Genomic DNA, 270,211 nt, shown 5'->3' on the forward strand with positions numbered 1-270,211 from the left:
CTGAACTCAGATGAAATTCCCACCATTGAGTTATCATCAACTGTTGAGCCTTAACTACCCAATAGCATTGGAGGAAATAATTTAAATAGTACAGATTTTCAACCTGAATTAGTCAGACACCCAACAGTACCCGCAATACCATCCTGTCAATATGAACAGACAATGAAATGGACTGAATAGATTGGAGATATTTGGTCCCAGCATTAGGGCTGTAAATCAGTGTTCCTAGCCCTGTCCAGCTTCAGTCTGAGGACACAATTTATTACTGCTCAAGTTTCTCTTTATTTCCTGGAATGTTACACGTCTAAGAAAAATGTCAGACAATGACAGAATGTTAACGTTAAAAAGTAAATGGAACATTCTATGTTTACTGGAAACTTGGAGCACCACAACGGTCAAACTTAATGGATATCAGTAACTATTTAGTACAGCAGGAAAGACCAACAAATTTGGTAGACCATAAGACATTCTTTTCTTTTACGCCCCCATGACAATAAGAACTAACTTATCTCTTCCATAGCAGTTGTGTCCATCTCTTCAAGATGTGATTTTAAACAGCTGTCATTTCTGCAGCATCAGCTTTTCAAGATGTTACTCTTCATAGAACACACGGTTGCTTGGAACAGCAATCCACTGTTCAAGATTCCCCGTACGATCTGGTAACACTCTGCAGTACAAAGTGGGCTCTTAAATGAATTTGATGCATTTGCACCACAGGCCGTAATGGGTGCTCAGGCTCCTTGTTTAAATCTGATACGGACTATTGGGCCAGTTGATTATTTCCACTTTATAAACCTAATTTCTACTAGGACAAGTAACAGATTTTTGGTGTGGACCTGTTCTACACCCCATATATAGGATGGGAGATAGATCTGATCCCGCCAACTACCAACTTATTGCTCTTTTAAGCTAAAGATTATGCCAGGATTCATTTAGTAGAATTAGTCAAATTTTCAGAGGAAAAAATAACAATCCCTTTCTTCCAGACAGGGTTTGGACCAAATTGCAGCACAATAAATACTGCTCTTGCTTTGACGTATATGGCATAAGATTCTACTCTCTCTCACAGATCCCCATTGTTCACACAATTTGTTGACTAAAATTATGCATTTGACGAGGCCGACTGGCAATTATTATGCCCAAACTAATCAAATGGAGCATTCCTCCTGCTCTGTTGAATGCTATCATCTCATCATACTATGACATGTGGGTTAGAGTAAATGTTAGCAAATCCTCAGACCACATATGTACTAACCGAGAGCTTAAACAGGGGTGCGGTCTGGCCCCCCCTGTTGTTTAATCTCCACACTGCTAATACTGGTGATTCACTTTGTAGAGTCAGATCATTTGTATTCTGGATTAGCCTTCAAAAAATTCCAATCCTTCAAAACACTGACAATCTTATTATACTCGATCAAACTGAAGTGGGACAATAATGACAATTAAATGAATTGCACATCTATTATCAATTTAATACCCTGGCAGCTAATTATTGCTTGTTTTCAGCGAAGCAGACATAGTAACATTTTTAAAGTTTAGCTATGCAGATATGATCAATGATTCTTATGGTACCCTTACACACAATACTATTTAAAAGACTCAAAAAATAAGATTTGTAGACACAACATAATAGGAATGTGCTTTCTGATTTTACCCACAAAGGAGTGTAGAGGTAAGTGGCACAACTACACTGACAAAGTGTAATATTGAAGATGTTGTAATTAGGAGAGTGAAAGTATTTTGCCTTTGTATTCTGCAGCCCAGAGGTAAGGACGAAGGGGGCTGTAATCTCTTAAAGCCCCCTTTTTTTTTTAAAGTATTTTTTTAATGCAATGATGCTTTAAGCATTGTCTGACTACTTCACTGTGCTCTCATGCTTTGCTAATTGTTTTTTATGTGGTTCTTAAGAGATTCACCATCTCCACGTCTTTAGTTGAAAAAATGCTTTAGAGCCACTTGAAAGGGGTTGTCAGGAATTGTCTTTAGCTTGTTTTAGCTCTTGAAAGGCTATTGGGATCTTTTTCAGACTGTTATTTCAAATTTACACTTGTTTTATTATATGATTGCATAATGACTGTTAAATGCTCTAATGCTGTGAACGAGTAAGAGGCATGATAAATTAGTAATTATTGTGTTTGTTATGTTGCACTTACTTCACTATAGCAGATATCAAATCACGTTGAAAAAGATGTTATATCTCATGTGAATTGCACCACTATTTTTGTGGCTCTTTTCCAATAATAAGCACTCAGCGGAGCTGTCATTTAATTTTTTTATAATGAATCTTCCCTTTTGCCATCTTAATGAGGATGTCCAAAAGCATTTACTCACAGGGGCATAAACAATGTCAATGTAAGCACCATGCTTGTGTAATCTCTGATAAACTAGAGAGACTTGTACATATTATACCAGTAAATCTCAGATGCTGCACAACACAGGACTTTTCATTTGATTTCCCAAACTTACTGGTACTGACAGTAAGAATATCTGAAATGTCATCATATTTTCTTAGTGGCCAGTCTCCTAAAAACTGTAATAAAATCATTTTTCTGTATTACACCCTAAGATGTTACAGGATAAGGTAAAAGATGTTCATGTTACTTCCCATATTCCTAGTTAATGTTCAGTTTGTACTATGACTTCAGCTAAATGGATATCAGGCATGCATTTAATATTGGTTACAATATTGGAAAAATAATATAAATAAAAATACCTATATATTAACACCCCAACACTAAATAAATATACCGTTTATTACCACAAATACCCTTGGGGAATTTTGTGTGATATTTGTTTGACTATGATCCTACAACAGACTCACCCTATCCCTTCGTATGGAGTCTATGGAGAGACAACCTTTTAGGATGTAGTGTCTTTCATATGGAATTGCTGATCTAGAGGTCTATAATGAGTGAGTGTGCACGTTGTTTTACTATAAAAATTACAATATAAACATGGGGAATGTCTGGTGCAAAAATGTACCAGTCAGATGTACCCACACTAGAAAATATACCATTCTTGGCATCCATTGTGGCAAGAAAGTTTCCTAAGACTAGGCAGCTGTGGGTTGGACAATGTTGATGTTTGTGACTCTTCATGTATCAACACTAGTCCATCCCTCCTTCGTTTCACGACGTCTCTGACATTTCTGACTGGTCAGTAGGTTTTCCCAATTATCCTGTTGTGTTTCTGGCTGCTGCCCACTCGGGGAATGTGTTGAGCTGGAAGAGATTAATTCCCCAGGTGTTGATGGCAACCATGACGAGGACTAAACCAATCAGGTTCACGCCGAAGCCAGCTTTTACCTAACAAGAAAATCATATGAATTAGATGACAAGTAGGCTATAGCCAGGGTCTTCCTTCTATCAAGTGACTAAACAACAAAGAATACATTAGAAAGATAGCTAGAAAATCTACGAAGGCACAATGAACTGAATAGGCTAATTTGTTCAACATATTACTTCCAAGTGACGCCAACTATCGAGCGTTTGGCCTAGTTGAGGCTTTTGTTTGGAAACTTGTGTCATACATAAGAATAATAATATTCTTCTGCCATTTTGCTATGTGTGTAATGGGGTCTTTTGCATTTATCTTGCTTGTCTAGTAAAGGAGCAGTGCTTAATTTGTGCCGGTGGTTGCCACCATTCTTTCATTGTCCTAAGGCCACACTCCCTAAGTTCTGTTACCTATTTTGCTCCTGCCATAGACGTTCGCGTTGTGGCAACATCATGCGACTTTGCTATGTCACATTGGTTTCTGGTAACACAATTCAAACTTCCACCAAAAACGAGGCCATTGAACACAGTGACCCGGAGACTCTAGTGATGTTTTGCATGCCCCATCAGTGCTCTCAGTGTTTGATCAGTTGCAAATCTCGTGCTGGGCTGATCTGGGATGAGATATTAGCACTTGCAGGTGCACCAGTGCACTGTTATCCACTGCTTTATAGCCTATGGCCAGCTGCTGTCCTACCTAGTAATGGAGTGGTGGCACTGTATCATCCCAGCCATTCCCAAGCAGCCCATGCAGTGCCCGGCATTGTCTGGGAGTGGAACCGCATACCAGTGTGCACTGGTGACAGGCAGCCCTCCCTGTGCAATTGTGCTATTCTGGAACCAACTCTAGATTGGCTGTCACAGCTGAGTCAGCATGAACAGTGAAGCCTGCACCACTCAGGGGTAAGTCTCCAGGCAGTGGTACGCCAAGACGGCTCAGTGGTGTGGGCCTCCAGGTGTGGTGTGTCACACGCAAACACTGTGCTCCAGAATTTTCTAGCAATTGTATATTGTTGATGCAATGGGTGGAGGGCAGAGGGCTGATGAGGCTGGAGACGATGATGTGGAAAATGTTTTGGGCACTTGCATTTATTTTCAAATTAAGTTCTGTAAAGGTGAGTCAGGTACCCTTCATGAACCAGGCTTCTCCTTGGTTACTTTTTTCTAAACAGATATCAAGGAACCCTTACTAGAGTGTGGCACCCCAGCAGATAAGTTAATTGGGAAAAATGGAATCACAACAGTGGTTGATCAGTGAGCATAGCCAGGGAGAATATGGAAAAAGACATTCTACAGCTGGGGAAGCTGTGCCATCCAGCCCTTGCCTGACTGGCCTTTCCTGTCGGTTTCCACCAGAAAGCTTGAAAGTCTGTAGGTCAACAGGCGGCTGCTCCATAATTCATGCATATGGAAAGTGTAACAATACTTGAGATTACCTGATCTCTTCTTCCATTTGTGTTGTTTTAGAGTAACCATATCAAGGAAAACCTGGCTAAGAGATGCTAATCCATATAGCTTGTCCATTTGCTGCCGACCCTTTACAGCTTATGTGAAATAGTGCACATGCACTTAATCTTTTCACTTTTGATTTGCACTATCGTTACCCGGGGTTTTTGAGCCATTTTATGGATTCTTAGGGGCTCATTATGATGCCAGTGGGACAGACGACGGCTCGTCGTGTCGTACTCACCAACATCTGCCCCTGCGGTCCGTGACGTTTCCGAGCCCGTCGGTGCGTCAAAGGGTCAGTAATCCCTACAATAAGGGCCTGCTCAGGCTAAACTGTAGGGATTCCTTTTCTGCCTGCCCTTTCATGGCAGGTGACGGCAGGAGGAATGTGATTTTGGTGGCCCCTAGTAGGGCCCCCTTCTCCCCTGACCCTCTGCTATAGGACGTAACCATCCCTGCACCATGATTAATGCACAGCATAGTGCCTGCCACACAGTGCATTGATGTTTTTAAAGTGTTTATTTTTTTTTGAGGCGTGTGCTGCAGTCGAAAATATACACATTGTGACGGCAGTGAAGGCGGTCGCATTGTAATCAGGGCAGCAGGACCGCCGACTTCTAGTCGGGCGGTCCTGCTTCCGCTACGGTGCCAGTCGGACGAGAGTCTGACCGGCATCGTAATCAGGCCATTAAACACGTAGTCTCAAACCCAGTTAATTGTCCAGCATTGCACCAAGCACTGCTAAGAACTTAAGGTCAAAGGGCATATGTATCATAGCCAACTGGAGAGAGTGTATCATTTTGTCTGTCACCCGGCTGTAGTAAACCGCCAACAACGCTGTGAAGCCAGACCTAAGAATAAGTTGTTAATCAGAAGAACAGAACAGGAATCAACAGTTCACTGTTTGATTCAAACCACTGCTGTGTATTTCTAAAAAAGACTTGAAGACTCTGCCATGGCTATTTTAAAGCCAACTTAAAGCACATGCTTTAAGGCATCACCCTGGGATCTTTGCACGCTAGGAAAGGTAAGTCACTTTTGTCCCATTCAATTGTGTCTTAGCTCAGGGAGTGCTTCATTAAATGTCTAAAGTGAGGGTTGGTAGCTGAAAGCCTTTGCAGAATTTCTTTTTAATCTTTTATTTTCAGGTATTTGATACTAATTACATTTGATTCAAAGGAGAACTGCAATGCCTTGCTGAGAACATTTATTTTCTAGCAGGCGAATCCGGAACATGAGGTGCTGTACATTGAACAATATGATGAGTGGGGTCGGGTGGAGACCACATTACAGAAACCAGGAAGTGAGGTGGAGAGGAAGAGCTATATGTAATTTTGACAGTCTCAGACCATTGTGCATTTTTAACCTACTGTTAAGACATGATGCATACTTACATGTTCAGGTACAGAGTCACAAAATCATGTATAGAAGACAAGTCAGAAGAAAACGGAAATACTTTACATTCCAATTGAAGCTTTTGAAGTAAACAGATAGAGTGACCATAAAGTGGTCAAATCAATGTTGTGAAATAAAGCATTGCATTTTAGCCTTGCTTTGTGTGTCAATGTCGCAGAAGATTTCGAAGAGTCAAGACTATTATACATTTCTGCAGAACTTTAACAACTTTGATCACAGGAAAGAAAGGGTATATCCTTATGTGACATCACTGAAATGATATATATGTAATTCACACTTCTTTAAATATCATTAAATAAACTATTGACTACGAAAAACTGCATATTTCATACATACACAGAAAAGGCCAGGAATTGATTCTACGGCATGTAGGGACAGGTTTAGTCACAATGTCTTGCATAGAAGAGATTCATATAAGTTTTTTGGCTGAGAACGTTTTTATCAAAAATGCACCATTCACATTATCTATTGGTTGTGGTTGAAATGTATTGACTCTTGTCTAGGTCTGTACAATGTACTATAGTAACGCAAGTACCATATTTTGGGAAACGTTAACGTCATAGGTGTTAGCTGTTAATATTATGGTAACCTTATTCAGAATGTGATAAATTACTACTTTAACTCCAGTTCTAGACTTACTTCTGCAAAGTGATTGTCAATAATACTAACCAGAGAACAAAATATGTAATTAAATATCACATTCACTTATTAATATTAGGATTGATAGCTTTAATATACTTTCTCTGAAACGTTTTTTTCTTTAAAACACATTCAGCCACATTGTGTTAATGCTTTCAATCAGTTTGTTTGTTATGATCTTTTTTGCTATTAATTCCTGTACCAGGTAACTAAACTCAACAGAAACATGTAAAAAACCTTCTTGATCCAATTTTCTTTTCATGGTTAGAACCCTTTAACACACTTTTATATCACGGTTTTTCTTTAAAAGGTAAATAAATTGTAAGGTAGTGTCTGGCTGATTGAGTTACTACACCAGATGTGAAATCTGGGCAGATATTTAGTTTCAAACTGTCACTGGATTAGCTCAGTTTAATGTTATCGGTTTTAATAAAGTCATTTCAGGACGGTGATTTTATTTGAAAAATCAACCATAAAATCACTATACAACTATCAAATCACCATCACATCTAACTCACCATGTCTTTGATCTGGCAGTGCCCATAGTTGAAGATGATTGCGTTTGGTGGGTTGCCTACAGGCAGCATGACAGCAAAAGAGATGCACATGGTGACGGGGATCAAGGTGTAGAGAGGGTTGATACGCAGGGTTTCCGACTGCAATGGCAGAAAAAACAGAATGGGCAGGTGATGAGACTGCAGTGTAAGAAACAGGAAGTATCAAAGAACGATGGGGCTGTCAATCTGACTGACTCCTGGAAAAAGGTATCATCTATTTATGAATAATTTATACACTGTTAAAAAACGAATAAGTACAGAGTGAGTAACGTACAAAAGTAAGATATATGGGTAAAGCAGCAGAGGGGAGATGGGACTCTATGGTAACAAGCATTGGTAAATTCATTAGGTTTCGCCTATGGGATGAATAATAAGTCAAGAGGCGTGGGAGCAGTGTATGAGTGCAGGGAGAATGGTCTGAGTGCTCTCTGTGCAGGGTGAGTGGTGCATGAATGAAGGTTTCTAAGTGTCTGAGTGCAGGGTGAAAGTGCCTCAATGCATGGTAATTGAGGTGTTTTCAGTGCAGAATGAGAATTGTGCAAATGTACAGGGTGAGAGATGTTACCTTGTACAAGGTAAGAGGTGTGCGAGTATAGGCTGAGCGGTACATCAATAGTATAAGTGCATGATGAGCAGCTTGAGATCAGGGTGCAAAGTGTATGTAGAAGGCGAAAGGAATGTGAGTGCTGGGTGAGAGGTATGTCAAAGGTGGGATGGGAGAATGATAACAGACATGAGGAACAACAGGAAATAGTATGCACAGCCAGCCATCAGACACGGAGGATATGTACGTTGCAAGCACAGGAACCTATGAAAAGGAAGGGGGCGGGGTGTAGGTCCCTTTTAAGATTTATATTGACAATAGTTTTCAACAGGAACAGAGCAAGTGCTGTGCAGGTGAAACCTAAAAAGGGGCACTTTCCTACACCCAGTGGACTCTGAGGACAAGGAACTGGGTGAAGGACAAGGCCAAAAGCCTTGTTATGAGCCCAGTTGGCTTACAGGACAACTTTAGCTGCTGGAGGATGTGGTCAAGTGTCATAAAATGAGCTTAGGTGTTAATGGATACTGACAGATGCTGAGGGCAGAAGTCGCTGCAAGTTACCGTGAGTTGTTGAACTATAACAAAGAAGACTCAGAACAATCATGGATAACTTTTATAGAGGAAGGTTATGGTTCATCACTAAGTGTCTAGTTAACCTTATTAAAAAGCTCATCAAATTTCCTTCAAGAGACTTCTATTAAAGGAGCAGTACAACCCCACTGAAATTCATCATTTTAAGTGCACTATTCAACTGTAACTCTTTGCACGCACTGCACAGGGCCTCACACGTCACAGGAGGCTTCAAAGATGACATCACTGGTGTCGTCAATGATGGCGCCAGCTACTTAATATTATCACTGAAGCGGAGACATCATTTAGCAAATTTTAATAAACAATGCAATACTCATATTAGAGACACTAAATTTGTTGTTTTGATAAATATACTTTGTATATTTTAACAATAAACATAGATTCTCAATTTTCTGTAGAAAAATATCGTCCTAACAAAACGTGATTGGTCTTTATACTAGTTAAGTTCCCAAAGAAATGCCATCGAATAATTTTATTCTGAAAAGGCTTTCCTTTCTTAGACGGAAACTCATCCACCGAAATTGTCCAGCATGTTCACGTAGATTCAAGCCATGATTTGCATAAATTACACATGCAATGTTTTTTTAAACGCCCCTTTCTGCTTCCTAGTTCTAGGCCAAAATAGGTGATGCTATTTTGCACTGTAGCAGGGTTTGCTCTAAATACGAATCTGGCATTAACAACCGTTTTTTTACGTTAATGTTTTTCTACCAAATAGAAATGGCATTTCCAAAATAACTAACCGTATGTGTAAAGTGTTCAGTGGCCATTACATCTACTCCTAGTCTGGAACTGTGTGAAAAGCTGGCCAGATTCTTCTATGGGAAAGTGAATGCTATCTTCTCCACTTTCGTTAATGTAATACCTAAGATTACCGTGGGCCAAATGGATGACTTCAATATAGAAAAGAAAGCTCAACTGGACTAATTCGCCCACCTTACAATTACAGAAACCTTTAATCTTCTTATGCAGGTTAAATCTGGCTCCCCTTCTGATCCTTGCCCGATAACGATATTAAAGTTAGCGGCGGAACCGGTCTCCCGAGTCTTGACCCCCATTTTTAATTCTATGTACTCAGAGGGGTATTTTCCTTTAGAATGGAAAAAAACTCTAGTTTGCCCCTTCTAAAGAAACTGAATCTTGACACAAAAGATCCCAACAATTTCATGCCGATATCCAGACTTCTGGTACCTGCAAAAAAGGTTGGGAGAAACTTAAATATGCAACTTAGCCAATTTCTGGAATTGACGCAAGCTTTGGACCCAACCCAGTATGGCTTTCGAGGGGGTCATAGCACCGAATCTGCTCTCTTGAAATCTACTGAAGAGATCCAGACTATTTTAGATCAAGGGGGCAAGGCTGCTTTGATCATGCTAGATCTCTCTGCAGCATTTGATACGGTCCATCACGATTTGCTGATGGACAGGCTGCAGGAGATTGGAGTACAGGGCTCCGCTTGGAGACTTCTAAGATCTTTTCTGTCAAACCGGAGTCAGTTGATGTCTCTGGGGAAATTCTCATCCGAACCTTTTTCATTGCCATGTGGGGTCCCGCAGGGGTCCTCATTGAGTCCGACACTATTTAACATTTATGTGTCCTCTTTGGCGCCCCTTATTCAGTCATTTGGGTTTAGTGTGACTTCTTATGCGGACGATACTCAAATCGGGGTGTCACTTCTTCCAGATGAGTTGAGGAGCACGGCAGTCCATTTTAAGGACTGTATGAAGCCCGTAGGGAACTGGATGGCCCAAAACTTCCTCAAACTGAACTCCGGTAAGATGGAGGTGGTATGTTTTGGCAATGAACCTTATTTCTGGACTCCGGAATGGTGGCCAGACACCCCGGGTCCTCTCCCCTCACCCAGCAGGAAGGTAAAAACCTAGGTGTGTGGGTGGACCAGAAGCTTAGTTTCAGAGACCAAGTAAACTCAGTGGCCTCTGCTACGTCCTTTGCTCTCAGGTCCTGCAAGAAAATGTTGCCGCTGTTACCTAAAGAATGCCGCAAAACAGTTATCACAACCCTTACTATGTCTAGGCTGGATTACTGTAATAGTCTGTATTTTAACATCCAGGAAGGTTTAATGCAGAAGTTGCAACTCCTGAAGGATGCGGCTGCTAGATTGGTGTCGGCCATCTCAAAATACGCACCAATCTCGAAGGAGATACGGAAACTTCACTGGTTGCCAGTTAGGAAGCATACCCAGTTCAAAGCTCTGTGTCTGGTTCACAAGGCACTTCATGGATCTGGTCCGGCCAATTTAAAAGAGCGGCTGTATTGGTATACTCCAATCAGACTATTACGCTCATCTGATGCCAAGCTGGTTTATGTGCCATTTGTAAAAAAGGCCACCGGGGTGGGAGAAGATTTGTTGTCAATGCAGCCAAGGCTTGGAATAAGTCTCTATACCTCAGAGGCCTGACCAGCTTACTGGTTTTTCGAAAAGCTTTAAAAACTAGTCTGTTTACAGGTTAGTTGGACGTCGGCTCTGAGCTTTGGGCAAGATTTCACATAGCGCCAGGACACCTACGGGTAAGAGTAGCGCTTAACAAATGTTATAATAATAATAATAAAGTATGTGTTGGAATCGTCTTATTTAAGGCAGTGAACGCGCTTTCTGCTTTCAAGGAATTCTAAAGACCTGACGTCTAGGCTATGTACAGAGGAAATTAGTTTTCTCGCGCACGCAGAGCCGCCTAGAGGAAACTCCCCAGATCAATTGGTAGAGAGTGCCGATCACCCCTGTGGTCATGCATGAGTCCGGCGTGTAAATTCACTTAAAACCGCCAAGAACCTTTTGAGCCGAGTGGGTGAATGTGCGTGGGGATGCTCGTCAGTTTACATAGATAGTGCGCTCCAATCCGAAAGAACAGAACCGTGCTCTTTCTCCGAATGCCGTTTATTTCGCTTCCCCACAGTCTCATCACCATGTTTTTAGTTACTCGGGTTTAGTGGATGAGTTAACTGTAATTACATCTGTGGCAAATAAGGTTTTGCATAGTACTTCAGCCTATAAATACATCTGTAACAGTGTATGCTGCACCCCCCCCCCCCAGTTTTGTTGTGAATTTTAATCTGTATTTTAAACACCGGGATACAAAGCAGGCAACAAGTTAGGGGTTCTAAAAGTAATGCCGAACTCCAAGATGGCGGCTATCTGACAAGGGTCAAGACGGGGGTGTGTATAGATTGTTGTAATTGAAGTGGTGTGTGGGAGGAGGGAAACAGGGTGTGGGAGCAGCAGGAGGGTCAGAGACTAACTGTAGAAAGCCATGCACTCGGCAGCCAGTACAAGAGCCATGGAGGAAGGTGAATGATGGCTGATGGCAAAGAAAATAGTTCCAGAAACCATGGATGAAAACAGAATTTTGGCAATGGGAAACTGATAAGAGAAGCACACGAGGAAAAAGCTTTGGTAAATGCAGGAAACAGTATACTACAACCAATAGAAATTGAGGAAAAGTAAGTGGCAAGATAGGAAGCAAGGAAAGCAAGGAAAGCAAGGAGGTGGGATGTAAGCCCCTTTTAAGATTTTTATTAAATACAATAGATTTTCCAAGCACAGCTGATCAGCCGAAACCTGGGAGCTTCAGAGAAGTGGTCCACTACATGTGAGTTGCTTCCATTGCAATTGTAATTTTGTGAACACCCATCAAATAACAGACTGGATTATTCACACACATTTGAAAATACACTTGCAGCAGGTGGGGAAATACCAAACATATCCTTCAATCGGCCTGGCAAAGGCTGGGTGAAAAGCAGGCTAGAGTTAAGCAATCAATGCGAAATTCACAATACGTATGTAGGAGTGGGTATCATTTATGAGGAAATTGTTGAAACAAAGAGGAATGATATAAAGACTTTTTAAATTACCTACTTTAAGTATGAAACATCTGCACAGTGCATAAATTAAACATTAAGGGCATTAAAGAACTGTGCATAAGATATCTTTCTATATGAATACCAAAATGGTCTGTGCAAATTACGCAATGCACAGTAATATGTATAGATGTAACGTACTCATTGTGTAAGTCACAATCTTTTTTTCGTTTTTTGAAAACCTTTATGAATTGTGCCCTGCATGTCTGCCTATCTGATTCATGAGAAAGTGCAGTTTCTTTGACAAGTCAGAATGAAAACAGAGGATGCTGTCCATATCACTAGTATTGTTACTGAATCTTGTGCTCCTGAGAGGAAAATTACTGCTACATACACACTTCATTGCTTCCTGTTACTCTGTGTACTCTCACACAAGGTGTCAATGTGATAATAATTTATTGAAATGTGTAAAAGATATATTTTTTTTCTTCCAACAAACCTTTACCCATCAAATAATAGATTAAAGAGTATATTACCCATTTGAATCCTCCATCCTTCGATTAATAACTTTGAGGTAGGAAATGGGCATTTTGTATCTTCACGGCTCGTAGGCATATTTACTGATTCATACAAGTTAATTGTCAATCTGATTACTTGATGTGCTTGTCAAAGAACTGAGTTCATACCATAAAAGTATCACATCATGGTAAAGATTAATTACCACCAAACAAACCCACTCACTCACTCAACCACACTTTATTACCACCTTGATGTTTTCTTCATGCCAGTCCTAAACTACGGGGTGAACCACCCCTGAACATGTGATGTCCTCAGTCAAAATAAATATATATAAGGGAGACAGTATCCCTTGCCATACATTATAAGGCTATTGAAAGTCACTGAGAAGTTCAATAACCATATAGAGGAAGAAGACTGAAAGCCGAGTTTATTTATATGGTTATGGAATGCTGAGGTGACTTGCTATATCCTAATCGTGTATGTTAGAGGATACTTTAGCCCATACCAGGCCACACCATCATATTTCCCACAAACCACTTAAAACCTTGGTGCGTAGCTCTTTCACATGAAAGAGCGAGCATGTTTGCAAACAAGATTAAAAATAAAATCTCTAGTGCAAAATTAAAATCATCAAAAACTTGTTAGATATTTGTTGCAAACAGATATTAGAAGCAGTTTAATACAAGTCAGATGTATTTTTAAAAGGTGCGGTAACTCGGAATGTGTAGAAACATGCAGAAAGATTCTAGCTTTTCTCTATCTAAGGAGTGCCAAAATTAAATATTTTCTCTTTGCTTGTCATAGTAAGCTATTAAAATAGAGCAGAAGCAAGAAAAGCAACGTTCCATTTGTTGCTTTAAACAGCTGGTTTAATTATGCTCTGTGACCTGACCTGCCTTTCACCTCGCCGTTGGCTCTGGCAGCAGGCATTATGATGTCAGAACTTGACTATAATAAACATGTAATAATCATGTTTAAGGCTCTCACGTTGGTCCATGGCGCACTTTACAAGTCTGGACCTCAGTATCTTAGAAGTCGGTTCACGTTTTATGTGCCGCCCCGACAGCTACGTTCTACTGGCCTATGCCTTGCCCTGGTGCCCAGGTATCGCCTGGCTAGAATGGGAGGCAGCTCCCTCTGTCAGAGCAGCCGTGGCCTGGAATGCCCTGCCCTTTGCTCTGCGGAACACCGGCGACCTCAGACTGTTCAAAAAACACGTGAAAATATTGCTGTTTAAGTAAGCTCCCAGTCTGGTTAATGTAGTGGGGACGTTCGCCAAGCAATCCAGGAAGAATCAGTAGTTTGTTAAAAAACTTAAGTTTTATTCGTGAAAGAAGACCCACGACTGATCGTCGTAAAATCCAACAGCAATCTGACAATTCAATTAACATTCCAGAACCAAGTGATGTCAACAAGCATTGAAATGTACACACGTTCTTAAAGGCCCATTGCAACATTACTAACATATTATTATTTACTACAATACTACACATCCTTCTTTTTTTACAGGAAAAACAAATTATAAAATACAATAGCTACTAATTACTACATTCAACCTACAAATTAAAAGAAACACAGAAATCGAATAAAGCAGAATAAAATGAAGCAACTTTAAACTTAATTCATGACATAGTCACGAAAACGTGTGGGCAGTCTTCTCAACCGTCCTTCAAAGTTCATACTACGAATACCATCACCTTCTCCTCTATCATAACACAAATTGTTGGAAACAGAATGAGATGTAACAGACTGTGAATCTCCTTGTCCTGATGATAAAGGAGAAGGAGATGTGTTGTGTACTGATTGAGCAACACGAGATGTAGACAGATTCTCACAAACCCCAAACCAATCAGAACTAGAATTATCATTAACAAGGTTGTCTCTTTTATTTCCCAGAATAATTTTAGCTTGTGCATTGGTTATTTTGATAAGGGCATTTTTGTTCCACCACCCTTTATCATGTAACAAAACAGCCATATGTGAAACCCTTATCACTTGAACTGGAGCAGATAATTTAGATTGCCCCTTTGGAACTTTGATTGTTTTTTTTATGATAACCCAATCTCCCGGCTGTAACGGTTTGTCAGAAACATGCATCCTACAATCATAATTATGCTTATAAATTTCTTGTTTCTTCTTAACCTGATCTCTGATTTTGTTCAAATCAATGGGAGATTGAACAGATTTTTCCATAAGCCAAGCAGGATTGAGTTTAGAAGCAGACATACGGCCCCTCAATAAAATGAAAGGTGCTACTCCTGTTGTGCTATGTGGTGTAATGTTATAATTCCAGACCTTCTGAAGTAAAAAGGAGGAAATGTTTAAGCCATTTGAAATAGCAGCTTGAACAGCTTCCTTGAGCAAGCGATTAGCACGCTCAACAAGGCCATTTGAAGATGGACTGTACAATGGGACAAGAACATGTTTGACATCTAAGGCACCTAAAAATGTGTTTAAGTCATGAGCAGTGAAATGTGAACCCTTATCTGTTACGATCTGCTCAGGAGTGCCTTCAGTGAAAAACAGATGTTGCAAAAATAAAATGACAGTATTGGAGTCAGCATTTTTCACCCAAGAAAAATAGATCCATTTAGAATAATAGTCAACAGCAACAATCAAATATGTATTATCTGTATCTAAGGCTGAGAATGGTCCTGAAAAATCCAAACCAATTTTCTTCCAAGCCCCACTAGGCCACTGAACTGGACAAAGAGGTGCATTCGAGGTTTTCCAATGCTTATCAGAGCAAAGACATTGAGGGCATTTATCAACATGTATTCTAACCTGATTGTCAATGCCTGGCCACCAATAAGTTTGTTTGATCTTATTTATAGTACCAGTGAAACCAGGATGCCCCTCATGAGCTAACATAATTATAGTGTCTCGAATGCCTCTTGGAGGAACAAATTTATCATGGCGCAACAAGATATCATCTGAGAATGATAACTCTGGAGCAATTTGAGCAAAAGTTTTTTCTTCCAAAGATAAATTACGATCAGGAGGCCAACCATTAACTAAATATTTTTTAACATTTTGTAAACAGTTATCATCTGCAGAATGACTAATCCAATCATCTTGCGAGATTTTGTAATTTTGTATCACGTCCTGAATGGAATATACACATTCATAATCATCCTCTGATTTTACTGATTCCTGCGTATTTGACAACGGTATCCGAGAAAGATAATCAGCCCGTACATTTTTCCCACCAGGAATGTATTTAATGTCAAAATTATACTCTTGTAATCGAGCTTGGAGTCTAATCAAACGTGGCGATGCTCTGTTGGAGCAACTGTCGCCCAACATATATATTAAGGGTTTGTGGTCAGTGTACAACAAAAATTTTGTCCCCCAAATATAAGTTTTAAATTTTTCCACAGACCACGTGCAAGCCAAGGCTTCCCGCTCTATTGTGCTGTAATTCATTTCAGCTGAACTTAACGTACGAGATGCAAATGCAATAGTGCCTTCACGTCCATCTACAATCTGACTAAGCACAGCACCCAACCCTTTAGCACTTGCATCTACTGTAATGATACTTTGAACTCCGTAAGTAAACGGTTTGATAGCAGGAGCATTTAAAATCAAATCCTTTACCGATGTGATAGCATTTTGTGTATCAACAGACCAATCAAATTTTGCATGTTTTTTTTAAATATTGGTAAGAGGTTGTACCACTAATGCATACCCATGAACAAAGCGAGCATAGTATTCGCTCAAACCTAGAAATGCTCTTAATGAATCTTTATCAGTAGGGGGTGGTGCACACTTAATGGCATCCAAAAGAGCAGTTTTAGGTTTGATACCTGCTGGTGACAAATTATGACCTAAATAGTCAACATTTTGAGAAAGAAATTTGCACTTGTGAATGTTGACAGTCATACCATGTGTATGTAAAATGTTTAAAACCTTCCTTAAGATAACATAGTGTTGTTCTATAGACTCAGAATGAACAAGTATGTTATCTTGAAAGGCTTGAATGCCAGGGGAGCTATCAAACATTTTGTCCATTAATCTTTGGAATATACTGGCTGCAGAAGCCAATCCAAATGGGAGTCTTTTATACATATAAACACCAAAAGGGGTAACAAATGTGGTGAGAGGTTGAGATTCAACTGATAGTGGAATTTGATGATAGGCTGAACGTAAGTCGATCGTAGAGAAAAACTTACTGTTACCTAATTTCGCCAACATATCATGAATTTTTGGAAGAGGATGAGCATCTACCACAATATTTCGATTCAGAATTCTTAGGTCTGCACATAAACGAATATCACCAGAATGTTTTCGAGCAACTACAGCCGCAGAAATCCATTCTGAAGATTCAACTGGGCAAATAATATTCTGAGAGCACAAAATGTCAAGATGTTTCTTGAGGTCATCTCTAACAGAGAGAGGAACAGGCCGTACTTTTTGAACCACCGGAGTCACATTATCTTTCAACCTGATTGTATGTTCAACGTTTTTAACTAGGCCTAGATTATTACTGAACACGCTTTTGTATTCCTCAGACAACAAATTAAGAGTGGGATTTTGTGTTATGCTGTTGTCAATAGACAAGACAGGAAAATCACCCAAAACAACAGGTTCAGGATGACCCGGCTTAAGTATAATACCTAAACTAGCTTGGTCACGCCACCCTAAAATGTCTCTGCCATTTACAGCTACATAAACTTTTGTATGAATCAATCGATTTTTAAAATCAATGGTATCATTAAAGTATCCAAGCATAATGATGTCATAACCACCAAATGCTTTTGGATTAACATCAGTGAAGGTCAACTTTGTGTTGGGCCATAACTTATAAAAAGTTTTTTCATCCAGAATAGTGATTGGCGAACCAGAGTCAGCCATCACGTCAATAGCAATAGGACCAATTAAAACATTACAATTTGGTCCTTTAATAACATTACCATCCAATGCATTGACTTCAACAGATAGAGAGGCTACATTGAGAGCTTCACAAATTTCATCTTCTGTATACACAAAATTAACTTTGCTCTTGTCTCTTGGTACTTTACATACCGTAAAAAAATGACCAACTTTCTTACAATTGTTGCATCTTTTACCTAAAGCTGGGCAATTTGGATTGTTACCCACATGAAATTTCGAGCCGCACCTGTAACAGAAAATGTTAGGTTTCCTTTCAACATATTTCCTATCTTTGTTGCGAGAATTGACAGCACTAATGCTACATTCTTTACTGTCATTGGTGGATACAGACATGACACTAGGCGTAGAACTCGTCGTAGAAGATTCAGCAATAATTTTTTGCGACGTGACCGAACATTCAATGCTTCGTGCAATGACTATAACCTCATCAAGGGTAGGATTCTTGCAAGTCAGTATACGTTCTTGAATCTTTTTGTTGTAGTAGTTGAAGACCAGCTGATCTCGAAGTGCAGTATCAAGGAAAAGGCCATAATCACATTTTGTAGCAAGAACTCTCAAAGTGGCTAAATAATCCTCAATAGATTCTTCTGGCAATTGTTTTCGTTTCACAAAGACGTAACGTTCTACTATTATAGATGGTTCATCTTTGAATTGTTTCCCAAGGCGCGCTAAAGCTTCTGTAAACACATTCCATGAATCATCGCTTGATGTGTTTTGTACAATTGGTAAGCTGTCAAAAAGTTGTTGGCCTGCATCTCCTAAGTGATTAAATAAAATAGCTCTCTTTCTGGAAGGAGAGTAATCCAAAGCGTCTATGGCCTCTAAATAGTTAGTGAATACTCTTAACCACTTATGCCATGGTGTAGGTGGTTTGCCAGAAACTTTCAGGAAACACGGTGGTGCCAAGATGATGTTGTTCGAATTATCCATGTTTATTACTAATTAACACCACTATCAAAAGTAAAAAAAATATATATATATATATATTTTTTTTTTTTTAAATATTATATATGTATAACAAACTAGAATTGTTCAAAATGCAAAAATAGAGTGTAAAATCCTTTATATCCGTAACCGAGTGGCTTAGAAATAGATTTGGTTATACCGATCGTTTAGGCCCTTGAATTTACAGCATATCCGTAGTGTATACCAATGAAAATCTTCCCAACATATCAAAATGGCAGCCAAAACGTGTTGACATCATCGCGTTATGACGTGCATGACATCATCCGCACGTATTGATGAGCACATTGAACGTGTTGAGAAGGTCGGGTGCAGAGAAACTAGCGCATTTGAAAATAGCACGCGTGCGACAAAGAAACGGTGAGCTTCTGTGCTTTCCCAAAAATACATACAATCCCCAAATATCACGAGCAGTTGAATGAACAGTACTCACAGGGCCATAACCTATCTTCAGAAAAAGTTTTGCGAAGAACATCCAAATTCTGACGATCATCCAAAGTCGGTGGGTCACAGTCTAATCCTCTTTTCTGTTTAGAATGCGTGGTTCCGGCCGATAATTTCAAGCGTCGCCCAATAATGTAGTGGGGACGTTCGCCAAGCAATCCAGGAAGAATCAGTAGTTTGTTAAAAAACTTAGTTTTATTCGTGAAAGAAGACCCACGACTGATCGTCGTAAAATCCAACAGCAATCTGACAATTGAAATGTACACACTTTCTTAAAGGCACATTGCAACATTACTAACATATTATTATTTACTACAATACTACAGTCTGTCCATCCCTCCCTCTTCAATTTGGCTTCCGCGCCGGGACACTTCCGAGTAGCCGTGCGTGCTATAAATGGAGGATAACATAACAAGTTCTAACTTCTTTTCTATATAATCGTCAACTTGGTGCGTGATGAGATCTCCTATAGATTTTCGTCAAAGACATACTACAGAAACCACAAATCCAACAATCTGACGTTTAGTCAAAGACAAGCTCTTGCCTCCTTGGCTGAAGACACCAAGATTGTCATCCGGCATGCTGACAAGGGTGGCAATATTGTGCTTCTAGACAGTAATCAGTACATCGCAGAAGCCATGAGACAACTATCAGACACCAAATTCTATACACCCATTACCATGGAAATATACAACAACAGCATCATTGAGATCTGGGACAAGGGGATTGTGGAATGGGAAGAGTACAGCTTCCTCAAAAATGACCATCCCAGACTCCCTGTCCTTTAGTTATTACCCAAAATTCACCAGGACCCTCTCAACCCTCCCGGGCGCCCCATGGTCTCCTCTAGGGGCAGTGTGGCTGAACATATTTCTAAATAGGTAGATCATTTTTTGAGGGAACATGTTTCCAGTCTCCCCACATATATCCGTGATACTAAGGACTTTCTGGGGAAGATACAGGACATTGAATGGGAGGAGAACGATCTACTTATCACGCCGGATGTTCACTCCCTATACACCATCATAGACCACAAACAGAGTTTGGAGGCATGCAGACACTTTCTTCTCAGAAGACCCAGTAGATTCAGAGAACACACAAGTATGATATTAAAAAATGACAGAATACTGTCTCAACAACAATATTTTTTTATTCAATGGTGCTCTTTACAAGCAGATCACCGGGACCGCGATGAGTTCATGCTTTGCTCTAAGTTTTGCCAACCTGTTTATGGGTCTCTGAGAGGAGGAGATATTCACTGATGACAACGTCACTCCAGATCTTGAACAGGTCAAGATATGGCTCAGATACATTGATGAACTGTTCATTGTCTGGAGTGGCTCGGAGAATTCAGCTAAGGAGTTCATCAAGAAACTGAATGGGAATGACCGCAACATACTGCTCACAGGGAACATCAGTAAGACCACGGCCGAGTACCTAGATGTCAGGCTCACCGTTGAAGAGAACAGGTTATGCACTGAACTCTTTTGTAAATCCACAGCAGGCAACAGTGTTCTTCATGTCCTCAGCAGCCACCCAGAAATCCTCAACTGGAGAATCCCTTTTGGGGAGCTGCTGAGGGCAAAAAGGAACTGCAATAATGAAACTGCTTACCTCATTGAGAGCAAACACATGTTTGAAAGGTTCAAGGAGAGAGGTTATCCCACATGGGTACAATAAGGAACAGTTATTGCCATTGAGCATATTTTGACGGCTTGGTGCCCATATTTCTACAATGAGGTTACGACGAGATGTGATTTAATCAGACTTGAACTGCAATTAAGGGGCATTTGGTAACAACTTGAATTGCCCTGCTCGCTGGAATGCACAAAAGGAGCCAAAATGGGGCGTGATTGACATTGGAGGACTGTTTGGATTGGCCACATCTGGGCTCGCAATTTGTATTATTTTTACACATTGTTCTTTACATGTGGCGAAAATGATTAAATCTGTTTATTCAAGCTCGAGCCTACCATCAATTGAATTTGAGACGGACAATGGGGCTTTTGTGAAGCATACATCCATGCTCAGATATGGTGGCCGAAAAGACTGGATTATATCCTTTGATGTGGTTCCCCAAGGAGGGCAGGTGAAAGTAATTAAGTTCAGCACCCTTCGTTTATGTGGCAAACATTGAGGAAGGCATTAGTTGAAATGCATCTGTATGCTGAAATAAATGCTTGTTGAATTCAAGACCCTGTGTTCTTCTTTTCATACCAGTAGGTAGTTATAGGTTAAGTCTGCTTTTCCATAGACGGAGCGTTTTTCGGGTTGCGTATAACTTTGGCCCCGTTTGACATATCTTCACAAAAATGTCTCCACAAAAAGTTCATCCACCTCAGCTTCGTCCTGAAAAGACCAACGAGGGCCAAGAAAAAATGCATTTTACATAGACTTCTTTAAGAGAGGTTTTGGCAAAAACTGCTGAACGGAATTACACCAAATTTGCCAGGAAGCTAGATCTTGGTCTGCAGATTGTGCTTCTTGTGATTTGATGTAAATCCGTTCAGTAGTTTCTGAGATATTAGGGGTAAAAAATGATTGTAAATTTTGGCAGTAGGGCTCACGAGAGTCCAGTGGGCATCCCGCAAGACTGAGAAATCATAAATGAAGCCCTGTGATTGGCGGAGAGACTAATTTTTCCCACAAGCCTTCATGCTCTCGTGGGACCGAGAGGCTCCCGTGAGTCTCACGAGAGTGAGCGCTCTGATTGGCAGGCTGTTGGAATGTTAGAAATGGAATAGCCGCTGATACTGTTTACTGTGAAAAGTTAGAGGTTTTGTGGAAATTAAGTAAAAAAAAAATATAAGGGGTCAGCAGAAGGGAATGCTGCCTCCCGTAGATGTAGAGAGGAGGTGTCTAAGGGATAACTACTGTGAAGAAAATAAATGGTAGCCCAATCCCCCCATCATACCAGCTTAGAACTAAATTGGGAAGGGCTCTGCAAAGGCGACCGTCCCAAAGCAACTCCCTTTGACGACCCTCCCCCTCTTTAAAATATTTCGCCGGGACTGGACTGGGGAAGTTCTGAGCACATATAGAAAACATGGCAGAGACATCATTTTGAATAATGCCGCCCTCCCAAATAATGAGAGCGGTAGGGTCTTCCAATTGGCCACATCTTGCTTTAGGCTCTATAGCGGGGGGAATAGATTTCGATCGTAGCTAATTTTGGGGTCTGCGGTGATATAAATTCCCAAATACTGGAAGCTCTCTTTTGCTCCCTTCATAGGACACCCTCTAGACAGTAGAGGGGGCTCACCACTAAGGACATACATCAGGGATTTGCTCCAGTTGATCATGTACCCAGAATATTTCCCGAAGGTGGTGAATATATCCAGTACTCTATAGAGCGACGGCTTAGGGGATGCGAGATAAAGCAGGATGTTGTCCGCATAGAGAGAAATTAGGTCATCCCACGTGTCAGCCCACTTTAGCCCCCGAATTACTGGGTCTCCACAAATCAACGCCGCCAGTGGTTCCAGGGTAAGAGCAAAGAGAAGGGGAGACAGCGGACATCCCTGTCGTGTCCCCCGGCTTAGCGCGAATACCCCTGATTTCTTATTGTTAATAACCACTTGAGCCATGGGCTCTGCATACAAAAGTCGCACCCACCCGATAAAATTGGCCCAAATCCCATCTTGGCCAAGACTGCAAACAAATATGGCCATTCTATTGTATCGAAGGCCATTGCCTCATCAAGCGAGACCATGACTGCAGCTTCCTGAATCGTGCCCCGGAGCCCCAACACACCGTGCAGCCTCCTTAGGTTCAAAGCGGTATTATGGTGGGGCACGAAGCCTGACTGGTCTGGGTGCACTAGTTTGCCTATTACCGGGACCAACCGTCTGGCTAGTATTTCAGCCCACCAGCACCACACTCTCATCAAGTTGAGTCATTAGATGATCCGACCCAGCCCATCCCTGAGCGGGCCGTATGGTCTCTCGCACCCCTCCATCCTTCAAGCCAGTCCGCGGCCGCCTCAGGTGCATCAAAGAACCAGACCCTGCCATCCAATTTGACGTGGAGTCGAGCAGGAAATAACATGGCGTATTTAAGGCCTTTGTCCCTAAGTCTCTTCTTCACCTCCAGAAAGGAACGTCGCTGCCGCTGGACGTTCAAGGTGAAATCCGGAAAAAAGGATATCCCCAAATTCCAATATTTCGCGATTGTGTCCATCCTCTGTTCAAGAGAGGAGAGCACACCTGAGATGACGTCCATGACATCTTTTAATGTCTGGTCCTGAAGCTTCCCCTCAGATCCAGTCATCTGTTTACCCTTGTCACCGTGTTCGGGTTCTGCCTGTTTTGTTAGCGCACATTTGTCTAGCTTAGTCTGTTGCACCATTTTCACACCCTTGGCAGTTGACATTCTCTCACTGGCGTTGCTAGGATCAGCCCCATGCAGACTCCAGGTCTCCCACACCCCAGCGGTAATCGCCTCTGCCCCACTGTGGCCAGCCTTGGCATGCGGCGCACTTATGGTGTTTCTCTGTCACCAGCAAGGGGGGGGGGGGGGGGGGAGGCTCCATATAGCAGGTGATATAGAGCCTGAAGGTTTTGAAATTTGTAGGGGTGTATCATATTCACTGTTAGTTGGCACCCGCACATAATCAATGTATACTTAGATGTGTCGTACGAACTGTATTAAGAAATATATCAGCTATATCGCAACATAGAAGTGTTAGAGATGTGAAAACATATTGTGAATGTATTCAGTAAAATGCATGACGATTAGTTTTCGTTCAATGCAATGTATTAGGTTAAACGTGTGACATGATTAAAGTTACTCATGTAGGTCGCTTATTCATGTATATGAAAGTAAAAGTACTAATGCTTAGAATGTGATTTAATAGCGTGTTTAACCGAGTAGAGGCCCGAATGCACATATATCGTTGAGAAGAAAGGCCTGTTATTTTCTTATGTTAGCTGAATGCGGTAGGCCGCAAATGATTTATTCTGGTAGAGGTTTTGGGCTGCAGTAAATTGTAAAGTTAAAAGATGTGAAGTATTTCTCCATCCCATGATCTCACCGCAGGTGCAAGGACAGTTGGTTCGTTAGTAGAAAAGGTCTTTGTCTAAGAGTTGAATTATGGGGGAAGCCAGACATGGGAGTGCTTTGGAATGTGCCAATCGCAACTCCTAGTGCGGACGGTGTCTGGGACCCAAGGCCAAGCTGATGGACGATGGAGGATGGACAGCTCTGGATGGAAAATTACTGGAAGAAGACCTGGTCGAAGAGGTGTGCCGGAGGGCGTGTTCTATGATTTGGGGTTTTGTATTAGGGACAGCGCCCCGTGGGTTGAGAGAGAGAGAGAGGAGAGAGAGAGAGAGAGAGAGAAGAGGTGGGCGAGGAGCTAGAAGGAGCACTTTAGATCGAGCTCTCTCTAAGTGAAGACTTCTTAGGAAGTTCACTTCTGACACCTTTTCACGATTTTTGGGTCTTAAGGGAATGCTAAGTAGGGATGTCATCTAGCATAGAGTAGGGACAGAGATGCTTTTGATTAATGATTCCTAATATTGACATTGGCTTGGTAGTTATCTACCTCAGGCTTTTAGAAGTTGTACTTTTGTTTAAATTTAGCCGAATGCGGATTCTTCGTAGAGTAGCATTTGTGTTAGTGCCTATTTACCTGTTGTGCCTTGTACTCAGATGCCTATATCTGCAGATGTTTATGTTGATAATAAAATCCCGAGAGCAATGGAGATTGAGTTTCGAGTCCTTAATTATGTCAAATTGCGGAAAGTATTCTCTGATAATTGTGTTTGCTCCCTCCACGCTATTGGGCAAGTAAAAAGGTTCAATTGACCAGAGTGGGTCCTTGGAGATAAATGGAAAACAAGAAATTGGGCCCCAGCAGTTGGTAGCAGAGTCGGATGGTTACTTCCGATAGCGAGGGACGATTAGACTAGGATAAGTGATCCTTGAGACCCATAGACGATAAGTGATGGTGAATCATCAGACGGTGAGCAGCAGACGACGGCGGATGATGAACATTGACGGCGAGTAGCAGTGCGGCAGGAAGGAGCAGTTCGTGGAGTGAGTATGAATAGGATGAGATGTTGTAGATTGCGGTGTTGATTTGTTGTGTGATGTTTTGCCGAGTTAGAGTGAATGTTGAGTGATTGTGAGATCAGGCTGTGAGCGCGCGCAGCCCGGGAATTGTGGTGTAGAAGACACCCGTGGTAGATTTTGTTGACCACCCAAAGGAGATCGTGAGGTACCATCGATCACCTGACCGAGATAGGGGGAGCGAACGTATGAGTGCATGACAACTCGACGCTGGTCGTGGGTTGCTGTATGTGGATTTGAGTATTTGTAACCTATCAGAGGCGATCTGTCTGGCCGGACGGGGACAGACAGTTGCCAACCGAGGTCAACAATTTCGAGAGACTGTGGACGAACAGTCAGAGGCTGTGGACGGACAGCCAGAGAAGTAACTTGTTTGGGACAAGCGGTTATTTCAGTGTATGAATGGGATGAATGCAGGCGTGAGATGTAAGCGTAAGGAAAGGGAACTGCTGCGAACGAAGGAAGGTGACGTCAGAGAGTGTCGCGCTGTGATAGGCTGGTTGGTGTTAGTCGCGCTGTTATTGGAGGGTTTGACATCAAGAGGTAAACAGTGTGTGGGATCGAATTTTGTCAATCATGAAGTGTTTTAAGGTTTTTCGAGAACTGTGTAGAGGTGACACACATGTAGTTTCTCGAGGAGGAGAAGAAGCCCCTCCTGAGGATACTCCAGCACATTACATGGCAAAGAATGTGGGATTGCATACGATAATTTGGCTTGAGAATTGGCATAAAATGACTCAAAATGAAGGAGAATTAGCTTTCCCAAGATATGGTTCATTTAGATTAGAAGTGTTGTACCAGTTGATGTCTGTGATGGCGTCCTTACGACCTTTGCCCAGACCAACACAATTTGAAGCGCTACATGCGTGGATTAGAGCAGCGCATGATAGGAAAAAAGACAAAAACCAGGAAAGAGTGAAAAAGTCGATTAAGGCGTTCCAGAATGCCAGAAGGGATGCAGAAGAGAAAAGATGGAGAGCACAGACAATAGAGGGAGATAGACTGTACCCCTTATTGATCACTTCGGAGGGGATAAAGAACATAAAGTCAGATGATGAGGATGATAGTGATACTGAGGATAGCCTATTGGAGAGGTTGTTATCAGAGAGACCACCTCCGTATAACCCAGAGGTCCCAGAAGAGACGTTGGTTCAGATAGACGAGACTAGAGGAGTAACAATCCAACCAGAGACGAGAGTAGAAGGAAGGATCTCGATAGGAACAGAGAGTACAAGGAGCCAGTCTGTGGCTAGCGTAAAGGTCGAGAGAGATGTGAGGTTACCGGATGCTTTAAAGGTACCGGTCACTATTGGACCTATTGTTTCGATTTACCACCCAGATTCAGAGGAGGTTGCGAACCCAGAGCAGACAGCCGAGGGGGTAAGGAGAGAGGTCGCAGGAAGTGGCCTAGTGGGTGGAATGGTCTGGACTCCGAACCCTATAGAATGGAGTACACCATTGCCAGCCATGTCAGACTCATCTAGGGGACAAGGAGAACAGAGACCAGAGAGGCCGAGGTCTCTGATGGAGTCGAGATCGGATTTACGATCATGGGTACCACCAGTGAGAAACCAAAGCCCAACAGTGATGACAGCAGAGAGAGAGCGGGTCATTTTCATGAATCGGTCTGCTCCAATGTGCATACCAGAAGAGAGTAGGTCGCAGGAGCAAGAATGTGAGGACAGCGATAGAGAAGGGGTAGTCTGCCGAGAAGTGCTGAGAGGAGCCCTGAAAGGGGGGATGATAGATGTAGTAAGGTTAAAGGCGGAAGTGGATGAGATAATAGGTGGAAACTTACCCCTTGAGAGAGTATTAATATATGGACCAGATGAATTACTCTTCGTAGAGAAGGATGTGACTCGGAAAGCACGAGTTGCACATGAGAAATTGTCAGAATTGGCTAAGCGATATGAGGTGGATCTGTCCAAGACTAAAACATTGCAAGGAAGTCATAGGTTGCAGTACAGTGACCAGGAACTGGAGGAGAAAAGGGTTACCGGACTGAGGACCCATATCAGAGATCTGATCACAGCCATGCGTGCATGGATGATGCTTGATAAATGGGAAGAAAGATGGTCCAAGAAGAAAAGCTCTAGGAGAACGATAGGAGGGACCCCACCTCCGGGTGGAGGGGTGTTGGAGATAAGGAATTTCCCTTTAACGGAAGTGCAGAATGGAGGATACGTGCATGTACCCTGGAGCAGGGGTGATTTGGCGGCGTTTACGAATGATTTTCCCCGGCTTAGGGAGAAGCCCGCAGAGTGGTATAAGCAGGTTGACCGCTTTGTTAAGATCTCGAAGGTATTGTGGATCGATTTGAATACCTTATTTGATATTGTGGTTCCGGGAGATTTGTGGGCAGCATGCAAGATTGCCGTTGAGTGGCCGGCTTACGAGCCTGATAGGAACGCGATCACGAATGGTCCGTCACCGCTAGTGATGAGGAAGTACGAGCAAGTGATTACTTGGTTGAAGTCGAAAGTCTCACCACAAGACATCGATTGGGTGAAGATAGACAGGACAGTGCAGGAACCTAAGCAGACGGTACATTAATTCTATGAGAGACTCTTGCAGGCTTTTAAGCAGTACAGTGGCCTAGATGCGTTGGACACGAAAGATATGGGACAGTTTGTTTCAAAGTTTGTGTTGGGATTGAGGCCAGAGGTTAGTCTCATGATACAACAGCATTTGATTTGTTGGTAGAACAAGCCTGTTGATGAGATTTTACGGTACGCCAGATATTGCACAGATGAGATTGAATCCAAACACAGGAAGTTGAAAGATAACTTGATGCTTGCTCAGATGCAAACCGCTCAGGGACAGCCTAATGGGCGAGCGTTGGTAAGGAGACAGGGAAATTATCAGGCGGGAAATCAGAATGTTCAGGGGCAGGGAAGGCCAAGACCAATAGACCCTAGAACAGGTATGGATGTGGCAACATTGAAAAAGACTACAGCATGTCATCAGTGTCACCAGGTTGGACACTGGAGACGCAAGTGTCCCCTGAACCCATGGAATCAGATACAGCCGGAAGGAGAAATAGTTCAGGTCCCTGGGGCAGAGGCGGTACCGACAGTGACTAGACCTAAAATGATAAAAGGGGGGACTGGTGTTCCGCAGGTGCAGGTTCCCCAGCCACCCAGAATACAGAATGTACAGCAGGGAGCTCAAACTTATTTGCAGATGCCAATGTTTGAAGTGAGCGAGGAAAACGATACAAGCCTGTTGGCACGATCATGTTCAAAGAGAGATAAGGATTGCATGCTTAGAGCCATCCTAGAAGTAGATCAGAAAGGACCCTTTGTGGAAGCAGACCTTGACGGTCACCCTACAACCTTTTTGGTTGATACGGGGTCTACCAGATCGACTATAAGATCGGCAGTGGTTCCAGGACTAGCTCTTTCTGGAAAAAGTATCCAGGTTGTTGGTGTGGCAAATAAGAAACTGATTAGCCCACTGATGGAGCCAATTCCAATCAGGATAGGAAATTTCAGTGATCGACACCAGTTCGTGGTGTGCGATTCTAGTCCGGTTTGCTTGTTAGGGAGAGATCTATTGTGCAAGCTCAACTGCACGATCTACTGTACCCCGAAAGGAGTGGAGATACAGACAAGAGACGATGACGCGACCTTTAAGGTTGCGAATCAGCGTGTGTGTGTGGAAATGTACCCAGCAGTGACGGTGGAGGAGCTTCCACTTGATCTGAGGGACTCAGTGTCTATTGACGTATGGGACCTTAGTGGTGAGGAGATTGGTTTAGTCAAGGGAGTAGACCCAGTGAAAATCCAGATTAAACCAAACGTAGAGTTTCCGAGGACACCCCAGTATAAGTTATCTCCTGAAACTATTGCAGGGATAAAACCTGTGATTGAGTCTATGATCAAGCAGGGAATACTAATGGAAATTATGGGTAGCCCATGTAATTCGCCTATCATGGGACTACAGAAACCAAGTGGGAAGTTTAGGATTGTGCAAGATTTGCGAAAAATAAACAAAATAGTTGTTCCATGTTGTCCAGTGGTACCGAATCCATCTGTGATCCTATTTCAGATCCCATGTGAAGCTGAATGGTTCACAGTGATTGACTTGTGTCAAGCTTTTTTCTCGATTCCTCTACATAAGGAAAGCCGATTTCTTTTTGCATTTCGGCTGGAAAATCGTGTGTTAACGTGGTGTCGTATCCCACAGGGGTATACTGAGAGCCCATCTATCTTTAATCAGATCTTGAAGAAAAATCTTGAAGGTCTTGTGTTGCCACAAAACTCTGTTTTAGTGCAATACATTGATGATCTGCTTGTTGCGTCGGAGACGCCTGCAGAATTGATACCGTTGCTCTGTTGAATTACCTGGGAGAGAATGGTCACAAGGTGTCTCCAAACAAGCTGCAATACTGTTTGAGCGAGGGACAGTATTTGGGCACCGAATTGAGAAAGGCAAGAGAAAGGTGTCTCCAGATCGCATTGATGCGATTTTGAGAATGCCGGTTCCCTCGACTCAGAGAGAAGTCAGAATGTTTCTGGTAATGGTGGGCTATTGCCGCCAGTGGATCCCAAACTTTTCCTTTGAAGCGAAGCCTTTACAGCGGCTGACGCGTAAGGATGTGAGTGATCCGGTACCATGGGATGATGACTGCTTAAGGTCATTTTTGAGGCTGAGAGAAGCTTTATGCAGCATACCGGCTTTGGGAATGCCAGATTATAACAAGGCATTCGCCTTATTCTGTTGCGAAAAAAGGAAGGTTGCGCATTAGCAGTGTTGACTCAGAGTCACAGAGGTGTCCGTAGACCAGTTGCCTATTTTTCAGCTACTTTAGATCCAGTAGCTTCTGCGTTGCCCGGATGTCTCAGATCCGTTGCTGCAACAGGTGTCAGTATCAAAAGATGTGAGAGCATTGTGATGGGTCATACGCTTACTGTTCATGTGCCACATTCTGTGAATTGTTGATGACTAGGACTAAAACATAGTACCTCACAAATAATAGGTTGACTCGTTATGAGCAAGTCATCCTTGCTGCAGACAATGTGACGCTGAAGAGGTGTTCTGTTTTAAATCCTGCTACACTGTTGCCTATTCCAAATGTAGATGATGATGAAGATTGTGAGGACCATGATTGTCTCGATCTGACTGAACTATGCACCAAACCGAGACCTGACATTGTCGATGAACCGCTCCCAGTTTCAGATGAGATTTTCTTTGTGGACGGTTCATGTTTAAAAGACAGTGTTGGTCGACTGAGAGCAGCGTTTGCTGTGTGTACCATCACAGGGGTGGTTGAAGCCGCTTGTCTAGAAGGAGTCTACTCCGCACAGGTGGCTGAGCTTATTGCCTTGACCCGTGCCTGTTTGGCCGCTGATAAGATCCGTGTAACGATTTACACGGATAGTCAATATGGGTTTGGTGTGGTTCATGATTTCGGACAGCTATGGTCCCAGAGAGGGTTTATGACATCTTCTGGTTCACCCATCAGAAATGGGGATTATGTACGACAATTGTTGGAAGCATTGCAAGGCCCAGATGAAATTGCTGTTGTTAAATGTTCTGCACACACTAAAGGAAACGATTTTGTGTCATTGGGCAATAATTACGCAAATGAAGTTGCTCGATTTTGCGCAGAACAGGGATGTAATTTTACTGAGAAACATGTTTTATGGAAAGCGAAGAGAAAACAGATTACGATGTGATGTTAGCTATGGCAGACTCATGGGAGGAACTGAAGCAGTTGCAAGATGGGGTCTCTGATCAGGAGCGGGACAGCTGGATACGAGCTGGATGTGAGAAGGGAGATGTGGATGTATGGGTTTCGAATGATGGACGAGCTGTGTTACCGGAATGTTTGCTGAATCCCATGGCGAGATTGATACATGGTGCTGTACATCTTGGCAGAGATGCAATGATGCGAGTGTTTCGCCAGACATGGTACAATCCGAAGTTTCGGACGGTAGCTGAAGCTGTGTGCCAGAGGTGTGTCACATGTCAACAGATGAATTTAGGAAAGAGGACCGCTGTGACGTTGAGTCACATAGGTAGGTCAGGTGGACCTTTTAATAGAATGCAGCTGGATTTTATTGAAATGCCGAAGTGTAATGGGTTGAGGTACATATTAGTCATAGTATTTGTCTTTTCCAGGTGGGTGGAGGCTTACCCGACACGTAGGTGTGACACACTCACTGTAGCTAAGTTACTATTGAGAGAACTAATCCCGAGGTACGGTTTCCCGACCTCTTTTGACTCAGATAGAGGAACGCATTTCCACAGTGAAATCATGAAGCTGCTTTGTGCTGCCTTGAATGTAGACCAAAGATTGCACTGCAGTTACCGACCAGAGGCTTCTGGGAGTGTGGAGCAAGTTAATGGGACTTTGAAAGCCCGAATGGCGAAAGTGTGTTCTTCGACATCTTTGAAGTGGCCAGATGCATTACCTTTGGTTCTCATGAGTCTCCGTAGTGTCCCTGATAGGAGGACTGGATTGTCACCCCATGAAATTCTTATGGGAAGGTATTGGTGCGCAAACACGTGAGGAAGAGTTGCCTGGATGCTCGGTGGCGTGGGCCATATCAAATCATTCTAATCACGAACACAGCAGTGAAGTGTGGAGGATTGCCAAACTGGGTACACGCCTCCCATACCCGTAGAGTTCCAGCACCCTTGGAAGAAACAGCCCCTCTCGAGAACGAAAACCCAGTTGAGGTGGCAGAGCCATCTGAGAGGGCAAGTCAAGCTGTAGGGGTTGCTGACTCAGCTGGTTGTGCTCTAAACCAAGCCGAAAGGGAACGTGAAAGTAACACTGAAACGGAGTCGGAAGAAGAAGAAAGAGCTGCAGTGGGCAGTACCGAGTCGAACTCTGCTGAAGAAGAAAGCAGTGCACAGGGTACCAGTAGGGAGAGTGGAGGTGCCACAGAAGCAGAAAGGGTTTGGCCCGTGAATCAGAGACGGGTAAACTTGAGATCGGCACCAAGAACAGATCTCGCCCCAGTTTCCGAAGAATCAGAAGCAGAGCAAAGTGATGAAGATCGACCCCAAGGTGCTCTGAGAAGATCGAAGAGAACAAGAGTGCCGTGCCAAAAGTACGCCTCACCAGAGTGGGCATACTCAGTGACTGATGCCAGGTTTACTGAACACGGGAAGGCTGAGATCGATCACACTGGTCAGCAGTTCTCCGTTTCCGAGAGTGGAAGTGTTGTTAAGGATTCCAGGATTGGAGATCGAAGGAATATTGACCATCAATATTCCGAATCCGCCACTTTTGAGCATCATCCGTGGTCTGATTTTGGAAACGCTGGACTTCCCAACCTTTGCAGTTATACCAGCTCCCCAAGAACTGACAACCCTTAAACTTGAAATTTTGCAGGGGGTCCTAGAGCTGTTGGGACCAGCAGTTATTCTGGACTGATTGTAAATTTGCTGTATATAAAGTTTGAAAAGAAGATAACCTAGGCCCGAGAGGAAGAAGAATACATTTAGGGACTTTCTGTTGGAGGGCGAAGAAGAGCTAGGGAAGCCTTCCTGATCTACAGAGATGAGAAATTGAACTTTGTTAGAGGTTCCCCCGGTTTAAGAGAGCAGCTGAACTGAATTGCTGGATGAGAAAGAGACTTGTGTCAACAGAGACTGTACTGAACATTGAGAACATTTCAAAGATGGCGGAACCTGGAAATACACACCGTAGAGCCAAAATAGTGATAGGCACACTGTTAGGGGTAGTGATAGCTGTTATATTTACAGTAGTAGTAACTTCGTACATGGTGGCCCATAGACAGGAGGGGGAGGTTCAGGGAACACCCACACCTACCACTCTAGGACAGGGAGGGGTCACTATTAGAGATCAGAGAGCTCAGACGCTTGAGGAGAGTCGTATATTTCATATAGATTTGTCTAGAGCTGATTTTAAACTTAATGCTTATGCGAAGCTGTTGTATGAGTATGTTGATGCGATGGATGCGAAGGATTGTTATGTGTGCATGCAGTTGCCTGCTTCAGGAGACGAAGGTATTAGATACCATCATCTCCCATTGACATATGGGATTTCTTGTAGCCTATTGCTTAGTTTGTTTTATAAAGGAAACAGTTTGAGTATTTCTTTTCAAATTATGATACAGTACTTCCTGAAGTGCCGGCATATAAGCATTTGAATAAGTATGATTATTACAAGTCAGAGGATAGACTTCGGAAGTATTTCATACCGACTGCGAAGCTAGATACAGCTTATGCTCATAGACATAATTTGACATGTTGGTTGTCCGAAACGGAAAAGAACTTCATAGGTCAGATAGAGGATAGGTATAGAAAACTGACCCAGACACAAGATATAGGAGATAGTCCAGTGGATTGGAATGATGAGGAGAGATTGCACAAATCTAAGGGAAGTTATGGACCGATTGCATTAGATGAAGTACAGAAGGGGAAATTGTGTGTTGCCCGTCCTCAAACTCCTAAGGAGAAGGTTCAAGTGGGGCAGAGTACGTGTGATCATACTTTTACCATGGAGGACTCTGCTAAGAACTTCTTGCAAGGTCCGGTACAGGTGATTCCGACTGTGTATTATGTATGTGGGAAGAATGCATATGTGAGATTGCCTGCGAATTGGTATGGTACGTGTTATTTGGCTATCATTTTCCCAAAGATTTATCATGCTGAAGCTTTGAATCTACTAGAGACAGGACGTCATTCTAAAGTGCGTAGAGCTGCAAGTGCAGGAGCAGTGATTGGTGATATATTCGGAGCGACTATACCTAGTTTGGGTGTGGTCCTGAATGATGTGAAAATAAGAAGATTGGCGACTGTGGTGGATGAATTGTCAATGAATTCGGCGAGGTCATTGTTGTTGGTGAATGGAGAAATGTTATCGATACGGAATATGGTTTTGCAGAATCGACTTGCGTTAGACGTATTATTGGCAAAAGAGGGCGGAGTCTGTAAATTGCTGAAGGTCCAGGAATGTTGCACGTATATTCCAGACAATAGTAAGGACCTGGAGAAATACATAGACAACATTACCACAATCCATAAGGAAATAGTAGATTTGACAGAAGAGAATGTGTGGGAAAAGTTTGGTCAAGGATTTGGTCGAGTGGGGACTTGGTTTGCGAACTTGGGAATGGGATTTCTTGGATCTGCGTTGAAGCCAATAATAATTGCTGTGGTTTGTGTGATCTGTCTGTGGGGCCTCGTAGGAGCCTGGAAATGGTACAGAGGGAATAAGGTCGAAAGAGCCCTCAGAGCGAATGAGCAGAGAATGGCGAGTTTGCAGGACCGTCAATATCAGAATCTTAAAAGGATGGAAGGGATTCGACAGAGTAGAATGGTAACAAGTACCGTTTAGATCAGCTTCTTATTCCAGGAGAAATGAGAATATGATGGTGTGATGACAGTTGTCATCAAAGGGGGGAACTGATGTAGCGCCTAAAGGTTTTGAAATTTGTAGGGGTGCATCATATTCACTGTTAGTTGGCACCCGCACATAACCAATGTATACTTAGATGTGTCGTGCGAAATGTATTAAGAAATATATCAGCTATATGGCAACATAGAAGTGTTAGAGATGTGAAAACATATTGTGAATGTATTCAGTAAAATGCATGACGATTAGTTTTCGTTCAATGCAATGTATTAGGTTAAACGTGTGACATGATTAAAATTACTCATGTAGGTCGCTTATTCATGTATATGAAAGTAAAAGTACTAATGCTTAGAATGTGATTTAATAGCGTGTTTAACCGAGTAGAGGCCCGAATGCACATATATCGTTGAGAAGAAAGGCCTGTTATTTTCTTATGTTAGCTGAATGCGGTAGGCCGCAAATGATTTATTCTGGTAGAGGTTTTGGGCTGCAGTAAATTGTAAAGTTAAAAGATGCGAAGTATTTCTCCATCCCATGATCTCACCGCAGGTGCAAGGACAGTTGGTTCGTTAGTAGAAAAGGTCTTTGTCTAAGAGTTGAATTATGGGGGAAGCCAGACATGGGAGTGCTTTGGAATGTGCCAATCTCAACTCCTAGTGCGGACGGTGTCTGGGACCCAAGGCCAAGCTGATGGGCGATGGAGGATGGTCAGCTCTGGATGGAAAATTACTGGAAGAAGACCTGGTCGAGGACGTGTTCTATGATTTGGGGTTTTGTATTAGGGACAGCGGGCGTGTTCTATGATTTGGGGTTTTGTATTAGGGACAGCGCCCCGTGGGTTGAGAGGAGAGAGAGAGAGAGAGAGAGAAGAGGTGGGCGAGGAGTTAGAAGGAGCACTTTAGATCGAGCTCTCTCTAAGGGAAGACTTCTTAGGAAGTTCACTTCTGACACCTTTTCACGATTTTTGGGTCTTAAGGGAATGCTAAGTAGGGATGTCATCTAGCATAGAGTAGGGACAGAGATGCTTTTGATTAATGATTCCTAATATTGACATTGGCTTGGTAGTTATCTACCTCATGCTTTTAGAAGTTGTACTTTTGTTTATATTTAGCCGAATGCGGATTCTTCGTAGAGTAGCATTTGTGTTAGTGCCTATTTACCTGTTGTGCCTTGTACTCAGATGCCTATATCTGCAGATGTTTATGTTGATAATAAAATCCTGAGAGCAATAGAGATTGAGTTTCGAGTCCTTAATTATGTCAAATTGCGGAAAGTATTCTCTGATAATTGTGTTTGCTCCCTCCACGCTATTGGGCAAGTAAAAAGGTTCAATCGACCAGAGTGGGTTCTTGGAGATAAATGTAAAACAAGAAATTGGGCCCCAGCACAGGACAATAGCAGTGATTTTTCTGGGGCATTGAGTGCGATTATTCAGCTGGGCCACTCAGCCAGTCACCGGCCCACCACAGCAGCAGAGAGGGCCTGATCCGCTACCTCCCTTCAGGCAAACCCCAACTTTAGCCCTCCAGAGGCCAGCGGTCCAAGTCCAGACCCACAGCTGTGCCGTCGCTCTCCCACTCCTCAGCGGTAATCCCCTCTGCCTCACAGCAACTAGCCTAGTCGTCCGGCTCACGTGTGATTATTCACTGTCACCTGCTCCAGCCGGGGGGGGGGGGGGGATTGCACGCATATGTGGTCAGTTGACGGTAGGGTGACCAACCGTCTGTAAATTTCACAGACAGTCCGTAATTTCGGCCGTCTGTCCGTTGTCCTTGAAGGATTCTTTAACGGACGCCATTTGTCCGTAATTTTAACCGGGCACCGGTCGCACCACCCTAAAGCCGGCACAGCTTCCACCCACCTCCCTGCTTGACTCCGATGCTGTTGAGGTCGGGTGTAACAGACTCCGATGCAGTACCAAAGCTCAGATCCCCAGCAGCATTGGAGAGGCTCAGCGGGATGGCAACCCTCATACCTTCAGCCCTTGATGAGCTGTTAAAGGGTGCTTGAAGGTGACTGAGAGGGAGGGGCTGCGGCTTCAGGCGCAGGGGCATCTATTCAGATGCAAACAGCCCTGAATGCTCAAGTCCCTGCAATTTAGAGGGGCCTCACACATTCCTTCCTGCCCAGGGCCCCAAAAATCGTAGAACCGGCCCTGATTACCCCCAGGCAGCATGTGGTTCTCTTCACAGAGCTTAATTACTGTCACTAAATTGTAAGCAAACCTCGGTTCTTCAAACATGCAGTCTATAATGTAATAAAATAAAGAAATGGCACAATCGCACCCACACTGATTAACAAAATCTGGAGGACAATCTGTTAAATCAGTTCTCTTGGAGTATCGCCTTTAAGTACTGTACATCACAGTGGGGGATGGCAAAACTAACATTTTGGAAAGAGAGCCTGTCTTCTCGTTGCCTTGTCCGGGAGGGGGTGAGGAGCCCTACCCCACCCTGGAGGAGCCAAGATCATACTTTATTACTGCATGCCCACCCCTGTGCCCACCCTGGTGGATCCTGCCCCCCCCAGTGATGGCTTCTGTCCCCCCATGTGGTGGCTCCTGTCCCCCCCTCCGCATGTGATGGCTCCTGTCCCCCCCCTGTGGTGGCTCCTGTCCCCCCCTCCGCCTGTGATGGCTCCTGTCCCCCCTGTGGTGGATCCTGTCCCCCCCGCCTGTGATGGCTCCTGTCCCCCCTGTGGTGGATGATGGATCCTGTCTCCGCCCTGGGTGGCTTCTGTCCCAGTCCTGGAATGGCTCCTGCAGCGAGGGTGAAGTTCTTGATGGGCCTCTTCTCAAAAAGGCTCAGTTCAAGATAATATGAAAAGGTGAGCGAGTGAGTAAGTGAAGGGATGGGTGGATGGCTGGATGAATTAGTGAAAGGGTGAATGGATGAATGAAAGATTGAATAGATGGATAATGAGAGAGGATGGATGGATTGATGAGTGAGTGGAAGGATGGATGAGAGAAAGGGTAACTAGATGGATGTATGGGTGGAAGTGAAGCTGGATGGGTAAAAGGGTGGATTGATGAGTGAAAGGATGGATGAGTGAAAAGGTGGATGATGAGTGAGTGAGTGGGTGGATGGATGAGTGAAATGATGGATGGATTGATGAATTAGTGAAAGGGTAAATGGACGAATGAAAGATTGAATAGATGGATAATGAGAGAGGATGGATGGATTGATGAGTGAGTGGAAGGATGGATGAGAGAAAAGGTAAATAGCTGGATGTATGGGTGGAAGGGTAGCTGGATGGGTAAAATGGTGGATTGATGAGTGAAAGGATGGATGAGTGAAAAGGTGGATGATGAGTGAGTGAGTGGGTGGATGGATGAGTGAAATGATGGATGGATTGATAAGTGCAAGAGTGAATGGCTGGACGGATGAGTGAAAGGGTGGATGTAAGGATGGATGAGTGAGTGAAAGGGAGGGTAGATGGACAAAAGGATGAATAGATGAGTGGAGAGATGGATGGATTGATAAGTGCAAGGGTGAAAGGATAAATGGATGAGAGAAAGGATGGATGAGTGATAGGGTCAATGGATGGATTCATGAGTGGATGAGTAGATGGATGGGTGGGTGGGTGGGTGGATGGAAGGAAGGATGGCTAAGTGAAAGGGTCGATGGAGAGAGAAAGGGAGGATGGATGGATGACTGAAAGGGTGGATGGGTGGAAGGATGAGTGACTGGGTGGATGGATGGATGAGTAAGTGAATGATGGCTGGATGGGTGAAAGGGTACATGGCTGGATGGATGAGTGAATGTATGGATGGTAGAAGAGTGGATGGATGAGTGTACAGATGGATAGGGTGAAAGGGTGGATGGATGGATGGATAGATGAGTGAAAGGATGGATGAAGGGATGGATGACTGAAATGATAGATGGAAGGATACATGATGGATAGGTTTGCAAATGGTTGAATATGTTTGGATATGGCTGGGCTTACTTATATACTATTGCACGACCTCCTCTGATGTGTCTGTAAAACGTACCTATTGTTCTGAAGCTTTGTCCTGAATTTTGACCTCCTGTCCTGAATTTGTGTCCTGAATTTTGACCCTTTGTCCTGAATTTTTACACTCACCGTCCTGAATTTGCACCAATGCCAGTTGGTCACCCTAGTTGACGGGGACCACTGTGAGCTTATCTTTGCCCCACCGCGACAATAACAGTGACGCAGCTTAGTCACTGAGATCGTTTAGGCACCTGGGGCGCCCAGCCAGTTCCAGCCCACCACAGCGTTCGAGAGGGCCCGATCGGCCTATTCTCTTCAGGCACAGTCTCTACAGCCCTCCAGAGGCCAGCGGTCCAGGTCCAGACCAGCAGCCATGCCTTCTTCCTGCGCCGTTCAACGTCCCACAGGGCCCTGTCCTACCTTTACAGGGGCGGCCGATCAGGACCCTCGCGCTCAGGATACCGCAGGGTCGGGAACCCGGCCGGGCCCCAGTTGTCACGGTCTACTGCAGCCACCTCTGCAGGCTTCGGTCACTCGACCCTGGCAGGAGCACTCCACTCCTTCAGGGACCAGATTCCGGGACTCGGGCCGCTTCCTTTCGTCACAGGCGCTCCCGCGGCCTCGCGTGCACTAGGGGCCGTATGAAACAGCACGCCGCACCCAGCTCTCCGAAGCGGCAGCTCCCGGCATCTGATCTCTGGCAGGCCACAAAATTGAACGTCAATTACTTCACTTGTCGGCGGTTGTGCGAGGATAATTTACGGTGCTCCAGCCTCAGTGGTGGTTCCAGCAGCCCCGCCAATGCACGCGCGACGGATCATTAAGCTGATTTTGAGAAGGCGGTCGGGTGTTCTACGGCGCTAGCTAAGGTGGCGGCCATTGCGTTCTGCGGCGACGCCACCCTCACCCGACTGTACCATTTTTGCTCATTGATTTGAGAACGGTTGTTAGCAGAGTTGAGGCTCATCCAAACATCCTACAACGCACACCGGTCATCCGAGAGAGAAGTCTGAAAGGTGAGGGAAGGCACTTGTTATATTTAAAGGATTGGCGCAGTTGCATGTTCCTTGGGCATGGGGAATGACATGCTCATAATATAAGGACTGTGAGAAGAAACAGTAAATATTACAACTAAGCAGCACTATGTTTAACTTGTACATAATGCAGTGTTTAGTTCCTTATGTGCAACTTAGGGAAGATCTAATTCTGTGTAATGTTTGGGGGCCCTAGGCCCTCATGCCTGGAGAATGACCACGCAGATATCAATAGTTAGGTTGTAGAATTGGCCACGAGCACGTGCACTCAGGTCCCTTTATTAGCCGGGTCACGTCACTCGTGACGCCGGTGATGGATGGGTGTGGGGTGTGTGTGTGTGCCCACTCCCATAGGGGAGTGGCTACTAAGTCAGTGCCTGGTGAGACACTAGAACTTGTCTCGCAGGACACAACATTCCTCCAAAATTTTAATAAAACAAAAAGCTCTCTAGTCCAACCTGTAGGGAGAAATGACAATGAAATATACACCACAGAGTCCATCAGCTTCTCGGGTCAGGCATCCAGAAGACAGCAGACCAGGACCGGTGACTCCGACTGTAGCAGGACGATCTCAGTGGGCACTCATCATTTAACCTGTGTGATTCAGGACACGAACGCTTGCTTGGAGATGTCAGTTGCATTCTAGTAGTATGTCGGTGGAATCATGCCCTTTGGTCCCAGATGGATTCCTTTCACTGACCTTGAGGATGGTATGTGGTGATTAACAACAGTTCAATAACTAGGTGCGTCAAAATCATGGTTGGAGTCCATGGTGAAAGTTCACTGGATTATTTTTGTATCGCCTGAAGTCTCTCTTAGGCTGTCTTGCTGTGTCCGGTGTCCTGTTGGTGGGGCAATGTCTCTTCCAGCTCTCCCGCCTGGGGAGGCACTTCTTCGGGTCTGCCACAGGACCGCTGGTAGGCTGCGTGTGTGCCGGCTGGGGGCAGCTGGAAACCGCCAATGAGCCAGTAGCCAGTCGCTCGCACAAACCTCAAGGGTGTATGGGTCTTGGTCAGGACATGCTCTCTCTGCCGCAGTTCAGGTGCAGACCCGGTTAGCCGGTAGCCTCTGAGTTTTCATGTTGGCTAGTTTGGCAATATTGTAAGACTCCATTCCATGTTTATCCGAGATGATGTCGATAGATGCACTTGATGAAGACTGGCGTGGTAGCGTTGCCAGCCATGTGGTGAATCGGGACAACGGCGGGTGATGACTTGCCTTGATGGATACAGATGTCTAGTCTGGAGTCGATCACCTGAGGCAGGGAGTGGCCAGGTACCTCCATGTTGTCTGGGGAGGCACTTACATGCATGTAGTTGTACTTCTTGGGCTGTTGGGACTTTGATGACGAAGGGGTGATGGACACGCTGAGAAACGTAGGGCTCGAGACTCTGTTCGCGCAGGCTGTGCGGCTTACTCTCGGACTCCGGTTGCCAGTTCCTTCTCGGGTTATCTCCCTCTTCCCTTGCTGTCACTGTGTCAGGACTCACTCCTGTTGTAGCTTGGGTTTTCTTCATCGTCCGGCCCTGCCACTCACGACTTCCCTTCCGACCTCAGCTGGTTGTCTGATTCTTGGTGCAGACCCTTCGGTTACACTTCCACATATCTTGCTGAGTGCGGTGTCAGGCACATGGCACTGATGACGTAGCTGCCATTGGGCCTGGACGACAGGTGGCGATGATTAACTAGGAGAGGAAGTTTCTGGATGGACGTCGTAGCCACATGACTGCCTCTTCTGAATCTTGTCTTGCACCGTTGGCATTTGCGGTTAGGAGCAGGGATGCCAATCGACTCCGAGTGCCGACACTCGGGCTGGACGGTCTCACTGTGAAGCGATGGGAGCAACGCGGTTTGCGCTTGCTGCTGCTTACGTGTGGTTCTCCCTTGGTGCTGTCGCCAGGGCCGTCGGTCCGCCTTGGTGGCTGTCAGGTGTCTTTGGAGGTGGTCTTGGCTTGTGGTGCTACGAGTCCTCGTGCTTCTCGTCTCGTTGTCTTTGACGCCCCTGCGTTTGTCCAGCTCTTCGGGGTGACACGATTTCCACTCTTCTTCTTCGGGTGCAATGACATGCACCATGTTCTAATAAGGCCAATGGGGCCGTTGAACTTCAATGGTCTCCGGACCACTGGGGCGAAACTTCAGTTGCTCTTCTCGGCTGCATGGCGAGCAGCCACTCATCTTGGGTGCTCCTTCTTCAGGCAGCTTCTCAATGCTCCTACTCCGGGTGTTCCCTCTCCAGGGAATGGCTTCCACAGGCAGTAGGGAGCGAAGCTCCTGCTCCGGGTGTTCCCTCTCCAGGGAATGGCTTCCGCGGGCAGTAGTGAGCTAGTGGTGGCGGCTGGCCACTTGTGGTGTACGACTTTACTCTCGTCAGCCTTGGATCACTGACGACTCCTGCTTGAGGCAGTGTGAGGGAGAACACTGTGCTGCATTTGGCCCCTTCCGTGCTCCGTTGCTGTGGAGATGTAGGGGATCTCCCTGCTGATTCCAGCAGTGCTTCTTTTCTTTTGGAGAGGTCTCTCTTCCTCCTGGGCATGCACCTGTGCTGGCGCGCTTCTGGGTGCATGCAGCGCACTCCTCAGACTGCGCGCTCTTCTTTGCTAGGGTGCCCTCTTCTGGCACCGGTTGTGCACGCTCCTTTCTTGCGGTGATGTCCGTTCACAACTGAGGGTGGGTGACACAATTCCTTTGCTTGAGGTGGCATCGGGCAGCCAGTGGAAGTTGAACGCCCTGTGCCCGTCCTCCACGTACTTTCGAGTGGGGGTTGCTTTCCTTCTTGCGCTTTGTTGCTCTTGTCTGCGTAATGCCGGTGCAGCTTTGGGCTTCTTGGGGCTCTTGGTGAGGTGTGACGGTCTATCTCCTTCGAAGGTATAGGCAGCTCCTTGGGGCATGTGGTGCACTCTTCTTCAGTCTTGGCTGTGTCTCTTGTGCTGTTCCTGCTGCTGTTCCTGTTGCTGCAGCGACAACCTGTGGCCACCGGGTATCACTGCTCTCTCCATCACAGGCCTTGGCATTCTTTTTCCTCCCCAGTTACTTTCAGCACTCGCTTGACATCACTAACTAGCTCTGGGCACTACACATCCTAGCCACATTAGTGTTGTACTCAGCAGACTGCTCTTGCTGTGACGCTTATTTTTATGGTGCCTCTCCTCTGTTGTCCTCCTATCATCTTAATATTTTCTTCTGGAGAGGAATTAGCTGCCTCTCTTGGTCAGCTATGTGGGTGAGCACAGATCTCTCCCATTAACAATGCCCAGTTCTCCATAAACTTTCGCCGTTGTGTTTGTATCTTTTATTTATTTACTTTCACTGCTGTCATGTATATATCTATATTTTTTTCCAGAATAAAACACTGATATTGCTGCCTCTCCCTTTTGCCTCTGAACATCAGCCCCAGCAGCCTGTGCTCCATTTTGCCTATAGCCAGTCATTTCTTCCAACCCATGGTACTGGAAAGTAGCCACTAGGTGGCGCTGCAGGGCTTACTATGGTAGTCACGGCCGTTTTCCTTCTTTTCTAGAACCTCCACCGGTTCCGTGGTGCTGTATATTGTCCTGCCTAAGCGGGTGTCGTGGAGCAGAGGAGTTGAGGAGTTGAGGGCAACTCGTCGGGGGTGCTGCCTTCTTTCCAACCTGGTGCCCCCCGAGCTGCAGACACTTCTGTCCTCGACAGTGAATGCTGCCTGGGATACATTCACATTTTCAGTGGAACTTGGTGCGCACTGCGCAGTGATAGTCTTGGGCTGGGGATCTCTCACCATGCGGGCGGCCTGGTTTATTTTCCTGCGGTTCCGATGGCTGCCCACCACACAGCACAGGAGGCCCTCTCACCGAAAGCAGCATATTCTCTCAGCTCCCGGTAAGTTTTCTTTCTCTTCGTTTTGTGTAGTTCAGTCGGTCCAGGGTGGGTAGCACATATCCTCACTGCCTGTGCGGGCCATGTACATTGTGCCCACTCTTGCTCAGTAGATGGGACGCTTCTTTCACTTCTCTAGCCCCGGCAGCCGGCTTCCTCAGCTATTCAGTTCCCTGAGGCCTGCCGGGGCGGCACAGTGTCTTACTTCTTCTCTTCATTTTTTCTATGCGGGGGATCAGGCGCTCACTTTCTTAATTATTCCCGCCCCTCGCAGCAGGCTCTCTCACTGCACGGGCTGCCGCCTGGGAATCTCCAGTGCCTCTTCCTCACTCGCAGCGGGTCTCCCACTGTCCGCAGTTGCCTCGCGCCACTCCACCCTTCTCTCGTTGGATGGCAGATGCAGGGCTCAATGCGTGGGCATAGGGAGGCGTTTCCCACTCTTCTTTACACGGGCACCCCCTCGCTGCTCTTCCCGTAACCCGCTGGCTCACCTTAAGCCTGCCGGGTTTTGCAGGCAGATCACATGCGGGGTGGGCTCCCGCTCTGCTTTCTTCATTCGGAGCCTTAGCAGGCCGGCAGCAGGGGTCATGCCACTGGCTCCTTCACTCGCCTTTTCTTCTGTCCTCCCAGGGCATTACATCGCCGGATACATGGTCAGTAGGCTCTTCCAATGCGGGGTGGGCTCCCGCCGCCTCACTTTCACCTCGGGGCCCTTCACACGCCCAGCGGGCGCTCCGCCAAATTTCCCCTGCTGCAGGGGGTGCCCTCGACACGGGCAGCATTCTCCCCCTCAACCACCTTCAAAACGGTGGCTGCACACATGCGGGCAAGTCCCGCTCGTCGCCAATGTAATGTTTGGGGGCCCTAGGCCCTCATGCCTGGAGAATGACCACGCAGATATCAATAGTTAGGTTGTAGAATTGGCCACGAGCACGTGCACTCAGGCCCCTTTATTAGCCGGGTCACGTCACTCGTGACGCCGGTGATGGATGGGTGTGGGGTGTGTGTGTGTGCCCACTCCCATAGGGGAGTGGCTACTAAGTCAGTGCCTGGTGAGACACTAGAACTTGTCTCGCAGGACACAACACTTCTGGGAAGAAAAAGCCATGACCATGCTAATGTTGACAAAAGGAACCGTTGTCACTTGGCTGAAGTGCTGCACAGCAAGAAAGCAGCGGGCCTGTATGCTTGTGCAGTGAATGAAAAATAACAGTGTGAAGTTGCACATGCCTGCAAGTTTGTACATCATCTGTTTTTTTGTTGCCGACTCTAAGGGGCATGATGCTTGGAGGCCTTGCCTGAACTGTGACGCTTTCCTCTGCATGAGAAGCAGGTGGTGATGATGAACATTCATAAACAGCTTTGTGTAAGGTTTAGATTGTGTGAATGGCTGGAATATTAGGTTATTCAGTGTCTTGCCCATAGGTCTGTGATGTTGTATAGCGTTTAAGAAGCATTTGTGCTGTGAGGCTGTATGCTGTGCAAGTAGCTGTTCCATTGGATTTTACAGCATGCAAGCAGTGGGTCTGTGTTATATAGCATCTAAGGGCCATAATGCTGAATGGTGTGTAAGTAGATGATCTGTCGCATGGATGTAAGGCTATACAATGTCTACCCAGCAGGACTGTGAGTTTGCATGGTGTGTCAGTAACTGGGTTGTGGGGTAGTAGAGTGTAAGAGTGTGGTCTGTTTTGACTGCATAATTTGTATATAGTAAAGTTGTGATGTACATAAGCAGCATGGTTATAACAGTTTACTGGATCTTAGTAGTAAGAGCTCTGTGCTAATCTTCTCTGAGTCTTTAGGTTAGATAGGTACGTCTTTATACTTACCAGGCTACAAAGGATGGGCAGGAAGATGGTTACCGTGGCAGGATTACTCACAAATTCAGTTACTGCAGAGACCAGCACACAGGCAAACAGGGTGACAACCCAATAAGGGAGGCTGCTGAGGCCTTCCATCTGTCGCCCAATCCAAGTGGAGAGGCCAGACGTCTGAAAAAGTCAAGAAAACCCATTTAACCTTACAACATCTTTAACACCTGTTTTCATCATACATTCATGTGTGGAGATAATAGTTAACCCAGTCTGAGAGAGGGCTATGCTGTATGTCAGAATATAACTGAACTGCAGATAAGGAATACCTAGTCATTAAATGTTTTTTCCCCGCTGTACTGTAATCAACATTGTTCCAATTGTCTCAGTAAATTGAGTGACACGATAATTCAATTTTAGTGTATTTGGTTACATGGTTAATGCAAATTATGATATTCCAAAATGAATTTAACTATTATTTGATGTGTAGCAGAGTATCCATTTAGTCAAATATGTAAGGACAGTTAAGGCTTTTCTGGATGAGAATGAGGGGATGTTATCACATTAAGGATACAGTGGAAGTCAGAGTGGTGCAAATGCCATTTAGTGTTTGTTTGTAGGAACATGAAAATTGCGCACTGGTGGTGTTATTGAAGATGATTTGTCCCTTTCACTTGTAAAACATATTTGTCTTGTCTACATCATTCTAGAACGACGCTCTGCAAGGAAACCAAACATTGCACAAACCTGATGCTAGACCCATCTATCCCACACTCCACAGTTCAGTTCAGTGCTAACAACAACTTAACCTGAAAAAATACAGACTATCCGACAGCCTATCAACACCACCATACCTCCTGCGCCCCACCTTTCACCACACCAGAAACATCCCACTGTAGTCATATTTCAACCTTCTGTCATAGACCTCATTGATTCTCTCAACTTCTCCAAAGTGGCCTCCTGCGAAGATTATAACTTACCTTCATAAGTCATCAAAATCTTCATTGGAGAAGCTCTCTCACTGGTGATACCCATCGTTAATGCTACCTCATTTTAGACAGCTTCACAAAAGGTCCTGAGTAGCTAGATTCTCCCACTCCTGAAGACAGCTAGACCTCGAAGAACTCAGGCTTCATATCATGCTGCAGCTTAGAACAGTCACCTTACAGATAATAGTCACTGACTCCTGGCCTCAGATAAAGATGACACTTGCTTCCTGATACCTCTAGTTTTATCAGCCACCTTTATCACTGTTGCCTAAAACACCCTCATCCATATCCTGAAGTCTCAAATGAGGTTTTCTGGCAATGTCCACTACTGTTCTCTTTCTTACCTATCCAACCAACAGTAGCTCATTCACATGTGCAACCTCTGGATCCTAGCAGTTCTCGGTCACCAGCAGAATTTTTGTTATCTTCAAATGCTACATGGAACCGTGTCAAAATGCACCGACATGCAGATGGCCCACAATTGTACGTGGAAGTTTCCTCCACCCTCTACATTTGGTGCCTGAAGCACTATTTGCACCTTCTTCAGACCTGAATGTCCAGCATAAACCTGAAGCTCAACCTCACTAAGAATGAATTTCTTCTCTTCGCCAGCAGCAACAACCAATCCAACCTTTGCTCAAGTCAAAAGGACCCTGGAGGGAATCATTCCCTACATTTTACCATAATGCCAAGTTAATAGGATTCACCCTCATCACCAACTTCACCCTCAAGGAACCCATTGCTAAGAAACCTAGACTTCTTGGTATTGACTCTGCCTACTGAAAGAATTGAAATCTTTTTTCCCAGTAAGGGGCTTCATAACTGCATATTTTGGAATCTGGTCAATGACAATGCTCTTCCCCATGGGCTCACAGAAATCCTAGGGGCCTCCTGAATGGTATTCCTCAGGACAAAGCACACCTCATCCTCACCATTAATGGATGCCGATGTTCATGGTGGTTTCTGTATCTGCTATTTTGGTTTTCTTGAATGTTGCTGTGGGCTCAAACACTTTGTTTTCATAGATTGATATGAATATGTTGTAAAAGTCATCCAGCCCTATGTTCAGTTATTCACACTATAGGGCCATTATTAATAGTATTTTGGTGTAATGAACTACTATGTTATTAGTTTGTCCCTTGCAGAAACATAAAAAAAGATGGTTTGTTCAGACCCTTCACGTCTAACTATTGTTGACATGTTTCTGCTTCTCGTTTAGCCTCTAAGGACAAGGGCATTCATGAAGACTAAGGCTCCTACCATATTTCCCTACTCCGTGCCCTACAATAAAGTGGTGTGTAAGACACATAAAAAGAGAAATGATACACCTGCTGCCATGATAAACATACTTAGAAAAAATGTCTTGATACTGTCTTGTAGTCATATTGGAAGTTTTTAATCATATTTAATGGCAGTCATCTCCATCTCTCAAACAAGTGCGTTTCTGGGGTTTTATACCAGGGATGCCATATTCTCTGATGAAGTCTGATTAAAAGAAAACAGTAACCTAACTGCTGCTAGTATCAAGTTGGAACCTCCATCTTGCCCTCCATCATCATTAAGGCCTCTTATATGCGTCTCCAATTTAAAGGCCCATTAATACCCTTATACACGGAGAGGATGTGTTTGTTTGGGTATATCTGCTCGGTCTCATCTTTTCTGTGATGATCCACATAATCTCATGGTTGGAGTGCTTTTTATCATTAAGGTGAGTCACTAATTTATTACTAGTCCTGCATATTGAATACTGCTTTTATGTTCCCTCATTGCTACTTTTACCTTCCATGCGGTCATTCCTATTAAGCGTAGTCCACAGAGACACGCTAGTGAAAGTTACATTTTCACTATTACACGTGGCATATTGTTAAAAGCATATATTAGAAGACTACCACATTTTTGCTTTATGTAGAGCAAGCAGACGGTACACAGTACTTTCTAGAGTGTCTGAACACAAACTTGCTTCAACATTCTGCACTAGCTCAATATTTTAATAAATTTACTTGGTAGTGAAAGATAAACAGACTCCACAACATAGGCATACAGCAAGACACCCTTAAATGGATCTCCTCCTTCCTTACAGGACGCACATAGAGCATCCGACTGCCTCCTTTCACCTCTGCACCCAAAGACATCATATGCATATGTGGTGTACAACAAGGATCAGCCCTCAGGCCCCCTTTGTTCTACATCTACATGACCCCCTTTGCATACATTGCCAGATGCTACAGACTCAACATAATCTGCTACACCGATGACACTCAACTGATCCTCTCGCTCACAGAGGACCCTTCCAACGCCAAAATCAACTTCTGCAACGTCATCACCAACATAGTCAAATGGATGAGAGACAACTGCCTCCAACTCAACTCTGACAAAAACGAAGTACTGATCTTTCGGAAGAACACTTCTGCCTGGGACCACAGCTGGTGGCCTGAAGAACTCGCTCCCACACCCTCACCGACTGACCACACACGCAACCTCGACATCATAAACGACAGCCAACTGACCATGAAACAACAAGTTAACGCAGTCACCTCCTCCTGCTTTCACACATTTCACACACTTCACATGCTCCACAGAATCTTCAGATGGATCCCAGCCAACACCAGAAAGACCTTCACTCAGGCTCTTGTTACCAGCCACCTCGACTACGGTAATGCCCTCTATGCTGGCATCTCAACACATCTCCTCAGAAGACTCCAGACCATACTGAACGCAGCAGCCAGACTCATCCTGGACCTTCTCAAACGAACCCACATGGCCCACCGAGAGGCCTCCGTTGGCTCCCCTTACAGAAACAATCTCAGTTCAAGTTCCTCATACATGCCTACAGAGCCCTCCACGACCTAGGACCTGCCTACCTGAACCATCGACAAAGCTTACACCAACCCGCTAGACACCTGTGCTTCTCTCCACTCGCCCTCGCACACACGCCCCGCATCTATCGCAACTGCAGCAACTCCATCTCCTACATTGCTGCAAAGACTTGGAATGACCTACCTCTCCAGCTCCACACAGCCCCCCTTGCATGCAGATTTCAGAAAGAGACTCAAGAACTATCTCTTCGATGGAGACACAGCACCCAGATACCCCTAGGGGTGACAGTGTAGCGCTTCACAAATGCTGTTTGAGTGATTGAAATTGTTGCAAGAGACTAGCTACAATAGTGGTGAACTGGGAAATTGAGCAGGCTGAAGGTATTTGTTAACTACATACACTGGGGCTGCAGCACACATAGAAAGAGGAAAAAACGTCTTGTGATTGTTTTTGTGCAGGAAGGTTTCCCTTCCTGATCAAAAAATATCATCCCCGCGATGCAGGCACCCTTGCACCATGGTGCAAAGGTGCCTGCGTTGGCGCATGGCAGCCCATTGTGCGCCAGTGCAGGGGAAAAGGACAAGAATGCACTGTATCTGATAGATACGCGCATTCCTGCCCTTTTTTTGGCTGTAAGGCAGTGCAGCGCAGCAGTAAGGCCTGCGGCGCTGCCCTACGGCAATCAAGCAAAGCCATGGCGGCATTATTTGAGATCCAGAGGGATTCTGTAATGTCAGTTTGTAAATATAGTTGTTTTAGTAACATTTGTAATGATCATCTAGGGCACATCTATAGATGTTGGCTGCATTACAGAGAGTCAAATTGACCATTAATGCAACTGTCATTGGTTAGACTTCTCAGGTCTGACCAATGACCTCAGGCCATATGCACGCCTCTTAAGTGGCATGATTAGGCCTGTGGGAGCCAGTTCCAAGCTGTGATCGGTTGTGAGGTCTTTATAGCCCAGACACAATTGAGAGCCATTCTAGGTCCTCCTGGGTACTGATGAAACTTTGTTACCAATTATGGGATCAGACTAGCCCTCTTGACACTCATGATCTCAAAGGAGCAGCCCATGAAAAGTTACCCAGACTGCAGAGTGTCAGAAAGTATTTGAGATGCCTTTCTGTCTTGCACCTGTCCTGAGACTTCTGACTGCCGTCTGCTTTGTGTTATACAGACCTATGCATCTGATAACGCAGTTAGACCTGTCCTGGCTCAGTTCATTGAATTGGGGAAGCCAACCCAGTGGCCTTCATAGTGGCTGGTTGGTGCCCGAAGAGCAAAACTGTGTTGCACCATTGTTTGAGCCTTAAGGCACTTCACACCTTACTAATTTGTGACTAAAACTACAGTCTGAATAGATCATTAACCACTAAAGTGACTGATGGATATGAATAGTGAAAGCTTCTGCAGTGGTCCACTTGCCTGGTCTTCACCATGGAAAGTAAGGAAGGGATGTCTCATAGAATTGCGGACAGTTCTCATAGCCAGAAGTAGCTGTTGGAACCAAAGCCTAGTTCGCTACTCTGGGACATGCTTTTGGGCTCAAAGCCCGCTTCGTGGCTTGAAAAAGCTTTGTCGGTGATCCTTGTTTGATTTTTTTTCTGGCCTGCCCCATTTCTTTCCTCTAATGAACTTGGCGATCTGCAAATGCATTTGTAGGGGACTTGCAACCAATCTCTTAAGTGAGATTATTGAAAGGTACCAATTATTTAATAAATTGAATGCAAGGGAACAGCCCTGTGCCATCCTGCAAAGAAGTCAGTCAAACAGAAAACAGTTGACACAAATTTGCCTTTTTTGATTCTGCATGAAAACTGATCCATGACATCAAACTAGTATTGACTTGTCTGGTGACGCTTTATGTGTGTTTTTGTGTTGCATTCAGATCATGCCTGATTGCACACAACACGTATTAATGTCTTAACTTTCTAATACAATGCGTGTGCGAGCCAAAGGCACAGAAAGCAGGGTACTTGTTTATTTTCAGCTAATAAATGTGTATTTGGATTGCTATGTTTTTCTTACCTCCTGCTAACAGAATCAATGAGGAACATTTCCATTCCTTCTCTGGTGGTGATGAGTGGGATTTGTAGAGCGCACAGATGCTTCTAGGAGTGTCCCGGCGCTAGTCTATCAGCAATTCAGTTAAGTCTGGGTGAAAAGCCATGTTTTCAACTTTCTTATAAAAATCTGCCTCGAGGTCTCCTGCTGAAGGTCCAGGGGAAGTTTATTCCACTCAGAGGGCCCAAGGAAGAAGAAAGAACGAACCCCGGCCCGAAGATTTCTAGTGACCTTTGCTAAGGCCCTATTCGAGGACCAGAGGTACCTGGCAGGGCAGTAGAAATGGATTCTGGTGAACAGGTAATTTGGACTGAGCACCATGAATGAGCACCAGAGTCTTATACACAATGTGTTTCCTTACAGGGAGCGAAGGCAGAGTCTGGAGGTACTTGGGACCGAAGTTCTCAGAGATGGATTAAGTAATAATCGTGGCGCAGACGTCTGGACCACCTGTACTCCATGTATGACATAGTCCAGCAGTCCAAGATACAGAGCGTTGGCATAATCCAACCGAGAAGTAATAAGGGCCTGAATCACAGTTTTCCTAGATGGACCAGACAAGAAGCACAGGCAGGTGGCGCACGCATTGTTTGTACATGTAGCAGCTGAAAGATAGCTATGATGGAGAGGCCCTTGTAGAAGACAGGAGGGTAAGTAGCAGTCATTTTTTGCTCACACAATTTTGTTTGAACAAGAAGCCCTGTTGAAAATCATGTTCGTTGATACAGAAGTCAATGAGCCAACCCCACCCTCACTCAGGGGCCGGGTTAGACACACTGTCCGGTTGCTGGAGGGATGCTGAAACACTGAGGTCAGGCTTTAGGGCCGAAGGCACAAGAATTTAGGTGGGACGGCATTGCATGACTTGGCATATCCGCATATTATTTAGGACTTACCCATGCGGTTAGATGGCTGGTTATAGAGTAGAAAAAACTAGTAAGATAGGGATGTGTGAGGAAATATGATTGAGGCACATTTCATGTTCCTCTAATTTGCATAATTGTTGCTGAGATGCTTATCATACTTACACTGATTCCAATCCACACGATTTGCAGACAAATAGTTTATAGTAAATGCTTATTTAGTAAAATACCACTCGTCTGTGCATACTGATTTGGGGGTACGAGGCTCTGTGCACACTACTTATGGAAAAGAGATTCACTGACAGTTTTGTTTGTCACTTGTGATGTTTACAGTGTCCTCTCCAGCCTTGTACGCTTCTCTTCAATTAAAACAAGCATTGGCATAGCCAATAGGTCTCGCTTTTTGACCTTATAAGTATTTAGTTATGCAGCACAATATCCTTGGTGCAACAACATCAACTGTTGCATGGCTAAACACTTATAAGGTCCCAAAGGCGAGACCTATTGGCTATGCCAATGCTCGTTTACATAGTGTTGCTGGGAGGCATAGTGCGCACAATACAAAACCTTAAATATGGGAAATGTCCCAATTAGGTGGCATGACAGAGGTTAGGAAACTGTAGTTTGAAATGCAGACTAGTGTATTATTTTATGATCCATTGGATTGAATAAGTTTTGTCCTTAAAATTGACGAAATTATGAAATAGGGCAACCAAGAATTATAATCAGTTGTAAGTGAGAGTTTGCTTGTGGCAGTTAGTAAGTGAGTGCCCCTCGCTCTGCCTACCCGCCCCTCCCTCTCTTCCTCATTAAGCATGAGATCACTCACGGGGCCGCGTCACTTTCACGGCCGCACGGCCAATGCTTGTTCTTTGTAGCCACCGTATGTCTTTGTGTTGTGTGTGTTTGCACCTTTGTTGTGCATGTATCTATAAAGTGCGCACGTATCTGTGTCTGTCTGAATGCTCCCAAGTCTCTGTTGTACGTACTTCTAACTTGTGTTCACTGTGTGTCATCCTGCTGCCCTTGTGTGTGGTGTGAATGTGATACATAATGCATGGTAATGTGCCTGCAGTGTGAGCCCCTGTGAATTGTGCTGCATGAGCATCTGTACTGCTTGTACTTTGCGTGTCTGTGGTGGGTGCATGCTTGTGTTTGTCTCATGTTCAGATGTCTGGAGTATATGTAATGTGTGCTCTGAGCCAAAGTTGAGTGTGTGCTTTTCTCTTCTCTTGTGGCCGTCCACGACATGGGTCACTGCTCAAGAGAGAGCTGCACATCAGGATTTTTCTGTATAAAAAACCCTGGCCAGAGGTTCTGTTGCAGAGCAGCTTATTGTCAGCCATCTTAGCTCCACTGCGTCAGTGTTGCAGAAGGACTGTGAAGGTCATTCAAGGAGCGTGTTCCTCCTCTGCAGCTACACTCAGTACTGAGCAGAGGCATGCGTGTTCACGCCTCGAGTTACTGCATTCTGCTGGCAATTTATTTAGCAAACGCTTTATCTTTTTTTTTTAAATTTACCATGCTACATTATATATCTGTACGTGAAATGTGAGATTAGACACACTTGCTAAAACCACTGCTGTGCTAAACTACCACTGTGTCTTTCAAATCCCCATTGAGCCCTATCCACCGTGAGCCTGGGCTGGGATTAATGTGCAATGAGAAGAGTACAAGGTGCTGTTTTATTATGCACAGCATTGTGTAACACTCAACTGCTGACTAGTGTCTGTGTACACTGTGCCATTCACACACAGAAAAGTCGCAGGTATGTTTCCATTTATTTTTTGACCTGCGGTCTGCAGATTACATCAGAAGAAAGGTGTGTTTATATTAACCAGTACACATGCCTCAAAGTATTCACATTCTAAATATTTGTTTTCGGTGACTCTATGTTCTTGAAAAAAGACATTTCTTATTCATTTCTTTATTCATATAATATCTGCAGATTACTCGATTTGTACATTTGGGTGTCCTTTACATCTTGGACATGTTAGGCTGCCCAGGATTCCCACTAGCTTTACAATGAGTCTATAGATGTGGTATCACTGGTGGTTTAACTGTGAGCTTTCGTTCTGACACCTCAATACCATTTCTGATTGGTTGTCTGATTTTTTGTGGCGGTATATTAATGTGATCCATGTTTTAGAATTTTGGACTGGATATTCCCATCTAATGTATTCCGTAGGAAAAGTACAAATCTGCCTTATAGAAATTTGAGATATCTTTTATGCGCACACATTTTCTGAACTACCGTCAGATTTTGGGATTTTACAAATTCCGTGCAGATTTTTTCACCACATACGAATGGCACACTCTGCTTGCTCTTTCCTAGTGAAAGATAGCATGCCAAAACACCAGAAAGGAAACGGGAATGGCTGGAGTCAAGAAAGAGTTTTAGCAGCGGCCTCTTTCAAGATAGGTAGGTTAGTCGCCTCCGAATACATGCAGTTGCACAGTGGCTGCCTAGACTGGTTCTCTCTGGTGCATGCTGGTAAATGTAGTCATCTTTCCTATCCCTCGGGGTAAATGTTGCATTTTAAAAATATTCATTCATTCACCAACCACACAGTACGAACTTCACTCTCAGGCAGAGCACATATGTTAGGAGCACAGAACAGCCACTGAGCGAACTGCAGCAGTGCCAACTTAACAGCACCAAGATCACACAGCAATGGGAGTGATAAAAGGCAGACGGAAGGGGAAAAGATAAACACGATCAGGGGTGGGGTGGCAGATTAGAGAAGAAACAGGCGGGGCAGAGGGGTTAAAGGGAAGTGCAGCAACACAGATAGGGGAGACGGCCTGAAAACACTATTAGTAATAATATGAGTGCCTAATTTAATGTGTCTCCGTGAGGGACAAAAAAAAATGGAAGAAAAAAAGAATCCAAGTGTTCAGGGCCTTAAGTAAATGCTTAAACTAATAAGAACAAGGATACAAGAGGAAAATGAAACTGACGAAAACAGAGGGGGAGAAGGGAGGGGGAGTGCGACCAGAGAAGCCTGATTACAGCAATAAAAACACAGATGGCAGCTGTGCACGTGCATGCGCTTGTGAACGCAAGCTGGAGGCCAGCAAAAGCCTCTGGTGGCACTTTTTAAAGCCACTTACTAAATGTCTCGAAGAGCAGCGCATGCGCTGTCTCAGGCGAGACCTAAAAATACAGGAGCCAAGTCAAATTTTTTGGATTACCTTGCATCCAGCAGCCAGGGCATAACCTCCCCCAACCAGGATTATGATCTCCCAAGGCATGTGCCTCTGGAACTCCTGCCAAGTCAGCATGGGGACCATGGAGTCACTGCTTGCAGTCTGGTCAGCAGCATGTCCTGCATATATGGATGGAAAGAGCAAGTGAAACCTATCATAGTGCCTAAATTGTGCCATATATGATGCTTTTCACAGTAGATCTGTCATGATAACGTGTGCACAGAACAGAGGTGCAAACTAAATTACACCATACATTAATCTCGTCAAGTTGTACGATAATTCTAGAAAGATACTGATTCTAGAATAGGAGTTGGAGACACTTGGAAGTCAAAAGAAAAATCTGAAACACAGAAAGTGTGAGAAACTGTATCGAGCCATTCCACCAAACTTACATCTAACTATAGAGTTCTTAGGTAAATAATACATATAATACTTTAACATTATTTTCATTGTTTTGTACCATTTTAGCTGTTTAGTTTGTGTTTGTGCATTATATTGTGTTCAGTTAAGAAGTAGGTACATTTTTCATCTCTAGGTTAATGTAACGTAAGGTGGAGATGAAGGTTTTTTGGAAAATGTAATCACTGAGTGTGTCTTGATTGGCCTCCACAGTCGACCATGGTTTTGTAGAGTGGTATAAAAAATCTTATAGAGAAAGGCAACTTGTTTCTGATGTCTGAAGCTATAGATGAAATCAATATCAATCTTATTTGTTGCATTTTGGAGCATTATAGCTCATGTTGTTAAACACCTCCTCCGGCTCATCTGATTAAAACACCCCCAAATATCTTTTTGGTCCTGCTCTATAATTTTCCCTTAGAACCAATAGGAGGGCCTCCGAAGAGGTATTAAACATTCCCTTTTTGTTTCATTCATTTCACAACCTCCCACTTTTATCAAGGCTTTAATCGAGTGCAGAGCCCTGTTAATATTAAGAGTAGTTGGGGGGTTAAAAATACAAAAGCCACATCAGCCGCATACAGCTTTATTTTGGTGCCTTGGAATTATTCATTATTAGCTGTGCCATGTCTCCTTAATATATTACCTGCATAGATCTTGTTAACCGGGGTAGAAACTGAAACCTGTCCAGTATTTGAAGTAAGGACTAATATTAAAACAAATATTTGTGTATGTCTCTTCCATTGTAGCCTCCGCGGGTTTGACTAATCTAAATCAATATCTGGTATAAAATTTAAATTCCCCTATTAAATCCTATCCCTGAAATTACCAGACCCGCTTCTATAGGTCTTTTTGGTCATCAATTACTGGACAATAATAATAGGCGATGTTGATTTTTTGATTAATAAACTCTATTGGAAGTGCTGCCCAGTACCCCTCACCATCTTAAATAAGAGGATGATCCTTCCCTTGTTGTTCATATTTTTATAACAAGGATTGCAACTCTTCTTTGGGTGGAAGTGGCAGAGGAAAAGAAGCAGTCCCAATTTTTCAAAGACTTTACCTTATTGGTTTCTTTCCCTCTAATCCAGTGAGTCTCCTGCAGTAAAATTATGCTAGGCTTGAATTTCCCACACCAATCAAAAATGGCTTCCCTTTATAATCTGTTATTCAGCCTATTGGCATTAAGGCTGATCACCGTTAAGTCCACCATATGTAAATACAAAATAAACATAATAATAATCCGCCTGCTGCCCACTCCTTGGAGGGTGCCCTTCTGCTAAACCCAACCAGTATCTCTTGTGTACCATGTGTCTCATCCTTTACTGTATCAGATGGCAGATTGTCTTCCCTAGTCACCCACAGCCTCCATACCACATCACTCTTCCTAATTCTCCCCCACCCTTCACCTTAGTACCTTCCTCCCCCTCCCAACTTGCCCACCTCACTTTCCTCCAACCCACCCGGAACACCTAGCCCGAAAGCTAAATCCTCCCTTTCCCCAAAAGTAATTACTGCTTTGACTTAGCACCTGGTGCGGCTTCAGCATCTAGACCCCTTGCAGAAAACCCTGAACCTGATTCTGAGATCCAACCCGGCTTCAAACACTTCCTAAATTGGGAAGAAATATTCTTGCTTCCTGTACTTTGGAAAAACTCTAGAATATCCCCAACAAAAGGATTTTTAACTTGGATGATTGGACAATTTGGGCTTGCACCCCTTTGTTATGTTATGTTATGACAATTTATTAAGCGCACTACTACCCAAAGGTGTCTAGGCGCTCACGGTCTCCATAACTACGTAAAAGAGCTAAATACTAAAAAGCCATGTTTTGAGCGATTTCCTGAACACCAACAAGGAGGAGGACTTCGTGAGAGGGAGCGGAAGAGCATTCCACTCCTTGATGGTGTTGTAACTGAAACTCCTACCCCCCCAGCTAATCCTTTTAATTCTGGGGGTGAGTATCAGGAAGGCATTTGCTGAGCGAAGTGTTCTATTAGGAGAGTACCACTGAAAAAGATCCCTCAAAAATCGTGGTCCTTCTCCATGCAGGGCTTTAAAGGCCGTGCAAAGAGCTTTGAATTTGATCCTCTGGGCAACTGGAAGCCAGTGCAGTTCCCGAATGCCTGCACTAATAGACTGAAATTTAGGGATATTAAGGACCAGCCTGGCCGCAGCGTTCTGTACTGCCTGCAGTCTTCTAAGTAAATTGGTGAGGGAATTGTCTTGATAAGGTTTTCCTTTCTTTATGGAGGTTTTTCTTTTTCACATTCCTCCAGCAAAGGGCGCTAAGGAATTAGCCCCAATAACCTGTCCATGTCTGTTTTTTACAGCCAATTCTGACCGGCTTACACCCCAAAGACCATAGTCTTATTATAATGTTGATCAAGCCGCCTCTTACATCTTATGTAAGGCCCCCCAGTAGTCTACAAGCTGAAGCAACCTGCTCCCCACAGCTGGGTAAGAGTTTAGCCAGTTTTTCAAAGCTCTGGATTGCAGGCTCAAAAGTTCAAGTGATGTGGTTGAGGTCTTGCAAGAGGCGGTCTGAGAACCCTGACCCATGTCATTGGAGTATTTAGCATAGAACACATAAAGAGATCCGGCTGTAAACAGAAACAGGCTCAACCAATATCAAATAGCAGGTAATTTACATGCACTTATTTATTGAGGATTTTGTAGCCGTACAAGCAGAGCGGGGCCGGGGAGCTGGTATTATTCTATAAATGAATATCCACAGTGATAGTTAATAATGGCAAAACAAATCCTCATCAAGTGTTGAAACGACCACAGTATTTATTTTCCTTCCCCAACACTGATTTCCGGTGTAGCTCTACTTCCTCTAAGGGTCAGAAACAGTGAATGAGAACTTAGCAAGCCTCTGTGTCGGGAAAGCTTGACAATGCTGGCACTATGAGCTCATACCCACAGCCAATTTCCTGCTGGTGCCTAACGCTACACCTCTGATTCAACTGCGGCAGAGCTCGCTTACAAATCAGGCTAGCTGAAGCCAAAGTCCACAGCTCTCGCGCCTCTATCTGACGAGGCTCTGCCCCTCTCCCCTGTTGTCCAAGCTCCTAGCTCGAAAGTCTCCTCCGGCCCCACCGAGCCCAAACGCCGAGCCGCCATGAATGTCGGGAGAGATTATATACACTGCCTGGTGGGAAATCTCTCTCCCGTCAGTCCATCTTCAAGAAACTAACCAGTCTCTGTGTTGCTTTAAGTTATGATAGTTTTAACTAAGTTAGCAGTCCAATCACTTTTAGGTGGCAAGGCAGGAGTTTTCAGTGATGACGCACAAAACATCTGTCAAATATAAAATTCAAGGAGGAGGAGCCTAGCGCGCAACCAAGATGGCCGCGTAGGTGCGAGGCTCCCGAGGACCTCCGCGACCTCCTACATTTATCCTGTCTTCATCCTGATTCGGTTGAGGGGACTGTGTTGGTGAACCTGAGCCGAGGTGGTACCCGTTTTCCGTATTTCAATCGGACCCCGTGTGCCGTGCTGGGCATCGATTGAAGTTTGCGGCCTGCTCCTCTCCTGACCACGGACTAGAGTTGGGGGGTGATCCAGTGGAGAAGTGAACAACAACGGCGGGACGAGCCTGGCGAGTCGCTTACCCCACACTTTCACTTTCGCTTTTGAGCCCTCTTGCCATTGTCGCGAGTGGGATCACGGCCCTTCTGTGTGTGGTGGTTGCCTCGCTGGGGGACCCTGCCTGCCCTGCGGGGACCTGCTCCGCCTTTCTGAGGCGACCTCTGGGGTCCTTGGCCTCGACTGTTCGCTCTCCGCGGTAGGACTCGTGGGTGTACGGGATACAGGACGATGGCGACGAAGCAGGATGGCTAGAGGCCAAAGGCCAAATCGACCCGGCGTGGCGCTGCAACTCAAGCCAAATTATGATCGCTATACCCTGCCGAAGGGTTCTCCCGGCGGGTCGCATAGGTCCCCTGAGTGCCCCGCAGATGCCCCGGATTTGCCGACGGATCTGACTTTGCAGGACATCATGGGCGCCATCGCGGAGATGAAGACCTCGGTGGGTCAATAATTTGATACCCTGGCGCACAAACTCGACGCGGTTCTCATCGATGTTAACCTTGTCAGGGCAGATCTTTCCAAGACAAATGACAGGGTGGATTCTTTGGCTCACACCGCGTCGGGCCTCACGACTGAGGTGGCGGCCCTCCAGACGGAGGTACGTCGGCTCCGGCAGGCCAGTGCGCTCACGGATCGGCGACTGGAGGATTCCGAGAGTCGGGCCCGGAGGAACAACGTTCGCATTATCGGGGTGCCAGAGGGAGGATTCGGCGGCGGATCTCTTTGTGGAGGATCTGATTTCTAATCGTCTGCAGCCTCGAGGTTTGAGTAAATTCTTTGCGGTGGAGAGGGCCCATAGACTTCGTGGTGGCAAGCCGAAGGTCGGAGCTCCCCCGCGGCCTCTTATTGCCCGTATCTTCAACTTTCGGGACAGGGATGCGATCTTACAAGCTTCTAGAGTGCAGGGGCCGCTTAAGCTGGAGAACGTGGAGGTGAACTTCTATCCTGACTTTACTCAAGCGGTCCAGAAGCAGAGGCTGGGTTTCATGGGCGTTAAGCGGCGGCTCCGAGATATGAACTTGAAATACGCCGTGCTTTTCCCGGCCAGACTGCGCGTGGAGTCCGAGGGTCGCTCTCATTTCTTTGACCGTCCGGAGACGGCCGGGGACTGGTTGGACACTTTGCCTAGGGGACATGATCGAGAGGGTTTGGGGGCCGCGGGAGGAGAGTGCCCACTGGACCGGGCCAGCGGTATTGATACTGGGGCTAATTCCTTTCGGCTGTGCTCAGGGTTTCTTGACTGTCGTGCTTTGCTCCCCCTCCCGTGGAGGTTGTGGTGTGTCTCGAGGGGGTTCTCTTTCCTCCTCTAGGGGGTCTTTGTAGTTTAGTTCATGCAGGGGCGACAGGCACACTGCAAGTTGGGGAGGCTGTTTGGGCTCATGCAGGGGTGCAGGGAGGGGGGAGTTTTGTTTGGAATGTTGGGTTGGGGTTGGGTATTGTTTGTTTGTACCACAAGGCAGACATATTGTTGTGTTCTATTTAAGGTGCTCTCTGGGAGGGGACAGATTGGTTTTGGCTGTGATGGGGGGTAGGGGACTGAGACTTTCCTGGAATGTTAACGGACTGGGGGACAGGATAAAACGGGGGGTGGTCCTGCAGTTCTTAAAACGGATTTCACCTGATATTGTGTTCTTGCAAGAAACACACCTTATTGGTAACTCCTTCTGTGCTATGAATAGGCGGGGCTATCGCCTTGTGGCCCATTCGGGCTTCACCTCTGGTTCGAGGGGTGTGGGCATTATGGTTAAAACCTCGCTCCCGTTGGAGGTTGACGAGGTGCCCCATGATGACAGGGGGCGATATACGGCTCTGGTGGGTAGATGGGAGGGTAAAGTAGTTGTTTTGGTTTCTGTTAATGTCCCGCCGGGGTTGCAGACGACTACTTTTGCTGATTTGGGGCGCCTTCTTCTTGGGCTGCCGGAGGGTATCTTAGTGGTTGGTGGGGATTTTAATGCTGTGGTCTCCGGAACTGAGGATCGTCACCCACCCAGGGATCTCCCCCGGGCCCAAACTTGGTTGTCTGGCCTCTTAGATACCCTGGGTCTGGTGGATTGTTAGCGGCTAAAACATCCTGCGCAAGTACAATACACCTTTCATTCCGGGGCTCATGGTAGTCTTTCGAGACTTGACTATGTTCTGATGCCAGCGGCACAGGCGGGGAGGGTCGGGGAGGTGCGGCATCTTGCTCGGGGTATTTCAGACCACTCCCCTCTCTTGTTGCACTTTGATATTGTTCCGGGGATGGAGGGGAGGGTGGTCCCGATCAACCCCTGGTACCTGCGTAATCCCGCGATTCGCGCAGATTTGATTAAATCCCTTGAGCAATATTTTGGAGATAATGTGGGATCAGTGTCGTCTGCTGTTTCTCTGTGGGAGGCGTTCAAAACGGTACTCCGGGGGGAGGCCCTGTCCCTCATTTCCCACTCCAAGAGGTGTGAGCGGGAGGGGGTGACCCGTATCGAGTCTGAGATAACTGAGTTGGAGGGTGACCTGGATTGTGGTGTCACGGACGACAAACTGCATGCGCTCAGGATCAAACAAGCGGACTACAAGGCCCTAGTCACCGAGGCGGCCAGGGGCCTGAGTAGGGAGCAGCAGGGGCGACTGTATGATATGGGTGATAAAGCTGGAAAACTGATCGCGTGACTGGATAAAAAGGGGAGAGCGAGTCGAGTTGTTCCGCTGGTTGAGAGAGTAAAGGGTGTGTATGTTACTGATCAGTGTGAAATTGTTGATTGCTTCGCAGAGTATTTTCGCGGGGTGTATTCCCCGGTATCTTCTCGCTCGGAAGAGGATTCCCGCGACCTGCTTAAAGATATTGCGTTGCCTTCCCTTTCGGAGGAGGATAAATCGTTGATGGACGCGACTCCGATGTCTGAGGAGATCGCTCTGGCCATACGTTCAGTCGCCTCTGGCAAGGCCATGGGTCCTAATGGCCTTCCCATTGAATTGTACAAATTGCGGCCGGATACGTTGGCGCCGCATCTTCGTGATATGTTCCTCGCGGCCCGGGCGGCGGGTTCCCTCCCGCTGGACCAGCGTCTAGCCACTATTGTGGTTATTCACAAGGAGGGGAGGCCGCGTGATCGGGTCACTTCTTACAGGCCCATTTTGCTTTTGAACGCGGAACCCAAAATTCTGGCCAAGGTGCTGGCTAATCGGCTGGTCAGCGTGGTTTGCGACCTGATCCATCAGGACCAGTCCGGTTTTATCCCTCATCGCAACACCGCGCTTAACCTGCGGCGTCTGCATGGGGTGCTCTCGAGGGTTCCGTTCATACGTGAGCCAGCCATTTTGGCGTCCTTGGACGCCACTATGGCATTCGACACGCTTGAGTGGCCATATATCTGGGCGACGCTGGAGAAGTTTGGGTTTGGCCCGGGATTCATTGGCTGGGTGAAATTGTTGTATTCCAGACCGCTAGCCCAGGTGGTGGTGAATGGTAGAGTGTCGGCTCCTTTTGAATTGGGTAGGGGCACGCGACAGGGTTGCCCGCTGTCGCCTCTCCTCTTTGCGCTCGCCTTGGAGCCCCTGGCGGAGTGGCTGCGGTGGCACCCTTCGATTCGTGGTCTCCGATGGACTCCTGAGTATGAGGATCGAGTCTCTCTCTACGTGGACGATATTCTTTTGTATCTTGCTTCCCCTCGTGAATCGTTGATTGTGTTAGTGAATGTGCTGAATTCCTTTGGCCGTAACTCAGGCCTAGTCATCAACTGGGCTAAATCCTGTGTATATGTCCTCTCAGGGGAGGCCCCTATCCTCCCGCGGGGTTGTCCTATCCAGGTTGCTCAACAGGGATTTAAGTATCTGGGTATTTTTATTACCCTGGACTCTGCGGCCCGATACACACAGAACCTACTCCCCCCCCTCCAACGTTTGAAGGCGGATGTGGCGCGTTGGAGGCGCTTGCCGCTCTCGCCGCTCAGCCGGGCGGCGCTGTTTAAGATGATGTCGTTGCCACGGTTTTTATATGCCTTGCAAAACACGATGGATGTCGTTCCGGCTAGTTACTTTCGGGAGGTGGAGGGTCTACAACGCCAACTGTTTTGGGATGGGAGGCCGCGGATCGCCCTCGCGAAGCTGACGCTCCCGTGGTACGATGGGTGGGGTCGCCCTCCCCGACATCAAACGTTATTACTGGGCCTCCCAGCTGGCTGCGATCAACCACAGGCTTTATGGGCCCGCCCTTAATCCGGCTTATGAAATGGACAAATTGTTGTTGCCGGGTGGCGACTACAATCCTGCGCTCTACTCTAGATCGCTCGACGCACGTTTGACTGGTCCGACACGGGTCGCGGTACGGGTGTGGCATGCGGCAAACTCGGCGATGGGGTGGAAAGATCGGTTGACCCGGGCGACGCCACTGTATGCCTCTGAACGACTGGGTTGTTTGTGGACGACGAAAGGCTTCGAGAAGTGGGACACGATCGGCAGTAGCAGGGTGGGCTATCTTTGGATGAAGGGGGGATTTAAAACGTTTGATGTGCTGAAAGCGGAATACCAGTTGCATGACAGGGAGTACTTCCGGTATGTACAGGTTCGCCACGCGTTGTCTTCCGTGTTCCCGGAGGTCGCGTCCATCCCGGAGTGCTCCCCCTTGGAGGATAGAGTGCTAGATGGGCATGTACCGGATGGCACTATCTCATTGATCTATAAAAAGCTCATCAACGTGAGGCATGGGTCGCTGATGGATTGGAGCTGGACGACGAGGATTGGGTATCTGCGGTGGCCTCCCCGAAAGAGGTGGCCATACCGGCCCGCCTTCGTTTCGTCCAGCTCAAAATACTCCACAGGGTTTACGTTACCGGACCGGGCCTGATGCGCATGGGATACGCGGTGGATGGGATGTGTAAGCGTGGGTGTGGCATGTTAGGGACCTTCCTCCACATTTTGTGGGAATGTCCGGAGGTGTCTCGATTCTGGCGTGGTGTGCATGAGGTGTTGCAAGCGGTCACGCATGTTGCGCTGCTCCCCGAGGCTAGGAGGTGTCTGCTGAATGTGTGGGAGCCGACTGATTATACGGTGACGCAAACGTGGTGGGTGACATTGGGATATATGGTGGCCAAGCGTGACATAGCACAATTGTGGGGCTCCCAGAGGTCACCCACGATTTCGGTATGGAAGGAAAATATGGATTGGTGTATGTTCCGAGAAAAGGTTGTGTATGTGGCGAGAGGTAAGCCTGGGAAATGGGTAAAGGTGTGGGGCCCCTGGAACTCCTACCGCGGCGAGATCTGTACCCCGCCACTGACGCCCGACCTGGCGGCGGCCCTGTCTCCCTAGTCTGCACATTCTCTTGATTCTGTGTTACCGTAACCACTTTGTTTCTGCCCCTGCCCTTCCCCCCTCTTATTCTTGTAGGTTGGTAGAGCCCTCCCGAGGGGAGCACATACTGTTGCCTAGATTTTTGCCGCCTTGTGGGTTTGTTTCTCGTTTTTTCATTTAAAATGAAACCGCCATTTGGGATGGTTGGGCAATGTGGCCGCAAATGATTTTTGATCTGTGGGACTTTTTACTGCTTGCTGCTTGTGTTTATGAATATGTTTCATGGTCTCACTGTCTACTAGCGGCCGGCCTGAAGGTTGTAGGCCCATACTTGTATATCTCTTGAAATCTGTAATAAAGGTTTCCAAAAAAAAAAAAAAAAAATATATAAAATTCAAGCAAGACATTCTCGAAGAGTGAAAGAACTTGGGCACACCCATGATAATGAATCTTCAGTGTGATTTCTTCCAAACTATCAACAACTTGGGCTGCCATTTACTCCCTGGAAAGGTCATACGGATTAAATGACATTGTTTTGTTTCAGAATGTATTTTAGTCAACTTTGGTAGCCAATCAAGGTGCTCCAATAACCAAAAGAATTTCATAACTTTGAGTGTAATTCATTCGACACTACTAACATTTCCTGGTAGGAAATTACAACATCAAAAAGGGGTAATTTATTACTCTGAAACAACTTTGCAATATGGAATAACTCACTCTGGCAGTTCGGTATTAACAGAACATTTCAATTATGTATAGGTGTTATCCTGTATTTACCTCACCCACATGTGCTCTTTGATTATTGTGCTGCTTATATTGATAATAAGATATGGATGACTCATTGATGCTCTATAAGCAATCAAATCCTGAAAATGCATTGTGTCTGTCTAGAATCATTCTGCATTTTATGGGGACACATATCTGTTGTAAGAACACTTGCAATTTAAGCTTCGATTGTTAAAATTAGCACTAGAAGTGTTGAAACCAAGTCTATGCACCAGTGGCTATTCAAATCTCAATTACAACAATTTCTAGCCTTACCTGCCTTCAAGGAGCAATTACTTCATCCAAAAATAAAGCTTAGAGCCCCACAAAGCCCCTTTAAGTAAAATCAAAATATCTTCAGCACCCTCATATTTGAAAGAAACACTGAAGAGGCTGATTTCCTGTGTTTCATCCGTTGAACATCATAGCTCTGTTGCCACTTCAAACATATCATCGGGATAATAAACTCTGCAACCAACTGCTGGTTACTATGGTCCAAATCAGGACGACCCTTTACCTTTTAACAGCATGACATCTGCTTTAATAGCGTTTTCTAGCCCAGTTATCTTGGCAGGAGATTTTAACATGATATTGAATCCCCTGTTGGACAAGACCTCACAGTACAGGCCACCTACATCTCACAAAACTAGAACAAGTCTTACCGATTTTATGAAGCAGTTGGGTTTCTTGGACATATGGAGGATAAAGGCAGGGTCTAAAAGAGAGTACTCTTTCTGCAACTATAAATACGGGCATAAATCTAGGATTGATTTTATTTTAGTTAGTCAATCAATAAAAATCTGGGTAGAGGATATATTCTATCTTCCGTCTCACCTCTCTGACCATTCTGCGGTTAGCCTACTTATCAACAAACCGGCACCCCCAGTAGAGAGGACATGGTCAATGGACCGTACTCTCCTTATGCGGGTGGAGATAATAGTGGACCTTCAAGTAGAAACTGAATTATTCTTAGCTAGAAATGCCCTAACTGCTTCAACCACTACTATATGGGAGGCTCTTAAGGCCTATTTGAGGGGGCATATTACAAGTATCTCCTCTTATAGGTCAAAGAGGTATAAGGCAGACATCGCGGATATTGAGAGTAAAATCAAAGCAATCCAAGTAGTAATTGATCTGGGTAACCGAGAGAGTATTGAGGGTGCACAAGAGACTCTACGGTCCCTGAAGGGGGACCTGGAGTCTGTCCTCAATTCTAGACTATCACAAAGATGGGAAGCCAGTAAGATCGCCCATTTTGAGTATGGGGAAGGTGCCGGGAAACTTCTTGCCTGGAAAATTAGATCAGACCGGGCAAGGAACTATATTAGCTCAGTTACTAAATCTGGGATATCGTACACCTCTGACGAGGATATCAAAACACAATTTTATTCTTTTTTTTCGGATTTATATAGGGAAGAGGGAAACCATGATCCTGCTAAAGCTCAGTCCTTGTTAAATAATATAAATCTTCCTGGGTTAAATTCAGATCAACAAACGAAAATAGATACACCTATCACATATGACGAGGTATATAGGGCCATAATGAGCTCAAAAAAAGGGAAAGCAGTTGGGCCGGATGGCCTACCTTCGGAAATATATATATGCTTGGCTAAAGAGATCGCTCCTTTTTTAACTATCTTGTTCAATGAAATCTTACAAGAAGATACTCCTCTTCCTCCCTCGTGGAATAAAGCGACAATATCACTGATATTGAAGCCCGGGAAATCGGCTTCAAGTTGTGAATCTTACAGGCCAATCTCAATTTTGAACGCCGATTACAAGATCTTCGTGTCCATCATGGCCAGCAGGCTGGGAGGAGTTGTAGGTGGTCTATTACATCCAGACCAACAGGGTTTTGTTAAGGGCCTTCACCTGTCTGATTTAACCTATGATTTCATTGGAGCCATTGATATGGCTTCAGCATGGTCTCTTCCTTTGGCAGGAATGACACTGGACGCGGAGAAGGCCTTCGACAGGGTCAACTGGCTGTTTATGTCGGAGGTCTTGGCCAAATTCAAACTAGGCGATAAATTTAGACGAGTCATCTCTCTTATATACTGCAATCCATCGGCTAATATTCTGGTTAACGGTTCCCTCACAAAATCCCTTGCGATAACAAGGGGTACGCGTCAGGGATGCTCTCTTTCCCCTTTACTATTTAATTTATATATTGAACCCTTCGCACAGATGTTGCGAGATGACATTAGGGTGTCTCCATTTAAATACGGAGAGTGGGAAAGGAAAGTGGCATTATATGCCGATGACATCCTTATTTTGACAGAAAACTTAAATATGGCATTTCCAGCTGTCATCGAGCTTGCCCAGAAATTTGGATTTGTTTCAGGCTATAAGATTAACACCTTGAAGACGGAAATTATGGCCTGGAATATGCATGTAGACTCTCACCTTCCTACCCTAAAAACTGATATAAGATATCTGGGTGTCCATGTTCTTCATGAAATCGATAAGATTCCCTCTCACAATCTACTATTAATCATAAAAGAAACCCGAAAATTATTGAAAAATTGGGCCAACCTACCTCTGTCTATGTTGCGTCGGGTTAATCTGATCAAAATGTCAATCTTACCAAGGTTTACTTTTCTTTTTGATTCCATCCCCTTATTTTTTGAGAGTGCTCTTCTTGCAAAAATACAGAGTGAACTTAACACTTTTATTTGGGCTTCTCGAGGGTCCAGGATCGCCTGGAAGAAAATAAGAAGACGTAGAGAAAAGGGCGGCCTGGCAGCCCCAGACCTGCAAATATATGCTTGGGCCTTTCAATTCGCCCATTCGCGGATGCTACTAAAGGTGCCAACAAGTAGCGGTATGGGTTTGATGTTCCTGTCCATGCTAAGAGTGAGTGGCTTTTCCGAAGACGGCTTTCTATTTAAATATGGAGATCCCAAGTTTTAAAAAAAAGTTAGATTAAAGGTTTTATGGGGCTCGTTAAAAACTTGGGTTAAAATGCGTGCCACAATGAAGATGGGGTATTTCTCTGATCTAGCTCCAATCTGGGACTCGCCTGGGACACCAGAGTGCCTAAAAGATAGTTTGTCCTCACCACTGAGGGCAGCCGGCATAGCGAGGTGGGGCAAACTTTTTGTCGAAGGCTCACTGATCCTCTGGGAGGTTCTCCGGGAAAATACTGGTTTTTCTATCTCTAGGTTCAAATTTCTCCAACTTTCTAGCTGGGCCACCACAAACTATGCTATTAGAAGCAATTACATCTTAGGTAGGGATACACAGTTGGAGACACAGGCTACGCAGAAACCTCCATTCAGAAAAGAGGTTGGTTTTTGGTATCGCACTATTCTTGACGAGATCGATGGAGATTTTAAACTCCCAACTTCACTGTGGAATAACTGCATCTCACAGGTTGATCTTGAGCTGCTGTGGCTTAATTCGTGTAAGACACTATGGGATATTGTAAAACCTGCTTGGTTAAGAAGAAATCACATCTTTACGATTCATAGAGCCTACTTTTCACCACAGAGGCTAACTAAATTCGCAGAAGATCTTCCTGTGTGCTGTGCTAGATGCGGAGAAGTGGCGGCTTCAGACGTCCACATGTTTTTGACTTGCCCTCTTTTATCGAGCTTTTGGTACCAAGTGGGGAAAGTGCTGTCCAGATCTTTAGGGATATCTATTACCTTTGACTTACCTCTGATTTTCTTTGGGTTAACACCCAATCTGGTTGGTCCACCCAAGAATCTGCTATTTTACGCCATCTTAATAGCAAGAAGAGAGATTTGTACCAAATGGAAAGACTCCAAGCCTCCGGAATTTCTAGACTGGCAGGCTTCTCTCTTAAGGATATCCAGGATGGACCTTATAAGACCAGGAAGTAAGAAGAAGCAGGAATTTTGGAAACTCATGAAGTGGTGACGGGGTTTTTTTTTTTTTTTCTCTCCCTGTCCAATGATTACATTGCCCTTCCTGCCTAGACAGATTTCCTCTTCCCTAAATGTAGGGGATGGATGAGTTGTTATTGCCTCTCTGGCTTAGCAAATGGGTCCCTCAGTGGATATCGCCTTCGGCTAGTGTTTGAGAAGGAGATGCACCGGTAAGCTTGTCTGTTGATAAAGTTTACAAATCCAGTGTACTGAGGCGGTGTCATTCTGTTTTCTCGCTCCAATGCCTGGGTGGCTCCAAATGGGCTGAGTATGAGGACAAAAGAAAAAAAAAAAACCTCTGCAACCAACTGGACTTCAACAAAGCTGACGTTTACCAACAATATTCCCATTAAATATTTATAGCCTGCCGCTTCCACAAGGATACCATTTTCAATGTATGAAATCCATCTTTTTGTGTCTTTTCCCCAATTTTGTTACCTGAGCTGCTAGTGTTTATTGCCTTTAGGTAGCAAATCAATCAATTTGTAGAGCGCGGCTAATCACCCGTGAGTGTATCCAGGCGATGGGTACTTGCCGGGATCAGTCGAAGAGCCAGGTCTTGAGTCCTTTTCAGAAATCAGAGAGAAAGAATGCTGTTCGGAGATGCAGGGGGAGTTTGTTCCAGGACTTGGCGGTGAGGTAGGAGAAGAAGTGTACTCCACTGCTGCTTCGGCAGATGCGGGGAGTGTGAGCGGGGCGAGGGAGGCAGAGAGCAGGTATCTAGAGAGTTGGTGGAAGTTCGCCGGTGGTTGGTGTAAGCTGGTCTTTGGTCATGAAGGGCCTTCTAGGCGGGTGTCAATGTCTTGAATTGGCATTGTTTCTGGATGGGGAGTCAGTGGAGGTTCCTGAGGTGGGGTGTGATGTGGGTCCATTTGGGGAGGTCAAGGATGAGTCTGGCGGCTGAGTACTGGATCATCTGGAATCTCTTAAGGAGTTGGGTGGTGAGTCCTGCGTAGAGCGAGTTGCCATAGTCCAGCCGGCTTAGGACTGCAACTTGAGTAATTGCTTTCCTGGTGTTGACAGACAGCCATTTGAAGATCTTTCGGAGCATGCAGAGAGTGTTGAAGCAGGTGTTGATCTGGTGTTCATGATGAGTTTGCTGTCCAGGATGATGCTGCGGCTGCCGGCGTGGTCTGTAGGTGTTGGTTTGAGTTCCGAGGGCCACCAGGAGTCGTTCCATGGGGAGGTGTTGTTCACAAAAATCAGCAATTCTGTCTTGTCCATGTGGAGCTTCAGGCAAAGAACTGCCAAACACCTCCTCACTGCATAGCCTTTCCTTAAAGCATGACATATTGATATGTTTTGTAAGTCAGTATGGAGTGTACTTAAACTATGCAAGCTGTTTAAATGTCGATTTCCTAAATCGTGCTCTCTGAGAAACCTTTTACCATTCTCAACTGGGCTGAGCTTAAGTGTTAGAAGGACAACAGATTTTATTATTAGAATTCTAAATTTAATGTTATTTAAGTCGGATCTCACAGTTCTTATAAGGTTAGTACTGGCTGTATAATGCTTAAATCTAAAATATGATTTGATCGCTCAGGTACAATTTAACATGATCTAAGTGCTGTGTTTCTTGTGAATTTATACACTTTGTGTAGCATTTCAATACCTTTATATTTCCAACTTTGACTTGGAAATACATAGGAAAGTCCTTGCTATGAAATATAACTAACTAATGAAGATAGAAATCATTAGAACACATGAAGTTTCATTTTACATTTTGCATCGAAGACTTTTTTTGATATTTTCTTGCCTTTGTGGAATTCACTTTAGCTCCTCTTTAAGCCAACCCAAGAGGCAGAGATCACCTGCTAGACAGATGCTATTAGAATATAGGTAGAGCTGTGGGCGCTGTAAGGAAGCAAGGATTAGCACCTCGATCTCATTACCCCTATGCCTCCAGCCCCTTCTATGCTACATCTACAACTCCCTTCTATTCTGATTTTTATTTTTATTTTTTCTTCCTTTTTTTCGGAAAAGTAAATGTACCGATTACCATTACATGCTCATTTAGGTTTAGGCAGTTTTTGGCCGCCTATATGTCAGTTGACTACAAGAGTGTATTGTAGGAGTGAACTATGCATTCAGAATCTTTGCTGAGTTTTGCATCGTGTGCACTGTTCATGGGAGTTACTGCAGACTTTGCCATACGTGGCACGATCTTGACGTGTAACACTGTTTATGTTTCACCTGTCAAAATAAAACTTGATTCATAAAACTAAAATAAAAGAAAAAAGAAAAAAAAGAAATCCACTGTAGCCTGGTGGTCTTAATCTCCTTCTGCTGGATAAAACCCTCCAGTTCACCAGTAATTATTTTATCTCACACCTCCTTCCTTCCACGGAGGGTTGGACATCCACTACTGATCTAAAGCTTTCTCACAGCAAAAGGAATCCTGCCTTCTGTCCTAGCATTCCAAATTTAAAGTGGAATTTGTTCCGAAAAAAGCTCTGCTTAGATTAGGGTCTGCCTTTTCCTGCCTTTTGTCTGCCCCATCAAAGAAGTTTGACAGCGATCAAGGCGCAGCTTGCACAGAGACTGACAAGCCTGTGACCACCATACTATTTTTGCAGTTGTGAGATACCAGAGAGCAACAACCTTGGGTGTAAGTGATATCAGAGACTGCAAGACACCCTTCTCTCTGGAAGGAAGAAGACGAATGTCTTTCTTTTATCCTAGCGTGACTCGAGAAGGTGGGATGGAGGAGAAAATTCAGAGAAATGTCTATTTTGAATTGAAAGATCACTGTTATATTGTCATCACTGGAAACCAGGAGCTGCAGCATATTGATGAAAAGTAAGAAAAGGGGATGTGTATGAATTCTATTCACGAATCACTATTTTATTAACCTTATAAAAACAATTCTGAGTGCTGTCTGGTCCTGAGAAAACATCAGAACGAGGCCTGCTGGGAGAATCCTGTTTTCTTGGAGCTGGACTGAGGTCAATCACTCCTGTTTTCCCTTGAAACTCTAGATCTGACAAAACTACCATCACTGTCAGGGAAGCTGGCATCTTGTTGACCCACAAGTCTAAGAAGGTTGAGGGCTGTCCCGAAGGAGCCTGCCTGCTGCAGGCCATTTTCCTGTGATTGTAAATTGTAGAAGACCAAAGAGACAAAAAAGGCAGCATAGCCTAGTAAAAAAACATATAGAACAGGAGTAAATGAACATTTGGCTGTGCAACTGCTTGGAAGTGGTGAAATGATTTCCTACTTAAGCCAATAGCCAAGGACCATTCCCTGAACCGTTGGGACCCTTTGTAGAACAAGGGAAGAAGTTATAAACGTTGTGCAACAAGTTCTGTAAGTTTGCACCATTACATATTTTCACTCATGAAGGACCAGAACAACGTGCAGAGGTTATGTGATGAAGATGTGAACTAAACAGGCCAGATTTATTTGTTTGTGTCTCTCAGAACGTTTTGCCACAAAATTCAAGGCTTCAGGTAGACACCTTAAACAAGTTATCCAACATTGTAGAGCCATGGATGACAAGCCATGGATGACACTGGCTTCCAGTCTTACTTCCTGATGGATTTTAAACTCCAGAACAGTTTCTAAGTCAGACACCAGGGAAACTGCCACAATGGAAAAAGAAGTCAAAGTCAGTGCGAACTTAATGGCTGGGATTTCTAGGTTCTTGTGCTCTGGATTTTTTGCTGCACAGTTGGCAATTCTGCAGGCTAAATCAGCATAACAGACTTTGTGGGAACTCTATTTTGCTCCAACCCAACACCTTGCCCAGCTGGCAGATTTTGACTTATACAAAAGAGACTAAGGGCCGGATTTAGATCTCGGCGGTAAAGTTCCCGCCGTCACTTTTTCAATGGATTCAACGTCAGCCGACTTGACGTTCCGCCTGCCCTATTTAGATGTTGGCGGGTCCATGGTTGAAAGACTGTCAGAGTCCTGCCGCCTCCGCCAGGAATCTTCACCCACGTTGACGACACCATAGGCAGAAGCTGCTGGGGGCAGTAGTCCAGCCAAGGATTCTGCCAAGCTAATTACGATGTGCCTTTCCGTCAAGGCAACTGTGGCGGGAATACCTTCTACCTTGAGTTGGCGGAATCAAAGGAAATGAGGTAAAAACATATCTTTTTCCAGTTTTCCTCTTCCGTTTCCATCTTGTACCCCATTGACCAGGTGCCTCCTTTGCTGTGCCGACTCCACCATGACGCCAAACGATTCTGTTGTTGCCGGGTTCTAAGGTAAGCTACGTGTACAATTGTCCTACTATGATTTGTGTGTTGACACTTGCTGTAGCCCGTGTACCTTTTGCATTGCTCTTCCATGCAATATTTTTCTTATGTGTAATGCAGTAGTGTTCATTTTTCTACTAAACAAGGTGAAGTGAAAATCCATGTATTGGCACTTGAAAAAAAATATTATTGTTGTGGTGCTTGGGGTGTGGTGCTTGCGGTGCCTGTGGGTGTGCATTCAATAGTGTGTGTATGTTTGTGTGGCATGCAATATGTAACATATTACCTACATATGTTTTTTGAGGCAAAAGCAACATATATGTGTATTCACATGAAAATAAGTTGTACTTACCAGTCTGTACTACACCAGGGACTCACTCCATCATGAATCTGCTGCCAGGACAATGCCAGCACAATGAGGACATCTAAATCGGCTTGGTGGAATACTGCCGGCCTGACGTTGACGGAGCCAGCAGAGTCTGCACACATCTAATATGGCGGGTGGGACACTGTCAACTTGACGGAGGACTTGAAACCACCGCCACGGAGGGATGGCTGAGTTCCCCCAAGATCTAAATCTGGCCATAAATGTGAAAATGGACTAGAGCGAACCACTAGGCTTTGTTGCATTACTATCTAGCTGCAGAGGGTGCTTACACCTACCAGTTTACTAAGTTAATACTTAATAGCACTGTGCTTGCCATTCTGTAAGCACTGTAACTAAGCGGTTTTAACATTACCCAACTGGATGACACTCAATGGCATACATTACATACATTCCTTATGTGTATTAGCAGCACTGCTCTTGCATATAGCCGGGTCTGAACTGAGGTGGTGAAGTCAGCTAAAGAATGATGATAGATTCAACCCAGATATGTGACTGGGGGTGAGTGTCTGAAAAGTTTCAGCAGTGTGTCCATCATCTCCTTCTGTTTGCTTTGCTACCTTGTCATGAAGGCAGTAGAAACAGAATGTGAGTGGTTTTTATAGCCATTTGAACATTCTGTTGTTTCTACACTTTGCATTTCTCTAGCTACTCAAAAGCAAATGAGAGGCTGCTGTGGGCCGTGTGTGGGGGTGAGAAAGGGTACCTGAGGTGGCTACTACTCACAGTTGCTAAATTAACACCCATGCTTATGACATGTAATTGTAGTCAATAACTTTACCTAATGGTCCTCAGGGCTTCATAGGCTTCAGTTTTAACCTATTTGGAGTCTGTGGGGCACTCGTTGTTACACAGCAAAGAAAAATACACCATTAAACATCTAGGGGCTTATTCACAAGCCCCTTGTGCCACCTTTACATCACTTTTCCCTTGTTAAAAATGACGCAAAAGTGGCGCAAGGGGCTTGTAAATCTGCCCCCTAGCCTCCTTATGACACAATTGTGATGTACTCAGCTTTTCCACTTGCCTGTCGCCTTTTTCCCAAAGTGGAAGAAGCGAGGTCTCTTGGCAGGGATTAGAAAGAGCAGAAATCCAAGAAAAAGGGACACCGTGGCATCAGTCCTGAAGCCTTTCCTAAAAAACAAAACAAAACTTGAATGACTGCTTCAGTTAGAGAACAATGGTTTCCATCAAAATTAGGAACAGTGGCCACTGGGCGATGTGCTGTTTTGCCCAGTATGGAGGGCTACTTATGGCCCTCCTTCGCCACTCTTTCTTTGTTTTTACTGAATATATCTCTCCACGAATGCCTTTGTTTCCCATCCGGGAGTGTGCGAGTCGCTAAAGTAAAACATTGCATCTAATCTCAAATTTAGATCTTTCTACTGGTACATAAAATAATCAGTTGTTGTTCTGTGGGGTTACTTTTTGATTATTGGTACATTTTATACAAACTTTGCTGACTTTCCGAAATACCTCCAAAGGATGCCTGAGTAGAACACATGACTGAGCAGATATGATTACTGTAAACTAGTTCCCACAATATTAGTTAACAATTTGTGTTTCAGCACATCAGTGCTTGCGTTCCACTTCTCTAACATAGATTAAGTGAAGTGAACGTATAGATTTGCAAGAATACAAAAGTTTTCAGGCGCACCATAGGATCACGGTTCTCTCACACGGAGATCTGCTCGAAGCCCACAGGTCCACACAACAGCTATCTAGGTGCACTGAAATAAAAGAAAATCTGGAGAAAACATGCAAGAAAGTTGAAGTCGGTACTTGTTGTGGAGAGAGCATGAAACAAAGAGGTGGCTGGTGAGACATGTAACTGACGCGGCAGCAACACCTGTCCTAAATTGCAATGAGTGAGCATGTCAGACTGCATCTTGAGGGGTTTTGCACCCCTTGTGTAGTGTTTAAGAAAATGGGCTATGTAATGCTTTCTTTGGCACACATTTCACTTACATTTGTTAAAAAGCCTTGGGTTCTGAATGCTGTAAACAAATATTTGTAAATGCAAAAATGGTGTCTTTAATTATTCATTTTTAGTTAAAAAAATACATTTTGCTCTAAAATATTTTTTGGAAAAAATACATTAAGATTCTCCAAAATATCAATTTCAATTTAAAACGAAGTTAAATATGAAATATCAACTTTTCACTGATAGTAAACACATTTGATGCCGGTAAAAATGCCTCATTTTGTATGGTGTTACAACAAACAATTGATGGACGGAATGCTGACAATGCAGACATTCTCCCCCAGTCAAGAGATCTGGGTTAAATCCATCGTTCTTTTGCCCACTACACCACCCCAGTTTAGACATGGCCATATGCAAATCAGTCTTGACCCTGTGCCTCATGGGAACAGTCCAGCCCGAACTGCCAAGCCATGTCTTCCCTGGACCGGAATCAAGCATCCTAGGACCGGTTTCTGGCTATCAGCCGTCATCAGCCAGGATAGCTTGACTCCAGTGGCGTAGTGAGCACGGGTCCCACGTCTGGGAATACCCATCCCACTTAGGGCGAAAAGCGTTACAACAAACAATTGATGGACGGAATGCTGACAATGCAGACATTCTCCCCCAGTCAAGAGATCTGGGTTAAATCCATCGTTCTTTTGCCCACTACACCACCCCAGTTTAGACATGGCCATATGCAAATCAGTCTTGACCCTGTGCCTCATGGGAACAGTCCAGCCCGAACTGCCAAGCCATGTCTTCCCTGGACCGGAATCAAGCATCCTAGGACCGGTTTCTGGCTATCAGCCGTCATCAGCCAGGATAGCTTGACTCCAGTGGCGTAGTGAGCACGGGTCCCACGTCTGGGAATACCCATCCCACTTAGGGCGAAAAGCGTTACAACAAACAATTGATGGACGGAATGCTGACAATGCAGACATTCTCCCCCAGTCAAGAGATCTGGGTTAAATCCATCGTTCTTTTGCCCACTACACCACCCCAGTTTAGACATGGCCATATGCAAATCAGTCTTGACCCTGTGCCTCATGGGAACAGTCCAGCCCGAACTGCCAAGCCATGTCTTCCCTGGACCGGAATCAAGCATCCTAGGACCGGTTTCTGGCTATCAGCCATCATCAGCCAGGATAGCTTGACTCCAGTGGCGTAGTGAGCACGGGTCCCACGTCTGGGAATACCCATCCCACTTAGGGCGAAAAGCGTTACAACAAACAATTGATGGACGGAATGCTGACAATGCAGACATTCTCCCCCAGTCAGAGATCTGGGTTAAATCCATCGTTCTTTTGCCCACTACACCACCCCAGTTTAGACATGGCCATATGCAAATCAGTCTTGACCCTGTGCCTCATGGGAACAGTCCAGCCCGAACTGCCAAGCCATGTCTTCCCTGGACCGGAATCAAGCATCCTAGGACCGGTTTCTGGCTATCAGCCGTCATCAGCCAGGATAGCTTGACTCCAGTGGCGTAGTGAGCACGGGTCCCACGTCTGGGAATACCCATCCCACTTAGGGCGAAAAGCGTTACAACAAACAATTGATGGACGGAATGCTGACAATGCAGACATTCTCCCCCAGTCAAGAGATCTGGGTTAAATCCATCGTTCTTTTGCCCACTACACCACCCCAGTTTAGACATGGCCATATGCAAATCAGTCTTGACCCTGTGCCTCATGGGAACAGTCCAGCCCGAACTGCCAAGCCATGTCTTCCCTGGACCGGAATCAAGCATCCTAGGACCGGTTTCTGGCTATCAGCCGTCATCAGCCAGGATAGCTTGACTCCAGTGGCGTAGTGAGCACGGGTCCCACGTCTGGGAATACCCATCCCACTTAGGGCGAAAAGCGTTACAACAAACAATTGATGGACGGAATGCTGACAATGCAGACATTCTCCCCCAGTCAAGAGATCTGGGTTAAATCCATCGTTCTTTTGCCCACTACACCACCCCAGTTTAGACATGGCCATATGCAAATCAGTCTTGACCCTGTGCCTCATGGGAACAGTCCAGCCCGAACTGCCAAGCCATGTCTTCCCTGGACCGGAATCAAGCATCCTAGGACCGGTTTCTGGCTATCAGCCGTCATCAGCCAGGATAGCTTGACTCCAGTGGCGTAGTGAGCACGGGTCCCACGTCTGGGAATACCCATCCCACTTAGGGCGAAAAGCGTTACAACAAACAATTGATGGACGGAATGCTGACAATGCAGACATTCTCCCCCAGTCAAGAGATCTGGGTTAAATCCATCGTTCTTTTGCCCACTACACCACCCCAGTTTAGACATGGCCATATGCAAATCAGTCTTGACCCTGTGCCTCATGGGAACAGTCCAGCCCGAACTGCCAAGCCATGTCTTCCCTGGACCGGAATCAAGCATCCTAGGACCGGTTTCTGGCTATCAGCCGTCATCAGCCAGGATAGCTTGACTCCAGTGGCGTAGTGAGCACGGGTCCCACGTCTGGGAATACCCATCCCACTTAGGGCGAAAAGCGTTACAACAAACAATTGATGGACGGAATGCTGACAATGCAGACATTCTCCCCCAGTCAAGAGATCTGGGTTAAATCCATCGTTCTTTTGCCCACTACACCACCCCAGTTTAGACATGGCCATATGCAAATCAGTCTTGACCCTGTGCCTCATGGGAACAGTCCAGCCCGAACTGCCAAGCCATGTCTTCCCTGGACCGGAATCAAGCATCCTAGGACCGGTTTCTGGCTATCAGCCGTCATCAGCCAGGATAGCTTGACTCCAGTGGCGTAGTGAGCACGGGTCCCACGTCTGGGAATACCCATCCCACTTAGGGCGAAAAGCGTTACAACAAACAATTGATGGACGGAATGCTGACAATGCAGACATTCTCCCCCAGTCACGAGATCTGGGTTAAATCCATCGTTCTTTTGCCCACTACACCACCCCAGTTTAGACATGGCCATATGCAAATCAGTCTTGACCCTGTGCCTCATGGGAACAGTCCAGCCCGAACTGCCAAGCCATGTCTTCCCTGGACCGGAATCAAGCATCCTAGGACCGGTTTCTGGCTATCAGCCGTCATCAGCCAGGATAGCTTGACTCCAGTGGCGTAGTGAGCACGAGTGTTTGATTGGTTCTGATGCTCCGTCCATCACCACCCCCTTTTGTACCGCTTCATTTTGTATGGTAACACTCATTTTTCCTGGACTAATTATTCTGTTTTTTTTACTCTGTGGCCTGGGATATTGCTAACTAGGCACCAGTACATATGCTCTGACCTCTAAAACATGTTAACATTGGGTATACTCCTAATCCGCATATTTAACATACCTGTAAGTCCCAATTATATAGTACAAAGTATAACCAGACATGTAAGTTTCATGTTACTAATAGGCTGCAGCACAAATTGTGCCACCACTAAAGTGACTGAAGTGACAATGCAAAGCATGTCTCCAGCCCGGGTGGGCAGATCTAAAACTGCAACTTTGACCTGGGAAAATAAGCCTGTTGCCAGTCATAACCTTCTTTTACAATACATATATGTCGACCTTAAGGTAGGCCCTACCTGCCCATAGGGAAGGGTGCATAGTATTTAAAAGTAAAACATGTGTATTTATGTTTTACATGTCCTGGCAGTGAAAAACCTCCAAAGTAATTTTATTACTGTGGCAAAGCGGTCTCTCCCATAGGAAAACACTTGGTTACATTATAACACCTTATAATGCTTAACTACAGTTTAGTAGTAGCAAGAAAAATTATGCAAGGACTTGTTTTAACAGTAATTTAAAATCAAAGTTAATGGTAAAGTCAGATGCTTTATCACTATTTTGAAAATTACACTTATAGAAAGTTAATCAATAATAGAGGAACGAGGGCTTTTCAGAAACAGGTTCAGCATACATGCCCAAGGACAAGTGAATCAAAGTAGAAGTATGCAGTTCCTAAAGGTAAGTCTATTGAACACACACTTAATACGCTATGCAGACATGTGGTTGTCTGATGCAGACTGATGATTGGTCTGATTTCTGTCTCCCAAAATATGCAGATATTGAGCCAGGCGACTTTGTCCTGAGGAAACCCTTTCACTCACAAAGGGTCAAAACATCGACATATTATCTCCTTTTGTTCCTTGGCTATTTGTAAATCCTCATCGTGCTATGTTGTATGCACAAGTATGTTTGAACAACTAGGCTTAAGAACCAAGGAGCATTTATGGTATCTTTTGTATATATTTTAAATTAACTTGAGCACTGCGTTGTCTGCACTTTTTATGATTCACATTGTCATTTGCATTTGTATTGAAGAATACATAACAGCAACATAAACTGTATCAGTCTCATTCTTTCTTTTTCTATGCAACCAAATGAAAATTGACCATTAGGCTGCACAAACAATACATTCATTGTTGGTTTCCCCAGATTTACACAAGAGGATTCCTACTTCATACAAAGAGCCCCACGGTGGGCTCTGTACTTATGACGTATTCTGACCCTGTTCCCCGTGGGCATATAGGGTTGTCCTTGTGACACTATACATGTTGGGCGTCATGGATGGTCATCACTGTAGCGCGAAGTTTCTGTTGGGTGTTGTGGCCGCTTGTTGCTGGAGCTTCGAGTTGGCGGTCATCACGGGCTGATGATGCTGTAGATCAAAGTGCAAACTTCTCATTGCCAGTCATTGCTGGTCGGGTTCACCAGAGCTTTGTGTTGGCGAGGAAAAGCTCAACTGATAAAACACCAAGGGTCCAGGACCTGGGAGGCACTTATGGGGATCTGGAACTCACTCCAGCTCAGGCTACCAGGTCTCCGGCGGGTCCAGTTGCAGGCCCAGGCAGGTTCAGTGCAGCAGGTTGGCTGGGTAGTTAAAGAAAAAGACCTCTGGAGCTTGTTGTGTACATGTAGCTCAGAACAGGAGGCCAGTTAACTAGCCCTTGGAATCACTCAGGTACCCTGGGATGAAGGGTGCAGGTCCAGTCTTCCTTCTCAGACAGCAGGGCAGGGCTCAAGCAGCACGGCAGTTCTTTTTCTTATTCTCAGGTCCACGATTGTCCTGAAGAGTGGGTCTGAGGGTCCCATTTTCATACCTGGTGCAAGCTTTGAAATGGGAGAAGCTTCTGGAGTTTTCCCCCAACGAGGTGTATGGAATTTCCTGCCTCCCTGTCCTGGTCCCAGTCTGTCTTCATTCACAATAGGCTACTGTGAAGTTCTTTTTTGTGAGCTGAGACAATGTGTCTTTGAAATGCAAGGAGGGCTGTGCACAGATCCTTCCTTGGATGGCCCATCCTGCCAACACCCAGGCCCTCCATTGTCTGGCTTTCGGGGAGGAATTCACAAAGGCCAACTACTAACTCCACCTAGTCATATGACCCAGAAAATAGATTGCAGGAACCAACTGGTTAGACAAGAAAATGCCAACTTTTGAAAAGTAAAAAGAACAGCTGATGGACAGAATGCTGAACAATGCAAACATTCACTACCAGTCAACAGATCTGACCTTAATCCATTGTTTTTTGCCCACCTAGTCACCCCAGTTTGGACCCAGCCATATGCAAATCAATCTTGACCCTGTTCCTCATGGGAACAGTCCAGCCCAAACTGCCAAGCCAGATCCTCCCTGGACCGGAAACTAGCATCCCGAGACCGGTTTTGGGGCACACCCCTCATCAGCTAGGCTAGCTTTAATCCAGTGGTGTTGTGAGTATGGGACCCAAGTCTGGGCATACCCTTTCCACTTAGGGCGACACATGCAAAAAGAACAGATGATGGACTGAATGCTGAACAATGCAGACATTCACCCCCAGTCACCAGATCTGGGTTTAATCCATTGTTTTATTGCCCCCCCACCCCCCACGTCACCCTAGTTTGGACACAGCCATATGCAAATCAGTCTTGACCCTATTCCTCATGGGAACAGTTCTGTCCGAACTTCCAAGCCAGGTCCTCCCTGGACTGGAAATAATCATTCTGGGACGGCTTTTGGGGCATTTGGGTTAGCAGTGTTACAGTGCACAGAGTCCTAAAAGCTAGCAAAAATGGGTTCAGAAACAGGAGGGGTGAAGGCAACATTGTTGGGCGTGACCCTGCAGAGAAGGCCAGGTCCAACAGACCCTGGGGCATAATTACAAAGAATTGGCATAGGGCAGTGCCGCAAGTCATTTTTCTGCGCTGCCCTACGCCAATTCAAAAGGACTGAAATGCACTGTATTTACAAGATACTGTACCTTCCTGTCCCTTCAGCAGGTGCCGGTGCAAAAATTGCAGCCTTGCACCTCCGCAGGTACCCTTACATCATGGTGCAAGGGTGTCTGTGTTGTTGCCATGAGTGTTTTTGTGCAGGAAGGGGCACCTTTCTGCACAAAAACAATCATGAGAGGCATTTTCCTCATTCTATGTGTGCAGCAGAATGCAGCACACATGGAAAGAGAAAAAAACGAGGAGAAATGTAAACATTTCTGTTTGTTACGTCTGCACTGGGGAGGCGTACGTTTTCGGCGCTGCCCCAGATTCGCCTTATGTTGTAAGTCTGGTGCAGTGTAAAAATCCATGGGTGTTGCGTACGAACATCCACAGCAACACCCATGGCATGCCTTCCTGACGAAATGTAAAGCAACACAGTGATTTGCGTTGCATGGCCTTACACCTACATCTACAAGGCCATGAAATGTCACGCAGGGTGGCGTAATGTGGCCTTGTAAATATGGGCCTGCACTGTGCACCACCAGAGCATCCAAAAAGTGACACTTCGATGATACAATGGGCTTGTAAATATGACCCCCCCCCCCCAGTGTGTACCGTTAGATGCAGTTGTTTATGTAGTTAACCTTGGAGAACCAATATTGAGACATTCTGTGCCCACATAAAGTGACCATTTCAACTAGGAATAACATTATTGCCTTAATATTCTTAAAACAAAAGAAAATAGTTCTTACTTCTCAAAGAAGGACTCCCAGCCCGGCACAAAGCCTGGTTCCCGAGTGAACCATAGCAGAGTCATCAGGATGAAGAAAAAGCTGGTCAAAATTTCAGGGTAGCTGCAGCGAAACATAAGGGAATGAATTTAGTGACAATGCACCTGGGAAAGCAGCAGAGACAGTAAAAATCTGATCCAGTCATGGTAGGTAGTCTTTGGCTTCCTCTTAGTTATGTGAGTGGCTCGGCATCACTTAGGTAAGCGCAGGGCTGAGTCTCAACTCAATATTAATTGGGATTGTGTCTATCTCTCAGGCATGCAGGATGTGTTCCTTTGAGGCCTACACAAGACAATCCTGTGGCTCACTCATTCAGAGAATGTCCCAGAGGGCTTTTCTTCTGTTCATGTGTGCTTGGCATTGTCGATAGTTCTTGTAAGACTGAACAGCAATGCCCACTCCATTTGAGACTAAAATGTGCGATTTTTGGGAAATAGTTTATGTTAACCGTGTTCCTTAGGGAGACAGGGCCTTATTTATGAGGCCTTGCATCACTTTTACGCCGCCGGTGCGTCACTTATTGTGATGCACCAGCGGTGTAAAAATGCGACATGTTGCGTCATATTTACAAAGTGACGCATCTACGTAGATGCGTCACTTTGTAAACCCCTGCGCCACATTATACCTGCGTCAGGTATAATATATGCAGGAGGGGGCGTTCCGACGCAAGAAAGGGTCGTAGAAGTGACGCAGGGAAATCTATGAGATTCACTGCACCACTTCTAGGACGCAAATGCATCAATATCTTATGCCTGCCTCAGGGCAGGTGCAAGACTGACGCAGGCACAGTTAACATGGGACTTGCCCATGTGTAATGACCCATTGCTGAAGTTGCGTCACTTTTGTGACACACTCCAGCATTGCGTTATTTTTGCGCCTACAGATACGTCAGAAATACTGATGTATCTGTAACTTCTTGCGACATGATGCTTTATACTGTAAATATGACGCATCATTGGTGTCGCAAGGAGGGCGTAATGAAAAGTGACGCATCGCTGTTTTCTCGCAGCGATGCGTCACTTTTCATAAATGAGGCCCACACTGATTAGCTCATTGCTAAAGGTTTTATGGACAGATTCCTTTTATTGTCATTTGAGGCCCGCACATGCATGCAATGTTTAGGTCTCTGAATATGGTAAATATTTGACCATTTGATGTGTGCGTATGGATAGTTTTCTGTTGATAATTGCATGAGGTTTGCTTATGATGTTTACTGTGCCTTGGGTATCCAGTGAGCCCTCCATGCCATGTGATTTCAAATTCACGGTCTCTGTGGGATGTTTGTGACTGTCGCTGTATTTCTGGAGACTGTGCAGCTGTCTTGGAAAGTCTCTGTGCCTGAGGTATGCATGTGGTTATCTTAGTGACTGCGGCAGGCTGGAGCTGGCCTTATGCCTCGGGACATGAGTTGAACAGCCTCTGTGTCTAAGGCATGTGTCTGGCTGCCTAATCTTTTACCCTGTTTGCTAATGAACAGAGGCACATTTTTGTCAACAGGCCTAGTTGACAGTTTCACGTTTCTCTGCCTTGTGATTTTTTGGTGACTTGCCTTTAGTTCGGTCACTGAACCGTTAGTTAGGGTGGTATGCAATCAATTTTTGGAAGTTTGGCACTGTTACTTCTTATGATGAACCAGGGCCAAAGTTGTTGGTGGTCCCTTTTTTCACGGGCTGTAATGCCGTAGCATGGTCTTTAAACTGCCCACAAGTTGCCAAGATCTATTATGAGACCCACGTGATCAAGGTGTTCAGCTCCCACTGCAGAGCCTTGTTATTCACTCAGCCACTTGTCTAATGCATGCATGGTATTGCCTTTGGAGGGAGGGAGGGAGAGAGAGAGAGAGAGAGAGAGAAAGATAGAGAGTACAAACGCATGACCTTCCACGACCAACCAGATACCTGCGATCTGCCGCCTTCTTAATCATTGACCACCCCCCGGATCTGCCGTAGCAACAGCAGAGGATGATCTTTCTCAGACCTGGCGGACAAGGCTTGGAACGGTCTCCCCCTGCACCCCAGGGCCACTCATCGCTCAGTGAGTTCAGGAAGGGACTCAAGAACTGGCTGTTTCGAATGAGCAGCCTAACAAACACAGTAACCTACACTCTCCAGTGCCTTGAAGCCCTCAGGGGTGATTTTCTGCGCTCTATGAATCCTTGATGAATCATTGATAGAGAGGGGTAAAGAGATTAGACTGGGGTACAAGAGGGAATGTGAAGTAAGGAAAGAGGCATAGCAAGAGAGGTAGAGAGATGTCAGAGGTAGGCAGAGTTAGAAAAGTGAGGTAAAGAGAAATGAAGGGTTTTAGTGATTGATGAGGAAGAGAGAAGACATGCAACATGATAGAGAGGTAGAGAGAGATGAAGTAGAGAAAGTTGATGCAGAAAGACAGCAGAGATGAAGAGAGGCATGCTACACAGAGGGAGCTAAGAGTAAGTTATATGAAGGTAGACAGAGAAGACAGAAAATGGCCGAAGAGGGGTAAGGAACAGTGGAATGTGACAGTGCTAGGGGAAGTAGAGAGAGGTGGATTGAAAAGTAAAAAGTTGTGAAGTAGGGATAGATATAGACAGAATCAAAGGTTACCATAGCCAGCGCGAGGGGAAGAGTTTGAGACAAAGAAAGAGGCAGAAGAGTCATCTAACTGGTGCGATCACTTTGCCAGGGATCCCATTTAAAGGCATGTGTGCAGCAGTTTCCAGTTGTGTGACCATCTGAAACCATGATCTTTGGGAAAAGCACATGATCGTGGGACTCCATCTGGTAGCCAACAGAGCTAGGACTGACACCCATCACCCATTCCAAGAACCTCTGGATCATCAACAGCAAACTCAACATGACCTAAGTAAATGCCATCACCGCCTCATGCTTCAATGCCCTGAAGATGCTGAGGAAGATTTTCAAATGGCTCCAAGTCCACCTCCTGGAAAAACGTCACGCACACCCTGGTCACAAGCAAGCTTTGCTATTCGAACACCCTCAATGCCAGGATCACCACAACACTCACCAGAAGGCTGCAGACAATCTAGAACTCGGAGGCCAGAATCACTCTCAATGCCACACTCACATCACACCACACCTGAAGAAACTCCACTGGCCCTCAAGTCACAAATGAGCACAATTCAAACTCCTCACCCACACGCTCAAAGCAGTACATAACACTGGCCCAGCATACCTCAACAATCGCATCTGCTTTCACAAACCTTCCAGACACCTCTGCTCGCCGGACTCCAACTTCCACAAATCCCATACATATGGAAAGCCAGATCCGGTGGCACTCCTATGATGTGGAATGACCTGCCACTACAGATATGATCCTCCTCCTCACTTCTGGAATCCCGCAAGAAGTTGAATACCTGGCTTTTCGAGTAGTACCACTAAGCCCTAGGTGTGCCTAGACTCACACCTGCTCAGTGCCAGTATACCCTGTCAGGTGATTGTGAGCTCTACAAATCTGCATAACATAGCATAACGACAATCTTAGCAATTGGCCTATAGCTGACCTTATATTTCCCAGTTTTTCATAGTCCTCCCGTATCCTCTTTTCAGACAGTTCTTCCCTCTCGGTCTTCTTTGTTTTACTCATAGAGCACGTCTCTTTGAAACTGTGGATAAAACAATCAATGGTCAAGGTAATACTGTGTGATATAGTGGCACTGAAGAGCAGTGGAAATGAGATAGAGTATTCTAATTATGCAAAGAATTGAGCAACACATTGTTGAACCTTGGGTGAATTGTTTCACAATACTTGTCCTAAGAGTATTCCTATGTACTTTGGAAGCCCCTCCAAGCGAATTTCAGGTTTTAGTTTTTCCTGGGTAGTACTATTTCTCTTGGTTTTCTGCAGAAAGTGCTTAAGATGGGTTCATCAAGTTCATGCTTTGAAGTTTTATAAGAGCCCTTTTAAGCACTGTGGAAGTTTGTGTGAGGTGATGTCAGGTTTTAGTGCTCTATGTCTAGTACCATTTCCCCCAAAACTGTCCCTTGTATATGGATAGCTTCTGGTTTGTTAGATCAACTCTTGAGCTAAAATTAAAATGCCACATGTAATATTGGCCCTCTGATTACTATGGTAAAGATGTGCCTGAGTACTAAAATATAATACTCACCAAGTAGGCACAAGTTGGGACATACATTTTTACCAAAGTAATCTGAGGGCCTATCTTTCATGTAGCGTAGACAGGTGGTCGCTGTCCAGAATTAGGTGGGTGTCATCAGCGTAATTAAATATCTGGATGTTATGAATTTTGAAAAGGGTTCATCAAGGGTCTCATATAAAGATTGAACGGAATTGGGCTAAGAGACGACTCCTGGGGGACACCAGTTCTGGAAAGATATAATATAAATAACTCCCTACCAAAATACTGATCTTAATGTAATTCCTAAATTCAGCAGGACCCACATACCAATTTTTTTGTACAATGGTAATTTATTATTATACCGTAGGGCCTAGAATATTTGGGGGCAGTACTTGCTAATGAGATTGGGTGCGTGCAAGTAGACAATTTGTAGGGAAATATACAAGTAAGGTTGAGGTTTTGGCAGTGTACATTTTGCGAAAGATCCTTTTGAAACCTTTCCTTCCATATGCTACTGGAATCAGGCATCCATCAATTTCTCTCATGAATACAAACATTTGTTCCAAGTAATTTGGCGTTCATTTTTATTTTTTATTATAGTTGCTAGACCACAGGTATGTGAATTCAACAGACTCCCACTCTAATCTCTGGGTATTTACTAGCTGCCAAAATCATGCCAAATAACAGAGCAGTACCTGACTTTTGATGATGCATCTGAATTAATAGAAAAACGAAAACTGAGAAACCACATTGAATTAAACCAAATCATAGAAAACCAATATAATGGAAAGGCAATTTTAAGGAAATACAAAAAAATCGAAAATTATAGGAAACATTTTAAAGGTAAGATACTTTTAAGAAAAAAATCCCAAATTACAATGAAATGGGTGGAGCGGAGGGAACATGAGGGGATTTTGGTCTCAGGGATGGGCTAGTTCTGATGTAGACTGCTTAAAAGGGCCATCTGGTGAATGATGTCATAATACATCTCTAAACCTCGGCTGGCATCATCATACAAACAACTATTCTAGAATGCCTGTTTTTGCCGATTGTTAGAGCTATAGGACTGAGCAAAGAGAATTGTTTTCGTTCTCTACACTGGAAGGCTCTTTTAAGGGTTTTGCCCTCCAGCATAAGTGTAATGTAAGACTCTCCTGAGTGGAACAGGATAATCTCTGTGGACATTATGATAGATGCCTTAGTTCTTGATCACGGGTACTGTTGTGAGGGACACAGGTTGGTTAGTTAGAGGGAAGGTGGCTGCAGTCTTGGACACATGTTGATGAGGATTACTTCAGTTTTATCCTAGTTAAGTTTGCAACATTGGTCCTTCTTCTGAAGAAGGTTTCAAACGAGCAGCAGCAAAGGTTGTGGTGGTTTGCTGTTCTTTCCTTGCCTCTCAAGGATCAATTGTATTATCTGATATTTATGTATAGGACTTAACATATAGCCCAGACTTTGCTCTAGGGTACCTAGGGAGATCTCATGACAAGGATAGGGTATTCCATGGTAGGTTCTATTTGTCAAGTTTCAAGTAGTGGTGTGGAAAGTGTGCCTATATGTGGGTATGGTTGTACATAGGCATTTCTTTAGCACAAACATAACTGGAGAGCAGAGCAAATCTGTACAATATTGGGCAGGAGTTCTAGATACCAATCGAAAATGTCCTCATCATGTGGGATTTTACATACTTGCACTACAATTTGAGGCGTATGGAGAATACATGATTTATCCACATTTTAACAAAGTCCCGAAGGTGAAATTGGAACCCAGATTTACAGTTTCTAAAGTCTGCAAATTAGTAACTACAGCACACGCCTTCCCATAGTCAGAGTCATACAGTGGTAGAAAATTCTTATTATGACAGTTTCTCAGTAGAAAGAGTTTCGTATTACATGGATGATGCAATGACAAGCATGGGCAGGAATATTCCTTAGTACGTGCTAAATAGTGATACAGGGTCTCATTGCATGTATCTTGTAGTGATGAAGATTTCATTGTAAAGTTCACTTATAAATAGGAAATTTGTCATTAAGTGGCATATACTTACAACAGGTCTTCATTCAACGTGCCCTGCAACTTCCAATGTGTATGGTCAATGTAATGTAAATGGGGCACACAGTACTGGTATTACATAGTCCTTACCAAGCACTTATTTAATATTCCTATTGAAAGTACCATATCATAATATGGGGTTTACGTCAATTCATCAAAATGCCAGGGGTAGCAGAAGTGACGCTGTGCACCCTTTGAATCAAGCAATCACAGGGTGGACCTCTAGAAGCTGCCTCTATTTTGCTGGCAACGCGCTAGGGGAAATAGAGATAAACAAGCATTTCCAATGCAATAGCTCTCACACTAGGGAAAGTTTGAGCATTATTATTTGCAATACCAATAGCTCAAACTTTGAGTAATGCGAGACCTATTTTGTTTAGTTTGTTTAGTATTGGTCAAAAATCTGGCAGCAGCATGAAGGGCATCTCATAAGGAGGGCTTTCTGGAAGCCATGATATGGGCAGAGCTGTATTCAAGTCAGATGATTACCTCAACTGGTTGCGAGAGGGGGGTGACACTCTCCAGATGGATGCTGTCCAACGAAATAGGGAACAGCAAAGATAAACTGAGTATTCTCTGTATATAAATACAAGCATTTGCAATGCAATAAGTCTCGCATTTGTGAGAGTTTGAGCCATTGGCATTGTAAATGACAATACCTTTTATTTATGTGTTTTGAAAACCTGAAAGCGGTGCGTAAATAAGCACTTTGTACTTGTAGTCCTTGCTTACGACAAGTCAGTCTGGCAGTAAACGAGGCGCAGTTACTGCCAGCCTTGGTTCTCGTAAGCAACGACTATAAGTAGAAAAGTGTGTGTTTATGACCGCTTGCAAGTTTTTAAAACACATACATAAAAGGCATTGTCATTTTCAATGCCAATAGCTCAAACTCTCACAAATGCAAGACCTATTGCATTGCAAATGCTTGTTAACCATAACTTATAAACTTATGACATTGCTCTTCGCTACATGTTAACTAAACAGTAGAACTGCTGGTCTATTCCCATAAATTGTCTATTGAAAGTAGGTGGTTTTTAATTGCAGTGTGTAGTTCATAATGATTTAAGAATCGGATCTTCCACTTGTAATTCATTTATTTTCGTAAGATGTTTATGATTGTATGCTTCTTTTACTTTTAAAAAAAAATGTATTTTGGTATGTATTACATGAGACTTGTGCTTTCAATCTATTTAGCTTTAATTAATGCTCGCCTACCACAGGTAGTGAAGGTAACCTGCAGTGTACCGTATCTGGATGACTCAATTTTTTCAGGTTTCTTCTCAACATTGTTGCAAATTTTACAAGTTTTAACTAATGGAAGATGCATTTTGACCGTGGTGAAGACTTATTTATTTAAGCATCCCACACCCTCATGGCACCGAAGAACTCTGCGTCATGATGAAATGTAATTAATGCTCACTTCAATCTGCTGAGCTATTTGTCTGCCAGCTCGCAGGGTGATTAGGAATTAAGATCCTACAATTAAGGGACTGCTTCACGATGGATGTTGACGCTGATGCGGTTATTCAAGCATTGACCATTTTAACAAGCACAGAATCAAAACCAGTGGTGCGCGCGCACAACAGAGGAGCGGGGGCGAGGGAACGCGGCAGCAAAGCGAACGTGCACTAATTATAAACACATGTTTATAATTAAAACCAGATGCCGCTGCTGCGCGTAACAGACACCAATAGGCCATGGGCGGTTACATTTCTAAAGGAAGCTGGGACATGCACCCGCCTTTCACCAATTGCGTGCTGTCTTTTTAAAAAGACGCACGCAAAAGCCAATTGCAGCCGACAAAAGCACACGCACAAGCGTGTGGTCAGCTTTCAGAAGCCCCTACATGGAGTCTCGCAGAGCAGCGCATGCACGCTGCTACAGGCTCGACCTAAAAACCTACCACTCTGCTGGTGAAAAAGAGGCATAACAGAGTGTGGCTACAGATTAAACAAGCCCCAGGCTGAACAGGGCGAGGGCAGCGCTCCCCCACAGCATGCTGACAACAGGCAGTGGTCACAGATACTGCTGTTGCTCGGCTTCGAAGCACTATGAGGAAGAGGAAGAGCTTGGTCATAGGGTACAGTTTTATTTTCACCCCCAAGGCAGCCTAAAGAAAAAGACATGAAAACCACCACCTGTGGCTGCCAGTAAGTCTGCACCATGACAACGTGCAAATTTAAACCTTCACTTTCCGGGACGTTGGTGCGAGCTCCAGTCATACAAGCCCCCACATCATCTGGGACATCTTCCTGGCTTCTGTCCCACATTACACTGCTTTCTCACACTCAGTTTCACTTTTAACTTCCAGGACGTTTAAAAATCAAGCATGAAAATCAGCAACGGGCAAACAAAACAATCATGATATACAGCAAACGGGTGGGTGGTGGTGAAGGGACGCCGGGCGAGCTGAGGCAAAACAAAAAGTAGTGCATCAAAAGTAAACTGATCCATGTAACTGGGTCAGTCGCCAGGGCGGAAACAAGCAACCAAAAGGCGGGACAGAGACAACAAAGGGACATTTCAAAAGCAAGAATTTACGAGAGGCACTCCAAAGACCCAACTACAAGTGATGGGCGTGGCCAAACTCCACAGATGGAATACACCATGCCTTGCAGAGCAGTGCATGCGCACTGCCTAGACACAACCTAAAAACTAGTGAAAGTAAACAAGACTGTTAGAGGCAGGATTTTTTTCTGTTCCTGTTTTATAAACCTTGGCACTCGGGTAGCATAGGCAGTTTTAGGGGTAGCAACTGCTATGCTTGCTGACCCCCATTTTACATCCATGATTTTGAAGGGGATTAATTCATAGTTTTTTTCACTGACAGGTGAAACTCCATTCAGCCACAGATAAGATGGAGCCTGGGTATTTCACAGCAAATGTCATATAAGTATTGTAGGTTTTTAGTTAGATGCGGTGGCAGGTGGCCCTTAGTATAAGTAGCTTCCAGTGATAAGTGGAAATCCTTGTAAGTACTGTTCTGTGGCAGGGACAATGCACAGCCATGCTGACAGGGATAGAAAGTCCTCAAGGTAAATTGAATATCCTGACACGGTGCTTCCGCTGTGAGTCTCATGTAGTGATAAAGTGTTTACATACTATGGACCTTAGCAGCAATAAGTAGTAATCCTTTTAAGCATTGCTCAAGTGGCAGTGACAATGCACAGGGGTGCTGCTAAGGAATGGAATGGTCCAATTGTACGTTGAATATTTGGAACGGGTGCTTCTGCTGTGAGTCTCATGTAGTGACATGGTGTTTCATGCTATGGACTCCTAGCAGTGATAAGTGGAAATCCTTGTAACCATTGTTCAGGTTCAAGGACAGTGTACAGTAGTGATGCACGGGGACAGAATACTGTTTTACATTGAATACCTTGACCAGGTGCTTCCACTGAGAAGTCACATGTAGAGATAAGTGGTAATCCTTGTAACCACCATTCAGGTTCGTGGACATTGCGCAGCAGTGATGCACAGCGACAGAATAGTCTTATTGTACATTGAATATTTTGTCCAGTTGCTGATGTGATTCCCATGTAGACATTGGGTGATTTCATGCTATGGACTCCTAGCAGTGACAAGAGGTAATCCTTGTAAGCATTGCACAGTGTCAGGGATATTTCACAGCAGTGAGCCACAGGGACAGAACATTCTAATTGAACATTGAGTATCATGACCAGGTGCTTCTGCTGTGAGTCTCATGTAGGGATAGGGTGATTTTTTTTTAATTATATTTTTTAATTTTACATTTAAACAAAGGAGCACCCAAGGCGAGCAGTTCAAACAGGCAGCAAATACAGTACAATTGTCATGGTTACACAATAGCAGCTGTGAATTAATGATTTCTAGCTAAGAGGTAATCCTTGTAAGCACCGCTCAATGGCAGCACTGCTTAAGAGGAATTCAAAGTTCCTACTGTACATTGAATGGAAGTACCAGGTGTACATGCTAAGCATTCCTAGCAGTAAATGTTCTCTGTTTATGTCACGACCAGAGGCGTCTACTTACTTGGAGCCTAGAAAGAGCCAGTGCATCCAAACCCATGTGAGCAGCAGCATCATGAGGACAATGGGGAAGCTGAAGACAAACCAAGTCCCAAAATTCACCACCTCAGCATCTGGATAACGCCTGCAAAAGAGAGAGCACATTTGCTGCTGGGAAATGTTGAAGAATGCACCATTGCACAGCAGTTTTGTTGATACGAAGGAAAATAGAGCACAGCCAGGATAGGAAGGAACCTACTCAGTGTTCCGCAACCCCCGTGCTACCATATGTGCCTCTAGATATACCACCGTGTGAAAAGGATGACACCCCAGTGGCGGTCGGTGAACTTTCAAAGAGGTGACCTAAACTTCCACCTTGAATTGCACCAATCTAGTGAAGTAATAATTATGTTAATCCAGATGGGTTTTGAAAGTATTGTCCCCAATATTTATTTTTTATGTGGACCAGTTGGTTCATTCTAAAGCACAATTTAGAAATAAATATGCTAATATGCCATATGAGGCAGTTCACAAGGGGCACTTATCAAATATTCAAGTTTTCTGTCATGCCTAGCTCTCGTGTATTATTATAAGGGAGTGGGTATCCTCAGCTAGAAAAAAATTGAAAAATGATGGATAAACTGTGCACTTTTGGGACAATTTCTTTAAACAAGTGTCTAAGAGGCCAAAGCTTTTATAACTTGAGCATCTAATTTGGCAAGTCTTACTGTCATATTTCAAACTCCAGACAGCATCTTTTCACTTCTAAGATTCACTTCCTTTCCTATCCTCCTCCAAGTATACCTGACTCGTGTAAGATGACTCAATATGGAGCAAAATGGCAAAATTACATGTACACAGATCTTGCATTCCCAGGATTTGGTTAGTAGAAGTAACCCTCGTTAGATAGATATTATATGCTCACGTAGCAGTGCTACCACTCCAATCACATAAAGTCTTCATGATGGATGGAATGCTTAAATTAATCTCAGCTACTGGCAATTGACAGGCCGCATCCCAATCCATCGTTTTTCACCCACCATGCCACCTGAGTTTGGACCCAGCCCTATGCAAATCAGCCTTGACCCTGCTCCAATCAGAACTGTCTAACCCAAACTACCAGGCCAGTCCTTCCCTGAACCAGAAAACAAACAATCAAGGACCCGTTTTCACCCTCATTATGGGCTAATCAGCCAGGTTTGGCTTGATTCCAGTGGCACAGTGAGCACAGGACCCACGGCTGGGCATACCCATGCAACAACAAGTTGATGGATGGAAAGCTTGAATTAATATCAGCCACTGGCAATTGATCAGATCGCATCCTAATCCATTGTTTTTCTCCCAATATGCCACCTCAGTTTGGATCTAGTCATATGCAAAACAGCCTTGACCCTGCTCATGTCAGAACAGTCCAGCCCAAACTGCCGAGCCAGGTCCTCCCTGACCCGGAAACAAAACAAGCAACCCACGACTGGTTTCATTATGGTCTCATCAGCCAAGTACATCTTGATTGCAGTGGCACTGTGAGCATGGGATCCACGCCTGGGCATGTCCATCGCACTTAGTTCAGCAACTGCAACATCAAGGTGATGGATAGAATGCTTGAATTAATCTCAGATGTTGACAATTGCTCAGGCCGCATTAAAATCCATCATTTTTCGCCCACCATGCCACCTCAGTTTAGACCCAGCCATATGCAAATGAGCCTTCACCCTGCTCCAATCAGAACAAACCAGCTGGATCTGGAAAACAAGAAACTCAGGACCGCTTTCGCCCTCATTATGGGCTCATCAGCGAGGTATAGCTTGAGTTCAGTGGCAGTGTGCACGGGACCAATGTCTGGACACCCTTGTTGCTCTTAGGACAGCAACTGCAACAACAACAAGGAAGGTGTCTTCCATGTCAATGGTGCTCTTCAGTTGTAAATGTTAGGGGCTTGCGGGGTATGCAGGTGATGGCAACATTTACTATGAGGATGGTGTAGAATTGGGATGGGGTCCTAAAGGATTTGGCCTTGCCTCCTTATTTGTTTGATTTTTATGTTTTACCTCATTTGTTCCCATGTCTAATGGCCCGATTACGAGTTTGGCAGTCCAATGGACCGCTAAACTCCCTGGTGGAGGTGTGGTGGCAGTTGGGGACCGCCGCACCTGCGGTCTGACCTCCGTATTACGAGTGCGACGGTTGGGCCTCCAGCGGACTGCTGCAACAGCCAGGGATCCGTGATCCCTGGCAGTCTTGTGGCAGCCTGGGGAATTAATATGCTTGGCGGTGCCACTGCAGCACTACCAAGCATATTATGAGTTTCCCCACCCCCACCCTTTTCATGGTGGTGTGGGGTGGAGAAACAAAGGGGCATTATATGGCCCCCTGTGTATGGGGATGCATGCAGGGGGGCACATGTTGTACCCCCCTGTCTGCATGCACCCCCTTTCCTGCACGGCATGGACTGCACAGTCCAAACCGTGCAGGAATGGCCTAAGGTGCTCCCATTGCAGTGACTTTTCAAGAGGCACTGCTGCGCAGCCTGCCAGCCAGACGACAAGGAAACTCGTAATCTGGCAGGCGGGTGGCAGTTGACTTAGGCGGTCTGGGAGCAAGGTGCTGGCATGGCGGCGCATTACCAAACGGCCAAAGTCGTATTCAGGCACTAAGAATTCTATGTGCAGGCTGATTACAACTAACTCCTCCTCCACTAACAGCAGTTGGCAGATGAGACTTTTAAGTATTGTCTTGGCCAGGTATAAGACTGAATGAGTGCAAGCTAGCTCAAGTTCAATTCTGATAAGACAAAGTTTCTCATCATTAAATACAAGCTTTCCTTATGGCTAGATTCCCTTTGGACCAAAGCTATGGGTAAATGCAGAGGCATATAGGATGGTCAAAACTTTGGTATCAAATGTGATGATGATCTGCCATTCTCCTCTCTGGTTTTTAAGCTGTCCGCTTGTATGGCTTAGGGAAATCTTCTCTTCAAGGAATTAAAACACTTAGGGCCCAATTACGAGTTTGAATGTGCAGGGCGGCATGCCACTGACCCTCTCCTGCACCGCCAAACTCAATCGCCGCCTGCCAGATTATGAGTTTCCTTGTAGTCTCGCGGGCAATCCTGTGGCATTCCCACAGTGTGGTGCCTTTCAAAACAGGCACCACAATGGAAACGTCAAAGTCCATTCCTGCACGTCATGGACTCGGAAGTCCATGCGTCCAGGAAAGGGGGTTGCATGCACACAGGGGTACAACATGTGTCCCCATGCATGCATCCCGTTGGCCTGAGGCACCAGGGTGCCCTGTAGGGCCCCCTTTGTTTCCTCACTGCTGTGGTTAGGGTCGCAGTTTGTAAACTTGTAATATGCTTGGTGGTGCCGCAGCGGCACCGCCAAGCATATTACCGCCTCAAGACTGCCGCCAGGGATTGAGGGTCCCTAGCCGCTGTTGCGGTCCTCTCATGGTCCGACCGCCGCCTGCGTGATACGGTGGTCGAACCACTGGTGCTGTGATCCTCGATCGCCACCGCACCTCGACCATGAGTTTGGCGGTCCTATAGACCGTTGAACTCGTAAATAGGCTCTTAGCATTTTGACCACTGTTGGATGCCACTTGGATACTGTTAACCCCATCTACTTGGGGATATTCAGACAAAATATCAAACATTTAATATCATCAGATATAAATATCGAGTTTAAAATATCGTCATACGGCAATATAGCATGCGAGAATATCGTTGTCAAGAATATCGATTTTAAGGTAAGTAATATCAATTTTAACAATATCAAAATCATTTATATAGTTTACAAAAATATCATTGTTAATAACATATTTTAAAAATTATTTTTATGTATTTTAGTATATATTTTAATTGTATATGTTATAAATTGTTTGGATAATTAGTGTTGATGTTTTGTAATATAGTTTTTACATTTTTACCAGTTTTGAAATGTCATTTTATAATTTGTAGTTACTTTTAGTACCATGGCGGGTGGTGGGGTTTATAGGAATACAGGGTGGGAAAAATTAATTATTATATACATTTTAATTTTTTATTTTTTTTTGAAAAACCTTTATTGGTCACAATCAAATCTTACACAGCTTATCACCTACAACCTGAGTGAACAGGCCGGTAGCGACAATGCAGTATCATGAGCAATGAACAGTATCTAACTAGGATCCACCATTTAACACAGCTCAAACGCCTACAACCCTTAAGGGCCGGCATTGCCCGTCACGGCAGTAGTGTGACAGCAGCTTTCTTCCCACTGGACATCTGACATTGGGGCACCCAGATCGCTGTCCCAGTCAGTCCTCGCCTTAAGAGAGGGGGGGAAGGAGCCGCTTGTACATGTTTATATAACATCGAGACCACATGTGTCGGGGTGGTCGTCTGGAGCAGGGCATGTAAAGGTGCCATGGTGTCCGGCTCATCCGGGAAGTTAGGAGTGACAGCCCTAATATTTTGCCGAAGTCGGGTGTAAAGAAATGTATCCATTACCGAAGGGGCGGTGTTCCCAAAGAAGTGGGACGCAGCGCAAAAGCTCCCCTGGTGATATAGGTCGCCCCATGTGTGGATCGCCAGCCGCGCGAGCAGCCTGCGTCCAAGCTCCTCGCGGGTAACACTTAGTCTGGGGTCATGTGCCAGAGTCATACGGGGAGAGTACAGAAATGTAACCTCCATATAATCTGCCATGCGTTTCCAGGCTTGAACAGTGCAATCAACCGTGGTGGGGTCACAAGTCCCCAATCGAGCCTCTGTGTACAGATACCCGGAGGGTTTCTCGGGCCTCATAAACCCATCTTCCACTGCCAGGTGAGCCATAAAGGGGGGGGGGGGGGGTGGAACCAGTACACCGCAAAGTGGTCCTGGGCGCAATCATAGTACCTTCGAAAGTTCGGAACATCAAGCCCACCCTGATGATAGGGCAACATAAGTGTCCGCAGTCCAATCCTGGCCTGCTTCCCGCCTCAAATAGGTCGGACAGCTGGGAATTGAGGGTCCGGAAGAAGTATGCCCCTGGGCTATATGGTATATTGGTAAAGAGGTACAACAATTTGGGAAGTACTACCATCTTAATCAGGGAGATGCGTCCCGCCATAGACAGCGGGAGATGGTTCCATTGCGTGATTTTATCGGAGAGCTTGTCTATGACAGTCCCGTAGTTCACTCTAAGAAGGGCTTCCCGGTTCCTGGTCACCCTAACCCCCAAGTATGTTATCTTGTCCACCTCCCACACCAAGGGGTAATCTAACGGGAACTGCGCAGTATTGTCAGTCAGGGGGAATAAAGCAGACTTCGCCCAGTTTATTTGTACGCCCGATATAGCGCCGAATTTAGTCACCTCCCGCAATAAGGGGTTAAGGTTCTCTTGCGGCTTGTGGACGTACAGCGTCATGTCGTCCGCATATAACGCAATGAGCAGTTGGCGTTCCGGATAAATAAGAGATCGGTGCTTGTGGTGTTGCCGAAGTTTGGCCGCCAGCGGTTCTATAGCGAGAGCGAATAGGACTGGAGAGAGAGGACATCCCTGACGGGTGCCTCTGTGAATAACGAAGGGGGCAGAGCGGGACCCATTGAGCAGGACCGCCGCCTGAGGTCGGCGGTACAACAACCGGATCCAGTCCAGGAAGTTGAAGGGTAGTCCCATCCGCTCCAACAGGGCCAGCAGGTAATCCCGCTCAAGTGAGTCGAACGCCTTAGTGGCGTCCAGGAAAACCGCCGCGGCCTTGCATCGGGGATCGATGTCCTGGATCACTGCCTGCAGGGTGCGCAGGTTGTGGGAAGTCGCCCGGTTCGGGTCGAACCCGGCCTGGTCGGGAAGGACGAGACGTTCCATCAGTAGATTAAGGCGCGTTGCTAGTACCTTCGCCAGTATCTTACTATTCGTGTTCAGCAAAGAGAGGGGTCTGTACGAGTCACAGTGCTCCGGGGGTTTACCCGGCTTCAACAGAGATGTGATGAGAGCCTCGCGCATCGTCCCCGGTAGGATACCTTACTCAAGGGCAGAATAATACAATTGCTTCAGTATAGGGGCAAGGACATGGATAAAGGCTTTGTAGAAATCTATCGGTAAGCCGTCCGAGCCCGGTGTCTTGCCTGACTTCATGGACATTATCGCGTCTTTGATCTCATCAAGTTCCAGTTCGTGATGCAGAAATTTCTGCTGGGATGGGCCCAACCAGGCTATTGCGGTGTCATCAAGATACTCATGCAATGCAATCGGAGTCGTCCTACGGGAGGTGTACAAATCGATGTAATGATCAGTGAGGACTCGGAGCTGAGCCGCAGTGTCCCTCTGCGGGATCCCGTGTCCATCCAACAGAGAGGACACGTAATTTCGGTAACGAGACGGCCGTACTGCCGAAGCCAATGCTCTACCGGGTCTGTCACCTTCGCCATATATCCGCGCAACATAAGGCTTCCCCAGGAACTTGCACTCTTTAGCGGCCGCGTCTGTATATTCATTCAATTTCTCTCTAAGACGTGCAGCGATCCCCTGATCATGTGTGTTCCGCGCCTGCTCGCGCTCTAGTAGCAACAGTTCAGCCTCCCGTCTGCGCACGTCTCCGCGCAGGCATTTGAGGACCCCTCCGCCCTTCGCTATGCACAACCCCCTCACAGTAACCTTGAAAGCTTCCCATACGGTAGTGAACTTGGAGACTGTGCTAGTGTTACGGTTAAAGAAGTCTGTTATGTCGTCCTCTAATTCTGCCAGAAATACTGAGTCTGTGAGGTGCGCAGGGTTGAGGCGCCAGTTCAGGTATGGGGACACATCAAGGGGAACGCGCAGCGATAATAACACAGGGGAGTGATCTGAGAATGTTCGTGCCAGGTGACACGCCTTGACCAGCCATGGGGCAAGACCAGCTGACAGAAATATATAGTCGATGCGGGCCCAAGTGGAGTGTACAGCGGAGTGGTGTGTGCCTTGCCTGAGCGAGGGGTGGAGATGTCGCCAGGCATCAATCAGCTGATTTTCGTCCATTATGTTAACCAGGGTGCGTTGGGTATGAGAGTAATGAGACGGCTGAGGGTGTGAACGGTCCGCCACGGGCCGAAGCGCGGTATTGAAATCGCCTCCCAGGATGACATGAGAGATGCCTAGTGTCTGTATCTTTCCCCACATGTTCAGAAGCGTCACCGGGTCATCTATATTGGGGCCGTAATAGCAAGCGAACAGTATTGTGTGAGAGTGGAGCTTCCCCCAGATCATGCAATATCTGCCACAGGGCCCCACCTCAGTTCCCGCAGGTATGAACCCCATCCCGCGTCGCACCAATATAGTCACACCCCTAGCATAGGTTGAGTAGGACGAGAACACCCTGCATGCAGCCCAGCGTGACGCGAATGAGGGGTCCCCCCCGGGCCGTAAGTGTGTCTCCTGAAGCATGGCAATAGAAGCTCCCTGCCTATCTAGGTAACCCAAGACCTGTCGCCTCTTTCTCGGGTCATTTAACCCACGTACATTCCAGGAGACCAGCTGAAACTGTTGCACAGGTCCCGTGTCCCTTACGTCCCCCATTGATCCCGACCCAGTAATGCTCTACAGGTAGTTACAGCATGGTACAACACAATGCAGTCAGCGTAGCAACCAAAAGGGACCCCCCAAGGAGCTATCCCATTTTCCCCTTTCGGCTCATTCGTTACGCATGATTCAGTGGTTTGAGAACAATAACATCGGAACTTATGCCCTCCCACACCGGCTACCCCAACTGGCCGGGAATATTGATCCCACCCATCCCTCCCCATCCCCATAAATACCAACCCAGGAAATGAAAACTGTAGAACATCAACCCCTACCCCACTGGGGGGGGGGTGCAGAGGGGCTCACCCATCGGAGGGATAATGTCTAGGGGCGCCCAACCTGCCACCCAACTCCTTACTTTCACCCACAAGAACCCAGACGCCACGTCCAGCTTCTTAGTGTGGGACGGAGGTGGGTGACCGAGCACTGAAGTAAACAGTTACCATTTCAGACATCTATAATAGTAGAGGGTTACCTCTCCAGGAAAATGCAGTAGCGTGATCAGAGGAGTTCTGCAGCGGCATGTGCACGTGGCCCTGTCACCACCGCAAGTGCGGTCAGTCTTGCTGTCCCATCGGCGAGGGCGACCTAGAGCGATGTGGCGCCTCTTTCTCTCGAGCCTCGTCCTTCCTATGCTGCTTGAGGAAATCTTCAACCTGCTGCGGCTGCTGAAAAAAGAGTTGTTTGCCTTGGTGAGATATTTTCAATTTCGCAGGGTAGAGCATGGCATAAGGAATCTCCCGGGCTTGTAATTTCTTTTTGACGACAGCGAATTTGCATCGAGACTCCTGTACAGATGCAGTGAAGTCAGGGAAGAAGGATAGCGTCGCATTGCCGTATCGCACTGTACCTATCTCCCATGCACGGCGCAGGACAGCATCTCTATCCCTGTAGTTCAGGAATCGCGCAATGATGGGCCGTGGAAGGGACCCAGGAGGAGGGCGGGCAGCTAGGGACCTGTGCGCTCTTTCAACGATTAGGTGTGGGGAGAAGGAGTCTTTTCCAAATAACTCAATTACAAGGTTCTCAATGAAGGCCTCCATTTTCCCGGTATTGGTGGACTCCGCAAGGCCTAAAATGCGAACGTTAATGCGACAGGACCTGGCCTCTAGGTCCTCATTCTTGTCCGCAATTATTTTGAGGAGCCTGTCCATTTGAGTCATCTGTTTGCCTGCGGAAGTGGCGCCATCTTCCAGGGCAGAAATCCGCTCCTCAGTCTCATGAATCCGGATGTCATGTTGATCCAGTTTAGCTACGACCCCGTCCAGTCGGGCATTCATGGTATCAATCTTGGAGTCGATGGTCGAGAGGCTTTGCTTCATGCCGAGTAATAGGGACTTCCATTCCTCATCAGGGGCCTCGGCGGTAGGAGGCCCGCCACTCGTGCCGGGCGTCGGCGGGGGGGGGGTTTCTTGGTCTCGAATGGCAGCCTGGATTGGCGGGTGTCGCTGCGGCCCATGGCGCGGCCAGGGGGGAGCTCACCGCGCTGCCCGCAATCTAACCAGAAAGGAAGACCAGTCGGGATGTGAAGGGGTTCCGTCTCCGAACACCACACGGCCGTAGCCCAACTAGAGTCGGGTCCTGGTCCTCAGTCCACAGGAGGTCGGCGGAAGGACGGATTCCACAGGACCAGGTAGGGCCCAGCACAGGTCAGTAGTAACCACAGCAGGTGAGAGCGACTAGGAAGGTGTAGAGAAGTGCGGGGTCGCGGGGAGGATGTGGGGCAAGCGGGGCACCCACCAGCCAGCCAGCAGGAGCAAGGTGGAGTCGGCCCCTCGGCGCCACGGCCACGCGGCCCAGAATCGCACAGCGGTCCCCTCAGCGACCTCCGGCCGCGGGCCGAGAGCAAGGCCGCAAGCGGTGCAGGCAGCAAGGGCGGCGGGGGAGGAGGGCCGAGATCCACAGGCAGCAGAAGGGCCCCAGCGAGGGACAGCCCAGTCTTCAGGCGTCAGGGGGGGTCCGCAGTGGTTCGGCGCTGGAGTCTCCCCACCGCAGGAGCAAGACCAGGCCCGGGTGCACACGCAGTTCGCCACAGTGAAGGCCACAGAATGTCCTCCGGTCGCAAGGGTGGCGCCTATCGCCCCCCAACGCGGAGGGCGGCGGAGGACTCCAAACTTCCAACGGGACCCCAGAGGGCAGCTCCAGCGCGGCGTCCGGCCCAGGTCCCAGGCACCTCCCAGCTCGGAACCCCGCAGCACCGCCGGTCACCACAGCCGGTATCAGGCCACAACAGGCAGGCAGCCAGCTCCCCCAGAGCCCAGGGGCAGCCCGAAGCAGAGAGGAGCCGCGAAAGCCGTCAGTGTCCCAGCGAGGTAGGCAACGGTGCTCTCCAACCCGCACAGCGCTCGCAGCCCGGGGCGGCAGTATCGGGCCTCCCCAGCCCAGGGCAGCAGGTAGCAGTCGACCGTGGTCCTCGGGGCACGCTCATTCCCAGCTCCGTCCTCCCCCGTAGTCCGCAGGTGATCCGCAGGGCAGAAGCACTCACCCCGAGACGCGGAGCCTCCAGCAGGCCGCCGTATCCCCAGGCCAGAGCAGGCCCCAGAGCCGCGGAGTCTAGTAGTATGCACAGCCGACAGGCATCGGGTCCCGCACAGGCAACGTCTTCCGCCAGGCAGAACCGCAGCCGGTAGCGCCGCTCACCAGTGTATGAGCGCGCCGAATTTTACACCGCTGCAATCAGCAGACTCTCCCGGACAAAGCGATGAGGGTTGTTCCCAGAATGGTATGGTCAGGATAGCATGAAGGATGATGAAAGCGCCCGGTCGGGCAGGAGCCTCACTATAGTGCGGCCATCTTGGTTCAGCGCCACCTAGCGCCCCCGCATTTTAATTGTTATTAATTATTTAGTTGATCATTATTTGTGTCAATTATATAATAATTGTGTTTAATTTAGTTTCAGGTGCAGGTTGTGTGTTTTGTAGGGGTATAGGATGGGAAGTAAATTCATAATAATTAATTAATAATTAATGTGTAATTAATATTTTAATTGATAATTAATTATGGAAATTGTGTAATACATGAATTGCTTTTGTGTGTGTTTTTTGTATGGGTAAAGAGTGTGTAGGAAATTAAATATAATAAATAATACATAATGTTAATTTATAACAATTGCTTAATTGATAATTCATTATGGAAAATTTGTAATTAAGACATTGTTTATGTTATATATTAGGTGTGTGTTGTATTTGTAGGTTGGTAAGAGTGGACAGGTAATAAAATTCAATTAATAATTGTTTAATTGACAATTAATTAAGTAAATTATGCAATTAATATTTTTAGTATTTCTATATTAGGTTAGGGTGTTGGTTTTGTATAGATAAAGGGTGGGAAGGTAATTTAATATAATTATTTTACATATAGTAAATTATAATTCATATTTTAATAAATATTTAATTATGTAAAATGTGTAAATAATTTATTTTTAAGAATTAACTTTGGATGTGTGTTGTGTAGTTTGTAGAAGTATAAGGTAGAAAGCTATTAGATTTAAAAATAGTTCATTTTTTAAAAATTATGTTATTTATTATTGTATGTGTTCTTGTGTTGTGGTTTTTAAAGCATAAGATTGTATTTATTGGTTATTATTATTCTGAGAATATAGTTTGGTATTTTAATTATAATAATATTTGTATTAATGTATTACATGTATTAAACAGTGTAATAAATATGTATTTTTTAAATTAAATTTAGGTTTTGATATTTAGTATGTTTTTCCATTTTTTGTATGTTGTTGAAGTGAATAATGATTGCAGAGAGTGCAGTGGGAGTAGTACATTTTGCACTGTTGCACTGAACTGACTGGAGTGGGAATAGTAAATTGTACCCCTCTCCAATCCAACTCTTTCCTTTCTGTTGCAGTGACTGGAGTGGGAATAGTACAATCCAACAGTTTCCCTGCTGTTGCACTGCGTGGAGTATGAATAGTAAATTTACCCCTCGTGAGTCTAACACTTTGCCTACTGTTGTATAAATTGAAGTCCAGCTGCTGCCTGCTGCAGGCCATCCTGCTATAGGGTCGAGGAGCGAAGTCCTGACAGTCTTCTCTCCCATTGCCTGCCAGCATCTAAATTGGACGGCCGGACTTCCAGGGAATTGGGCGGGAAGACTGCCATAAAAGGCCACTCCGTTGCGCTCCTGTCAAGATCTAAATCAGGCCCTTATAGAGTTTTCTGCTGGGTTGGCTTTTTTTTGCTGAAGAGTGATGCTGGTCAGCCACGCCATGGCGGAATGTCATATAGGTCGATATATTTTGTTCTCTCCCAAGACAGGCTTCCAAAAAGGGAGCCTATCTTTGGAAAATTAAAAAATCAGTGTCTCTGATGCTCATGCAAGCAGTGAGAGGTCACAAATCGGCCAATATCCTGTTATTGTCCACCTCTTAATGAAGCCCTCAGTATGGTGGTTTTCCTTGATAGAGCAGTTCAATCCTTACCAACTAATTTTCTATTGTTACTAAGAATTATTATGTAGAGTAGACGGCTTGAGATCTCTGCTTCAACAATTCTAGGGTCGTGTAGGTTTTCCTGGGTGGATTCCATTAAAACCCCAGATAAAGCAGATGGTGGAAATCGCACGAAGGAAATCCAGATCGCTCTGCCTTCTGTGATATTCTAGGTAGCAGCACACATAGTAGAACGGACTCCCCTGAAGTTTCAGCAGCTAGCTATGATAATCTGAAAAGTCACCTGTCATGATGCATTCTGTTATCTCTTACGTGTTGAAGTGCTCCAGGAAGATGAGACTGGTTGAGGTCCCAATAATTGTGCTCAGCCCCCCAATAGTGGCAGCGTATGAGACACTGAGCGACAGGCACTTGCAGACCATGTGATCATGTTGGGATTTATACTTTTGCTGCTGATCCAAGTTACAGGTGGCCGGAGGAGGTAAGACCAGGATCTGAAAAAAAGGAGAAAGATGATTTCTGTGGTAACCTTGTCCTATTCGTACATGTTGTTAAGGCTCAGAGCATCTGTATTTTGGTAACATGTCAAGGAAGCAATTCCATAGAGGCAGCTGGAGAGACGCAGTGTGATGGAGGCAGCTGGAGAGACGCAGTGTGATAGAGGCAGCTGGAGAGACGCAGTGTGATGGAGGCAGCTGGAGAGACGCAGTGTGATGGAGGCAGCTGGAGAGACGCAGTGTGATAGAGGCAGCTGGAGAGACGCAGTGTGATGGAGGCAGCTGGAGAGACGCAGTGTGATAGAGGCAGCTGGAGAGACGCAGTGTGATAGAGGCAGCTGGAGAGACGCAGTGTGATAGAGGCAGCTGGAGAGACGCAGTGTGATAGAGGCAGCTGGAGATACGCAGTGTGATAGGCTGTCTAAGAAGAGATGACAAAATCCGTTAAGAATATTACAGAAGTGACACTTACACAGGCAGTCACAGAGCAGTTGGCGAGAATGGTTTCAACCATCTTCTACACAAAGATAGGCACATACTAAATCAAATACAGAGCATGACAGATCCTTTGTACACAGGCAGCCAAATTGCTAAACAACTGCCCACAGTCAGAATGATATACCCATCTTTACAGATGCTAATCTATTAAATGGATACCCCAGTCATGCTCAGTTATTTATAGAATGAGAACACATTGTTAACCAGTCACAGTCATAGCACCTGCTGACTAATAGGACTAATAGTATCCCCATCTCTGTCAAGTAACCTTCTCACCTGAGTCTGTGGCTGACCACTGGCAAGGGGTGGCCTAGCTCCCACTGGATTCATCATGTGCAATCCATTCAGATTCTGTAATAAGAATAAATGTCTTATGAACTTTTCCCCACTGTGCTAGGATCATCTCACAAATGATCTGGTGATTCAGGTTTATAAAACATTTAAGGCTCAGGTAGGTAAATTCACCAGGACAGCTGAAAGAAAGGCTCTGACTTCCAAGGACTTTTGCCTGAATTTACCTTGAATTGTCTTTCAATTTGCTGATCACACTCCCACCAGACATAGGGCACCACCCCGCTGTCTTCCAAGGCGAATTACTCACCTTACCTCTTCTCAGAGAATTTACCTACCTGAGCCTTCCAGACAAGTGCAGATCCTTGTGGCAGCCTGGGCTTCACGAGGGACGCCTAGGGATACGTCTCACCTGTTGGGCTGTCTTTTGTTCTGAAGAAGACCCGCTTTGACACCAGACTAATGCATTACCAGGGTCGAAACGTCGACGATAACACATGGCTCAGTCTTAGCAAATCTCTGGGTGTACACTAATGAGCGGCCCTGCCATAACCAGAGATATTGGATCCGTTGTTGTTCTGACCATTCTACAACTTGTACATATTTGTAAATAGCTTCACTCTTGTATATATGCACTGCACCACTAGCACTGGACACCCACTGTCACTTTGCAATATTTGTCACTTTATTTTTATGCCTCACTTTGACAGCCCCTGAAAAATGTATTTTCAAAATGCTTTGAAAAAACTGGAAAATAACGAATTATAATAACTTGTGAAAACTATTTGAATTTTCTTGTTGTACTGTTGTGTTCCGTCATTTGTTTGGTTGCACGCTGCGATTTAACCCATTTACACTCTCCAACTAATTGGTTAAGCATAGAGTAACAAGACACTATTTATAAACTGTTGGTTACAAGATTCAAGGTCATGTACAAAGTAATTGTTCCTTCCCCGACAGAACCACTGTAGCTTTACTGATATTGGAATAACTGCCCAATTAGATGACCAATGAACTGATGGTGTTGGACATTGATTTATATCCCAGACAAACAAGTATATTTTCCCATTTGGATAACTAACTGTTTGGGTGACCGGTTTCTCTGGGAATCGAGCACTGGGCTCATCCTGTACCCAAGGTTTTTGTATCTTTACTGCTATGTTAGCTGCAGCACCCCCGCAACCCCTCTTCTAACGCCTATGGCTGCAGGAATGTCAACATCATAGTGAAGTGCCATCTAGTGAATGGAGCCTATATAGTCACTGGAACACTCGCACTTGAAGTGTTCTCAGGCTAGTGCCTCTATCTAACAAATACTAGTCAACCTTTCTCTTGCACATGGAGTGACTGAAACCATCAGCTGAAGGAGGGTATCTTAACAACTTTCATCCTCTTTCAGATCTGGTCTTCCTGGTCAAAGGTATAGAACAATGTGCTGCAGTGCAACTCACACAACACATCTCTGATAATGATATTTTGATGTGTTTCAGTTGGTTTTCACACAGTGTTGCATAACCGAAACTGTGTTGCTACAAGTAGTTGATGACGCAGTTCACATCCTTGACTTCAGGCAATCATGTCTTCTTGACCTTTTTGATTTATCTGCCACTTTTAATCCAGTGAACCACTCTACGCTGATAAGGATTCTCCAAGAATACATGGGCATTGAGGGCGATAGTTTGCCTCTTACCTTTTAACGGTTGCAACACATCAATATTAAGAACTACCCTTCTGCTTTCCAGGCCTGTCTCAAGGTTGCTTCAGGAGCCAACTCATTCCTTATTCAACTCCCAATTAATGCTTTTGGGTCCTGTATACCCAGATCTTTTCTGTGTAGTGCTCTACATATAAGCTATTTAATTCTCCACAAATAATTCATTTTGTCGTCACCTAGCATCTCTCAATTCTGGCATGGAACCTCACAGCCTCTACCTTTTCAGATGAATGTTGCCCTTAATCAATCAATAACGGATTTGTAAAGCACAGCAAATCACCCATGAGGGTGTCAAGGCGCTGGAGTTGCTACCTACTTCGTGGTGATCTGTTTGTTCAGATCTTGAATCCTTAGCTGAATTGGTGGAGCGATGGGGGTGGTCCTGAGGTGCATGGAAAGGCCAGTCCTGATGATGACCCTCTGATTTAGTCGAAACATTCAAGATAAACAACTGGCCTCGTGTTTTAAATTCACATTGTATAACGTTTCTTAAAGACTGTGTGGATCACTTTCCGAGCACCGAAAACGTTTTCACCACTACTTATTGGTCTGCAGTGAAGTTTTCTGTGGCTAAAATTATTGCGCTGGACTGTTTCTGTCTCTCACTTTCTGATAACATTATGCCCATACTGAATTTAGAATAATTTATTGATATCATTGATTTGTTGGTAGTTTGTTTTACCTTATCATACAAGTTACCCAGGAACCCTCCTGGACTAACTAGGATGCCATTGTTACCTCTGCAACAACTAAGAGAGTATTCTACCATGGAATTTTCCTCTCTTTTCACAATTTCTTTAAACACAGTTTCTTTGGTTCTCATAATGTTTGCATTATTTTCTTGTATTCAAAAGGCAATCCAGGATCCTACTTCAGATTCTTTTCCACATAGTGGCATGGTTTCCACCTCTCTCTCCATTTCGGTAGACTCCATTTTTCTAGTCCTTGACTTTCCATTTACAAATCATTGTTATCCAGTGTGCTACACTAATTTGTTCAAATGATCAAAAAATATATTTACTGAAGCCAGTGTCTACAGCTCTGACAACCGGAGACCTTTCAAGCAGGTGTAATGTGATCAAATTGTTTGTAGGCCTAAAATGAACCAACAAACAAGGTGTTGTGCTCTCTGGTGCCCTGAACATGTCTTCAGTGATAATCCCATATAGATTGGATTGCACTAGCCCAAGCAGAACCCTATTACCATAAAGAGAGTGTGATGTGTAACAAACATGGATGATAGAACAATGTTATGGTGATTTTGTTCACTTGAAAGGTAACAGAACACACAAGTTGTCTATCTTCTGTGTGGACACTGATGTGGGTCGCAGCATTCCTGCCTTGATGACAGGGAGAGGTGTAGGTTTGAGTGGGCCCAGGAGTGGTATTTCAGTTTTAATAGCATTGAGTCAGCTAACCTTCTGATGCCTTCAACTCTGTGTCTGATATCTGAAGACGACATCTTGAGTTCTAGTCGTGTGTCACTATTTAGGGTCAGATAGGTCTTGTGTCGACTGCATTTATTTGAATATTCATGTTCTGAGTTTTAAAGACGTTTCGAAGTCGGGACATGTAACAATTAAAAAGGGGAAACAGCCTTTACAACAAGGTTTTTACCTCGTTGTGCCTTTACAACTTATTTTTTAGCACGCATATTTTTACCACGTGCATGCCTTTACAACGCATGCCTTTACCATGCATTTAAGGTAAGCTGGGGGACTTGGGGGGTCTACTCCCACAAATACATTGTTTTTATCTATAAAATAATGGGGCATATTCAAAAGAACGTGCGATAACTATTGCCAAAGTAATTTATCGGTAGAAAAGTTAGCACTGCCTAACCCCGATTATTATCGCCGTGATAGCGGGGTATTCACAAGCCTGCGCTACATGGCGATAATAACAATGAACGGCGGAGAAAACAGGCGACAACAACATCGCAATGGCGATAGTTATTGCTGCGTTAGCAGGCGATAGCTGTGGAAAGGCACTTCAGTGCCAGAAAACTCACCTTTCTCAACCCAGGCGATATCGCATTGCGAACATGCCCCTACAAATATTACGATGTGAGGGTTAGGATGTCAAGTGATACAAAAAATGCAGGAGACATGTCTGGTTCATTTAACATTTGGCAGGCAGCCTGAAAGACTGCTGTGTCAACAGAGGCCCTTTCCCCGACCTATGTACCCCTGCTCTATTGAAAGACCCTGCCAGCCAGCACCTGCAAGTGAAAGATGGCAATGCATTCACGGGTGAATGCTGAGGGGTTGGCAGGTTATTAAAAAATATGGCGGGGTGCTGGGGGTGGTGACGGTGGGTGTTGTGACCCTCATGGGTATCGGAGCTGCATGATCAGTGCCTCCGTGGCATCTGTGGGTCTTCAGGTGTGGCTCTTGGCTGGGCTCCCTTTCATGCTGTGGATAGTCGTCCTGCTTAGCACCAGCAAAAGACAGGTGTAGAATCCCTGGTGCTACCGTGGGTTATCCTCTGTTTTTGCTTCGCTTCGCAGATCTGGCAGTTCGTTGTGAATGTGGTGTTGTGGTTTTCTCATGTGTTTTTGCACGGGAACGCCTACTCTGCATCTCTTTAGTGTTAGTTGGTGGTGTCCACTGTGGAGATACATTTTGGGGCAGCTATCACGGGAATACTGGTGTTGTCTGCAGTTTGAACCAGCTTGTGAATGGGGAGTTAAATCTATCTCCACTTTTGCTGCGTTAAGGTGGAGATAAATCGAAGTTAACTCCAATGTGTGGTAATGGCGTGCGTTGTAAAAGCATGTTCATGGTAAAAACATGCGTGGTAAAAACATGCGTGGTAAAGGCATTCGATGTCTTTACCTGCGTTGTACCGCCGTACAACCATTAAAAAGTAGCAGCAAGAGCAGATCTCTGAGATAAGTCAAAAGTGATTTTTCAAGGGTTTGAGAGGAAAGAGCCCATTTTTGTTACTTATGGTGTCCTGCAGGAAAGACCACCATCTTTTCTAACCTAGCAATCAAAAAGCCATAGCTGAGGAGTCAAAGGCTGCTGGGAGGCCCAACAGAACGAGCACACAGACAAGAGCACCATGTCACCATCTTGCATCATAGAAGTAGATTATGTAAGTAGGGTAGTATGTTTGCACCATACCTCTTGGCTAGTCGATATGCCTGTCCTACCCCTGTGAAAGCGCATACAACTCTCCTTCCTCATAGATACTATGAAAAGAATGGGACTGCTGGCCAACCTACCTTGGCTTGCATTAACGTGCTCAAGTCCTTGGCAGTAGCTCTAAAAAACATTAAAGCATATTTGTATTATTTAATATTATTATTCCTTCATATCGTGACACACCCAAACTTGCTAGATTTCTTTTCTACCTACTTATCTCTCTTCTCCTCTTTGGTTCCTGGTTTGTTTCCTCTGCTTTCAACCATTCTACTTTTTATTTTTCTCCTTACAATTCTGTAAGTGACAGCATTGTAACCAAATCATATGTGCACATACACCTGAAAAGGAGTGCACTTCAGCGCCACAGCTAGATTGCCGCCTTTCTTATCGTCCTACACTTAAAAGTCCAGACCAGGCTGATTAAGAAACGGCCAAGTGGCAACAACAGACAGGGCTGGTGTGACTTGCAGTGTGTCAGTCCTTTTTGTTCATATTATGTTTAAAATATTTGTTACTTTTTTATGGATTTGACAATTTCTTAGTGCCTAACACCTCCCCAAACTATAATACAGGTCTGCTCTCTTCCCACAGTGCTCCGTGCAAAGAGCTGCATCATGTGCAGCCCTAGCCTGACAAGCAGTCAACAATTCTTAAATGGCATTCTACATACTTTATCATTTGTTACCATCAGATGGCCTCTGTGTTCCTTCTAAATGCAGTGGCCATATTGGAATTGTAAAACAATGCAATGCATGCACAATACCATTCCAAAATGACTGCCCGCTGCAATGGTTCATTTTTTACTTATGGTTCTCTGCAAACACTTGAACGCCACATTTAAAAGGCAGAATTTTTACTTTTTCTTCAAATTTTAAACCTTAAACCTCTGTTGCACGTGAAAGCAAAATAAATAAATAAATCTAAACATTGCACGCTTGTCAAGGACAGACTAATTGACAATGCTTGTTATTTATTAGAATCCTGCCGGATTCTGGTACCAAAGGGCTTGCATTGACTGCAACATTGTGTCTTTGTCATATTACTTCCCTACCTATATTCCTTTACAACCCGAAGAATATAAGGAGGAAAGCACTTCTTCACTCGCGGAAAGCACTCCTCTACTCACTACCACTCTGAACTCTGCACCTTTGGTTTGAACCATCTTCCATTGCTATTAATTACCAAGCGACACTATAGTTTGCTATACATATGATTGTGTTCATAAGAGACTAGAGTTCCATTTCCTAGTGGTTTACTCTTAGTCTATCAGCTTGTACAGTAAGGTCCTCAGTGTTGTCACTGAATACCAGCTTCTGAACTCCAACCTCTTTTGTGCTTCTTCAAACTGAGACCCTATTTATACTGTGAACATTTGTTTTTCAAGGGAATCTGACTTCGAAGGCATTTCATTCACATTCTATTCTGCTTCATTTCTGTATGGCCTCATTTCTCTTTGTACAGCCCAGCCCTCACAGTTTTCCCTAACATACTGGCAGTGTTCACAGCCACTGCCTTTGTGGATGACATCATCCATTTGTATATCTTGAAATTGTTCCCAGAAACAAAATGGCTCTCATTTTAAACAACATGAGTGACCCACTCTACAAGGAGATCTTCCTCTTCTAAAAAAATAAACATCCATCGCTATAACTTTTGCCTCGATCTCGGTAAATACTTGACAAAGGTGCCTCCATCTTGACTAGATCCCCACACTTGGCTGTAGCCCATTTGATTTAATTGCAGACAAATTGAACACCAATGCCCATTGACTCTTGGACAACAATGAGCCATACCTCCTCATTCCACTAGACCTTTTGGTGGCCTTAAACACAGCCGATCATTGGATGTCTTCTCCAGTCCCTCCCTGCTCTTCAGCATCAAGGACCAACTCCTGTACTGATTCTTTTCCTTTCTGGAGAACTGTCAGTCGCCAGCATTCCCAGATAATCCTATCCCTGCCTTGCTGTCACTTGATCACTTGACTTAGTCAATTGATGTTCCAACCAAATATCCATAATTTTCAATGATCTCTGCATGGAATGCCCATGGGCCCATTAAACCACCTGGGTAATTACAGACCTCAATTTTATGATGAGTAGCCAATTTATCAAAAAGGATCATTAGCTAGTTACATTCAAAAACTAAGGCCCAGGCTTTCCTCATCCAATATGGATGTCGACGGTCTGTCTGAAGTTTAACCCTCTCAAAACTCAATGGGTGCCTCTCGCAGGCCAAGCACAGCAAACATATATAAATATGCCTTTGTGCCCCTTTAAATATTCCTTCAGTCACTCCCTTGGATTCCACATTCACACTTATCTTTCCTTTAAGACCCACCTTGCAAAGAATTAAGGGGCATATTATCAAGCACGGCGTTAAAATTATCTCCGCTATAGCGACAGAAAACTGCCACTAAAGCGGCGATAATGGGCTTGATAATATGCTTGTGAGAATTGCAATAGAAGCCCATGTTGACATCAGAACATGGGATTCTATTGGAATTCTCTGCGGCATATTATCAAGCCCATTATCGCCGCTTTAGCGGCAGTTTTCTGCCGCTAAAGAAGCGATAATGTTTACACCGTTTCTTGATAATATGCCCCCAAAATCTTTTGGTATCAACTCTCTTTACTCCAGAAATGAAAGCCCCTACTTTCTCCAACACTACTTTCAGGCCATCTGACCCTGAAGGTGAAAATCACTCTTGACAGGACTTCCTGAGTCCTTTTATTTGCTCAAAAGTGTCTATACATGCTGTAGATTGTCTAATCGCAGGTCAACACACATTCATTCACTTTGCCCTAGCTGTAATCAAGTTCCATTGGCTTCATCTGTATGACTGGATATTTGAAACCCGTCTCTGTGATCTACACATCGTTAACAATCAAGAAGTCTACTATATCTCTTGGTATGTACAATGCACTCCTCCCTCCCAAAGTTATGTTTGCAACCTATAAATACCCAAAATAAAATATAAAAACATTTTTACTCTTCATTGATAAAGATGAACTCGATGCTGGCTTGCCCAGTCTTCTCATGCAGACCTGTGGAGAAAACATAGGCAAAATGTTAATGATACAGGGAAGCTGGACACAAAGGGGTTTGCTAGCCATGGAATGGGAGAATCAAGAATTTAGGGCTAAAATAATCAAGGCTCAAGGTGATAATAATTTTAAAAAGTGGCAACCAGTGTAAAAACACTCAAAAAAGCATTATTCATGCAGTGGGGGCTTAGAAGGTGAAAACATGGGATATACACTCCAAGGGGGAGTATATTAAGGAACAAAGGGACATAAGTACTAAAGATTACCCATTTTTTATCCAACGACAAATTGGTTAACAAATGGTAAAAAGAGCTTTTATCATGTACTAAAGCCCATTCGGAGTGTTGTAACATCTCTAAATAGTGATTTCTTATTTCTGAATTTGAAATAATAAAGCACTATTTCAATGTATCAAAGATTCATAAATACAGAATCGACTCTGAATGGCCTTTTTGTACATGTAGTTTACAACAAATTGGAAACAGGTGGTCACGAGGTGCAAACTATAAAGACCCAAAATGCATTTCTGGTTTTCACAATGGCTGCCCTACATGCAGTCGTAAGGAGGCTGCAAATTTTGGAGATCAACAAAGCAGATGGAGGAGAAAGTAGAGGATATTTACATACACGGCCTTTGTCCCACCCTGTCGTGCATGGCCTTTGGCTATGCGTTGAATGGGTTAGACACAGGGTCAACCGTCTAGATGAGGCAAACCCACCAAAATCACACCCTATTGATTTTAAAAATGGTTTACCAACCCCGCAGGATTCTCGTGGGAGCCAGCGCTGCTCATGCACTTCCTTGGGACTCTCCAGGAAGTAGGGGAGTCCCACTGGCTTCCACGAAAGTCCAGCAGAAAAGCAGCAACACCATTTTTTTAAAATTATTTTTCCCACTGTATGGTCCATCTGGGATCCCCCCTACAAGGTTCAGGGAATCAGGGTATCCCTACCCCTTATACCCTACTTTAAAAAACTTTTGATGATGCAGGGACTGAGTCCCTGTGTCATGTAATGGTAGCTGCAACATTTCTTCTGATGTATGGCAAGCCAATCAGAGCGCAATCTCCCACTGGGCTAGCGGAAGCTTCTCATTCCTGGAGGAGCGAGACAGGCCACAGGAAAAGAGGACCTCCCAGCCAATCAGATTGCTCTATTATTTAAAGTTGTGTGGCCATGGGACTCCCATGAGTGTCCTGCAAACCCAACGGTCCATATTTACATAAATGTTTCACATTAATTTCTCCAGAACTACTGAGAGGATTTCCACAAAATTAGAAAAAGCACACTTTCTGTGTAAAGGTCTAGCTTTCTGCCAAATTTGGTGTCATTTCATTTAGCCATTTGGGTTATAGCACTGTTCAAAAATCCCTTTTGAACTTGCATGCAGGAATTGCATTTCGGAACTCCACTTAACGGATCAACCCGCAAGGTTCAAGGAAGGAGCTGAGGGAGATGAATTTTTGTTTTTTAAAGTAGTGTGAAGATTCATCAAACAGAACCTCCAAATGACAATTCAGTAACAGCCTCTTTAGAAACTTGACACCACAACCTTTGAATGTAAGACAAAATGAAGAAGAAAGCATATCAAGGAATTTAATCTGAAGACCATCTTCTTTTGATAAGTCTGACACTCAAAAACTAGGTCAATGATGGGAAAAACGGAGGCACAGATTTCAGTATTATTTCCAAGCAACATTCAAAAGATGTAATGATAAACAAGCAAGGGATCTGTTGATAAATCTAGTAGGTGCTGATGTGGAGAAACTTTTAGTTAAGTTCTCAACACAACAAACACAGATGCATGAAGGAATAATTAAATATTTGACTGACTGACCGTCAAAGAAACGTAGATTAAGAGAGGTATGTTTTCAATACAGTATATCATGAAGAAAATGAAACAATGGATGATTTTGTGATACGATTAAGAAAATTGGCAACACTTTGGGACTTTCCCAAGCTCGACAATGAGGAAACAATCGGGCTACACATAATTCAAGAATGTCAATTTACTACATTCAGAGTAAAGTTAATGAAGGAACCACTAGAATTTAAAGAAATCTGCAGTTAGCAAGAACATAAATAGAAGCTGAAATGCATGCCAGATGTACGGAACTTGGCAAAAACTAAATCAGGAGCGGCTAGTGTCAGGGAAAAGTGGTGAGGCAGCGCGGGGGGGTTGGGATGACAACAATAACACACAAAAAAACCCGAAGAACTTACCTGCCCCCCACCGCATCCCAACTCTTTAGCTCTCTCACTCCACTGCAGCACAGGTTCCCGGACTCCCCTACGGCCAATCCAGATGCTGCTCTCATGCTGCTGGCAGCATGAGAGAAGCGCTGAGATTGGCCTGAGCGGGCTGGATTTGCGTTCTCGTGGGGAGTGGGGGCCTGTGCCTGCTGTCTCCAACCCAGCAATGCAGTTCGGGTTGAAGACATCTTTGTGAGCATTTTGGTTTGGCCTTCCTAAGACAGCCAGCCAAAGCCACATGCTCACTCACAGCTATGCCCACCACTCATTCTCTATATCTGTCATCACATGGCCCTGCCCCAAAGACTCAGTCCTGAGTTTAAATTGCATTTATATATCACTTAGATGACAAATAAAATGATAATAAACTTGTCTATTATCATTTTATTTTTCAAGTTTTGCTTCTGCTGGCATGGGGGCGATGCTCTTAAGCCGTAACAGAGGAGCCGCTGCTGAGCAAAATGGTAGAGTACAAAAAATAAAGACAAAAGAAAACAATGTAGATACATCAAAGCACGAAGACTGTTACAAATGTTGTTTGTTGTTTCGATATTCAGGAACCTGCCAAGCTCTGTAAGTGTGGAAAACCACATCATCTTGCATATGTGTGTGGGACTAGAGATCTACATGAAAAGTACAAGGGTATGCAAAATATAAACAATACATGAAATGAAATACACAGTAAATCAGACAAATATAAAGTTTAGACCCTGAAGAAACAGAAAATACCTTGCCAGATAGTAACAACATGGAACGTCTCTACATGATGGAAGAAAAAGATTACATTGATAGAAATAAAATTAAAAAACGGCTTCAGTAAAAATACAAGTAGGATAACATCCAAGGAATTTTTTGTTGGACAAGAGGGCAACTTGTAAAAATATGTGCGTAACAGAATATGAAAGGATGACCAATAAAACTATTACAGCAATCCAGCATAAATGTTTTCCAATGGGGGGCGAATTATTCAGTTAAAACATTGGAAAAATTCCATAAAAAAATATATATACCATCTCCCAAAAAATACATGTACTCATCGATTCAGCAGTATTACCACATGAGAACCTCACGAAACAATACTTGCACTTATCTATTGAGCAGTGTTACCTACAAACCATGGGCCTGGTCACTATGGTACTTTCAGATAACAGAAGAGCATTAGATAAAACAACTATTCCCCTCACTGGTCAAAGGTCTAGGAAAACTAATCTCTCTCTCTCACTCTTACTTTTCTCTTACTCATTCACATTCACTTACACTCACTTACTCTCATTCATATTCACACTCACTTGTTATCACTCTTACTCATTGTCATTTAGCCTCATTCATTCACCTTCAATTAGTGTCATTCCCACTTGCATTCACTTTTACTAATATGCATATTCACTTGAACTCATTTTCATTCACTCATTATGACTCAGTCTCACCTGCTCTCGCTAACTCTCATTCACTCTCAGGTATTCTCACTCACAATGTCTCACTGATTCTCACTTACAATTGCACTCACTGCCATTCACTGTCACTCACATTAATTTTCACTTAGTATCCCTCGCACTAATTTTTGCTCACTCGCTCTCTTACCCACTTGTGATTACTCCTACTCACTCTGTCAATCACTCATTCACTCTCATTGCACTCACTCTTAATTTTTCACTCATTCTCATGCATTCTGATTTGCACTGATTTGCACTCACCCTTACTCATTCTCATTTGTTCTCATTCTTAGTCACTTGCACTCATTCTTACTCATTCTCACTTTCTCACTTTTACTCTCTCACTCATTTATTCTCACTTACAATTAACCTTTTAACCACTCACTCACTCACTCACTCTCACTCACTGACTCATTCCATCCCTTTCTTCCTCACTTACTCATACACGTGCTTTCTCTCACAGACCCAACCTCTCACCACCCACACACACACCATTAAAAAGCATGTTGTTTTCTTACCTTGCTGCATGAGCAGGTCCTGTTTGGGCTCCTGCGGCTTCATTTACCATCGGGTCAGCCACACAGCTTCTTCCCGCTACAAGCATCACTGGAGCATGAAACTGAAACCTCCAACCTGCACAGTTGTAGTTACCAGATTTTATGGGCTTGAAGCCCATAATGAAACGCGTCCACTACAAAAAGGAGCCTACAAAATATGCATCTGTGTAGACATGCAGGTGCTGAATAGAAACCATAGAACGGGAGAGACAACCAGAACCGCCGCTGGGAAATATGATAAGCTACCTAAATGGAGCCCACGTTTTTATCAGAATTAGGCCTGTGCAATGGTTATGATCAGCCTGAGATGGATGCCCAATCAAGGCATGTAACAGTTTTCTCAACACATCTAGGCTTGTTTCAGTACAAAAATTAGGGGCTTATTTATAAGCCCGTTGCGTCGCCGGTGCGTTACTTTTTGTGACACTCCAGAGGCGCAGGAGCCTGCTCCATATTTACCAGGCAGCACTAACCACTTTCTTTAAAGTTCCCTTTAACACAGTTTTCTGCATTACAGGGGTGTGCATTTGGTGTTGCTGGGGGCGTTCCCAGCAACAACCATGGTTTTTTGACACTGCCCCAGGTTTACGAGAAATCGTAACTCTGAGGCAGCGCCAAAGACGAGGCACAAGGACAAAAAATATTTGTATTTCTCCTCGTTTTTCTTTTTTCTGTGTGCTGCAGAAGCACACATAGAAAAAAGAAAAAGCCTCTTGTGGTTGTTTTTGTGCAGGAAGGTATACCTTCCTGTAAAAGAAAACCAATCATTCCCGCAATGCCGGCACCATTGCACCATGGTGCAAAGGTGCCTGTGTTGGCGCACGGCAGCCCATTGTGCGCCAGCACTGGGCAAAAGGACAGAAATGCGTTGTATTTTATAGAAACATCGCATTGCTGCCCTTTACTTTTGCCATAGGGTAGCGCTGCAGGAAGGACGGCAGCGCTTCCCTAAGGCAAAAACTCATAAATGAGACCTATATTTTTGGAATACCACCTGCTGTCAAAACTTTCCAAGAGACAATTAGGAAGATTATAAGGCCCATTTAAACTACAGGGATGATAGTCGTGTGTTTAAAAATACTCAAGAAGCTCACAGCTCTTGATGAAGACTGTGCTAGGATATTTTTAGGACATGCATTTCCAAAATATGGAAAGAGACTGGATCCCCACAGTTAGAATAATCTAAAAACCAAGGGAAGTTACTAAAATATGCTCCTTTTTAAGTATGGCAAGTTACTGTGCCAGGTACATACCACAGTTTCAAGTGAACTCCTGAGAGAGTTAACAAGAAAAGGCCATGTTTTCAATTAGACTGAAGAATGCAAAGAAGCTTTTAACAGAATGAAAGAAGTATCCTCTCCAAAGTATTTGGCTTATTGTGACCCACAACGGAGCACTAAATTGATTGTAAATGCCAGACCAGTAGGCCTGAGGGTGATATCAGCTCAACACAAAGCCGGTAGAGACTCACCAAGAAACATAAATTCATATCAAGGAGACATTTAGCGGAAATGGAGAAAGCACATTTACAGGCAGGGAAAGAAAGTTTGAATGGGGTTTGAGCTTGCATGTGTCACCTTTGATATTTATATGGGAAATCATTTACAATTGTTACAGAACGTCAAACACTCCTCACAATATGTGGTAATCTCAAGACCAAAATGCCACCATGAATTAAAAGGTGGGCAATAAGGCTCATTAAAGTAATCTACTACAGGGGCGTGGCTTGGCGCCCGCGAGTGATGGCGGCGCTCATGTGAGGCTCCGGAGCGATGCCGAGAGACACGCCGGTTCCTGTTTGTCAATCCTGAAGACGGACGGCTGAAGGAGCGTCGGAACATGCCCTGACTTCACTAGACATCGATGGAAGTTTTCTCATGCCTCCGCGACGCTCTAACTGGCACCTGTGAGTTTTGACAGGATTTTCTTGGCTGCAGCCGCCATCTTGGGCTTGCCGAGTGACGCGCATTGTGAGGCAGTTACTACACCGTTGGCTCAGCGCTGTGAGGGCATGACACCATGTACTCCCAGTGGGCTCATGGTTTACCCTCTTGACTGTTTCTTCTTCTTTGCACTGAATTTCTACATTGTTTGCCTTATGTTTGGAGCGCTTGTCGTTTATACAGCGTGACAACAGTGTCCCTTGATGAAGCGCCCGCATTTCCTATGACTGCTTCTGGGCTATTCTTCGAGTCATGATTCTGTCAACGCCCTGAGTGGATTGCTCTCGGACTTCCCTGCAGGTGGTGAGTTCTTTCAATGCAGCACGCCTGGTTGTTTCTCTACTGTCAATGCTACTGTTTGTTGCGGGCTCCTGCGAGGTGCGCGAGGGGATATTCCACTTCATATCCTGTCAGCTTGCTTGAGACCATTTTGCACTGAGCGGTGCTTTGGTGCCTACTTTCTACAGTGTAGCGTCATACGAGTAATGTCCCGGTCCTATCATGGACGGCTTCTTCTGTTTTTTCATAAGCGCCTTGGCGACTGTTCGCATTTAAGTACAATGGAGATGGCTGCATTCCCCTCATGACGTATTCAACTACCCTCGTACTCCTGCTGTGCTCTATCTTGTGTTGCCTTCGTTTTAATTTCCTGTGGCATCTACTGTGACAACCATTCCACGGCTTTGCTACATGGGTAGGCTCAAGTCATTGTCGCATTTGCCTCGTTCGACCAATTCTCAGATTGTGAAGAACTCCAAGGTTTTCTCTGCTTTTTCACAATTGGAAGACTCTCTTAACTCGTCTGGCTCAGATACAACAATGCATCCTTCCAGGCACTCGCAGGATAATTCTAAATCTAACACGAAGAGGCTTAAGTCGGACTCCCTCTCACCACCAAAGCATTCGGAACCGGTATCCATGGAATTATTGTTAGAAGAAATAAGATCCTTGCGTCCTTTCATGAAAGAGACTAATATTAAGCTCCAGGTCCTTACGGATAATTGGTCACAAATGGAAACGAGGGTAACATCGATTGAAAAATCTATTCTGTCGTTCCAAGAGACATCCTCTGTTGTTTCAAACCTGAAGTCTCAAGTCTCGGATCTTCAACAACAAGTGGAGCAGTTGGAAAACAGAAATAGGCGCAACAATCTTCTAATTTATGGCTTAGTTGAAGGACTCGAGGGGTCTGACCCAATCACTTTCTTCAAGTCGTTCCTCCCCAAGCTCCTGCATTTGCCTCAGGACAAGGCCCTCAACATTCAACGTGCTCATAGATTGGGTCGGCCACCTTCTTCTGCTTCTTCCTCACAGAGACCCAGAGGGGTCATCATCTACTTTTTGGAATATACAGATCTCTTGATGGTATTGACGGCGGCCAAATCCTCTCCGAATCTGACTTGGTCTGGCTCGTCCCTGTTCTTTGCACAAGATTATGCTAAGGCCACCGCCAATCGTCGTAAGGTTTTTCTGAGCTTAAGAGAAGATCTACGTGCGATGGGAGCACGATACGGCCTATATCACCCGTGTTTATTCAAAGTTACTTATAACAATAAGACTACAACCTATGAAGATCCAGTGCGCTTACAAAGCTTCATCAATGCGCACAAATCATCTACCATGGATGTCTCCCGACCATCATCCTCTGCTCCTGGTTGACTAGTGCTTTTATGACTCTCTTATGGCTGTTGTTTTTTTTTTCTACCCTGTTCTCTTTCAGAGACTTTCTCTTGGTTGCAGTTAACCTGAGTTCTTCTGAATCTTCGTATATCCACTTTGCCGATTCTTTACTGTTTATGCATGATGGTTGTCCCTTGTTCTATTTGCTAGTCATGGTTTCAACATACTCTCCTGTTATGTCTTAATCCTTTGTTTTCCTTTTTTGTCTTACAGGAATTTTTTCGTGTTTAATGATGTCTCCCGGTCCCTGCTTCGTTGCTCCTGGATGTGCTGCCTCACCCATGTGGTTCCTTCCCTCCTCCACCCTTTCTCGCACCCTTCCTTTGTAGGTATGTTCTTTCTCTCTTCCCTCATATGTTTTCCCTGTGCATCCGATGGTTTTTCCTTCTATTCCTCCCTCTTTCCTCTTTCCTTGTTCTTATCATTGTCCACTTGTTTTTATCTTGTCTTCCTACCTCTGATCGGAACCTTTTGCTTGTGTAAGAGTTGCATTCCCTGCTCTTCTAGGTACATTTATCTCCCAACTTCTTCCTTATTTCTGGCTTCCTGTTTAAATTTTTATATTGTTTCCTTATATTCTTCTTTTTTCGCTAGTATTCGTGCTCTCGTTTACCCTCTCCTTTACTTCTATCTCAGCATATCTACACTGGCTTTTCTTCTTTCTTTATGTCTTCTCTCCTTTTCATGGGTTTATCATTCATTAGTCATATTTTCCACACTCTGTGTGGATATGTTACTGTTATGTCATTGAATATATTGTCATGGAATGTGAAGGGTATTAATTCCCCGATTAAACGTCAAAGGATCTTGTCACACCTAGCCAAATTGAACGTTGATATTGCATTTCTCCAAGAAACGCATTTAACTGATGTAGAATCTGTTAAGCTCAAGCGTGGATGGGTGGGTGAACTCTTTTACTCGCAGGGTGATGGCAAACGGAATGGTGTGGCAATCCTTTGTCGCAAGTCTCTCCCCTTTCAGGTTCTTACCCAAGAATCGGATGCTTTTGGTCGATGGGTTTATGCCAAGCTATCACTCATGGGTGTTCCAATCTCTCTCCTTAGTGTTTATGGCCCAACCACGGGTGAACCTTCTTTTTGGGCTGGTTTCTCTCCACTCCTAACTAAATTTATGGACCACAATTTTATCCTGGCGGGGGATTGTAATCAACCTCTGGATCCCTTTATTGATAGGATATCCATGGCCCCCTATATTCCTAACAAACCCCATAAGCTGTTTTGCCATGCTATTTCGCAGCATAAGTTAGTAGACTCCTGGTGTCTTTGTAATCCAAAACTACGGGAGTACACTTTTTATTCTCCCTGTCACCGCTCCCAGTCACGACTAGACTATGTCTTTGTCTCCCACAACCTTGCTCAATCACTTTTACACTCCAAGATAGGCCCAATACTGCTTTCAGATCATGCTCCTGTTCTTACAAGTGTTGATATATTCCCTAAGATTGCTGGCCCCAGAAGATGGCGATTTAATAACTCCCTCCTTGTTGATCCCAAGTTTACAGCTACCTTCACTTCTTTTTTTGATGAATTTTTTCTGATTAATGACAACACCGCTCTCCCGGAACATACTATCTGGGATGCTTTTAAAGCAGCGGCACGTGACTTTATTATTAGTTACGTTGCGAACAAACGTAAGACTGCTTGACGGTTCACCAAAAGCCTCCTTTCGGACATTAAGAGATTGGAACATGCATATTTCACCTCCCATTCTGCTGATAGCTTGACAGCCCTTGTTGCTGCAAAAATGAAATTTAATGAGAAATCTACGGAAGATTCCTCCTTGTATTTGTTGAAGTCCACTGCTACATTTTATGGGGGTAGGAATAAAGCAGGGAAGCTCTTAGCTAATTATTTGAAGATCAAACATAATAAGTTAAATATTGAATCTGTTTATGACTCTAATGACACCTTGAAACACATTGATGTTGATATTCTTGCTGAGTTTTCACGTTTTTACGAGACTTTGTACACATCTGAAACTCAACCCTCTCCCAGCTCCCTTGCTTGTTTTTTCTCCACCATTCATACACCATCCAACTTCCCCCTTGACCTTTCCTCTTTAGAATCTGACGTCACACAAAAGGAATTACTCACTGCATTGCAACATCTCAAACTCAATAAGGCTCCTGGCCCTGACGGTTTTACCGTTGAATTTTATCTTCACTTTTCTAAGTTGTTGATTCCACGATTGCATTCCCTTCTTCATACCTTTATTGCCCAAGGTGCTTCCTCAGGGACGTTTTCAGATGCTCATATTTGTTTAATACCTAAACCTGGGAAGGACGTAAAATATTGCAAAAATTATAGGCCCATATCCTTAGTCAATATTGATTACAAACTTTTCGCTAAAGCATTGGCGGTCCGACTGGATCACCTTCTCCCCGATCTTCTAGGTGAAGAGCAATCTGGGTTTGTTAAGGGCCGACATATTACGGACAATACTAGACTTTTATTCAACATCCTGTCAAAATCCTCCCGTTGTCAACACTCACTTGCAGCGATTGCCCTTGACGCCGAAAAGGCGTTTGACTGGGTTGAGTGGCACTATCTTTTTCACACCCTTACTTGGTTTGGTTTTGGCCCTAGATTTATTTCTTTAGTCTCCCTGTTATACTCACATCCCAGAGCTGCAGTATTTACGAATGGTCAAATTTCTTCTTATTTTGATTTAGGCAGAGGTGTTCGCCAGGGTTGCCCTCTTTCCCCCTTTCTCTTCAACCTTGCTTTAGAACCTTTCCTGTCTAAATTGCGTCAGAATCCCGCCATTCATGGTTTCCAGGTTGCAGACTTTCATATTAAACTCGCTGCTTATGCAGATGATATTTTGCTTTTTCTTTCCAACCCCGCAGAATCTATCCCTGCTTTTCTGGACGAAGTTCGAACTTACTCCTCTATCTCTGGGTATAAGCTTAATCATGATAAATGTGAGATCCTACCCTTGACCAAATTCACTTTCAAACAAGAATTTAGTGACTCTCAGTTTACTTGGTATCCCTCTCATATTAAATATCTGGGACTATATATCACCCCCTCCATTCCAGACACTGTCTCTTTATGATGTCCAAGTGCGCACAAAAAATTGTGGACCTCACTGCAAGGTGGCATCCTCTATACCTATCCTGGTGGGGTCGTCTTGATACTATTAAAATGATGATCTCTACCATTATTCTCTATACGTTATCCAATATTCCAGTATCCATCCCAACGAAGTTCTTTAAAAAGATTAACTCAACGTTATCCTCGTTTTTGTGGAGTTCTAAAAAATCCAGAATGTCTCTTGCCAGACTTATCCGTCCAGCTTCTGAGGGTGGTGTCAACTTTCCGGACTTCCCTGCATATCAGAAGGCCTTTCTCTTACGTCAAGCTTCCCTCTGGCTGCAAGATCCCACCTCCTCTTGCCCTTTGTGGATTAAAGTCGAACGTACTCTCCTTTCTCCGTTTTCTTTTGCAGAATATCTTGCTTTTTCTCGCAAACCCTCTTCGATCCCTACTCCTATTCACAAGTATACTCTTAAGCTCTTACTGTCTGCTTCCCCTGGTCCCCCTACGACCGTCGCTGATTTCCTCTCTTCCACCATTTGGCATAATAAATATCTCTTAATTGGTCGTAAGCCCTTTTATTGGAAATCTTGAAGAATCCGAGGTTTAATTTGGATCTCGCAGCTCTTCTCTGGCTGCACCTTTCTCTCCTTTCCTGATCTCCGTTCTTCCTTTGGCTTACCCCTATCCTTTATCCCCAAATACCTTTTACTTAAAGCTACTGTCCTGGAGGTTTATAAGCGGCTCTCAGGTTCTCCTCCTTCCCCTGTTCCGCACGTCCCTATATTCCAACTTCATTCTCTCCTACGTAATACCCCCAAAGCGTCTCTCATCTATAAATACCTTCACACACATGAGTTGCTCAGACCTAAATCCAAGGTTGAACATCAGTGCGAAATTGATCTTGAAACAGATTGGCCGATATTTTTATGGGATAAGATATGGGCAAAACTTCGTAAAACTTCCAGAGCAGCCTCCCTGACACAATCCCTATTTTTTATTTACAACAGATTACTTCATACTCCTTCTACATTACACAAGCGATTTCCTAATACCCCAGACACATGCTGGTCGTGTGGCTCCCCCAATGCTACCTTACTCCACATGATATTTCTTTGTAAGAATGTGCATGATTTTTGGTTACAGGTGTGGGCTCAAGTTAATGTTATTTTTCATACATGTATTCCTTTCTCTCTCACTCACCTTTTCCTAGGTAGTTTATCCCCTAGCTGGGACACTGTAGATATGTATGATCGCATAGTTGATTTGTTATTGGCTGTAGCCTTTCAGCAGATTACTGTCAATTGGAAAAATACGTCCAATATTTCTTTCAAAGCATGGTGGTACAATGTCTGTCACAAGCATAGACTCGATAATGCCTTTGTTTTTCCTGTTCAATTAGCAACTAGACGTGCAGACTTATGGCTCCCTATTACGCTATATTTAGATAACTGTGTTGCCCGTTCTTCTCGTCCAACGCCTGCTCAACAAGAAGTTCCTAAACCCCCATGATACCCTTCCACATCCAAGATTTTCTAACATGCTGTTTTGTTTTTATTCTTCTTACGGTTAGCTGTTTTGCTTATGATTGATGTATCTTTTGTGCTTTTTTCAATGCCCATGATCATTATTTTGTTGTACATTCTCTCTTACATATTGCATTTGTTATCCCCTTCTTCCCCTTTCCCCCCCTTTTTTCCTCTCCCTTCCTCTTCCTTGCTGATATTATGTACTGATCCTCCCTTTTCCATTGCCTAATAAAATTTTATTGAACTTAAAGTAATCTACTACATCAGTAGTACTAAATCATATATAACACCTGGTAAAGAATATGACCAAGCAGATTATATATAATTATATTTACTACCAAACGATAGAGATGAACAGAATTGTCCATTAGCTGAAGAATACAAACATTTCATCATTTACGAGTCAACTCCGGAAAGGATCACAACAAAGGAATTAGAAAAGCTACCAAATGAAAAATAATTTATTCAAGCGAGTGGAGACATGTTAATTGACCTATGATATTTAAAAAAAGAGTAAAGTGCAATGAAATTATGGCACATAAGTGAGCTAACGTTAACACCAAATAAAATATTGATGAGGCAAAAAGCATTGTAGTATCATATGGTATTTGTAAAACAGTGGTTGACATAGCTCGTAAAAGACATATGGGAATTATATCAACCAAAAAATCTTTTGAGAAAAAATGTGTCTCCGAAGCTTAGATTGCTCAGTTGAAGATATCATTTCAAACTGTGGAAAAGCCGAATAATGCCGCAAAGCTCAGAATTCAGAACTTCCAGAGGATGTGTGGTCTACAGTGACAGCCAAGTTCTGCAGACCAGTAGAAACAAGTTACAACTTATGTGTCATCACTGATGAACATTCAAGATTTTCTTTTGCTTGCCCACCTCTGCTGCTGCTGTGCTTCTAGTTTTGAATGAGGTATTTGATGAAATAGGGAATACTGACAACTCCTAAATCTGAAAATGGACTACTGCTTCATTATAGGAAAGTAGGATCTGCTTTCATGGTTGCCCCCACTATTTGCCTGGTGTCAGTGTGTTTTGGTTGTAGCTTACTGGGATCCTGCTAACCAGAACCCTAGCATCTGTGCTCTCTCTCCCGAAATGGCCTTTGTAAGTACTTTTCTACCTCAACAGTTGGTTACTGGTGTACCCTTTTATGTCCCTGGTAGATGGTACCAAGGTACCCAGGGCATATGTACACCAGGAGTCTCCCATGGGCTGCAGCATGTATTGTGCCACACTGGGGAGTTCACTTAAAAACAACAGGCCTGAATTGCAGCCTGTATGAGATGGTGCTCCTATATAAGTTTTCTTATATCTGAGGTCACTATACTTAAAAACGATGTCACCCCTATGGGTGGCCCTTCGGTCCTAAGGTCAGAGTGCTTGGTTATAAGTGTGAGGTTGCCCCTGCATGAGCAGGACACCTCTACAATCCCCGGAGCCAATTTCCAGACATTGTAAGTGCAGTCAGCCATTTTAAGATATATAGTGGACATCAGTCATTACGAGATGTCTAACTATATAATGACTGGGGTGGGAGCACTTTCCAGTGCCACCAGAATGCATTGAGGGCACATTTGGTGCCCTCATACATACTCCAGTTTGAGCCAGTTCAGGAACTCTTGGTTCCCGCTCTGGGGTAAAACTGGACAAAGGGCAGGAAAGTATCCTCCCCCCTGTCCAGCCCCGCCTCTGGGAGTGATCCCCGAGTCATCCCGACACTTTCCTTGGATATTTAAGGGCTCCCCTGTGGGTGGGTCCTCAGTTTCATCGTGGAACAAGACTCACCTATGAAACCAAGACACTCTTCGACCATCTAGACACTTGGAGTTCGTTGGACTTCGACTGGAAGCGAGACTGCATCAAGGAAGACTCATACTGCTCCTTGTCTCCCTGTTCTGCCTTGTCTGTGTTTCACTCAGGTTCTCCAGAAGACCTGTGGGCATCAAGGGCATCCAAAGAAATCTCCCTTTGGAGTGAAGGAGGCATTCCCCTGCATCTGAAGGCACCACAACAAAGCTGACCGGTCTGCTTTTCCTGTCATTCTACGGACTCCCCGAGGCTCAACAACAGAGCTGGTGGTTCTCTAGAGGTCTGACCTGTCTTCCCTGCAATTTGGAGGACAGTATCCATCATTGGAGCAGCTGGGATTACACCGTGTGCACTGAGTCGCCTTGCCATTGCCAAGACTTGTGGGCTCTGCACTCCAGAGATCTTCAGGCTGCAAGAAGCTCAAGCCTCCAGTACCTCATCTCTTGAAGATCAGCATCCTCACTGCATCTATTTCACCATGGTCCTCCATCTTTGCTGAGCTGCCTGAGATCCTCTTGCGATTCCTGTGCCTTCGGCCTGTGGATCCTCTTGAGGGCCTTCTTCTGCTTTGGTGAACTCCCCTACTTACTTGTGGGCTACTTTGACTCTCCAGCACTTGCTGAGTCCCATGGACCTTGCTGGTCCCAATGATTACATCTTGTCTTCAAAGCCAGTTGCGGCTACCAAGGCTTGTTGGTGTTCTGGCTGGACACTGACCACCTGGACACAGACATCCAATGTGGGTCAGCTCATGCACAGCTCCTGGTCTTCCTCAGTGTCACCTGGTCCCCACAGATACAGCGACAAGGTTCTCATCAACACTCCTAAAGTTCCCGACAAGGGTGGGCATTGTATCTACGTACCGCCTGGTCACCTCCGAGTGGCATAGACTCTGTCCCCTCTGCTTGCATGTTCTCCTCTTCAAGAATCCACTCTTGATTTCCACCGGACATCTTCAGAGACTTCTCCAGAGACCTTTCTTCCCAAGTCTTCCATTGTCGTCTATGGCAGGTTCTGCACTCAATTCAACCCTATGCACATGGCTTCCATGGTGCAGGTAACCTGGTTCAGGTAACCTGGTTCCCGGGGCATCCACAGGTAGGGTGGTTCTCCATCTTTCAATCCTCCAAAAGGTTTCTTGGGGGTCTTCTGGGAAGGGTCCTTCTTGTTCAAAACTGCAACTGCGACTTCTCCATAGACTTTCTCTGGGCACACAGCTGTGTTTCCACTCTGCACACTGCCTTTGTGGTGTTCCTGGGTACTTACCTTGGGTGGTTCCTGGTTCTCACAGCTCTTCTGAGTCCTTTGTCCAAGGCCCGTTCTTCTTTGCAGTCCGCATTCCACTTCTTTAGTATATTGTCTGGTCTCCCCCTGGAGCCCAGTGCATATTTGTGCTACTTACCTGATTTCTTTTAAATATTTTCATGTGTATTATTGATATCTCCGGCTAGGAGATATACCAATGTGTTAGTGATTGTGTTGTGTAATTAATAGTCTTATTTATATAAATACTGTGTGGTTCTTTTTCATCTAATTTACGCTATTGATTAAATGTGGTCAGTGCAAGTTAGTGATTGTTTGCTATTCACAAGGGTTTCTTTTTACTAGTAGTATCTTTACGAAGGCAGACTCTCCGCACCTAAAACGAAAGGACTGTCCTATCTTTTTATATGCAAAGACTCCGCAGTCCTATTGAGAACTTACACAAAAATGTACATTTACCTTCATGAGTCAAGCCCTGGATGTACAGGGTGGGGATACAGCTGAGACGCTGCTTAATGGTGCCTAGGCTTTGGAGACACTGCTCAAGGTCATATCAGAGAAGTGACTGCTCTATAGAGAACGCCTATTGAGCCAATCTTAGAAGCGCATGTGAAGAGGAGACACAACCTAATTAAAGAGAGGACACCCACAGCTGAGTGCGGCAAGCTTACAGGAGAAATATCTCTGTCCTCTGGGTCGAGGAAGTGTTAAGATAGCCAATGGCAGAAAGTGGCTGTTCACTGCCCACCCCATGTATGCTGTGCTGTGGGAGAGTCTATACTGTCAATGACACAAAAGGTAGCCAGTGGTTGAAAGGGGGTAGGTTATTCCCCCTTTCTGTAGGGATGTATCCTGTATATATGTATAGTTTACAATTGTTTCATTACACATAAAACCTAAAACAAGCACTGGCTACGCCAAAAGACCTGGCATTGGACGCTAGTCTTCTGCCAATTCTTGTTTGTCATGGTTTCTACAAAACTTTATTGTTCAGGAAGCTACCAGGCCTTCATCAATCTGAAAAAAACATTGGCTACAAGCAAAATGTTTTTTGGTGTCAAAAAATCAACCATGCTATAGTACTCCCTGATTCAAAAGGCAAGTACTTTGTGAGTGAATGTGCTCTTTGTGAAAAGGCAGCATGCCGTAACTCATAGTGAAGTCTTCCTTGCTTCCTTGCTCAGTCAATGGCTGCAGAGGGCTGATTCATTGCTTCATGATGCATGCTGGACACAACCACAGACAAAAAGATGAAGCCTGGCTTAAAACTATGTCATACACATCATTTTGGGTAAATCAAAAGGTCGTGGCTAAAACAATCATTCTGCTGTTGCAAGAAAAAAGAAAGAAAAAAGGTAAGAGAAAGAAAGAAAAAGAAAAAAGAAAGCAGGTAAGAAAGTAGGAGAGGAAGAAGGAAGGCAAGAAAGAAACAAAGAAGAAAAGAAAGAAAGAACCAAAGACAGAAACAAAGAAAGAAAGAGGAAAGGAAGAGAGAAGACAAGAAACAAAGCAAGAAAGAAGGAAAGAAAGAAAGGTAGAAGGAAAGAAGGAAGGCAAGAAAGAATGAATGAGAAAGAATAAATAAAAAGAAAGAAGGAAGGCAAGAAAGAAGGAAAGAAAGAAGAACGAAAAAAGAAAGAAAGATGGCAAGAAAGAACAAAAGAAGGAAAAATAAAAATAGAGGATGGAAAGAAAAACGGCAAGAAGGAAGGAAACAAAAAATGAGGGAAAGAAAAAACAAAGAAAACAAGGAAAATGAAAGAAAGAACAAGTGTTACAACTGCTGTTAAACATGATAAAGGCTGGTATTCTTCCTGGACAAAGTTTATTAAAGAGCCATTGGTAAAGTGTGTCCAGAATAGACATGTTGTGAAGAATTGTCCACTTATGAATTTTCATCTTATAACATTGAAGCTTTCGGTTTGTGGACTGTGTGCACAGTAAAAAGCAGATAACTTAAAGCAGAACAGTTTCATATGGACACAATCTGGTGTGCTGTGAAATAAATAAACAAAGGATACTCCAAACAGAATTTACAACAATATTGACAGAAGACAGGAACTGATAAAGCTGGAATGTGCCCGAAGCTCACATGTGGCAGAAAGCTTCTGTTATCATATCAGGCTCTAAACACAAAGTAAACAGTAAGCAATTATAAAGTAAAACAAAAACAATGGCACTTAAGGTAACTATGTTGAGTGCAGATGGGCTTATTGTGAGAGCGCAAAATACAGTCACCCAAAGTGAAGTTAACCAGTGGCTTAAGTAGGCTGACCCAATGCCCTATGCTGTTTGCTTTTGTGAGAGGAAGCAAAATGTGAATAACACAACAACTGACCAATGAATGAAGAGAGGTGGCTGGAAGCCCCCTTAAGTAAGTATACATATAATATTAGTACAATGAAAAGGTCTAGGCTAACGCCAGTCCTAAAAAAACACAAAAAACACAAACTGTATGGGTTACATGGCCAAGCCGAAGCTGTTCTCACAGGTACAGGGCAGAGGCGCTCTGAGTGACATGGAAAAGTGTAGATATGGATTGTTGGGAGGTTATGTCGTGGTTCCCTGCGTGGAACCTGTGGAGGAGTTGTTGCCAGGACGCGGAGCTGTATGCAAATAAACTTACTTGATGGGCCACCGCTTGTATGGACTGGTGAGGATCTCCACTGTAGCGTTCCCTGCGGTGTCTCTGCTTCCGTCAGGCATTCAGCGACGTTTCATGGTTTGCGGTGTTTCAGATTAATTGGGGCTGCCATGGAATCTGCAGGTGGGTCCGACACAAGGATTTGAGATGACAGCCATTTGGTGACTTGCGGGTTTAGATACAATTTCCAAACCACAGATGTGCGTTACTCGGCGCACGCCTGTATCAAGCGAGATTGCCTTTAAACAAAGGGGCTGTGCGCATCAAGCCCACTACTGGAAAAGTTAATGCGCATGTCCAGTGGCCATGTTGAGTAGTTGGAAAGTTTCCCAAGGTATACACAACAGCCTGCAGAAACGCATGGATTGCGTGTGCAACGTGTCAGCCTTCTTGGATTAGGATAAAACCGCCTATATCCATTGGTGTTTCCAGGTTAACCTGCCTGCACTGTATCTCAATGACAGGCACACCCAAAAAAAAAGAAAGAGATAGTCGACCGAGTAAATAATCTGCCTGCACCCTACTTCAGTGACAGGCACACCTGAAAAGCACTATTGTCTAGTTATATACCAGCTGGCACTGTATTTGGAATGGTGCAAAATATATGCCTGTGCACTAATATAGCAGGGTGTGGCAGCAACTTACCCACATAGGTAAATTCATGGAGAGAATACTAGCACCAGCAGCATTTCTGCCTATTTGGTGGCAATTGATGGGGACACATTTAAGCCCAAAAAGAAGAAGGTGCTTTTGGTATACAATTTAAGTACAGAAGCCAGGAATATTTTGAAAACTCTACCAGTGGAGATTGCGAGTGTCTTTACATTGGGAGGGGAGGCTGGTGATTCTCCAATGGTGTTTGACAAATATACATCCATTATCAGTACATTAGATAAATGATTTTATCCAAGAAAAAACATAATTCTTGAATGCCATAAGTTCATTCAGCTCTCCGAAGTTCCAGGAGAATCGAATGACGACTCAATTGATAGAAAGAACTAGTAAGAAGAAGGTCAAGAAAAACTGCTATCAACTGAGGATCCAGATTTGGAGACAGCCTTGAAGTTATCTAGAAGCACTGAACATTCACAAATCTGCATGAAAGAAATGAACGAATGTGCCAAACCTGTTGAGGTGAAACATCTTAATGTCAAACAGAATCCTAAGCAACCTACAAAAGCAACCAGTGCTGGTACGCTCCGCAATTCTGAAGTGGATTCATCAAAATCTAGGAGAGAGAGAGTTGAAAAAAGTGAAACCGCAATGCCAGATTTTGTTCAGAAATAAATCAAACCTGTTTTAAATGTGGCAAATAAGGTCACTTTGCACGTGTGTGCACAGCAGCTATTGGTCAACGAGCTGCTCCTCTCAGTCTGTCAAGAGTATTGAGTCTGATTCCTTTGACTCTGATGGGGATGGCAAAGCTGTACTAATGTTATCCTCAACAAGCCAAGGAGAGAGTGTAATCATCAGTCGTTAGTTGAAGAAATGTTTTTTTTAGACCAATGGTCTTTAAACAACACAATTACACATATGATCACCTTATGTTAAACATTTAACAGTTTAAATAATAAATATTGCATTATTTGAAATTTCATCAACAAAATTCATAGCTAAAACCAATGCAATATAAAAATACCCTATTATTTAAATACCACTTCATACTAATTATAGTTAAAAATTATTAAAACTTGTCAAAGTACATATTTAAAATTGAATACCCCATGGCCTTTTTAGCTGCTTTGCACCTATCATTGTATTAAGATATGCATTTTCAAATTTTTATAAGGAATTAACTCATCTAAAATTTCTCATTTAAAATCATGATAAAAGAGATATAATTTAAACTTCCCATTAAAATGTATACTATTTCATTTCTTATTAGAGCTGCTATTATAATTTACTTAAACACCTAATTCATCTTGTTTATCCAAGAACATCCTTTTTAACTGCAATCATAAACCTTCAAATAGCAATTCCAATATCCAGGTAGCGAGGTAGCGCATGTCAGTATGAAATTCTACAGCCTGTGCTCGAATCATAATTCCACATTCAAAAAATAATGATAAGATCAGTTTCCGCAAGGACAGCACTTTTAGGCAATCCACTAACATGTGTAAAATATCGCATTTTGTATGGAGCTCGCATGTACAGTTCCCACCAGGTTGAATCATTACCATTTTTGTTTTCTCATTTGTATAATAGGGGTTGAGACCAATTCTTATTCTTAGTAATTCACACCTAAGCCAGAGATTTGGTAAAATATCCAGCTACGGAAACCAAACTCCCTTCTGATACTGCCAATCTTTTTCCCAAGATAGTTCCCTCCCTAATTACCTCAGCTCACCCTTTGAGACTTCTACGTGTAATGTCTGTTGGCATAACCTCACCTTCATATCCCTACTTCCAGACATCAAATTCTTTGACCTATTTGACAAGGTCAGTTCATTTTTATAGATCTCGTTTTTACACCAATGGGAGACTTTCTGTTCCTCTTGCAAACCCAGTCTTTTCCAGAATCTTATTAGAGCCACTTGGGCCATTATATTCCATGAGCTCACACTCCCCATTAATCTAATGGCCTATATTATGAAGGAACCTGGTAGCGACATTAGGGTCTTAGTACAGTTCCTTTCTTCAGCGTCCCTCCCGCTCTTACCACTGGTACCAAGTGGAATCGCGGAAATATCATCTATGGAAGCGTCACGCAAAATGAAACCCCCGTCTTGTATAATTTCCGTGAACAATTGAGATATAAAGTTCTGGGCGGACTCTGGTTCTCCTTTCACATTGTTAAATATGAGGGATTTTGGTGGAATTGGGGACATTGCTATGCACAAATCTCGCATTCAAATTTTTGCATGTGGGGCAAAATAGTGGAAGTTGTGGGTAAATGTGATGCTGATTTGCAATTTGATGGGAAACAGGCAGTGGGACCAGTATACATTGTCAAGGATGGTGCTAATCTGTTGGGTTCGGACAAACAAGGAGAAAGGGGAATTATTTTAGACCACAATCATCCTGACATGGTGCTATCAAAACAAGCATTTGCAATGCAATAGGTCTCGCATTTATGAGAGTTTAAACTGTAGCCATTTACAATGGCACTAGCTCAAACTCTTATAAATGCGAGACCTATTTCACTTCAAAGAAGCGGCCGCCATTGTCCAGGGCTGCTTGAAGGTGAAAGCGTGCATGGGGAGGAAAGCATGCTGTGCCTGCAGTAGGAGAAACTCATTGAAAAAAATAGTGCTTACAGACTAAATAAGACATACCGTCTGGCAACAAAAGTAAAAGGGCCTGTCGCCATGGGAGGTTACAAATGCAGACAAGGCGGTACCAAGGAGGAACTAACAAGCCTAATAATGAATCGGCAGGTAGGGTTTACAAAGGACAATGACACAAGCAAATTAAAAATATGGGCGGAGAGTGGGTGGGGCTTCAAAGCCATACTCTACTACTGCATGCCTCGCAGCAGCGAATGCGCTGTCCAGGCTCGACTGAAAAAAAGGAGCTAGGATGTTTTGTGCACAACCATTGCCCAGTCTTCCAAATTTTAGCCATGTCAATCAGGTAGAAGTTGAGGAGTGGGTCAAGGGTAACCCTGAGGTTCTCAGTGAACGTTTGGGAAACCTTAAGGGTTTCCATCACGGCATAATTTTAAAGCACAATGCAGAAGCGGTGGCTCACAAGGTACTCAGAGTGCCATTAGGTTTGCATGAAGAATTGAAGCTTGAATTAGAAAAAATATGTTCTGCAGGCATAATTGAACCCATTGAAGGTTCAGAATGGTTGGCACCTATAGTACTGGCACGCAAAGCAGATAAATCTCTAAGACTCTGTGTGGATCTTAGGGATCTTAATTCTAACATCTGGGTAGATCACCAACCATTGCCCAATATTAACAAAATGCTGTCGACTTTGGGTAGTGCTAAATGTTTCACTCTTGTTGTATCTTCGGCTTATCATCAAATCAAGTTGAATAGGAATTCTAGACACTTAATGTCATTTGGTGCACCTGAAGGAGCATATCAGTACATCCGAATGCCATTTGGCCTGGTGTCGGCATCAGCTGTATTCCAACAGTTGAAGAACAATTTATTTAATAACATCAAAGGTGTCATGTTTTCCCAGGGTGACATTGTGATATTTGGTGAATCAGAGGCAGAAAACAACAGCAGGGTGAGGGGTGTGTTAGACATGATTAAAGCTGGTGGATTGACCCTAAAGAAGGACAAATGCAACTTTTTACAAGAAGGTGTAGACTATTTGGGTCATCATGTATGGGGAGGGGGGGTGAAACCGAAATTAAAGAATTTAGATGCTATTTAATGTGCATCTAATCCCAGGGACAAAAACCAGCGTCGCTCATTTCTCAGGCTGGTGGAGTACTACTCCAAATTTGTGAAAATCTTTGCAGCTTAAACAGCTGGTTTGCATAGTCTTCTGAAGAAAAACGTGAAATATGAGTGGGATGACAAATGTGAAGAGAATTTTGAATTAATCAAAAAAGAAATAGTGAGCGCTTTTCCCCTCAAAATGTTTGACATCAATGATTTATGCATCATCACCACTGATGCTAGTAATGTGGGGCTTGGTGCCGTGCTCATGCAGAAAAGGAATAATGGGAGGGAGGAAACCATGGCATTTGCATCAAGAGCATTACGGGGAGCAGAATCAACCTATTCCAAAATAGAGAAGGAGTTGTTGACCATGTAGTGAGGGGCACAACATTTCAAAATCTTTTTGTGGGGAAAGACATTTGTTTTAAGAACAGATCACAAACCCTTGTTGGACCTGTTCACCACAAAGGGGTGGGGGCAGAGCGACCCACACATTGCAAAGTGGTAATATAGATTGCAAGAGTTTCTTTACAGGTTTGAATTTGTCCCAGGGCAAAGAAATATGTTGCTGACTGCCTCTCTAGATTGCCATTGGAAGGGAATGAAGAAGACCAGGGAGAGATGGATGATCTTGAGATGGTATGTCTGGTGTGCTCGGTTAATGACACCACAAAGGGGGCTTTGTCTGAGCAGGAGTGGTTAGAAGCTGTATTACACCTAAATATGCTTTGGTCATGATAGACCATATGTCAAAATGGCCAGAGGTGAAATTAGTGAACAATCTAAATTCTTTTGCTGTCATTAAATTTTTGAAGGAGGAATTTTTAAGAGGGGGCTTTCCAGAAGAGTTAGGGACTGACAAAGGTACCTAGCTGACAGGGAAATTAGATGTTTTCTTGTTAAAATCACGTACAAAACACATCTTAACCTCTCTCTACCATCCCTGTAGTAATAGTCTTCTGGAGAGAGTGAAACGTATCATCAAAGACCAGTTACAGCTTGCACTCATCAATGGATTGCATTGGAAAGAAGCAATTGATGGAATATTGTTGGCAGTAAGAACTACCCCTCACATAAGTACAGGGATGTCCCCTTTTACTTTGCTGAGCGGCAGGATTGCAGTGTCTAAGTTAAATAAAGAGTGGATGGATAGGTAAAGCATTGATGCTGTAAGAATAGCAAGTGTGGTGGATGTAAGGTCTTTAAATAAAGAGTGGATGGATAGGTAAAGCATTGATGCTGTAAGCATAGCAAGTGTGGTGGATGTAAGGTCTGCTGTACCAAAGAAATATACTTTCACAAATGAATGTCATATGAGCTTGTCTGCTCAGGTTGGAAACTGGGTAAGGATTAAGTGACCTGGTTTTATTCACAAGGGTTTGTCATGCTTTTCTGCACTTGTCCAGGTTAAGAATGTGAGGGATCATGTGGTGGTGCTGGAAAACGGAAAAACATGGAACAAGTGTTTACTTTCAGTAGTTCCCAAATTCAAAACGTAGTAAGTTGGGAGGAAAATGGGAGTTCAAATTGATGTTACCTAGGACAAGGAAAGTGCCATTAAGAGAGTCCCAAACAGGTCCAGTCCTGTGAAGTTCAAGGATTACGAAATGTACTAACCTATTTGCAATGTAGTGCTGCACTAGCTTTTACTTTTTGTCGTCATTCTCTTTTATTAGTCGTAAGTCTAGTTTTAGTACCATTTATTGCATTTTCTTTTGGTTGCTCATTTGTAACGGTGCACACCTCATGTGTTAATTTTTTAATATATGTTTTTGTTTAGAAGGAAGGGGTGTGTGTAGGAATGGATTGCTGGTAAGTTATGTTCTATTTCCCTGTGTGGAACCTGCGGATTATTTGGTGTAGGGGTCTGGTTATTGGCAGTTGTTGCTGGGATGAGGTGCTGTCTGCAAATAAACGTACTTGATGGTCCACTGCTAGTATGGACTACGATTCAAAAAGGAAGCCAGGGGTAGGGCCCCACTGAAGCCAGGGGTGCCCCCCAATACCCACCCCATACCTGCTCCACCAGTCTATCTAGTAGTCCCTCCACTGATAACAGAGTAAAAAAATTGGGGGGGGGGGGGTGTTATGATTCAGATTGCTACATCATTCTGTGGCTGGAACATTACCTAGGTCGCTGATTGCCTAGGTGGCTGGAACATTGCCTAAGTCAATGATGACAGCACAAAGCACAGTACACCAAAACTAGGCAAGGGTTTGAATATTGTCAGTTGATCAAGCTGCCAGTACAGGTTGGTGGTCTGTAAGCTGTACCATTACTAAACTACTTGGAAACATACCAGAAGCGTTGTGGTATTCCTGAACTTAACTTTGGTGATGAGCACCTGCTGTGGACAGGCATGTGACCACCAGCTTCCCCGATAATCCACAAGAATTTCATAGCTGCAACGGATTGTGATTGCAGCGGCTGATTACTTGTAGGATCATGCTATGTGCACCAATTGCTTCTGCAATTATGTCTTTGGAGATGTCATTTACCTGGTGCGGTCGTAACTGATTGGGAGACTATTTTGTGCCTTTGTTGTGTCTTTGTGCCCGTTTTTGCTGCCCTTTTCCCGCTGCTGCTGGCCCCGTATCCCCTCCCCCCTGTCGGTTCACACTCCCGCCTCCCGCCTACTCGGGTGAGTGAGCAAGACCTCTGACCTCCTGGTCAGGGGACTCTGCTCTCTGCACCAGCAGCTCTGTTGTTGAGCTGCTGCCCCTACACCTCTCTGATCAGGTAGGTGTTCGAGGCCCTCCTCCACACACAGGCTCCTGCCTGCGCCTCATCCCTGGTGGTCCAGGGGGAGAGTCTTGCTCTTCTGCTGGTCCGCTCGGCCAGCCTCCTCTGTTGACTGTCTTTTTGTCCTGTATTTGTGCCTGTTTACTGTCTTTTGTCTGTCTTTTCTGTTGTCACTGTTATTGGGCCTTTTTTTTCCCTAGTTTTTGTATTTTGTGCCTTTGTTGTGTCTCTGTGCCTATTTTTGATGTCCTTTTTCTCACTGCTGCTGCCCCTATGGCCCCTCCCCCCTGCTGGTTCTCGCTTCCACCTCCCGGCTGCATTTTCCTCTCTGTTCCGTATTTAATGGCGGCCGCGGCGCTGCCGTACCGCAGCCACACTAAAGGCTAGCCCATCTGTGACTGTCCACGACCCGACCGTGACCAGCGCCAGGGACCCTCACTCTCTGACCACCCACCACTACGACTCAGCTGCCCTCCACGCACTCAACCCCGGTAGGAACAATAACTGCGAGCCAAACACCACCCATGACCAGTTGACACTGTTGACAAAACTTCACCAACCTCCACACCCCCACGGCCACCGCCCTCCCGCCAGATGCCTGCACATCCTGAGATGCATCCTCCTCAACGTGTGCTCCCTACACAGACACGCAGTTGAAATATGGGACTTCCTCAACACCCTCTTGCCAGACGTCACCTACTTCATGGAAACCTGGACTAACCCCACCTCTGCCCGACATCCTCACCGCCATCCCCAACGGATACAAGATCCAGAGGAAGGACCACCCAGGAGGAGGACTCGCCATCGCGCACAAAAACGCCCACCACATCCAGCACAAACGACTCCTCTTCCCCCATGGAACACCTCAATTTCCAGACCTAGACCAGCCCCAGAATGACCCTATGCGGCACCCTTGCCAGACCTCAAACCACGTTCACCACAACCATCACCAACCTCATCGCACCCCATGCCATTGCCTCCATGGACTATATACTGCTCGGAGATCTGAACTTCCAACTCGACAACCTCAGCGACCCCAACTCCTCCGCCCTCCTGGACAACCTGGCCAACAACACACTGAGACAGCTTGTCACCACCCCCACCCACAAGGCAGGACACACCATCGACCCCATCTTCACAGGAGGTAACAACATCCACTTCAGCCACACCACACAACCCCCCTGGATGGACCACCACTACGTATATTTCTCTTTCAACAAAGCCACCGCTCACAAACCTACACCACGCCCTCCGCGAAAGAACTGGAGCAAGGTCACCGAGGAGCACCTCAACTCCACCCTCAACCATGATCCCCTTCCCACCTCGATCAACGCCAACTCTGCAGCCACATAAATACAAAGATGGATCACCAACTGAACAGACAAGCTTGCCCCCTCCGCAACCCTGACAGACAGCGCCACATGAAGGCGACATAGTTCCCCATCGACCTCCAAGAATCCAGACGCACCCGCAGACGTCTTGAAATGCAATGGAGAAACAACAAAACCACGGAAGACCAGACCACCTACAAGAATGCTACGGCAGAATACCACCAACTCATCAGATCCACCAAAAGGACCTTCATCCGAAACAAAATCCTCGCTAACTCCAACAACTCAAGAGAACTCTTCAGCATCACCCAGGAAATCTCCAAACCCCCCAGCATAGCCACGGACGTCACACCCTCCCAGGACCTTTTCAACAAACTTTGCTCCTACTTCCATCTGAAAATCAAGTCCCTATGGTACAACTTCAGCGAACAGACACCAGACACCGAAACCACCCATTCCTCCAGCAACGACAACCAACCGACCATCTCCGCCTGGACCCCGGTAATCACCAAAGACACCGCCACAACCATGAAAAGCATTCCCCACGAACCCCTGCCAGCTGCACATCTTCCACAGAGCTGGCACCGCCATAGAACCCGAGCTAAGATGCACCATCGACGCAACCTTCGAATCCGGCACATTCCCGGATGACTGGAAATGCACAGAAGTCAAGCCCCTCCTCAAGAAACCCTCTGCAGGCCCGACGGACCTCAAAAACTACAGTCCCATCTCTCTCCTCCCCTTCGTGGCCAAAGTCACTGGGAAGATTGCTAACACCCAGCTGACGAACTACATTGATGAGAACTCCATCCTTGACCCCTTCCAATCCGGATTCTGCAGCAACCACAGCACTGAGACCACCCTCCTCGCCGCCACAGACGACATCCGCACATTCCTTGACCAAGACTATACCGCGGCCCTTATCCTAATAGACCTTTCTGCTGCCTTTGACACCTTCTCCCACCGCAGTCTCACCGCCAGACTCCTCGATGCCGGCATAGAGAGAACCGACTGGCTTTATTACTTCCTCACTGGCAGAACTCAAAGAATAAGACTCCCGCCCTTCCTCTCCGAACCCAGAGATCAACTGCGGAGTACCCCAAGGATCATCGCTCAGTCCCACGCTCTTCAACATATACATGGCCCCCCTCGCCGCCATCGTTAGACAACATTGACTCAGCATAGTATCTTACACCGAGGACACCCAGGTCATCCTCCCCCTAATGAAGGAACCCGTCACCACCTGACTCAGCTTCCAGGAAGGAATGAAAGACATTGCATCGTGGATGAGCAGCAGTTGTCTGAAGCTCAACTCGGACAAGACTGAAGTCCTCGTCCTCGGGCCCACCCCCTCAGCATAGGACAACACCTGGTGGCCCACTGCCCTCGGCAACCTCCCTCCCCCACGAACGCTGCCCGGAACCTTGGCATCATACTCAACTCCTCCCTCACCATGACCCGACAGATCAACGCCGTCGCCTCCACCTACTTCAACACCCTCCGTATCCTTTGCAAGACGTTCAAATGGACCCTCCCAACCCAGAAAGACCATCACCCACGCACTCATAACAAGCAAACTGGACTACGGAAACGCCCTCTACACCGGAATCAACAAATCCCTGCTACGCATACTCCAGACCATCCAGAATACAGTGGCCAGACTCGTCCCACGACACAAACACATCATCCAACACCTGTGAGACCTCCACTGGCTCCCCGTAAAGAAGAGTGTAACCTTCAAGCTACTCACCCACGCCTACAAATCCCTCCACAACACCGGACCCAAATACCTCAAAGAAAGATTCTCCGTCCCCGTACCCAATAGAAACCTTCACTCCACCAACCTCGCTGAAACCCTGCACATCCACAGAGCCAGAGATGTGGAAGAGCGTCTCCTACATCGTGGCAAATACCTGGAACGAGCTCCCGATCAACATCAGACGCTCCCCTCTCTACACACTTTCCAAAAGAGCCTCAAGACCTGGCTCTTTGGCTGACTGGGAGCTGCACCCTCACCCCCCCAGCGCCTAGAGACCCTCACTGGTAAGTATCATGCTTCACAATTCCCTGATTGATTGATTGATTGATAGAAGTCACTGTGAAGTTACTGCTGGAGGAGTATTACTGCTCAGTGTGCCTTTGCGGCGAGGTGACAGCTAGTGGTACGATCAAAGTGTAACTCCTGAGTTGAATGGTGACGTCAGCTGGTGGGCACTGTTTGTTCTTCAAAGAAGCAGGTGGAGATGCTTGCTGTCGCACGTGTAATGTCATACGTGTTACGGTTTTTTCTGCAGTGATTTTGGATCGGAAGACGTGACAGTGTTAATGGACTGCACTGGAGATGCTTGCCATTGCACGTATAACATCATATGAGTTACGTACTTTGCGGCTATTTTGAATTGGATTAAGTGACTTACATTTGCGTTGTGAGGAATCCGTTTGGGTCCCTGTGGGTGTGGAGACTTGCTGGCATTTTTGATTGTAATGTTATCAGTAAAATTCTCATTTATGCTGGGAGTGACCAGATTGGATCGCAGCGTTTGATGAAGGAACCTTGTAGTTCTGCTTTTTTTCAACTCGCATCACGGAGGTGTAGGAGGTTGAGTTCAGCATGTGACAGTATTGGCGATATCGCGGCAGTTGCTACAGGAGGAAGTGTTGGCAACTTCACAGTCTGAGGAACTGCAGTTGTAGGAGCCTATTTCCTATTTCAAGTAACCTACTTATTGTTGAATGCTGTTCACTTACTGCTTTACTGCCAACCATTGCATAGCAGCCACCACAGTTTTTGTCTGATTAGGGTGAACCAAATCTTCCTTGGAAGAGGTGGAAACCGCTTTTTGACCCCTATTTGCTTGCAATTGGTGAGGAGAAATTAGCTGCTGTGAGAAAGCAAGCAATATTAATGCATCATTTGGGGAATGAGGGTAGGAATGTATATGAGAGTTTGACGAGATTACCGTTGGGCAAGGAGAAGGTGAACCTCACAATTTAAAAGACGTTGGTAATGATGTTAGAGAACCATTTTTTGCTCCCAAATGAATATTGTGCTTGAGAGGCATAAGTTTTTCACAACGGTACAAGGGAAGCAGGAAAAGATTAGTAGTTACATAGCATGTACCTGTTTGGACAGCTTACCGATTCTTTGGGCAGGGATCAAATTGTTAAGTGTACCAATAATGTTAAAGTACAGGAGAAACTCCTTAAAAAGAATCCTGATTTGAGAGAGGCTTTGGCTATTGTGGAAGGTATGGAGAATACCAGCATCTGGGTGCGTGAGATGAGAGAGGATAAGGGTAAAGATACTCACGGGGGAAAGAGTACTGCCCATGAAATCAAAAGAGTAATTGGCAAGAATGAGTATTCAAGGGAATATTCTAGCAGTGAGAATCCCAAGAAATATCCCAAAAGTGAAAATGCTAACTAACCTTAGCAAGAATATTGGTATGAAATGTTTTAGATGTGGCAGTGAAGGACATCTTTCAAATAGTCCTCAATGCTTTGTGAGATTTGCTACATGCAAGAAATGTGGAAAAAAGGGGCATTATGTGATTATGTGTTGGGGGACTAAAGTACAAGGGGTACACTGTGTGGAAGAGGAAAGGAAGTGTGTATTGAGTGTGAGGAATTATGTATTAATGGACGGAGCTCCTCTGGAGATGCCCTAATGTGAGATTGCAGTTGGTGGGAAACAATTATCTGTGCTAGCTGACTTGGGGGTCACCATATACTATGGTGATTGGCAATAACTGGGACTTGGTGTTTGGTATGGATAAAATGGAGCTGCTTCCACCCGACATTAACTTGGTGGATTATGGTGGAGTGAAAATAGATGACCTTGGGTATGCTATTATAAAAATACAATTCTCTGACCGGGAGCCAGTGGGTAAAGTGTATGTAGCCAGAAGAGGTGACAACTTGTTGGGATGGAGAGATCATAGGGATATGGGAATAACTCTTTATCCCAATACTCCGGCGAAAGTGTTGACACTCTCAACAGAAGGGTTGCTAGAGGACATGTGTTGTAATCTTCCCAAGATTTTTGGTAGCAGCCTAGGGTTGCTAAGAAACTTTGAACATAACATTTTATGAAGACTGTGCTGTCCCATTTGTGAGCAGGGTGAGGAAAGTTGCTCATTTGGTGATGGCTTCTCTTGAATGAGAATTGAACAAAGTTGCTGGGGTTTGGACTGATTGAGGAGATAAAGTGCTCGGAGTGCCTGGCTCCAGTGGTCTTGGCCCCGCAGGACGGTGGGAGAGAGATTAGAATGTGTATGGATTTACAAGGATTAAACAAGCACATATGCGTGAACATTTCAGAAACATTGGCTTTCATAAAAGATGCCAAATTTTTAAGTGTCATGGATTTGTCCTCTGCTTACTACCAGGTCTTGCTCAACCCTGATTCAAGAAACGTAACATGTTTTCTGACCCCTTTCGGTACCTATAGGTTTATCCATATGCCTTTTGGGCTGGCGTCCACTGCTGCACGCTTCCAGAGGGTAATAAAGAAAGTTCTGGAAGGTCTTCATAAAGTATTGTTCTTTCAAGACAATATTTTAGTCTATGGCAAAGATCAACAGGAGCACGATGAACAGATGGTAAGGTCATGCAGGACTTTCGAAAACAGAAATGGAGAAAGCGCGATGGTGACGACGCAAATGTAGAATAAAACATTGAGAGAAAGAAAGGCGGGGCATTGTTTGAAGTGGAAGGGAAAGTATGCTTAAGAGAGAGACACAAAGTGTAAACACCAAACCTGACGGCTTTCCTTCTTCAGAAATAGCCTTCTCCACTGCTCCAATCCCTTTTATTTCCTCGTCTTTTGTCATTAGCTGCTGCAACACTGCTTCCACGATGGGCATGACCATGGCAGTTGCAGACGTATTGGAGAGCCACATGGATAGCAGGGCGGTGCAGCACATGAAGCAAAGCAGTAACCTAAAACATAAGGACAGGGTGACCGAGCGCAGGACTTTTGATCAAACTCGGATTTGCCAATTACAGATAATCTGGCCATTTCAGTGAGATAACATGATTATCTACGATAAATTAGTGGGTTTTTTTGTCTTGCAATGTTCAGGTTCTCATTTTGTGTGTGGAGAACCTGTCTGTGGCTCAGAGAACAATGACTAAACAAGCCTTCACAAACCCAATAGGTCTCTGCTTTCAATGACCAAGCTGTTGGCTGTACCAATGCTTTATTGCCCCAGCATAAGAATGCATGTGTGAAGATGCATTCGCACACATAGCAGGCGAGCTTGAAATCCATTCCAAGGAGACCAGCATGAGTCATAATGAACATACATGCTTGTTTTTTCATGTGTGTGCATAGGCATCGTGACACGTGTGCAAATGTTTCATGATATCTGTGTGGTCATTTTAAATTTACTGTTTTAACGTGAAAGATGGCTATGTTAGAACCATAAATTCAAATAGTGGAACATAGAAAATAAAAGTGCACTGTGAGTATTGATAGGTTAGTGAGCAGCACAGCAGTTCTTGGTGGCAATAGGGCCATTGTTAAAAAAATACTGCATCCCCAGACAGGAGAAGGGGAAGTTGAAGGGGGAGTGGGGCAAGGAGTGAAAGGAGGAGGGTTGTGATAAATAAAAGCACTCTGGGGATGCCGAGTTATAAAGAAGAAAAGGCGAGCAAGTAAGGAAACACATGCACTTACCTGGAACTCCCAAATGAAATAAAAAAAGAGTCTCTAAAGAATGCAGTGGAAAGATACATCTCATCCAATAAGAAGACTGTGGGAAATAAAAGCTCCTGGGCAGGAGATGCACCAGCATAGGTAGGAAATCCATTGATTCACACAACTGAGATGGACAACAAAGCCAGCCAATCAAAGGCGAGAGGCTGAGCCGAAGCCCACTCTATGTATGTTGAAACCAATAGGTCTGGATAACCCGAGACCTAATGATCTCCATGCAAGAAGGGGTAAAGGTCAGGCTGGAGAACGTTAGTCCCATCTCACAGCATAGATCATAAAACCCCATCATAATGACTGAAGCAGGCTTTCTTTCCAAGACATATACACAATAAGTCAGACATTGGTGACAAGTAAGACAAAAGTACACAAAACGTTACCACATTGTTAGTAGTTTAAAACAAAATAATGAAGCCCCTGCCTAATACGGCACGCGGTCGTTTAGTCCCCCACATGTCACACACATTGATAGACCTTGGGCTGAATGGGCCTCCCCTGAAGTATGTACTTTCTGCACAGCAGGGGCTGAAAGGGCCAGTGTTAAGCCCCTGCACAGTGTTAGAAACATCACTAAGGAGTGATGGTCGAATTTTCTAACATCACTTGGAACCTTTAAGATGGAACACTCAATTATACTCACATCTACTCATCTATAGTATTGCGTACTGCCTCCCAGACCTCCTTCCTCGGAAACTCTGATCACATGCATAAACTATGCAGAGGCAGAGGCATTAAGGGAAGCATGCATAATATGACCTCACATCTCTTAGCCCATAATATCCACCCTGCACACTAAAAATATGAATACCTGGCTTCCTGCCAGATATTTCCCACCTCATTCTAGCCATTCCACGAGCTTTAAAAAAAAACAAGGAAAGAAAATACCTGGCATCCTGTGGATAGATGTTTGACGTGCCATTCAAATTTTGAGAACTGCCACCAACATGCTGATGAAGCATAGACAGGTGCCCACTATTGCCCCACACCTCACATTGCCCCAATGGATCATAACATCATACCCCTTCAACACATCCACAGAACACAAGGATTGCAAAGAGCCTCAATGTTAGGAATTAAGTTAACAATCCGATCACAAGAATCATTGTGAAATTAACATCAATGGTATATTGGTTCAAACATTTGGCCCCATTCTAGTTAAGCTCACAGGATATTCACTGAGTTTAAGACATATGGACCCAGTGAAGGGTCATTAATACAGTTGTATTTCTTATTATGGGCATCATCACTGATCAACAAACAGTTGCAATATAAAGTAACACAATACAGTGCAAAGTCTTGAGAATAAAATTTATAAAATGCCATTCCATACTTCAGTGGTGCTCAGCCTGTTACTGATGAAATCACAGCGAACAATCCATATATGTTCCAATCTGGCATGGCTTCCAGATTGCCGCCTCTTGGTGGTGCTCTCAAAACATCGATCACTTGCCAATAGATATAAGTGTTCATGTGATTAGCGGAGGTACAGTCATCTACAAGAGGGGCATTTTGGACCTTACTTCTGATCCTACTTCGATGTTGCCTAATCCTTCACTTTACTTTTTGTGAAGTCTGCCCAATGTATAGAAGAATGCATGGACTTATCGTGCAGTAAACCACGTTTACTTGAGTTACAATTGGAAAAAAAATGTTGTCATGTTTTATGTGGTGGTTAAGCACATTGGACTGGAGGTGAAAACGTAAGCCACGTCTATAGTGGCCAGTTATAGGTGGAAGACACCACAAGGAGGCTGACATGAGATGGGAACTTGCAGGCTCTCACTACGTGGATTTCAATGTTACAGCCACATTTGAAGGAGAATAAAAGGGCATCCTGGGTAATATCGCCTGAACATAATACAATCGAATGATTTTTGATTCTCTTAACGATCCTATTGGATAATGGACAAAAAGTTGTAACACAGGTGATCTTGTTAAAAGGCCATTGTTTCTTCCCTTCTTGGATATCACCAAGGTTTTATCATTGATTGTTTCACCAAAATTATGGGATACCGCCTCTCCAGTGGTTTCAGAGAAAGGGTATTCACCTCTTTGAAAAAGTCACCCTTAAATTTGGAAATTCTCTGTGGCCTAAGCAATTGCTCATAAGGGAGGCCATCTCTAAAGGCTATGGGATGATAACTCCAGTATTCTACAAAAGGATTCTTCTCAGTGGGTTTTGATGAATAATGTGGGTTTTGATGAAGAATGCGGTTTAGAGTTTATTGTCCTCGATCTTTATGCGAGGTCAAGATAGTCAATACCCTTAAGACTGCTGTGGTATGTGAAACGTAGGTTTGGTTAGCAGTTCACATTGAAGCTGTTCCATTTCCTGTTGAGCTACCACAAAGGGGTTCATTAAAGGACAGAAGTATTAAAATAGCTCTATCAAGTTGTCTTCAAAGGCTACCATTTTTAACATGGGTTATTTGCATTAGGTAGAAATTGACCTTCATCTTTCTTTAGTGACTTAAATCCATGACATGAAATGCCAACTCCCTCTTCTTACAGCTGCTCATTAAAATCTGTTTCTGGGCAAACAGCTTCCTTCCAACCATTGGAGAAGTCATAAGGGTTGTGTACGCTACTAATCCAAAAAGATTTCAGGCAATTCTGCTAGTCCTCAGGTAGAAAGCCTTTCTGTCTTATCCCTTGATTCTAGTATTCTTTGGGCTGCTCTACTCACCAAACGAAGACTGTACAATTTAGGTGTCTTTTCTTTACTTTTTAAACTTGTCAGGGGTTTTATTCTTATCTAAATTAACTTAGAGGATTTAAGGAACTTCTTATCTGCAGAAGCATTGAGTCTGCAACTCTTCAAGGCAGAGGTCTGAAAGAGTCTCCATAGGTTTATAGTGATTTTGCTCTCGCATTCAGAAGACAAATTAAGGACATAAGCAGTATACTCTACTTACATGCCGGGCTTAGCTCCTGAAATCATGACCATTCGCAGGGCTATTCTCTTATGCAGGTTCCACTTTTCCACAGTGGCCGCAACACAGATGACCCCCATAAGTAGTAATGTGGTGTTCTTAACATACTCTGCGGCAACCTGCAAAGAAGAGAGCAGACTGTTTATCATATGTCAGGTTGTGGGTCTACAACCTAAGACCAACCATCTATTCTCAATCTCTTGAGACACATGCTAGAGGCTCCAGAAGGGCTGCACCTATGCCGCCACCTCTGCCACACTGGCTGCAGACAGGCTACACTATTAGGGGCAGATTTACAATAACTGGCGCATCACTGCATATCAGCAGGGATGCGCCAGTTATTGTGCGTCACGGCTCTGCCACCATGGATGCGCCGCATTTATAATGCGGCGCACCATGGGGCAAAAATGGACAGATGTGTGACGCAACTGCTGCCGTAAAGGCGACGCATTGCTGGAGTTGCGTCGCAAGTGCGACGCAGCTCCAGCAAGGCTCTGGGGTGCCCAATCTTTAAAATGCTGCATCAATCCTTACGCCTGCTTCAAGCAGGCACAGGGTTTTGACGCAGCATGGCCTTAAAAGTGGCCGAGTGAAATCTTGTAGATTTCACTCAGCCACTTTTAGGAGGCGTTCCAGCGCCGGAACACCCCCCCCTGCGCCGAAACGCCTACATGTGGCGCAGGGCTTTACAACGTGACGCATCTCCCAGATGCGTCATGTTGTAAGTACCCCGCACCATGGCGCTGGCTTTGCGCCGCCGCTGCGTCACAAAAGTGACGCAACGGCGGCATAAAAGAGGCGCAAGGGGCTTGTAAATCTGCCCCTTAGAGTCAAGGCCAGTATGCAGAGGAACACTTGGGGTAAAATATATGTGCATATATGGGGGTACTGCTTTGGGGAAATAAGTCTCTCACTGAATGTGCACTGTGTTATGGTGGCTCTTCAGCCATTAATGTTAGCACTGGAAATATTCCAGGTTCAGGGAACATTTCCAATATCTACATTGATGGCGTCCCTGAAGTGCTGTTTTTCCATACATCAAGACATTTTCAGGGCTTCCAATGGAAAACTGCATTGGCTCGGTTTGCTGTTCTGCAAACAATGACTACTGCTGCAAATTGTGATGGCTGGCCACCCTAAATCGGGTGGTCAGCCCACCACTTATTCCAGTGGTGTCTAAGCCACCAGAAGAATTTTCCCCATGGCAGTTAGATGGTTAGTACTACCTTCCTACATCCTTCAGATCAGATGGAGGGACGCAGAGGAGGGCGGATGGCACATTCATCGATTTTTGAGATGCCCCATTACTGATATAGTCTAAATTACGCCCCAATTCCAATGTGTCCCTCGTAAGAATCGAAGATTGCTATGATTGAAGGTGAACTGCTTTTGGACAGAGACTACCAAAGACATCCACTTTGCCTCAATAAAACCTTCTTATTCATGGGCATTAGCACGACACAAACAATTCTCAAAAACTGACGGACTTGTATGACATTAACACAGCCAGGTCTAATGTTAGAATTTAGAGGCATAAATACAAGAACTGATGCATCGTCATCAACCTGTCAAATTTCTTGAGTCTGGTGCAAATGCCTTTATGACGCCATGAATGCGCTGTATTTACAATACAGTGCTCCATGGCGCAAAGATTCACAGATGCGTCAGAAAATCTGACGCATCTTTTGGTGCTAAAGTGACGCAGAGCTGGAGCTGGCTGTATGACTCCTGCAACTCCAGCAATGCGTCAGAACACACAGGCGAGTCCCATGTTAAAAGTCTTGCGTCAATCCTTATGCCTGGTTTGAGAATACGTAGGGATTTTGACGCAGTCCAGTCGTAGAGTGACGCAGTGAAAAGTTGTACATTTCACTGTGTCAGTTCTACGTGGCTTTTAACGTGGGAACGCTTACTCTGCATACATTATACCTGGCGCAGGTATAATGCGAGGCAGGCCTCTACAAACTGACGCATTGGTCTCAATGCGTCAGTTTGTAAATATGGAGCAGTGCGGGGCATTGATTGCGCTGCCACTGCGTAAAAAAACGATGCTGAGGCAGCGCTAGCTCCTTGTAAATATCTCTCTTAGAGAGGCCTCTCCCCTCACCTAACATTAGTGAAGAGGAATCGGACCTACCTAAGTGGCTGACACTTACAGAGGCTGGCATGGGCTTCTCTGCTCCCTTCTGGGGCTCTACAGATGGTCATTTACTAAGCAAAATACCAGATGATATCTGACCTCGCTGGACTTCAGGACTCCAAAGAGTGGGTAGAGAAAAGCGGGAACGAGGGCGGCTGCCCCGAGTGGAACGGCTTCTGAGACCCAGTATACGGCTGTGACGATCAGCACATAAGCACATGAGGTTTCCTGGAAGAAAGAGAACAGGAAGGGGAAGCAGAAAGATATTTACTTCAACTTTTCTCTTTGCCAACCTCCCTTTTACTACCTTTTTCACTAGCAGCCATCGGCAACCAGTAGACAAAGCAGACAACAATTTTCCACCCGCATGCAGACATGAGATTGCCAGATGTATTTGAGAAACCCCAAAATCGATCTAAAATTGGCTATGATTGCTTTGGTACTTTTATAGTGCAATATATATCAGAACCGACTTCTTGGCACATAGAGCATTGGCTGACAGAGCATCTGGGCCACCCATAATCATATCTAGGCAAACTAATAAGACACTCAAACCCTTTTTAAAAGCCACATGCAACTCAGCTGGAGTGGTGATGTGTTCCAAATGTCACGGCCCATGAACTTAGACCACTGCTTTCCAGCAGAACTCTGTTTCGCTCATGCTGGAACCTATAAGAGGGCGTAAGTCCCTTGCCGCAGTACAAGGGCAGAAGTGTGGCCAGACCTGGTAAAATGATTTATGCCATGAGCAGATGCATTTCAATGTAATCCTCTAATAGCCAGTGCAAACCTCTGTTTGGGAGATATATTCAGACATGATCTGACATTTTCAAGCAGGAAATTGAGTTGACAGTGGCATTCTGTATACTCTGTGGTTTCAGTAGAGTATAACCTAGAAGTCCCAAATAAAAGTTGTTGTAATAATCTAGCTGCGATAGAATGCTGAAGCATGAAGATCTCTGAGAAGGAAGGAGAGTGCCTATCTTAAGAGGTTCAAGGTATAACGCTTGTGCTGCACATTGCCATCATCTGGGCATTCATTGTCAGATCTTTAGACTTTGTGGCAAGAAGATGCAGAGTTATTTATCCGTAGGTGCAGGTAGCAGGACAGGCCTCATTCTGGCTGTCCACAATGAGCCATCACAGTTCTGTATACAGTGCAGTGTCAGAGCGGTCTTTGCAAATCATGGATGGACCACTGAAGGCAAGAAATGACCAGCTAAGGTTAGATGAACTTTGCCATTGTACGTCCCAAGTGTCAAATGGAGGATGCTTGGACATTCTATGTATCTAGTAGCACTTAAGTACCAAGAATATTTGCTTTGGTGAAGAAGCTGCTTTATCTGATTTGATGGGTTTATTTATTTGCATTTTTAGCTCAAGCAGACCTATTGCGAACAATATTCACAGAGGGGGCTTTAGCTCCTCCCTTTACAACCACTGGCCTTCTTAAACCAACATCTTTAGCCATCGGTTTGAGACTTTGACAATCTCACCTTGGCTCAACCTAGTGGAGCATTCCCCTCTTACGTATATTATTGACTGTTTGGGTGTTACCCTCTGTCTTCACTCGAGTGCTTGCATTGAACTGCATTAAGGGACTTCTGTAGCTGTTGCCCTCACTGTCATCTTTGCTGACTTCCTCCATCTGACTCCCTCCAATGTGGAAATGCTGCATGAAGGATCACATTAAACCTAGACCTGTTCGCTTTGTCAAAGCCTTTTTTTTAATATAAATTGCACTACAGCACTACAGTGAGAGTAACAGCCAATATGCTTAAATATTATACGTGATAAAATGCCCAGGCAGTCTTTAGGAAAGGATGGGCACTCTTTTAGCCATATAGCCACATTGTAGCAATATTACTGCACCTGTTCTACCCCACTACGAGCTTTCACTACTTCTGGCAGGGTTCTAGCTGAAGCCTTCAATGGCAAATTCCACTTCCAAGCCTTTTAATTCTCGACTCCCCATTGAAATGCACTCACTTCCCTCTAAACCCCCTTGTATTCCTGCCTGCACCTCACCTTGCACCCCATCTATTTACAACATAATTTTTTTAAATAGTTTTGAACTGATGATTTTACACGTTTCATTTAAGGAGAATTTGTTACAATTTGCCTGGTACACACAGATAGAGTTTCCATGCGTTTATAAACATATACACAACCATAGAAGCAATATGCAATAGACAACACGCTACATCCCCTATCATGAGCTGTATGTTAGTTTACCAATGTGAAACCCAGGCTATTCTGCCCCCTTCCCTACCCAGAGAACCCCAGAAAGCACAACCTCCCATCACATCAGATGGAATCCAGCCAGCTGTCAGAGCAAAGCAAACTCTATACAGACAAATACCAGCTCCTAAACCGCTTTAGTGCGTTCTGTATTGATAGAGGTCTCACCATCAATACCTCTAAAACAAAGCTCATGGCCTTATCGCCCTCTACCAGGTTTAGGAATAATCTCTCGCTTAATGGTGAGCCTTTGGAGTTGGTAGATTCCTTCGATTATTTGGGAGTTAGGGTTAATAGTCGGATGAGTTGGAAAGACCACTTGGCCAAAATGTTGTTAAACCATAAAAGAGTCTCAGGGGCGGTCCTGAGAGAACATCGGGAGTCTACAAGTAAGCCTGTGGCACCAACTCTCGCAATTTATGAGGGCCAAGTATTACCATCCGCTCTATATGGCTCCGAATTATGGGGGTTTGAGAACACACCTGAGTTAATCATGTCTGAAAACAAGTTTTTAAGAGATCTGGTTGCCCTTCCTGTCTCCGTCCCATTAGCCCCTCTACGGTTAGACATGGGCAGGCGCCCCTTTAAAGATCTAGTGCGCCTGCGCCCATTACTTTTTTGGGTTCGTTTGCGAAGGACCAGGGAGCTACAGAAGTACGCAGCGGTTTTAGATGAACTTATCTTGCTTGACACTGGTAATCGGATCAAATGGTTGAATAATCTGAGGCAGATGGTCATTCTACTGGGTTTGAGCGAATCATGGAAGAGCCAAATATCACCACCTAAGTTAGCGATTAAACAACTGTACTGGGATTGGGTCCAGAAGGAGACCTTTTGTAGAGGTGCTGGATGTTCCCTAACCGAGCGGTTTATGACGTTCAAATGGTCAAGGAGATTTGAACCGTTCTTGGATTTCATAGAGAAACCACTGGACAGATCACTTTATTTAAAGGTTAGGTTCGGGATTCTCCCGGTGAACGATTTTACCTCGAGGTGGAATAAACAAGGTGGCTCATCTAAGTCTTGTCCAGGTTGCGCAGCCCCTAATGAGTCCGTAGCGTATTTCTTTTTTGCCTGTCCAGCGTATAGGCTAGCCAGAAGAACATGGTTAAAGCCATTATGCAAGGGGCTGGGCCTCAGATGTCATAAAATGGCCCCGCGGATTCTCTGCACCGACACGACCTCCACTGCCATGGTGTGTGGAGTTGCTAAGTACCTGGGCAGTGCATGGTTGACTCGTACGAGGCGTGCCAAGGCCCTCCCTCATCCTACCTAACTACTGGAAGGCCCTTGGCAGAAAGCTCCTATGACATCTGACAGTGTTGTTTTGTCCCCCTCACCAAATTAGTAAAAGTGAAACAGTGGTTGTTGTCTGTATTTTAGGATCGGCGGGCTCATGTTTTTATTTGTATTACCGTATTGTATTGTATTGTAAAATTGCACACTTTTATGATGACTTTTTATCGAATAAAGTTACTTATATTTACTTAATACCAGTATTACAAAAACATGTCTGTATGGAAAAGATACAGATTGCCCATTGGAGGAATCTGGAGATTTTTTTTACAACAAACCATTTCCTTTGAAAGGTGGACATGACTGAAGCATAATCAGCAACCTTTTAAGCTCTACCTAGTCTACCTTACCTGATCCATCTGTCAGAGTTACCAGCCTATGACCTTTAATTTGGAAGAACTCCATGGACTAGGTCGCGGGTGGTCTTGCTTAAGGTGAGGAACAGAGATCACATTTTTAGAGATTCCAAATAAATTATTAAATATTGTAGATGAAAGGTTATCAGTTTCATTTATTCTGCCTGTTAGACCTGGCACCTTGGCGTGAGTCTCCCTTCCACTTTTTGTCGCTGTGCCTCATGTGTTTTGCTGGTGTTAGCTGCTCAGAGCACTGTGCCACTGCCAACCAGTGCCACAGTGCAAGGGCTCTCTATTTAAAATGTATATGTTGGTTGGATTCCAGGATTGGCTTATTTGGTTTACTGTCAGACCCCAGTAAAGTGCACCAGGAGTGCCCAGGGCTTGTAAATGCAAGTGTGTCGCCGCTGCAGCATCGCATCGAGCGGAAGCGTCTCGCATCATCCAAGAAGTGTTTCGCAACGCCGAAGAAGCGTGTCGCCATCGCAGCCATCGTAGCTGACGCATCGCACCGCATCAAGAGAAGAGTCTCGCATCGAGGAAGAAGCGTGTCGCCATCGCAGCAATCGTAGCTGTCGCATTGCACGGCATCAAGAAAAGCACCTCGCATCCACGGAGAAGCGTGCCGCCGTCGGAGCTGCTGTCGTAACAACGCGTAAAGGGGTGTCGCCGCTGCAACATCGCATCGAGCGGAAGCGTCTCACAAACGTCGGAGAAGAGTGCCGCTGCCAAGGCCGCTGTCGTCGCATCGCGTAAAGGGTGACGCCGCTGCAGCTGACGCATCAAGTCGAGTCTTTTCGCAACATCGGAGAAGCGTAACGCATCTGGAAGATCTTCACGTCTTTATTTCTTTGCACGAAAAACTTCATCGCATCAACATCGTTGCAACACTTTCGTTGCCCTGCGTGTCGCATCTAAAAGGTACATTGACATAAAGTGTCTCATTTAAGAACTTAAGAAAACTAAACAAAATTCTACCATCTAAAGTAACAGTATTGTGTATTTTTGTCGTTTAATGGTCTTGTGGTAACTCTAAATAAAGAATCCTTATTTTTAATATAAAACCTGTGTGGTGTCCATTTGTAGTGTTGTCACAGGGTTACTGTACGTGTTCACAAATGTTTAACCTATAACGCTCTGAGATAAGCCTTGTCTGCTCGCGCCAAGCTACCTAGAGGGTGAGCAGGGGTTATTTTAGGAGTGTACCCCCTCACCCTGACTAGAGGAAAGGTTCCCTGCTTGACACAAGTACCTACCTGTGCCAACCAGAGAACCCGGATTCTAACACTGCCGGACCCAACAGCTGCTTTCAATACCCTAGAGCAGTCTATCATGATGATCAGACTGTAGTATCTTACTGCATCGCGCATAGGCTGTATATTGCATGTGTATTTCTAGTGCTAGCTAGGGATCAGAATGAGGTAATGAGTTCATTCTGATTCCAGTGTTCTTTATGTGTTATTGGATTGTTCTTTGAATCCTGAGCCATTTGAGGCTTTGCTTCTGCTCGTGTACAGTCGATGGGCTGCTGCACTCTGAAGTGTGAATACGCTTTACACACTTATCAAGACTTTGCTGTTATACTTTGCCGGTTACTACCGGGACTCATTGAATTCACAGAGGTATCAGAGCCAGCACCATAATCAGTGGTGTGAAGTAACACAAAACCATCCCTACAACTATAGCACCAATACTCAATTAGCCATTAAATGCAGTGCCGGCACACAGCACCAGTGTAATTTGGTGGTCACAAACACGACTCCAATCAAATTTCAAGCCTTCTGAGATTTCTAATTTAAGAACCATTTAGCAGGGCAATAGTAACACCTGTTATTTACTGCTCTTAGAAACAGCAGCAGTGTGGTATGAACACTATAAAAAAGAGGTGCTTGCTTAATCAAGGAATTATTATGGGTCAAAAAGATCTTACATCTTTCCTTATACAATAAAGCATAGTGATAATGACCACATGTCCATTGACTGCAGAAGTTTGAACATCAGAACTCTGCAGGTCAGTATATAACATGCTGGTAGTAAATGTTGTCTGTTCTGGATCTTCCTCAATAGTTATAATCAAAACACGAGTCCACCAAAGACAGCGAAGACTGTCTTCAAATGTCCACTTTATGAATTAAAACATATGACACGAAGCATCCACTGTCCAACTCGTAATAGAGAAGTCAGTACGAAATACAAATCTTTTGGAGCTGTTGTACATGGCGATATCATTATTTCTTGCAGGACTTTGGGCAGACATAGTGGATTATTCTTTTTTTTTTTTTTTTTTTTTTTAAAAACCTTTATTACAATTTCGAAAAGATACAAGTATGGGCCTACAACCAACAGGCCGGCCGCTAAACGCAGTGTAAACCTAGGCACGACTTAACATTCACATCAATAAAGCAACAAAAGAGTTACTAAAGTGCTAATCATCGCAGTCAGCCGCAGCCGCAGTCCATAAACAAACAGGAAAGGTTTCATATTTTTGAAAAACAAAAAACATCAAACACACAAGGCAGAGGAAGTTAATAACAGGAACATGTGCTCCTCGTATCGAGGGAGTAAACCAACCCGGGTAGACAGAGGGGGGGGAGGGGGGCAAGGCAGAAGAGACAAATTCGCATGTCGCAGGAGCATACAGGAATGCGGGGGCTAGGGAGACAGAGCGGCATCCATCTCACGCGTCTGGGGCGGGGCGCAAATACCTCCACGATAGGAGTTTTAGGGACCCCACACCTTAATCCACTTCCCAGGCTTGCCTCTCGCCACATACACCGTTTTCTCTCTAAACATACACCAGTCCATGTGTTCCTTCCACTCGGAGACCGTTGGCGGCCTCTGGGAGCCCCACAACTGTGCAATGTCACGCTTCGCTACCATATAGCCTAGAGTCACCCATTGCGTCTGCGTCACATTGTAATCAGTCGGCTCCCAGACATTCAGCAAACACCTTCGTGCCTCCGGCAACAAGGCAACATGCGTGACTTCTTCTAACACCGCATGCACTCTGCACCAAAACCGAGTCACCTCCGGACACTTCCACAAGATATGGAGAAAAGTCCCCAGTAGCCCACAGCCTCGCTTACACGAACCATCCACCGAATACCCCATGCGCATCAAACCAGGCCCCGTGACGTACACTCTATGTAGTATCTTAAGCTGGACGAACCGCAATCGGGCCGGGATAGCCACCTCTTTCGGGGAGGCCACCGCTGACACCCAATCCTCGTCGTCCAGTTCTAAACCGTCGGCAATCCATGTCTCCCGCAATGAGGCCAGCAAACCCATTCGATCATTGATAAGCTTTTTATAAATCAACGAAATGGTGCTATCCGGCACATAGCCGTCCAATACTCTGTCTTCCAACGGGGAATGCTCCGGAATAGCCGCCACGTCTGAAAACACGGAACACAAGGCATGATGAACTTGAACATACCGATAGTATTCCCTATCATTCAACTGGTATTCCGTTTTCAGCATGTCGAACGTCTTAAATTTCCCAAGCGATCCCTCCACCCCATCGCCGCATTGGCTGCATGCCACACCTGCACCGCGACCCGCGTCGGGCCCGTCAACCGCGCATCAAGGGACCCCGAGTATAGTGCTCGATTATAGTCTCCGCCTGGCAGTAGCAATTTGTCCATCTCAAAAGCCGGGTTCAAAGCAGGGCCATACATCCCGTGATTGACGGCAGCCAACTGGGAGGCCCAGTAATATCGCTTAATGTCAGGGAGGGCGACCCCCCCGTCATACCACGGTAGGGTCAGTTTGGCAAGAGCAATCCGCGGCCGCCCATCCCAAAACAATCGACGCTGGAGACACTCCACCTCCCGAAAATAACGGGCCGGCACTACGTCCATAGTGTTCTGCAGGGCGTCCAAAAAGCGTGGTAGCGACATCATTTTGAACAATGCTGGCCGGCCGAGCGGCGAAAGCGGCAGCCGCCGCCAACCCGCCACATCCGCCCTTAGGCGCTGAAGGGGGGGGAGAAGATTCCGTTCATACCGGGCCACCGGATCCAGGGTTATAAAAATACCCAAATACGTGAACCCCGACTCCGCAATCTGGATAGGGCACACCCGCGGAAGGGGGGGGGGCCTCCCCGGAGAGAACGTATACACAAGACTTGGCCCAGTTAATTACCAATCCGGAGTTGCGACCAAAGGAGCTCAACACATCCACCAATACAATGAGCGATTTGCGCGGAGATGCAAGATACAAGAGGATATCGTCCGCGTATAGGGAAACACGATCCTCGTATTCCGGCGTCCATTTAAGGCCACGTATCGAGGGGTGCCACCGCAACCATTCCGCAAGGGGCTCCAAACAAAGCGCAAAGAGAAGAGGCGACAATGGACATCCCTGTCGGGTACCCCTGCCCAAAACAAAGGGAGCCGACACCCGTCCGTTGACCACTACCTGTGCCAGTGGGTTGTCATAAAGCAATTTCACCCAACCGATAAACCCCGGGCCAAACCCAAACTTCGCCAATGCCGCCCAGATGTACGGCCATTCCAAGGTGTCAAACGCCATGGTAGCGTCCAAGGACGCCAAGATGGCCGGCTCACGAATGAATGGCGCGCGAGCAAGAACGCCATGCAGTCGCCGCAGGTTCAAAGCGGTATTGCGATGGGGTATAAAACCGGATTGATCCTGATGAATCAGGTCGCCCACAACCCGGATCAGACGATTGGCCAGTACCTTGGCGAGGATTTTGGGCTCCGCGTTTAACAAAGAGATAGGCCTGTAAGAAGTACATCGATCCCGCGGCTTCCCTTCCTTATGGATAACAACAATAGTAGCAAGACGTTGGTCAGAAGGGAGGGAGCCCGCCGCCTGAGCCTCAAGGAACATGTCCCGGAGATACGGGGCAATCGCATCTGGGCGCAGCTTATACAATTCGATGGGAAGTCTGTTAGGACCCATGGCCTTACCCGAGGCAATGGAACGAATGGCCAAAGCAATCTCATCTGGCGATGGGGCCGCATCCATCAATACTTTATCCTCATCAGATAGGGAAGGCAGATTAATGTCTCGAAGCAGCAGTCGAGAGTCTTCCTCCGATCGCTCTGAGACCGGAGAGTAGACCCCGTGAAAATACTCCGCAAAGCAATCAACAATGTCACCGGGGTCCGTCACACGCACACCATCCACCCTCTCAATCTCTGGCACCACTCGACTCGCTCTCTCCTTCTTATCCAACCAGGCAATCAACTTCCCGGCCTTATCACCCATATCGTACAATCGCCCCTGTTGCTCCCTGCTCATACTCCTAGCAGATTCAGTAACCAGCGCCTTATAGTCGGCCTGCTTAAGCTCCAGCACACGCACTCCGTCATCCGTAACACCTTGCTCCAAATCACTCTCCAACTCGGTGATCTCATTTTCTAGCCGAACAACCTCCTGCGCCTCGCATTTTTTGGTATGGGAAATGAGAGATAGGGCCTGGCCCCGGAGCACCGTCTTAAAGGCCTCCCAAAGGGAGATGGCGGAAGACACCGACCCCACGTTATCATTAAAATAGTGTTCCAAAGACTTAACCAGGTCTGCACGAATCGTGCGGTTCCGGAGGTACCAGGGGTTGATCGGAGCCACCCTCCCCTCCGCCCCCAGGGCGATATCTAGGTGCAGCAAAAGGGGGGAGTGATCAGATATACCGCGCGCCAAGTGTCGCACCTCTCCGATCATCCCCGCCTGGGCCGCAGGCACTAGCATATAGTCAAGCCTCGAAAGACTACCGTGGGCCCCGGAGTGGAAGGTATATTGCGCCTGTCCAGGGTGTTTCAACCGCCAGCAATCTATCAGTCCTAGGGTATCCAGAAAGCCCCCCAGCCAGTTCTGGGCCCGAGGGAGGTCCCTAGGGGGGTATCGATCCTCAACTCCGGAAACCACCGCGTTAAAGTCCCCCCCCAGTACCAACACCCCCCCCGGGAGCCTAAGCAGCAGACGCCCCAAATCAGCATAGGTGGCCGTCTGCAGGCCCGGCGGCACGTAGACCGCGACCAGCGAAATCAACCTACCCTCCCACCTCCCCACCAGCGCAGTGTAGCGCCCTCTGTCGTCGTGGAGCACCTCATCCACCACCAGTGGGAGAGAGGTCCTGACTAAGATGCCCACTCCCCTCGAGCCAGAGGTGAAACCAGAATGGGCCAGGAGGCGATATCCTCGTCTGTTCATGGCATGAAAAGAGTTCCCTATGAGGTGCGTTTCCTGCAAGAACACAATGTCAGGCGAAATACGTTTCAAGAACTGCAGGACTACCCCCCGCTTTATCCTGTCCCCCAGCCCATTCACATTCCAGGAAAGAAGTCTCAGTCCCCTACCCCCCATCCCTCCCAGCACAAAATATCCCCCTCCCGGGGAGCACAATCATAGTAGCACAGCAAAAAATATTACCCCGCCTTGTGAAACAAACAAACAAACCCCAACCCCCCCCACAACCCCCCCCATCAACCCCAACAAAACTCCCCCCTCCCTGCACCCCTGCGTGAGCCCGAACAGCCCCCCCAACATGCAGTGTGCCTGTCGCCCCAATATGAAAGAAAGGACAAGAAAAAAACCCAGAAGGAGGAAAGGGCCCCAGCAAGCCCCCCGCAACCTCCAAATACCACGGGGCAAAGCGTTACAAACTGGAGTCCAGTGCAGCCACAGGTGCAAAACGTTACCAATACAGTCCATCACCAGGATCACAGTTCCATTCCTACTCCGTCAAACCCTCTCCGCTCTCCGCCATCCGACCCTCCCGATCCCGACTCTTGGGCAGGGCATCCAGCCACTCTCCAACCGCCTCCGGCCGGTCGAAGAAGTGGGAGCAACCATCTAACTCGACCCGCAGCCTAGCCGGGAATAGCATCGCATACTTGAACTCCATGTCTCTCAAGCGCCGTGTGATGGCCGAGAATCCCATCCGTTGCTTTTGAACCGCTTGCGTAAAGTCCGGGTAAAAGCTAACATTAGAGTTCTCAAATCGTAATGGCCCAGCCACCCTCGACGCCTGCAGGATAGCGTCTCTATCCCGAAAATTAAAAAGTCGGGCAATGATAGGCCGCGGGGGGGCACCCACCTTGGGCGCACCCCCCGGAATCCTGTGGGCCCGTTCCACAGCGAAGAACTTGCTCAGCCCTTTGGGTGCTAGATGAGTCACCACTAGATCCTCCACAAAAAGATCCACAGCAGACTCCTCCGACCGTTCGGGCACGCCGATAATGCGGACGTTATTCCGTCTGGCCCTGCCTTCGGAGTCCTCAAGGCGACGATCGGTCAGGTCACTGGCGAGCTGCAACCTCCGCACCGTCGTCTGCAAAGCGGCCACATCTACCGTTAGGCTCGACGCTGCTTGGGTCAATGAGTCGACCCGGTCATTGGTTTTCGACAGGTCCGCTCTGACCAGGGTGACATCAATCAGCACCGAGTCCAATTTGTTAGCCAGAGTATCCAATTGCTGGTTCACAGTCACCTTCATCTCCTCAATGGCCCCCATGACATCCAACAGGGTCAATTCGGATGATGCGCCCGAGGCCTCCTTGGGCGGCTCAGGCGATTTATGCGATCCACTAGGGGATCCCTTCGGCTGCGCATAGCGGTCCATATTGTTGGCCTGGGAATAGGCTCCCCTCCGGGTAGATTTGGGTTTCAGTTTGTCGCCGTCCACTCTCGTCGTCATCGTCAGCGATCAGCAAGGTCAGCACCCTCCAGCACCCGGAGGAAGGCCAGGAGATCCGGGCCGCTAACTGAAAGAGGCCCGTTTACAGTTCAAGACTAGGCCTTGCACTCTGCGCAGCTCTCCCAATGTCCCACGCATCAGTTTCGGTAGCTCAACTCGAAACCGAAAGTGAAAGCACGGGGTCCGGGGCAGGCCCAGCCTGGCATGCCGCTGTTGTTCAATTCGCAGCCGGGCACCTCACCAACCCGAGGTCGGCACCAAGGCCGGAGAAGGCCACAAACTTCAGATCGCCAAAAAACACGTTCCCGGAGTCCAATTTCGATTTGGAAAACGAGTGGCACCTTAGCGCAAGATCATAAACAAAAGCCCGTCGAAAAAATCAGGATTATGACAGGATAGACGTGGGAGGTTGCGGAGGCCCTCGGGAGCCACAAGCCTACGCGGCCATCTTGGTTGCGCGCTAGGCTCCTCCCCCTAGTGGATTATTCTTGATGGTCCTGGAAATGTTTAGTTTAATGATAAAGGCCAAATCTGACAAATTGTTTTCCAGACTTACTTGTGGATAATGAAACTGAGCATCAACTTTTATACTTATAAAATGCGAAGAAAGATCCAGGCAAGAGTATTTTATAGTTTGCGGGACCACGCCCCCAATAGGCAAAGGCCTCAGTCGCAGTCAGAAGTGCATGGAAATAGGATTGTTCACAATTGCCTTGTGCAAATGGTAAACTAACATTGTGGATTTAGGAAGCATAAATGTATTTAAACTGCTACAAAAACTTAGCAACAGCTAAGGAAAAACTAACATTTCCATGATCCCTTTATGCGGTGTCTGCACCGCTGCCATTTTGTGTAAGCAGGGATTTTTCAATCCTATATGCTCAGGATAATGTGCTCAGAGATGGTGTCTTATAGCACCATGGTGTGGTGATAAATTACTGCCCAGATTCCACTCAGAACAAGCACAATTCTGGATTACACCTTCGTCTCTGTATGTTTATTTAATCGAATTAAGTCATTTTGCTTAGGCAACAAAGGCGATAGTGATCACCGGCCGCAGGAAATAAAGTTAAGAACCATAACTCCAGCATTTGAATGCTGCCTGGCTTTATGTGGATTAGACGTTAACATCAATTTAAAACAAATAAAATTCAAGATCGCCACTGATAGCAAGATGCTGGACATTGCAAAGCAGCACTTTATCGCCAGAGCAGGAGAAGGGGAGTCGAGAAATGGCTACATTTTTTTAACAACGATGGAAGTATATGCATCAGAAATCAAACCTCCAAACCAGCAAAGATTCAGTGGCACAAAACCCTTATCACACACTGCAAAGCAAGATATCAAGCTCGCTAAAAATCACATCTACTAATCATTAAGATACCTCCGGCACAAGCCCAACGACAAAACCCAATTGGAACTACTAAGGAGTCAAAGGGCAGACTTGAAAAAACTAAAAAGAAATGTCAATAGAGACATGGAGGAGGAATTCTGGGTTAGACTATTTGCTGACGTCAAACAAAACAACAGTGCCAGATTCTGGAACACCATAAAACAACTCATTCATTACAATCACAACGGCATCTCCTCGAACATTGCAGAGGAAGATTGGGTAAAATACCTAAAATCCCACTTCCAAACAAGTATGGAACTTAGGGAACAGGACTCAAATGCTCAAAAAGAACCAGATTGCCCATTGATAATCAAGGACGGTGCTGGAATAAACACCAACAACTCTGAGAAAACAAGGGGTGGCTCATAAACGGAGGATATCCAGAGCTCTCATGTAACAGCTATTAAAAGGAAGATAGGCAAGGGAAGAAGGGAAGGTGCTCCTGGTCCAAAAGGAATTCCACCCGCATTATACAAATAGGATGCAATCTTCCTAGCTGCAGCTTTGGAACCACTGTTCAGAGAAATAAGGATGCTAAATATTCTACCCAGCTCCTGGAAAGGATCAATTATTTCTCCAATCCATAAATCTGGTGGAAAGTCAGTACCACAAAACTACCGCCTAGTAGCTTTACTAGACAATGAGGCAAAATATTTTACTGGTACATTACTAGAAGACCTACAGGCATGGGCCACAGAAAATTCTGCAATACCCCTACACCAGACTGGGTTCGTACAATCAGTCGGAACATTTTCCAACATCTTAAGTATGGCAATGCTCATGGATAAGGCTGAGGCTTCGCGGTCACCCCTATACCTATGCTTTATTGATTACAAGGCTGCCTTTGCCCACGTTAACCGCTATGGTCCAAACTTCACAAATGGGGGCTGCCACAGTCCTTACCAAACATGCTGACAAACTTACATACAGATACATGGTTTCAGGTGAAGTTGGGCAATGGATCTTCCCTGTCAAGACGTATACCCACGGATAAAGCTTTGAAACAGGATTGCGTATTGGCACCGACTCTGTTTAACCTTTACATAGCTGACTTAGTACCACTCGTGATCCACTGTAATTCACATGCCCCAAAACTAAGAGACATTCTGATACCCTGCCTCCTGTATGCAGACGACATAGTCCTGATTAGCAAAACAAAAGTAGGACTACAACATCTTTTAAACGCAACATGGGACTTTTACAAAGCAAATGACCTAACGATTAATCTGGACAAAATGACAACCATGATGATCAGGAAAAAAAGGAGACACACCGGAGCCTGGTTCTGGGGAGAAACAAAAATCGTGGACACGGCAGAATACAAATACCTGGGAGTGAAGCTTGACGCAGAGGGTCTCTTTTTGGCACAGAAGAACAGCATCAGGCGCAAAGACCTAATACTGGCTACCATGCTAAAAACATTAAACTCAAAACTGACGGGACCCTCGATCTTCCCCTTGATTGAGGTAGCCCGGGCTGAACTACTGCCAACTATTACCTATGGCAGCGAGGTCCAGAAAGGCAGAAATGCTAAAATACTTGATGCCACAGTAACAACAGTATTCAGGGTCATCTTTGGGCTGCCCAAACACACCTCACCTGCGCAAATTAGGCTTGAATTTAGCATTAAAAAAACAAACAGTTGCCAGACAAGGGGCCTTCATCATTGCGTGGGAGAAAGTGCGAAAAGCTCCGCACGGTACATTCAATGAACAGCTATGGAAGGAGTTACAACAACACGTCAAATCACCTGCCGCAGAATATCTCTACAGCAGCTTAAAAACGATGGGTCTATGTCAGCTTTGGGAAACACCAAACAACTACCACCATTTTTGAAAAACTAGTGTGGAAGACAGTGAAACATCTTTCTTTGTTGGAGGACAAAGGTGCATTGGCAAAAAGGGCCCATGGCTGGATAAATCTGAAGTCATACACAAAGCTGGCCAGACAAGCCTACTTCAATCTGGGCTACGGCAAAAAAACAAAACTTGCTTTCATGAAGTACAGACTGGGGCTGCTACCCTGTATACAACACCTCCCACCCTGGCTAAGAGAGAAAGCGGGTCCCTTGTACCGGTTATGCGGATCAGCTCCTGAAGATTTGCTGCATCTGCTGTGTTCCTGTAAAAAACTCCTCAAGGAATGGAAATAACTGTTGAAGCGACATTTTAACCAGCGGGGGATTCGTATCAGGAGGCAAGCTCTGCTGGCATGCTTTGCACCCAATGATCCACAACTTAACTGCTGTTTAGTGAAGTACCTGAGACTGTGTGAAAGTAAAATGCCGGAAATTCTGACCTAAGGAAATCAGGTGACTAATATATGAGCGATTCCCCAAGGAGCAGCGAAGAGATTCTCCCCACCTAAAAGAACTTCTTTTCGGATGCACGAGGTGGTCGGACTCCACAGCAGTTGAGAACACGGCACATGGAGCTGATGGTACTTCGATTCAGGGGTTAACTGCCAAGGTCAGAAGGTCCTCAAACAGGGGTGGTAAATTGCTGACGGACCAGAATGCTGCCTGCAGCACGCGGACAGAAAACAGACATTTTAACTGTAAAGCTGTTTAACCAGGAAAATCTTTTAGAATTTTTTTAACATAACATCCACGGAGGAATGTGTAGTACATGTATTTATCTTGCTTTTTGAATATTTTGGCTTTTTGCAACGGTTTTAATTAACTATGCAAATAAAATTTATACCTTATACTGCCCAGATTCTGCATGGCTGCAGAAGCACTGCGCTGCAAAAAGGGTGACTATAGTGCCGATGGATTGGAAGACTATTAGAACATTGGAATGGTGGGAGCTCCATTGAAAACAATGGAGTGCTCCCGGCTTCCAATGGCTGGTAGAAGCCGGGAGCATCAACATGCCAATGTTTTCTTTCACATCTGTTGCTGTGAACAAAGGCCTCACAGAGCCCGAGGGGATTTCAATCCCCTTGGGCTCATGAGGACTTTGTTTTACTAATTAGAACTTTCTGCCCTCTAGGGGAGGAATGTTATAATAGCCTAATCGCCCTCTGTAGTGGGCTATACCAGCCATTAAAGGCCCGCTCCCTTGTTAAAGGCTCTCGCCTTCAGCTCGCCCTTTAATGCTGGAGCGGGCCTTTAATGGCCGGTATAGGCAGGCTATATCAGAGCACTGGAAAGTTGGGAGCTCCATTGAAAACAATGGAGTGCTCCAGGCTTCTAATGTAATTATATGTTTGTTTGCACTCCGGAAGCATATAATCAAAAGGAGACCTCTGAACTGTTTGACTGCAGCTCCACCAAAACGGACGCTAACACAGCCACCAACTTTGCAAAAATAAAAAATAAAAGCGTGTTTTTGTGTGCTGCAAATTATAATTACAAGTACTGCAGCTTAGGGGATTTGTGTGCGTGTACTTTAATACATGTAAACATCTTACAGGGAACGAAAGGATGTCAGCCTCAGTGAAATAGCACAAATACCCACCAGCAGTGAGGAAAGGAGTGGGGCAGCAGGTGCACAAGACCCTCTTCCAGGCCTGGTATCCCCCGGAGCGAGCAGCCCCTGCACCCTGCTGGTTGGGGGGCCGTGATTACCACAAGAGCATCCGGGCAGCTTTTGACAACCGCAGGACAGGCTGCCTGTGTCTGCAAAAGCCCTGGAGCTGAGCTGTGATACCGCCTGCCCTCTCCGGCTCTGGCCAGCAGCATTGTGAGTTGGCGCGTCCCCCTAGATGTGACCGCACACTGGGGCAAACTTTTGTTCTGTCGTCCTTCAAATTGCGGTCCAGGGAAGGCATGGCTTGGCAGTTCGGGCTAGACTGTTCCCATGAGGCACAGGGTCAGACTGATTTGCATATGGCCATGTCTGAACTGGGGTGGCAGAGTGGGCTAAAGAACGGTTATGGATTAAACCCAGATCAGTTGACTGGGGGTGAGTGCTTGCAATGTTCAACACTCCATCCATCATTTCCTTTGGTTTTTGCTTTGTTCGCCATAAGTTGACAGGGTATGCTCAGACGTCAGTCCCTTGCTCACTTTGCCACTGGATTCAAGCAAGCCTGGCTGAAGACGGCTGAAATGCCAGAAACCGCTCCCCGGAAGCTTGTTTCCGGTCCAGGGAAGACATGGCTTGGCAGTTCGGGCTGGACTGTTCCCATGAGGCACAGGGTCAGACTGATTTGCATATGGCCATGTCTGAACTGGGGTGGCAGAGTGGGCTAAAGAACGGTGATGGATTAAACCCAGATCAGTTGACTGGGGGTGAGTGCTTGCAATGTTCAACACTCCATCCATCATTTCCTTTGGTTTTTGCTTTGTTCGCCATAAGTTGGCAGGGTATGCTCAGACGTGAGTCCCTTGCTCACTTTGCCACTGGATTCAAGCAAGCCTGGTTGAAGACGGCTGAAATGCCAGAAACCGGTCCTCCGAAGCTTGTTTCCGGTCCAGGGAAGACATGGCTTGGCAGTTCGGGCTGGACTGTTCCCATGAGGCACAGGGTCAGACTGATTTGCATATGGCCATGTCTGAACTGGGGTGGCAGAGTGGGCTAAAGAACGGTGATGGATTAAACCCAGATCAGTTGACTGGGGGTGAGTGCTTGCAATGTTCAACACTCCATCCATCATTTCCTTTGGTTTTTGCTTTGTTCGCCATAAGTTGGCAGGGTATGCTCAGACGTGAGTCCCTTGCTCACTTTGCCACTGGATTCAAGCAAGCCTGGCTGAAGACGGCTGAAATGCCAGAAACCGGTCCTCGGAAGCTTGTTTCCGATCCAGGGAAGACATGGCTTGGCAGTTCGGGCTGGACTGTTCCCATGAGGCACAGGTTCAGACTGATTTGCATATGGCCATGTCTGAACTGGGGTGGCAGAGTGGGCTAAAGAACGGTGATGGATTAAACCCAGATCAGTTGACTGGGGGTGAGTGCTTGCAATGTTCAACACTCCATCCATCATTTCCTTTGGTTTTTGCTTTGTTCGCCATAAGTTGGCAGGGTATGCTCAGACGTGAGTCCCTTGCTCACTTTGCCACTGGATTCAAGCAAGCCTGGCTGAAGACGGCTGAAATGCCAGAATCCGGTCCTCGAAAGCTTGTTTTCGGTCCAGGGAAGACATGGCTTGGCAGTTCGGGCTGGACTGTTCCCATGAAGCACAGGGTCAGACTGATTTGCATATGGCCATGTCTGAACTGGGGTGGCAGAGTGGGCTAAAGAACGGTGATGGATTAAACCCAGATCAGTTGACTGGAGGTGAGTGCTTGCAATGTTCAACACTCCATCCATCATTTCCTTTGGTTTTTGCAATGGAAGCCTCTAGACAGCTTCAAGAGTAAGTGGAACTCTTTCAATCTTGCATGACCACTGCTGAGAGTTCAGAGCTGCGAAGGCCACTGAAACCATCCTGCTCAACATCTAAGAAGAACTTGTACTGTCTCTGGACCAATAACTGAAATCAGTCCTCATATTCCTCAACCTTTTAGCGGCCTATGGCACAGTTCACTGCAACATCTTGAGGAAAAGACTTGAGGCAAAGGTACGAGAACTGCATTCAAATAGATGCGACCCTTCCTCTCCAACAGTAGTCTAGAGTTTTGGATCGAATCATTAGAATTATCCAGAGATTCCATATCCTGGGGAGTGTACCGAGGGTCTTTCCTAGTTTATCTGCCCTTCAATATCATCGTGTGTCCTTTGACCTAACTTCTGGTCAACATCCAAACTAATGTTGATGATATGCAAATCCGTTTCACGCTGGAAAATAGGTCTGTGATTCAGGTTGACATTACCAAGTGCCAAGGCTATGCCTGAACTGGGCTAAGAGTGAGATGATGGTTCAGGGAAGTAAAGATTTCAATACCTCACTCTTTGTGTGGGCAATTAATCCATATACAACACCTCTCACTGCAACATGAGTAAATAACCTGTTCATCATTTTCGATATGAAGCTTTCCCTTGTTCCTCTAGTCAATGTCATAGTCAAGGGCATCAACTTGCAGACTTCTCATCTCCAGAGAATTTTTCTCCTCCTGTGACCTGACCAGTAGGTAGAACTGATAAGACCATTGGTGTTGTTACAATTACTGTCATATTTTGTGGATTGGCCTCCCAGGGAGTCTCATTGACAGGCTGAAAAGGCTTAAAAACCAGGCCGCCAAGATGTACCTGATTCTGAGGATGCACAATCAGGTAACTCCAGCCCTTAAAGCTCATGATTGTCTTCTAGTGCTATAATGCCCTCCTGCCCTCCCTCTCTCTCTGTCCTGTCACTTTCCATTGGTCTCCCGGAGCAAGCCAAGCATGTATGTGTTAGCCACATACTTGACGATCTTGTGCGTGGCCCTCTACGTGAGCTGTAAATGAGCTATTTGACTGTACTGACCTTTATATGTCAACTGTAACGCCCAATACTGCTTGCTATTTCATGTGTCATCTAATGTACTAATTATAAATTCCAATAAAAACAGATATACAAAAAGAAAAATGATTCTCTTCTAGTGGATGAAGATTAATGTTGTTTACAAACTTAATAGGATGCTTTTCTGGAATGTTCAGGGTACAAGGTTCCATGGCTGTAGAATGCTTTGAACCCTGGCATTTATGCAGAGACTTGACTCAATGGCTGCAGGCAATGACTGAAAACAGAAATGTTCTAACTTGTCTGCAACTAATCTGTTGGGGACAACAAAGATCAACACCAGACGGTGGCACATTCCCACTGATCTGACTTTCCCAAAGCACTGACCATTGCTTTTCTATTGCATTTTAAAGTAGCCATAGGCGATGAGTTCTCCTAAATGAAGAGTTCGGTCAGCTTTTTCTATCAAATATTGGTGGCAGTTTTCTCCAATGAAAGTATTTTGCATGGAGGTGGGCACAATATCTGGCATATACCTTTAAAGTGTCTATGAAAGTCACCCCTGAACTGTGTTGTTGGCTTTGCTCCCTCTAAAGAATAACATTAAAACAGTGTTCAGGTTTCTAATACTAGCATGCATACTTACTGATTGTATTACACTGGGAGTTTGCACGTGTTCCTACATTTACTTCATGGCCATGATCAAAGGTGACATTGTCTACCAAAAAGCAACGGAGGGCTGCACACAAGGACTATTGTAAGGGTGAAACTATGAACGCATTGTGGGATCCATTTCTTGACTTTGAATACGTTTTTTAGCCACACTGTGTTGAGGTTCATGTCATAAGGAATACAGCAATAGACCAAACCAAGACCCAGCAAATATTTCTACACTATGAATCACCAAAAACAAACATCCGAAAACCAAACCACCACTGAATAAGGGAAAACTGAAGGGAATTCCCTGCAGGCCCAAGGGAAGGAAATAAGATTCATATAGGGGGTGGCCACAAATATTTCAGAAATCCAGGTGATGTTAAGATTTCTAGAGTCCTGTCCCCATTCCTACCGCAAACATACCCAATAATATTTTAAAGTTAGCTTGACGAATTGTGGAAACCACTATCCCTTCTTTTGGAACTGGATTGCCAAGTTAGTGCGTCTTGACAGGTGTCTGCAAATACATATTATCTGCAAGAGGTTTTGGTTAAAGGAATAAAGGAATTAAAACAGCGGCTTTTAAATATGTTGGGGCAAGTCGAAATATGCTGAGGAGTAAGTGTTATAGATCAGGCAATGCTCTTTCTAGAGCAAGCTTGTTCTGTTATGTAGAAGGGTCTAGACAAAGAAGAAGTGTCCTATGATTGAGGAGTCCTTCTATAGTAGATTACATCTTATTCTCCAATGTATCTATCTAAAATATGCAAGGGGTAACGAAGACTCCATGTCTGCAGCTTTCCTGGAATATTTCCCAACTTTGGAGGAAATGTATTTGCTCTGGGGCAAACTCATGCACTAAACGTACATTTTTCACTACAGCCCCTTATCAAGAAGCTTTTTAAAATCATAATCCAAGTCAAATATGGAAGTCAACTAAAAGAGTGCTTGTCAATATACTTCTTAGTTAAACAGTGTTGGCTTCTGGAACCAACATTGCTTAACCTACAACAATAATCTTCCAGAATTTTTACTGACCCACATTTTGGATGTCCCTGTTATGGAGCAGGTAAAACAAAATGTTGTATACCTCCTCTAATTTGCATGAAATTAATTACGTAATCATTCTAAATCTAATTTGTACTAAATGGTTTGAAGCGAAATATCACTAATCAACATTCACACCTTGATAAACACGAGATACACGTGGGACTAAATTGCAAATTGCATGGCAAAATAATTAATTAAATTAACTTTGGTACGCAAACTAACCTTAGATTGTGGTGAAATAGAAAATTGCATGATTTATGTTGCTTTGTGACCGTTTGTGTTTCAGTACTACAAAATGGTGAGTATTATTGCTTTACATGTTGCTACAAGCTAGGTAAATACTAATATACGTCGGGATTAGTGTGGGTTTAAACATTAGAATCTCCATTTCTATATTTTAATTACTGTTATGTCTGTTTTTGATTAAGTTGGCATTCGGGCCTACTAGGCCGCAGTACCTAAAATGGAGTCCCCATGAAGTCATCACCATGTGAGCGCGATGACTTCTGCTCAGAATCGGGTGGCCCTGGAGATCTCCAAGTGACCTCAGCTCTGTGACGCCGTGTTCCTTGTCAAGGATATGGGCGCGTTTGACTGCCAACTAATGGGCGGTGTGAACAACAAAGGTGAACAATGCAGAACCTGTACTGGAATGCCTCTTCTTTCTCTAAACGTTACTTTCGCCTGAGAACTGAATGAATAATATAAATTTGCGCTTTCTATGCCAAGTCCCATGGAGAACCAGTTTGCCCTGGGAAACTTTAGAAAGACTCTCAGATAAACCCGGACTGTCCAATCATAACATTTCTCTACCCCTAAAATGTTGCTTGTTAGAATAAAGTAAGGGGAAAAAGGGTATAAAATGCCCTCATCCGCCAAAGGGGGGTGGTTCATTGGGCTGATCTTTCATGGTGTTGGGTCTGCATTCAGCTGGTGAAGATTTCCATGGTTTGCCTTGGGTTTCTTTGACTTTTGGGAAGTTATTTCATCTGATGGTTGCATCTTTGCTCTTGGTCTGACTTTATCCCGGAGATTGTACCAGAGAATACGGATAATTTTCTGTTTGCTCAGAGGGTCGTCAACATTTGTTATTTGGTAATTATTAAATGTGTTTCTAAATCTATGCTTATTTACCAGATGTTTAATTTTCTCTTTGAACTAAACTGAAGTTATACTATGATCTGTACGGCATAAATGCAAAGGCAGAAGAAAAATAATTTAGATAAACAACTTTTAAACTATTAAGAAAAGAGTCTGTGGTTCTTTAATGGATTATAGAAAATAATAAAATGCTTCCTAGGCTTTAATTGTGTTTTAGCTGGTTCTAAATCACCATCAACCAGTCCAACTAAATGGTCCATCGACCAAATGGTGGAGTGCCTTGATGTTAAGGTCAGGATTCTATAGGTGCACGTGTATTTAATGTATATAATGTAAAGAAGTTTTTAATCCTGATAGGTAATAGGGTATCCACATGTCCAGCGCTTTTTCTCCCGTGTACGGATTCGAATGAGACAAATTGTTAGTGTTATGGGCCCCACCAATGAATGCTTGTATGAATGAGGTGTTGTGATCACGAATCTGTGACATAGGGAGAATATGTAAATTTGACCTTTGCGCTGCATCACCTGTCATTGGTCAGAGGTAAGGACAGCATGGTAGCTCCAAAGTCTAGTATCTCTAACTGACACACACTGTAAGGATACTGGTATCATCACTAAAAAGCAATATTATGAAGGATTATTTTAAATCCATGACTGTCCAAAAGGCCCTCCATTCTGTAGGAACGGCAATCTTTCATAGTATGTCCGGCTCACATTTTTCACCCTTCTGTAAGATACTGACAAAAACGCAGACGTTCCAATGGGCAGAATCAGCAAACCTTAGAGCCACAAAAGTTACGTATTCACTAGAAATATATAAAGCAAAGATTGACTCAATTCCTTTATGTAGCTGTGGAGACTGGTGTCAATTAACTGATTACAAATTACTGGTTCTGTGCGGCATCAATTTTGTAACCAATTTCCTCAAATACCTAAAAGTGAAAATTTCCTGGTGGAAACCGACTTATATATCTGCAGTTCGCCTCACTGCTCAAAAGTCATTCTTGACGAATGCAGCAAAAATGTAAATGAAAACAATAGTTTACTAATGTAACAACATTGTGTCATCAAAAGCCAATAGCACCATGAAATGAGTTCGAAGTCTGGAAGCTACAAATTCAATCTTCCTGCTACGAATGTGTTGGAATGTGAATGCTCAAGTGCAACTTGTTCACAAAACCCCACGTTTTTGCACCGCCAACTCTGTTAGCGAGCTTGCACAGCGCTGCCAAATGAGGAGGGGGTAATAGAGCTGGGATCTGTGCAAAGGAGACCTGCAAGGACAGATAAAAGGAGGTTGTACCTCTGATTTGGAGAGATTCCATATTGGATCTATCAATGCTGCTTTAGTAATTATCATTGCTGTCTGCAGGGGACAAAAAGAATGCTAAGAGCTGCAAGGGAAAAACAAATACCTGTTTACTAAGCACATTTAATAGTAGTGTGTAAACCCAGTATGCCTTTACACACCTATTACTTGTAAGTCGTACCTGCAGGGACAACAAGTTACACTACTGTCCAATCGTTTAGTTAATCCTCCTGTCTTTAGCCAATGTCTGTGTGATGTGGCACACGTTTTAGAGGAGTAGATATTATGCACTCATACAAGCAATCAGGGATTGTCCTCATCTCTGATATTAGATTTGCAAGTCAAAACTAGCAGTTTGCAGTGAAGATTCACTCTCAACCAGAGCAGGATAAAAAACTAATGTGTGGATCTTAAGTAGAGCAGTCATTGGTTCAGGAGGCCCCTGTCTGTTTCTGCAGGTACACTGTCACTCCTCCAGACAGGCCTGGTGGCTGGGATTTCCCTTGTGGTCCTTCTGAACAAATGCAACTTGTAGACTGTGAATTGGCAGAGAACCGTGGCCCATGACCCAGCCCCTTCCCTAAGACAACCCTGAAACTAAATACCAAGTACCAGTTCCTAGTCATGGTTCCTAGTCATGGTCCCTACGAGTAAAATAGTTTCTACGCTAAGGCTACTGGGATTCTGAAGTTTTTAACCACAGGGCGTTTCCTCAGTGTGCTGGGGAAGAAAGATCTCCTCTCGACCTGGTAAGAATACCTAAGACACACTCTCTGCTTTTGATGAGGCTGACATGGGTTGTGCGAAGCTGCAGAAGTAATCTTTCGATCTTCATGAACGTCTATTGAAAACTTTGCAAGTTCACGAATGTTCTGAGGTTCTTCGCTTTGCAAAATTTGCATGAAAATAGTGATGTATGCAATGATTTATTTTCCATGTATCCTGAATAACAAAGAAAGTGACACAGTCTAACCAACCAAAATACAAAAGTTTGGTGGTTTAAACAGAGCAGTCACCTCAATTTGAGTTTACAAACATTCTATTTTAAACTTTTGAAAAATGCTTTTCGTGAGACATGTTTTGCAGACAGTGGTGCATAGATACACTTTCAAAAGGGAAACTTAATGAGAAAAACTCTGCACGCATTCTGTGTTGTGTAATGAAATAGAGACATTCAGCTTAGGACTGCTTGGCTTCAATGGCTTGGTTCTATCAGACAGAAAATGATTTTGCAAGGATTACCAAGGGTGAAACTTGGAACTTTGCGAAACTACGCTGGCGAACAAACACTTGGCGCACCCCTCTACTGTTAACCATCATGATGCAGTGTAGTATTAGGTCTTACAAAGAAATTACTCCGTTTCTTCTCCCAGATTTGAGGAAGAGATTAAATATATATATAGCCTTCTACTTTAAAAAGGCTGTTAGATTGAGAATAGAAAAAATAACAGCTGTGGGTCTTTGATGACCTTGAGTGAAAGAAAACTTAAGGCCTTTGAGTGAGCTTTTGAAAATCTGAATAATGACTCTTTTTGCTGTAGATTTCCCTCTCCTTTTAAATGTTTAGTTGTTTATTTTCCGTATTGTTTTTAGTAGTTGTGTCGCAAAGATCAGATGACTGTTAATAACAACTCTTGGAAAACTTTCATTAAGAAATCCCATGAATGGGAAGAGTAGGTCCTAAGAACAGGTTGACTGTATGCACAAATTTGGATTTCAAGATAATCCTTGGTAATGACTTGCCTGAAGTAGTCACTGTGTTTACCAGGTCCCAAGTCCCCTTTTCAAAGTGCTACATTCTGGAGCTATACACCTGTGTTGCATAAATAGGTGCAAGCAGGAAGCAGAATCTTAATTTTGTAAGAATACTCCATAGTCCTGGTACTTGCTTCCCCTGCCGAGAAGGTGCATGAGTTGGGCAGGAGGATGCTTGGGTGCTGCCAGAGTTGCTCGGGTTACAAGTAACTTTAGTCTTGGCAAGACTGATTGTTGTAAGTCTCAGGGAAAGACTTCCTCACCTGAAAGCCTGCTTGAATGGGCAATGTCTTAAAAAACCATGGATGCCTTGGGCTGCCTTGGGCTGTTCAGGATTTAGTGGGAGATCCAATCCCTGCAAAGATACGATATTGTCACACAATTAGGTGCTTTCAGTGTCAATTAATGCCCAATTCAGTAGGAACGGCTTAGAACTGGGAGCCCTGCAGGGCTGGTGAGTATTGACAGGCCTTAATTCATGCCATGAAGGTGCGAGAGTCATGTGGGCGCTTAAGCTTGTGCTGGGCTGAGGGTAATATTGAACTCTCTATCACTCTCTCCTTCCTTCCCCCAATCCCTCCCTCTGTGTCCCGAATGGACCACCAGGCTGAGTTCCAAAGGGACATTTGCTCGAGAGTGGAGTGTACCGACTACAAAGTACCCTGGCCCAACGGAAGTACGAAACAAAACCTAGAGGGTAGGGTAGGGCGCAATTGGCTGCTGGATCAGCAGTCATCCTGGGCGGCTGGTGAACTCTTGGACACTAGAGCTGAGAGGTCCGTTCTGCAGTCTGAACCCATCCATTCAGGGAGCCTGCAGAGACGACGCTGTAGGAATGGTGAACTGACAGAATGGAATACTTGTACCTGTTGGTTCCCACTGAGTCCTATGAGTCATTCCACTCTGTTCCCAAAATACTCATCCAGCCTGTCTGTATTAATTCATATAAAGAACACAAACAGGAGAACGCCCGTTAACCCAGTTGAGACCTGGGTGAATATGTTTAACATAATCATTGAGTAAGACAAGTACATTAGGAAAACCCCATGCCCCTCCTCCCCGTGACTACGTAATCTGGACGCACCACCTGATTGTGACCGTCCACATGGCGCACAGCGCGATTCAGTCATTTCCGGATCCAGACACTTGCTGGGTACCTTTCCTGGATTTATTCCCCCAGACTGGATCAATTGCACCAGTTTGTCTATTGATTCAACACGAATCGGTTCAGTTGAAGGTAAATACCTTTACCCAAATCCTGAGCGCCCTCTCATACTCGGGGTGTTTGCACCCCATGGCTCATATCACAGTCTCTCTTTTCCCTTCCCTCCTTAGATGTAGCTGTGGCTCGCTAACTTTTTAGACTCCTTGGATTCATCCCGTACTCACCCTGCCAGTTGTTTGGCCCCTCAAGCGACCGCAAGTCTTTACCTATACATGCATTCCTTGCGTCCTACATGGACCTCTAGTGTCCAACACGGTAAGCTTTCTGTTTTACCGTCAGCTCTATTGCTTAAGGGTTGCGCCTGTCCTGTATTCTTTTTATGGAACCATACCTTCATCTTTACGATTTCTTCCCCACAGTCCGCGTCTGAATGCCTTCCCATTGATTTGATTCACTCCAATCATAAAAGGCTCCTTGCAACCTTAACAGGTAGCCCTTACTTATTGGCTTTGAGCTTTTTCCATCCACTAGTACCTCCCGGTTCTTACCTGCCCCTTTTCTCCATTTAGCCCCCTATACAGCACTGCCTTATTCGTGTAACTCGGTCCTGATGATGGCCTGAAATTGTACAGGTCGAAATGCCGTCGACCATCCAGCGCATTTGTGGCTATTATTGTGGTATACTTAACTATTCGAATGGTTTCTTGATAAATTACCTGCAGACTGTTTTTGTGACCAACAACCAATTTGTTTTTTGCGCCTTTTCATGCTGTTTTTTCCACCTTTGTCACGTGTCACTTGCGCCGTTCACCTTTTTCATGAGCACGTATGTGCACACCTACAATTGGGTTACCTATGCATATAATGGAATGTAGTGCAGATATACTTTTATTCTAAATATATCAGTTGTTTTTACTAATTATTGTGGTCTGCCTTATTATCCCCTCTTTCACATTTAATTGTTTTCCTAATGTACTTGTCTTACTCAATGATTACCGGTTGAGACATTGTTACTTTGTTAAATGTATTAATTCATAGACATATTGAGCATGTCCCCAACCTTCATCAGCTGCACTGAATTGAAACAGAAGTCTCATGTGTTACTATGTCAGCACAATCTAAGACTCGGGACTGAGTCTTCAAGCTATTCAAAGGTGAGGGTTCTGGACTGAGGCTTCCGTCTATTCAAAAATGAGGAGTCAGGATTGAGGCTCTTATCTACTCAAAGGTGAAGGTTTTGGACTGAGGCTCGAGTGTGTTGAGAAGTGAAAGTTCTGGATTGAGGCGCCCGTGTGTTGAAAAGTGAAATTTCAGGATCGAGGCTCCAGTGTACTGAAAGGTTAGAGTAGGGGACCGAGGCTTCAGTCTATTCAGAGGTGAAGGTTTTGGACTGAGGCTCCCGTCTATTCAAAGGTGAAGGTTTTGGAATGAGTCTACCATCTATTCAAAGGTGAAGGTTTTATATTGACGCTCCAATCCATTCAAAGGCGAAGGTTTTGGATTGAGGTTCCCGTCTCATCAAAGGTGAAGGTTTTGGAATAAGGTTTCCGTCTATTCAACGGCAAAGGTTTTGGAATGAGTCTTCCATCTATTCAAAGGTGAAGGTTTTGGATTGAGGCTCCCGTCTATTCAAAGGTGAAAGTTTTGCAATGAATCTCTCACCTATTCAAAGGTGAAGGTTTTATATTGAGGCTCCCCTCTATTCAAATGTGGAGCTTTTGGATTGAGGCTCCCGCCTATTCAAAGGTGAAGGTTTTGGAATGAGGCTCCCGTCTATTCAGAGGTGAAGGTTTTGGAATGAGGCTCCCGTCTCATCAAAGGTGAAGGTTTTGGAATGAGGCTCCAGTGTATTCAAAGGTGAAGGTTTTGGAATGAGGCTCCCGTCTCATCAAAGGTGAAGGTTTTGGAATGAGGCTCCAGTGTATTCAAAGGTAAGAGATCAGGATCGAAGCTCCATTGTAATGAAAAATGAAGGTTGGGGACCGAGGCTCCTGTCTATTCAAAGGTGAAGGTTTTGGAATGAGGCTCCCGTCTATTCAGAGGTGAAGGTTTTGGAATGAGGCTCCCGTCTCATCAAAGGTGAAGGTTTTGGAATGAGGCTCCAGTGTATTCAAAGGTGAAGGTTTTGGAATGAGGCTCCCGTCTCATCAAAGGTGAAGGTTTTGGAATGAGGCTCCAGTGTATTCAAAGGTAAGAGATCAGGATCGAAGCTCCATTGTAATGAAAAATGAAGGTTGGGGACCGAGGCTCCTGTCTATTCAAAGATGAGGGTTCTGGACTAAAGCTCTAGTGTAATTAAAAGTGAGAATCTAGCACTGAGGCTTCAGCAAAAAGAAAAAAGAAAACAACAAAGCCTGTGTGGAGGAAGCAATGTGGGTGGAGACTAGCAACATGTAAGGTGGTTGAATTGCAGACGCGAGAAAGGGGAAGCAACAGGAGGGCAGGTGGAAACAACATGGGGTGGACAAAAGCAACATGTGGGCAGGTGGAGGAATCAAAACGGAGGGCGCAGGTAGAGAAGTAAACAGAGAAGAAAAAGGAGCACTGAAGCAAATGGCTGAGAGAGCACAACGTGGGAGTAGAAGAATACAGGAAAAGAGAAAAAAAAGCGAGGCAGAGGGGGTAAGCACATAACATGAGGGAGTCAGCTGGAAAACACATGCACTCTTGAGTGCTTAAATAAAAGCAAGTTATGTGTCCATGTTCTAGGGAAGGATAGTAAAATTAATTTAACCTAATGATTAAGAAGCAAGCGAATAAGAGTGAAAATGGTATGTGACTTGAGCGAGATGGAATGATATGATATGATATATGTGGCTTTATAGAATGCAAAGAGCTGCCCAAAAGTGTGTCCTGGCACTAACAAAGTAACTTGTAATCAGCTTGTAGTGGATAGAGTTAGTTGTTAGTAAGCAGGCAAGGCAGTAGATGCTTAAAAACTGGGCACATGGGTTGGAGTTGGGCAGTAACATGGAATCTGCAAACAGTAATCATATACTGTGTTAGCCTCATTTAGAGTTGGGGGAACTGCTGTGTTTCCGTTGGGTGAGCAGTCTCCTCTGCCAATGTCAACACCTATTCCCCCATACGATGATGAGAAGCCATCCTGTTAAGGGCAGCCTCTCCGATGTATTCCCATTAGATTTTTCATACCTCGAATCACCATGCATGAAGCTTGAAAAGTACTCACATCACCGATTTGAGAAAACTTCCTGCACATTTTTTTTTCAAAGACAATGCCTGATAAGTTGGTCATAAATCTTTTGTTTTCCCAAAGTGCTCCTTGCCGAACAAATGGGTGACTATATTGGGCAGGCAGATCCGCTGAGATCAAATGGCCTCCTACGCTTCCTACAGATGAAAAGCAGAAGGGAAACAGGGTGCTAGATTGAGAGGAAAGGGAATACATTTGGACAGTGCATGCTGTGTCTCTTCCGACACATATCGTGGGTGTACCAAGAAAATACAAGGGCTTGCGGCACAATCCATTGCTTATCACCGCTTGGCTTTCCTGCCACTCCCTAGTGCCTGATTCTTATTTTTATCGCAGTTTCTCAATCTTGTATCTGTCCCTCCCATGGAACATTGTCTCTTTACCATGACTTTTGATTGGCTAACTTCTATGCTGCCACTGCTTGCTTTTCAAGCAGAACTTTGTTCTTTTCGGTTAAGTACTACATGAGAGTGCATTTAATTTTCCAGCTCTCTCCCCCCTGCTCTCTGTGTTGCTCTCTGTCATCTGCATGCTTTGCCCCGGCCCCTTCCACGTTGTGAGTTGCTCTCGTATACTCTCTTCCGGTTGCTTTCTTGCCCGTCTGTTTCTCTCCCACCCACTCCACGTTGTTCTCTCTCCCATTGCTTCTTCTCCTCACCCCACCTTCCATGTTGCTTCCTCCAACCACACCCTCCACTCTCACCCATTGCTTCTCCTTCCCACCCGTACTCTCCATGCCTGCTCATCTGTCTGCTTCTCTATGCTGCTCTCTTGACAGTTGCTTCTCCTCCCTCCACCTGCAAATCTGTGCTGCTTCTCCCCCCTTGCACACGCCTTTTAAAACAAGCATTGACATAGCCAATAGGTCTCGCTTTTGGGACCTTATAAGTATTTAGTTATGCAGCACAATATCCTTGGTGCAACAACATTAACTGTTGCATGGTTAAACACTTATAAGGTCCCAAAATCGAGACCTATTGGCTATGTCAATGCTTGTTGTGCATGAAAATAGTGCTAGGTGAGTGTGTGTAAAAAACAGCAAAAGGGCTGCAACTTAAAGAATGCGTCCATCCTCTGTGCAGCATGCTGGCACCAGTGCGTTTCACACCACTAAAGTTAGGCAAGTGAAAAGGCATTAAAAAGGCAACTCACAGCCAATATTCCCTACATCCTTTATGCAGTGCCGTATCCCTACAGATCAGCATAATTCTGAAGTTGCTTGAACGTTGCATTATTAAAGGATCAATGTGCAAAACATCGAGTGTTGCCTCCGGGTACTTGTTTCAAAACCAGAAGGGTGGCGGGGGCTGGCTGACAAGAAATATTGATGAAGAGTTCATGTTGCTGAATGACCACCTTTTGTCACCGTTACTGCTGTTCCTTTTATCTATGCCGTGCCGCTCCATTCAAGCTTACGCACTCGGAAGGCAGTCTGTGAAATGTTACTGTTTCACAAGCGAAGCTACACTGCAAGGGATTAAACTGATGGCAAAACAGCAACTGCCTGCTATAGCTATCGATACCTTGAAACTTCTCACAAGGGAGGGGTAAAGGGTAACTGGGAAGAGCTGGTTACACATTCATATGCCAGAGGACGCCGCTCAAACCCGTCCTGCCCAGGATTTCCAAACAAAAGCTACAATTATGAAAGCTTTGGGGGCTTCTTAAATATTTGGACATCATGTGGCAATTCCACTTTAAAAACGAGAGGTGGTAGGTGAAACTCAAGTTTCAGTGTTACTCTCACAGTCTATGTTCCCACAAGGGACTGTGTGTTGGCGTCATTTGTTGTTCGCTCTCGATGGCTTTGTGCTGGGGTGTAAGGGTTAAAGCGTGCTCTGACACCGAAGTCTGGCCGGAGCATACAATACTAAAAGATAAGGTGGCCATAAAGCGTGCAACGTAAGCAAACAGTAACATGAGCTGGGTCCCTGGAACCAATGAAAACAGGAACAAGCACCAGAAAATGTCTACTGTCTGAGGCGGCATTGGCTTAGTCCGAAGAGAATTGCTCCTTGAAGAATTCATATCAGATGCTTCCGAAGTTAAGAATAACAAGCTAACGAGGAGGAAGGGGGAGAAGGGAGGGGGAGAAAGGAGGGGTGTAGTGAGAGCAGACAGCAAGTGGGTGGAGGAGCATGATTCACACGCTGGAAGGCTTAATGAGCCATGATAGAAAGGCAGATGGTGGCTGCGCGTGTGCACGCTCACGTGCATGCAAACTTTAGGCCACCAAAAGCCTGTGGCAGCACTTTGAAAACCCATACACTAAATGTCTCACAGTGCAGTGCATGCGCTGCCTCAGCGAGACCTAAAAAATAATCACTTTCAAACCTTTTTTTTTATTTCATTACTTATTCAACTTGGATCAGTAACTAAACAGGAAAAAAGCGCCCATGTCATTTTGTAGGCGCACTTGTTTGGTAAATGTATCTACAAAATGACGTGGGCAGTCACATTAAAGACTTTTTAAGAATTCTTTAGCCTGCACAAGGCCGGAGATGATGTGTAGCATGGCTACAAAGCATTGGCAATGCCAAAAGGCGCAATATATTGGCTTTGCTAATGCTTGTTTAACAATGACAATAACGCTGCACATTTGAAAAATAATGGACATCATCATGTAGAAGGCAGCGGTGGAAGAGAGAGGTCAGGCAAGCGAGAACACTGGTTGGTTGATGATCTGGGGATTGAATGAGTCAAGCGGAGCACATGAAGGAAGGCGTAGCAGAAGTATTGGAATGAGATCAATGGGAGAAGTGGTGAACAGCAAGGTAATGTTTACATTTAGGATATATTATACTTGCCTTTTCATACCTATGTTTCATTATCGAATCATTTATGAGAAGCAGTCCCACCAAATTTATCTACCAATGGTATGTCCAGACGTGAGTGCCTTACTCTGTGCCACAGGATCCAAGATATGCCCCAGTGATGAGGTCTAACAAGGCCAAAACCGGTCTGGGGCTGCCTGTGTTCCCTTCCAGAGGGGCCTTGCATGGCAGCTCGGGATGGATTGTTCTCATGAGGAGCAGAGTCAGTACTGATTTGTATAAGGCAGGCCTTTGCCTAGTTGCACAGTGAGCTATTGCTAGTGGTTAGACGATTTACAACCATTCCTCCCATCCCCTCGTGTATGGTTATTTGCATCTAAGTCGCAACATTCTGCAAGTGATATTAGCGAATAACAGTAAGACTAACCTCTTCAGTATATATCTTTCGCTACATTAAAGATGTAGATAACCTACATAGAATTTACATCACCACGAAGCTAGATCCAAGCACGCCACATGTGTGCGCTTATGGCTGACGTGGACTTTTCACATATTGCATGGGACTGTATACAAATACAACCACACTGGGCAGATGTCTTCTAGCGTGTGTCACTTATGGTGGGACAGGTGATACAACCCACTCCTCTACTGGCATAGCTGGGCTATGTCCATCCATTACCAAAAGCTATCCGGAGGTTTCCTGAAATAGCTATGCTTCTTGCAAAGCGCCAATTCTGTATGCACTGGGGACAAGCACGTACACCAGGTCTGGCTCTGAGACCTGATTCACTGCGACACTATATGTGAACTTTATGCTACACTATTACCGCCCACTTCCTGCCCTTGGGACATTTGGCAACCACTAGGGCTTCTTACTGGATCACCCCCTTGATGAGACCTGAAACGAGTGTGTTGGTGCAGAGATAGGAGTACCAGGGCTGGAGTATTGAAAAATGCAGTGCATTATCAAGTAAAACCTAAAGCATAACTAATGTGGACGAATTTTGCCCTCTAGCACTTATTGCAAATAGGATTGTACCCACACATACTGTTCTGTGAACCGTTTTTCTACTTATGAGAGACCTTAACCCTTTCTTTCAGTATTGCTTTTGTAACTTGTTTTGTTGCTGTGTCTTGGATGTTTACTTTTTTCTTTTCCTTTCATCTACATGATGGTATATTCATGATGTTACGATTTGTGCGTTATTGGCACTGTTGTGCTGTTATTTCCGATAAGATCAATAAAGAAAATAAAAATAAAAAAATAAATTAAAAAAAGATGTAGATAACAGTTACTACTATTGCCTAATTTAGTTGTACCCCTGCTGCTGGTCTGTGTGGTGTGCTTTGGCACAGTGCAGTCTTCTGAGTACTATGGAGGTGTCACAATCACATGTCTGCTGTTGCATTACTTCCCTATAAGGTACAGTGCTGTACACTGCACATTGGGACATGCACATGTAACATACCCCGATGCCTGACGAAGAGCTAAACCCGGAGGTGAATCCAGCAATGGAATTTACTGCACCATACTATCTCAGAGGCGGAAGAGCTTCCACCACCAGGTTCACCAGAAATTGGAGGATTGACCTGTACCACCCAGCTCTCAATCGTGGCCGTAGTCCACTTTTTGTGAAATCAGCACGTGTCATTTACTTATCACCTCCTAAGTGACTTGTAGGCTTGCACCCCACATTCATATGAGCATTAGGGTCATTATTTCGGTCGCTGTTTCATACTGGAATGTTGTCACCTCCTTGCCAGCTGGAAAACTCCTGCAAAAGCCTCACTTAATGCAATCGGCTCTCACTCGGGTACATTTACTGTGAACATTCCGTGTCAGAAACCACAGACGAGTGATCAACGTAATCGGATAAGAGGGCTGGAAAAGTACAGATTGTGCCAGAAATGAGTTATGAGTCAAATGCCAGTTGCTGAGCTGAACGAGCTCACAGACTAATTGATGCCATCAGTGAAGTGTTAAAGTGAACCACAAATTGGATTGGGCACAGATGTAATGACATTATACTGAGTGGTATGCATGATTGCATGATACATACATATATATATAAAAACCTGAAAAAAAAAACAAAACAAAGCTTATCATTTAAAAAACCGTACAAATTCTCTGAAAAAACCATAGGTTTCACACACGTTATAGTTACGAATTAGCATTTAAAAAACCTTGCAAATTCACTTAAAAAACCATAGGTTTCACACATGTTATAGTTAGCTGGACATTTCACTCGTAAAAAACCAATGACATTTCCCCGTTATAGTTACTGCAGGCAACTATAACTCACGCGACCGCAATCCTCTGCTGATGACGTCAGATATTACATCACTGTATTTAGACACTTATTTACCCATGTCTTCTTCCATGAATCTTTAGCTATACATATATTACAAATATTTATTTTTCAGAAAGACACATATGTCATCAGTGATGTAATATCTGACGTCATCAGCAGAGGATTGAGGTCGCGTGAGTTATAGTTGCCTGCAGTAACTATAACGGGGAAATGTCATTGGTTTTTTACGAGTGAAATGTCCAGCTAACTATAGTGTGAAACCTATGGTTTTTTAAGTGAATTTGTAAGGTTTTTTAAATGCTAATTCGTAACTATAACGTGTGTGAAACCTATGGTTTTTTCAGTGAATTTGTACGTTTTTTTAAATGCTAAGTTATGTTTTTATGTATTTTTTTTTTTTCAGGTTTTACACCGTGCGCGCACCGTGCGCGCTCTGTGGGCACTCGGTGCGCTTCACGCACCGAGCGCCCACGGTTCTCAGTGCGCGCAGGGTGCGCGCACCTCGCGAGTTTTTAAAAAAAAAAACATTTGTTTTTTTCTCCCTTGGGGGTCCTTCTGTGATCCCCTGACCAAGGCTAAGGGGTCAAGAACTGTCCACTCTGCCCCCTTTTCACGTTCTCCACCTTTGTTTTTCACCCCATAAGACTGCGAGAGACAAAATGGCGGCCGACACTTCCTGGTTTCGACCAATTCGAATGTTTACTGACATCTAACAACCAATCAGAATTGCGCTCGCGCACGGCAGGGTGCGCGCACAGTGCGCGCACGGTGCGCACGTATAGATATTGATGCTTTTAAATGCTATTTTCTCAGGAAATACTGAACAGATTTACACCAGACCTGCAAAAGGCACTTCCTTGACCTTATGGCAACCTCTCTGCCAAATTCCACGTAATTCTGTTCAGCCGTTCGGGCTGTAGCTGCGACTAAAGGTCCTATGGAAAAATGCATGGGGAAAACGTGTTTTGGGACCCCCCATTTTTCTCGGCGCCCGCTTGACGAATCACCCCGAGACTTTCAGGGTAGGAGCTGAACGGAGCGCCCCATTAGTTTTGAAAATTTCGCGAGGATTCGTCAACCGGCGCCAAAGTTATTCAAAATAGAATTTTGAGATTTCCTATGGAAACTAGGTTGTAACTATAACTATCTACTGGCGACCGCCAGTAGATAATATATATATATATATATATATATATATATATATATATATATATATATATATATATCCTTCGATTCCGCTTTTCAGTTGGAACTGCCTTCTCGTGGCTCCTGCTCCTGAAAGTACAGACACGGACCAATTCCTTAAGTGCAAATGTTTATTAGCTTTTTCGCTGGTTAGTCGCCATAACGTTTCGGCTCCAATTGAGCCTTGTTCACATGACAACATGACCTTTCACATTACTTCCTTAAATAGGATACCTTGATACTCAGCACGTGATACTGGAGACAAAGACATGGACATAGTTGACAGACTACACATGATGGATCTTAATGCTATTAACATCGTATGGCAAACGCCCTTAAAGTTATAATATTGAACTTTATTATTGCTGGTTGGGCCCAAAAAATGCTTATGAATAAGCATGTAGGTGTTGTTGTATTAATACGTGGAGCCAGATATTCTTAAAATTTGATTACGTATATCATGGCAAATAATACCCCTGATTATTCAAATATTCAAATGCTTACATGGATATCAGTAATGTACTGATAATTTTAGAACCCATCTTGATATATATAAGCCCATCAGCCATCTATTCTATTTACGTATCTCGGGATAAATCCCCATAAAGTCCTATGTCTTGTCATCAATGCCTGATTTTTCTATGCTACAGATCCCTGTAGCTGTGCAAAATACGCGAGTAAATAAATTACAGTGCAAAAGTGCCAATAAATAGTCATTTTGTAAAACGTTTCAATAAACATACGATATTGATAAAAACAATTGCGTTAAAAAATATGTAAACAACATTTGTGATTTTTTGAAAGTGCAAAAAAGTGCGAAAAGGTACAAAGTGCAGATAAAAAAAGCTGACTAAGGCCAATCATATAGGAAAATTTTGATTTACATCTATCATTTTTTGAAACACAAGTATCTCAAAATGGATGACCGGATACTAAGATAGACCTGATGTAACCAATCCAACAGACAGGAATTTAGACAGAACACAGTGCTACTGTTATCTGGGGTGTGAGATATTGGATACCATCTAGTCATATATTATCAACTGGTACTGATACCTTTAGATAATGTGAACACTACATACCAATCAAAAACATCATCTTTAACATTTCATCAGATGTGATATATCTAAAACAATAAATAGTATATCAATTGGTTAAAATTGTCTTCCACAATAATAAGAACTCATTGATAAAATCAATTGTATAAAACAAGTAATATAAAATTCAGATAGGTAAGTATGTCCAAAGTGAGATATATTCGAGTGTTGTATCCAGTTCCACCCCACTAATAATATGCAAGGAAATACGGTATGTGCTCCTAACCTAAAATGGTATGCAGATCCTCAGTGACATTAAGTCCGCCAGGGAATTTGGAATCAAGTAAGAGTATATATTTCGTCTCCATCTGTCTCAACCTGGCTTCCCTGTTTCCTCCACGTCTGCTAGCTGGTATTGAATCAATAACAAAGAACGTCATTTCCTTGTTATTGCTATGATGTATCTCCTTAAAATGACGGGCGACAGGATAAGTATTGTCCTGATTAGTGATTGCCCTTAGGTGTTGTAGGATTCGTTTATGCACCTCTAATTTGGTGCTTCCTACTTATCTGAGTGCACATGGGCACTGGAGCACATACACCGCATACTCTGTTTTGCAAGTTAAGAGTTTCTCAATTTTGTGTTTCCTGTCACTAAAACCATCCTTGAAAAATTTGGTGTTAATGCCATGCGTGCAAGCCTTACATATTTTGCATTTATAGAAGCCACCATTGGTTTGTAGCCAACTAGTTTTTTCCATTATTTCAGGATTGGTATTCACTAGGCCAGGGGTCTCCAACCTTTTCTGCAGTGAGAGCTACTTCTGATCAGTGAAAATCATCGTGAGCTACTAAGGGCCAAGCTACTCGCGTATTTTTCTGAGAGACTCTCTCACGAGCAGCTTCATTGAGTTTTTAAGGCAAGCCTAATTTCTTCAGAGCCCATACTGTGGTTTGAACAAAATACTTGAGTTCCCTAGAAACAATGACCTCATCTGAGCTAATCAGCGCATTAGTCGGCCTTGCCGTGCTCCTCAACATGAAGTCCTTCCCATTATCCATGTTGGTGAAGCCTTTAATTAGTTGCAATGTAATCAAATTTAAACTGACGGTAACCATGGGTGGAGGGGAGGAAATGAACCCTTAATCTTCATGCTGATGATCTCTGGCCTTCACCTGTAGGCCACACAGGACTCCCTTACTGCTTCCAATAAGACCACTTCCCATCAAGGCGAGCAGCCTCCTCTCCTGCCCGGACTGCAAATATGTCCCCTGGTGGAAGTGTTATAAGCCAGGGCAAAAGCAGAGATAGGGACATCTTATGGATTTTTGGGGCCTGGGCCAAAGGTATCTTGGAGGCCCCTGTTCGGAACAGCTTTGAATTTATGATCCATTCTCAGCTCTTTTATGCCCTCTTTGGCCAGGTCACTGACAGTGCACAGGTACACTTGTCCAAATTCTAAAGCTGTTACATTTGAGGTGTGTTTTCAATGTTGTAATGCAGCAGCTCGCTAATATTACTGCAAATAATCCATGTGACACCCTCCTATTTCTCATATAGGAGATCTTGTTTTGATCTAATAGGAACGTTATTTATGGATGTTGCATGAAACAAACACAACATTTGTCTGCAAAAAAGTCTGTAATAGACTTTCACAGACATTAAAAGTAAATTAAAGTTAAACAATAAAACAATATGTTGAAGAATTATTCATGGTTATAAGGGCAAGACTCTGTGAAGAACAGAGCTTGCTCTATCACGGCCCCCTGGAAGGCTGGGTCCTTGGGCCAGAGTCCACTTTGTCCACGTATAAAACATCTCTGAGCAGAGGTATTTATAGCTTCTGAGTTGGCATCCATTCACACCCACTATACTTTGAGAGCTTCAATCAGGGGATCTGTACTTCAAGATCCCCCTGCAAATCATTTTATTTTCAGATATTTCATATAATAAGCCAGCAATCTAGATCGTGAAGAAAATGCAGTTTGCTGTGAAACCTCTACTATCTTGCTAATTCTTTTTGCTGCATGCCACGGATGTTGTTTGCAGAACTTGTTTAGATTTCAGTCCTTGCCATGTTTGCTCACTCCAAAAGTTTGCCATGGAGTTAGGCATGGTGGCACGCGATGCGTATTTTGACCTCTTAAGTGTAACTTTCATCAAACATGAAGAATCAATTTTTAGCATTTTAACGGCTTAAAACAACAGGAAATGGCCACCGTAGTTTTATTTTACATTAGGGAATGCTATCTCTGGGAATCGACATGTTGCACAAAATATTGTAATTCACAAGTGCATTTTAAATTAGTGAATTTTGGTACGATCAGTTTAGGTTTGTTTCACTGCCATTAATATGAAGTACGTTTTTACATTTTTATTTGAATGGTTAGCATCACGGATCCCTTCTCCCCCTCCTCACTCTCTTCACACCCTCTTCACTGACCGTGATTCTGGGCAAGAATACTTTTGGCGCCTAGGGCTGAGAAAGACTAATTCTGGGGTACGGGCGCACAATTATGCTGCGACTAATTCAGGCAAGAGATTCTGCAGGCTGCAAACGCACAACCTTGGATATGCACAGTGCTATGCTGAAACAAAAAGCAGTCTGATCAAAATCTACGAAAGAATTGTAGGAAACTTCCTCTCGCATAGTCAGCTTACACTTACAACTACACAGCAACAACAACTAATTTAGGCCAGGGCTTACCGGTCGATCTGCTGCTTCACACGCGGATCAAAGATGCAATGCCAGCCTGGAAAATGCAAGTGGCGCGGGTACTGGTAGGGTAGCAGTTCAATACTGCCTGTGCCACACCACTTGCTCACTACCAAGCTCTCCAGCCCCTGCTGCTCTGCACTGGTACATGTCCTGCAGTATGAAAGCGCGGTGCTAGGCTGCGGAAGGCAGGTGGCGCGAATAGGACTCTAATGACGATCAAAGTCGGCCTCTTCAGCCCGCCCCGCCAGCCCCAGCTAAGCTTAATTGAGCTCATCAGAGCAGCAGGTTTGGGTGAGGGCGGGCAACGTCTACTGGAAACAGGCCGAAAAAACAATAAGGACAATAAAGGGCAACAAAATAAAAATGCTGGTGCGAGCTACTCACAGGGTCTCAGCGAGCTACCAGTAGCTCGCGATCGACCGGTTGGAGACCCCTGCACTAGGCAGTCTCTCATAGAGGGCGCTCGACTAAAGGTTAGGGTTGCTCTTCGTGGTAAGGTAGGGCCTAATATACTGTCACTGGTTAAAATGGGCCAATTACGATTAAAAATGCGATACAATTCTCGATGTTGTCTATTGTACCCAGTGATAATGCAAAATTCTTTTTGTGGTTTGGGAATTTCTTGGGATCCTGGATTGCAGCTGATCACATTTTCATATTTTTTCAATAATTCCTGTCTGGTTTTAGACCTGGATTTATTAATGGCTCCATCAATAGTTGCTTCTGAGTATCCTCTTAGTAAAAATCTACTCTTGCTAGAGATTTGGGCCACCTTTAATTCGGCCTCATTACTACATACTCGGCGTAGCCGCAACATCTCTCCATATGGGATACTAGTAATTAGATGTTGTGGATGGGCACTGGCCGCATGTAAGATGGTATTGCCGGCCGTTTCTTTTCTAAATAATCTCGTTTCAATGGAGCCATTGGAAATGTAAACCTCTGTGTCTAAAAAACTGACATGAGACTGGCTCATAGTAACTGTAAACCTCAAATTTAAATCATTAACATTGATGGCCCTGACAAAATCTTCCGCTTCCTCCTTACTACCCACCCAAACGACAAACAAATCATCAATGTATCGATACCACGCGATTACATGTGACTTCATTGTGTGGATATGTTCGGTTCTGAGGACCAGTTCTTCCCAAGCTCCCATGTGTAAACATGCGTAGCTTGGAGAAAAACTGGCCCCCATAGCTACTCCTTGTAACTGACGATACACCAGATTGTTATACATAAAGAAATTATTATGTAGGCATATTTTTAACATTTCCATGAGCATGGTTGTGTGTTCTGTAAACTGTTCTTCTCTCCTGGATAAATAAAGTTCAACAGCTGCCATGCCATCCTTATGTAGTATACTGGTGTATAATGATGATACATCTAATGCTAACATCCAATATCCATCTTTCCATTCAATTCTTTGTAACTTTAACAAAAAATCCCCAGTGTCCTGGATATATGATTCCAATGCCCTTAAAGCGCCCTGTAAGAAATAATCAATATATACTGATGTTTTTTCCAGGAGACCACCTCTGGCTGAAATGATAGGTCTGCCAGGGGGGTTCATTATATCTTTATGAACTTTGGGAATAAAATAAATGAATGGGACTTTGGGATAATCAACTTTTAAAAATGTAAATTCATCGTCAGTCAACATTGATTTGTTTTTCCATCTGGAGAGTTTCTTGTGGTATTCGGCTTGCATACTTTTCAACATTGCCATATTGCTTCGTTCATAATGCTGCCTGTTGTTAAGTTGGAAGTAGGCTTCTTTGTCATATGATGATCTGGTCATTAATACAATATTCCCTCCTTTGTCGCTGCCTCTAATGATGGTATTTTTGTCTTTACTGAGTTTTTGGATGAGAGAGTGATATTTGATGTTCCTCAGATCATAGTTTTGTTTATTGTTACTGTTTTTTCTATAAAGCTCCTTGATCTGGGACGTCACATTTTCCTTAAAGATGTCAATGGAGTCCCGTAACATTAATGGAACAAATGTTGAAACAGGTTTAAAGGGTGTCATAGGTGATATTTGCTTCCTAATTTCTTCATTGCTAGTACTGCCAATCTTTGTCTGCGTTTCAGCTGGGGAATCCATACCATTGTTGAGCCATAGATCGATAATGCCACTAGATATGAGTGAGTCCGAATCCGGGATCATATCCGATCGTCCAATTTTCAATGGAACTCGTGGATCTTTATTTTTCATTTCATGGAATTTACGGAGTTTGAGCTTGCGTACAGCTTTATAGGTGTCAAATCTGATGTTTACATAGCTCATATTAGTTTGGGGTGCATAGGAGAGGCCAAGCTTTAATATATCCTCTTCGTCTTTGGTCAGCTCGATGTTCGTGAGACTGATGATTGTAGTATCATTGGTTGTTGGAATTACTGATTTTTCGCTGTCCACAGACCTCTGCCTCTGCCTCTCTTCCTGTAGAAGGTGCCGCCTCCTCGTCCTGTACCTCTGCCTGCGCTTGTAGTTATATATATATATATATATATTCACTGAAAAAAACATAGGTTTAAGGGGCGTTATAGTTAGCTGGACTTTTCACTCGTACAAAACCATTGAAATTCCCCCGTTATAGTTAGTTCAGCTAACTATAACTCGCACGCCCGCAATGCACTGCTGATGACGTCACATATTTCATCACTCATGACATGGTCAGTGACATCACTCATGACATCACTGATGACATCTCAAATGACATCACTGATGACATCATCCAGTGAATGTGTGTTTTTCTGAAAATTACATATGTTTTATATATGTATATCTAAAGGTCGATGGAAGAATAAATGGGTATATAAGTGTCTAAATGGATGATTTGTTTTTGAAAAATTGATTGTATAACTGACTTATTAAGTGTATCTTAGTGAATACATGGCTTAGTGAGTAATGTTTAAATGTGTAAATATCTGTATCAGTCTCTCACTTTGTGTATAAGTGGCTGCATGGGTTGGTGAGTAGCTACATGAGTGTCTATATAGGTTATTAGTTGGTTTTTTGAGTATCAGTATGAGTGTCTGAGTGTCTGTATGGTTCGGTGGGGGGTATTACGTAGTGCATAGGTGCATGAATGAGTGACTCACTGTTTGTATGTGTTGAAGACAGCATGTGTGCAGGACTGTATGGGTGGATGAGTGTGTGCATGGGTGTGTTAGCGAGTGATAGACTGTCTCAATAGTGTCTTTATGAGTAACTACATATGTTTTAAACTAGTATATGTGACTATTGGTGTATATAAGTGAGTATATGTGTGAGTGAGAGATTGAAAGAGTTCCTGTATGAATAAGTATGTGTTTCTATAAGTGATTGTTTAAAAGACTAAGTATGTGTAAGTTTCTGTAGAAGTAAGTGTGGTGTGTGTGTATAACTGTATATGCAAGTAAATGGATGTTTGATTCTTTATTAGCATGAGTGACTATGTGTATGAGTAACTCTATGGATGAGTGGCGTTGTATAACAGGATGTATAGGTGTGTGAGTACATATGATGAGTGAGTACATGTATGAGTGACTGTATAGGACTGTTGGCGAATGAGTGGATGTGTATGTGGATCTTAGAATTACTGAATAGGTTGTTGTAACTGGTATTGGTATGTCCATTGTTTTGAACATTGTAGTTTCTATTTTTGAATGTGTGTATCAAAGGTTATATTAGGGGAAGAGGAGGTCTGCCACTCTATCACAAGGATGATGTCATCAGTGATGTCATTAGTGATGTCATTTGAGATGTCATCAGTGATGTCATGAGTGATATCACTGACCATGTCATGAGTGATGTAATATGTGACGTCATCAGCAGTGCATTGCGGGCGCGCGAGTTATAGTTAGCTGAACTAACTATAACGGGGGAATTTCAATGGTTTTGTACGAGTGAAAAGTCCAACTAACTATAGCGCCCCTGAAACCTATGGTTTTTTCAGTGAATTTCTAAGGTTTTTTAAATGCTAATTCCTAACTATAACGTGCCTGAAACCTATGGTTTTTTCTGTGAATTTCAAAGGTTTTTTAAATGCTAATTTCTAACTATGCCTACAGAGATAGGACATGTGAAGAAAGAAGAAAAAACGCACAGAAAGAAAAAAAAGAAATGCAGAAAGAAGCAACAGAAGTCCTCAAAGACGAAGAAAAGTGCAGGAAGAAGGATAACGTGCAGAAAGAACAAACAGAAGGGCAGAAAGAAGCCTTGTTGCAAAATCATCCTGTACCCTCAACTTTTTCAGACGGATACTGGTGGTAACTGAGTCTGACTAACCAGTCCTAGAGCCAGTGCTATGTTAAAAGACACTAAGAATACAGTGAAAACACCTACATACACTAGGGAACACTATGCGTTGGGGTCCCCCTGTGATCAGCATGACCTCCTCTGTAAGCCCCTAGTATATAATAGGGCAGGGGATTAAAACTAACTCTTAAAACACGCCACAGGGCGTGTTTGCACACGTCACCTCAGGCCCCATCCCCTCACTTCCCCACTGTGTAAACACGCCCTGTGGCCGTTTTAAGTTGGGAGATTAAGTCCCCTTGAATCCTGAGGGTCCCTAGGGTCCAACTAGACCACTAGGTACCTCCAGTAAGCACCACAGAGCTGCGTTGCAGAGAGATGTAAAAAGGGGCACGGCCTAGACCACCTCTCTGCAACGCAGCGGAGTGGTGCTTACTGGAAGCACCTGGTGGGCTAGTTGGCCCCCAGGGTCCCTCAGGATCGGAGGGGAATTATTTCCCCAACTTAAAACGCGCCACAGGGCTTGTTTGCACGCGTTAACTCAGGCCCCGTCCCCTCCCTTCACCACTGTGTAAACACGCCCTGTGGCCGTTTTTAGTTGGGAGATTAAGTTCATTTGAATCCTGAGGGTCCCTAGGGTCCATCTAGCCCACTCGGTACCTCCAGTATGCGCCACAGAGCTGCGTTGCAGAGAGGTGTAAAAAGTGGCACGGCCTGGACCACCTCTCTGCAACGCAGCTCAGGGCCGCTTACTGGAAGCACCTGGTGGGCTAGTTAGCCCCCAGGGGCCCTCAGGATTGAAGGGGAATTATTTCCCCAACTTAAAACGCGCCATAGGGCGTGTTTGCATACGTCACCTCAGGCCCCGTCCCCTTCCTTCCCCACTGTGTAAACATGCCCTGTGGCCGTTTTTTAAGTTGGGAGATTAAGTCCCCTTGAATCCCGAGGATCCCTAGGGACAAAATAGCCCACTAGGTACGTCCAGTAAGCGCCATTGCAGAGAGGTGTAAAAAGGGGCACGGCCTGCACCACCTCTCTGCAACGCAGAGCAGTGGTACTTACTGGAAGCACCTGGTGGGCTAGTTGGCCCCTAGGATCCCTCAGGATTGAAAGGGAATTATTTCCCCAACTTAAAATGCGCCACAGGGCGTGTTTGCACACGTCACCTCAGGCCCCGTCCCCTCCCTTCACCACTGTGTAAATGCGCCCTGTGGCCGTTCTAAGTTGAGAGATTAAGTCCCCTTGAATCCTAAGGGTCCCTAGGGTCAAACTAGCCCGCTAGGTACCTCCAGTAAGCGCCACAGAGCTGCGTTGCATAGAGGTGTAAAAAGGGGCATGGCCTCAGAACACCTGTCTGCAACGCAGCTCCCTGGCGCACACTGGAGATACCTGTTGGGCTAGTTGGCCCTCAGAGACCCTCAGTATTGAAGGGGAATTAATTCCCCAACTTACAACTGGCCAGGGGGCGCGTTTGCAGAGTGCTGCAAGGAGGGGGCGTGGCCTCCAGCGCGATGCCGGTCTTTTATTAATTTTATTTTTTTAAGAAGGACGGCTGTGTGGCCCCCCTTCTTTTTCTAATTTACTGGCCCTGGGGACCCCATCCCCCAGGGCCTGCACCCTAATTTTTTTTGTTGAAAAAAAATACATTTGGCCCTTCCAAGGCCTTAATCGGCCCCGGGGACCCTAACCCCCGGGTCATGGCCTTTTTTTTATTTAAATTCTTTAGGAGGGGGCTGCGTTGCCCCCCTCCTCAGGCCACTTATGGCTCCGGGGACCCCATCCCCTGGGTCCAGCCTTTGTTTTTTATTATTTTAAAAATATATATATTTATAGAAACACCTAGGACATGCTGGACAAACCGTATGTACCTATCACCATGACGATTTGCGTGATATTCATTAAAAGGCGACTATGCATAGAATGAATCCACATGGAATGTATTTACACCGCTAGTGAAGCTCTGACGTGTCTGACGCCCTACCGTGCCTAATCCCCGCGCCCCCGCCGGTGGGTACTCTCCAAGTAGACACCCTTGTCGTTTATTTATATAAACATGGGTAGCTATTGACGGGCACATTTAATATACACGCACACCAAGCCATTCAAGGGGGATTCGACATAAATTCGACCAAACTATGCAAGAAACCCCCTCACGGTTAATAAAAAACACATCCACCGCCGGATGTGTAATACTTTTTATTTTACTCTATGGAAAGGAGACGAACCTCACATGAGAGTCACAGCGTGCTCCTGGCTGAGCCCAATGCTGTGTTACACCCACCAGTGCCCGCCGATTGCCTCACACCTCTGTGTTGTATTCCACCAGCTAGTGCGTATGCTATGACACTCTCTAGCCCACGTGCACTGTAACACCACCCCGTGAATATGTCATGCCACACTTGCCTTCGCACGGGTTATATTGCCCCATCTAACGTGCCTTCCTCGATGTGTATGTTATAACGCACAGCGCTATGCCATACATATTACAATCTGGGATCCATATCTTTGTCACAGTGCATATGCAACGTTACACTCCCCAGCACATATTTTATATTACAACTTTAGAGACTAGTTATGTTACACAACACTGCCCTGTGCATATTACACTCCAAGGCGCATATCGCATAGCACGCGCTAGTGCCTGTGCTATCTCGCACTCTCCAATGAATCTGTCATTGCGCACAATGTATTGCATATTATATTTCACGCCCCGGTTCATCTTATATCACACTTTTTGGTGCATAGTTTATACCATATACTACATCTAGTTTTCATTTTCAATCGTGACTATGTTCTATATAACACTGCGTCCACCTACCCTTTTCACGGGCATTACATTTTGCGATGGGGGTGGAGGGTTAGGGGGTGTTTCTGCCAAGTGAGCCCGGAGTCACAGTCACAAACGTCCTCTTCTTCCTGAATAAAAGTGAGATTATGCTGCATACTTGTTCATATTTTAAGTAGTTCGCACAGACACACATTTTAAAAACAAGAAAGTTCCTAATACCCACCTTCTCTGAACAGTTAGCTTGCTGCCCCATCCACCTCCTCCCTATCCTCTGTTGTCTGAATCCATGGACTAGCCTCCTCCCTCCTACCATGCATGGTCTGATGTGCTGCCACTGCCCTCCATTTAGCATGATGTACCAGTCCACTCCTCCTGCCCTCCATTGCCCAATTCTATGGCCCATCATTGACCTCCTGCTTAGCCTCTGTGCTTAGCTTGCTGCCCCTATTCTCCTTCCCCCTGCCCTCCGATGTCTTTGTGCATGCCCCTGCTCCATCGTTTTTGCCCACTATGTTCCATGGACCTGCCACTCCTATCTACTCTGAGTGTTCTGTTGAGCTGCCACTCCCCTCCCACCTGCCTAGCATTGTCAGATGACTGTAACCTGTCCCTGCCACCTCCACCCTGCCTGTCCACATGCCATGCCCCTATCCCCTTCCTCCTGTCCTCCATGGTCCATTTTACTGCCACACCCTTCTGCCCTCCCTGATCTGTTGTGCTGCAACTGCTTCTCCTGCCTGCCCCGCGCGGTCTGTTGTGAGGCCCCTTCCCCTGAACTCTCTTGTCTGTGCCCAGCTCCTGACCCTCCCTTCTATCCTCCATGGTCCTTTGTGCATGCCCCTGCACCCTCCTTCTTGCCCATCATAGCCATTGTGCTGCCACTAACCCTCCCGGTTGCCATGCATGGTCTTCTGTGCTGCCATGGCCCCTCCCACCTTCCCTGTGTGGTCAGCTAGCTGCCCCTGACCCCCTCCCACCTTCCCTCCATGGTCTGTGTGTATGCCACCATAGTCTCATTGTTGCTCTCCATGGTGTGTCTTGTTTCTAGTGCCCATCCTGCCTGACCTCCATGGTCATCTTGCTGCTCCTGCCCTGCCACCTTGCCCCCAGCCATCTGTCTCCATGTGCAGACCCCCTATTCCCTCCCTCCTGGCTTGTCTGTTCCATTGTAATGCCCCTGATCCGTCCCTCCTGCCCTTTATGGTCTGTTATGCTGCAGCTTTCTCTCCTGTCTGTCCATTATGGTCAGCTAGCTACCATTGCCTCTTTCCCATCTGTTCTCTGTTGTCCATGTGCATGGTCCTGTCCCCTCCCTATTGCTTTCTATGGATTGTTGTGCTGCACTCCCGTCCCGCATGCGCTGTGTGGTGTATTGTGCTACTGCAAACCCTGATGCCTGCCCTGTAGGGTCAGTTTGGTGCACCTCTCCATGTCCCTCCTGTCCTCTGTTATCCGAGTCCATGTCCCTACCCCAATTCCTCCTGCCTACCATGATTCAATGTACCATACTTGCGAACATTTTGAACTTGGTAAGAGGGAGATTTTGAAAAAAACACTGGGGTATTGATTTTTCCCTTTGAGTTACATTGAAAAAGAGGAGATTGTAGACAGGAGACAGATCAAATAAAGCCCATTTGAGCTTAAAAACATTGGACGTTTCCTGGCTGAAACGGGTCTGTTGGCATGTATGGTTGTACTACCACTGCCTCTTCCTTCTGCCCACAATGGTCTATTATAATGCCACAGCCTCTCTTGCCAGTCCTGTATTGTTGGTTTGTTGCCCCTGCCCCCCTTTCCACTGCCCTCCATAGTCTGTTGTGCTGCCACTGCCCTTCCTGCCTGCCCAGTGTGGTCAAATTGTTGCCTCTGCACTCTCCTACCTGCCTTCAATTTTCAGAGTCCGTGCCCCTGGCCTCTGCCTCTCAACAGTATCCCAATGAACAACTAGATTGCTAACATTCTATATTTATTACAAAAGGGTGGAACGCCTGACGTCATCTTGATGTAATCAAAACTGTAATACCTAGAGTATTTCCTTTAGAAACTACATATATGAGAGGGTCTTATTTGCATCAAAATTATGGTTATTGCTCTAAAAAACTAAAATGAGGACATATTTTCTGAGTTTTCAAATAGCGACAAAGAACTTTTAAATTATTTGTATTCTTTATGTTTTTTTATCCAGTTGACCACTTGATTAAATGTTGCACCTTGGCGAGAGGATGTGGTGTTACTTCCAGAGCTGCAGACTTTACAACTGGGGAACCAGGTTGGAGTTTCTGCTTCAGCTCAACATTCTGTGATTGTGGTCAAATCACTTAATCTCCCCATGTCTACAACCAAAATGAATTTGATCTTGTGTGATGTAACCAATGCTCATGTAAAGCATTCCAATACCTGATAAGTCTGCACTATATAAAACTGCAAATACACAAAAAATAAGTGTTTTGCACACTTCTGTCATTGGGCTACATGTGGGCTACATCTGGGTGATATTTGTGCTGCATTTAGGCTCTTTTGTGTCTGGTGGCCATCTTGGGAGATTTATTTGTTGTGAAGTTTCCTAATTTCCTCATTTACTGCAGTCTCCTCAGTAGGAAATGCTTTCAGTTTTTTACTTTGATTCCATCAAGAAGGTATTCAGATATGTCACACATTTGCCATAAATTCTGAATGTTAGCACTCTAGTTGCTCATTAGATCAATGTAGTAAAGCTACTGCTCACCACGGAAGTCTGCTGCTGGTATTAAAAGTGCATGTTTCAGTCTGCATATCAGAATTTTTTAATGAAATGGAAGAGGATTTGAGAAGTCACTCAAAATGTGCCCTAATTTTTCTTTCTGCAGCACTAATCATACTTTCTATGGCAAAATGAACCCCCTCATTTTGTTCCTTTTTAAATTAAATGTTTTAAGAATTACCACTTTATTCCAACCAAGACGGCTTCAGGTGTGCCGTACGTTTGTCATAAGTAGGACTGTTAGCGCTCTAGTTGTTCTTTAGAACACTCTGGGAAGCTGCAGTAGAACACAAAGGAATCAACTGACAGTCTCTGCCCTTGTTGGATGTACATGTTTTACTGAGAATGTCAGACTTCATTCTCACATGACTGAGAAAGATAATGTGAATTTACAGAAAATATGCTCTCAGTTAGCTTATATATCACCTTCCAAACCTCTGTGGGAAAAGCATGAGAAAATAGTTTTCTCTCAAACATGATTCATGATATCACAGCAGAAGGCTTTTTCACATGGTAAAATCACCTTAGAACACACCACAATTCCTAAAATGAGTATGGTACCATCAACAAATGATTTATAATGTAAATAAAGTCTTCAAACCTTCTATTAACTGCAATGCTTTTTAATGAGGTGCTATCATGTATGTTGGTCCCAAGATGGCTGCAAACACTTCTTGGATGAAGTGCTGACAGCCAATCAGATCTCACGATGAGATGTGTGGTTAGGCTCCGCCCAGATATATATGTGATTTTACTTTTGATTTTCTCAGGAACTACTGAACGGATTTACACCATTTAAGCAAAACGCACATGACTGACCTGAGGACTACCTCTTTGCCAAATTTCGAGTAATTCTGTTCAGCCGTTCGGGCTGTACCTTCGACTAAAGGTCCTATGGGAAAATGCATGGGGAAAACGCGTTTTGGGACCCCCCTTTTTTCTCAGCCATGCTTGACGAATCACCCCGAGACTTTCATCTTAGGAGCTGAGCGGAGCGCCCCATTAGTTTTGAAAATTTCACGAATATAAGTCAACCGGCACCAAAGTTATTCAAAATAGAATTTTCAGATTTCCTATGGGAACTCGGTCCTAACTATAACTATCTACTGGCGATCGCCAGTAGATAATATATATATATATATATATATATATATTACCTACTGGCGGTCGCCAGTAGGTAGTTATAGTTAGGACCACGTTTCCATAGGAAATCCGCAACATTCTATTTTGAATAACTTTTGCGCCGGTTGACGAATCCTCGCGAATTTTTCAAAATAGGTGGGGCGCTACGCTCCGCTCCTACCCTGAAAGTCTCGGGGGGATTCGTCAAGCGGGGGCTGAGATAAAAGGGGGGTCCCAAAACGCGTTTTTCCCATGCATTTTTCCATAGGACCTTTAGACACAGCTACAGCCCGAACGGCTGAACAGAATTACTTGAAATTTGGCAGAGAGGTAGTCCTCAGGTCACGGAAGTGCCTTTTGTAGGTTTGGTGTAAATCTGTTCAGTAGATTCTGAGAAAATAGCCTTTAAATCAATATATATATCTGAGCCAGCTTACGGTGCGCTTACGGTGCGCTTACCGTACGCGTACGGTGACGTGCGCGAGCGCGATTCTGATTGGCTCTTAGATCTTAGTAAACATTCGAATCGGCCGAAACCAGGAAGCGGCGGCCGCCATTTTCTCTCTCGGACTCTGAGGGGGGGATGAAAAACAAAGAGAATAAACATGTAAAGGGACTATTTAGACAGCTCCCAACCACCTAGGCTTGCTAAATGTGTCCCCAAAGAACCCCCAAGGCCAAAAATTCATTTTTATTTTTTTACGCAAATTCGCCGATTACGCTTACCGTCCCCACCCCGTGTGCAAATGGTGCCCGTAGGGCACCATTTGTGCATGACATATAATTTTTAATTTAAACTGTATATAAATATATATCTTTCACAACGAAGCGCATAATATGTCCACCACGTGCGCACGGTGCGCGAAGCGCATCGAGCGTACATGGCCCATCCACGGCACTAACTGCGTAAAGTGGGCGCGCGGTGCGCGAAGCGCACCGTGCGCGCACGGAAAGAACTGCGTTAAGTGGGCGCACACGCCACGAATGGCGTAAAGTAACTTAGCATTTAAAAAAACGTACAAATTCACTGAAAAAACCATAGGTTTCACACACGTTATAGTTAGGAATTAGCATTTAAAAAACCTTGCAAATTCACTGAAAAAACCATAGGTTTCACACATGTTATAGTTAGCTGGACATTTCACTCGTAAAAAACCAATGAAATTCCCCCGTTATAGTTAGTGCAGGCAACTATAACTCACGCGACCGCAATCCTCTGCTGATGACATATGTGTCTTTATGAAAAAAAAATATTTGTAATATATGTATAGCTAAAATTTAATGGAAGAAGACATGGGCAAATAAGTGTCTAAATACAGTATTAGCATAAGCAGAGGATTGCGGTCGCGTGAGTTATAGTTGCCTGCACTAACTATAACGGGGGAATTTCATTGGTTTTTTACGAGTGAAATGTCCAGCTAACTATAACATGTGTGAAACCTATGGTTTTTTCAGTGAATATATATATATTCAGAGTTCAGATGCTCCTCCTGGGAGCTCCGCCTGTGGTTCAGTGGCGCGAAACAGCCGGTAGAGCTGAGCCGGCATCGAAATCCATACACCCAAAATCCAATAATTCGCGCTCTCAGGATGCAATGAAAGGGTAGTTTTTTGCTCAAAGTAACGCATTTCGGAAGAAGCTTCCTTGATCATATATATATATATATATATATCACCAAGGAATAAGTATTCACGCACTCCAAGAGAATAGATTTCCTCAATTTGAATTTATTTGCATGAGTGCAAATCTCACCACAACCACCACCAACGCGATTCAACCCAAAGTGGTCTTGCTCACGGTATTATATATATCTAACGCATCCCTATATATATGTATATATATTACCTACTGGCGGTCACCAGTAGGTAGTTATCGTTAGGACCTTGTTTCTATTCAAAAAGTGTTTTTACTTTTGACAATATCTTTGGCGCCGTTTGACGAATCTTCGTGAAAGTTTCTAGACAAATAGGGTGGTCAGGTCAGCTCCTGTGTTGAAAGTTTCGGGTGATTCGTGAAGCGGAGACTGATAAACAGCAGAGGTCCCAAAACGCGTTTTCTTCATGTTAATTTTAACTTTAGACATGGCTACAGCTCGAACTGCTGAACGAAATTACACCAAATTTGGCAAAAAGGAAGCTCTTGGTCCGGAAAGCACTCTTTGTTAAATGGTGTAAATTCGTTCAGTAAGTAAACATTTCTCAGATATCCATATATCTCAAGTCTGCGATCTGATGGGCTGCCAACTGTTCCAACCAGGAAGTGTTGGCAGCCATCTTGTGACTCGGTTGAACCGAGTCACAAGAAAAAAGGCTAAAAAACAAGAAAAGGGGGCAGGCCCAAAAACCCCATTTTTTTTCGTCAGGATTCGTGTTGGGCGAGCTAATCCCGGGTGGGCCAGGTCCCGGAGGCAATCATGAAAATACATTGGGGACCCGTTTGGACCCCTGCAGCCCCGGGGACCGCCACCACCCTGGGGCTATATTAATTAAATGTGGGGGGGCCATGCAGCCCCCCTGCAACCCCGGAGACTGCCACATGCCCGGGACTATCTTTAAAAATGAAGTATGGAGGGTTCGAGCCCACCCACACAGCCCCGAGGACCACCACTTCCCCGGGGCACAAATTAAGTAAATGCGGGGGTCCATTGCGGTCCCCCTCCCCCGGGGACCACCACGTCTTTGGGGCTACACAGAAGATGGGAGGGGGCCGCACGTCCCCCCTCCAGGAGCCCTCCATGGCCCTGGGGACCGCCACCCCGCAGGGCCAGCTCCAGCAGTGTCCCGGGGTCCCCACCACCAGGACATTGCAGTTTGCAATGGCTTGGCGGGAGCACTGTTCCCGCCAAGCCATGGCAAACACTGCTTCGCTTCATGGAAGGGCGAGCAGGGAAAATGCTCTCACTTCCATGAAGCGAAGCAGAATTGCTTTTGGGCAGAGGGAGCTCTATGTAATATATGAGGTCATAAGCAGTGCATTCTGGGGGAGGCGTGAGTTATAGTTACCTCAGATAACTATAACAGCTGAATTTCTCTGTTTTTGTGCAAGTGAAATGTCAGACTAACTATAACGTCCCTCTAACCTTTGTTTTTTCCGTGAAAAAACCAAAAAACTCGGGAGGAGTATTTGTTTTGAACTGCCTCGACTACCACAGCCCTGAACAGCGTTCTTAATGTTATCCTGATGGTTTTGTTTTACAGACATTGCCGGCTGAAGTCACTTGCCTAGCATGCGGTGAGAGTGCATACTGGGACTTGCAGTTTACTACTGGGATTGCAGGTCTGTGTGTGACTTTTAAGGGGCCTATCAGGAGAGCCACCAATGGCGGAATGACTGGAGGAATTTAAACGGAACTGTGGTTGATCGGGGGACGAGTGGGCATTTGAGAAAGGCAATGTCCGAAACGCGTCATGCCCATGCTCTTTGAAATAAATCCCCTGTTTGAAGTACCCCATGGTGTCCCTCTGGTTCTTTCAAGCAAAAGGATCTCTTTGTGACATATATATATATGTATGTATATATATATGTATATATATAGTACACGCACACTGCTATGAGCTACTTAATTGGAGAGGCAAGGGTATCTTGGAGGAAGATGAGTAAAAATATATGATGTTGGATCATCCAGTTCTTCCAACGTTCTACCATCTTCCCATAATCCATAACGACATGAGGAGACCTCCCGGTCGGCCAATAGTGTCCAGCAAAGGTAGCCTACTTGAGAAAGCTTCCGTCTATATAGACTTCTTTCTTTTCCCATTGGTGAAGGATTTAAGTTCCTTCATCCAGGATTCTACTGATTTTATACGGTTGATCCAAATATTAGATGGGAAGAAACCTTTCTTTTAATCACTTTTGATATCACCAGTTTATACACTTGCATTTCACATTCCCAAGGACTGTGTGCACTTGAATCGTTTTTAAAAATGAGACCTTTGAAATTTGCAACACACAGCAAGATGATACTCCAAATTGCGGAGTTTTGCCTGAACAATAATATTTTTCTATTTGCTGACCAGCTGTACCGGCAGACACAAGGTACCGCCATGGGCACGTGCTTTGCCCCCAGCTATGCAAATCTTTTCGTTGGCTGGTGGGAGAAGCACGTAGCCTGGGCGGATGACAACCATTGGGTAAAGAAGATAGCGCTTTGAGCCCGATACATTGATATTCTTTTCATCATTTGGAGAGGAACACTCGACGAAGCCAAAGAGTACATTCAACATTTGAACAATAATGATCTAAACCTAAAATTTACAAGCAATATAAATGATAAGGAAATTGCTTTTTTGGATCTATTGGTGTTCAGGTCTGATGATAGAATCTGTACTAAACTCTACAGGAAACCAACCTCAGACAACACTGTTTTGCATGCACAAAGCAGCACCGTCGTAGCCTTATTAACAGTATCCCCTATGGGGAACTGTTAAGGCTGAAACGAAATTGCTCACTCCCCGGGGACTATGAAATGGCAGAAAAGGAATCCCTTGGTAGGTTTAGAGCTAGGGGGTACGAACCCAAGATCTTACAGGGTACCAGGGATAAGGTCTATCTAAGAAGCAGACAGGATTTACTGACTAAGTGTTGGACTTGGCCTTTTTGGCAGGTTCACCCCTAAAGTTTTGGCCTTAAAGTTTGACATGGTGTTGGTGGTTTTAAGGCCTCTGGGCACTTTAGCACTGTGGTCCAGTGTAAAGTGCGTGCACTCTCTGTGCACATTTGGTGAAGTTGGCCTGCCCTCCCATAGGAATGCATTGGGGATAATTGTGTCCATGGTAATTCCTGGTATGAGAGGAGCAGCAGGGTCAAGTCTTGTATGTATGAATTCGTAAGAATAAATTCTGTGCAATGGTGTGTGCAGATTTATGGTGGCTGGTGGAGAAATGCCACTTTTAGAAGTTTGCATTTTTGTGTGCTATGTGTCTGCCTGCCTGATGTGAATTGCATGTCTGGCTTGTGAGTGACAGGGGCTGGGAGGTGTGTGTGGCTCCAGGAGGGGCAGGGTGAGTCAGCGCTGGGCTGAATAGGACATCTGGGCTGGGAGTAGTGGGAGGGGTAATCCCCTGACTCTGAATAGGATGGTGCCTGCCCCAGTGAATGCTGGCGCCACCCCCTGTGGTGTGTCTGATCACCTAGCCCCCACCTGACAAAGAAGAAGAGGAGCTTGCAAAACAAAGTGCTCCAATTCCCCCCTGAACCAGTTGCATCTTGTTCCCCCATGCCCTGCACTTTAGACAAAGGAATTCTGGGTATAAATATAGGGGCCGTGACCCCATGATATTGCTCAGTTCAGTTCTGGTGTGCTGCTGATGGGGCCAAAGGGGGGCTGCCATGAGGACTTGCCTCCCTGGGCCTGCATTGCCCCTCCATCTCTAGGGACTTTCTTTTGGTTGTCCTATCGCCTTGGGAGCGCTATATTTTACCCTGCCAGAAAGGAGCACGAGGGCTCCGCAGCTCGGAGCTGCAGTCTTTCCCGAGGGAATCCCAAGGTGGGGATTCCCCCTGATGGAGGAGAAGGAAACGGGAGCCCACCCCGCGTTTCTGCTGATTTTCTTACTTTTGAAGGCTTGCGGGAGCCCACCCCGCTGGTGTGCTCGCTAGCGGGTGCCCACCCCGCTTTGTGGCTTTAATTGATGAGCGGGTGCACACCCCGCATTGCTGCTGAGGAATCACCACAGCGGCCGGGAGGAAGTCAGGCAATGTGGTACCTGACGGCAGGCAAGACTTCCGGCTTGCAAGGGAAGCCCAAGCATGCCCCCGCTGTAGAGAGGAGCAGGCCGAGCAATGTCCTGCTGCTTCCCGGGGCAGTTGGGAGCCCCGGTGACCAAATGGAGAGGGAGTCCCCGAGGAGTGGGGGCTCTCCTGATGATCGCCGCGTAGGAGAGGACGCCGCATCGAAAAGAGAGCCCAGGTGAGAGGGGTTCGGTGTGGCCTTGGTTGGTGCCGAGTAAGGCATGCTGTCCGCTTCATTTCTCAGAGCGGACCCGCCGCTGCGGTCCGCTCCAATGCGCGGGGCAGTGGTAAATGATTTCAAGAGCCCAAGAAAGGGGCTCCATGATAGGCACACCAGTAGTGCCATTGTCTGAGCGGACCCGCCAGAGAGTGGGCCGCTCCAACGAAGGGGGCATGTTAATTCCAGAGAGCCCAGTGGGGGCTCCCAGATCGGAGCACATTGTCGGTGCTCATGCTCCCACCCCAGCTGCCCTGCCTGACAGTGGGCTGCTGCCACGTTTTGCCCACATTCCTTTGCTATAGAGTCCCAGTGGGGACCCCGAGGGCACCGAGGTGCCAATGCCCACATTTGGTTGTCAGAGCTGCGCCGCACCAGCGCGGGCAGCTGCAGCGAGTTGGGCATAATTGATTCAGGAGTCCCTGAGGGGGACAGAAGGGGCACAGTGAGTGTCCAGGCCCCATTTGATGATCACAGCTGCATGGCAAGTAGCGTCAGCTGCATCGTTTAGGCTGTTAGTTCTTTTGGGGGCATGTTTTATGAGAGAGGAGTAAGAAACACTCCTCTGCCCCAGCGCAATGGCGCATGTGGATTCCGCTGCCTTGGCAGCATGCCCTGACTTTTGGACATAGGGCATTTGAGCCCCTTTGAGAAGGCCAGTTGGCCAGGGGGACTGTTAGATTTGTAGGGCTCCAGGCCCTAATGTGATTTATGTGATGTGAGGAAATGTGATTCTCTACTGTGATTCATGCCTCTAAATGCGTTTCGGGATGAGATTATGTGCGTAATGTGATTATACTGGTGATATTATTTCCTACTGTGAGTTTTACTGCCAATGTGAGTTATGCTTAGGAGGTTAAGGTCTAATGCGTTTAGACTTACAAGATGATTGCATAATGTGTTTATGCTGGTGAGGTTGGCGCAGAATGTAATTCACGCCTAAATGTGATACTGTGCATAATATGGTTTATGTTACAGGATGATACTGAGTACAGTGGTTACCAGTGATTACTGGTTTTACGTTTAGGTGATGTTCTTCTTTTACTAAGTTCACTTTGTGATGGTTCTGACAGTGGTCCAGTGGGCCCTGTCAGGTGTATATAATCCCTTGTAGATATGACCTAGTGCCAGGTGGCACAATGTATATTATGTGATTACTATTCTAATGTGTTATGAGAATACAAAGGCTATTTTTTATATAACCTTGTGTGGAGTTCCTTTTGTAGTGTGCCTGGTATGTTGTTGCTGTGTGCGTGCGCAAACGCTTTACACATGGCCTCCGGGATAAGCCTGACTGCTCGTGCCAAGCTACCAAGGGGGTGAGCAGGGGCTATCTTTGGCGTGTAACTCCCTTGTCCTGACTAGAGTGGTGGTCTCTGCCTGGCTTTGGCGCAAGCCTTAGCCAACCAGAGATCCCATTTCTAACACTAAGAGACCAGTCGACAGTCAGGATACGGGAGATGACATAGGGATAGTCAGGTTAATTCTTGGCTTCTCAGCAGAGTCGCCGAGGGTCAGGGAGCTGGTCCAAAAGAATTGGGGAATTCTGCAAATGGATGATGTCATCGGACGTCTATTACCAGCTAGACCCGATATAACGTACAAGAAAAATGCATCACTAAAAGACATTCTAGTGCATAGTCATTACACAGAGGAACTAGCGATTAAGAAAACTCCAATCACATGATTCTTCCCATGTACCAGTTGCAAGGCTTGTAGCTCAAAGGTGAAGGACTATGTAGTCCCTGGAAAGAAGGCCAAGCGATGTATCAACAAGCTGTTGAACTGCAATTCCAACTTTGTGGTATATTGCTTGGTATGTTCGTGTGGTCTCCAGTATATTGGCAGTACTATCTACCCAGCCAAAAAACGGGTGCTGAAGCACACATGGGCCATCACCAATAAGGATGCCTCATACACTGAAGCTAGGCACTTCGCTGAATTTCACAATGATAGAAGTGATAAATTCCACTACTTTTGTTTGGACCAGATTCTTCTCACAGAAAGAGGGGGAGACAGAGTGAACCTTCTCAGACAACTGAAGGCAAGGTACATAGTTGAAGTAAGAACACGTAGGCCTATAGCACTTCGCTGAATTTCACAATGCTAGAAGTGATAAATTACGCTTTTTGTTTGGACCAGATTCTTCTCAGAGAAAGAGGGGGAGACAGAGAGAAACTCCTCAGACAACTGGAGGCAAGGTACATAGTTGAAGTAAGAACACGTAGGCCTATAGCACTTAGCTGAATTTCACAATGCTAGAAGTGATAAATTACGCTTTTTGTTTGGACCAGATTCTTCTCAGAGAAAGAGGGGGAGACAGAGAGAAACTCCTCAGACAACTGGAGGCAAGGTACAAAGTTGAATTAAGAACACATACGCCTTGGGGCCTTAATAGTGAGGAAGAATTGTGGTCCTTTGTGGGTTAGAAAAAACCTTCTCTTTTGTCTACATGTTTGTTGATACTAGTATAGGATGTGAGATGAAATTATATAATGAAATAGCCCATTCAGGGCATGATTGACACAAGTACCGAAAATTAATGGACACAAATATGGCACATGAAATGGCATTGTAATACATAATGGTAGGCCCATTAGGGCATGATCCTAGGACGACTAGCATTTGCATTTTATTCATGTTTATAGATGAATTAGAGTATTTAAGTGCAGTCCGGTGGTACAGGAATACCAATGTAATTGGGCTATGCCAAATGTGTACATGAATTAGGGCAAACATTTATGTAAATAGCTCTATTTTCAACAATATCAACATTTGTGTGGCGATTTTCATGATATATCGATCTCTGTGGAAATTACACAATTAAACCCGAAAGTATACAAATTACGCTATCTTTAAGGCAGTCTAAGATGGCTGACATTTGTTTGATGAATGTTTAATCAGTATTTGGTCCTTCTATTATTTCTAATGACTGGTGTGAGCCAATGAATTCAAATGCTGTTAAAAGGCCCGAGCTTGCGGGCTGCCACTGACACAGACGAAGGCCAGGCGGCTGAAACGTGTTTGTCGGTGCTTCTTCATTTCGAGTGGCATGAAAAAAAAAATTCTTTAAAGTAACTAAAGAGCCTGAGTGCGCAGCGTTGTTCTTGGACTGCTGGTGCAATATATATATGTGTATGTAAATAAGCTCTAAGTGGTGATAAAGCACAGAGCTTGAAGTGGTACTAAGTAACAGACAGTATCTAAAATCAGTATCAAAACAAAATAACATTTCTGTTTGTAAAATATGTTGCATTTATGCAAATATATAAAATGTAAACATAATCATTTATTGGAAATGTAAGTGAATGATGTTTGAGGCAGATGTAGAAAACACACGGATAGTCTGTTTTCTAGTTTCACTTTGAAAGTGAGAGTGGGAAAAAAATGCACTTGTCACTTTAAAAATGGGGAGAAATGACGTGGTGGGTCATGTGATCAAGAACCCTTCGAGGTTCGAAACGCGTCATGGCGGCCATGCACTGAAAAAATAAACTCAAAATTGCACTGAGAAAAGTGGAGTTCGAGCCTTTCTTGGTTCCGGGGGATTGGACCGTGGAGAGAATGGAGTACGGAAAATTTTCGACCAAAGGCGGCTTCTTTTGATTACACGAACACCCTCTCACTTTCGGGCAGTACGGCAAGAAGCCGGATCCGGTGCAAACTGGAACACTTGATTTCTCTTGGAGGAGAAAGCCGAGCGAGCCCCCGGATAAAGGAATACAACTTCCGGACTGCGGCTGAGCAGTGGACTGGTGTCGGAGGATGCCAGGAGCACGAGCGGAGGTCCCAGAGGAGGAAGAACAAACCTAGAAAGATCCGGTGAGAGGTGTGCAAGAACGAGTGTCTGGCAAAATAACGTGCGGACATATCGTAAATTAATAAATAGTGCTGAAGAATAATGGCCGCAGACATACTATGAGGGAGGGAAGAGGCAGCGGACGAGATCTTTTCAGACACAGCATGTGCCCCATTGCAGGCTCCAGCAAGCGGTATGAGTGGCAGGAATGGGGGTGGCAATACCAATTTAAAAGAACTTTACAAGAAATTGGAGAAGTGGATGTGCGCCGAACAGGCAAAATGGTGGGAACATAAATCACTCTCCAGATATCTGGAGGTAGGCAGGACCCCCCGTGGTTTGCGCATCTTGCTTGCCCCCAGTTATGACAGCCCTAATCCAAATATGCTCACGAAGATTGGTTGAAATTTTAGTGAAATATGCTGACATTGATAGGAGTGATTTATTGGCACAAATTGACAGTCTGAATCAACAAATAAACCAGGTGGAGATGAATGGTTCAAATTCAAAAATGCGTGATGAGATGTTGTCACATTTAAAAAAAGAACAAGAAATCATAAAAAGGAGAAAAAACCTACAAATTTCAAAGGGATAAAAATGATTATGACTTAGGTCAGATATTTACCTTCTCTCGCAAGTTTGATGAAACTAGGTTAATACAAAAAGGTGATCAAATGAGAAAAGGCCCAGTTTCACCTGCAGTTATGAGCAGGGATTTACCGACGACTCCGTCTGTATCAGATTTAAGCTCATTTGTGGAAACGGAGTCAGAAACAGAGTCCAATTTAAGATCAATTGAAGGGGCAAATCAACATATTCCCAAACGAACAATAGGGGAAGAACTGAATTTTTTAAGGGAATCAAGACGACTGACCCCACGCCCTCGGAAAGAAAAATCAAGAACAGAAAAAGGAGGAATACAAAACGAAGAGAGAGAAGGAGGCGCCAAAATAATAAACAAAAAGAAGAACAACAGGGGTTGGCGCCGTTAATAATCCCAACAAATGAAAATGCCAACACAGTCATCAACTTGTCAACTGTGAATTTGGATGCAGCAGAGCAACAACTGCTGGCGTTAGGACTCACATATTGTGCTGAGAGTAACTTTGATTATCCGCAAACACGTGCAGATATATATAAATTCAACAGAAAATTAAAGTTACAAAAATACCATCAGCTCAGACAGGAGAAAAACAGCACCTGCACAGGTTCACTAACAGCAAATGAGGCAGAAGAACCATTTATAGCCTCCGATGTGAGCCTGTTTTGTGATCTTCATGATACAAATTGAGTAAATATTAATGCAGCACCAAAAACTAAATTCAAACCCAAATCAAAATTCATCCCAGTATCAACAAGAGACTCTATTGACACATTCAAGAACATTCTAATAAGGAAAGTGAGAACACAAAATTTTAAAACACAAGCAACAAAGAGAAAACTAAATGTGTACCAGCTAAAATACCAACAACTAATTAGGAAATTACGTGAAAATGAAAATGTGATAGTACACAATTCAGATAAAAGAGGCAACGTGGTCGTGTGGCCAAAGACTCTATATATGGAAGAAGCGTCAAAACAGCTAGGAGGTCGTAGTTGCTATAGGATCAGCAGCAAAATGACAACCAAAACAGCGCAGAATCAATTACACGCAAAACTACTAGCATGGAAAAGTAGTTGCCTAATCAATCAAGATGAACTGAAATTCCTAAAAAATGATTATCCAACGTTGCAGGTAATGTATTTCATTCCGAAAATACATAAAGACAGTACCAACCCACCCGGCAGACCAATAATCTCAGCTATTCAAAGTTTGACAGAAAATGTTTCAATATACATCGACTCATTTTTACAGGAACAAGTGAAAAAGTTGCCATCATATCTACAGGATACAAGTAATTTTCTGAGGCAAATTCACGGATTTCGGTGGCAACAAGATTTCTTACTGATCTCTATGGATGTCAGCAACCTCTACACATCTATCCATCATCAAGACGGAATAAAAGCTTTGGAACATTTTCTGGGAAAGAGACCCATTGAATACCTCACCCACAACAAAATGCGACTGGACCTGCCCAAGTTTTGCTTGTATAACAATTACTTCTTATTTCAGCAACAGGTCTACCATCAAGTGAGAGGCGTAGCAATGGGTGCGAGATTTTCACCCAGCTACGCCTGTTTCCACATGGGGTGGGGGGAGGAAGTGGTAGTGAAGAAAGAATTTGCAGAGATTTGGTCTAAAAACATAATTAAGTGGATTAGGTTCATAGACGATCTGTTTCTGATTTGGCAAGGTGATAAACAAAGCGCTGAGGAATTTATAAGATGTTTAAATAATAACAATGTCAACATCCAGCTCATTCATACTACCAGTGAGAGCACCATTTGCTTTTTAGATGTAGAAGTATAAATTTCAAATAAAATTCTGGAAACTCGCCTACATCGAAAACCAACAGCTGGAAATACAATACTGCACTCAAGTAGTTTTCACCCAAATCACACAATTCGCAGCATCCCCTATGGGGAGATGTTGAGAATTCGCAGAATATGCAGCAACTAAATTGATCTGACCAAGGCACAGGATGAGTGTAAAATTCGCTTCCTAGCGAGAGGTTATAAAGAGAAGGTGGTTGATGACGCTATGAGACAAACTAGGGCCAAAACACGGGAAGATTTACTCTTCAAGCCATCAGCCAGTAAGATCAAAAAAATGAAAAGTTCTGCCACAGAAAGTAGTCCTCATTTAATACTTACATACAACAAACAGAAGGACAGCCTGAGAAAAATAGTCAAGGTTAACTGGCATTTAGTGCAGAGTGATCCGATCATAGGGGATCAAATGCCAACAGTTCCCATGATAACATACAGGAAGGCACAAAGCACAGGAGACTATTTAGTCAGTAGTAGTCCAGAGGTCACCTCAAGTACCAACTGGTTGGCCAATCGTAAAGAATTTGTCCGCTGTGCGATATGTAAGGCATGTAAACATGGGGAAAACAGAACGTCATTTTTAACAGCTTTTAAAGACAAGCCCTCTGTCATCAGATTTTGTTGTGTATGTGCTGGAGTGCTCTTGTGGACTGCGATATGTGGGAAGCACAAAATTGCAGGTCCACAAGAGAATACTCCAGCACATGCGGGCCATCACAAACAAAGATATCACCTATCCGGTGGCCCGCCATTTTGAGGAGGTCCACTCCAGTAGTAAAATTTTACGCAATATATATAAAAAAAGAAAAAAAAAGAAAATTACAAATCTCTTCCTCATATGTTGGAGCGTTCCGGCTCTACACATCTAATTAATCCTTCAGCCAGGTTCCTTTCTTCATTATGTGTATTATAATTTAGGTGAAAGTTGACCTATTAGACATGCCTAAACATTATACCGTAGATATATTATTCGAAAGATTTGGGGGAGTAGCTGAATTTAACGTGTATATGTCAACATGAAGACACATACATATGATAAGTGTTTCAATATTATTTATTTAAACCAAGTGGACACAGTTCCTATGGGCGGGTGCAAAAAGTCACCAAGCCCTAAAAAAGAAAAAAGGAAAGCAGAGTGTGAAAATTTCCTAGTCAATATTATTTCCCCGTTTTTGTTTGCTTTCTTTCCTCGCTTGTGTTGCTATCCTATTATTATTTGCACTTTCTTCACTTTTGACCAGCTTTCATGATTTTTACATAGGCAACAGATCTTACGAAGCAATTTCGGGTTTTATGAAATGAGTATGTAATTTGACATAATTTTAACATTTGTTGAAAAATTGTAAAGAATTCAGACCGTGTATTAGTTAACTGTATGAATCATGTTTTGAATATAGCTGCTATGTGTGTATATACAATACATTTGTTTGCTATTTTGCACCATTGTTGCGTATTTTGCACCTTTGCATTCTTGCACTTTAAAGGCACATTTTGCACTTTAATAATCAGGATTTGCACTATTATTCTGCGTATTTGCACAAGCTAAATTTGCACATTTGAATCATGGAACCTACTGTGTTTTTACATGGTCTGCAAAGTTTTCCAAAAGTTTAAAACAAGTCATATACAGACATCATCCAATATTATCACCATGGAATTTCATAGACCCATGCTGCTCCAATTACCAATATTGCCTGTGTGTATATATATTGTATTGTTACATTTGCCATGTAAACTAGAGTATTTTTTCTATGCTTATTCAACACTAGCATCACGAGGTCATAGAGTGCTCCTAAATATAAAGGTTAATGAAGCGGCAGTTACTTTATGTGATCAAGGCCATCTGGTGGCCGAAACGCGTAATGGCGTGCTGTGTGGGTGCTGATCTTTATTAAAACCTGTGAAGCACGAATTGGTGTCCGTGTGCTTCTTCCTCATTTCATATATATATATATATATATATATATATATATATATATATATATGCAAAAAAATAAGCATAGAACTCTAGGTAGTTCTCTGAGAACTACCCAGAGCTCTCTGCTTCTTTTTTGCATAATTTATTCATCACTCTATGCCTGAAAGGGTATTTTTTTTATATATGTATCGATATATATATATATTGCTATATATCTATATCTACATATATATATATATCTATATATATATATAGATATAGATCAATATGTCTATATCTATATCTATCTATCTATCTATCTATCTATCTATCTATCTATCTATCTATCTATATATTCAATGAAAAAACCATAGGTTTCACACATGTTATAGTTAGCTGGAAATTTTACTGATAAAAAACCAATGAAATTCCCCCGTTATAGTTACTGTAGGCAACTATAACTCACGCGACCGCAATCCTCTGCTGATGCTAATACTGTATTTAGACACTTATTTGCCCATGTCTTCTTCCATTAAATTTTAGCTATACATATTTTACAATTTTTTTTTTTTCATAAAGACACATATGTCATCACCAGAGGATTACGGTCGCGTGAGTTATAGTTGCCTACAGTAACTATAACGGGGGAATTTCATTGGTTTTTTATCAGTAAAATTTCCAGCTAACTATAACATGTGTGAAACCTATGGTTTTTTCATTGAATTAGCAAGGTTTTTTAAATGCTAATTCCTAACTATAACGTGTGTGAAACCTATGGTTTTTTCAGTGAATTTGTACGTTTTTTTAAATGCTAAGTTACTTTACGCCATTCGTGGCGTGCACGCCCACTTAACGCAGTTCGTTCCGTGCGCGCACAGTGAGCACGCGCGCCCACTTTACGCAGTTAGTGCCGTACACGCAAGGTGGGCACGCAGTGCGCTACGCGCACCGCGTGCCCACGTTACGCACCGTGCGCACATGGAGGACATATTATGCGCTTCCTTGTGATAGGTAATCTGTTAAATTTAATTTGTAAGTGATGACAATAATATGCCATGCACAGAGAGTGTTTTTTTTTTTTATTAAAATTTTTAGCGTAAGCGCACCGTACGCGTACGGTAAGCGTAATCGGCGAAATTTTCCACAAAAAAAAATTACCGTTTTTGGCCTTGGGGGATCTTTGAGGACTCAACTAACATGGCTATGTGCATGGGCGCTGTCTAAACAGCCCCTTTATATGTTTTTTGCCTTTGTTTACAGCCCCCCCCTCAGAGTGCGAGAGAGAAAATGGCGGCCGCCGCTTCCTGGTTTCGGCCGATTCGAATGTTTACTAAGATCTAACAGCCAATCAGAATCGCGCTCGCGCACGCCACCGTACGCGTACGGTAAGCTTACGGTAAGCGTACCGTAAGCTGGCTCAGATATATATATTGATTTAAAGGCTATTTTCTCAGAATCTACTGAACAGATTTACACCAAACCTACAAAAGGCACTTCCTTGACCTGAGGACTACCTCTCTGCCAAATTTCTAGTAATTCTGTTCAGCCGTTCGGGCTGTAGCCCTGTCTAAAGGTCCTATGGAAAAATGCATGGGAAAAACGCGTTTTGGGACCCCCCTTTTATCTCAGCCCCCGCTTGACGAATCTCCCCGAGACTTTCAGGGTAGGAGCGGAGCGTAGCGCCCCACCTATTTTGAGAAATTCGCGAGGATTCGTCAACCGGCGCCAAAGTTATTCAAAATAGAATGTTGCGGATTTCCTATGGAAACAGGGTCCTAACTATAACTACCTACTGGCGACCGCCAGTAGGTAATATATATATATATATATATATATATATATATATATATATATATATATATATATATATATATATAAAAACGCATTTTGGGACCCCCCTTTTTTCTCAGCCCCCGCTTGACGAATCACCCCAAGACTTTCAGGGTAGGAGCTGAGCGGAGCGCCCCATTAGTTTTGAAAATAAGTCAACCAGCGCCAAAGTTATTCAAAATAGAATTTTCAGATTTCCTATGTTAACTAACTAACTATAACTATCTACTGCCGACCGCCAGTAGATAATATATATATATATATATATATATATATATATATATATATATATATATATATATATATAATTTAAAAGTTGCCGTTTTGTTGAGATGCACTCCAGATAGGAAAACAGCCGACTTCACCAGCACCCACAGCAAGACACCGACCTCCTCAACACGGTGCCGAAGTGTTTCGGGCCAACCGCCCTTCTTCCTAGGCACTTAGGAAGCCAGGCCACTGTTGTCAGGGAAATAGTGGGTTATTGATTGCCTAATTTGTTTGTGAAAGGCTGAGTCTTCTAATGCAGAGGGTTCCACCCTCCAGGTCGGGATTGGTGAAGTATATCTGCCCCACGTGAGTTGCAGGAGTCAAGGATTATTGTCTGAGATTATTTTGCCAATGTACTTATTGTTAGAGACAAGGAGTTTCACAGGGATGGGGCACAGAAAGCAATCCAAACTGATATGGAGGTTGTTTGGGGAAGAATAAAAAGAGTAATCCCTACTATTGGAGGACCCCCCATACATCTACCATGGACCAGTTCGAAGTCCAATGAGTTAGATATTCAGCATTGTGGGTCGTGAGAGGCAGTGGAGGGTAAGACCTATCCACCTGAACTTTGAAGACGCTGTGGAAATCTTTCTCTCTGGTCCAAGGAAGATGGGACCAATTAAGGAGTTGGGTTGAAAGGTTCACTAGGAATTGTGATTGACCTGTGTTTGGGTAATAAATACTACCTAGATGGGCTTCCACACAATCTAGTAACCCCTCTACTATGACAAATCTACCCATGCCATCTACCAAAGTTTGATTTTACCTGAAGGGGACTGAGGGCTTGATCCTTATTAACGTACCCCTGGGATAGCCAGAGTAATCCATTCAATTCTCCACCATTTCTGGAGTCTGATTCCCGTCCCATCTGCCAAGTACATTCCTTGCAAGAAAGCAATCTGAGTGCCCCTGCACTTAAGGAAAGTGTGACTATCATATTGTTTTTTAGCTGATGTCATGCAGCACACATTCCAGGTAGGGTAACCTTAGCCTTAGTGGGCGAAACTAGGAATGAGTAAGAGTAGTATTACTGGGACAGCACAGCTGTGTCTGGAGGTCCTGACCCACACCAGGTCAGTCCCTTGTAAGTCTCCAAATACCCTTGAAACACCAACAAAATGACCAGACTTGACTAAGCAAAGTACCCAGCTCCTCACCCCAGGGCTGCAGTGTCACATCTGTCTGCCAAAACACTGAATCTAGGAACAGTAATTAACTGTAAAGTCTGCTATCATTGGCATAGGTTTCTCCTGTGTTTTTGCCTTTGCCACCTGTTATTTTGCTGTGTGTTGGACTTTGTGTTTGCTTGTCTAGATGCTTTGGGAACTCAGCCACTGCTGTTCAGTGCCAAAGTGCAAGTACTCCCTCTGTAAATTGTTGTTATGGATTGGTGATTCCATGGGGGGGGGGCGTGGCTAACTGGCCAACATGGCGGACGCGAGTCCGTAAAGCTCGAGCCGTTAATCCCCCAACTCTGTTAATTTCTCCTGGTAAACTTGCCATTCACGTACCTGCTGGCCGGAACCTGGTAGCTGAAGCTTTCCTGCATCTAGAGAGCTGTGCCCTGAGTCTTGTTGGCCTGCCGACACCACGGTGATACGGGCGAAGACTGTGCGGCCTTCCTCGCTGCGAGCCCACGCGCGGCCTTTCCAAGCCGCAAGATGGCCGCTAACATCTGAAAGAGGAGATCAGCGGCGGACTGCGCGAGGGAGACGCCGCTGCTGGTGGAGGGCATGAGACAGGGCTGCCCCCCTTCCTGGAGAACTGATTGCGGCAGTGTGTAGTCCGCGGTTCCGCCCGTCCAGAGGGGTGTTTCCCTAAGCTGAGTGGAGCCGGGGAAGCAGGAAGTGCACAGGACAAACTCTCGCGCCGCAGCCGGGCGTTCCCAGACGGCGGAGGTGCTGCACTCGCCGAGGGCCCCACCTGCTAAAGCAGTCCATCCGGCATCGGCACAGCCCTGAAGCCGGGGGCCTTCTGGTGTCGGTGGTTGGCTGTGGCTGTGCCTGCCTGAAATTGGACACGCGGAGCTAGCGGGACTCGGCGCTGGAGGGTGACACAACACCGCATACTGGACACCTGGACGCCTTGGAGGTGCAGTCCCTGATGAGACAGGAAGCCCCTCGTGCGCCGCCGTCATTGAGGAGTGTGTACAGCCCAGTCGAGGCGGAACTAAGGTGAGAGGGCACAGCGGATATAGACAGCCCGTGGGGGTGCCTGGAGCGGCCTGGAGCTGAGGTAGGCCCCCACGCACCGGCCTGCGGTTCCAGTGGCAGCAGCCTCTGGTGGGAGACGAGGGGAGCCACGTCCTCGAAGCATGACCTGGAGGCCTCCAACGGGACCACCCTGCCGCGGCCCGGCACCCGCAGCATCCACAGTGTGCACGTTCGTACCGGCGAGTGCCTGGGCGTGTGGCACCCCGGCGCAGGGCCCTAGTTGACGACGTGGTGTGGCGCGGGCGGGAATTCCAAGTGTGCACCGCGGCCATGAGGACGTTGGCCGGCGGTAGCTATCGGCACAGTGGTGGCTCCTACAGTGTGTCACAGGAGTGTACGGAGACCGTGCTGGACGCGTGCAGTGGATATCAACCCCCCCTCCTGCGCACCTGGGGCCCAGCTACTAGAGAGGTGACCACCCCCGGGGATCTCAACATCACCTGCACCAGCCTATAGCTGAGCAGACTCACAGCCCCACACTCCGGCACCCAGAGCTACTGTGGTCTGTCGCCTCGCTCTCACTGGACAACTCGCGGCTGAGGTCATATGCAGCCCCCACAAGCCGCTACCCGGGTCCTGACCACAAACAGCGGGGAGAGGTCACCGCGTTCTGCCCCACCTGGCTATAACCCTCATGCAGTTTCCATGGGAGCGGACTCCCCTGTCAGCAATATCACTGTTGGCACACCGCCCAACTGGTGTCCACCCGCGAATGCCCATGGCGCAGCAGCTTGTTATGGGCCGAATGAGAGCCAAGATGCAGCAGGGGCCCTTACGTGGGAACGCCTTGGACCCCATGAGTATGAATGCTGGAGGGGCGACTGAGCCCGCAACCGCAGCCCTGGCAGCCAAAACGGACTCCGTACTTGCAGCAGTAGAAAGGATCGATGACGCGCTGGAACACACCAGGACCTCCTTGGAAACCAGGATCGACAAGGTCACCTCGGACTTCACCTTCCTCCATGCAGACCACCGTAAGCTGGCGGACAAAGTCGCCGTGCAAGGCCAAACACCAAAAGAGCTTCAACCTGTCACGCAAAGCCATACTGCTGCGCTGCAAGACATGATATGTCCATGACCTGGAAGACAGAGCAGATGATGCGGAGGGCCGCTCCCGCCGCAACAACGTCCGCGTGGTGGGCCTGCTGGAAGGTGAAGAAGGTAGACACCCGGAGCAATTCACGGAACATTGGCTACGCGATCTCCTGCCTCACGGAACACTGTCACAGCAGTTTGTGGTTGAATGAGCCCACCGCATCCCGGCACAGAAACCCCAACCGGGAGCCAGACCACGGCCGTTCATCTTTAAGTTACTCAACTATAGGGACAGGGACGCGGTCCTTCAAGAAACACGCAAGATGGACAACGTTAAAGTGGGCGGCAACTCAGTTATGCTCTTCCCAGATTATTCGGCTCGGGTGCAGAGGCATAGGAGCAACTACACAGCCGTGAAACGACAGCTCCGCGTCTTGGAACTACCTTACTCGCTGCTATTTCCAGCCCGACTGCGTGATGTCACAAAAGAAGGGACCCGCTTCTTTGACTCCCCAGAAGAGACACAGGACTGGCTTGAAGAGTCGGGACTCTGGTCGGGTTCGAGATCTTCGTGCTCTGAAAGTGACACCACGCGAGCAGGAGAACCCGGCGACATTGGCGGCGGGGGACAATGAAGAATGCCCAGCCTGGGATAAGCGCCCCGAGCCCGGAGAACATGCGAAGGGAAAGACTGGAAGCCCTAGAAGCAGTCACCACCCTCGGCACCTTACAGGACCAGGAACGTCCGGACTCCCACGTGTGCACCACCCTGGTACCCAGTGGCACCTCATCGCCATCGATGGAAGTATCGGAGGATCTTGGACTACCAGTGGTAACTCCGCAAACTGCGGATGACATTATCTAAATTGACACTGTCATGACAGCCCTTGGCATGGACACCTCACGCAAGTAGCTCACTGTCTGTTAACCTCTGTGTTTTGATTGCAGTTGGGGGGAAGGGTGAGCCTACTGCACTAGCTGTAATGTCCTGTCCACATGGTTGTGGAGCAGCCACGACATATCTGCCCTGGTCGGGCTCCGTACATCATCCCAGGGGGACGGGGGACGGGGGACGGGGGAAGGAGGGAGAATGGGAGGAGAGTCACACTCGCTCGGTGCATTGGTTTGATTCAGTCTGCTGGTCCCGCGAGGCGACACTGGGGCTCACACGGATGGCACATCACACATGCAGAAACAAGGGGGATGGCCATAACATGACACCGCTAGTGCGCGCACCCCAATAGGCACCCCACTGACCTAGTTTATGCTACTTCACAGTTACAGTGGTTTGGACGGGCATCGCGAAATGCCCACCCCAGATGTTACACAGTTATGTTTTCTGTTGCAGCACACCGACTTGACACTGCCTGTCCCTGTTCCCCGCGCCACCCGGGCACGTCCCGGCCCCGGCGCCCCCATTGAATCGACTTATCCGAGATGGCACGCACTGACATAATTACATGGAATATACGCGGCATGTACACACCTGCGCGACGCTACTCTATATTCGCATATCTCCAAAGGCACTCCACTGCAATCGCCCTCCTGCAGGAAACACATATGACACAGCCGGAATTAGACAGGTTGCGCAAACGCTGAAGGGGTCAACTATATGGCACAACATATTCAGCTCACGCGCGGGACACACTAATTTGGGTGAGAGCGGGTACCCCGTTCATCTGTACAGACACAGTGATAGACCCCGCAGGCAGGTACACTCTGGCACGTGGGACACTCAATGGTCAGCAGATCCTGTTGGGCTCTCTTTACGCTCCGAACATTGACCAACCCTCATACCTAGCGCAATTGTCCACAACGTTGGCTCCCTCTGCTGGGCTCCCCTGGCTGTTGGGTGGGGACTTTAATTCGGTGTTAGACATACACCTAGATAGGTCCTTCCCACCCCTCCGAACAACAACGGCTGCCTCAAACGCGCAGGCCCTCACCGACTGGCTATCATCCTGGGTGTTATTGGATCTGTGGCGTGGCCTGCACCCTAATGATCGCATCTATTCTTATTACTCTGCAGTGCACAACCTTCACGTGCGGTTGGACAGGGTGGTAGGCTCCCCAGCACTGACCCCATTGATTGAGGACGCGGAATATTTAGGACGGACACACTCTGACCATAACCCTCTGAGGCTACGGCTGAACTGGGAACCTGATCGTCCTCCGGTCCCTACCTGGCATCTCCAGTCAGCGGCACTGGAGTACCTGGAATTCTGGCTATCAGGGGTCACTGCCTCGGTGCCATGTGGAACATACGCAAAAGCCTGCCGTTGTCACTTACTCGCCTTGAATCGCAACTGCTCCAATACGAACGAGAGGGCGAGGGCGGTGGCCACCACTCGGGCCGTCTGGTGAGCCTTCGGGCGCAGCATGCGGACCTCATGGAACGTCTGCGATGTCACAACTATGCAGCTCACACGGCTCGTACTCACGCCAAACCCAACAGAGCGGGCCGCTTGTTGGCCTGGCTGCTCAAACAGGAGAGCAACCATGCCCCAAATGGGGCCATACGCACACCTGAGGGGGCCCTGGTATACACACAGCATGAGATACACATGGTGATGTCCGACCACTACGCTCAACTGTACCGGTCCGCAGGGCGCTGTTCAGTCCCTGATCTGGATAGGTTCTTCGAGACTATCCGCCTGCCCACGGTTCCCGAGGACCATCAAGTAACGCTCGATGGCCCCCTTACTTTGGAGGAAATCGGGGAGGCGATCTGCTCCATGGCCTCTGGGAAGGCACCGGAGCCGGATGGCCTACCCGCTGAATACCACAAGGCCTACCGGGAGTCCCTAGTGTTGAGATTGCATGCCCTTTACTCCACAGCTCTGGACGAGCACACTCTGCCCCCCTCAATGCGTGAGGCCTACCTGGTGTCCCTTCTCAAGCCGAATAGGGTCCCCGAGAATTTGGGATCATACCGACCCCTGGAACTTCTTAATGTGGACTATAAAATATTCACCACGGTGTTGACGGAGCGCCTGGCACCAATAGAACCGGAGTTAGTCCACAGCGACCAGAATGGTTTTGTACCCAAACGTAGTACCTCACTGAATCTGCGGAGGTTCTTTAGGGTGGCGTTGGATAGTGCACAGGGGTGGCCTAGGGCGGGTTGCCTTGTGCTGGACCTTGAAAAGGCCTTTGATTGTCTGGAGTGGGGCTACCTCGCGGCAGTGCTGCTACGCTACGGGCTGGGCCTGGCGTTTCTCCAGATGGTTGACCTACTATACAAGAACCCTACAGTGAGGGTGAAGACAGGGCCATACATCTCTGACACCATACCAATCCGCAGAGGCACCAGGCAGGGGTGCCTGCTCTCGCCCCTCCTGTTTGTGCTAGCAATCGAGCCCCTGGCAGCGGCACTGCGTGCGACACTGGGTGATGGAATTCCCTTGGGGGATGCGACACATCAGGTATCCCTGTACGCGGATGACCTCTTGGTCTTCGTGAGAGATGTGAGTAATATTCCAGCCTGGCTGGTGCACATGTTGCGCGACTTCGCCGCTCTCTCTGGCCTCAAGGTAAATGCCAGCAAGTCCTGCCTCTACACGTTCAGGGGAGTCACTCAGGACCCGGACTACATACTAGATGGTGTGCGGGTGCAGTGGACAGGGGACACTTTACGCTACCTAGGAGTTCAGAAATATCGCCAACCGGCGGATCTCATTGAGGGTAACCTGGGCCGGGCTGTGACAGCAATTAAGTCCCAAATACGATTCTGGACCACGCTCCCACTAACAGTCACCGGCAGGGTAGCATTATCTAAGATGGTGATCCTTCCCCGCCTCCTGTACTACTTTGCTAATCTGCCAGTATATGTCCCGGCGGCCTTCTTCACCGCACTCACTCAGCTACTTCAGAACTTCCTCTGGGGCAACACAGGTCACAGGGTAGCGTTGTCTAAGTTGTACTTGCCCACTGACCAGGGAGACCTTGCTGCACCGTGCTTCGAGCATTACTATTTGGCAGCGCAACTACAATGGATAGCCTGCTGGCTAGCTGACAGGGGACGTGACGACACCGCGACCACAGCACCTCCCCTCTCTCTTGTTGATATTACCAAACTCTTTCACCCTGCCGCAAAAGCCCCAGCACCGACACCGCTCCTCATGGTGGTGGCTTACATATGCTACCGCCGTAGCCTATACCTTACTAGAACTCTGGTCCCCTACACTCCGGCCATACCACTAGAGGGCTCCCCCAGTGGGCTGGGAACGCTCACATCTGCTGAGCTAGTGAAGTGGCACGAAGCAGACATACAGACCCTATGACTTATACAGTGATGGCATTCTCATGACGTATGAATCCCTGGTTGAAAAGGCGGGGCTGCCACCTGGGCAATTTCTCAGACACCGCTCACTGATTGCGACTCTGACCTCCAGATGGGGGGACATTAAGGAGGAGCCAAGCCAACACCTTACCATACATTACCTTTATGTTATGGGGCGAGGTAGGCACTTGATTCGGTGGTTTGCGGCATCCCTACGTACGCACGCAGCGATAAGTTTGGAACCACTACGCCGAAAATGGGATGCAGATCTGGCGCGGCTACTAGAGGATAGGGAGTGGGGTAAGATGCTACAGAGTCCAACACGCGTACCTAGAAATATGAGGTTCCGCCAAAAACAGTTGTTTATACTCCATAGAGCATACCTTACACCCAAAACTATCAATAGGTACTTTCACCGCACAGATACGGTCTGCCCATGCTGCGCGGAGTTGGGAGCTGGGTTAGTGTGCTGTGGAGCTGCCACAGGCTACACTCCTACTGGGGGGCGGTTCGAGAGACGCTACACACGTGTACGGGCCGCACCATATCCTTTGAATGGCCAATTTACCTGCTGCACCTCTTTCGCAGAACGCCGTCCACAAAAGTTTCCTCTCGCTTTCTCGACTTGGGGCTGGTGGTGGCTAAACAGCTACTTACTAAAAGGTGGAAGGCGCCAGACCCACCACACATAAGGGCGTGGTGGTATTCGCTCCTGGCGTGGGCCAAGGCAGAGGGAATAGCTCTCCTGAGAGAGGAAACGCTTGGACTCCGGAAGACGCCTATTGCGACACAATCGGAGGGTCTACTACAGGCCTTGACACAGTCTGTCTGAGGGGGACAGCGCAGAGGGGCATCCTGAACATGGGGGAAGCACCCTTATGGGGAGTGTTGAATAAACTACCAAGGGTCAGTAACGTCGCCACACAAATACTAGTGCACTATCTGGTGCTCAAGGCGGGCAGTGCTGAGCTCTCTGGTTGGTGGTGTCTGCCTGCGGGAAGCCGGGGGGCGGGGGAGGAGGAGGCGGTGGGGACACGGTGCGGAATGCACATTCACAAGTCGGACTATGCTGCTGTTATTTGTTATTGGGGCTTGGTTGAATTTTGCCCTTTAATGTTTTTTCTTAACATCTGTGCACACATATATCCTGAAGACTGTGTAGACTTTGTACACCATACCACTGGAACCATGTCACCAATGTATGATTTCGCTTATCCTGTCCAGGTTAAACTTGTAACTAAACCACTACTGTCCTTGATATGTACATCAGTTTATCACTGGCCCACAGTCTTGTTCATCTGATATTGCCAAATGCTTTAGGGTATGGTCGATGTTATATGTTAAAAGCTGTGTTTTGTCAATGGTGGACGAACCCAAGTAAGTGTGGTACGATCACTGTGAGGCAGTGTTTGGGAACCCACTGGGTTGGTTAAAAGACCCCTCACACACCAACCTGGTTGGTGTCATGCTTCATCATTGGGGTCCCAACCGGGTGGCCGAATGCCCCCCGGTTGTGCTACGACGCCTGGTTACAGCGGAGCTGGTGTGGTGCAAAGGTGTGATGTCGTGTGGTTTAAAAATATCTCTGAGAATCCTTGCCGTTTAAATTTTATTACTGGCGGCTCAGGATATGATTAAAAACTAAGTATGTGATGCAACTATGAAAGAAGTAATTATCTTATAGTTGTATGTGTGGTGGGTCTACATGTTTCAGCCAACATGGCGATGTATGTGGGGCTTTCGTCAGGACCAGTGAAAGTGGTGAGTGTCAAAGTGGGTAGTGCCACGTGAGAAGTGAAAAAATAAAAAGATCGCTGGTATTTTCTGGGAGTTCTGACCTGCCAAGAGGCGCCTGTTGCTGTTCTGGGCCACTGGAGGATGTTCCTGCTGTTGGGAGCTGGAAAAGTAACGCAACAACAAGAAGCTCAACACATCTGCACCTGTTTCCGACGCATCGCTGAAGAAACCAACGCAGCACCTGCCCGCGACAGGAGAATTCGCCACACACCATATCGAGGGCACCGATCTACGAAGTCCAAGATCACCATGCTGATTCCGACGCAGGCCCTGCTGTGTGGCTGCAAGATCCAAGGCATCATTGGTCCGCGACTGGAGAAACCAACGCAGCGCCGTTGCTGCTGCAACATCAAGAACCGATGCATTCCTGATCCTCACGCATCGCACTGGGGCGCCACGTTGACATCAACGCTGGGGCCACAGTAAGAAACTGATGCATCAACTCCCCCCACAGTAAGAAACTGACGCATCAGCTCCCCTTCAGTAAGGAACCGATGCATCACCTCCCCTGTGTGGCAGTAAGGAACCAACACATCACCTCCCCTGGAGTAAGGAACTGGTGTATCACTTTGCCTGTGTGTAAGGAACTGACGCATCACCTTCTCTGCGGCTGGTTTTGTTTATGATTTTGACGCATCCAAGGTACTTTGTGTTGAAAGTGTCACATCTATAATTTGCTATGGAGAGAACTGTTTCTACCTTTAAAAAGTCATGTTTTAATTACTGAATTGCCGATTTTTGTTGGTTTGGTCATGTTTGGTTTAGATAAAGATAACTTATTTTTCTAAACTGGTGCGGTGTCCATTTGTAGTGTTTTTGTATTACTGTATGTGTGCACAAATGCTTTACACACTGCCTCTGAGATAAGCCTGTCTGCTCGTGCCAAGCTACCAAGGGGGTGAGCAGGGGTTATTTTAGAAGTGTATCCCCCTTACCCTCACTAGGAAGAAGGATCCCTACTTGGACAAAGGTGCAAACCATTGTCAACTAGCAGCCCCCGTTTCTAACAGGAGCCACGTAAGCCCAATAGAGGGAAGGCTCTGGCAAAAAGAAAGAGGCTTGAAATGTAAAATGAAGGACCAGCAGGCTCACCAGGAAAGGATACCTCATAAGTGATGTGATAAATCGAATTCTATGTTAACATGGTTTCTGTATGTCTACATAAGTGAGGGGATAGTTGTGCCCCAACCAGGATCAGGAGAGTCTGGAAGGTAAACAATCAGGGAGTCGAGTCCTTTTCTACCCCATCCCTGGTCCCTATTAAAAGTTGGCAATTTGAGAAGAACCAAGAGAGATCAAATGAAGGGTAGAAATATTGCATACAGGATTGTGTCCCTCACACTGTGGATGCTTTTTAGGGAAACCTGGCTGCCAATAACATGTTAGCAATCATGTATATAACTGTACTTTTTAATGGGATAGCTAAAGATATATGCAATATTTTAATTGTTAAATATGTACACAACTGCACGGTTTTAGAGAATAATTGCGAGAAAATGTTTGACTTTCGGAGTAGGAGGGGCAATAATGTTACTTAAGGGGGTGCTAAACAAAAATGTTTCGGAATCAAACTGAAGGTCAAGCGGTTTTGTAATGCCAATGTTACATGCAAATATCCTCATTATGTGCATTTCGGGGTACATTATTTTTTTGATACATGCCACTTCACATATAATATACATAAATAAAAGGAAGCATCAAACTTAAAAAATCTGTTTTCTATGTGCACATCTTTAGAAGTTGCATCATGTGCTTTTAAGTTCATTCATAATAAAGAGGTGTAGCATTTTCAAACAAAATCATATGTAGGAATTTCACTTACTCAATTCCATAGCTAAAGGTTTTTAAATAGCTGTTTTCGAGATTAAAAAGCAAAAAATGTCTTGTTGTTACTGCCAGCTCATAGTCCTACTTTATTATTTTTACACACTGAGGCACAAAAAGGCAATTTTTTTGAAAGACCCGGCTTTGGAAACTTTTAATGGAAAATAAATTAATCTAAGGAACAAAGTTTGGTAGTTGGCTCGTGCTGCGGTGCATTTTTCCAGAAGCAGGCCCATAACATCACATAATCGATTATATTGCCAGCGTTTTTTAAATTTTTTATTTGCAAAGTGTCATTCAAGCTGAAACATTGCCTGGTGTGCGTACTGATGAAGGGGGCATTACAATATTAATGTCTAATCCTTTCACAGCCCCAATTCTGGCTGATCTCTAAAGACCTGGGGCCATATGTATCAAGCCTTTTTCCCGTTTACAAACGGGCAGATACACAGAATCGGCCCGTTTGCAAATTGGAAAAAGCCTTTTGGGATGTATCATCCCAAAAGGCCATCGCAAAATACAGACTTGCTAAATTTGCAATTGTCTATTTTGCGAATGCAAATAAGGAATTGCAAATTGCGATTCCTTAAATGCAAATCTGGAAGCATCAGAAATTTGCTATTTGGCCTCAAGGAATTGCAAATCACCACCAACTTCAACTTGGTGGTAATTTGCAATTTTCTCTAAAAAAGCACCTTTTTGATTTTTTAAAAGTGCCATATGTCGCACATACATGCCCTTAGGGCATGTATGTGCGCAAAATGTGCACACATGCATATTTCAGGGGTGCAACAGGGTGTCCTTTTGGCACCCTTGCAACCCTGAAATTGCATTCTCAATTTGCGATTCTCTAATTGGTAATCACAAATTGAGAATGTCTTCCCATTCATTCCTATGGGCCTCCTAGCCCATAGGAATGAATAGGAAGGTATTCCTTATTTGCGAATATCAATTTGCGATTCGCAAATAAGGAATATGTAGGATTCGCAACATTTTTAGCAAATCATACATACATTGCATTTTGCGATTCTCTAATTGCGATTCGCTAAAAATCGCAATTTGAGAATCGCAAAACTCTTTTTTGATACATATGGCCCATAGCTTATTACCTCTTATCCTACTGATCTAATCTATTGAATTTATCCTGTTACCGAATTGCAAAGTGGGTTTGCGATTCGGTATTTGGAAGGGGCGTGTTTAGGGTGTCCCTTCCAAATACCGAATTGCATTGGTATGTATGAATGTTTTGTGACTGTGCATGCGGTTGCAAAACATTCGCATTTTACCACGAACTTCGAGTTGGTGGTAACCAATTCGCAAATGGGAAGGGGTCCCCAAGTGACCCCTTCACCATTAGGAATAGTGGCAAAAACGTTTTTTGAAAAGCAGGCAGTGGTACCACGGACCACTGCCTGCTCTTAAAAAATAAAAATAAAAAAAAACTTGTCTTTTTTTCCCTTTAACGGGCTGCATTTAAAAAAAATTATTGCTTTATTGAAAAGCCGTCACAGACATGGTGGTCTGCTGACCCCAGCAGGCCACCATCCTCGTGATTTTAGCGATTCATAAGGGATCGCAAATTGCGACCTAAGTCATTATTATTAATGAGGTAGGTTGATTTGCGACCCCCTAGGAATCGCTAAACTAACTCTTGGAGTTTCATACCTGAGGAATAGCGATTACCTAATTGCAATTCGCAAAAAATCGCAATTAGGAAACCGCTCTTCCTAATGTTGATACCTGAGGTTCCAAACCTCCAATCATACTTTACTGTTATGGCAAGGGGTGCACGTTTCCAGGTCAGATAATAGTGCGGATCAGACAGGTCATCCCAGAGCAATCTCTTTCTTTTGTCAAGACTTAATTGTGGTTGTTCCCTCTTAACTGGCTTGCCAAGTGTACACCTTGCTCTAGTGAGGGAATTTTTAGAGGCAACAGCTTGCTTTGCCACTGCAAGAAAACAGTTTTACCGCATTACTTTTCTCGGTCTGACAAATATTCTAATAGCTTTGCATTTGATTTATATCACACTGGCCTGTACAAAGACATTTATCTCTACTTGACCAAAATAATAAAAGTTTCTGGAGGCTAAAGTTTCTAGATAACCTGAATCTCTTCCCTTAAAATCTGCAGCATTCACAAAGGAGTGCACCATTGCTCAAACTGATTCAGTCCTGAATTTGGAACTCTTAACTAATGCTCTATGCACCAATAATTATCTTGTTGAGAAGGTTCTTAAGCTTCTTTCTGAAGGACATTTCTAGACTGTAGTCACATTACTACATTTCTGAACACTGCCCACTTCTTATGATTCTCTACTATGGCCTCACCATAATAGTTTTGCTCCTTTACATTTTTATTTTATCTTCTCTTCATCTCACTTGCTTCCATAGATCATACTAGCACATCTCTCTTTTGACCATTGATTGATCTCTATAAGACACTATTATCATTCTCTACAATGATCATTTGTTTTGTATTCCCCCACTACTGTTTTACTTACTTAAATATATTTAGGTATCCACTTTTTAAAAAATGAATCTGATTTTACCTTTCGAGCTGCCTGCTTGTATTCCGCCACACACTTATACATTTTTACTTGTGTATTTTCTCCCTAATTGTTAATGGGTAATTTTAATTATCATTCTGTATCTGCAATCATCCAGGTTGCAATGTAGTGGCAACTTATAACTGTACTATAGTGTGTCCCTCTTGTAAAAGAATGCAAACAAATAATTCAGCATGAAAAATAGTACACTCATAAATAATTAAATGAGGAAACAGATGGACAAAAGTTAGGAATTGAGATTTCCAAATTCCGATCAAATTGCGATTTTTACCGAATCGAATTAGGAAATCGCAGTTTCTAATGTAAGAAACCTCAGAACTTTTAGTGATTTCTAGTGGGTCTCAAATCAACCTACCTCATAAATATTAATGAGGTAGGTGCCAGTTTGCAACCTATTAGGATTGATAGCCATCACGGGTATGGTGGCCTTCAGGGATCTGCAGACCACCATGTCTGTAATTGCTTTTTAGTAAAGCAATCAAAACAAATGCAACCCATTTTCCTTAAAGGAAAACAAGAGGTGTTTCAAGAATAAAAAAATTAATGTATATGTTTCTTTTTTTAAGAGTAGGCAATGATCAGTGAAACCACTGCCTGTTGCTAAAAAATATTTTGTTAATTATTCTCAAAGGGGAAGAGGATCCATGGGGAACCTTTCCCATTTGTTAATAGGCACAACAACCTCTCAGTAATCATTAAAGAACGTAATATTTTGCAACTGTAATTCAGTTGCAAAACATTATTACACACCGCTGTCAAGTTGTATTTGAAAAAGTCACCCCAAACACGCTCCTTCTAAATACCGAATCACAAATTGAGATTTAGTAACAATCAACCGAATCGCGATTTAGCTTTTGCACATTTCAAAATGCTTTTTTGCAGTCACACACAGCCTATTTTGCCACGACCTCCTAAAAAGATTTGCCTAAAGTGCTCTAAAGCTCAACAGCTATGTGTAATCCAACAGGCTCTGAAAGTGATACTTTCTAATGTGCTTTAGGGATATGAACGTGTCCCACAATGTTTGTCCATGGTTTCTTTTAGGAGGCCATGTGGGGAGCAGGGTTAGTGGGATCGGTGTCAATGTTCATGCTGCCAGGGCTGTGGAGATTGGCAGGATCTCAGCTTCCTGTCCATGCGAATCTTTGAAATCTTTGAATCTTTCAGGATTTTCCAAAATGCTTGCAGCTTCCACTCCATCTTCAGCATGATAATAAATATGAACCCCATATTAGGGCAAAAAACAGACTGCATGTGCTGGGCAACATAAGGAACAGATCATGTATGTGTGCCCAGCCAAGTGCTGCACATCATAGGCCAGCAGAGTCACGTGCTTGAGACAGTTGAAAAGACAGAATATATACTTTACAAAAGAAGATAAGTGCGACTGAAATGGCTTCCTCCTCCTCAAATATTTCACTTTGAGGTTCAAGGCCATCATAGCTTTTACAAGTGTGTTAGTGACTTCTGACGTTTAGTCAGATAATTCCCACCTTAGTTTGTGATTTTACAGCTATGAGCAGATGCTTGCACATTTTTTCTCACAATACATAAGAAAGGATCTCTTGAATTTCATTTTATAGAGCCCAGTCACAGACTGAAAGTTAGGGTTACCATATTATCGCCAAAAAATCTTTGAACACTTTGGGCCTAATTATGAGTTCAGTGGTCAATCGGATCGCGAAACCCACGGTGGCAGTCCGGACACCACCGCACTCGCGGTGCGACCGCTGTATTTTGAGTTTGGCAGTGGGACCGCCACAGGACTGTCACAACGACCAGGGATCGTGGAGGCACAGCCGTCAGAGGCCGCAATATGCTGGCGGTGCTGATGTAGCACCGCCGAGCATATTCCGAGTTGCCTCACTGCGACCCTGTCCACAGCCCGCCATGGAAAGGGTGGTCGTGAGGCAACTCCCGTCGCCTCTGTGCAGGGAGGTGCATGCAGGGGGCACATGTTGTGCCCCCCTCCAGGTTTGCACCCCCTGTTCCTGCACAAGAAGAAATGCACAACACGGCGCATTTCTCCCTGTGCAGGAAGGAACTGTGGTGCTCCCGCGGCGCTGCTTTTCTATGCCTCTCCTTCGAGCCTTAGAAAGGCACCGCCATGGGATCGCCGCAGCAGGACCGCCCGCCCAGGATTAACTCGTCGTAATGCGGCAGATGGTCTGACTACGGGTTTGGCAGCCTTGCAGTGGGGCGCTGGCGTGGCGACCCGCTGCAAGACAGCAAAACTCATAATCAGCCCCTAAGATAGTGGGTTGCAATTTACAGCAAACCAAACTGTGAGCAAGCAACATATTGATGTTCTGTGTAGCAAGTAGGTACAAAATGTTCAGAGGAAACATAGTGGATGAGTCATAAATTGCTGATCATAGTGAACCACAAAAGCTGCAAGCGAACAACACTATTTTGGCAAAACGTCAGACACAAGACGAGAGATGGTTGAGTTAGTACTTGCTACTTTTCCCTCAAATATTTCACTAATTCAACCAGTTAGATGCTGAGGGTATCACATATACATTCCCAGCCCAGGCCAGGCTTGTCACTGATCTCTAATTGTTTCAGTTCATATCAAATTGTCTATGAAATAAGCCAAATATCTCCATCAGAAATCTGAGCTTCTGAAGTGTTTTTCGTTTTTTAGCTTTCCGACCTGGCACACATTCCCCTGATAAACTGTGACCAGTGGTAACAAAAGGTAATAGGTAAAAATACCGAAGGTAATAGTTAATGGGTAATAATGCTAAACTTTGCTGGGTTCGGTTAATTTGCACTTCTTTTGCAGGATTGTAGAGCAGTTGGATGTATAACCTAGAGCAGACTGCTTATAATTCCTGACAACATTCCCTGCCGCCACACTGCTTCAGTCTGTCTCCAGTGGTGCAGCCAGAGTGTCATGGGCCCTAGTGCAAGGAATGAAAGGGGCCCCCTGGCTTCTCTTGGAACTGTGAAATAAAGCAATATTCGGGGTTCAGTGAACCCTCAGGCCCCTGGACCTGGTGCACTGCACCTGCTGCACCAATGGAACCTACGCCCCTGTTCGCCTGCTGTGTGCTGTGGTGGGGGATGGTGTAAACTGCTTCCACTCATGATCACTGCGGGCACGTTCTTCTGTGAAGGGATATTGGGAAGGATTCCCCTGTTAGCAACAAACTTTAAAGCAAAATAATATTTGCTCCACTGCATGGGTCACAATTGAATTCAATCGTTGTAAGTATGCAGGCTATCCTGGAATTCAAGCAATTTCCTTTCACAGGTTACCTGGTGTTCGCATACACAACCTCAATGGGCTAGACCATGTTAGGTTTGTGAAGGTACCTACAGGCTGCCAATCTATACCAGAAGAGAGCAGAGCCATCAGGTTAGCAGCAGAATTATTGGAGAAGACCCTAGAAGCTGGAGAAATAGTTTCTGCTCTCTCTAGCTTGAGTGAGTGGTGGTATTGGGTAAAGACAAAAGCCCCCTTCTTCTGCTGTATCATCTATTAATTAGTAAATCAAATAATGTGTATCTGTTATGAACATTAACGTACTTGCTCATATCCCAAGCCACTTTCGAAGTTGAAAATTGGCCAGGTGATCACTTGACCTAAACACACAGCCTTTGGCACAACAGGTCCTCCCTAATGCATGCAGAAGAGCTGGAATCCGTGTACTTACACTGCAAGGGTTCAGGAGCGGGAGGGGGAGCAGAAGGAGGGGAATCAGGACAACCAGCAGCAGGTTTCGGGTCTTCATAAGCTTCTGGAGGACTGCCATCGCTTGTACTTGTCTCCGTGGTGCCACCGGCCTGCCTTTTCTTGGGTAGTCTACTATCAGGTCCGCACAGAGCCTGAAGAAGGGCTGCCTGCAGTGTTCCCACTGTTCTTCTTACGTTACTCAGACGCCTTAGTGCCTGCGAATAATCCCCCTCTTCGTTTTGACTCTTAGATTTAGGTTTTGGGATTTGGCACCAGGCCGCCTTGGTCAGCCTTGCGCTGCCCCGCTCTCCTCTCTAATTCCTTTTTAATTAAGGTGACGTGTTCCCCCCCAAGTCCAGGACTGTGTTCTTTCCACGACTCTCTCCAGCCTCCTATACATCCATATTTATTTAGCATTTTTTTATTGTATTTATCCAAAAACAGTTGCTAAATAGACTTTAGACTGCAAAGAAAATTCACCTGGCCAGAGGTTCACAATGATAGACATTAAGGCACAACCACTGATTCCCTGTGGTGTCAATGAAGTCCTCTTTTAGTGTGGTTTGAGATCAGTATTCTCAGTGGTGTGGTTTATATCCACAGATGAAACTTGGGGGCATATTCTCAAGGAGCTATCGCCGTGTTAATGGCACTTTAACTCAGCCAAAGTCACGATAAATTTATCACCCCATTCACAAGCTGGTGCTAACAGCCGATAGCACCAGTTTACCTGCGATAGCAGCCGCAAAAAACATCGCCACAGATGACCCCGGCAACTATCGCTAATGAGATGCAGAGTAGGCGTTCCCGTGCAAAAAGCTGTGACAACACCACTCCACAACATTCTCAACGACCAGCCAGATCGGCGATAAGATCACAAAACATGCAATAAGGCGCGTTAGCAGCAGAAAATTAACACCTGCCCTGACCTGGTGCAAAGTTGGACGGCAGCCTGCACCACAAAAGGGAGCCCAGCCTAGAGCCACACCTGAAGAATAACAGATGCCATGGAGCCACTGAACATGCGTGCCGGACACCCAAGAGGGCCACAACACCCACCACCCCCAGGAACCCCCTCCCCGGCACTCCCCCCTGGCCAAAGACATGCCACATCAACTACACAGAATCATGTACCAAATAATCCGCCTGATGTCGCACAATCACATCAGGTGACATGCATGTGTCGTCACAAAAATGAGCATCACACATTCACCTTCGAAGCAACAAATGAAAATGTATTAAAATAAACACAGAACAGAAATGAAGACACATGGCGGCTCCCCTCGGGACATTCCGTAGGTCACAGCCTGCAAGACAAAAATCATGTTGAGAAGGTGTGTCCTGCGCACATCAAGGGACAGAGAGAGAGCGAAGGCGAGAGAGGAAGAGAGGGAGAGAGAGATAGACGGACAGAGAAGGGGAGCGAGAGATAGACGGACAGAGAGGGGCAGAGAGAGAGAGAAAAGAAGAGAGGGACAGGGAGAGAGAGTGCCGACACTGCGCACCCAGGCCCCACTTATCACCTGCTGCCACCGGTGTGTCTCCAACCACGTGCCGGTATGTAGTGCAGTTCACCATGTCCCACATCTGAGACAGACCCGTCATCTGAAACAGAGTCCAGATACATGAATGGTACAGTACATACAAATGCACAAATCATCATCGCCTGACTGCTCCTGCGCACCCAGGCAGATGCACCCCAGCTCCTCCCGCTGCCCAGCGGTGCATGCCCGCCCCAGCGCACCCAGGCCTCACTGCTCACCATCAGCCACTGGCGTGTAGAAAAGTGGGCCCCCAAGCCCGGGGCCCGCGGACATGGCACCCTCCGCATCATGCAGCCCCGCTCCGCAGACCACCAGGTCTCACATTTGATGGTGGGTCTTGATTTCGCCATGGCAGAGGACATACCAGTGCACAAAGCATCATCGTAGGCTGCACACCAGCTCAGCCCTTGAGGTGCCACTAACTCTGTGTGACCCGCGAGGCCACGTCACGTGGCGGTAGGCCCCCGCTGTCCACTGGCTCAGGCCTACACTGCGGTCCAGCAGGGCACACAAAACCTGAGCAGTCCGGACCGCCAGGACGGGGCATCATCGCAGGCTGCACACCCGCTCAGCACTTACGGTGCCCCTACCTCAGTACACCGAAAGTCACCGTCCCGTGGCGGGGTGCCTGTGCTGGCCGCAGTGTATCCAGTGCCACTAAGTCTGTGCCCCGCAAGTCATGGACCCTCCATGAATGGGTATTGAGGTGCGGACGCCATCATGTCACATCCGGGCCTGCGGAATATGATGTCGCAGGCCCCTGGGCCCCCATGCCTACATACACACCACACGGATACACCCCGAGAGAGGTTGGAAATGGCGTTGAGCACGTGCACCCGGTCCTTTTTATTGGCAGGGTCACATGTGCCGTGACGCGTGTGCTGGATGGGTGTGGTGTGGGTGTACACCAGCTGTGAGGGAGTGGCTGTGGCATGCAGACAACTAGACCTGTGAGCAGCAGATCCCTACAGGGAAGACCTGGGACATGCAGCGTTGTTGTCCCCCCCCCGTAAGCGTAAGCGGAGTGGGCTGGCCTGGCGTATGCCAGTCCAGCATAATGGTTTGAACAATTACCCCAGGGCTCTGGGCGTTGTTCCGTACGGGGCTGGACAAGGAAGTAACAAATGCGTGTGTCGCTGTTGTTGCGTAGGCGCAACCCTGACAACATTCGGCAATGTGTCACCCTGTGATCCAAGTCCAACGACATGAGCCACATGGATGTAAGAGGAATTCACTGACCCTACATTCGTCCATGCTACCACACGTGAAAGACCATAGACACAAAACATCTGTGTGATTCGGAATGTTTAATGCACATTGAGTGGGGTGTTGCATCTGGAGCAGTACAGGGCCATGCAAAGCCCACTTTACAATGTTGGACCGTGGAGGGACAGCCAAAGTCCTTCAGGAAATGACAAGTACAAAGGAAGAGTTCAGTCCGCAGTCTGTTAGCTGTGTCATTGGCAAACATACAGAATATGGCAGTCAATTGCGAGGTACAAGGTGAGTGTCACAGAGTGTATCGGGGGACAGTAGAAGGTGGTGATGCAGAGGGCAGAACCAAGCTGAAACTGACCATATGGCGGAGATGAATGCTACAGTTTTCTCCGTATGTGTAGGGCGGTTTCATCCACATCTTCGTCCTCTGCTGTCTCATGTGCCTCACGTGTGGGTGGTGCTGGTCTTTCTCCAGCACTGTGTGGCAGTGACACCTCAGGGGCCAGAGGTGGAATGTCTGCCACACTGTGTGGCACTGACACTTCAGGGGACGGAGATGTGGATGTAGTGGTAGCAGCAGCATGCATCGGCTCCAGGCCTTGTGGCAGCAATGCCATGAGGATGGTTTTGAGGTCATTGTGGAACCCAGCTATCTCTCGCTGGTGTGTAGCTGTGGCAGCCGCTCTTTCCGCATTGGCCCGCCTCATGGTCTCCATGAGCCTCCGCATGAGTCCCAACTCCCGGGCGAACTTGCTGGAGCTATTCTGACTAGACAGTCGTTCTTGTCTCAGAGTCATGACTCTGGCGATGTCAGCCATGGTTCGTTGGAGAGCATGGAGCGGACTGTGGGTGTCCGTTAGGGATTGTGAGTGGTCTCTGATGGAACTTAGACACCCACGTATGGCATCTAGTTTATCTGCCATGCGGTCGAAGCCCACCCGCACCGGTTCAGCCAGCTGCTCCTGGCATCAAAACACATGGCTTTGGAAGGCCATGTGTTCTTCGTGGGGGTCCTGGGAGGCAGCCGTGGTGGTGGGTGCTGCCTGCTGTGTGGTCTGTGCAGGGGGTGGGGTGACCCCATTGCAGCTGGGCTGCCCTGCTCCTGGAGGTGGGCTGCGGAGACTGTCAATGAACTCTTGAAGGGCATCAGAGTCGAAGCTGTGGTGGTCCTCTTCGTCATCAGAGAAGAGAGGTTCGGGCTGCTCTGCAGGAGGTGTTGATAGTGCCTCTGCAATGTGGAGGGGAGATGCAATTTGACAATGTGTTCACATGTGTGTTGTCGGATTGTACATGTTCACATACAGACTGCATGACTGTGTACATCGTGGCTGTTTCGGACGGGCTGCCTATTTGCTGCGGGACAGTGGACATTTCGACAACATCACGGATGTGTGTTTTTTAACTTGTACATTGTCTACTCACATTTCCCTGCAATGCCACTTGTGATTGGCCAGTGTCTACACCTAGTAGGCGCCAGTTGTGTCCTGTGTTCTGTTGTGGACGTGTTGCGGTTTGTGCCACTTTGTTGTCAGTGTTGATGTGCTCTGCATGTTATGTGTGTGTGTGCTGCATTGGGGGGGGTGACCCATGCTGCTCTTTTTTGCTGCCCCTTATCCCTTTCATGCGTTGTGCCTTTGACTTCTGTGCTTGTACAGTGCTGACATGTAGCATACTTGGGTACATTGTTCTCTTGGTGGGAGTTGGGGTCTGGGGCATGGTTTGTCCGCAGATGTGCTCAGCTCAATTGTGCATGTTTGCCATTGTGCCCATCTCCCCCCGTCTCCCCAGTCCCTGGTCGTTACTCACCCTGGTGCTGTTGTGTCCGGTCATGTTGAGCAGTGTCCGGTCCCCCGAATCCAGCCACCATCTCCCCACTGATGACTATGGACACCATTTCCTCCATGTCGTCCAGCTCCTTCTGGGGCGCGGGACTCCCACCTCCAGTCTGCATTGCTGCCTACCGGTTGTTGGCGAGTTTCAGCTTGGTTTTGCGCTTGACGTCAGTCCAGCGCCTCTTGACCTTTTTCATTGTCCTCTTCAGTACTCCGACTGCATTCACCTTGTCCACGATGGACTGCCATAGTCCATTTTGTGTTGCCAATGACACAGTGGAGGTGACGAACAGTTGTTGATGGTGTTCGACCACCTCCGTTATCAGGATCCTGTTTTCACGCGGACTGAAGCGCTTCTTCCTACTCTTCTTCTCCTTGCCCTTCCCTGACTCAGAGGTCCCAGGCAGGTCCTCCGGGGGGGTTGTGGGGTTCTGGTTCTCCTCCGTACTTGCTCTGGCAACATCCATTGTGCTTGGCTGTTGTTTGGCATTTGTTTGTCAGTTTTTTCTACTTTTATGGTGATTTATCCCGCCAGCCGCGTGTGAATTGCAGTCCTGTAGCTGTTTTTTGCTGATTTTTGGATCGCGATTGGCCTCATTGCAGCTTTTTTCGCGTTCGCATTTCTCATTTTTGTGGCGTGACGTTGATTTTAACGTGGTCAGTTGACACATTATCTGGGGAATATCGCATGGTGCCGCAGTGTTGAGAATGCTTTCTTAACACGGCGTAATTTTCCCACAATAGATTGCGATGTTGAAGGTTGCGTTAAGTAACTTTTGCGATGGTTATCACACGTTCTTGAGAATATCCCCTTTGGTTTTTCACTTGGCGATTATATTATAACAGGAATCTCACTCATGAGTTAGAAAACAACATAGTTCCAGCCTTTGACTCACTCCGACTGCTTTTCCCAGTACTGAGAAAACTTATGGGTAGCCGCACTATTTGTGATAACTATTGGGAAATGGTGCCTCTTAAAAGAAACTTGGCAGAACACTAGGAATTTGTCAAAAAATGTGTATCAAATGGTTCAGTTCAAGTTTATTTATTTGATATTTGCCGAATAAGCAAAACAAACGTTACAATCATCAAACATAATTAAAATGTCCTAAAAATATAAAAGAGAATCAACAATGCTATGCATCCAAAAAAGATGTGTTTGATACATTGCCAACTAGGCAGAACAAACATTACAATCATCATACACAATTAAAATATCTTAACAATATAAAAGAGAATCAGCAATGCTATGCATCTGTGAGAGATGTGTACACAAATTACAAAGTGACAAAATAATTTGATTTCAATTCGCCTCAGTTTAGCTAATAGTTTGTATACAAGAAACGAACCCATTGCGTTCTAAAAATCATGTAAATAACGGACTTCAAAATATCTACCCATCCATTATATACTATATGATGTATCATCTATCAGTTGTAAGCAAGAGGCCTCAGTGATGATTTTTCGTTGAAATACCGGATTAGTTTCTAATTGAGTTCCTTCTACAATCTTCCATTTACCATCTTTCCAATTTACCCAGGAAGCAGCAACGCCAGGATTCTGTGATTTTACCACATTTATTTCTGGTAAGGTGCAAGATGCAATTGCTGATAGATTATTTTTTAGCAAAAGCAGAAGTAACATAGTTCAGTTTAATAGTAACATTAAGAGAATTTCAAATAAAGTGCACTGTGCAATTCTTATAAAAAATGATTATATTGTAACTCCTCTATCTTCTTTAACATGTCAGCTCTTCCAATCATTTTTCAATCACATTATCCTAAATGAAACCTTGTTAAAAAGTAAATATTGCATTGCAGTAATACAGGGCTTTATACAAAAGTGTAAAGTGCCACTTGCAAACTCCTCATATTCAGATAGTGTATCAATTTCCCAGACCTTTAAATGGTGGTTATATTTTGTAGTGTAAATGGCTATACATATGAACATTCTATTTTAAATAGGCCAATTTATCCATCACAATATCAAAACATTTACTGAGTCTTATGTTGTCGCATCCCTGCACTAAGATCATCAGTCCTTTACTCTGCAAATCTGCAGTTCTCTATTAATAGGAAGCAATATTTTTTTCCTTTCTTGACCAAACTTTATTGTTGGAAGTGGGGGTCATTATGGCTTACCGCCGCCACCAACTGCTGGAGGCGGGAGTACCCGACCCCTCGCTTCAACGTTAGGCTAAGTATGGACACCGTCTGAGATAGCCCTGCTCACCCCCTTAGTAGCTTCGCACGAGCAGCCAGGCTTATCTACAGGGCACGAGTGTTCAGTATGTGCAACTACGCTCACAGTAACCCCATGATGTCACCACAAATAGACTCCACACGAGTTTTGATAAAATTAGTATAATCTTTATATAAGCAATTATACGATACCACCAAACGATACAAAATCAAAATAAAAGAATGGGTAGTATTCTTTCCGGTGGGTTGGTAGGTTCTAATCCCAACCACTGCTTCTAACCAACAGTTAAGTTCACTTCTAACCATTTCTAAAAGGTTAGGGCAGTCGTATTACTAGAATCACACACGTTGCAAAAGGAAACAAATACTAAACTTCACCTCTCTATTATAAACTGACAGGAAACTAGGCTAACAAATACAACACCCAGCCTCCCCCATTCTGTCCTATGGGCAGAATGGCCTTCAGCAGTGAAAAACGAAATGGAGAGTTTTTCACTGTCAGAACATAGCACACACCTCAGTATATGTTCTGCCTTTTACCTACACTGCACCCTGCCCAGGGGTTACCTGGGATCTACTACAGGGGTGCCCAATGTGTATGTAAAAGGTTGCACTTGCGCGCAGGCCCTACACTGAAGGCCTGAGTTCCCTTCTCTGCGCGTCCTTGAATTACTAGCCCTTGCACACACAGTGCACACCACTAGGGACTTTTACTAGTAAGGCAAACATACCATTCATGGCCAACCAATCACCATTACATTTTAAACAGGGAACTCCTGTACTTTGACATTGATCAGCAGTGGCAAAGTACCCAAAGCATCTAAATTGGCTATTTTAAGTCAGGAAAACAGTCTAGGGGGGAAAGCAAAAAGTTAAGGGAACTTTAGCCAAAAAGACCAAGTCCTACAGTTATACTAAACATAAGCAAATGTGAAAGTGACAGAGTGTTCAGTTGGCAGAAAGGACATATATTTAGTGTTCCGTTCATTACCACATGATTTTCAACCAATGGCTTCCACTTTATCAAAGCCAGTACTTGGCCCAGTCTAAGCTTCAGCAACCATCTTATTACAGTACACCTTTTTATATTTTTCAAGTATGGTTCTAAAACAAATGTATAGTCTGTAGCCAAAAGATGAGAAAGTTGAGGCCTTTCACTACAATCCTTTAAATGCTTTATCTTGGCTTCTGATCTGCACCATTTTTTTATTAGTTGCTTTCTTCATTGTGTTGATCCATCGCCCACCTTTGCTAATATGTCCGTAAGTTAGCCAATATTTTTCTCATGTTATCTGTCCATAAGCTTTGGTTTTTGAGTTGTAGATGTTGTTTAATCAATATTTCGAGAAACCATCCTAATAGTTCAATACTCTCTGCTGATGTCTGAAACTGATATTCATCAGGCCAAGCTCTAGTCTTGGTGCACTTTTCACAGAACCTCACTTTAATACAAGTCATTTAAAAAAAATATTAGTTTCTATTCTTTCAATTCGTTTTATGCGTCGATCGGGGACATTTTTATATCTCGACAAAAATAAACTTGTTTTGTTGCACTATATGCCCCCCCGCGAACGTCAATTGTCCTGTGACCTACTGCTGAGTCTATCTTCTTTATACTCCTGCTACTGCTTTTGCTCTCACATCTTCTTGACCGATGTGTGAATTTAAATTTAAATTATATTTAAAAAAACAGGCCTAAATAACTTTACTCAGGCACAATTTCCAGTTGTTCACCCCTAATCCACCAGTGCGCTTTAGATATCCGACTCTTATGGTTTGAGATTCTCATCATTTTTGTTTTTGAGACATTAATAATTAAATTATTCCTTTCACAGTATTCTGGAAGGCATTTAATTGCTGTTGTAGGCCAAATGGGGTAAGGTCCAATAGAACTGTAAAATCAGCATACAAATCGACAAGATGGATACGCTCTCCCCCCAATTTGGAGGGGATGAATGAGTTTGACTTAATGCTTCAGGGGTATCTCCAATATATATAGAAAAGAGCAGATGTGCCACCATACAACCTTAGCATAGGCCATTTGGCATGTACATTTTTCAAGTCAGATATCTATTATTTCCAATAATTCCCATAGACTATCATGATATATGGTGTTGAATGCCGCTGATAAATCAATGTGCACAGCATAAATTGGTAGCTCTCTTGACAATATAGTCCTCGACAATCAATTTTAATCTGAAACCCCCATCCACCATTGGGCAGCCTCTCCTGAAATCTATCTGGGTCTTTGGTAAAAAACACCTGTTCTCTATCCCATTCATCAAAAGATTGCAGCAAAAGCTCAGCATATATGTTTCTGGGTATATCAAATAGTGTGATCATACAATACTTTTTCGGTGATGATGGTGCACCTTTTTTTATATATAGGCACCCTTATATTGCCCTTCCATGACTCTGGGATATTATGATCCATGATTATGGCTGCAAAGACGGGTTAGAATTAGGGCCCATTCAGTTGGTGCAGACTTTGATATGTCAGCTTGTAGCCCGTCCGGGCCTTGGGCCTATGAACTCGTCAATCTTTTGATAATTAACTTGACTTCTTTTACAGATGGTGTTAAATCTTCCAAATCATATTGAGTAAAGAGGTACTCTAAAATTTGAATAAACTATAATGTACTTTGATTGCTATTCCTCCTATATTTTCTCCATAGAACGCTGGTATATAGTTGCATCATTCCTTCCCTGCGACTGGAGGGGCTTTGATTTTCTTCTGTCCCCTCAATGTTTTATTTACAATATTCAAGAACTATTTGGTATTCCTGTGTCTGCGAGCTGCTATCCCTTCAGCCGAAATTTTAGTTTTTTCTATTCCGGCAATCTTTTTACGTTTATTCTTAGAATCCTTTTAATGGTGTTTAATAAGGTGCACTCTAAATTTTGTCTCGCTTTTAAAAGCCTTCCTTATATTTCTCTCCAACTCCACTCTTGCTTTTTCTTTTAGAGACCTCCTTCTACCCTTCAATCAGTTTCCTCCTTTGTTCGATGAATACACAATTTGTCTAACAGCGCATATTAATTTTCCATATTCTTCCAAAAGGGTTTTTTAGTTCATCTCCCTTTAAGTATTCAGAACATTGCGTATCATTACGCAATGTTGCCCTTTTCACTGCTGAAGACCATACGATCCTTTGGTTATTATTGAATTGTATTTATTCACTGTTACACGATTTTCTGTAAGGTACGAAATAAAGTTAAATACAGGTACTTATGGTCACTTCCCAGTGAGTCCCGGGTCTCCATATCATATATAAGATGGCAATGTTCAGTGGAGATTGCAGTGATTAGGGAGATGTATGACAATTGCATTTTGTGACTCGCCAATTGCGTTGCGCAAAATGCAAGGCACAACAGTCTCAGACACTGCGATTCCCGATGGGGTCGCAAATTGCATGCCTCACCAATATTCATGAGGTAGACTCAATTTGCGACCCCACTGGGAATGGCTAGCACTCACAGGGATGGTCAGCAGATCACCATGTCTGTGACTGCTTTTTCAATAAAGCAGGTCTTTTTTTTAAAAATGCAGCCCGTTTTCATAAAAGGAAGACGGGATGCATTTAAAAAACAAAAATGAAACTCAAAAGTTTCATTTTTTAAGGCCAGGCAGTGGTCTCTGGGAACACTGTCTGCTCTTAAATGATATTTACGCACACACTCACAAAGGGAAAGGGGTCCCCTGGGGACCCCTTCCCATTTGCGAGTGGTTTACCACCTACTTGAAGTAGGTGGTAAACTGTAAGTGTTTTGTGACCTCAAATGCGGTCGCAACACAACAGTACATGGCATGGTGCCTCGCTATTAGGAAGGGACACCTCTACCTAATAGTGAGAGTCTCAAATGCTATTTTGCGAGTCAGTGACTCGCAAAATAGCATTTGTACATGTCTGGAACCTTTTTTGCAGTCGCAAACAGGCCGATCTCCCGTATGCAGCCGCAAAAAAGGGTTGTACATCTGGCCCGTAGTTCTTCCATTGTTAAATATGTGTTTCCCAGGATGGTCACCTTTGGTCCTTACGTTTATCATTGTGAGATTTAGGGTGTCAACCACAGTGTTCAATCTTTTCCCTTTACGATCACCCAAAGATTCTGTTAAGATCTGCCCTGGAATAAGCAGCCCCCTCTCTTTTTCTTGCTGGAATTCATCAGTGGGCAGAGCACTAGGTACATTTTTCATTGAAATCTCCTAACAGTAAAATAGGGCTCTTTGCGTTAATTGCTGCAATTGTATCTATTAGACATACTAGATCTTTCAATAGTTTCTCTTGAGATTTCTTTGGGAGGAAATATGCATTCACACTTATTAAATCTGTGAATTCTTGCATTATTATGGCACTTCTCAGTGCTTTTCTCACATCTACTAGGAGCATTAACCCACCTTTGAGGAACAGATAAGATAATCGTTCATCAGAACCTCTTCTGTTTCCCATGTTTCTTGCAGTGCCAAAATAGTGATATATTTATATATTAGTAGTGATGCTAGGGATTTCCAATCTCTCTTCAGAACTATTATATTCCAGGAAATAATTTGCCGAAAAGTGTCACCAAGACCTCCCTAGTAAGGGCTTCGGGGCCTGATGGTCGGAATTTGCAGCTACCCAAGTTCTGTCTTGTGGATTTATTGAAGCACTTTCTTTAACAATGGTATGCATTTGTCTGCGTGTTGCAGATTTCGTAACTATAATTCATTTCCCTGAAGTCAGATTGCTTATCAAGTTGGAGTTGTTACCGAATTGTTGGTTGTTGGACTTGGCCCTTTTTGCAGGGTCATCCCTGAACTTTTTGCCTTCCTCCTGTATTTTGTCTGACCTGTTTTTGTTTGTTTTATGACTCTGGGCACTTTACCACTGCTGATCAGTGCTAAAGTGCATATGCTCTCCCCCCTATAGTAAATTGATGTATGGATTAGTGATTCCATGATTGGCTGGTTTCGTTTACTTGTCAGACCCTAGTACAGTGCACTGAGTGTGCCCAGGGCTTGTAAATTAAATGCTGCTAGTGGGCTTGTAGCACTGGTTGTGCCACCCACATAAGCAGCCTGTTAAAGTGTGTCTCAGGCTTGCCATTGCAGAGCCTGTGTGCAGTCTGGTACTGCCATGCTGACTGGACAAGTGCACCCACTTGCCAGTCCCTAAACCTTCCCTTTTCTTCATATCAGACACCCCTATGGTAGGCCCAAGGGCAGGGTGCATTGTAAGTATAAGGTTGGACATGCCCTGGTGTGTATGGCATGTCCTAATAGTGAATTACAGCCATTTTCGTTTTTCACTATTGCAAGGCTACCTGTTCCCCATAGGCCAGAATGGGCAGTCTGATTATTACATCTTATAATCCTAACTGACTCAGGGAACATGGTAGAAATTCGAGTTTAGTATGCCTGAACTCAGAATGATAACATGCATCTTTTAGTGAAGTTGGTTTTAACATTCTGTGTTTGAAAATACCACTTTTAGAAAGTAGGTATTTTCTTGCCTAACCATCCAGGCCTGCCTCTGCTAGGCTGTGTATTCCTTGTCTGGAGTTTGAGTGACAGGGGCTGGGGCTGGGGAATTCCAGGGGGCTGGGGAATTCCCAGAGGCAGGGTGAGTCAGCACAGGGCTGAATAGGGCTATCTACATGTAGAGTGGTGGGAGGAGTTGCACCTAGGGCTGTGATTTCCAACCACAATGCTGGATCCACCTCCTGTGGTGCGTCTGATGTCTCTGCCCTGCACTGTGAAAGGAAAGAAGGAATCATGTCAACAAAGTTGTCCAGGACTGACCAGAACTGGTTTGGACTAGGCAAAGGACTCTCTGCCTTCAGAGAACAAAGAGAAACTGTGTATAAAAAGGGGGACCCAGACCCCAGAACTTTAGATCTTTAGATCACTTTGGGAAACAAGAAGAAACCTTTGCTGAGGAGCAGAACCAGAAGAAACCGAGGAGAGACTATCCCTTAGCTGAAGTGCTGCTTGGGGGATTGGCCTGCAGTGGTTGCCTGACTGCTAAAGAAAGGAGAAAGGACTTTGTGTGCACTTTATTTAACTTGTGAAGGATCTCCAAGGGCTTGGAAAATACCTGCCTCCTGCTGAAGTCTCAGGGCCAACAGACTTCACCCCCAGCTCCCCAAGAGTTATTTTTAAGTGCCTGCAGTTGTGCTGGACTTTTTGAGGACTTGCTTGTCGCAAGGAGCTGGAAGCACGACTCAAGGACCAGAAGCGTGTCTCCAAACTGCCGCTTCACAACACGAAGTGCCTCGCATCGCCGGAGAAGAGGATCGACGTCGCATCAGATGCTGCCGCATCACCGGGAAGCGTGTCGCAGAAGAATCGTTGAGACATCGCAGTTCCACCGAAGCGCCTCACATCGCCGGAGAAGAGGATCGACGTCGCATCAGATGCCGCCGCATCTCTGAGAAGCGTGTTGCAGGACCTGTCGCGGCTCATCACTGGAGAAGAGGATCGACGTCGCATCAGGCACTGCCGCATCTCCGGGAAGTGTGTCGCAGGGCCGGTCGCGGCTCATCGCCGGAGAAGAGGATCGATGTCGCATCAGGCGCCGCCGCATCTCCGGGACGTGTGACGCAGGGCCTGTCGCGGCTCATCGCCGGAGAAGAGGACCGACGTTGCATCAGAAGCCTCCGCATCACCGGGAAGAGTGTCGCAGAGCCTGTCGCGGCTTGCATCGCTGTGGAAGCAACTCGCATCGCTAGGGGAGAGGATCGACGTCGCATCAGACACCGCCGCATCACTGGGAAGCGTGTCGCAGGGCCTGTCGCGGCTCACATCATGAGGAAACATCACCGGGAAGCATGTCGCATCAAGAAGAAAGCGCCATCTTTGTTTATTTGCACCGGATCTTCAACGCATCACCGTCCTTGCAACACTTTCGTTGCCCTGCGTGTCGCATCTTAAGGTACATTGAACTCTGAGTGTCTTATTTACCATCTTAAGAGAACTATGCCAAATTCTACCATTTTAAAGTAACAGCATTGTGGATTTTTGTCGTTTATGGTCTTGTGTTAAATCTATATAAAGAATACTTATTTTTTTATATAAAACTTGTGTGGTGTCCATCTGTAGTGTTGTCACTTGATTACTGTATTTGTTCACAAATGCTTTACACACTGCCTCTGAGATAAGCCTGTCTGCTCGTGCCAAGCTACCAAGGGGGTGAGCAGGGGTTGTTATAGTAGTGTACCCCTTTACCCTGACTAGACGCAAGGGTCGCTATTTGTCACAGGTACCTACCTATGCCAACTAGAGGTTGGGAATGCAGAGGGGCAGCTGTGTGGGCCAGTGGGTCCAGGGGGGAGGAGAGTAACTTCCCCAATAGATAGCAGTGTTTCTGCCAAAGGCCTGTCTCCAGAGGAGTTGGAGGACAGGAAAGAGTGTAGGATGCATGAAAACTAGGAAATTAGCCCTAGAAGAAAAGAGAATATAGTTTGTGCATGAGTTAAGAATGAGGGAACTTGAGTTAGAGCTCGAGAGGCTTGAGGCCATGAGTGTCTCAGCCCAGCAACAAGAAATATGTGTAGCTCAGAGAGTGAGCTTTGCTGAGTTGGAGGTGGAATCCAACTCAGATGGTGGCAGCAGTATAGAGTTATCTAGTGCTAAGAGAGTAGTACACACACCCAGAGATGTGGCGCCTGACTTGAAGGAGGGAATTAATTTACAGCAGGAGGTTCAAGGATATGAGGTAGCTCCAGTGGTGCGCAGAGTCCCTGGGATGGATTGGGTAACTGGCACAGGGGTTCATAGTCCTAGTGCCAGTGATTCTAGAGGGTCTGGAGTGGCATCAGGGAGTGATTCTAAGAAGAGTGGTTCAGGTATCTTCCAACTCAGAGTGGGGAAATAGGTTCAGTGTAGCCCAGCTAGGTCCCAGTATAGTGGGAGGGGTGTAGAGACTCACGTCCTGTCTTAGTGGAGAAGGAGTGAGTGTGGGGCTGCGTGTCCCCAGGTGCCCGAAACCCAGTCTCAGAGCCTGGATGGTTCTTTAAGGGAACACCAGGTGGGGAGCCTAGTCAGTCCTGAGGGGATGCCCGCTGTGGGGATCCCCTAGTGTCTAGTGAACTGGGAGTGTCTGTAAGCAGGCCTCCATCCATTCTGGTGTCTGGCAGTGCCACTCCTAAGTGGAGGGTGCAGATGTCCAGACTGAGGGGTGAGAGGGGGAAAGAGTCCCCAGTGGAAGAACCAGGGGGTCAGGGGCCAGCCAGAAGGGCTGCGTCACCAGTGAATGACCATGGTGACACCACTTCTGTCCTGGGGGATCTTCGCGCACTGTCAGATGGATAGGACTCGGGAGATCTGAGCCAGGCAGACTATCACACAACACATGAGTTATGTGTTACCCTCGGGGGGCATGCGTGCTCCCCAGGAAGTCCTGGTGCGCCAAGCAAGTGTTCAACCGCATGGGATGGTCCCTGGGTTGGGAAGCCAGGTTCAGGTGTTAATTGACCTGGAGGAAGGGGCAACTGTAATCAATGTCCTGACTGATGTAGCTTATAGGTGTACCACTCCAGGTGGGAGGGTACAGCGCTCTGGAACGGGATGCAGAGGGAGGGAGTCCTCGCCTCTGACCCCGGTGCAGCCTGAGGGTTTAGACCCTAGGTTGGAGAGCCAGGTTCAGGTGTTGTCTGACCGGGAGGGAGGGACTACTGCAAACAGTGTCCTGACCGGTTGGTCTTATAGGTGTACCACCCAGGTGGGAGGGTACAGCACTCTAGAAGGGGGTGCAGAGAGAGGGAGTCCTCGCCTCTGACCCCGGTTCAACTGGAGGGTTTAGACCCTAGGTTGGAGGGTCAGGTTCAGGGTGTGCCCCCTGACCTGGACGCCCAGTTGCAGGATAGAACCCCTGAACTGGTGGGCGAATTGAGCAGGACACCTGCCACAGGAGCCCTGGCAATTCTGAAAGGGGGTACCACTTCAGGTGGGAGGGTACAGAGCCCCAACAAGGAGGAGGAGGACTGGGTGTGGGAAAGCCCACCCCAGTCTCCTGTCCAGCCACCGGGTATAGGCCCGGGGCTGGTGGGTCCGGCCAGGATGTCATACCTGACCTGACAGGAGGGAGAATGGACAAAGGGTGCCAAGCACCTGGGGCTACTGACCCCCGCTCTCTGACGCCACAGAGGTTTGAGAGCCCTGAGAGGCATAAGGCCTGGTCTCATCCCTGAGTAGAGACCCCCAAATCTAACATTGGTCAATAGTGAACCTCCCACCTTGAAAGTTGACACAGGTCTGCTGCTCTCTGACCGTGGCCTAACCTTTGTCTCGATACATTAGTCACTGTGGCCACTTGTCCCAGTTTCAGTGACCTTGTGTTATTTGTGTGCCCATTGCAGTGACTCAGTGTGACTGCATCCCCATGTCCCAGAGCCAATGTTGCACTGTCAGTCTTCCGATGTCAATGTCTGCACATAAGTATCCAAATGTTGATGCCCCCCGGTCACTATCAGCATCTCCTGTTCACATGCATCCCTTTGCCATTTTCAGAGTCCCTGTGTGTTCCAGTGCTGAACCCCCCATCTCAACGTCCGTGTCACTGTCCCAGTGTCAAATTCTAATATCACTGAATCCATGTATGTTCAACTGACCTAGTATCACAGTCTCTGGGTCACAGCAACGATGGCCTTCCAAATCTTTTTGTTGATTATTCAGTGTGAGTATCAACATTCCTGTGTTACTGTGCATCCATATGAGTATACTACTGTCAATATACCTGTGTAAGGGCCAGAAGTACAACCTTTGGAAATTGCGACTCGCAATTTGCGCTCGATTGGGAGTCACAATTTCCAATGTACAACAGCGTCTGAGACACTGTTTGCGATTCTCAATGGGGTTGTAAATTGCATGCCTCATAAATATAAATGAGGCGCTCGCAACTTGCAACCCCTTTGAGAATGGCAGGCCCTCCCAGGTAAGGTGGCCTGCTGGGCTCAGCAGACCTCCATGTCTGGGACTGCTTTTAAATAAAGAAGTTTTTTTTAATGCAGGCTATTTTCCTTAAAGGAAAACGGGATGCCCCTAAAAAATATTTTCCCCTGCATTTGCAAAGGGGAAGGGATCCCCTGGGGACCCCTTCACCTTTGCGACTGCGTTAGCACCCTCTTGAAGAGGGCGGTAAATTGCGAGTGTTTTGCGACCGCAATTGCGGTTGCAAATCATTCATACATAGGGCTGTGAGTCGCAATTAGGAAGGGACGCCCTTGGAACGCCCCTTCCTAATTGCGAGTCCCTAAACACTATTTTGCGAGTCACAATTTTTTGCGACTCGCAAAATAGTGTTAGTACAAGGCCGTTTGTGCATGCAAAATCCCGTCGTACATCTAGCCCTCTCTCTCCGCATGACTATTTATGTGCATGTCTTGGTGCCCTGGGATACATGTTCTTCCTGGCAGTCTCCCTTTGTCACTGTGGAATCATTAGTGCTAGCGACCCTGTGTCAGTGCCTCCATGCTAGTGTTCTTGTGTTCTGTTCTCTTTCTAGTACTAGCATCAGTAACCATGTGTTGTAACATCCACGTGTCAATGTCCCAAAACTGGTATCCTTGTGTTAATGTCTCACTTCTAGTGATTGTGAACTTGGCAGAGTTTCTGATTCAGAGTACCCACTACAGTGATAATTCATATTTGTGTTTCCCTCTACTTGTTTGCCCTGTCAGCACTCCAGCATCAATGCCAGTTTCCGTATTTCCAAATCTAACTATGTCCCAGTGTCAGTGCCGTGGTCCGCATCCGAATGTCAACATCCTCATGTTAGTTTAGTGTATCTATGTTTTTTTGTTCCAGCGACAATGCACTTGAAGCAGTGTCACTGAGGTGTTAGCTCTTGGCAGAGATGCAGAGATCAATGTCCATTTCAGTGACACATGCCAATGACCCTAGGTCAGTACACCACTATTTTGTCCCTCTGTCAGAGCTCTTGCATTAGTCTCCCTGTGATGTGCCCAAGTGTCAGTATTTAAGAGTCAGTATCATAGTGTTCCTGTGTCAATCTCCCAGCATTGGCATTGGTCCAGCATCAATGTTGGTGCCCTCTGTCAGGGTTGCGGTATCTTTCTCCCAAGTCATATCAGCATGTCAATGTGGAGTAAGAGTGCCAGTATATGTGTCTCATTGCCAGTATCCCAGGGGTTGGTGTCACTGTGTGATTGCTGGTATTACTATGAATGTTCCAATGTTTCTATCCCCATGTCGGTGCTGGTGCCCGTGTCAGTGTTCTAGTGTCCGTGAGGTAGCAGCAGTGTCCCATTGTCAATATTCTTGTGTAAGCACCTCCTGTCACTATTCCCATATCAACATGCTAGTGGCATCTGCCTTCAAATACGGAGCGGCTGCTTGACAGCCACTCCATGTTTCACAGTGGCGGTGACTACCCACCTGAACTTTAAGGAGAGGTCAGAGAACCCCCTGCAGGTGGGTGCAGTGAGCGCGTGTGTAAGCTGAAACCCAATGTTTAACCTGAATCCCAATATTTTATCACCCTGATTTTTACCAAAATATTTAGTCTCCAGCGGCTCCAATTGATCTGGTAGTTAGAGACAACACTCCTAAGTAGGAACACAATTTTAGCACAGTTAAATATAATAAAATATTGAAGAGTAAAAGACTGAGTTCAGGGCCAAAAATAGAGGAAACATCGTTTTTAATACAGATTAGTTAAAATGCGGGTCAGAGTAAAATGCATGAAATGCCATGAAGGCACAAATTACAGAATTACAGAAAATTGCAAAATCTCAAAACTATTGATTTCTAGTTAGGTTAAAACAATGTAAAAAAATACTAAGTGTCAAACTCTTAACCAGTACAGACGCGTCCCATAAAGGAATCTAAATCAAATTGACATAGTAAAATAAAAGTATAAAGTCTCACAGCCACTATAATGACAGCTGGAAATCCAAAGGCCCAAAGAAAGTTAAAGAAAAGCAAGAACCATAGCCAGCCAAACCTAATGCTCAAGAGTTTGTATACACAAAATACACACTTCCATTAATAGATTCTGAAAATTCAGCATAGTATGATCATATTTAGTGTTGGACTTGGCCCTTTCTGCGGGGTCATCTTCAAACCTTTTGCATTTACTCCTTCTGTTTTTGCTGAATTTGTTTTTGTTGGCTTTAGGACTCTGTGTACTTTACCACTGCTAACCAGTGCTAAAGTGCTTGCTTATGCTCTCTCCTCTAAAGATTGAAAGATTGGCTTATCCCCAATTGGCCTATTTAATTCACTTATAAGTCACTGGTAAAGTAGTATTATATGTACCCAGGGCCTGTAAATTAAATGCTACTAGAGTGCCTTCAGCACTCATTGTGCAACCCACTAAAGTAGCCCTTTAAACATGTCTCAGGCCTGTCGTTACAACCTGCATGTGCAGCTTTAAACTGCAATTTTGACCTGACAAAATAAACCTTTTGCCAGGCCCAAACCTTCCTTTTTAATACATAAAAGTCACCCTTATGGTAGGCCCTGGACAGCCCAGAGGGCAGGGTGCAATGTATTTAAAACGTAGAACAAGTACTTTTAGGTTTTACATGTTCTGGTAGTGAAAAACTCTTAAATGTGTTCTTCACTACTGCAAGGCCTAGCTGCCTCACAGGATAACTTTGGAGTTTCTGTATTACATTTAATAAGCTGTAACTTCCAATTGGGAGCAGGTAGGTGAGTTGAGTTTGGTGTCTAAGGAATTGTAACTAAGGGCCCTCTTTAATGATAAAGACGGATGTTAAATACCAATTTTAAAAATAGCAATTTTAGAAAGTAGATATTTTCCTGCCTAAGCCATTTAGTGCCCGCAGCCTGTTTCTGGGTCATATGACTAGGTGTGCTGACAGTTGGGCTGTGTGATTTCCTCCTAGACAGCCACACAATGTAGAGGGCTTAGGTATGCCTGCATGGGCCATCACTGGCAGAATGGGAGGGTGGAGCTGGGCACAGCCCTATTTACATTTGAATAGATTGGGCCGGATTCACAAAGGTATTTACATGTAGTAAAGTAATGAGTGCGCAATCTCTGCACTCAGGGCAGAATTTCCACACTGCAGTTCTCAGTACTGAGATTCTGCTTCGAGTGCTGTGACTCCGCACTCATAAATTTACTAAACGTAAGTACCATTGTGAAACGGGCCCTTTGTGACCTGCCTCCACCAAAAGGGCTTCATACTCCCTGTAGTTAGTCTGGAGCAAGGACGGGGGAGGCAGGAAGCCTGTGAACTTCAGAGGGAAATGTCTAGAAGCGTCTCCCACTTCAAAGGAGGCAGCTGGTATAAATATTGGACCTCAGACACCAACTTTTGAGTACATGTCTGGACCTGTGGAGACTCTGCCAGGAAGAAGGGCTGCTCTGCTGCTAAAAGGACTGTCACTTTGCTGGAACTGCTGCCCTGCTGGATTGCTTCCCTGCTGTCCTCCTGCCTGAGTCAGAAGGATTGGACCTTCACCTGAACTCCGTACTCCCAAAGTGACTCCAAGGGCTAGTCTGCTGGCCTCCTGTTTATAGCCACGGAAATTACAGGCTCCTAACCACCTGCACCAGCACCCAGATCCAGCTGGAGCAAGCTCCTGACCCCCAAGCGGTGCCCCTCAGGTCCTTGAGCCTTGGTGGACCTCAGAGAGACTGAATTTAAGATGTGGGGCTCTTTGCTCCCCTGAATGGACCAGTTGGTGCCAAAACCTTGTCACTCAGACAGCCCCTCAATGTGAAGATCTGTCAACCTGACTCTTCACGCTACAGCATCGACCGCTCGCCGCGAGCACCACTGCGAAGCTCCGGCCCACCCGCTTGTGATGACATCAGAATTTGGTGCTATAATAACGACAATTCGCAACGCCAAGCCTGCTCTTCGCTCTACATCAATGACCATCCATGCCGCTTCTCTGCTCCTCCCGGCCCCCTCCACCGTGAACGGGACTCTTTACACAGGACTCAGACAGTAACTTTTCAGTGGGACTAACCTGGTCTTGTATCCGACTTGTGCTCCATCACGGTTTTCCTGAACTTGTAACTTTCTCCCGGTCTCGCATGACCAGATTGCCGCAAGTGGCGCTTTGGGTTTTTTGGTGCTATTTTCACATAAATCTTTAAAATTGCATGTTTTCGGTTCTACTGATTGGACGTTTGTTGTTTTGGTCTTGTTTTATTTATAAACTTTTACTCTGTTGTTCTAAATTGTGTGGGATTTTCTTGTGTTGTATCTTCACTTAATCAGTGCTTGAAGTGCTGCATAAATACTTTACACATTGTCTCCAAGCTAAGCTTGATTGCTTTCTGCCAAACTACCAGAGTTTAAGTTTGTGGTTACTTGTGCCTCACCCTGACAACAATTTACAGCAATCACCGATTTTCCTCAGCAGCTGCCCTAGTTCTGAGATGATCAACACAAAAAGAAACGTTGCCCTGACAATGGGTCATAGAATTTGCACATCCACACTAATACTTTCAGCTGAAGTGCTAGAAAATGAGTGATACTTTGAGTACACGATGGATGCTTCATTCACAATACATGCTTCTAACAACGATGTACCTCACTATTGCATTGATGTCATTCACTTGGTGCTCCACGAAGGTGAGGGGAGAGATGGCTTGCAGCGGGACACGGACTGGAAGGGGGAAATGAGCAGAACAGGATCAAATTGAACAGAACAAAAGAAACTACATCCATATTAGCAGTAATGGCGTCTTGCATGGAAATGTGGCATAAGTATTTATTCAATTTTTTACTCTTCTAAGTAACCTAGGTAACTCGTTTCAAGTGCAGCATCATTAATTAGTTGGTTACGACTCCATGCATCGTTAAAAACACTATTTATGAAAATAGTTTCCTCACAAGATTTGCCCATATTTTTTAAAACGTTACAACCAGTGACTGCAACTGCCTGCTAGGGGATGTTTGAGGGGTCCACGGGACCCACTTTCAACCATCCAGCGGGTTGCCCACAGGGGACACACTGACAGTGTGCCACATTTTTTGTTGATGGGCTAAGTGCACATCCTAAAGGCAAATGAGGGAATGCCCTTTAAAGATACCTCTGACACAATATGTACGCCAGTGCTATCTGTATTACAGAAGGGGCCCCACAAGCATCTGCGGCCCCTTCTGTAATACTTTAGTGCCCCGGGGCGCAAGAAGTGGGTGCACATGCCGGTTGCATTCTGGGGTACTATTGTTAATTCTGCCCTCTTGGTTGTTCATGTTGTTCTTGTGTTCCCACACCATAATTTTACCTTGAATAGAGACATAATTACCAACTTGTATAATGGCATCATTTCTGGAATTTCCCTTATTTTGAAAGAAACATTCAGAGCCTCTGTTGGACAGAGAAACACTGACACCTGTTGGGGCAGACAGACCTTGGAGAGAGACTGAGTGGAAAGAAACACTGACAGCAGGTAAGATCATTTTTGAAAGCCTGTGAAGGCAGAGAAGCTGTAGCTGCAGGGGTTACAGAAACATTGCCATCATGTGAGTGCGGAGTGATGTTGCAGTGTGATAGAGTAGAAAACACTGGCAGTGACAGAGAAGCACTAAAGTAGTCTGATCGGTAGAAAACCAAAATTAGTTAAATAGACTTGTTCATCAGTCTGTCAAGACTGAAGAACAAATACACTGCAGGACAGGCATGAACGGCCTCACAGAATCTTTCTTAACTTCTAATTTTCGTGACATGTCCTGATAATCATTTTGGAAAGCTCCCTCATACCCAACTCAAGTCCTCCCAGAAATTGACAGATATTTTTAAAAAACGTTAGAGTTAAAAAGTAGCTGAATAAAATCTAGATTTAGGGCTATATTATGATTTTGACGTTCCTACAGTGAACGGTGCAACGTGCCGATCGCTGTAGGACCGCCAAAGCTGCGGTGCTACCGCCTGCCAGATTAAGACTTCCTGGTCTGGTGGGCAGTCCTGTGGCGGTCAGACAGTGGTGGTCTGTTAGGCTCATAAAAGAGCCTAACATGCAGTCTGCCGCTGCCAGAGCACTGACTGCATCTTCCTGTATCGTGTGGCATACATGCCACACCGTTTAGGAACTGGGGGTGCAAATCTAGGGGGGGCACTACACGTGCCCCCACATGCACCCCCAGGCCCACGGGGGCTATGTTAGGGTCCCCTTTTTTGCCTCTCCGGCACCGTTTTCATGGCAGGCTCACCACCTGGAAAAGGGCGGTGGAGAGGCAACTCCAGCATATTTCAGCCTCAGACCGGTGAGCGACTGCCGTGGGATCCTGCCTCCACGCCAGTCGCAGCGGTCCAACCGCCCCACATGTAATACTGCTAGCGGGCCCGCAGTGTGTCGGTGGTTGGACCGCCACCGCGAGTACGACGGTCCTATGGACCGCCGTACTTGTAATAATAGCCTTAGCCTTGTAGTTAAAGAAACAGCTGAAGTGAAAAGGAAGTTTGTAGTCCAGAATATTGAGTCTAGAATATCAAGTGGCTGGAATATCGTGCCCAAAATATAGAAAACCAAAATATCAAGAAGTTAAGTGGATATAGGTGAGTATATATTTACTATTCTTACTTCCACATGTAGGTACCTTGAAGATATGCATATAAAAGGGGACACTGCCAGGATATTTACTAGAACTCCCTTTTGGTGTAGAACCTGAATATTGAGTATATACTATTGAGTGGTAACAATATCGTGACCAGAATTTCGTGGACTAAAATATCAACAGATAAGTAGCAATGTGCTTTCTAACTTTTTTCCTCTGTGTGCGGCACTGTAAGGTCTCTGTGCACTGCAGCCAAGGCTATGTGCGCCAGTAACCCGACCGTGTGTGTGGGTGCAGCAACAAATATCAGCGCAGATTGTGTGAGTATTCATGTTAATCGCAGAGCCAGTCATGTGCTGCAATTACCATAACTACTTTCTCGGAGCCTCACAATATGCCCCGTACAGGCGCTGCCTTAGCGCTGGTGGTGCCCTGTGTGATAATGTTTGTTGCCGCTCCCAATGACCACCCGCCAGTGATTCCCTCACTAGTACCCTATAACAGTGCCCCATCAAGGTCTCCAATACCACTCTCTCTGAGATGTATTTAATTTGTTTTATAGCACCTCTCATACCAGTGTAGGGAGTACTTTACATTGCACACATATTAAACAGAGACAATCAACCATAGGTGTGTAAATCAGAGTATAAGAAATGTTACATATGACGGAGGACTGCAAGGTGTAGGAGTGACATGTCATTCATACTGATAGGCAGTACAGTTTAAGAGTGCTTTGTCTGGAGAAGCACAAACTCAGAATTTAAAATGTAACACCATGGTTAGGATTTCTCTTTAATAAGAATCGCTTTGTACCCAAATGAACACTATTTGCAACATTAGGATAATGAATGGCTGGGGAAAAAATCATAACACTCTAATGTATACCTTGCAGTATGCATGAAGTTCTTTGATGACAGTTAATAGTTTACTGTTCAATATTAGGATTATAACTTATAAACTGCAAGTAACAAAATGACATCTCTGACAAAAGTAGCAACCCGGTAATCAATTTTCATTCTATGCACTTTGTGATCTGCATGGTACAAGTTATTTGCAGCAGGCATATTAACCCTCTGCGCTACCATAAAACTTCCACTAGAGAAAATTCCGATCCCTCTAATACAACAAGTGACATTACACCTTCAACAAGCCAGGACTGTTGGCTTTGTCAATGGTTCTTAATTGCATATGATAAATAAGCACCAACTACGCCTTTGTTGTATATAGCATTGCAAATGCTTCAGTTCTAACATGATGACACTGTAAGAACTATAACGAGTCCCTTTGTAGTTACATAAAAGGCAGTGAGGGTGGTACTGCAGAGTTAAGATTTTTGTTTTTCACCCAGAGAGGGAGGGCAAAAATGGAGAGCCCGATAGGGACCCGTCTCTGCAGGCACGCCCATAGGGCTATAGGGGCTTCAGCCCCCCCGTCCTGTTTCTTGGCCCAGGCTGCTGCAGCTCGAGCTGCTGTGGGCTCAGCTGGGCAGTGTCTGGAGTCTTGTCTCTGGCACGCCCACGTTTTTCACAGCTCTTTAAAGACGATTTGCGTTTTTACACACCTTTGTAAACTGGTTACAGAGGCTCAGTTTTTTTTTCTGATTCCAGTACTCCCTGGACTCCCACTCTGCCTAGTCCTTACATTTGTATTTTATATTTACTGCCGTAGTGTGAGAATGCATGTGTTGTTTAAAGAGCTTGCAAAGACCTCGTCTTGACACTAAATAGGGTTATACATAAAAAAGTATGTATTCATTTGTAATATGACTTTTCTGTCTTTGCTCCCTTTAATTATCAGTGATTGATCATTCAGGCAGCCCTAGAACACAATTGAAAATGCTTTTTATGTATATTTGCTGTTCGAAGTACGCACAGATAAGTGCTGAAAATTCAGCTTTAGGTGGCTATTTATTTTTGTACCGTCTGGTACATCACAATAATGAGCTGGAAACCCTAATCATAAGACTGGAAGTTTGTTGCAGGACCAGCACAATATTTATTTCCTCCACCCTCGATCCCTGATTAATGCCATATAGCAGTAGTTTAACTTATATCTGAAACCCTACGACGCTGTCAATAACATGCTGAGTTACTACAAGTGTCTGGGAATACAACCTGCATTCAGACAACTCACTCCTTATTCTTGCCCTTCACTTTCACGTTCACTCTGCACTCACAGCGATCACAATGCACTCACACTGATCACCATGCACTCACACCATTCACCCGCTCACCCTGCACTCACAGTGATCACTCTACACTCACAATGCACTTGTGCTGTTCACCATGTACCTCACCCTGTAGCCACAGAGCACACTACTCACCCTGCACTCATGTAACACTTCACTCACCTGTCCCCCTCACTGATCAATCTACAATCTCACTCGAACAAGCCCATCACTAACCATGCATTCATTCGTCCTACTCTGCACTAACAGCCGCAACCAAATTCATATGGTAACCTCACTCACCCTGCAGTCACTCCTCTCACCCTACTCTCATACTGTCTCATCGCTCACCGTGCACTCACATGGGCACTCCTGCCACCCACACAGTGCATGGGGTTAATGTGCCTGCTACAAAGAATGTGTACCATGTATATCACAGAATTGAGTGTGAGTAAACTATGAGTAGCGCAATAAAAAATTGAATGTTGGTCAGAAAGGTTCTATAGAGAGATAGGTTGCGCATTGTTGATGAGTGGTGGTGAGGGAATTCCTGAAGAAGGAGGAAATGGGGAGGGGGCGCCAAAAAAGACTGTTGCACCATGTGCAACCAGTGCTAGGGCCAGCCCTGGCTGGGAGTGTTTGCCCTCCCCTCGAAGTTCAGGCCTAGTTGTGCCCCTGCGTCTCGGCACCTGCTGAGTACTGCCGGCAGGACCCAAACCATTTAAAGCCTTGGGTTTGGGGTTACTTTCTGTGTCCGACCCGGCTCACTTAAAGCCTTGGGTTTGCGGTTAATTCTGTGTCTGTCTGCTCTCTAGCGCAGCGAGTCACGGGCATGAAGTAAGTCTGTTAACACCACAGGATGGCAGATTAAAGCTAACCCCGGGGCGGGGCAGGCATAGTGCTTCTACATGGAGTTCCACGGAGTTGGAAAAAAACTCAGTGGAACTCCACTCCGCTCCCTCTCCCCTCCCAACGTAATTATAAAGTAAGAAAAAAGGCACTTACCTGCTGTGGCTGCCTCCTACATGCCATGGCCGCTCTCCTTCCTCGTCCTCGCTGTCCGTCTTCTTTGATAACCTCTACATTGGAAATCATGCGCGTGCGGCCGGCTAACTACGCTCTGCCATGGAGTCGTAGTTTAGTTTTGCCTAAACTGTGCATTCGCAATGGAACTCAAAATATGCAAAACTACGTAAACATCGCTGGCGCAGCGTAGTTACCCACCCAGGCTTAATCAAAGCACGTCATGCTTGTAGTCAGAGCTTTAAGTGGGATGAAAAAACATAGGGGGGTCTCTCATAGGGGCGTTGCTAATGTAATTAAGGGAGTTGGTTAAGCTAAAAATCTGTACTTAGCACAGTGTGCTGCCCCATTGGTATTTTGCTGCGTCTGTCCATTCATCCAGATATATAAATATATAACACAACAAGTAAAATTACACCTACAACAAGCCAGGGCTAGACCTTGAGACCTTGACTTTGGTCATAGGCCTGCACTCTCCCCGCAGCTCCTGTTCTTCATCGCTGCCTGCGGAGCCCCCGGCCCTAGGTGTTCAGGGCTGCTGCCTCCGAGGTTTTACGATCCTGTGATCCTTGTCTAATTGTATTTACTTGTTTTTTATTCTGTGTTCCAGCATCTGTCATCGTTCTATTTTTCCTTGTTTTATTTTTAACCACTCTGATTTCCTCCTCATCTGTGCCTGCCCCCTCGAGCTTCCCCCATTCCCGCCACTGCTACCCCAGCCCTGCCCCTCTACCCGCGCCCTTTTTCCCGCCTCCCAGCTGAGCCTCCCTCCCCTATATAATGCAGACCACTCTCAGAGGAACACTCGTCTACAGACCCCCCCGGTCCTCGGCCACAGTTCATCAATGCCATCTCCGACATCGTCAGAACGCACGCTCTTGCCTCCTCGTAGACCTGAATTTCCACCTCGAGAACGCCGATGACAGCAACTCCGCCGCTCTGCTCAATAACCTCGCCAACCTCGGACTCAAACAGCTCGTCACGACCCCTACCCACATCGCCGGTCACACGCTCGACCCCATCTTCTCAGCCAGCAACCATGTCACCTTCAGCCACACCACCGAGCTCCACTGGACCGACCACTGCTGCGTCCACTTCACCTTCAAGAAACCCACAGTGCACCATCACCTGCTACGGATCCCCTACCGCAGCTGGAACAAGGTCACGGAAGACCAGCTCATCACCGCCCTCGCTCGAGACGCACTGACAAACACCACTGACACCGACACAGCCGCCAAAAACCTCAGGCAATGGATCGACGACTGCGCCAACACTCTCGCCCCGATCAAAAACCCTCAAACAGACGCACCGACAGAAAGGCCAGCTGGTTCACCACTGACCTCCAGGAAACCAAGCGGACTTGTCGAAGGCTCGAGAAAAAGTGGCGACACAAAAAGACACCAGAAAACCAAGCAGTCCTAAAGAACTCCAACTGCAAGCACCACCAACTGATCCGAGCCACCAAAAGGACCTGCTTCAAGGAACGCATCGAAAACAATGCACACAACAGCAAAGAGCTCTTCAACATCGTGAAGGAGCTCTCCAACCCCAGCTTCAAATCCAACGACATCCCGCCATCGCAAGACCTATGTGACTCCCTAGCCACCTTCTTTTACCGCAAGATCGCAGACATCCATGACAGCTTCAACACCCAGACCCTCCCTACAGCCGACAACACTGCAGACCCACCGCCCCCCAGCCTCACCAACAACCTGGTCGCCTGGACCCACGTCAACGACGACACCATGACCATGAACACCATCCACTCCGGCTCACCAACCGACCCCTGCCCTCACCACATCTTCAACAAAGCAAACCGCAGCACCGCACCCCAACTTCGGAAGATCATCAACAGCTCCCTCGAGACCGCCACCTTCCCGGAAAGCTGGAAGCACACCGAGATCAACACCCTACTCAAGAAACCCACAGCGGACCCAAAGGACCTCAAGAACTTCCAGCCCATCTCCCTTCTTCCGTTCCCGGAGAAAGTCATCGAAAAGATCATCAACAGGCAACTGACCCACTTCCTCGAGGAGAACAACATCCTGGACCCGTCCCAATCAGGTTTCCGCAGCAATCAAAACCCCCGAAACCGCCCTCATCGCTGCCACAGACGACATCAGGACCCTAATGGACATTACCGAAACTGAGGACCTCATCCGCCTGGACCTCTCGGCTGCTTTCGACACCGTCTACCACCACATCCTACGCACACGCCTACACGACGCAGGAATACACGACAAAGTCCTGGACTGGATCACCTCCTTCCTCACCGACAGAACCCAGAGGGTCCGCCTCCCGCCTTTCTGTTGCGAAGCCACCAAGATCATCTGCGGCGTTCCCCAAGGATCATCCCTCAGCCCTAACCTCTTCAACGTCTACATGGCACCATTCGCCAACATCGTCCACTCGCACAACCTCAACATTGTCTCCTACGCCGACGACATTCAACTGATCCTCTCACTCACCAAAAACCCCACCACCGCCAAAACCAACCTCCACGAAGGAATGAAGGCCGTCGACAGCTGGATGAAGACCATCTGCCTGAAACTTAACTCAGACAAGACAGAGGTCCTCATCCTCGGATCCACTCCCTCCCACCTGGGACGACTCTTGGTGGCCAGCCACCCTGGGAGCCGCACCCACACCCACCGACCACACACGCAACCTGGGAGTCATCCTGGACTCATCGTTCTCAATGACCCAGCAAGTCAACTCCGTCTCCTCCTCCTGCTTCAACACCCTCAGCATGCTCCGCAAGATCTACAGATTGATCCCCACTGGAACCAGAAGGATGATCACACAGGCCCTCGTCAGCAGCAGGCTGGACTACGGCAACGCCCTCTATGCAGGAACCACGGCCAAACTCCAGAAGAGACTTCAACGCATACAGAACGCCTCTGCACGCCTCATCCTTGACATACACCGCCAAAACCACATCACTGCCCACCTGAAAGACCTGCACTGGCTTCCAGTCAAGAAGAGAATCACCTTCAAGCTCCTCACCCACGCCCACAAAGCACTAAACAACGCCGGACCAGCATAACTCAACAAGCGTCTCACCTTCTACACCCCGAACCGCCAGCTTCGCTCTGCCGACCTCGCCACCGTCCCACAGGTCCTCCACCGGTGGCAGATCCTTCTCCTACCTCACAGCCAAGACATAGAACACCCTCCCCACACAGCTGCAACTGACCCAGGACCTACTGACCTTCAGGAGACTTCTCAAGACCTGGCTGTTCGAGCAGTAGCTTCACCCCCTCCCCTGCTAGGCGCCTTGAGACCCTCACGGGTGATTAGTGCGCTCTACAACTTAGTGATTGATTGATTGATTGAATGGTTGTAAATTGCATAAGATAAATAAGAAATACCTATGACTTTGTTGTATATAATATTAAAAATGCTTCTGTACTTGTGGGTGAGGTTGTGGCTAAGGCTAGAGCTGCCGACTTTCGAGCTGAGAAAGCAGCTTCTAGCTGCACGTCGGCTCAACAGCCTATGATTCAAAGCTTGTAGTCTTGCTCATTTCATTTGTTAATAAAACTCAGCACAAAATCTGCCCAGCTCTATTAGCGAAAGAAATGCAGCAAGTCTACAAGCATGGTGTATGCTTGCAGGTAATTCTGATAGGACATGTCGTGATTGTAGACTTCTTTGCATTTCTTTTGTTGAAAGGGCGTGGCTGCGGGGCAGATTGTGTGCCTTTGTTAAAGTATTCATGTTAATTCCAGCGCATGATGAGTGCTGCGATTAACATGAATACTTTCACAAAGGCTCACAATCTGCCCCGCAGCCGCGCCATATCAGCAAAAGAAATGGAGCAAGTGCAGGAGCCACTTGCTGCTGAACTAACCTGCTGCTGTGTGCGCTTCAAACGCCACAGAGCGCGCTCGAGGAGAGACAGGTGCATGAACGCCCGCATGCACACCTTACAGGGAACAATGATAAGTAGGTATGTGTAGGTTTTCTATAATTTACTCCACATATATGTACCTTGGCGATATATTTATTATTTCAAACACGCAAGGCCACCTAGAGGGATTATGGGTCCCGTAGTCCTGCTGGGAGGAGTAGCAATCACCCGGAGGCCGACATTAACGTGGAAACTATACACAGTTTGTGTAATTGGAGCCCCGTGGACTTGTTACAAACTCGACATCTGTTTATTTCAAGTGTCTGCTCCTACGTGCATTTGGAAGTACAGTTTAATTTTTGCTCATCGTGTCTTTTTTCATTGATAAAACCGAGTAGTTCTTGTTCAGGTCAAGTTACGAGTCAATGTGGTTCGGGCAAATGTGCATTAATAATACCTGCAGCATGACATGTATTTTTAGCAGTTTTAACTTTTGCAGTTTCCATTATCTGATTTATTTTCGGAAGGGCAGCATGTTCTGAGAGTATTGGCGCCATAATTTTGACAAACATTCAGGCACCTCGGCATGTTATTATGACATGTTATATCTCAGGCAGATGACATATACATTTTCTTTGTGCACCTATCATTTAGCTAGTTACGTTTGTTGGTTAAGCATGCTGGCTGTGCATTATGCTGTTATTCGGATTTATTAATTTGTTGCACTTTGCACTTTATGTAATGTTATTACAAGCATGTGTTACCAGTGATATTATGTATCGCACAGTCTATTTTCTATGTCTATGCATGCCTGAAGGAGGGAGGAGGGCTACATATACCTGAAACTCTATGGCGCCAATCTAGATTGATAAAGCCTGCTACGCAGGCGAAACGCGTCTCTCTTTCAATGTGGGGTCATGGGAGACCTGACAATCAATAAATAAGCCCTATATATATATATATATATATATATATATACCTGTTGTACGTGCCTCTTCTTCGTTGGAGCAGGATTGTCTTTTCATATTTATATATATATATATATATTATATATATTATATAAACATAAAAATGTGTGCGAATAGATAGATGGAGATAGATAGATCGACAGATAGATAGATAGCAGTGACGATCTGCATGTCACAGACCTATGAGGATTATTGGTGTGTTACAGATCGGTAGCTATGATAATTATTTGAATGGCAAACTTGCTGAAGCTTTAAAATGATTACTGGAAAGGTAATAGTACTTTACATACTGAGGTGCATTTAGGATTCTTGAACGTCAATGATGTATTTAACGTTTTGAACTTTATGAATTAGATGAAAGCCAAGTGATGCCTTCCATGCTGGGCATGCGAGATCTAGAGTGGCAATGGTGCTTACATGCTGGTGCTATGAGGATTGCCAAATGGCAATGATTATTTAAATGCCGGTGGCAATGAGAAGGAAAGGAATGATTTTGTGAATTTGATGATTGGGGTTTTTCACATTGAATTGGTAATTGTGCTTTTCCTACAATAGGCATATGATATGATGCTTGGTGGATTTACATGCTGACGAGTAAGACTTATTGGCGGTAGTTATGAATGTTTTTGAAATGGCAATGGTGCTGTAACTGCTGAGAGGCAATAATAATTACTGCCCTTGCAACAAGTACTAGAATGACAATGACGCTTTACTTTTTTGGGCAATGTGGATGGATTACTGCAGTGGAGAATGCTGCTTTACCTTCTGTCAGTATTATTGGAATGAATGATGTGATTGAACGTGAAGTTTTACTAAGGGGGTGATTTAGATCGACACTTGTAGCCTCCATTGAGATATGAAATTGGCGCACAGTAGCTTTCTTCTTCCTTGTTTGTTTCGATCATGAGCTTGTGATTGGTTTACGGGTCGAGACGTCATCAACAGTTCTAAGTAGTGTGATCACATAAAATAATGCAGCGGTCTCAGACTTGTTCATTAATTCGACCTCTCATTACACAATCCATTCCCCATCAGTTGTTAACAACGACCTGCTTGTTTACTACAAACGACTGTATCACATACGATCCCCGGACCTCTGAGTATTAAATATCACATGTTTATTTAGAATTGTAAAAAGGAAGCATAGTTTTTATATTTTTGGCGTCTACTATTTTACTAAACGGAAATGGTTCTTTATATTTTATATGGTTGTTGCATCTATCACATACCTTATTAGGAAGTGCTTAAAATATGATAATTGGAAATTAATTATTGTAACTACTGCTCTTATAGGACAAATGTTCGTAAAAACGGAACAAGAATTTGGCCCTGTGAAATATTTTTTTCTTACATGTTGGACTTGGCCCTTCTGGCAGTTTCACCCCTAAACTTTTTGCTTTTATTGGTGACCTGGTGGTAGTGATTTTTGGTTTCTGCGCACTTTCCCTGTGTCCCAGAGTAAAGTGCGTGCGCACTCTAAGTGCATGTGGTGAGATAGGCCTGCCCTCTCATAGGAATGCATGGGGAATGTATGTGTCCCTGGTAGTTCCTGATGCGTGGGGTGTGCAGGCTCGAGTTTGGTATGTGCAGACTCGTGTGATCGAATGCTTCGCAATGATGTATAATGCGTGATTATGTCATGTGCGGAAGTGCCACTTCTAGGAGTTGGCATATTAGTGTAAAATGTGTCTGGCGTGTGATTGGCTGGAGCTGGCTGGTGAGCCTGGCTCCAGGAGTCTGGGTGGCTCTGCCCCAGTGGTGAGTGTGAGATTAGCATGCGGATGGCTGGGGAGGAGTGCACCTTGGACCTGAATAGGGCAGGGCTTTCCCCACACAATGCTGGCTCCGCCCCCTGTGGTGCGACTGATGACCCTAGCCCTGCCAGTGAATAGAGTGAGGGGCTGAGCACATCAAGGGTGCTCCCCAACCAGCTGCGACTGGTTTTCCCCCTCACCCTGAACCAAGAACAAAGGGAAAAGGTGTATAAGAAGGGGCGGTGTCCCCTTGCAATTTGTTCTCTTCCAGGATCCTATCTGAGGGGGGCTGCTGCTGCTGCTGGAGGCCAGGAGGAACCGCCACTTGGGACTGCCTTCCTGCCTGGAGGGCCCAGTGAGCTGGCCCCTGGCCCAGCCTTGCTCCCTGCCTACCTCCTTAAACGTTGCTAGGACTTTGCTGGACCTGGCTCAAAGTGCCTGGGGAGCGCTGTCTCTTTCTTTACCAGGAAACACCTGCATTATGGCCAGCAGCGCGGAGCTGCGATAATTAGCGAGGGAATCCCAGCGTGGGATTCCCCGCTTTGCTGGCGTGCTGTGAAGCGGGTCCACACCCCGCATTGTGGTGCTCGAGCAGGAGCCTACCCCGCTTTATTGGAGAGTTAATATCCCTAGCGGGTGCCCACCCCGCCAGGGACTTTGCCACGGTTGTTTTCATCCCCCTAGCGGGTGCCCACCCCGCATCACTGCGTTCGACAATCACCGCCGCAGGCCCGGAGTCCCCGCCTCGTCATCCCCCTGCCGCGCTGGGATTGGTCCAGCGGGAGGGAGTGTTGCCCACGTGACCGGGGCCTCGTGGGAAGGAAGCCGCGTGCTGATTTCAGGAAGCGGATCATCGAAAACCCGGGCGGGAGCCTACCCCGCGCCGGGACGTACGGAGGAGGACGGGAGCCTACCCCGCCTCCCCGCGCTCCAGGGAGAAAGTCCCGGGTCCCAGGAGGGGGCCCGGGTGAAGAGGCACGTCTGCTCCGAAGAACAAGCCCAGAACGAAGTCCAGGCGAGGCCGCGAGGCGCTGCTGCCCCGCCGGAGTGCTACCGACAGCAGAGACGACGCGGGAGCCCCCAGAGCAACAGCCCGGTGAGTTAAGCAGGGCTGGGGGACTCCGTGCGCGTGCTGTGGGTGCCGGTTCGCTCCAACACGGGGCGCATCATTGTGAAGAGCCTACGTAGCTCCAGCTCCTGGGGGCATTATTCTTTAGTGTTCTCGAGCGCGAGTGGCGCTCCAACGAAGGGGCACATTGTTTTAAGAGCCTGCGAGGCTCGCGAGTTCCCCGAAGCGGGACTCCAACGTCGGGGGCAATATTTTAATAGAGCCCTGACAGGCTCCAACGACGGGGCCAGCATTGTTTTGTACAGAGGGCGAGTGCGCTCCAACAACGTGGGACATCAGGGGGCCGATTCACAGAACTAACTTAAGACAAAATCCTAAACTTACTACTTTTGGTATTCACAGAAGTTAGGATTTTGTCTTAAGTTTGTCTTAAGACAGACATAAGACAGACTTAAGACAAACTTAAGACAAAATCCTAACTTAAGTCTGTCTTAAGTCTGTCTTAAGTCTGTCTTAAGTCTGTTTTAAGTTTGTCTTAAGTCTGTCTTAAGTTTGTCTTAAGTCTGTCTTAAGTCTGTCTTAAGTTTGTCTTAAGACAAACTTAAGACAAAATCCTAACTTCTGTGAATACCAAAAGTAGTAAGTTTAGCATTTTGTCTTAAGTTAGTTCTGTGAATCGGGCCCTATCTGTCTAAAGCCCAGAAGGGCTACCGCCTTCAAGGGGGCATCATTTGTTGCTCAGCGTCCAGAGGGACTCCAACGACGGCGCATTGTTGTTCAGAGCCACGAAGGCTCTAGGGGGCATTTCTTGTGGGTAGAGCCCAGAGAGGCCCCACGTGACTGCGATATTTGTGTTAAAAGGCACAGTGGTGCCCACGCTCATTTTCACAGCTGCCCAGCACTTAGT

At 45.3% G+C, this 270,211-nt stretch overlaps 1 protein-coding gene and 1 non-coding gene across 2 annotated transcripts; one reads left to right on the forward strand and one right to left on the reverse strand.

Moving 5' to 3' along the window:
* Positions 1–1,484: 1,484 nt before the first annotated feature.
* On the reverse strand, positions 1,485–235,369 carry SLC13A4 (solute carrier family 13 member 4). Its single transcript, XM_085650527.1, has 16 exons — positions 235,168–235,369; positions 151,256–151,384; positions 148,999–149,135; positions 145,127–145,308; positions 113,714–113,768; positions 110,805–110,844; positions 105,847–105,921; positions 104,888–105,069; positions 92,682–92,801; positions 86,043–86,144; positions 82,502–82,603; positions 74,646–74,752; positions 55,101–55,234; positions 45,188–45,349; positions 7,298–7,435; positions 1,485–3,305 (listed from the first exon to the last, which is right to left on the reverse strand). The coding sequence occupies exons 1-16, from the start codon at positions 235,264–235,266 to the stop codon at positions 3,174–3,176; spliced, it is 1,896 nt and encodes a 631-aa protein (XP_085506653.1). The 5' UTR covers positions 235,267–235,369; the 3' UTR covers positions 1,485–3,173.
* Positions 11,095–11,365, forward strand: LOC146854213 (RNase MRP). Its single transcript, XR_014959028.1, has one exon.
* Positions 235,370–270,211: the final 34,842 nt, after the last annotated feature.

Source organism: Triturus cristatus, chromosome 4_1 (genome assembly GCF_964204655.1).
Source record: "Triturus cristatus chromosome 4_1, aTriCri1.1, whole genome shotgun sequence".
In the NCBI taxonomy this organism is placed as follows: Eukaryota; Metazoa; Chordata; class Amphibia; order Caudata; family Salamandridae; genus Triturus; species Triturus cristatus.

Coding starts and splice junctions, on each gene's coding strand:
- SLC13A4 (XM_085650527.1), bottom strand. CDS start 235,266: ATGGCAGTCCTCCAGAAGCTTATGAAGACCCGAAACCTGCTGCTGGTT. Junction 110,845..113,713: donor TTCATCTTTATCAATGAAGA/GTAAAAATGTTT, acceptor AATGTTTTTTAG/AGCTACTGCCAAGGACTTGA. Junction 3,306..7,297: donor ACTGCCAGATCAAAGACATG/GTGAGTTAGATG, acceptor TTTTCTTGTTAG/GTAAAAGCTGGCTTCGGCGT.